This window comes from Chenopodium album, chromosome 26, assembly GCF_948465745.1.
Source record: "Chenopodium album chromosome 26, dcCheAlbu1.1, whole genome shotgun sequence".
Classification (NCBI taxonomy): Eukaryota; Viridiplantae; Streptophyta; class Magnoliopsida; order Caryophyllales; family Amaranthaceae; genus Chenopodium; species Chenopodium album.
In genome coordinates, this window is record NC_137859.1 from 6,172,457 (window position 1) to 6,451,219 (window position 278,763).

The 278,763-nt window shown below is 34.4% G+C and overlaps 22 protein-coding genes, 1 non-coding gene and 3 pseudogenes across 31 annotated transcripts; 14 read left to right on the forward strand and 12 right to left on the reverse strand.

Annotated features, from left to right (window-relative positions):
* The first annotated feature begins 9,299 nt into the window (after nt 1-9,299).
* Nucleotides 9,300-12,622, forward strand: LOC145617607 (triacylglycerol lipase OBL1-like). The gene is made up of 5 exons (XM_081672325.1): nt 9,300-9,843; nt 9,992-10,218; nt 10,660-10,693; nt 11,308-11,954; nt 12,056-12,622. The coding sequence occupies exons 1-5, from the start codon at nt 9,477-9,479 to the stop codon at nt 12,314-12,316; spliced, it is 1,536 nt and encodes a 511-aa protein (XP_081528451.1). The 5' UTR covers nt 9,300-9,476; the 3' UTR covers nt 12,317-12,622.
* Nucleotides 12,623-14,692: 2,070 nt separating this feature from the next.
* Nucleotides 14,693-17,959, forward strand: LOC145617864 (uncharacterized). Its single transcript, XM_081672618.1, has 6 exons — nt 14,693-14,787; nt 15,021-15,143; nt 15,368-15,602; nt 16,488-16,663; nt 17,101-17,392; nt 17,510-17,959. Exons 2-6 carry the CDS (start codon nt 15,065-15,067, stop codon nt 17,577-17,579), a joined length of 852 nt encoding a protein of 283 aa, XP_081528744.1. The 5' UTR covers nt 14,693-14,787; nt 15,021-15,064; the 3' UTR covers nt 17,580-17,959.
* Nucleotides 17,960-18,698: 739 nt separating this feature from the next.
* On the reverse strand, nt 18,699-25,910 carry LOC145616497 (ATPase 10, plasma membrane-type-like). Its single transcript, XM_081671229.1, has 21 exons — nt 25,845-25,910; nt 25,640-25,759; nt 25,333-25,431; nt 25,075-25,212; nt 24,305-24,439; nt 24,004-24,183; nt 23,584-23,790; nt 23,333-23,452; nt 22,831-22,950; nt 22,620-22,742; nt 22,200-22,304; nt 21,394-21,538; nt 21,154-21,315; nt 20,529-20,767; nt 20,413-20,445; nt 20,192-20,273; nt 19,800-19,960; nt 19,525-19,698; nt 19,271-19,453; nt 19,030-19,160; nt 18,699-18,952 (listed from the first exon to the last, which is right to left on the reverse strand). Exons 1-21 carry the CDS (start codon nt 25,908-25,910, stop codon nt 18,856-18,858), a joined length of 2,820 nt encoding a protein of 939 aa, XP_081527355.1. The 3' UTR covers nt 18,699-18,855.
* A 1,539-nt stretch (nt 25,911-27,449) lies between these two features.
* On the reverse strand, nt 27,450-30,777 carry LOC145618428 (uncharacterized). Its single transcript, XM_081673196.1, has 4 exons — nt 30,658-30,777; nt 29,668-29,850; nt 27,864-27,990; nt 27,450-27,770 (listed from the first exon to the last, which is right to left on the reverse strand). Exons 1-4 carry the CDS (start codon nt 30,738-30,740, stop codon nt 27,690-27,692), a joined length of 474 nt encoding a protein of 157 aa, XP_081529322.1. The 5' UTR covers nt 30,741-30,777; the 3' UTR covers nt 27,450-27,689.
* An 888-nt stretch (nt 30,778-31,665) lies between these two features.
* LOC145616498 (15-cis-phytoene desaturase, chloroplastic/chromoplastic-like) lies at nt 31,666-37,277 on the forward strand. Its single transcript, XM_081671230.1, has 14 exons — nt 31,666-31,871; nt 31,980-32,112; nt 33,045-33,133; nt 33,390-33,447; nt 33,678-33,833; nt 34,336-34,484; nt 34,619-34,738; nt 34,886-35,099; nt 35,265-35,367; nt 35,450-35,497; nt 35,979-36,024; nt 36,364-36,551; nt 36,641-36,803; nt 36,922-37,277. Exons 1-14 carry the CDS (start codon nt 31,689-31,691, stop codon nt 36,979-36,981), a joined length of 1,710 nt encoding a protein of 569 aa, XP_081527356.1. The 5' UTR covers nt 31,666-31,688; the 3' UTR covers nt 36,982-37,277.
* A 5,992-nt stretch (nt 37,278-43,269) lies between these two features.
* LOC145618568 (PRA1 family protein F3 pseudogene) lies at nt 43,270-43,986 on the reverse strand (annotated as a pseudogene).
* Nucleotides 43,987-44,861: 875 nt separating this feature from the next.
* LOC145617463 (sterol 14-demethylase-like) lies at nt 44,862-49,398 on the reverse strand. Of its 3 annotated transcripts, none has more exons than XM_081672167.1 (4): nt 49,274-49,398; nt 47,814-48,314; nt 46,403-47,406; nt 44,862-45,931 (listed from the first exon to the last, which is right to left on the reverse strand). In XM_081672167.1, the coding sequence occupies exons 2-3, from the start codon at nt 48,285-48,287 to the stop codon at nt 46,408-46,410; spliced, it is 1,473 nt and encodes a 490-aa protein (XP_081528293.1). In that variant the 5' UTR covers nt 48,288-48,314; nt 49,274-49,398; the 3' UTR covers nt 44,862-45,931; nt 46,403-46,407. The 3 variants fall into 3 exon arrangements, with proteins under 3 accessions (XP_081528293.1, XP_081528292.1, XP_081528291.1); XM_081672166.1 differs by having other exon boundaries at nt 44,862-45,935; XM_081672165.1 differs by lacking the exon at nt 44,862-45,931 and having other exon boundaries at nt 46,145-47,406.
* A 14,326-nt stretch (nt 49,399-63,724) lies between these two features.
* Nucleotides 63,725-66,677, reverse strand: LOC145616488 (xyloglucan O-acetyltransferase 4-like). The gene is made up of 3 exons (XM_081671218.1): nt 66,416-66,677; nt 65,596-66,238; nt 63,725-64,467 (listed from the first exon to the last, which is right to left on the reverse strand). The coding sequence occupies exons 1-3, from the start codon at nt 66,579-66,581 to the stop codon at nt 64,062-64,064; spliced, it is 1,215 nt and encodes a 404-aa protein (XP_081527344.1). The 5' UTR covers nt 66,582-66,677; the 3' UTR covers nt 63,725-64,061.
* Nucleotides 66,678-68,349: 1,672 nt separating this feature from the next.
* LOC145616487 (uncharacterized protein C630.12-like) lies at nt 68,350-77,134 on the reverse strand. Its single transcript, XM_081671217.1, has 13 exons — nt 76,794-77,134; nt 75,845-75,898; nt 75,584-75,762; nt 73,217-73,352; nt 72,803-72,899; nt 71,996-72,055; nt 70,639-70,739; nt 70,465-70,499; nt 70,271-70,328; nt 70,111-70,185; nt 69,869-70,026; nt 69,454-69,714; nt 68,350-69,050 (listed from the first exon to the last, which is right to left on the reverse strand). The coding sequence occupies exons 1-13, from the start codon at nt 76,938-76,940 to the stop codon at nt 68,810-68,812; spliced, it is 1,602 nt and encodes a 533-aa protein (XP_081527343.1). The 5' UTR covers nt 76,941-77,134; the 3' UTR covers nt 68,350-68,809.
* An 8,987-nt stretch (nt 77,135-86,121) lies between these two features.
* On the forward strand, nt 86,122-89,926 carry LOC145616369 (tyrosine-sulfated glycopeptide receptor 1 pseudogene; annotated as a pseudogene).
* A 4,377-nt stretch (nt 89,927-94,303) lies between these two features.
* Nucleotides 94,304-100,862, forward strand: LOC145616370 (mitochondrial import receptor subunit TOM40-1-like). The gene is made up of 11 exons (XM_081671080.1): nt 94,304-94,554; nt 95,082-95,163; nt 95,286-95,385; nt 95,502-95,597; nt 95,706-95,756; nt 96,478-96,543; nt 96,781-96,882; nt 98,098-98,166; nt 98,261-98,344; nt 99,571-99,666; nt 100,464-100,862. Exons 1-11 carry the CDS (start codon nt 94,422-94,424, stop codon nt 100,518-100,520), a joined length of 936 nt encoding a protein of 311 aa, XP_081527206.1. The 5' UTR covers nt 94,304-94,421; the 3' UTR covers nt 100,521-100,862.
* Nucleotides 100,863-101,969: 1,107 nt separating this feature from the next.
* Nucleotides 101,970-110,168, reverse strand: LOC145618008 (exocyst complex component EXO84B-like). The gene is made up of 7 exons (XM_081672783.1): nt 109,766-110,168; nt 108,116-108,213; nt 106,312-107,362; nt 104,222-104,710; nt 103,070-103,258; nt 102,618-102,754; nt 101,970-102,390 (listed from the first exon to the last, which is right to left on the reverse strand). The coding sequence occupies exons 1-7, from the start codon at nt 109,916-109,918 to the stop codon at nt 102,228-102,230; spliced, it is 2,280 nt and encodes a 759-aa protein (XP_081528909.1). The 5' UTR covers nt 109,919-110,168; the 3' UTR covers nt 101,970-102,227.
* A 679-nt stretch (nt 110,169-110,847) lies between these two features.
* On the reverse strand, nt 110,848-114,324 carry LOC145617287 (pentatricopeptide repeat-containing protein At3g24000, mitochondrial pseudogene; annotated as a pseudogene).
* Nucleotides 114,325-115,040: 716 nt separating this feature from the next.
* Nucleotides 115,041-115,112, reverse strand: TRNAG-UCC (transfer RNA glycine (anticodon UCC)). The gene has a single exon. It is a non-coding gene; the product is annotated as a tRNA-Gly (tRNA).
* Nucleotides 115,113-117,317: 2,205 nt separating this feature from the next.
* Nucleotides 117,318-120,260, forward strand: LOC145616708 (amino acid transporter AVT1A-like). The gene is made up of 12 exons (XM_081671455.1): nt 117,318-117,493; nt 117,923-118,212; nt 118,294-118,508; nt 118,612-118,635; nt 118,708-118,888; nt 118,986-119,205; nt 119,304-119,439; nt 119,531-119,550; nt 119,647-119,792; nt 119,876-119,919; nt 119,999-120,058; nt 120,168-120,260. Exons 1-12 carry the CDS (start codon nt 117,318-117,320, stop codon nt 120,258-120,260), a joined length of 1,605 nt encoding a protein of 534 aa, XP_081527581.1.
* A 945-nt stretch (nt 120,261-121,205) lies between these two features.
* Nucleotides 121,206-127,010, reverse strand: LOC145617288 (calcium uniporter protein 1, mitochondrial-like). Of its 2 annotated transcripts, none has more exons than XM_081671981.1 (3): nt 126,400-127,010; nt 121,632-122,083; nt 121,206-121,554 (listed from the first exon to the last, which is right to left on the reverse strand). In XM_081671981.1, exons 1-2 carry the CDS (start codon nt 126,802-126,804, stop codon nt 121,634-121,636), a joined length of 855 nt encoding a protein of 284 aa, XP_081528107.1. In that variant the 5' UTR covers nt 126,805-127,010; the 3' UTR covers nt 121,206-121,554; nt 121,632-121,633. The 2 variants fall into 2 exon arrangements, with proteins under 2 accessions (XP_081528107.1, XP_081528106.1); XM_081671980.1 differs by having other exon boundaries at nt 121,206-121,535; nt 126,400-127,009.
* Nucleotides 127,011-140,502: 13,492 nt separating this feature from the next.
* Nucleotides 140,503-144,277, forward strand: LOC145617895 (putative xyloglucan glycosyltransferase 5). Its single transcript, XM_081672653.1, has 5 exons — nt 140,503-141,888; nt 142,037-142,345; nt 142,446-142,736; nt 142,901-143,014; nt 143,122-144,277. The coding sequence occupies exons 1-5, from the start codon at nt 141,154-141,156 to the stop codon at nt 143,767-143,769; spliced, it is 2,097 nt and encodes a 698-aa protein (XP_081528779.1). The 5' UTR covers nt 140,503-141,153; the 3' UTR covers nt 143,770-144,277.
* A 5,387-nt stretch (nt 144,278-149,664) lies between these two features.
* Nucleotides 149,665-153,256, forward strand: LOC145616709 (protein FAR1-RELATED SEQUENCE 6-like). The gene is made up of 3 exons (XM_081671456.1): nt 149,665-150,971; nt 151,532-152,765; nt 152,861-153,256. Exons 1-3 carry the CDS (start codon nt 149,665-149,667, stop codon nt 152,996-152,998), a joined length of 2,679 nt encoding a protein of 892 aa, XP_081527582.1. The 3' UTR covers nt 152,999-153,256.
* A 28,264-nt stretch (nt 153,257-181,520) lies between these two features.
* LOC145617304 (methylthioribose kinase-like) lies at nt 181,521-186,287 on the reverse strand. The gene is made up of 6 exons (XM_081671997.1): nt 185,907-186,287; nt 184,653-184,962; nt 183,906-184,080; nt 183,604-183,805; nt 182,004-182,218; nt 181,521-181,871 (listed from the first exon to the last, which is right to left on the reverse strand). The coding sequence occupies exons 1-6, from the start codon at nt 186,090-186,092 to the stop codon at nt 181,700-181,702; spliced, it is 1,260 nt and encodes a 419-aa protein (XP_081528123.1). The 5' UTR covers nt 186,093-186,287; the 3' UTR covers nt 181,521-181,699.
* Nucleotides 186,288-188,042: 1,755 nt separating this feature from the next.
* On the forward strand, nt 188,043-190,864 carry LOC145618148 (FBD-associated F-box protein At5g60610-like). 2 transcript variants are annotated; one of them, XM_081672940.1, is made up of 6 exons: nt 188,043-188,100; nt 188,693-188,756; nt 188,867-189,098; nt 189,195-189,871; nt 189,955-190,098; nt 190,229-190,863. In XM_081672940.1, exons 2-6 carry the CDS (start codon nt 188,712-188,714, stop codon nt 190,532-190,534), a joined length of 1,404 nt encoding a protein of 467 aa, XP_081529066.1. In that variant the 5' UTR covers nt 188,043-188,100; nt 188,693-188,711; the 3' UTR covers nt 190,535-190,863. The 2 variants fall into 2 exon arrangements, with proteins under 2 accessions (XP_081529066.1, XP_081529065.1); XM_081672939.1 differs by lacking the exon at nt 188,043-188,100 and having other exon boundaries at nt 188,121-188,756; nt 190,229-190,864.
* A 3,609-nt stretch (nt 190,865-194,473) lies between these two features.
* Nucleotides 194,474-201,660, forward strand: LOC145618121 (uncharacterized). Of its 2 annotated transcripts, XM_081672910.1 has the most exons (10): nt 194,474-194,620; nt 194,693-194,918; nt 195,234-195,296; nt 195,508-195,555; nt 198,961-199,049; nt 199,153-199,190; nt 199,297-199,339; nt 200,348-200,512; nt 201,154-201,359; nt 201,467-201,660. In XM_081672910.1, the coding sequence occupies exons 1-9, from the start codon at nt 194,494-194,496 to the stop codon at nt 201,330-201,332; spliced, it is 978 nt and encodes a 325-aa protein (XP_081529036.1). In that variant the 5' UTR covers nt 194,474-194,493; the 3' UTR covers nt 201,333-201,359; nt 201,467-201,660. The 2 variants fall into 2 exon arrangements, with proteins under 2 accessions (XP_081529036.1, XP_081529035.1); XM_081672909.1 differs by having other exon boundaries at nt 201,154-201,660.
* A 1,398-nt stretch (nt 201,661-203,058) lies between these two features.
* LOC145617928 (uncharacterized) lies at nt 203,059-204,295 on the forward strand. The gene has a single exon (XM_081672700.1). It carries the CDS (start codon nt 203,259-203,261, stop codon nt 203,913-203,915), a length of 657 nt encoding a protein of 218 aa, XP_081528826.1. The 5' UTR covers nt 203,059-203,258; the 3' UTR covers nt 203,916-204,295.
* Nucleotides 204,296-206,807: 2,512 nt separating this feature from the next.
* LOC145617533 (glutamyl-tRNA reductase-binding protein, chloroplastic-like) lies at nt 206,808-211,402 on the forward strand. Its single transcript, XM_081672244.1, has 5 exons — nt 206,808-207,347; nt 207,869-207,949; nt 208,035-208,139; nt 208,295-208,444; nt 210,862-211,402. Exons 1-5 carry the CDS (start codon nt 206,955-206,957, stop codon nt 211,099-211,101), a joined length of 969 nt encoding a protein of 322 aa, XP_081528370.1. The 5' UTR covers nt 206,808-206,954; the 3' UTR covers nt 211,102-211,402.
* A 1,528-nt stretch (nt 211,403-212,930) lies between these two features.
* LOC145616444 (glycine--tRNA ligase, chloroplastic/mitochondrial 2-like) lies at nt 212,931-238,326 on the forward strand. The gene is made up of 36 exons (XM_081671160.1): nt 212,931-213,408; nt 214,136-214,186; nt 216,148-216,215; nt 217,878-217,959; nt 218,076-218,139; nt 218,530-218,585; nt 218,764-218,841; nt 219,983-220,057; nt 220,135-220,205; nt 220,956-221,072; nt 221,165-221,266; nt 221,981-222,107; nt 224,209-224,292; nt 224,666-224,752; nt 225,523-225,624; nt 226,204-226,267; nt 226,685-226,740; nt 226,856-226,927; nt 228,231-228,313; nt 229,502-229,550; nt 229,808-229,870; nt 229,971-230,060; nt 230,166-230,252; nt 230,794-230,865; nt 230,962-231,020; nt 231,592-231,685; nt 232,233-232,451; nt 232,676-232,770; nt 232,863-232,953; nt 233,046-233,150; nt 233,454-233,492; nt 235,425-235,514; nt 236,554-236,655; nt 237,383-237,464; nt 237,756-237,841; nt 237,930-238,326. Exons 1-36 carry the CDS (start codon nt 213,160-213,162, stop codon nt 238,026-238,028), a joined length of 3,210 nt encoding a protein of 1,069 aa, XP_081527286.1. The 5' UTR covers nt 212,931-213,159; the 3' UTR covers nt 238,029-238,326.
* Nucleotides 238,327-247,709: 9,383 nt separating this feature from the next.
* LOC145616340 (disease resistance protein At4g27190-like) lies at nt 247,710-254,510 on the reverse strand. 3 transcript variants are annotated; one of them, XM_081671046.1, is made up of 5 exons: nt 254,407-254,510; nt 249,602-252,244; nt 248,438-248,926; nt 248,239-248,333; nt 247,710-248,082 (listed from the first exon to the last, which is right to left on the reverse strand). In XM_081671046.1, the coding sequence occupies exon 2, from the start codon at nt 252,225-252,227 to the stop codon at nt 249,756-249,758; it is 2,472 nt and encodes an 823-aa protein (XP_081527172.1). In that variant the 5' UTR covers nt 252,228-252,244; nt 254,407-254,510; the 3' UTR covers nt 247,710-248,082; nt 248,239-248,333; nt 248,438-248,926; nt 249,602-249,755. The 3 variants fall into 3 exon arrangements, with proteins under 3 accessions (XP_081527172.1, XP_081527171.1, XP_081527170.1); XM_081671045.1 differs by having other exon boundaries at nt 248,239-248,312; nt 248,438-248,973; XM_081671044.1 differs by having other exon boundaries at nt 248,438-248,973.
* Nucleotides 254,511-266,850: 12,340 nt separating this feature from the next.
* On the forward strand, nt 266,851-272,684 carry LOC145617619 (disease resistance protein SUMM2-like). 2 transcript variants are annotated; one of them, XM_081672338.1, is made up of 3 exons: nt 266,851-267,017; nt 267,118-267,189; nt 270,875-272,684. In XM_081672338.1, the coding sequence occupies exon 3, from the start codon at nt 270,975-270,977 to the stop codon at nt 272,481-272,483; it is 1,509 nt and encodes a 502-aa protein (XP_081528464.1). In that variant the 5' UTR covers nt 266,851-267,017; nt 267,118-267,189; nt 270,875-270,974; the 3' UTR covers nt 272,484-272,684. The 2 variants fall into 2 exon arrangements, with proteins under 2 accessions (XP_081528464.1, XP_081528465.1); XM_081672339.1 differs by having other exon boundaries at nt 266,853-267,000.
* The last annotated feature ends 6,079 nt before the right edge of the window (nt 272,685-278,763 follow it).

Sequence of the window (278,763 nt, forward strand, 5' to 3'; positions counted from 1 at the left end):
TTTTCTTGGAATTCTGACTTTGAAAGTGGTAAATTGGTAATGCCTTTTGCTCTCGAAAAGACTTTGACACTTCCTAAATTTATTCTAGGACAATTTATTGGGTTTTTGTGAATAAAGTAATGAAAATTGTTGTTTTAAAAATATAATTTATGAAATTGTTATTTGACTAATATGTTCTGTGTAGGACACAATTTACCCATTATTTGTTTTCGTAAATTATTTCATTTGTTCCCTCAAAAAAAAAAAAAAAAAATACGGTGTACACTTTATTATATTTTGTACGTAAATATTTGAACGAGTCTATGTCTATTGTCTAATTGTTAGCATACATAAGTAATATCTTGAAAAAAAAAATGAGATGTACAAAATTACAAATGACTATTTATTACGAGTAAGATAGAGTAAGATTTTTTTTTCCCTTACATATATTCATATTGTAGGTTACATTGATCAAAATGATATTTGTAAGTATTGTGTCAAAATGACAATTCAAAGTGTAATAATACAATATTTGTGAAACAAATGGGTGTGTCACCAAGTTTATTCTAGTGTTCTAGCAATTGTAATTTATTTGTTTCATATCAAGAACTTTTTTTTTGTTTGCTCTCAGCCAATCAAATTCTACAATTATGAACAAATAATTTATGGTATAAGTAGTACAAAGTACAAGGTACATTACTTCAGCATTAAATACACCCTCCGTAAATGAACTCCAATACACTATTACCATCAAATTAAATTGTTGTTTTACACTCAAGTATATCATGTCTTGTACATCTGGCTCTTTAAATTAATAATAGTCATTCCACCATCATTTTTAAGAAAATTGGTAAAAGTAAAATAGTGCATATAAGAATAAAATAATCGAGTTTATAGTTTATAGTTTTATACCATTTATAGTATGAGACAAAATCAAAAAAAATGTTCAAAAGTGGAATATCTAGCAATTTTAAATAGACAGAGGAGTAATTGAAAGGCCAAACTACAAAAGGGTAAGTTGAACATGACTACAAGAGGAGAGGATGCAAGTAGATGACATCTTCACGAGAAACACTCCAAAGTAGTGGAGTAGAAGTAAAAAAAAAGAAATCTTTTAATAAAATACAGCTTCAACCATAATGATTTGCTGACTTTCTCAGATCTAAATACCCTAATCTTTTATTTTGGCACTAATTAATGAGATTACACTGTCATTTCAGAGCATAATTACTACTAGTAAGAACTTTCATGAATTTAATTAGTATTAATATTGAGCAATATTTTTTTAAAAAAATGTAGGGAAATCTAAGGAATTGTTTGTTGGGTGACAAGTGGGATACTTTCCTAAGTTAATAATCACCTTCTTTTACTTCACTTATGCTCTATTTTATTTGGCTAAATTCTTTTGGTATGTTGCCTTTTAAGATTTTATCTGTGGTAGGTAGCTAGAGATCAGATCATAGATCTCAATTTTCTGGGTTTCTTATTTTAGTACTCAGTAGTATTATATTGGTTTATTTACTTTTGCAAGAATACATAATTGCACAGATCGAATAGAAGTTGCCAAATACATGTATAGACTGTGAAACAATCTTTTGATTCCTAGGATAAATTGTGGATTTTTTTTTTGTTTTCACCCTAAAATAAATTATACGTAAGTTATTTAGTAGGTCAATTACCTAAAATATACAAAGGACTACGTAAGTAGGTATCATGTCGGACCAACATCTCGCACAATCCAGTCTAGGTTAATAGGCCTAGGACCCTTAAAAGTAAAGAAGGGTAAATAAATCTAAACTTCTAGAGGTCGAGTCTTTATTATGGATTGATCATTAATCCCCCAACCTTGAGATGAGATAACCTCAAAAACATCGTACATATAAGTAAAAGTACATTTGACAAGCTAAAGTATATGGTTCGAATTCAGTGTAAGGGTATAGTATACCCCCTCCGTCCCTAAATTACATTCCTCTTTGGAAATTTACACGGGAATTAAGGAGGGAAGAATAAGACAAACAACAATAATTAGACAATGCAATGGGAAGTACAAAGATAGATTAGTTATTACTCATGACAAGTAATCAATCCTTTGCAAAAAAAAGGACCAATCACATGCTCCTAATTAAAAAAATTTAACCAATCATATTCATTGTAATTTGACACAAAGATTATGAGTGAGATTAGGTAAGGATGAGTGAGAAAACATTAAATATAAAACAGAAAAAGAGAGTTGATTTACTTGAAAAAAACTTACCAAAAATAGAAATGAGGAATGTAATTTTGGAATACCAAAAATAGAAAGGAGGAATGTAATTTAGGGACGGAGAAAATACCTTATTTGTCTTATTCAGTCGAAATTATGGACAAGGGGCGTTTTTTAAACTCATAGGCCCTTTCTTTTCTTTTTTTTTTTTTTTTTTTTTTTTGACAATAGCAAATTAGTAAACTCATAGAGTCATAGAAATATACTGTCAATTTTTCTATGATCATTTTAACTTTTTATTTAGTTCACCATTATCATTTCCTACATTCATAATGGAATAATCTCCCAACCTATATTAAATATATTCCTTCATAAGGTACTCAATTACTCATCACTACATATTCTATTATCAACAAAGTCAAAGACGTTCGGTAAAGTGTAAGCATAATAATCTTAATTTTTTGAAGAATAATTAGTATAAAGCATCTATATCAGTAGTTGAGGTTATTACTAAGGTACAGCTAGCTAATTACATATAATGATTATGATTATCCAAGCCAATTAAAGAATGAGTATATGTTCTTACAATAAGGTTTTATATAAGTGTTTTAAGTTTGGTAGGTACATAATTAATTCACTAATTGACTACGAGTACATTATAAATGGTCATCCATTTCACAATCAATTATATATTAACAAGACAAGATTACACAAAATCCATCATTTCAATAGGTAAATCATGTTTTATAAAGACTACGCGGAAACAAATATTCAACTCTCACGTAGTTTTCTTTAAATATGATTGGAACAACATATATATATGCTTCATATGGTAGGTGAGTGTCCCTTTTCTTTCATTTTTGGTTTTAGTATATGAAAGGCCAATAATAGTTGGTGTATAGCTTACAACACCATCTAATTAAGAATTAATAAAACATTCGCAACAAATTTGGGAGTTGCATCTAGTCTAAAATCATAAGAAGGGACTAGGGAGGTATATAAAACTAAACTACGGAGTAATATTTTTTTTCTTGTGTATTGTATTTGTGTTAGGAGCTATTAATTTGCAGAGTCGTAATAGTTGCTAGCACTTGAAAAATGAGTAGGGTAAAAGTTTGATTTTCGACTTGAATTTGAATCAAATCCAATCCCATCAAAAATAAAATCTGGTTTATGCATTTTGAGTCCAATCCAAATTGAATTTCGGTTTGCTCCCCTTTTTTGATTAAAACACTCACAATCTGATCTAATTTTCTTATAAAAAGTATTTGAGTTCAATCCAATCCATTAATAAAAAGAATCCAACATGTATTACTAAATTGGTTTAGATTAGATTAAAATTACAATAACTTTTACCCATTAACTTGAGTCATTTTTTTATATGGTCAGAGTTAATGGCTACATCCATTGTTTGACTCCACATTCCACACTAATCACATGATTTATGAGATTTATCCATAACTCGTACTATCCACAACCAATTTTACTAAATGATGAAATGGATGAATATTGATTTAAATTAACGATACACTATTATTAACTTATACTCGCATATTGAAAAAGAAAGGTTTGAAAAAAAGGTTAATAACTCATTTTGCTCGTCTAAGATTATATATAAACATTAAATACACTTTTTTCTAAATAATACTGGTATATATTTGAAAATACATTATTAAAGTAGGCATCTACAATTAGCAATTGATTATTTAGAAGATTAGACTTTAGAGCTACTATGTAACAATTTAGAAAGCCATATAGTTCGCCACTGATTTTTGCATGGTCCCACTCAAAGTTTGAAATCCCATGTTAAGTGTCAAATGTATGTCCATAATTGTTTTAACGGTCATGCCGGTAGTGATGGTCTATTTCTCTGCTCGTCAAGGAACAGAATATTCATCTTCCTTGATTAGATAGTGGAAGTGCTTTTTCATTGCTAGTCATTAGGACAAATTAAAACATAAACATGATTACACAACGCAATTAATACCTATTTGAAAAAAGTTTCTTAATTATGAGGATAACCGACTAGTATTATGATAAACAGATTAGTATAAACTCGGTCTATCTATCTGTTGAAACTACAACTTTAAGAAGCTTGGTTCCCACTAGTTTGTAAATTGTAGCTCAACACTACATTATTTGGAGGTTCGATATCTTCTAGGTTCTACCCTTATTTTCATTTTAAATAGACTAGTCTATAATCCGAGTTAGGTTGACCTATGCGAGATTTTCCTTTATACGGAGTATTGTGTACACACTGTACCAAAAAAAAAAAAAAAAAAAAAAAAAAAAAAAAAAAAAAAATCATTGCTAAAAACTATTGAAGTGATGCCCACGTCTTTTCTTGTCCATGCATCTCCAGTAGTACTACTATGTAAAGTGGTACGGCCACTTAGTGGTGGCCATGCAGTTTGGCAAGAAAAGGATTTGGGAAACAATATGACATGCTTAATTACATTACTTCACATCATCATTAATTTAATTTGGTCAATGTAGACGTACCTTGTGTTACCTATCATCTCAAATATAATTTATCATTTATGAAATTATACTTGTGTTATTGATTTGAAGTTCATTAAAGTTTTTTAACATATGCTCTTGATTAAGAACTCGTGCTTTTTCAAAAAAAAAAAAAAAGAACTCGTGCATGTATAATTTTAGGAATGGTATTGTATAGTTTATTTTGACTAAAGGAAAATTATAAACAATAAGAAATCATGTCAACTACACAATTATTATGATTTGAAAATTTCATGGTTGTTTTATGAGGGGCCAATAATGAAAACCTTCCTTTTTAAGTCGTATCATTCTATTCATGAATGTTTGTATCATTTTTTTCATCTCTAATATTCGGCTTTGCAGTATTTGTGTTTGCTTGTGGTTTTAGAAGGGCTCGTGGTTCGTGGATAGTACATGACATGAACAAATTAACATGCGAGTAGAGTTAATGAGGGTGATTTTAAATTTTTAATATTTTATGAAATAGAAACAAAATAAAAAATATAAAAAAAAATAGTGCAAATAGGGTTGACAAGAGGAAAGCAATATCAGATCTTGTACGAAGAAAAAGGTGTTTTAAAAAATGGATTTTAAAAGCAATTGTGTTGAGCAATTAGGTTTTAATGATTATAAACTAATGATGATTATCTATCTAACGTGTATGTTAAGTTGTGCATAGAAAGAGCAAGTTATGTTTGGAACAGGATACAAGGAACCTGAGCAATGACAAGTATATATACAAGGAACTTGAGCAATATAGGATAAGCAATAGAGGAACAAGAACAATGATAAGTGTTACGGTTGATAAGCATGATGATGGCTAAGGAACCATGAAGGTAACTATGTAAATAGGTGTTTACATATGTTAGCTTCACGAGGTAAGTATCCTATACATATATATGTCATGTATGTGTAGAAGTCTTTTAATTTAGTTTAGTTTTCTTTACTGTTTTTATAAATGAAAAAAACTAACCTTCTGAGTTACTTTGTTATCCTCAGAAGTTTGCTCAGTTTGTCATCATTAAAAAGGGGCAACTTGTTGACCCTTATGAGGTTTTGATGATGATGTTAAGAATTGAGCAAACTTCCATTTAATAAGGATTTTCTAGTGTTGTGATGTTTGCAGGTTCAGTAAGCGTTGAGGGCTAAAGTAGGAACTGAAACAGAGGAACTTTAGAAGATCCATGAGGATACAAGTAAAGTTAGAAGAAGAGTTCCAGAAATGGAACTTCCAGAAGTTTCTTAACAGGAACTTCGAAACGGGTTGTAACGACCTGGTTCCGGTGTAATGCTGGGGCAAACCCTAAGATCCAGAATATATCAAGACTACAGGATTCCAGAACAAGAGTTTCAGAGAAGCAACATGAAGACAGAGAAATAGAAGTATATTGCTCTAGGATTCATGTAAGTATGTTGGACATAAAAGTCGGTCTGGAACAAGTCTTTATAGAACCAAGGTGAACTCCAAACAGTCAATGAAACTAGAGTAACTGACTTGTCAGGAACTCGGAGACTGTCGGAGTTCAGGAACCTAATAGGAACTTAAGTGTGCACGTTGTTAAAAGTCGGTTTTACTGATATATATATTTACCTTATACGTGCATATCTTTTAGGGATTTGGTTTTACTGAATAAAGATATTTATCTTCTAATAAATCCCTTTTGGAAAAAGATAAATTTTGTTTAAAAAGTATTTTTAAACAAAAAGATAAGATTGGAATAAAAGATGATTTTATGCTAAGTTTATCTTATTATTATTGACAGATTTTATTCTTAACAAAAAGATATATTTACGGAAAACTTGTTTTTAGAAAATATCTTTTAAACTTATCTTTTCAGAAAATCTATCTTTTTCAAGATGAAATGAATAATTCGAGTGTACTATAAATATGCTCATATGTATTCATTCAAAGTTGAGGCTGACGAAGTGTAGTGGTCGTGCTTAATGGTTTTATCCTTCACCACGAAGCTAAGTCAGTTCTCTTGGTCAAAGTTCCTATCAGGTTTTGGTTACAGTACGTCCAGTGAGTTCCAGACTGGTCTCGAGTGTCCAACATATTAGTTTTATCTCTTTATTCATAGATATGTATTTAGGGATATTCAATGAGATCTTGTAATGGGAAAAAGGGTTTTGAGTGTTTTGTATTTTAGGGTGAGATTGTGAATTCTCTTAAATTCACGCAAGTGATGAGTTTGAAATCTCGTAAAATTCGAGTGGTAGCTGTGAGTGCACAGTGAGTGAAAGGTACCTGAGAAGTGTCTTGGGTCACCTAGGAAGTGTCCTGGGTAAGGGGAGAAAAAGGGTCCTGAGAAGTGTCTTAGGTCTGGTAGGAAGTGTCCTATCATAGAGTCAAGTGTCCGTGGTGGAACTTGCAAAGCAAAGGTCTGTGTAATAGGTTGTACTAGGAGAGTTGCCTATTATAGTGGAATTTTTTTATAAGTCCCAATAGGGTCGAGGTTTTACTTCCAGTTGGGCACTGGATGGTTTCCTCGTAAAACTTGCCGTGTGCTTTAAGTTCCTTTACGCTTTAATTGTTTATTTCCGCTTAAGTTCCCCGATTGGAACCTACTACCATTCACCCCCCCTCTTGTAGTAGTTCATCTAAACTAACAAATTGTTACTAATATTAATTCGTAGACTCGTAGTAAACTACGGAGTAGTAATGATTACTAATGAAGGGAGTACCGGAGTAGGCCACTAGTAGGGGATAAATGGATAATGCAAAAATTGTACTCGTTGCAAGACTAGCAACTAGCAAACCTCTGATCTTCAACAAATTATCAAGTAAAAAAATAAAAATGTAACCAAACAATCATGTGAGAAAGCTACGTTAAAGGCCCAAGTGAATGGTCACTCATGTGAGAGTACTAAAATAAAAAGCCCATACTTAGCCAAACAAACTCATTCAATATGTGGGCTTTTTGCATTATGTCATGAATCATGACAAGGTGATAATTATGCAAGGATGAAGAATCCTTCTTCAACAAAATATTCAAAGTAATATCTCCATTTCATTTTAATTAACACAATTCTTTAGACGTATTTGCCGATGTATGATTCAAACATCAGTATATTCAACTGTTAATAAAAAAAAATTATAATAAAAATTATTTTTGAAAAATGTATATGGTGGGACGATTCTAATAATAACCTACATAACTATGTTAAATGTAAATATACATCGTAAAATATAGTTGAAGTTAATTATATAAAAAGTGTCCAAAATCAATCCGTGTCAACTTAGAAACCAAAGAGATAAAGGTGAGTCTTGAGTCAACTTTGTTCGGCCCTATTAGATCTTGTAAAGAGATCAAGGTGAGTCTTAGAAGTACGTAATAGATAAACACAATTTGTGGGAGACAGCTAAAGAGGTTCTTTGGTTCTGACTTTTGACAATCTTCTATTAATGTAACAATCGATCATAGAACAACTTTATGTTTCTCAAGCAACCTAATCAGGATTACTACATAAGAAAACAGAGAAATTTTCATGCATGATGGCACGATGCAATGCTTTGAAGTTACAAATAAGGGTGTGTCCAATAATGTGCAATTCCACATGTCCAACTTAGTAACTTACCTTATATAGCAATCAGCAACTTCGCAGAATGTTAGTAGCACAAAGGAAACACGTAATGACATAAATGAAAGTGTAACTATTAAGCGAACATCTAACACTAATACATTACTCTAATACCACAAAATTAAAGAAAATTGTTATAACTTCGTTACAAATTACTGCGAGTATATGTCTTCTCCAAACTCCAAAGCAATTTCATTAATAGATTATGATTTTCACATAAATAGAAAAATTATAATTACAAGCTAAACAGTCATACAACATTTATAATTCTTGTGTCAAAAAAAAAACATTTACGGAGTATAATTCTATGATAAATTAATAACGGCTACTTTCAAAAAATGAAGTATTACCCATAACTAGTTAAAAGACATTTACACTACATTCCCTTGTTTTTAAATAGATACATGCTTCAATAATCTAATTGCTACTCCATTTGTTCCATTTTTTTTTTTTTGAAACCACTCCATCTGCTCAATGACAATGAAACAGTTAAATTAAACCCACATGCCAATACACGAGTATGATGAGTTTGACAATTTATACATAATTAAACATTAATGAAAAAAATTATTAAAAATTTAATTATTACTCGTATTAAACTTCATATTAATACAGAGTATCTAGTCAAAAACTAGCGTCAAAGTTACTATGTGAATAGTAAAAAAAGTAAAAATATACTTGTATCAATAGTCAATTATTATGAAACAAAGTGTACAATTACCATTATTGTACAAAATTGAATATTACTTCCTCTGTTTTTTTTACTAGTTATTTCATCACTTTGACATATGTTTACCGACACATACATGACATTGAGTCATTGACCCTTAATAGTTAATATTGAAAAAATATTGAGTCACGAAAGCTACAGATAATTTAAGGTTTTTTTACTCGTATTTGTTTTGTTATTAAGTTTTGATTCTCTTTGGAGAAAAAAGGAGTGAGAAATTTCTTAGTAATTACGAGTAACAGATAAGAACAGAAAAAGAAAGACAGGTTAAGTGGTTCACATTACAAATGTACAATTCTCATGGACCCTTTTTACTATCTTCACCTCACTCCCTTGCCAATCCAATGCGTGCACGTTAAGGACCCTCCTCATCTAATATACGAGCACATATATATAATTGCATGCATAAATGCATAATATGCTACTAACTAATTATATACTACTCAAAAAAAAAAAAAAAAAAAAAAAAAGGAAGAAGAAGATATGAACGGCGAAGATGAATGGAGGTATATGATCGTACGGCCAGAGAAGGCTGGAATAAGAGATTTATGGAAGTTTTGGAGAAAGGGAGACATTAAAAGTGGGTCCAAATTTATTTTGAGTAATAGTTGTTGTGATGATGATGATAATGTTCAAGAAGATGATTATGAAGCATTAGATTTAGAAGAGTGGAGGTTATTGTTTGATGGGAAGGATAATAGATGGGTGATAATAGTATCGATTTTAGTAAGAAGGTTGATTAAATTATTTGGTAAACCCTTGGAATTAATTGGTAATTTTGTGGATTTATCCCTTAATCTCCTTTCTCTTAATGGCAATCTCTTTAGGCTTGCCTCCAATTTTCTCCAAGGTATATTATGTTTCTCGGTTTGACTTTATTTGACAATCAGCTGTTGCTTGTTGGTTATTAATTTGCGGATCTTATGATTGTGTTACATACTATAAATGAATGCATGATAGCTACTTATATACAATTATTTGTTTATATGCAAATGTAGGTAAGGTGGTGATTCCAGAAAGAGGCACAACGACATTCATAAGCTCAATTGGACATTTGGATGGGCGAATCGACTTGAACAAGACGGATAATTTTGGAGAAGGTTCATCAAGTAATTCGAGAATAGAGATAGAGAACAATTCACTTATGGACCTTTGTGTTATGGCATCAAAGTTAGCTTATGAAAATGCTAGTGTGGTCAAAGAGGTTGTGGTTAATCATTGGAAGGCAAGTGTTCTTTTCTCTAACTAAGATTATTCTTGCATTGGCTTTCTTGCTATAGTGAAATGATTTAGATGAGTTATATATGATCCTAGATTTCGTTTACCACTTAAGGCATGTTCTCTTCAGCTTATTTCCAACTCAGTTCCGTTCAGCTCCAATAAGTTCAGTTCATTTTTTTTTCTTAATTTCCTTCTCTCATAATATATTCAGCTCAACTCAGCTCCAATAAGTTCAGCTCAGTTCAGTCAATCAGAACAGGCCCTTAGTCAGTGACCATTATCCCATAGATGTGTATCAACTAAGGTAGTCGACATTTATATTAGGTGAAACAATATCATACATACCTTTACACGATAAAATTAAGTGTACATTTCTTTATTCTTTGTTCCTTACTCCATAGTAATGTAAGTTCCTCACTAATTTTCGTTTTAAATTTTTAAGCAGATGCATTTTGTGGAGTTTTATGATGGTTGGAATGGTAAATGAACCCATCTTCACTTCATTCTTTGTTATTTAGTAATATAATGCATGATTTATAAGCTTCGGGTAACTATATATTGCTTTGCTATTTAGTTTTACAAAATTGTGTTATGGGATAGGTATACAGTACCATTTTTAAACCGGGCTAATAAGTTTAAATTAAATGTCACATGTTTAATTGCAATAATTAAAGCCAACAAATTCATCATATATAATTCGTAGGTACTTCCTCCGTTTTTTTAATAAAAGGGAAGTGATGCTTCTAAATTGAAACCTCCATTTTTAGAAAATGATGTATCTAATTAAAAACAGTACTCCGTATAAGATTTGATTCGCAGTGATTAGTTTCATGATACTTCAATCTCATAAAATTCAACTATTTTAATTAAGCTAATAATTTCATGTTCCTTCAGTCTCATGATACTCAATTAATTTTTGGACAAATTTATCTATGTAAAAATTTGACCATTAGTACAATTAATCAGTCATTAGTCAACAAAAATCTAATTAAAAAGTCGATATGTGAAATTTATAATCCATAATCCATGTATCCATTTCTTGCAAGAAATAATAATAATTGGTCTATCGTCCTATCTTTCTTTATTTTGACAGATTACCAGCAGGAAAAGTCCACCCAAGTGTTCATCCTATGTGACAAACCAGAAGATGCTAATTTCGTACTAATCAGCTTCAGAGGCACTGAACCTTACGACGCTGATGATTGGAGCACAGATTTCGACTACTCGTGGTACGAAATCCCAGAGCTAGGAAAGCTTCACATGGGTTTCTTAGAAGCCTTAGGTTTAGGCAACCGAGCTGATACCCCTACATTCCGAAATAACCTCCTACAGAACAACAGCAACGTTGCTTCTACCCCGGATATGGCAGAGTTAACAGCCTACATTGCTGTCAAAACCAAGCTCAAGGAATTATTACAACAGCATAAGAACGCGAAATTTGTTGTCACAGGACATAGCCTAGGCGGGGCTCTTGCAATCTTGTTTGTCACGGTGTTGATCTTACATGAGGAGATTGAAATGATGGAGAGGTTGTTGGGTGTGTACACTTTTGGACAGCCAAGAATCGGAGATGGTAAGCTAGGGATATTCGTGGAAGAACGACTTAATAAGCCTAAGATTAGGTACTTTCGAGTTGTTTACTGCAATGATGTTGTTCCTCGGCTGCCTTATGATGATAAAACATTCTTGTATAAGCATTTTGGTGTTTGCCTGTACTATAACAGCTTTTACACTAAACAGGTACATAGAACGCACCCTGCTGTATGCATATGTCCTGTTAACCTTTATAATCTCGATCTTTTTATGAAAAAATTATTCTGATGCTTTATTTTGGTTTGAAGCAAGTGAAAGAGGAGCCGAACAAAAACTTTTACGGGATGAGGTACCTGATTCCGGCACACTTGAACGCGGCATGGGAGTTGATCAGGGCCTTGACAATGCGATATGTTTATGGAACAGATTATAAAGAGGACTGGTATTCGGTTTTCGTAAGGGTGGTAGGACTAGTTCTACCAGGTATTTCTGCTCATAGTCCAAGGGATTATGTCAATTCAGTGAGGCTAGGTAGAGAACACAAGATTCAAATGTCCTCTCTTGATTAACTTATTAATTGGAGTGTGTTTAATATTCTAATGTCATTAATTAGAGTGTGCTTAATTTAATATTCAAATGTCGATCGGGTATTATACAACGAGCATACAAAATTTGGTCCAAGGTGGAGATTGTTGGGTAATTGTGGCCCAAATTATTTGCCCCAACTCTCTACAATGTCTTATAGCTTTTGGTTTGAAGTCTTGATCTTGATTTTTCTAGACCAAGCATAATCTTCTAGAATAATACACATTACTAAGTAATGTTAGTCAACTCAATGAAAAGAAACTAGATAATTCTAGTATTAAAGGATCAAGAATAATAAGGTTCTTGCCGACTTTATCTATTACTCGTGCATCAATATAAATATAAGGGAGTTTGACATTTACCAAAACAAGAAGCCAAATTCACAAAGAGCCATTAATATAGAAAGACTCATATTGTAGTATAAACCCTTAAAGGGATACTTGTACTCCCCTATTTTTAAACAGTGGAATAAAAGTCTTTGTCGTTACATAAAATCGTGTGTTTATTTATATTAATTATCTTGTCAATTATCAATTCAATTTTCACAAATTCTTAAATGAACTTGGTTCACACTAATTTATTGTGGACCACTAATGTTAGAGAAACTATGGTTGTTTTATTAATAAAAAAAGAGTTTTTTTAATGAAATATTTTATATACTGATCAATATGAATAATAAAGTTCACTATATTAAAATTAGGGTCATAACGTTGTATTCAAGTTCACAATAATATTAAACATTATACAAGTTTTAAAAAAGGTTACTATGTTAAAAATAAGGGTCACTGGACCATGTCCACACAATTGTTTCGTTCAATTTATACTTCTCAATCAAACACGTTTTCACTTCCGTTGCGCACTCACCAACTAGGCCAAACATTTTCCTTCATTATCTTTCACTAGAATCCAAAATGGCTCTTCATTTCCATTAATCTTCTCATCCCATTGGACAACAGGTATAATGGTAAACTCTAATTTTATATGTGAGCGGGTAAGGGGTTTGACTTTAACTCTCATTTTGAGCATTGGAAGGTGGTTTTTTATGCACGGTTGGAGAGGTGTTTGGACCCCTCCCAACCCTTTTACAAAGGATTAATGTCTTCTCCGCCAAGCTAGCCCAACCTTTGTCCAAGATAACCTCAAAAATGGCTCTAACAATGTATGCCTTTAAACATTACTTACTATTTAGGCTCTGAATAATGGGAGGTAGGGAATGTATTGCCGAACGCGAATTGTATATTCTAAATGATTGTATTAACTTGATTTGTTGAGGAATAGAGACCCTCTTAATGGATGATTTTGATTTATGTGACTTGTATAATTGACATTTTAAGTTAGGTTTTGCTACATGCTGTACAAAACCATTGAAACATTGTATTTTCGGGGTTATTTTATTGGGTTACCTAATAATAATAACACTAACGTAGTAACCAAAAAAAAATGCATACATCATGTTTTCTACCCGACCTAATATTTTTTTTATTTTTTTTAATTTTTTTCAAGGAATTCCAATAAATATTAACATTTCATTTTGTATTGTTTACCTTCGCATATAATATAATTCGTGCATTAGCACGGGTATGTACATTGGCGGATACTTATTTATTTATTTTTTTTTTTAAAAATCATTAACTATCTTATTAGTAATTCAATAATCATCAACCAAAAAAATAATACAACATGTTTTCTGTGGAACAAGCCACCAGTGTAGCTGCTTGCAAAAGAAGAAAGTAACATCAATTGCGCTAACAAAGTAACCCTTATAACACCAATGGGGTTACCTCTATAACAATGAATGAATAACCCTTATAATAAAACTGATAAAATAACTCTCATAATAGCTGGCCACACGTGTGATTACCATATAAAATTTAATTTTCCGTATATGAAATATAATTTTGGGTTTTTCTAAGCTATGCACCCCAAGTTACTGAATTTCTAAGCTGTACCCATGCTTTCTCAAAATTATAAGCTGTGCCCTCCACCTCATGATATTTTATCAACAATACCCTTTGACAGCCATACCATTAACGAAAGTTAAGTTATTTCATCAACAATGTGTCGTGACAATTTGACACGTGTCCCATTCTGATTGGTTTAACACTTTAAAATAAATTTTAAAATCATAAAATAAACTAATAAAAAAAAGATTATTGTTAATGTCAAAACCCTCAAAGGTTTAATAAAAATTAGTGAGGTTGAGGCACAATTTAAACATTTGGAAAACCATAAGCAAGCTTAGAATCCAAAGAAATTTGGGGGGCATAATTTAGAACAAAAAAATTTTGTTATTATATTTTTTAAATACATTCCGTGCATTGCACGGGTACGCTGTAGTTCTGATAATTTAAAAGAAAAAAAAAAAAACCCTCCCTATCCCATCACTGCCCGCCACCCCCTCCCTTGCCCGCTGCCAACCCATTATCTTGGCGACCTATCTGTCTCAATATCTCAGGTAATACACTTATACCCGCTTTCTGAATTCAATTATTTTGCTTAACTATACATAAATTAGACTGTACAAGTAGATATACTTTAAGAAATCACCAATTCCTAGATTAGTTGAAATCAGGGTATAGCTTTAATTTTTGAATTCTGTACATGTTGTGTTGTGAATTTAACTTGAAAATTTAAAGGAGAGGGAGCTAATATATGAAATTGTAAAATTTTCGTAAAATTTTGTTGTAGTTGGTAGAAATTGAATATTCAAAGCAGCATAAAGAATCGTAGATATGAATTTGTCAACAAGAATCACAGAGAAGTTGCCCTTTCTTGAAGTTCTAGGCACCCCCGTGTTCTCTTCTAGTAGAGGTACGCATTCATTTTATTTATTACTCCTTCCGTCCCTAAAAGATTGCTCGATTGCATTACGAATATATAGTCGTTTGTAGTCGAGTTTTGGAAATGGTGAAACTCGGGCAATATTTTAGGGACGGATTTTACCACACAACATTAAATTGGTACAAGTGTTTTTTGTATTATTATACAGTTTAAAAAGGTATAATTGAACCTGAATCAGGTTTCTTCGATTCCAGGAGTGTCCAGACTAGGGTGTGTGCATTTGAAGCAGCCCAGTCTTCGGACCTTTTCTGGGATTCGGGCGAAAACGGTTGCTAGTTTTGATAGTTGTGATGGTGCTTTAAAGGATGGAACAGGGGTTGTTCTTCCTGCAACTAAAGAGTTTGCAGAGCAAGCAATTCAATCAATTAAATCAGGAAAAGTTATTGCTGTGCCAACTGATACATTGTATGGCTTTGCTTGTGATGCTTGGTATGCTCTTGAACTACTGATTTACTGCAATGTGCATTTCTTTTAAATTTTACAACTTTGTTGAGTTTCATGTTATTGTATTTGTATATGTAATATGTTCAATTGGATGAGTTTTGGAGATAATGTGATGAAGAAACCTATTGATAAGGGTATTTGAGATCAAAAGACCGTGATATTTTAAAGCAAGTTGGATAAAATAGATGTGAGAATTTATGGTGTTTGTATTACTCAGGGTAGTAGTATATGGTATAAAAATAGGAACTTAGTTTTAAATAAGAGGCGGTTAAGGTCAGGCGTAGATTTAATTGAATTTCTAAATATGCTAAGTTTTGCTTAAGAGGGTAATAAACTATGTTGTTACCTTGGGAAATTTTTTACTAGTATGATGTTTGTGATTTAAGAATTACACCAAGAAGTTTGTGTTGGAAATCTAAAGAGTTGCAAGCTAGGACAACTTCAAAGACAAGTTGGAATCTTTTGAACTTTCCAAATAGCATAAGTACATGGTATTCAATATGGAGTATTGGTAGATCATGTCATACAATTCTTACTTAATTACTTCATTCTATAATTGAGCTGGGCAAATCTGGTCTTACCATGAGGTGGGTATCATGTGGGTTAATAATGTGTGACCTTATATAACGATCTACTAATACCTGTTATTTATAATGCAAGAGTCTCTCTACTACAGTAACCAACTAACTACATCCCTGCTCCCTTTCTGTATCTCTATAGCATTTAGGTCAAGAAAGTAAGGATATTTTAAGATCTTTTTCGTAAAATGCACAATGCAGTCTCATGTAACAAGTTGCTAGCCTGAAATGTCAATATGCATTTGTTTCTGACTTTCTGAGCCTATCATATTTGACTTTCATGTTTCTGCAGCTCTAAAGAAGCTGTCAACAAGATTTATGAGATCAAAGGCCGCAAGCTTACCAGCCCTCTTGCAATATGTGTTGGGGATGTGTCAGAAATTAATCGTTTTGCATTTACAAATCATTTGCCTGATACTTTGCTTGACGCGCTCCTTCCTGGTCCTGTGACTTTAGTTTTGAGAAGAGGTTTGTAACCATTTCTTTGATTCTTAAAAGTTTGTTTAATAAACAAAAATGTATAACTTAGATGCTTGCTGCTTCTGTAAGTACACTTTAGCTCATAAACTAAATAGAGAATGTTGTTGTGAAGAGGTAGATGTACCATGCTGTCTACTCCCTCCATACAAAGTTAATTTGCACATATTCTTGACCCTTTAAAATTGATGATCACCGTGATTTCTCTGTATTATCCTCTATATAAGCTGTCTTCTCATATTCTCTCCGCCACACCATTCAGGTGGGGGTAATATTTGGAATCAATCATAATCTATTTATAAGGTGACCAATATATCCAACTATCCCAAGTTATCATATCAATCCCAGATGGAGGGAGTTCTATCAATAACTGGTCAACTTTAACACTTTATGGTTGATCTGTCAACTGATGACACAACTTATCTCAGGAGAGGCAAGTATTCTAGAGAAGTCATTGAATCCAGGGATAGATAGTATTGGTGTCCGAGTGCCTGATAGCGATTTTATAAGGATCATTGCTCGGGGTTCTGGAAGTGCATTGGCTCTTACTAGTGCAAATTTGACTGGACATCGTAGCAGTGTCTGCATCAAAGATTTCGAGAGTTTGTGGGGACACTGTGCCTATGTGTATGATGGTGGTGAGCTTCCCATGGGCCGTGCAGGATCTACAATAGTGGATTTGACAAGTCCTGGAAAATATAAGATAATAAGGCCTGGCAGGTTAGAAATCTAATTGACACTTCTGGTCTGTATGTTTCTGTGCTGATTAGTAATTGTTTTAGTATGATGAATTGATGATGTGTTAAATTCTTATGTCTTATATTGGAATATTTGCAGTGCAAGAGAAGAAACTATTGAAATCCTGAAAAAGCATTTTCTTGTAGAAGAGAAGACTGATAATTCATGATGAATCAACTGAATAAGCAGCTATTTTATTACAAATAGGGAGATTGCACGGAGGCATGGAGCAGCATGAGCTAATTGTTGGCTTTGGTAGGCCTTCTAACGCTCTGGATTGTGTGCAACCTTTGAAGGCGTCTAACTTTGTATGTTAAAATTTTGTTTATATTCGCAGGTTGTAATGCTTCGGTAGTTTGGTGTAATTTAATCATATAGCGTTCAGACTAGGACTAGCTAGAAATGGATAGCAGTTAAGTGAACAATATGAGTTCCTCTAAGATTAGACTAAATCAATTTCTATATTTCTACTGCCAAAAAGTGTTATGCATGAGGTCTTAAGGGTTGTATGAGATTAGTTATATATAAATACGATAGCTACTTGTTCCATACATTATTGCTAATTTCTGTGCGAAATCATAGAGGTCTCATTCTCATGTAGAGGTTGAGGACCTGCGATAGAGCTGGAGAGTGGTACATTTGGTATAAATGTTGTTCAAACACCATCTTCAAGGATAACATGCTAGTGTGAGAATGTCCTCCATCAGATGAACAAGCATGTGTATGTTAGTGCAGCGGATGACAGATCTTATAATGTTATGCATCACCGCCATGTAGGTTTCACCCTTGGCAAGACCATCTCAGGTGTTACAAAATTGGGTCCAAGTGATATAATTATACTACCTCCAGTCCAATTTACTCGCAACAAAAGGTATTATTTGTAAGACATAAAATATTCCTTTGTTGCGAGTAAATTGGACCGGAGGTAGTATATAAATCATATGGTATATACCAAACTGGATTTTTTTTGGTTATTTTAGATTTTAACACCTCACAAAAACCCGAAAATGGTTTATGCCAAACTGATGTCTTAACTCTTAACCTCTTGGGATAATTTGTTTGTGTGTGGGTAATTATCGTCAAGCTCTTGGGTTTTTATATATGGTGTGTCATACCTTTTTCAAACCATGACAGTTTCATAACAGATACTGCATACTATAACTGATAAATACCATAATAACTTGTAAGGCAATTACATAACGACTTTCTCGGGTCTATAAGCCATAAGAACGAGTCATTTAAACAACGACGACAAGAGATTATGTTCTATGAAATGGAATCTATGTTATTCAGAGAAGCTTTCTGGAGCATAACCCATTAATATCTGAATTCAAAATGTGGGTACTTTCAAACACTACTCTACAAAGCATTCCTGATCTTCATGTAAGTGAATGCAAGCAGAATTGTTCACCCAAAATTCGTATGTTTGCATTTTGCATGGCTTGTCAGATTGTATGTGCAGATGAGAATGAACTAAGATCCAAGTTCTTTAAACGCATAAGCGATTTCACATGTCCTTTTGATGTGTGAAACTCCTGTAACCTGCAAGTTTCAGGGTCTCATTAATAAAGCTAAAAAAATTACAGGGTCTCTAAGAATATAAGAAATTGACAACAGACCTGGCTATCTCAGCACGCCTTTTGGCCTGTTCAGCAATCAGACCACAACTTCGTCTTCGAGTTACAGGTTGCTCCTCACCCTCGAATTCCCACTCTTCTTTTCCATAATCTTTCTTAGAACTAAATGCAGTCTGATGAAAATGCAAAAATGCATGATAAAAGCAGATAAATAGAGGGAAAGCATTGTCGTTTTCAAAAATAAATAAGAAAGTCCACCAGCTATGAGTCATGAGATCCTGACCTTCTTGTCAAATAAAAGATTCCAAGCTTCTCCACTTAGAGCGTAACGGACTATGAACTTGATGATATCGAGAGGGAAGTAGAAAACCAGACTGTATAACCATATAACACCAACCCAACCCCATCCAATCCCGTTGATTGAAGCAAAACCAATGTTTGCATAAGCTGTTATCAATGAGGCAACCTGAAAATGCAAGGAGCAAAAATATGAATTATGTGCAAGGAAAAGGATAAAAGGTTTAATGTATCACTTACCAGCTGGGCTACGACGAATGCAGACATAAGGAGAACTCCTGGTCTCTCCAGGAATGACCAGCTCTGGCTGCGAGTAACAAAGATGAGGGCCTGACTGATAATGCTAACTTGCAGATATATAGCAGACGAAATTTTCTCAGAGTTTCCAGATAGAGAGCTCACACCAAAATGCTTCTGTTACAATTGATGAATGTAAAGAAGCATGAGGAATATAAGTAGCCAAAACTTCTAATGTCTGAAACTCTGAATTACTCTATACAGTAACCATTTATTACCTCAAAGAAATCTGTGCAATTTATAACCCAGTAAAATAACACAGTGACTAAGGCAAGATATGTCCCTATGACAGTGCCAATTGCAAAAATCTCAAAAAGTTTCCAGCTGTCAGGACTAGGAGATGGTCTCACACGATCTTTGGAAATGGTCATGATGGTTCCTGCATTGAAGTTAGATGTACAAGAATTAAGGCTAAGGGAGGAACTCTCCCGCAGAAAAGAATGAAAAAGTCCTGTGTTTTCTTGATGGTACTGACAATAAGGATTAGTAGAAGTAATAAAACATACTCCATAATATTTTCAAGTCTTACTTTAAGACGGAGTGATTGGAAACAAATAACTAAGCATTATACAGAAATGATGTGAAAAAAAATGGTTTCAGAAGGAATTACCATCATTTAATATTGCTATGATCAGAACCATGAACGGAGGGAAGTCATACTCCCAGATTAAGGCCAAAAGCATAAAGCCTAGCTGAAACAGGACAACATATTTTTTTAGCTGTCTTATAATTGAATAGAAAGTTAAGCTTTTATCAAGTGTTTTGTTAGAGTGTTTTGGGGGATGTTGGTGGTTTTGGGTGGGGGACGGTGGGTCAGAGAATCCAACATACCACAATGCGGATGGTTATGGAGACTGCGTATATCTGAAAATGTTAAATTAAAATTACTAGTGAGACATAGTCCATCAATACTAGGCATAACATAATTCTTCAGGACAGAAATTAACTGTGTAGTTTTTCATCCTCTGGAATATGGCCCGGCTAGTCAGGACAGCACTGATAATCACACTTAAGCCGGGTTCTGTAAGTACAATATCAGCTGCACTCCTTGCAGCATCTGTAGCATCTGCCACTGCTATTCCAATATCTGCCTTCTTTAAGGCTGGTGCATCATTTACACCATCCCCAGTCATTCCCACAACATGTCGCTTTTCCTTCAGAATTTTCACTATTTCGTACTTGTGTTCTGCAAGCCAGTTGCAATCACAGCATTAATCAAAAGGCCAGTGGTGATAGATAATGTGTAAATGAACCTATACTTTGTATAACAGGACTCAGACAGTCAGACATAGAGAGACAGTTAAACTGGAGGTGAGGAGGAAGGGGGGGGGGGGGGGGTGGGGGGGGGGGTGGGGGGGTGGGGTGGGAGGATAGGGAGATGCATTTCCCTCCAATTGGTGTTTTCTTACAGATTTAGCTTCAAAATTATTTGGCATTATAAGTTGGATTTGCGAATTTTTCAATTAGATAAAAATGCAAAATATGCTGGAGAAAAAGTTTCTTTCCTGTACCACCTTTACTTCCTTACATCAACATAATGCATGCAACTGCTGATTCATCTACAAGACTAACCTGGGAAAACACCGGCAAAGCCATCAGCCATTTCAACAAGCTCGTCTATTGGAAGGACTACAGTTTCTTCCTTGTCATGTCCCAACAGTGATGATGATGGATACATATTAGTTCCCATACCAAGTCGTCGACCAGTCTCCTTTGCAATTGCCAGTTGATCACCTATTGCAGGAAATTGGATAAAAAGTAAAACATTCAAGGAAGGGAAAGGATAGAGGATGGAAGAAATGCAAAAGGTACCTGTAATCATCTTGACACAAACTCCAAGGTTAAGAGCTCTTCGAATGGTCTCAGCGCTATCATGCCTTGGGGGATCAAAAAGAGGTAGCAGTCCACAAAACATCCAAGGGCCTCCTGGACTTGACTTTGTTTTCTCTGGAATTTCCTGTAAATTGCAACAGGTTATTCATAAGTGTCCATGTTTAAGAGGCTACAATTAAGAAGTACAAATCATTACATCTTCACAAAAATGATTACAGAAATCACAATCCAGTATGGATTCCACCATGTACAGGGACTACCAGACCAGGGAGGTCAAGATGTTAGCAGCAATACCCCTACCTAGTCTGAGAGGACTAGTATAATCACATCTTACCAACGTTGTTATACGATATCAATATTCTTAAAATGCAACTGTACTAATACACCAAACATTACCCTAATGCCTCTAATGGTGAAAATGTAGACTGTATTCAGTCTTTATCTGGCACTAACAAAGAGGTTGTTTCTAATTGAATCAGAATTTTTATTTCATCAAAATATTCATAACTGAGACACAGACTGGTGTAAATTTTGGCTCTACTAGAGATGGTAAGTATTTTGAATCTCAATCCTTCACTTTAAAATTCTATGAACCAATCTGCATTCAAGTACCAGATTTATGACAGCACTGATTGAACAAATAACAAACTGATACTAACTCATCAACAAAACACTCAGCATCACAAATAGTTCTGAGAACTTAAAAAAAAAAAAATAATTCAGAAATTTTCTTGACTCAGATGTGAGAATCTGACAGAAAAGAGGGATATCAGGGATATCTGTACCTGCAAGGCAACTGCAAGAGACCTCAGTCCCTTTTCTGCAAATCTGTCAATCATTTCTAGCACTTTTCCAGCAATCTCATTTTTCTCTTGGCAGAGAGCTAGAATCTGGAAAGGAAAAAGACAGCAGGTGGCTTACATAGTGACAGATTATCATCGTTGCACAATTGATCACAAATTATTATTTATCTAGCAATGTGAGGCAATGACGGTATCATCAGAGATACTCTCAAACAATTTAGTACTTGAATAAATAGCCATACATTTATCAACTTTGTTATAACCTGATGAGGTCTTAACATCACAAGTTCTAACAGACACCGCTATGTTTATTGCAAATTTGGGGACTATGATCCTTGATTTCAGCTATAAAAAACAATGCACACGAATTTCAGGAATCTTAATTTAATTTTTGTTGCATGCCTGTTCAGGAGCTCCTTTGCTGGTCCTGTACCATTTACCATCACTATCTATGTATGTTATAGCTGTACGTTTGTCAACAGGATTAAAAGGCAGGAAATGAATTTCTTGGATGTTTGCGCGTGCCTGCAAGAAATGTTAAGCATGGTAATGGTGAAATTAGTACATAGAGATTGAGGCACAAATAAAGGTTATAAGGTAAGTCATCTCTTACCTCCCTTGGATCGCTAAGCATGCTAACAATGGCAGCATCAATGGCATCTTGATTTTCTAGTCTTGATGCTCTCGCTGCAAATAAGATAACTGTGTCTTTCTCCATGTCTTTGTTAAAAACCTGACAGAAAGAACAATTCAATTCTTGAACTTAAGAAGCAGGTTACTTTCATTGGTCCATTTAACATATATGCATGGAGAATCCCATACTAGACTTCTAAGGAAGTCTCGGTGTACAAAGACTCCATCTGACCTAGAACATCCAGTTTATAGCACAATTGTTTTGCAATTAGCAGAGGAACTGCTAAATAAAGGAGTTTTGGTATGATTCTGATCACATAATAATTTCTGGCCTGACATAAGCTAATGAAACTTATTCCTTCCTGAGATTTTTCACCAGGCAGTGTAATAGCACCATGATGTCAACCAATAATAGAAAGTAACTCTGTTAAACGAGATGTAAACTACAAACATGTGATTCTTGATGAAAATAGCTCTAGTACCTCAATGAGGCTCCTATCAACTGTGAGACGGTTCAGAGTTAGAGTCCCTGTTTTATCACTGCATAGAACATCCATTCCAGCCATTTCTTCGATTGCTGTCATCCTTTTAGTAATGGCACCCTGAAAAATTTGTCTGCTACATAAGACCTTCACAGTATAATACAGCAATTGGAAAAAGGTTGACAATCCACAGGATAGGTCTAAAATACACCCCCCTCCCTTTAATTTGTACACTCTATCTGCGAGCACACCTGTTGAGATAGACGATGGGAACCGATAGCAAGTGTAACGGACAGAACTGTTGGCATAGCTATGGGTATTCCACCAATCAATAGAACAAGAAGGTTGTTTATCCCACTCCTGTAAGCACGGTGTTGAATAGGGAACATAACAATGATCTCAATAATCATTCCTACTGCTATGGAGCAAATGCAAAAATTCCCAATGGCAGTAAGGACCTGCAAGCAACACATAATTTAGAAAACCAAGATTTGGATAAGTAACAATATCTTCGTTCATAGTTCAATTAGTTAGAAGTTCAAAGAGTTTCGCGGCATAATTAGCCTACTGTGAAGGTTTATTAACTATGCAACATCAGGGCCTTATACAAAGCAGAGATTTTCATGAGTTAGCAGAGAAGTGGCTTAAATAATATTTCAGTGCTCATCTACCTGCTGGAAATGTCCAACAACTTCAGTGCTATCCACCAAGTATGCCGCCTTTCCAAGGAAAGAATGCACCCCAGTTGCTATTACTACAGATTCTATTTCTCCATGCTTGCATGTAGATCCTGAAAACACTTCATCACCACTTCTCTTCGTGACAGGCAAAGATTCCCCAGTAAGAGCAGACTGTGAAGAAAATGCCATCCAGTTCACTTTAAATAGAGTATGAATTATCAAATAAGGACTGGAAAGAACTTTCAGACACGCACATAATAAAAGTACAGAGAGGATCAGTAAAGGCACTTGCCTGGTCGATTTTAAGAGGGTCTCCTGCTAGTAAACGAGCATCTGCAGGAATGATGTCACCAAGCTTTATGCTAATAATATCTCCAGGAACTAGAATAGTTGCATCTTGCTCTTGCCATTGCCCATCTCTAAGGACCTGTATAACAAGCTAGTGAATACACATTCTTTATCCTACATAAGCTACTGAATGTACAGACTGTCAGATGATTCACCCACAGTAAGCTGCAAGAGCTCCAACCGTCAAATGATAGACAATGAAGAAAGATGAATGTAACCTGATTAAAAGGAAAGCACTATATAAATCCTAGATTGAACAAAATATCCAGAAAGTTTGACTTCTCAATAACAAGCTTTTACAGCAGAAAGATAGCAAAGTAACATATATAATGCATTTACTGACTTGTGTTTGAGGAAACACTGGCAGACAGAATGTAATCGCATTAAAGACTATAAGCATTGAAGATAAACACCATACAAAGAGAAAGAGACACATCTAAACAATCTTGAAAAAGCCCTAGGAAAACTATGTTTGATCTTGCACTCTTCTATCAAAATCTTGCTTAAATTTCCCAAAACTTGCTTGATGAAGCGGACATAATTTCCTCTATTATATAGTTTCCCTAAGGCATAACAATACTAGCTAACATGGCGGTGATCTATACAGAACCAGTACTTTAATCAAGTGCTTGGTTTTGTTTCCTAAGAATGTAATGCACCTATGTAATACAAGGGAAGATCTGTGTAGTTCAAAAAATTGGGTTGATGAGACACCTTTGTCTTCAGAGCTAAGTGTGCCATAAGAGCTGCAGCAGCATTTCCTGCATTGTTTTCCTCTAAAAAGCTAATTGTTGAGTTTAAGAGCAGTAGGCACATGATGCCTACAAAGTCCTGCCAGTCTGGTCCCTGATCCTGAAGCACATACGCGTCAGACTGATGATTAGGTGGATGGAATGACCATAATTACACAAAATTTCAGATAATCAGATACACACAGAAATATGAGAAATATTAGTAATTGGATTAACTTACTCCTCCATTAGCAAGGACAAGTGCCATCACAGCAGCAGCTTCCATAACCCATGACAAAGGATTCCACATGAAGCTAAGAAATTTCAATACTTTGTTCTCCTGAATCACGGAGAAAACTATAGTCCTATTAGACAACTTCTGTTTATTTGATGCATTTCAAATCTCAAGTATCTATCAGTTCATTTTATTTTACATTAACTACCTTATGTATTATATGCTTAATTTCATTTTAATGTAGAACAGCATGACTAAATATTAGACGTGCCAGTGTAATGGCCTGTGACCTATATCAGCCCCTTACACATACCGGCTTTTCTTCAAGTCTATTGGGTCCAAAAATCTTCAAGCGGACTTCAGCATCCTGAGTTGAAAGGCCGTTTTGTGAGGTTTTCAATAGCTCAAAAACTTCTTCCATAGGTAAACGTTCCTGTTAAACCACATATTTTAAGTAGTCATAGGATCAGAATGTTATCAAAATCTGGTAACTACACATGATTTCAATCAAAACTTACCAAATCAATTCCATCTCTCATAAATTCCTGAGGATCTAGAAGGGGCTCCTTCAGGCCTTCTGCCATGACTCAAAATACAGCCTGCACACCTGATAATACATACTCGGCAAATTATAAGTGCAGGCTCCACTGTAACTAAGCAAATACAAGTGTCCCTAGGCAAGCTTTTGAATATGCATTTAGAATCATCTTCTATCTACCTCTCCCTTTATCGGATACAAGAAATGCATGCCATCATGCAGAGGTTGCATATACTAATGATGGATAAAGCAAATCAATATTGCAACCAGAAAATTGTATATGCTGACTAATATGATCTATAATAATTCAAACTCAACTTAGTTTTTAGTTACAATCACCAAAATGATGATGTACTAAAATTGAAAAAAAATTCACCACTTTGCCAACCATAATAATGGTCAAAGACACTGATGGTGCTATCAGATGGTTGAAGTTATCGATCCATATAAACTACCTCCATGTTCTGAAATTCACTCATCAAAATGTCATCTCTTTAGGAACATCAGCACATAACCAACTCGAATACAAGCATGCATTGATTCCAAATGGTTGAATTCACAATCATAACCACAATTAAAAGTTAGAAGCAACCAGTATGTTAAGCCAAGAAACACAAAAGGCGGGAAGGAGAAGGGAAATTTCAAAGGGCTACATAAGTTAATTCATAAGAAACACATACACAATTAAAATATGATTAAGACCCATAACCTGAAATTTTATTGATAATTTGAGATAATCAAAATGAATATTCTAACTTACTTGTGTAAGCACTTAAAAAACCAGTATAATTTGAACTTGGAGCAAGAGCACAACTTGAAGTGGAGTGTGGTTATTGTATAGAAAAAGTGGGATTTTGAGGGGAAAGTTGGATGACATTTTTTGTAAAGGGCTTTGAAGTTGAGTAATGTTTGACTGGTGGTTGGAAGATCATCAGAGACAACAACTACCCTTCAAACTATCAAATTAAAGCCCCTACATTCAAAACCAAACAGTCTACTATGTTTTAACCTTGCAGGATAACCCTCTTATAAGATGAAGAGTTACTCGGGATCAGGACCATGTTGCAGTACCTAATAATTATGTCTGAACTACATAATAATGTTGCTACCTTAATCAGCTACACCGTAAATTTTCACTCAAGCAAAACGTGCTGAGAATTACGATGGGATGAAAAGTGACCAAAATCTTTATGTTTCCCTGTGCGTAGATTGTATAGTTCCAGCCTTCAGGACTTCAGTTTGAAGCTTCACACTGCCTAAAGAGGACTAGGTAATCAATTTCTTCTATTTATGGGATCTTCCTTATTATTAACCATATAACTTCAACATTAACAATTGCAAGAAATTTTACATTCTGTTTCGAAAGCAGACATCTGGTAGAATATGCCACATATGTAGCAACCTCATCATTTTCTGTTTAGCTCCCTGTACTCTTACTAAAATACGTGGATTCCAGCCCCAAGAGGCAAGCCCTTCTCTCAGGAATATGCAAAATGAGATAAACAACTAAGATAATAGAATCTTCATGACAGCCTAGAAACCGGAAATTTCCCTCACAGAACCACCATCAATTAAGAATTTGAGATCATTCAACAGCTGTGAATAACACACATCCTCTTCCATTCATGTTGATCGCAGATTGTATCATGAATCAAGTGCAGATATCTTTTTTATTTGCCAAAAAAAAAAAAAAAAGCAAATAAGCATTACATTTTCACTACATATACAGTACCTAAGAACTACGGGTTTAGCCAAAAAAGTGAACAAAAACGCGATGGCATGAAAAGCATGCTTCTGCTGCTGCCTACACCTGGATACCAAAGCTTTATCTAGCCGACTTGCCTTCACTGGGCAGAGGGATTTTCTTGTATTCGTAGCTGTTTATATCTACTTTCTCTTGAAACGCCTGGCAAGTTCAAAGCCAATAGTACTGTAAGTCACCCTAGACTTCAATGGATACATTGTATGATACATAAAATATATGAAATGAGACTCATACCTTTAGCTCCTCTTCCAATGAAATCTTTTTCGGATTATATGCATTAACAGGTCCAGTTCTGGAAAGAGCTTTTCGTTCCTCAATGATCTCCCACTCTTTATCATCTTTTACTTTGGAAATATCCTTACTGAAAAATATATATGAACAACAGCATTAATGCAAAATACTATGCCTCCTCCCTCCCCCCACCAAAAAATATTGATAATTTTTTTCTCAAAATTAAAATTCCCAAATCCAAAATGAAGTATAGAATTGGATTTCAGGAGGCTTCAACAAACTTGTAAATGAAATGTTGCTAAATAGGGAAGTCAAGCATACTTCTTCACTTCTTAAGCAAAACTATTGTGTAGACAGGTTCAACTCTATAGTCCACAACCCTACCAAGGGAGAATTTATAAACACAATCCCCACAAGTTCAAGTCCATAAAAGTTCTATCATTTTAAAGTGTAGAATTAGAGAAAAAGCCCTAGTTAGTTAAAGGTCAACTAGTCAAGTACCAATAAGATGGATAGATTGGTAACTGGGAAGCAGCTACCTCCAAAACCACAAAACACCACCAAAATTAGTAAATATGGAACAAAGAAAAGTGGGTTCGGAAGACGGAAGGAGAGAGGAAGAGATGTGTGTATATTCCTTGAGCACAATTACTTCGAAATCTCTATTTCAAATCAAGTACACTGTAAAACTCTTGAAACAACACATGAAGAAGTTACTCAATCTGCCTCAAAGAAACACTTCTAATTCTGTCCATTAGCCATTAAGTTATCTCTAGTTGGAATTACAATGGTTAACACCCATCTTGCATGATGTAAAATGGATTATTACCCTTCACAACTCTTCTTTGAAATTTCTAAGTCAAGCAAGTTGGGATGCATATGCATGAATGCCCTTGACTTTAAAGTGCAACAGCATAGACATTGATGTCAAACCTCTAATAGATTACTCTGGATGTATCACACTAGAGAGGGCTATTGTACTCTAGCTTTAAAATCACGTTTACATGAATAATTACTGCTTAGCTCTAGTTCTACCATTTACCAAGAAAATAAGAAGTTTAAGGCTAAAAATCAGAGAGAAGATCCCACAAATTAATCTGGATTTTTATCAAATCCATTTTGGTCCAGCAAATACCAGGTTACATCCAGAATTTAGGTATGTTATAAAACAATTTCTTGAAATATAATGAGATTTTCAAATAAAATTGAATGATTATACAGAGAAAGAAAAAAAGAAGGCTAATATTGATGTAAAAAAGAAAACATGTATTTAAATGGTTGAAAGGTACTAGAGCACTGAGGTAATGTTGAAAGAATGTATTGGGATTTATCACAGAGCATAACACTCACCACCTTCCCCTGGCATAAGATGTAAATACTTCTCACTATACACTAAACAAAAAAAATCAAAAAATCAGCCATGACCAGCACTCAAGAACCGAGCCTACACTCCTTTCAATCTTGTCACTAACTATAACACCCAAACCCCCTACCTCCCAAGTCACATATAAAGTATGTTTGATAGCCTAATTACCCACCACCATATAAGCATTTCACCAAAGACAACAATCCCAGATAAATATAATTTTACCAGACAAAACGAAGTTTGTCGGATACTTTCAGACATTGAAACACACAAGTCCAATTTCCTAATTACATGTTGACAAGCTAAATCAACATTGAACAATCAATATATCTTTTACCAAACTCGTAGAGTAGCAGGGAATTCACATTTAAGCGAATAATTTAAATCTAATCAAAGGATTCACATTTAGAAACAAAAAAGGAGAGCAGTAAAAAAATTTACCTCCCTTGCAACATATGACCAAGGCCAACAGTCCCGAACACAGTGAGGGAAATGAGAGGAAGCCCGTATCTTAAAAAAGGGTTCCTCCTCCCCAATCTTTTCAATCCTGAGTACTGGAAACTCGAAAAGGATGCTCCTTTCTTCGAAGAATCAACTGCTGCCATACTCCTCCCTTCAATGAACCTGAAATTCAGAAATAATTCATTTTCCTGATTCCTGAACACTGAAATAAACTCAAGGAAACTAGACCTTACATATATATTGCAAAAACATATGGAAAACACATACTCGAGATTCGTTCAAATAAAAGTTTTAGTATAAGCTACACCTGGTTGTAGATAGAACTACATGCAACCGGATAAAATAACAACCTATTGTATGATTAAATTTGCAATCAATTGGTATATTAGAAAACAAGCAATAACAAACGCATCAAAAAATAGTTAAGCCAATAAGGCAGGTAAAATTCAATTCAGCATTTTGTTATAGCTTGTTTTCATATTATACTAATTTGAACTCCAATATTGCATCAAAATATGATTATCCTACTAGTCTACTGCAAATTTGAATTCCAACAAATGAACTAACTTTATTAAAACTGAGAGAGATAAAGAATCAATCTTTATAAAATTAAGCCCTAATTAGCAGTATTCATCATAATCACAATATAAATAGATGATCCAAATAAAAAATTAATAGATAAATAAGCAACCACAGCTCTACATGGCTCCATTTGAATCAAACTGAAGTACAAAAATTCTTCCACAACCATAATCAGCAACTTAGCAAATTTACAATATGTGGCAAAATAATGTATAAAGTTGAATGCAATCGGAATTATTTGTAGCAGAATTTTAGAAATTGGGGGAAACTAAAGCTGAAAGTGCAATTTTTTTGTACAAAATCAGGATGATTGAAGAACATATTAGAAATTAATAGGAAATTAAACAAAGATTGGAGAAAGAAATCAAATTTAAGATATGGTAGTACCTTAATAGTATAACGCCAGGAAAATGAGGTGATTGATGAAGGGGTCGCGATTTTGATTCGAATAGGCGAGAAGTTAAGTGCATAAATTGAGTCACTTTTTTTTTTTTTTTTTTTTTTTGGGGTCACTCTTCTTGTTTGGGGCAATTTGTTGGTTTAACGCACTTTTATTTAATTATTTTAACCCATGATCGATTAGTGTTTGATTTGTCGTAGTTGAACTTGGGTTTTTTTTTAATTGAATAGAACAAAAGGTGGCATAAAGGTAATTGTTTGAAGTAAGTGTAAAATTGTTGAAACAATGGTTCATAAAAATTGAATGATCCTGATTTTCTCATTAACCTCTTAAAACGAGTTATCAACTCTAACTTAAATAATCTCCCGATCACTTCTAGATTGAGAAATATGTGCATTTTAAAGTTGACCCTTCGCCATTTCATAAGATTTCAAGTCAAGAACAACACGATTTAATAAATAGCTTTATTTGTACCATAAGGTAAAAACGTCAAAAATGCTAATTGCAAAAATAAAGTATTCAATTTTTTTTTTTTTGGTGTTATATAGGGTTCATCCTTTAGGCTAATCTTAGTTGTTACGAGAGATCGAACACGGATTCTCTCTATCAAGTGCAGTCCCAATCACCACTGCACCAATAATCAATTGGTGTCATTATTCAATTTTAAAAGAAGACTATCTGTGTTTTAGGCTTACGGTTTTAGTTTAACTATGGGGCCTGTCGTAATTTCGCAAATGCACGACTCAGTAAGACTGACGTATCACGTAGTAACCGCAAATTGTGTGGACACCGAAACGGACACCAACACCAATTCGGCCTTTCCCACTTTCTCTTTCCTACCTCACCTGCCACCTCGCAGCTCACACCCCACAAAAATGGCCAACATCATAAACAACTAAACCCACTAATACCTTCCTAAATCTTGGTTGCCTTTCTTTGCTTCTCAATTTTCATATACCCTTTACTCCAAAATCCATAAATAAAACTAATTTGATTGAAAAAAAAAGTGAGGTAGAAAATGAGTCATCTTGGATATAGTTTTGCTACACAATCCACATCAAAATATGTTCTTTTGGGAAATTTGAGCAACCCCACTTTAGTTTCATCTGGGTGTAGTGAATTTCTGGGTAATTCTGTAAGAAATTACAGTTTTAGCAAAGAATTTGGCAAAAAGCAAAGAATTGGGTACTCCCCATTAAAGGTTTACATGCATTCTTCTTTGTTTTTCTTTGTTGAAGGTTGATTTTTGTGGGATTTGACAGAATAGTTTAGTTTTTTGAGTAATTGATGTTAATTTTGGTTGATGCAGGTTGTTTGTGTAGATTATCCAAGGCCAGAACTTGATAATACAGTCAATTTCTTGGAAGCTGCTTACTTGTCTTCAACTTTTCGGAATTCACCCCGTCCTAAGAAGCCATTAGAAGTTGTAATTGCTGGTGCCGGTGAGCCAAATGATCCCTCTACTTGTTTTGTTCATTATAATAATCTTGTACAATTGCATGTTGCTTTGCAAATTGGTTATTGTTTTCCTTTGTTTGTTAGAAGGAAATCAGGTTTTTGATTTGATGGACTGTGGAACTTGTTTATCAAATGTTGAGTGTATAAGATAGAGGTTTTGAGGTAGAGTTTTGATTATGAGCAATGTATGGGTTATGGTTAAATGAGACCTTTTAGGTGGAATTTTGATAAATGGGCTTAATTGTATACTGGTCTTTCCAGATTCTATATGCTAAGTTACTTAATCAGGAACGGTTGATCTGTCATGGATTATCCGTTTGATCATATATAATGATGCTCCCTTTACACCTTTTATCTCCGTCAACTGATCTAACCATCTGTGTACACAATGAAGTTAATAATCCTACCCAAATATAGCTACATGAACTTTAGTCCTAAGGTTTTGCAGTAAGCTTCATACACATCTCTTAAAAGAAATTACGTTGTCAATTTCTACCACGAGGCAAATGAGTAAAATAGTTCATCTCACAAGCTTGTAGAAGTGGTTCAATCATGCAAAGTTTTCTAGGAGAAATTTTCCTTGCATTGCTTGCTTCAGTGTGTAATGTAAAGGGGGATGTCTTGGTGATACTAATTCGTCTTTTTTCATAGTATGACACAAATACTTCAAATCTGGGAAGAGGAGTTTTTTTTTTCATTGGTGGAAACTATAGATGATTTCTGTACATTATTCTTCTGAGTTTTGGGGCACTTTGTTGCAAGAACTCTATTTTTATTGAGAGAAATAGCAGCTTGGGAGGGATTGGCAGAGAGGAGAGGGACAAAGTAAATATATTTATGGATTATTGATTTAATCATCTGTTGTCATTGAGATACTGATTTGCAGATTGAATTCTCATACTTCGTTGGAATACAGGTTTGGCTGGTCTATCCACAGCAAAGTATTTAGCAGATGCAGGTCACAAACCCATATTGCTGGAAGCACGAGATGTTTTGGGTGGGAAAGTGAGTTATATTCTGTGCTTGTACTTTTACAGCTTCAAAAATATATTAATGGTGCTTCCCGATTCATGTCCATTAAGCAGATGGAACATCTTTTCTGATTTGGCTGTATAGTTTTATATAGCTGACATTGATTTGAAATGTTGAGAATACAGGATGGACTTGAGAACATGTACTGAATTGAACTTCTGTTATGCGCAGTTTTTGGTAGTAAATCTTGTGGACTTGTGGTGCTTATAAATCGTATGTTGCATGACAGATAGCAGCTTGGAAAGACAAGGATGGGGACTGGTATGAGACAGGGCTACATATATTCTGTAAGTGTATTCTACTTTTACAATCAGGGTTACCTTATACGCCCCTACCACCCGCATAATGGAAAAATGTAATGAAAAATATTTTATGACCTTTTTCTTTCTGTCTGATAACACAGTTGTGTGTCTAAACTTTGGAATATATTGACTGTGTTAATCTGGTCTTATTGGCACAAATTTCTACTATTAAACTGTCAAATCGATATGCTGAAGATTTTCATATTTTCTTGAAGTTGGGGCATATCCAAATGTACAGAATCTGTTTGGAGAGCTTGGTATTAATGACCGATTACAATGGAAGGAGCACTCAATGATTTTTGCAATGCCTAGCAAGCCTGGTGAATTTAGCCGCTTTGATTTTGAAGAAGTCCTGCCTGCGCCATTGAATGGTAAGTATGCTGATCATAATTCCCAAGCCAATTCTCAATCTACATGACCCAAATCAAGACAAAACTAATGCCTTTCACTGGGCACCTACCAAGAATTTTCATGTGGTTAGAGTTGTGTTCAATAGGCTCTATAGTATCTAGACCAACCAAACCTTAAGATCGATAGTATTAGTGTTGTAATCTTTAAGGCTAATAATATTTTCCCATCAAAAAAAAAAAAGGCTAGTAATGTTTGTAAAAGTGAAACAAAAACTCCTTATGCTTATACATATAAAACGGGTAACTGTATCAAAAACCATCATTCATGTATATTCTGGAAGATTCATGAAAATTTTATTCTTAACAACGCTATCTCTATTCAGGGGTATGAAAGCCCCTGTTAGTCTGTTACCAATTGTCTTGGTTTGCTGTAGCCATTTCTTCAAAAATCTAAGTCGTTTTAGTGAACCACTCTTCATGAGTGAGGTTAATTTGTTTTGATACTATCTAATGTGTTTCGCAGGCATATGGGCAATCTTAAGGAATAATGAAATGCTTACCTGGCCTGAGAAAATCAAGTTTGCTATTGGTCTCTTGCCTGCAATGGTTGGTGGACAATCGTATGTTGAGGCACAAGATGGTTTGAGTGTCCAAGAGTGGATGAGGAAGCAAGTAGGAAAATTCAATCATTTAAAACTGCCCCATTGATAATTACATTTTGTTCTGTTGATTATTGTATGTCTAGTTCTAAATTTTGAATTTGCTGAGGGCTTCAAGTGTTGAAAATCTTTTGAAAATTTTTGTAGGGTGTACCTGATCGTGTAACTGATGAAGTTTTTATTGCCATGTCAAAGGCATTGAACTTCATAAATCCTGATGAACTTTCGATGCAGTGCATCTTGATTGCTCTGAACCGATTTTTGCAGGTATGTGTACAATTCATTGTCCACTTTAGATTTTCAGATCTCTTGTTTGCATAAACTGCTTTATACAAATTTTAAGGAATTTTAGGAAGAAAATGTGACATAAAAGAATCCTGTACACTGATATGGAAAATAATTTGACATCAATAGGAGAAGCATGGTTCCAAAATGGCTTTCTTGGATGGCAATCCTCCAGAAAGGCTGTGCATGCCTATTGTTGAGCATATAGAGTCACTTGGTGGTGAAGTGCGACTCAATTCTCGTCTTCAGAAGATAAAGTTAGCTCAGGATGGAACTGTAGATAGTTTTCTGCTAACTAATGGAAAAGAGGTTAGAGGAGATGCTTATGTCTCTGCTGCTCCAGGTGTGTTTCTCATCTTCATCAAATACTAGCATTAATTTTAATCAGGTTCTGAGCAAGCTTCAGGGCAACAGAATTGCAAGTTCCTTATCTAAGACAAACTTTTGATGAAACTAACTATCGCAGTTATGATGATCTCTGATATACCTTTTTTAATTTCTTTGTCAGTCGATATCCTGAAGCTGCTGCTACCTGATGAGTGGAAAGAAATTGCATACTTCAAAAAGTTGGATAAACTAGTAGGAGTTCCAGTCATTAATGTGCACATATGGTTAGTTAAAACTTCTTCTATATGGTAGGGTATATGAACTCTTCTACTATGGAGACTGACATTAATTTATTGTTGCTTGCAGGTTTGACAGAAAATTGAAGAATACATACGACCATCTACTATTTAGCAGGTTTTACCTGATTCACTGTCAAAACCATATTCTTGTCAGAGCATGAAAATATTCTCATTTATTCCTTCCCCTTCACTTGTAATGCTTGCCTTGTTTCCAGTCTTTTTTATTACCCTTTAATCCACCAACATGAAATCGGGGAAAGGAGTCACTAGACCATCTATGGACTGATTTTTCTCTATTTGTTCGGAAATAAGGCTGTTTGGAAATAAGGCCTGTTGATCCCTGTCTGCAGTGTATTTGATTCAGGTTTTGGGAAAGACCTTTTTTTATTATTATTCTTTTTTTTTTTTGGTGTGGATGACTGGTGTTTCTTTTGTTAGCAATTGTTTGTGTTTAAATAATTTTATTGTTGCATAAGTTATACGAAGTAGCTTATTACTGGAAGTGTAGAGAATTAAAGATCCTTACTGTTTACTTGATTTTTGTTCTGCACTCGTGTGTAGAGTTTTCTCCTAACTTTTGATCTTTGCCATTGCAGGAGTAATATTTTGAGTGTCTATGCTGATATGTCATTGACATGCAAGGTGAGCATTACACTGCCTATGTTTTTTTTCCTGTTTTGTCTCCATTTTTTTTTTTAAAAAAAAAAAAAAAAAAAAAAATCTTGCCTCTTATTATCGTGAATTGTAACGTCTTCATCAATTCTGCTTTGATCATTATATATGGATATCCTTTTGTTTGTTTTATTTATAATTTTTGACCCGGGAGTGTTTTTACTGTTATTATGGAACATCTGCTTTCAATGGTAAATACTCCATAAACTTCTCTGATTGTATGAGCTGAAAAGTTATCCCTTATTTTTATTATCTGTCCTTTTCTTTTCATGCCCCACAATGTTCATCTATGCTTTCTGGTGTATACAGGAATATTATGATCCAAATAAATCTATGTTGGAATTGGTATTTGCACCAGCAGAGGAATGGATTTCTCGCAGTGACACTGATATTATTGAGGCAACAATGATAGAACTTGCCAAACTTTTCCCTGACGAAATTGCAGCTGATGGGAGCAAGGCTAAGATCCTCAAATATCATGTCGTCAAGACTCCAAGGTGAGTGATTACTAACTTTAAGATTTGATGATTGTTCCTTAATCCTGAGATTCCTGACTGGATTATCATAACTGCTGTCATGTTTACAGGTCTGTTTATAAGACAGTTCCAAATTGTGAACCTTGTCGGCCGCTGCAAAGATCACCTATAGAGGGTTTCTATTTATCTGGTGATTTCACGAAACAAAAATATTTGGCTTCAATGGAAGGAGCTGTTTTATCTGGGAAGTTTTGTGCACAGGCTATTGTGCAGGTAATAAGGCTTTCCTAGAACACCGTAGTCACAGTGATTATGTACTGGATTAAGTTTTCAGAAATGCATATTCTTTTCATTTTGGTGATAAATATTCCTTATTTGTCATCGTATGCAGGATTATGAGTTGCTTGTTGCTCGAGCACAAAGAGAATTGGCAGGGGCGGGCAATGTATAATTCTGAAATACTTTTGACATTCGCCATTTATAACATCATTGAAGATTTGGATTGGTGACCTGATTATTCATATCGATATTCAACAACTCAAACAAATTTCTACACTTTGTGTTGGTGCCACTTCAAGTTCTTGTTTGAGATATCACATGAGAAAAGTTCTTAAGTATTCTGCTAGATATTTGTATAGCTCAATTCTAGAGAAAACATGTACATGCTTCATATGTGACTTGATAAATTGTAAGTAGATACTCAACATCATGGAAATTTTTTGTGGAATGGGAAGAAATTCTGAAAAATGTCACTTTCCTGATGTTTGTAATTTGATTAGCAATATGCCCACTTTACCCCTACACGTGTCAAACATAGATTGTGGTCCATGACCTTCCATCATACTAAAGGAAAACCCTAAATTATATACTTCATACTTCCTTAGTTTAAATCGCTTCATATTATTTGACGTGCTCTGACTTTGGGCATTATTCACATAGGTTCTTTCATACGGTTTAAAGTGTTATAACTTCGGGCACTATTTACATAACCTTTTTTTTTTTTTTTTTTTTTTTTATTGTGACTTGTGAAAAACATAGCTATGCGGCTATGTGGGGATTTGTAAGATAAGTCGTCATATTAAATTATGAAACTACTATAACAAAACTAGACTTAAACTACGAAATAACAAATTTATAAAGAGATTGATAAACAAAACTCCTTCAGAAAAGAAACATGACTTATCACTGGAATATGAACTGCTCTAAAATAACACAAATCGAACATAACCTAAGTCACATGTTTGCATACTCGCCCAACAAATACCAGTTTACCACATAGTACATCTTTAACACTTTGATTGTCACTAACAATAACAAGCTGTTAACTTTAATTTGACTCTTTAACCGTACAACAAAACATTGACTTACATTGCATAGAGACCAATCACAAAATCCAAGAAAGTTGGAAACTTAACTCATTTCACAATTATAAGAATGTTGATCTAGAGATTTTCGGTCCCAATCTTGCAATCTCAACAAAATCTATCAATTTTAGCTACATTATGGTTTTTATATTACATAAGATTGGCATTTCTTGGTGCTGTAACTTGGAAAACGATATTACTTTTATGAAAAGGAAAAGGGTAGACTTATGTTAGCAATCTCAACGTACCGCCATTGTTGAGGCAAAACATCTCCCTTATACTATAGCATTGTATCATCCTCAATCTCAAACATGTATAATTCATTGAATCTTGGGATTTTGGTATCAAGAGCATAAAACGAAGAAGATTGTGTTTTTCCTTAATGCTAAAGCCATGCATGCGCGCTAGCTATACCATAAATTAAAACATGATCGTGCAGATTGAATCATGTGCATGGTATACCCGGGTGTATAATGGACAACCTAATATATGTACGCAATTTTTATTACATGATTTATCTAAATTAATTTATCTTTTAGACAAAATCTAAATCGGCTTTTTGAAATCGTGGTTTCTTCAACTAAAGTCACAACCCTCGCCTAAACTCATGAACTCTTTTCTAATGAACCATTTAAATAAAGCTGTATACCTTAACTAACAAACATCCAAACTTTGGCTTAAATTCTTTCATATTCTATCTAACAGAACTAGGCATGACTCGAGTTTTACCAAATCGTTTGTAAACAAAATCATCCATGAATCGCGATAAGGGTGGATGCCAAACGAGATCATTACAAGATCAGTGTGCAACCACACCAGTAGACAGTTACCAGAAATCATGAAGCATATTATCTTCATTGGAAAAGCACATTTATACACCAACAAACAAAATATAAATTTGTTCGTGTTATATACTTGTATATACAACTTTGCATAGTTCATTAGACTTTGTTAACTGATTTGAAGGCAGTAACGTGATCAAATCATTAACGAATCAGCAACTGATATTAGTTTTAGCATTAGTAACCAAATTAGATTGCATCTTTAATTTGGGACAGTAAATCAGTCAAATGGACTAGTAATTAATTTTACTTATTAGATATGCAAATCAATCTCACTTTCACACCCAATGTAAGTTGTAAATATTAATTTTAAATAACCTCTTAACCTTTATGCCATGTTATGTAGATCATATCAATATTTGACCAAGATCAAACTTATGGTCTATTTCGTTCTCTACGTATTTTAACTTATTTCAAACAAATTAACTTATTTCAAACATAATATAGTACGAGTTCAGATAAACCCGGACAAATAAAAGTTCAGTAGTCGAGCTTAACAAAAACACACATTGATTATAATATACTAAACTTTTGTTTATAATGAAAATTGGTCTTTCCCAAGTAAAAATATGTTTTTAATGGAGTAATAAACTAGAATAGTCCTAAGCCATAAGTTAGAGATCAATAACTTTCAAGAGTTGAATTCTTTTCTATTTACTAATTTCCATATTAAAAGTATATAATAATATATGAACAACATTTGCTGTAGTTCAACTTGAATTAATAAACTATGTCAACATTAGTTACCAATACTAAAGAATATCATGAAGATATAAACAACGTTGTCTTATAATTAGAAAATCGAGCAACAAACCTAAGAAGACTTTAGGTTGCTCCAATTAGAGACCAACCAACAACATATCATGTGGAAAATCCTAAAATTGCAATTTGCAAGTGATTAGGAATACTTGTACACCAAATCTTTCAACCAGATAATGGCAATTGGCAAGTATCATCAATAATTTAATAAACAGCTTTTTGTATTTAGCATTAACAATAATTAGTTAGTTATCTCCAAAATCTATTGCAATAATTGTGATTTAATTTGTTTTTGTTTTTAGTTGGTTTTTAATCATGTGCTGCTTACTCAAGCTAAACTATTAATGATCAATATGAGGTAGGCCATTTTCCAACCACATATTTGAAACTAAATTAAGTCATCGTTTTGAACATATAAAGATTTGGTGGTACATGAGATATGCTACAAATCTTGTTTGTTTTAAGCATAAGGATGTATTAATTAACTATTTACATATTAAGATCAATATATATGAGAATTATAATACAAAAAGAGATTGAATCGGAATCCAAATTCTTGCTAATTTTGATTGCATACATAAAATAACTCTTTTAAGTTGCTTGGTTTCGGATTAGGGAAGATATTTATGAAGAAGTATATATAAAAGCCCGCTGTTAAGAAAGCATCTCAACTATTTTATTTGGTTAAAATATCCTTCAACTATCAATGTTGGCTACAAAATTGCAAATACAACTCTCTCGTCACATCAAATTTGAATGTGTGAAATGTATTTATCATTATAATATTGATATTTAATCTGGTGGCTTGGTGTTTGGTGCATAATTTTTTTTTATTTTTAAAAAAAAATAAAAAAAAATAAAAACTCCCTTGATGAAACAAGTTCCATATAAATTGGAAAAATTATAGCCTCTCCTAGATGCTTAATTTGTTAACATGCATATGCAATGTGGCAAGACTTCCATCACACCTCTATGAATTCCACATCAAATAAAAGCTTAATTTGGTTATCAATTGAAAAATAGAAAACATGTAGGCTCCATATAATTGTGAAGCTTCATTAGAGTTTAGTACCTTTCTAATTCTATGATTGATCATCCTAATCGAAGCATCTATTTAATTCCATGCATATCCATTTCTATGCATCATAAATTCTTGTCACAAAATTTTTAGACTAGTCTTTGTCACTCTTGTCGCACGGAACCAATAATATCAAACACATAAAATAGACCAATTATAAGATGGGAAAAAAAGAAGGTGATTATTACTTGAATTGGCAAAAAGATTGATTTAAAGTGTTAGGTTTTGTATTTGATACTATTGTCTAATTCTTATTTGTCATCTTCCTTCCTATAAAAATCATCTGGTGACTTAACCAATTTAAACTTCACTCTAAGAATTAGAATTCAATACGCTCTAAGACTAATTCGCTCACTAAAAACATAAAACCTTGAATTGATTCCATTACGAGATGAGGTAGGTTCCATATAAACCGGATATGATTCTTCAAATCCTATCAACTAAAAGTACGTAGCTTAACATATAATATACCCTTAATTGCCTATCTTCCATCTAATTAATGTCTAAACCATAAATAATTAACACAGCCCATTGTTTGTTTGGGCGTGTAATTCAATTATTTTTGTATAATTTAGCTATAACCATGGTGTCTATGACGTGTGTTGGGAGGTGGGACCTTATAAAATTTTGTGCAAATCCAACCAAACAAGGCCTAAGCCCTCTAAATTATCATCTCATTGCCGGGTAATTGTTCCCTTACAACTCTACCTTTGCTTTGTTTTGTATAAACATCCTTCCTTTTTCTAATGCCTCCTTTGCCAACTTTCTAATCTTTCTATTACAATTTTCCCTTTAAAATTATAATTATTAACCTCTTCTAGGAAACTACGTCGTTTTACTCACAAATTTCTTAGTAGTAAATTGTATTTTAAGTTCATGTCCACGTTCACCTCCCCATCTTAAAAACTACGTCGTTTTATTTTTTCACACATATCCCACTATTTTCTATACTAGTCATGTTCACCTCCTCTTAGATTATCCCCTAATATATTTATTGTCAACTCATTGGCATGTAATATATATACACCACATTGTCTATCATTTTTTCGTAGTCAGTGAAGTATTCATTCTTCCTCTTTACACAGTGAAGTTTCTTCTTTTTCATTTTTTCCCTTCACATTCTTTTCCTAATCACTTGAAAAAAAAAAAAAAAAAAAAAATCATCAAGTCATGGCTGAAATCCAACAATTCAAGAGTGTTTCATATGTTTCTTCAAAGAGAAAGGGAAGTGGAATATCAAGGAAGTGTGCTTCTTTGGTTAAAGAACAGCGTGCTCGAATCTATATCCTAAGAAGATGTGCTACAATGCTTCTATGCTGGTATATTCAGGGTGATGAATAGAGATCCTTAATCCGAGGTTTTGTGTTTTGATGTAATCCGGTGCATATCAGTACTAGCTAAATATTCGAATACGTAACTACACCTTTTTCTAGGATACGGCTGGGGTGGCTGGCTGGCTAGTGGTTTCTTTTCTCTCCCTTTTTTCAGCGATCTCCTCCGATTTTCTCCTGGCGGGTCGAGCTTGATTGGTCAAGCAGTAGTGCAGCTTCTTTTTATCACCATCTCTTACAACATCCAAAATTTTTGACCCAATTGGCAAATATATTATTGGGTTTTTTACTTTTTTGTTTTGGATGTTGTTGTTTCAGAGAATTTATGGGTGCACTACTGCTTTTTTTGGCGAACCAGCATACAGAATGCTGATGAGGCTTCCAAACATAACCTCGACGTTGCTGGGGGAATCGGATTTGAGGTGGCTGAAAAGGGGATATCTATACTCACACTTGGTTGAATGTAACTTGAAAGAGTTTTGTCCTGGGGACTAATTATAAATATAATATGTATTTTGATCAAAGTTTGGTTCCATGTTTCTGATACCTTATGATATACGAAGTATGAAGAAATTAAAATAAGCGAGAATGTTGTATGTACTTGTAGTACTTCAACATTCCATCGCAAAGAATAATAGAATTATAGAATTTATAATAAAGTTATATTTCATGTCAAGAATATTTGTTCCTTTAACGATATTGTTTGTTGCTCTCACGTTAATTTCTGGAAATGTTACAGGTTTTCCTAATACACACTACACACAATACAAGTTGCATAAACAGACCAATATTGTCATTAAAGCTAAAACCTTAATTTGTTCAATAAGGTGAGAGCAGATGCATGCACATTGCATATAAGACTAAATGGCAACAATTGCATATAAGACTAAATGGCAACCAAGAGTAAGCACACACCAATCGCGAATAATTTCATGTACCTGAGTGCACCATTTGATTCTTGCCTGTAATGATGATTGTCGCCTGTTGCCACTAGGCGATACAAACAGATTCAAGGCCATAACCTAATTAGTTGTATCATTATTTGCAAAGCTTGGTTGCTACACCAACATTTTCGAGTAATATAGAATCGAGTAGTATTGTGGTAATTAGTTTCAAGTGTTGATCAGCAAATGTGCCCCAATTAAGACAGGTTTTAGTTCAGACAAATTGCAATTTGAGCCAAATTTAAACTCAAATGCATTTCCATTGACCAAAAACATTGTATATTTTCTTTGCTGAATCAATTTGATTATTGTCGTAAAGATCAATTCAAAGAAAAGCAATTTCAATTACAATTACAATTTCTAACAATCAAACCAATTCGACAGCAAAATTACAAAAAAATATATCCAAATTAGCAATAAATTAGCAACAACGCGATCAATTTCATTGCAATCAACTACAATTTCTGATCAATTACAAACAAAATTCATGTGATTCAATTTCCAGTTTCAATCAAACTCACAAATCAACAACAATCACAAACTAAAATTAAACCACAAAATTAGAAAACCCTAAACGAATTAAAACTCACTATAACCACCAGATTGGGCATCAAGAAGACCACCATAAGGATCAAAATCACCAACAGGAGCCCTAAGAACACCGTGCAAACAAACAAGAACCCCGGAAATGACAATCGAAACAACCAAATTCATCCAAGCATTCGCAACAACAAAAGCGATGATCGTAATCACAGAAAGCACACCAACAATGACACGATCGTCAACGACGAACCCTAGAATTTCGAGCGGCGAAGTGCGGGAGGAGGAGAAGAAGAAGTAGTACCAGGCGACGGCGGAGAGGAAGACGAGGAGGAGAGAGAGAGGGCGAAGAGCGAGAGTGAGGAAGAGGACGATGAGGAAGATGTTGAGGTAGTTGAGTTTGAAGTGGGAGATGTTTGAGTTGAGGCGAGTTGTGGCGTCGGAGAGGGAGACTGGGAGGGAGAGAGAGTGGATGTCGAAGAAGGATGGCCAGGGTTGGGTGGTTGCTGCGGCGGCGTAGTCGCCGGAAGGTTGGGAGGACATTGTTTGGGGAGGATGTGGGGGATTAGACAGGGTTCAGAAGAAATTGGATCGTGGACCGGTTGAGTTATATTTTGTTTACAAAAAAAAAAAAAAAAAAAAAAAAAAAAAAAGGAACAAAAGAAAGAAAAAGTCTGATGTCAACCACAATAAGGACTAACTTTTAATACAGTCCGTCTTACATTACGAAATAACCCCTATTACACTAACGAAGTAACCCGTGCCACATATAAGACTTTGTGAATTTTATTTTGATAAAATTTGGTACTAATATGAGATTTAATTCTTGGTATTTTTAATAAAAGATTATAAATACCAACGAGTATTGATTAGTGTCATTAATGACGAGTAATTATTGGTTTACACTGTCTCGATAATAGAAGATGTCTTTTTTATGGTCGGGTAAAAACTTAAAAAGTATCGTTTGTTATGTTTTCATTTGCCTGATCGAGAATTAAAGGAGCTGCGATCTTGATCATATTAAGTGAGAGGGTGGATGGTTGGAGTTAGGAGAAGAGGAGGGTAAACAGCGCTTGTGGGGGCGGAAGCTATGGTGACCTTGGTGGGGGTGCTTAAGGGTCTAGTTGTATATACAATTGCATAAAATAAAGATCTAGTTGTATAACCTGAGTTGAGATACCATGTAAGGTTGAGGTGATGAAATAGTGATATCGCTCCCTACCTTGTATCTCTGAGGTCTATGGATCAAAATTCTTGGGACTCGTATATTAGAGGTTGAACTTAGCATACTAATACTAACAAGAGCAACAACTACTGGATTAGTATACTAAATTAGCATTATTCAAGTTTTAAATTAAATCCGACCCAAACACCCGAATTTACACCTCTAATTTTGAACGATAGTGGTTGAAGACTTGAAGTCATGAATTAAAAAGCTCAAAAATAGAAACGTTGCAACACATTTTTTAACTAATGAAAGTGTAAGTAACAACAACAAGCGTCAAATTGGAAACATCACAAGTTCACAACTCACAAGTCACAAACTTGCAAGAGTTGCAACTATTTCTGAAGGAATAAAATAATAATTAAACAAAGCCCAATATCCTGAAAGATTTCATTTGCTTAATCTTTTGCAAATTACACCTTAAAAATTACTCAATACAATCCTTTTTTTTAAATATATCGTTCACACCCTTCTTATTAAAGAAGAAACCCAAAATTTCAGACATCACTGAAATCTGGCCCAAGTTGAGGTAGAGCATCAAGCAAGCCATCATAAGTAGGAGCTCTAAGAAAGGCGTGCAAGCAAACAATGACAATGGAGATTACAACAGAAAGCAGTAGATTAATCCAGGCATGCCCAATGCCGAAGGCTAGAACAGTAATACCAACCAGCACTCCAATGATGATCCAAAGGTTGAAGACGAAGACAATGCACCCAAAGACATGCAGTTTGAGAGGGTAACGTGGGGTCACGTATAGGTACACACATGCGTAAGTAATCATTAGATAGAGGAAGAAGATATTGAAAGGGAGTCGGCGAGGGGAGAAGCTTAGAAAGAGATAGAAGATTGGGAAGACCAAGTTTATGTAGTTGACATCGAAGTGAGTTATGTTTTGGATTAGTCGAGTTGTGGCTTCATGGAAAGAAACGGGAAGGGAGAATGCGTGGATGTCAAAGAATTCCAGCCATGGTGCTATTTTAGCTGGTGAGACAACAGAGTTATCGTTGGCTGCTTGCGACAAAGGTGTCACTAAGATATTGGATTCTGGTGGCAGGATCAATGAAGGGTGTTGGGCTGGTTTTGGAGAGGATGAAAAGTAGTACTCCATTTGGTGTACTTATATACTGAACTCTTTTGACTATGTCAGTGCTGCTTTCATTTCAATAATCAAGATATGACACATTCAAAGAGTTGATTACCTGTGGCCCAAATAAATAAATTTATTAGGTGTATGCTGTGGGGATCTGCAGTTGTTTGCTTCTTCACTATTATTGGGTTGTGCTGTTGCTGGCTTGCTGATGTGCTTCGAATTTCAACCTGTCTAGAGCTTCAGAAATCAAAATGAGGATGAAATGCCAAGATCCTTGTTTCAGATACTAATTTATCGAAAACCGGATGCTGGAACGAAAGAAATTCATTAAAAGAGTATTCAGAAACATGCAGATACTTTCTGGACTTTGAATTCATACTACCAGAAATTAAGCTCAAATGGAGAAGCAGATGAAAAGGTGGTATTTTGTACACAGTAGCTTAAAAATCACCCAAAAGAGAGATCAAGTAATGACAAGTCAATTTCGAAATTCAAGAGATAGCTAAACCACAAGAGTTTGCATCTAAAAGACAACTCGGTATTCATGAGATTTAGAAAAAAAAAAAAAAAAAAATGGATGCAGCTGTACAACCAAAATGCTAACTCTACCAAGAACATGAACATCAAGCAAGGCCTTGGTGGCATATAACATATCATTTAAATTAAAAGGATGTTGCACCAAATAGGCAATTACATACCACAATCAGTCAACCACAAGTTTTCTTCGCTTGTATCTAACCATCACCTTCCCCTTTACACCCACCACCATGGCATTCCAGTCAATCTCAGGGAATGGTGATATAAGCTCAAATTCAAAATTTCTCAATAGATGGCTCCAAATTGCCTTTATTTGCAAATAAGCAAAAGGCTCTCCAAGGCAGCCATGCCTGCCCCCTCCGAAGGAAATGTATGAGAATTGCCCTGCTAACTTATCTTCATCCCTTCCAGGGGCAAAACGCTCAGGATTATAACTGTCTGGATCTTTGTATATATGTGAGAGACGGTTGGCGAATGCTGGTGAGGTGGCAACAATATGACCCTTTGGGACGTCATATTCCTTACCATCTCGTGTAGTCACAGTGAAATCACTATGTGATTGGCGCAACAACATAATCAGCGGAGGATGAAGTCGAAGTGCTTCCTTGATGCAGCGATGCAAGACATCCATCTCAGATAAAACATCATGGTCTACATTTTCTCCATGCTTCTTCATCACAGTTCTCTGTTCTTCAACCACAGCTGAAAAGAATTCTTTATAACGAAGAAGATATGCTCCAGTCCACGTAGATGTAATGGAGCTGGTATGCTGGCCAGCAAATAGTGCAGCAATCAACAGGCCTGTGACTTCTTCCTCTGTAGTAGGCCGACCATCTTTGTACTTTGATTCAATAAAGCACTGCAACATGTCATTCTCACACTTTCCAGAGGATTTACGGGAGCATATAATGCGTGAAAAAATTTCCGCGAGCTTCTTACGGGCTCTATCACGGCGGCGATGAGCTGGGATGGGCAGGTATGGAAAGATAACACTAATGGGTAGCATCCCATTATCAAGATCGTGAAATAGGGCAGACACATCGTCAAAGAGCTGATCACGGACCTCCTGACCCAAGAGACATCTACTGGCTGTCAAGATAATAAGATGCTCTAGCTCGTATTTCAAATCAACCTCTCCAGAATCTCCCCACTTGGAAAAGTATTCCTGCATATTTATTCAAACAAAAATTAATAATCTGCATACAAGCAGTATACTAGGGTTAGGGACTTAGGGTCAGAAAAAAGACTAGCAAATTAGATGAATGCTCATTTTCAGCTTCATAATACACCAATTACATTGGATAACAGGTAAGATTTTAGTATTTTATACGGATGATCATACCACAAGTCCACAATAGCAAACACATTAGGAGAGGATTATGAAATTTCTTGCTAAAGGATGGCAGCAAATACCACACACACACACACACAAAAACAAAAAGAAGCTGAATTGTGCAAGGCTGCATTATATCCGACACAATGCAACTTCCCAAGGACAAGTAAAAATCTCATCTTCCACCAAAAAATATTCATTCAGCTAATAAGATAAAGACAGCACAGAGAGAGCAAGACCTCAGCTTCCAAAACCATATGGTCAACATAACTCTTGAGCTTATTGGCTCGAAGAGCCTCAGTGAAGAAGCGGAACTGCTCCTGGCGGATGGAATAGTCTACATCAAAGACAACACCAGGTCCAAAAGTAGGGACATTAAAGCGATAGACCTCCTGCTGACTGAGATCAGTCTCAGGTGCCTTGAAGAAATGAGCAGACACCTCAGGACCAATCAAGAAGGTAATATTCTTATTGACTAGATTCAAGGTAAATACACTTCCAAGCTTTGGGTACTCCTCCCTCAGCATGATAATGGGGCCCTTAAGGAAGCGAAGAAGGCCACCAATAACCGGAGGGAAGGCCTTAATCACAGGAGGAAGGCGTTTTCCAGACTTTGGCATAATGAGTGCTGATATCAATTTAGCAGCAACAAGGGTTGCCACAATGAGTATCCCCACATTATAAAACTTATTGTCCAGGACCTCCATCTCCATGCTTGTGCTAGCTCAACCCACTACAACCTGAAGAATCAAGTGAAATAATATTTAAACAAATATCAAGTATTCGTTTCAGGTATAAAAGCAACACTTGAACATAATTTTCCAGTTAAAAAGGACTAGGAAAAATCACAAGTCCGCAACGTTCTAAATCTCCTCTACTAAATATCTCAAAATCCCATACACTGTTCTCCACCCCTGCTACTTCTCCTACATACAAACATGGCACTATGGCAGTTTCCATAGGTCTTGAATAAGACAAGTGTATCATATACAACACGCTTAGTTACAAAAATCATGTAAAGGCTAATCCTTTGCAGAGGTGAGTGGTGTCAGTGTGTCACTAAACCAATTTGTATAAACATAAAGTCAAAACAACCCCCCCCCCCAAAAAAAAACGCCAACCATGTATATATAGTTCTTAGCCATTTGCTTACATAGTATAAATGTGGATGTCCGCTAGCTTAGTAAAATAGTCGAGGGTGTTAATCATAATCGAACCTCAGCTTACATCAATGCCATTTGTGGCTCTATCTACATCAAAGATACTTAGATGAAACCAAAGCAACGCATCCTTCTCCCAAACAATAATTATTCATATACTTGGATGGATTGGACTCAAAAATTGCAATACATCAGCAAAATTTGGCTTAAATTTTAAATTAGAGTCCCAAAATCACATAAAATTCCTGTCAATTAATAGTAATAACAGCATAAATGTAGCAACAAAATCGATTATTGCATGCTTTTATAACTTCAGAATCATAACCTATAGTTTGATAATCCGACTTGATTGTAAACATTTGGATGATTAATAAAATGGGAAATTCATAAAACTAACTTCAGAAATAATAACCAACAAGAAATCTAAATACTTCGTAGAATATACTAGTACTAGCAATTGAATTAACGAAAGGGTAAAATTAAACCCTAAATTGTGAAATAAATATTGGATGATTAATTAGATGGAAAATTCATCTTACCTGAGAAGCTCCTTGAATGCAGGAGAGAAAGCTCAGAAGCCACTTCAAGTAGGAAAGACCGAAAGAGAGTGGTGCAGCTGTCAGATCCAATCAATAATCAATTATTCAATAAATATCAGAGTAAACTTCGATTAATAGGAAAAAAGAAAAACATTGGATCCACATATTGAAAACGGATTGGGATTATTAGGATCTGGTTCAGATCAGACCCGTAAGCAGTTATAATCTCCAGGTATAAAAAAAACTTTATTAAATCGGTTATTTCACCAAGTGTCTATGAATAAATTGTGTTGAGTTGTATTGGATTGATGGGTCAACTTTCGTCGTCTCTAACCAAACCAACCTTTTTGGATAAAAGGTCGAGAACCGTAGTCATAAAATCATAATACAAACCCATTTTATTGTTGATGGGTTTGGCCATGTTTGGTAATTAGAGTTTTGACCAAAAGTGAGCTTATTTAACCAAGTTAGAGGTTTGACTACATAGATCATCTAATTTGGTTGTTTGGTAAAAGAGCTTTTTAAAAGAGCTTATAGAGGCAAACAAGCTAATTTGTAAAAAAAAAAAAAAAAAAAAAAAAAAAAAAAAAAAACACTAAAAAATAGAGCTTTTTAGATTAGCTTATTAAGTAATGGATGTCAAAAGACAATTTTATCCTAAAAGTTACTAAGAGCAGCTCCTAATTTCCTTCACTTATAAAATATTCATAACATTTCATTTCAGTTCATCTCAATCAATGAGAACAGACCCTAATTCACATACTTGCCCTTCCAATTTCTTACCATAGTCAAATAATAAAAAATTATCAATGTCTTAAATTGTCATTTTATATGTTCAATTAACAAACAACTACAAATAATAAACTAATTTTACCAAACATCTCTACATAAAAAGCTCTTATACATCAGCTAGTTAGACTATAAAAACTAAGTAATGCTTAAAATTTAGCTCAACCAAAGCCCAAATATCTAACTTGTTTTATTTTCCTTCTAAAGTCATGTCTTTCAAAATTTTGATGTGTTATGTTTGTTATTCATAAACAGAGTACGGAGTATCAAAGTATGTCTGTTGCAAAGTGCAAATCAATAGATTGCACAAAGGGCAAGTGAGTAGAATTATTTTTTTTTTGAAGGATTGAGAATTTAAGAGAATATGAAATTATAAAACATTGATAACAAAAGAGTTGAAGGTTGATAAACCATTATTTTTTTGACAAAAAAATATTTTATTAATAAAATATAGTCAAACGACACTTACATATACATGGTAAATTAATCAACAATCGCCCTAATAAAAACTTCATCATGATGCATAATCGTTTGAGTAAAAATACTCATGTGGTCCTACGGATTCTTGTAGAAATTATGAAACCCTATGTCTTCAATTTTTGTCATACAAAGATAAAAAGAAAATAAACTACTCAAGAGAAAAATCATTACCTAAAAGAAAACTTTCAAAAAAAAATTAAAAAACCATAGCAATGGTTGTTACATCTAGATTCTCTATACTCAATAAAAACAATAGAAATAACGAGCCATAATTGTTAGGAAAATATGCAATACAATTAAACATCAACTTGAGGAGGATGAGATTGAAGTTGTGCATCAAGTAAACCTTGATATTGATCATAAATGGGAGCTCTAAGCATACCGTGCAAGCAAACAACCGCGGCGAAAGTCACAACCAAGCACAGCGGATAAATCCATGAAATCCCACCATCACATAATGATAAAGTAATGTTAAATACGACATATGCAGTAAGTAAAATACAATAGCATTTAGGTCGCAAATTTTCGAGGTAAGGGCGCTCAAGATCAGAACGGTCCGAGGCAATGCACAACTTGTAGAAAAAGAAGCACGCTATCATAATAGTGGCTGCTATGGTAACCGTGAGCGGGACATCGAAGAAGAATACGTACAAGATTGTGATGTACAAAATTAGGTTTAAGTAGTTGGCTTGGAAGTGAGTTAAGTTTTGTTGCAGCCGACTTGTTGCGTCCAAGGGAGATATGGAAGAGAGAATGAATGGATGTCCCAAAATTCCCGCCATGATGGATAAATTGGTGCTACCGAGACATTGGAGTTGTCACGCGATGCCTTTGGTGTTGATGACGGCGACATTTTCTTGAGAGAAAATAAAACCTTTTTTTTTTCTTTTTCCTTTCTTTTTTTTATAGGGAGCGTAAATTAACCCTAATCATATTATGAAACCTAGAATGATAAGGGGACGGAGGGAGTATAAAATAGACATGATCAGAAATTGATATCCTTGAGCATTTTAGCTTATTTTGGCACATGTATGATGTATATATAGCAATGAGATAATATCAAGATACTCTCTTGTTATTATCAGATAATATCAAGTTTCAACAATGAGCTTTTTGAGCCTTGAGCACACCAGGTTAGACAATGTTATATACTAAAGTAATCCCCATAATTATCCTTGAAGTACACTTGGTGTTACCTCATAAAAAAAATTTCCGCTTAAAAGTTTGTTACTTTTAATTTTTTTTGGTTAATAAAAGAAGTTTGTTAAGTTTTACCTTATACTTAGGGAAGTGATGTTGCACAACCATAATAATTTTAATAAAAAAAAAAAAAAACTGTACAAGTGTAATACTCCCTCCGTGTTTTAATAAGTGATACTTTACCAAATCCAACCGTGTTTTATTAATGAATGTTACACTTCCTTTTTTGGCAAAAAGCTACATTAAAATATTATATCTCTCTCCTCTTATGGTCCCCGCTCAAACCCACTATTAATTTTTTTTATTATATATTTCACTCTCACATTCATTACTTTTCAATAAATTATTAACCCCACTATATTTTTATTACAATTTTATCAAACGTGTACATAATTAACGTGGTTTGGCTGTATTAGCCTGCTGTCAACCGCAGTCCATGACCGTTTCTAAGTTCCATATTTTGTTTTGAAGAATACATTCTAATTGAATTGAATACTACAGAGCAATTAATTAAAATGGCTTAGCTTTGTACTTGGTATATATGAAATAATGAAAAGCACGGCAAGACATCCAAATGATCTATACTATACCCAATAAAAAGTAGAAATAATAATCTTAATCAAACACAATTACACAAACTACCAATTTGGAATTGTTACAAAAATATTTAATACAATCATTACTATACACTAAACATCCACTTGAGGTTGAGATTGAAGTTGTGCATCAAGATAACCTTGATAATACGAGTATTGATCATGCACGGGAACTCTAAGTGTACCATGCAAGCAAACAAACAAACTAAACATGGCGAAAATTACAAGAAAGTAGACTAGATAAATCCATGGGTGCCCAAAACCATATAATATCAATTGCCAAACAATGATCAGTACAAGGTATTGAGGGCTGAGACAGTAGAGCAACTTAATATCGTAGAAGAAGTGGCACAACAACATGATCGCGACAAATATGATAAGATAAAGTGGGAAGTTGATGATCAAAATGCAAGCCAAGGCAGTAGCGAGGAGGAGAAGGTATAAGTAGTTGGCATGGAAGTGAGTTAAGTTTAGTTTTAGTCGAGTTGTGGCGTCGATGGGGGAGGCTGGAAGAGAGAGTGAATGGATGTCCCAGAATTCCCGCCATGGTGATGATACGTCGGAGTTGTCACCGGGCTCCGGTGGTGTTGCCGACATTATAGTTGAGATAATATAAGGAGGGACCTTCTTAGGCTTCTTTCCTTCCTTCTTATAAAGGTAGGGTTCATTATTGTTGAGACATTAGAAATTTCCCAAAATTTATTAGGAAGTGCTCTTGAGTCTTGACTAATGCTCTGTCAACAATGAGCTAGTTGAGCCGCTATATTAGACTTTGATTATTCTTACTCGATAAAGCCACGGTTTGTTAGAATGTATTAAATTTTATTTATTTATGTGCTAAAATTTGTTACAAATTTAGATAAAATTCATAATATCAAAAGATAATATTGAGGGAAAAAAACTAATGAAAAACACTAATAATCTCATTCGCCATTTTTACTTACATGACATTTGAATTATTTAATTTTAAGAGAAAATATTAATCTCTTATTTGATTGGCTACAACTAATAATCTCATTCGCCTTCGATTTTGTAATTTTTTGACCTTTTTTCGCCCGGAAATAAAAATCGTCGAAATGTTTACCATGGTTCTTAATATCTTTCGGGAGTCAAATTGGGTCGGTGGAACCATCCAACATGCCCTTAAACGGTCATTTTACCCGTTCATAACTTGCATTGATTTCGTAAACTCAAGCCTACCCCAGATGTTTATGACAATATATATTGATCATATATGGTTTCAAACGGCATTATATAACCCTGAGATGTATTCCTTTTGATTTCATGGCTTTTCACCACCGAGTCCCGAAACCTTGAATTTTCCTCAAAAAGCATGGATTATAACCTTCAATTTTGTAATTTTTTGACCTTTTTCGCACGGAAATAAAAATTGCCGAAATGTTTACTATGGTCCCTTATGTCCTCCGGGAGTTAAATTGGGTCAGTGCGTGGAACCGTTCATTATGCCCTTAAACGATCATTTTACCCGTTCATAACTTGTTGTGATTTCGTAAACTCAAGCCTATCACGTACGTTTATGATAACATATGATCATATATGGTTTCAAACGGCATTATATGACACCAAGCTATATCCCTTAGGGTGTCAACACTTTTCGCTACCGGGCTCCGAAACCTCAAAATTTCCTCAAAAAACGTGGATTATAGCCTTCGATTTTGTGATTTTTTGACCATTTTTTCGCCCGAAAATAAAAATTGTCGAGATGTTTACCATGGTCCCTAATACCCTCCGGGAGTCCAATTTGGTCGGTGGAACCATCCAATATGTCCGAAACGATCATTTTACCTGTTCGCAACTTGCACCGATTTCGTAAACGCAAGCCTATCACGGACGTTTATGACAACATATAATGATTATATTTGGTTTCAAACGGCATTATATGGACCCGAGTTGTATCCCTTAAGGTCTCAAGGCTTTTCGCTACTGGGCCCCAAAATCTCAAAGTTTCCTAAAAAAGCTTGGATTATAGCCTTCAATTTTGTAATTTTTGGACTTTTTTTTACCCGGAAATAAAAATTGCCGAGATGTATACCATGGTCTCTAATACCCTGGGGGGTGTCCAATTGAGTCGGTTGAACCATCCAATATGCCCTTAAACGGTCATTTTACCCGTTCACAACTAGGGGTGTCCATTATTCGGATAAAAACCGAAATCCAATCCAAACCGAATTATTAATTCGGATCGGATCCAAACTTTAAATCGGATCGGATTGGATTGGAATCTTTTGAAAATTCGGGTTTTCGGATCGGATCGGATTAGATTGACCTTGTTTGGATCCAAAAAACCGAATTAACCAAAATATAAAACCATGCTTTTTAAAAATAAGGATATTATTCATGTAAAATTATGTTAATAATTATCTCAATATTAATTATGTATATCTATGTTTCCAATACTAGTATTTTATATTTTATATTTTTTTTTTTGAAACCTTATTATTTTTTTTTTTTTTTGAAACCAATGTTTCCAATACTTGTATTAGTCTTATAATTACTTTTTATTTTTATATATTAGTCAATAAAATTATGTTATCTATGTCGTTGTCTCGTGACCTGGCTAAAAGTTTATCTTTATATATTAGTTATATGATATGATATATTAGATTAGTTAGTAGCTCGTTAAGCTAGACTCTTACTAGTAGTACATTTGAAATTTTGAACCAAATGCAACACGCAATGGCCATCTCAATCTTTTAGGGTTTTGATATATAATGCTTGAAATTCAACCCAACCAAAGCCCAAAAAAAAAAAATCAAAATACAATGATAACAAATGAAAAAAAAAAAACACACACACACACACACCTATTGTACCACACAGAAAATATCAGGCCTAGTGAAAGTAAGATATCAAGGAAAATCTGCAAAATTGCAATATGAAGTAGTATTCCAAAAAGATGGTCCTGCAATTGCACTAAGTTTGGACTTAGTGTCAAAAGGAAAAAAAAAAAAAAATACAAACAAATATTAAATACAGGATCCACAATCCCACATCCACATATTGAAAAGATGTTCTTTATTTGTTGTAGATACAATATCCAATATAATTGTTGTATAATGTATAAGTAGCAACATGTATTTCTTTATCCAAAAACATTAAACATCCACTACATTAGGCGTAGGCTGAGTATCAAGTAAACCTTGATATTGATCATAAATGGGAACTCTAAGTATACCATGCAAGCAAACAAACAGAACAAACGTCGCAAAAATTACAAGAAAGTAGACCAAATAAATCCATGGGCTCCCAAGACCGAGTAATAAAAACTGTAAAACAATGAGCAGTACAAGGCGTTTAAGCCTGGCATTGAAGCGCCAATCAACATCGAAGATGAACTTGTACAATAATATGATCACGACAAATATAATAAAATGGACTGGGAAGTCGATGATCATAAACATATAGTAAGTGCAGGTAATGGCGAGAAGGAGGTATAAGTAGTTGGCTAGGAAGTGACTTAAGTTTTGTTTCAGCCGAGTTGTGGCGTCGACGGGGGAGGCTGGAAGAGAGAGTGAATGGATGTCCCAAAATTCCCGCCATGTTGGTGATACATCGGAGTTGTTATCACCGGACTCCTGTGGTGTTGCCGACATTATATTATTATTGTTGAGATTATTATAAGGACTGATGAGTGATGACCTTTTATTCCTTCCTTCTTATATAAGGGTCATATAATCTTATATAAGGGTCATATAACTCCCGTGGTTTCCCAAGGGAACGTACGTAAAATCAAAGAAATACATTAGAAATTTCCCAATGTTTATCCGCTTGACTAATGCTATCATTGTCATCTATGAGCTGCTTAATTGAGCCTACCTTGAGAACACCATGTTAGAGTATTATTGTACAATAAATTAGAAGACTTGTTGACTTATTGTACATTTGAAATTTTGATTTCTTAAATTTGGTCAAACTTTATGTAAGTGGTTTGGCTATATTTGCATGACCGTTTCTATGTTCCACACTTCCACGTTTTTTGAAGAAAACATTATCCTTATTAAATTCATTTCATTTTGCTTATTTGATATCGTGTTTAATGTATTTACAATTTTTTTTAAAAAAAAAAATGGAATGAGTATTGATTAATTAGATTCGTAAGAGGTAGAGAAATGAACTAATTAAAGACTGAATTAATCGAGGACAATATACTGATATTGTTTCTATGGAACATCTTAACAAATTTTTTTTAAAAAAAATGTAATGGAATAGATATACAAATTTATCTAATACCCAATTGCCCACAATTGATTTATTTGGTCATATATCATATGACCAATCAAAATAATCATGAAAACAACATTAAATGATGTATTTTATTTTTGTCAAAGACACGTACTGTGATTTTGTGAACATATATGTATCGAGTAGTACATACATGGGACGAATTAACAAAATCTCAAGGCCTGGGATTAGGCGGAGGCACATACACTCAAGTGGGGTCCATGAAAAAATGATTTTTTTTTTTTTTTCTTGTAGAATAAAATATTTTTACCATGTACTTAAATGACCCCATTAAAATTTATCAATTATATTTTTACCCCTCGTTAAATATTTTCTAGATCCACCATTCTGGGAAAGGTTAAGATTGACTTTGCTAAGCAGGTCATACATACAAGGCATTTTATTTGTAGCATATAAACTGGGACATTTTAAAAAAAGACGACATACATAGAGCAACGAGAAAAATATTAAACAGGCGGTCTTTGTTGAGCACCAAGTAAGGCATATTCATCATAAATAGGAGCCCTAAGCAGCGCGTGCAAGCAAACAACGATGGTGACGAATGCAGACCAGCCTAGCAGCACAGCCATAGCACGCGCTATAACGAAGGGTAAAGCAGTGACGACAACAAGCAGCCCAAAGAAAATACGATGGTATAGAGGAGAACATGAGTTTACGTAGAGGACATAACACGCCATAATGTTAAAGACGAGATAGAGGATGTAAATGATTAAAGGGTAGGGACGAAAAACAGTATTGCCTAGGAGAGGGTATGAACTGGAGAGGAATAACACAACGTAGTTGAGTTCAAAGTGAGATATGTCGCTCTTCAGGCGAGTTTTGGCGTCGAAAAGTGAGGCGGGAAGAGAGAACAAGTGGATGACGCCTAGACATTCAAAATACGTTGTCATGTATGGTACTTCGGGGGAGGTGGTGTCAAGTGTTGCCACCGCCTGCGACGCTGATATTGTCGATAGGGCCACTAGGAAGAGTGGTAGCGTGCCGGCTAAGTTGTATTCTACGCCCGGCCTCTTGACAATGTCAGCGGCACCTTATATGTTACTCCGTGTAAATGTGTAATGTTCATTTTAGTGGACTTTTTATAACATGATAGAATTGACATTGAATTGATCTATTTAGCTAGTCACATCGATCATCAAAATAAAAATTAAGTTTGGAATCACTCAACTTTAGTATTGTACTCATTCTAATCGCATCTTAGAATTGATATCATGGTGAAATGATGGGATTCAATTTTCTAAGAATTGTCCAATTAATCGAAGCTTAAACAAGTTGGTGTCTAGGTTAACGTCAAGAACTTGATGGTCATGTAATTAAGGGTCTGTTCTCTTACGTTGAAATTTAGTTCAGTTCAGTTCAGCTCAGTTCAGCTCAGTTCAATTCAGCTCAATTCAGTATAGTTCAGCTTCTAATTTCCTTCTCTTATAAAATATTCAGTTCTGTTCAGTTCAGCTCAGCTTTGTTCAGTTCAATTCAGTTCAGTCAATGAGAACAGGCCCTAAGTCATAAAAGAAGAAGTATCCAGTATTATCAATGGTTTTTAAGTCACCTTGCCGATCTACATACCATTATTATGAAGGTGCTACTCCTCATCAATATTATTGTATGTAGGTTAAAGTAAGAGGACCAAGAGGCACACGTGACATGTAGACATTTTAAAGAACGTTTTAAATAGATAAAACTATAAATAGTGACCGGGTATCTATTGCTTATCACCTTTTTGCTGCTTAAAAAATAAACTAATAAATTAAATTATTTATTAAGTCGTCTAAAAAGAATTATCAAAAGAGAAAAATGAATAAAAATAAAAGATTATTAGCTAATGGCGTTCTTAAAAAATGATGAATTGATGAATGTTCATGTTTTTTTGAATTGAATGAGGATGTCATTAATGAAAATAATAATTGAACAGTAAGTCAGGATGGCCGAGTGGTCTAAGGCGCCAGACTCAAGTTCTGGTCCTCTAACGAGGGCGTGGGTTCCCACTTCTGACATTTTCAACATTTTTTTTAACATTGCATTAAACTTTTATAATAAATACTCCCTCCATTTCGTTTATTAAACTTTTAAGAGAGACTGATCGTGAGCGGATCCCAAATAATTCAATGTATGTTGTAACTTGTAAGGTGTCACTGGCTACTTGCGACGATGCTGACATCGCCGAGAGTGCAACTACGCAGAGTGGTAGCACACCGGCTTATATGGTACACTCCTGTACTCCGAGTAATGTTCATTTTAGTGGACTTGTTATAACATGATAAAATTATTGACATTGAATTGATCAAATTAGCTGGTCACATCAAATAAATACGAATTGCTATATGAATCAAATTATCAAATATTATAATAAGTTTGGAATTAATCAGCTTATTGTACTTATTCTACTCGCAGCTTAGAAATGATCTCATGAAGAAATCAAGAAATAATGTTACTTTGCTAAGAATTGATGAATTGAAGTTTGAACAACTTTTTATAGTATAGCTGTCAACTACTACTTGATGATCATGTAATCAAAACATATACAGACTATGAAGCATTGACTAGATTTTTAGATAATTCATGATAAACAATTACAAATATATTACGCTATACGTTAGATTCAAAGAAATTAAAATTTTCATAGAACAAAATGATGATAAAGATGAATATAGTTCATAATTTGAATTAAATTAGATTTGCATATTTTCTTGGTTTCATTGTTTCAAAAAAAAATTACAACAGTTTGACTAAAATGTGAATTCAATGTTCAAATTGCTGTAATTTTTATGAAACAAAAAATAACACCAATTTGGTAAAATAAAATTAAAATTTTCAAGTATACCCTGAAAATATCTCATACATACAATCATTGTATAGCTCATATAGAGCGACTTTTAAAAGAGTCACCCAAAGTCGAGGTTGAGGTTAAGGTTGAAGATGAGCATCAAGTAGTCCTTCATATTGATCATAAATAGGAGCTCTAAACACACCGTGCAAACAAACAACGGCGGCACAAATCACATTAAAAACCAACAAGTCAACCCAAGCGTGCGCGATCACAAATGATGTAACTGTAATTACGAGGAGGAGCCCAAGAACGATACCATAGTCGACGTACAGCAGAACCAGAGAATTTCATGTAGAGTGTGTAGCATGTATAGGTAACGACGTTGAAGATGATAAACAGAATAAAATGGAATGGACGGAGGCTAAATCCTAGGTAAATAAAGGCAATGATGTGGACGAGATTGAAGTAGTTACCTAGGTAGTGAGGTAAGTTTTGTCTTACCCGAGTTGTGGCATCGAGGATGGAGACGGGGAGAGAAAATGTATGGATGTCGAAGAATTCTCGCCATGGTGGTTTCATTGGTGATCCGGTGGCCGGGTTGTTGCCTGACGATTGTGATGTTGACATCGTCGAGAGATTTATTAGGAAGTCAGGACTTTACCTTGGTACCTAGTTCCTTTTGCATTGTATCTATGTCATGAGTTCATGACTGTGGCCCCGTTCTTTAGAGCTGCTCTGCTCTGTTGAAATCTGCTCTGCTCTACTCTGCCCAGAAGCTCAAAAGAAAAAGGCCTGCATACGACATATTAATTAGACGACTTTTAGTATAGAGGGGATAATAATCTATTACGAGTACTTGCTTTATCATCATTAATAGTACAAGTATATAATTGATATTAATTATATTTGATATGAAAGTATCTCCTTTTGAGATGATTTTAAAGCATTTCCATCCTTATCAAAGAAAAATCAAAGAAACAAAATTATGTAGTACTTCATATATATTCCAACTATAATGACAATTTCAAATACTATAAAGCCTAACAAAGCTTGAAGTCACTCAAGTTGTCACCACAGCATAACATTTACTAATATGTTGAATTAATGTAATGAGTAAATTACATAATTATTCATTATTTAAAGTACATCCTTTTCCTTATTAGTTGCCCTGGACTATACATATTGTATGTAATGTCGTTCTAAAAAATTATCCCATCTTATTGCTTTTAATTATGGGAATAAAACACGCCTTTACATACTGTTACATAAAATACGTTTGGCCCCATCACTTTTGTCTTTTATCAACTACTTCAGTCAAACAAACTAAAAAACGCCTTGGGGCCAATCGATTGGGAACGTAGAGAGTAAAAAATAACATCCTCATCACCAAATTGATGTTGAAGATGAGGTTGAGCATCATTAGGTAAACCGTCACATTCAAAGGTATCAACTCTAAGCACGGCGTGCAAACAAACAACGGAGGAGGAAAAGACGACGAAAAGTACTAGAGGAAACCAAGCTTGTGTATGAACAAACGTTGAAAAAGTTAGCAATACGAGTAGTACAAGAAGAAGAGGGGAGCGAGACTTTATGTATAAGGCGGCGAAAAGCAAGGTAGCTATAGTGGCGAAGTAGAGGGTGGAGGTGACGGTAGAGTCTTTAAAGGTGTAACATAGGTAGTTAATGTGTAACATAAAGATTATAAGGACAACGTTAAGGTAGTTGAGTTCAAAGTGAGCTAGGTTTTGTTTAAGCCGAGTAGTGGCCTCGAGTTGAGAGACGGGGATAGAGAGTGTGTGGATGTCAAAGAATTCCCACCATGGCGGTAGAGTTGGTGTCGCGGTGGTGGTGTCACACGATGGCGCCTCCGCCTTAGGTGGTGACATTGTTGAGACAAATAGTAAAGGAGGGTTTTTTTAAAGGAGTTGGAAATATATGTTAGGAGTTTATTTTGTGAGATTAAAATTGTTGGTTTAAGGGATATATATAAATGTATACTACTATAGTCCTACTTGTAGTACGCACCCTTATATACTGACTAATCAAGGGGTTGGCGCACCCTATTTTGGATTATTAGACTGCAGTCTTTTCGGAATTACTCGGTAGGATACTTCCTTATAAATTAAATAAACAACAAACATTTGTAAAACGTTATAAATAATTAATTTATTAGTGAAAAGAAAGGTTATACGACAAATTCTATATATGGTACTACTATGGTAGTGGTCAATCACATGGGGTTGCTAACCTTTAAATCAATTTTTTTTTTTTGAAGCCAACCTTTAAATCAATTAATCTAATGAGTACTATTTTTGTACAAGTAATTAATAATATAGACATATAGTAGAGGTTGATAATGTCTTCTGAGTGCAAAGTAGGGTGTCAATATAGATGAGGGTTTGTTCATATTTACTTAATTTCAGTTCAGTTCAGTTTAGATCTAATGAGTTTAGTTCAGTTCAGTTCAGTTCAGTTCAGTTCAGTTCAGTTCAGTTCAGCTCAGCTCCAATCAGTTCAGTTCAATTCAGCTCCTAATTTTCCTCTCTCATTAAATATTCATTTCAGCTCAGTTCAGTTCAGTTCAGCTCCAATCAGTTCAGTTCAGTTCAGTTCAGCTCAGCTCCAATCAGTTCAGTTCAATTCAGCTCCTAATTTTCCTCTCTCATAAAATATTCATTTCAGCTCAGTTCAGTTCAGTTCAGCTCCAATCAGTTCAGTTCAATTCAGTTCAGCTCCAATCACTGCAGTTCAGCTTGATTCAGTAAATGTGAACAGACCCTGATTGGATCGAATCTGATAAGGTCATGTCGGGTCAACTTTTAAAGTTGAGTCATGCAAAAAATTATTTTGTCCATGCTAGTCTAAATCTGAATTGAATATTTTCCAGATCAAGTTAGACTGGGTGTGATTTTGACATCTCTAGTGCGGAGTGTGCAGCAAGGCCAAGTGTATTGGTCAAGTCAATTACAACTAATTTTGTAACTTTCTAGTTCCTTAATTTAGAAGACTAATCAAATTTTATGTGCTATAGGACTATTTTTAAACGATTGCAACACCTCTTTCGCGATAGTCTCTACATACTCCTTCCGCCCACAATTATGTGCATGCAACAAAGGAATAATTTATATCTCAAAAATAATACCCCTTTGCTGCACATAACTGTAAACAGAACAAGTACTTGCATCACCTTTTTTTTTTTTTTTTTTTCTGCAACACTTTTTAATTTTACACAAGATCTTCTTTTTTTTTTCGGACAAGAAGACCAATATTAATCATTTTATCGTTTCTTTCTTTTAACTCCACTTTTACTAATTTCTAAAATTATTTTTCTTTTCTACAAACTATTAAAATACCCAATCAACCTCACATATATACTAAAATGCACTTTTCATGTACTACATACTTGTTCTTACTAAGCATACAAGTATTCAAGGATATACATACACATGATGAAAAAAAATGTGACTTTTTTAAGAAGAAGCTCTTAGCTTACATATTTCAAATAATATATATATATATATATATATATATATATATATATATATATATATATATATAATATCATACTAATGTGGAGTGAAGGCAATTACGAGTATATGATCCAAAAAGTTGGACCACATAGGTCCAACATAAACACAGAGAGAGTAATGTGAAAAGGGAAGGATGGGGGAGGTAGCTTGAAGTCTCTTTTTTTCTCATCTTTTTTGGATAAGATCAGAAAAGTTTGTAGTCTTGAGTTGCTCATCACGTTGGCATATAAAAAATTAATCATGTGAAAAACTGAAGTAATAAAATACTCCGTATTTAAGAAATGTACTCCTTAATTCCTACTCGTAATTAGCTTATTGCATGCATGTGCAATGATTGTTCAAATCATTTACTGACAAAATTGATTCATCATTCATGAGTATGGACAACAAATTTATTATTTAAGCTGTTACCGTCCATTTATATTTATTCTACAGATAAATGCGTAATAGGAATTAGAAATTGTCCTCTTAAAAAACGTGAAAAAATTGCTTCTATTCGGTTATGACACATTAATACGGAATATTTTTTTTTAACCATTTATATAATGTATATGTGTGAAAGATCGCTTTATTATTATCATATGATTATTTTTGTGAGTCATTGCGAGTATGTGATCTTATCACAATGTATAAACTATATGGTGCTTGCTGTAATTAAATTTAAGGCTTTAGCCTAATAATATAAGTTCCTCCAGTTTATGTTAAAAAAAGATCTTATCACAATGTCACCTTTTTTTTTTGACTCAATTCACCTACAAAATTACAATGTAATCTTATGATGATAAGATGGTCTTATTTAAAAATTTGTAAAATATGTACAAGTGTATTTAAACTTTTTCCTAAACACCATAATTTTGGTAGTACTCAACTTGAAATAATAAACACCTTTCCGCAGAGGTATCAAAAGCACACCCGACCCGACCCGAAAAATATCCAATTTAGATTTAGACTCGCGTGGACATAACAATTTGGTATGACTTAACTTAAAAAATTTACCCGACCCGACCATATCAGACCCGATCTGATCATCCGGATTGACACCTTTACCCTTCCCCCGTCCCCAGGCCCCCACCCTCTCATACTTGTATCCAATATAGTAATTGTACTTTGATCATGTGTTATAATCCAACCTAAATTAACCATTACTTGTACAATGGATGAACTCAACTAAGTAGTGCTAAGAAGAGGTCATTCCACACATCAATAGGGCCAGGCATGCACCAATGCACACAATCATTGAACCCTTTCTTCTTCTTGTCACGCCAGTGTGAACCCGGGTGCCCGTCTGGTCTCAACAACATAACCTTAGTGATATCCAAAGCTTGAATTTTTCGTTGTCGTCCCTTCCAATACCCTTCTTTCTTTGCTCTCTCGATTTCTTCGATTTGAATGTCTCTTACCTCCCATTCATCATTGTTTTTGCTAGATATCAACATATTTTCTTCGTCGTAAGGCTTTGATCTTTCACAATGGCCTCCGGTGTTCCACGTCCCATTTTCGAAATGTGTTGGTGAAATTGTCCTCACTAAGGTCACCATGCCCTTGCATTCCTTGCAACCATTAATGTGTCTACATGTGTAATACATGTACGTTTAATATATTTGCAATTAGAATCTAACTTAATTATCAAGATAGTGTAATTTGAAATAGCAATAACAACTAATAAATCCGGATAATAAAGGGAGTAAAAAATTGACTACACAAGCCATAACACGGCCTAATATAAAACCCGCCAAAAAAACAAGGGAAGGAATACTTCCAATTAGTGGCCAAATATGTATTTATGTTATTATTGGAAAAATCATAGAATAGAAAATAGAAAATTAGCTGTTGTATTCTAATAAAACCACTGTTTCTTAATATGAGTACAAAGGGATACCCCTAAACATCCTACAACATATAATAAGTCATTTTTTAGGACAGGTCGGTTTCAGTTCAAGTGTGGTGAGAAATGAGTTGAGTTAGTTGGTTTCAGTTCAAGTAACTCTGTATTTGGGCTAGTTAATTTCATGTTAAAACACATTTCCTATACATTTTACAGTTGCAAACAATATGCTTAAGAACATACATTTATGGACTATCTATTTATTCTACATTTCAAATTAGTTTTCTATCTAAGTGAACTACTCCCCAGTTTCATAATAATCGCAACACTTTGACTGACACACATGTCAATACACAACTTTGACCATAATATTTGTAATTATATACAATTAATAAGTTTAAAAGGTTAATATAATGAAAATATAAAGGCTAATCCAAAATTCCAAATATAATTTATAATATGGGAACATATATTTTTTATAAATTGATATATATATATATATATATATATATATATATATATATATATATATATATATATATATATTCATATATATTCAAAGTAAGCATATAAATAGTGAAAAAGTCATAGTATTGTAACTTTTATGAAACGGATGACATAAATTATAAAGTAATATACAACCATCCGTGCTCGCTTAGATGAATGGTTTTGGTGGTTGTGCATAAACATAAAACCCAACTAATTAATATGGAAACAATTCGGGACATTTATACATAGTCTTATCACACCTCACCTTATATCATAAACATGGCATTTATGCACGTTACTTAATCATCTAGAACACGAAATTGTATACGTATACCAAAACCAATTAATCGATAACACGAAACATAAGTCTTAATTAATCTTACCTGAGTGTAGTTTGAAAGGCCTTCCCAATAGCAAAACTCACTTTAAATTGAGTCAAATTAGTTTCATTGCAATAGAGACATCCAATTAATTTCCCACCTTCAAATAAATAATTCTTTCTAAAGTACCATTGAGCACTTGAAACAATGGCATAATCCACTAACCCTTGACTCACATTATAACCCCATTTTTCATCCACTTTATCAAGGTGTAAATCATAAACTCCAACTTCTCTTTCAACACCCTTAACCAAAAACCTAGTCCATAACACCATTAGGGTGAAATTGTTCCTAGGGAAGAACCATGTTCGAGACCGGTCTTTTGCATCCTTATATACATCAATTGGTGCTTCTTCTTGGGACAAGATGCATAAAAGGGACTCCATTTGGTTTCTAGCAACAGAATCTCCTATAAATGCTAGCCTCTTATCGCGCATAATTTTAAAAAAGGTATCAAGTTCGAACCTTGGGAGCTCACATTTGTGTGGCTTCCATCTCCAATATAAGAACTCCTTGTCATTCCTCCCATGCAAGAAGCAATCTTTTGACGTTGGAATTGTTGAGCATGTTGCATTTGTGTAAAGTTGACCTTTTGAGTAATCTTCAACCCATTTTCCCTTGAACAAATCACATTTTCTATATCCATCTGAAAAATCATTAAACAAAACCATATAAATACTATAATAAATAATTACATAAATTAAATTTCACTCATAATATAAATTACAACAACGCTCTCTCTATAAGACGACCTTATCCCAACCCCTCAATGAGAATCGAACCCTAGCCTACCGCCTTTTGGGTGAATAATGTAGATTCATACCCTTTTGAGGATGATTTATTGAATTGATTTGCTCTAATGTTTTGGTGATGTTTAAAGAGAAAGGAGAGTGGAAAGCAAAAATGCTCAAGATAGTTGTGATAAGTATTAAGTAACCCACCAATGAAGCAAGTCCATTGGTTTTGGTATTTTCTAGGAACTCTCTCATAATAATATTTGTGTGATTGTTGCAAAAATGAAGGGATAATAAGAAAAATAAAAGGTTGTCCGAGTTTTAAGAGAGACATATATAGAACTACCTCCCTTTACACCCTCATCTCCTTGTTTCTTGTAACTTTGTAACAAACTGACTTTAAAGTACTACTCCTACCTTTTAGAAGCTGTACTAGAGCTTACCGTATTGATGCACGAGATATAGCTATTAGATATTCGTATGGATTTATAAAATCTTTGGAAGTTTTGTAATAAATTTAATGAAATGTTTTCAAGCATGAAATTCCGCCCTTCTTATTGGGCAAGTGCAACATGTGTGAATATTTTAAATTGGTTGCTCATAGTTGTTCGGTGTTGCCACATGTACCATAAATTGTTTCATGCCATACAAATGTTTATCCATGGAAACTTTGCATGCATCACATGTACATAATCACATGGAATATTAGTTTGTATTAAAAATAAGAATCCGAAAATATCTAGGATAGTCATTGTAAAACATAGATTACATCGATATGTAAAGTAGTGCAATCGATGAACAAGAAACTAAATCTTAAATAAGAATGACGTGAGCATATAATAAACACGTAAACACTTTACACTCAAAGTAGGTATAATTTAATTCCGTTTGACAATGATAAATACTCATAACACGTTTCTTAATTAATCGTTCACATTTGAGATTAGGTCTTTAGGGACGTATGGAGGTACAAATTTAACGAGTCATTATCATATTTGCTGGCTGCTGCAATGCTTAGGTTTGTCTTATCAATGTTATCAAAACATGGGTATGTTTTGTTCCTTGTATACTTGTATTGTTTGGTCTGAAATTGTTGCATGCAAAAAGACTGAATAAAACAACCAAACTTCACGTGTTGAGCTCATTTGGTCTGGAATTTCACGAGATATGAGCAGTTTACACTTTATAGTCATTCCCTAGTTCAATATTCAAAATTTAAGTTATATGGTGAATACAACTTGAACTCATAACTTGTTGTTTGATTACCTAAATTAATATACAACTCATATAATGTATAGATTGTATACCCAAAACTAGATAACTCGATTTTATATCAACTTATGTGAAACAGGGGAAGTAAATAAGGACATCAATAACAAATAGATAATTCTAATTCACATGTTTTTTTTCCTAGTTTCAACACTTTAATTTTTCTGCATTTATATAATTTTGACCATTAAAAATCATTAATAATTAAATCAAACATAATTTAAAGTTGATATATACTCAAAACCGTTCATTGAAATTCTTCCAACATTTTACGTAATAGATTTCTTTTTTTGTACTTGTACATAAGAAAGATTTACCATCAATTAAATGCATTGATAAATCTGAGTGTTGCAACTAAAAAAATTATATGTACTTTATGATAAGTAGTGATATTAGTGGGAAAACAATCAACTCACAAAATTACCATCCAGAATTTCACTTTCATAAGTGGGGAGACCTTGTTTATTGATTCTAGTGACTACACTTGTGACTTTTCATAATTAGGTTTTGAATCATTAATTTCAGCACACCAATTACCCTTTGTTTTATTCAACTGTATGAACAAGTGATGTTGAATGTTAATTGCCCACTACAACAAAAACAACAAAGCTTTAGTCCAAATGATAATGGCATCGACTAACATGAATCGTTTTAAGAACCGATCCACACAAAATGGAACCAAAAAAAAAAAAATTGATAAAATGTAAATTGCCCACTAATTCAAATATTTATGTTATATAAGAAAATATAACAATGATCAAAAAAAAATGTGTTTACCATATGTATTATTCAACTTGATCAGAAACCATGTAAATGTTCAAAAGAATACACTGGGTAAAACTGTAAAAGTACTACTCCTGAGATGCTCCTTACTTCCTCCACTAGACCACTACAACAGCTAATAGACATCACTGAATTTCAAAGTTACATGACATTAAAAGTATTACAGCCTTTTTCTGATTTTACAACAATTCCTACCTTATAGTAACATGATATAACAACAAACTATTCCCCAACGCCCGAAAAAAGACAGAGATAGAGAAAGCTGATAACCAGCAGCATCATAAAAGCAGGGAACGGTGACAACTAGGATATCATTTGAACTATCAAATCTGCTAGTAAAATGGGAAAGTACCTTTAATCAAATTGTTTAGCCAGTTCTTCGTTCTCAGATGTTACAAAAGACCTACTGTGACCTGAGCCTTTCACCTGCATCATTGTTCAGCCCAATCTTTGAACAAGAGCATCATGTAAAGTGGAACGTTCACCACAGCGATCACCAAAACCATACCAAGTACCCGAATGCATCGTTGCAGCATTATCCTCATTAATGATTTGCTTGACCTTGTCAAGTTTTTCACATCAGACCCAGGATCCCCACTAATGTCCACTTTTGTTGCACCCTCTTGTTCTAGGACCATTTGTTTTCTAGCAGCACGCATCACAGCATTCCCTCTATACAAAAGCATGTCATTAGTTGAAGTATGTTGTGAGCTATTATCATCAAGTAGCAAACAATCCATTCCAAAAATAATATGCAAATTGCAAAAAGACTAGGACAAGACTGCGCCAAGGCTACACTTGATTGGATGAACACTATATTTCATTGATGTTATTCTAAACACAATATAATTCAATTGAAATATATTTTTCTTTCATACTTTGTATCAATGCACTTTATATAATAAAAAGAAAGTGTAAATTAGATGTGCGTGTGTGTGTGTGTGTGCGCGCGCACGCACGCGCGCGCGTGTGTGTGTGTGTGGTATTGTGGTGTGGGGGGGCCATTTGATTCATTTAATGATATTCTATCGACACATCATGACATGACTACATAAAGGTTAATAGATCAACAAACCTTTCTGTTGAACTCGTCTCCTTTGACACAACCAATGGGGCTTTACTATGCTTCTTGATGACATGCAAACTCCCTTCGGCATCCCACATCATCTCATATTCACAGTTTTCATCTTCATTTTTCTCTTTTCTACTACTTGAAAAAAGATCCTCTCTGACCAGTTTGTTTATTTTTGTCATCAGATTTCCAAAGTGGAGATTTATGTCATGTGAAGGCAAAATGGACAGGGCAAGGATAGTTATAACAAAAAGGATGATATACCTGAAATCATTAAAATTGGAAATCAATATCAAAAGACAGACTAATTTATTAATTTAACCATTACCACTTGATTTTAACTTTGGACTTTTGGAGTAGTTAATATAGAGACTTGTCAAAATGAAATGGCCAAATGGGAAAAGCTACCAGTAATTACCATATATATATGAATAGTTGCGTAGGAAGAAAGCACAGCTGAGAAAGTATGACTGGTTCTTGAGAAGATCCATTTGTATGTGTAAAGTTGCCGACAGATAAAAGCATAAACGATGGATAGAAGTTTCCTTGTTGCCAACTTACTGTCCCAAGAGTATGCTGGCAGTAGTAAAAAGTTCTTAGCTTAAAATACACCCGACGTATCAGCTATATTAGCAATGTATTCTAGATCAGACTAATTACCTCCTTGACAGTACCATATTTTGTATTGTGGTTGACTGTACACTGTTCATGATCATGACCAGAGAGGACAAGTACCTGATAACACAGAAAAATTGAAGTTAATTGCACAGACTAGTTTCATTCTGCTTCATACATATTGAGGATAAACCAGAGAACATACAGGTTGAATAGAGTCCAATATACGCTCTGAAGACTCCTTTGTGACATAATTCTGGTATCTGCATCATAATAAAAAAATAAATAAATAAATAAATAAAATAATATAATATAATATAATATAAACAATCAGCATTGACAAAATACTGGAAAAAGCAATATCACACATTGACAGAAGTTTTGAGGTTTGAAATTTACAGTATCCTCTGATCATAAGCAGAGCGAGAAATCCTCTGAACACAAAGGAAAAAAAGCCTGTGAGTTAAGTGCCAAATGGTCAGGCATACATAAGATAGGGATGCAAATGTAAGCTGCACAAGGAGGTAAAACCCCCAAGTCATAGGTTGCTTTATAAAGGGAAGACATCAATACCTGATTGATAACTTCTGAAGAACGGTATGGGCCACAAGGAGTCCAATCTGGACGATACAGAGGGATATGGGTCAACAGCACCCTTGGATTTGTTCTTCCACCTGAGGAAGAGGATAACTTAATTTTTTGTCATACACAAAACATCTTTCTCCAAATAATAGCCTTTTTTAGCCAAAACATATTACAACTTTTAATGGGATTTTATGTAGCATGAAAACCAATACAAGTTAGTAAACACAGACAAATCAAAGAATTAAATCTCCAAAAAAAACTAGGAAATGACGATATGGATATTAAAAAGATAAATATGTTGTCACGTTGTTCAGAACTTTCTGTGTGAATTGTAGAAACGAGACAGTTCTCAAATCTAAACACTAAACTAGCATCTATCAGGATAATCCTTTCTTTTTGAGCAGAAAGCAACCCCCTACACTTCCAAGTCACACCCTCCCTTTCTTAAGTGAGACTCAGAATAAATCACCCCCTGTCTATATTTCTAGCAAGTATCAAGAATGAAGTCTGGAACCTGAGCACACTCACATGTGAGATTATAACCAACTACTCCTATGGGAATTCAATCTCCCTATCTCCTCAGTAGATGGGCAGACCACACCTTCACTTGGCTTTCTTTCTCTCTACACCATCCACTTTCAATACCCTATGGTGATTAGCTAACTATAGCCCAACAAAGCTAGAGAGTTCAGTGATTAACGTGAAGTTGAAAGGTTAGGGATCTTGAAGCAGATGACAATTGAGAATTTTTAAGCAGCAGTTCTTTCTTGACATTTTAGGACAAGAAACAAGCGTGTGAATTATTTCTGCATCTCAAAATGTTCTGCAAGGCTAACTTCATGAGTTCAAATACAATGAAAAAGAATAGGGCCACCTAGGCATTTATGATGGGTTTCTTATGCAGTTTTGTTTGTGGAAGAAAACTGATGTTGGGTGTTTTTGCACTACATTAACGGGATGTGATGAAATTTATGGAACTCTTAGAGAATTGAGTTAAATGAGGAAACAAACAGGTGCTCAAGCTTACTTGAAGTAAGAAGTAAACAATCACTTTAAGACGCCTGGAAATGCATTACAATGTGTTCATTTGTAATAAGTCACAGCTGACAGGATCAAGTTCAATAGATTTGCCATTGGGCCTCGTTAATACAAGTGTGACAAGAACTTATCAAGGTTTGGTGTTACTTTGCTGAAGCTTCAGCAAGTCATACCAGATAACTGCTACATACACTTGCACACGTCAATAGTACAAATGAAAGGCCTTTTAGGAGGGCAGAGGGAGCACTCAAGTTCAGCTACCTAAAATATACATATTGCTGATATAGAGATAATGAAGTTGACTTACCCATGGAGAAACCATCCACAAATGACCAAGTCAATGAAGTGGTATTGTCTTTTATGTTACCTGTAGAAAACAAATAAATCCCTTGGTAAAATTGACTCCATGAACCACCAATAAATGACTCCCTTGGTATAACTTACTCCATGCTACCAACATAAATTGATTTCCTTAGTAAAACTAACTCTATGAACCATTAACATAACGTGTGTTCGGTAACTTGCTTGAATTAATCTGGGAAGCAAAGCATTAACCTAAAAAGGTATGGAATTTTTACAAAAAAATGTGTTTGTTTATTTAGATATTGTGCAAAAATAAGAAAAGGAAACAATTTCACATACTACACAAGTACATAGTGTTTGCATCATTTGCTCTTGTGCAAGCCAAAAAAATAGAAAAAACAAAGTATGTAAAACTCTACAAAGTACTTTGCAATAATTATATCATTGAACAACAATTTGGTCAGAATAAGTAATTTCTATGACTTTTTTTCAAAAACTTTCCACAATTTTACTTTGCACAGTTTACTCATTGATAGGATTTCCAAATATATGAGCCGTAACTAACGCGAGACATAAATTTTCTAAACAATAGTTGAGCACTGATTATAATTTAATGAATCAGACAGAACTGCAATCTAATGCCATTTCGAACATATCAAGAATAAATGTGGAATTGAAAAGTACACCTCAATATAGATAACTACGAACATTCAAAGAAAATTTTATCATCGCCTCTAAACCAAATTAAAATCCTTGATTATGAAGATCATATATGCAACAAAGATACTGCAGTAAATGAAATTAAATATACCATCAATGGTTTGGGCATCAATTGCAACAAAGTCTACTTTTCCAATAGTAAAATTATAATTTCTTTTGCCAAAAATGCCTTCATAACGCTCTATAACCTGCAGCAAAGAATTTGTAAAAACAATGAGCAGTGTATATAAAGACATTATTAAGCATGTTGACCTGTCCAGTTTGTTGCAAGATCTATAAAACATGATCAGATCTAACTCTAAGAATTAATGTATAGTAAATCATCAAATGTTGCATAAGGAACCCTTTGTCAGATAATTCATTTTGAAGGTACTTAGGATAATATATGACTTTCTGCTAGCAAGGTTGTAAGTTGTAAGGCTTGTAACTACATAAAACATTTTATGAGAAACCTTGAAGGCTTTGATCAGAACAAGTTCACCCAAGATCAATAGGTAACACATACCTCTGGCTTATGGAAAAGATGGCCTGCATAGCCAATGTCGTGGTTTCCAGGAATGTAATAAACTGGAATATCTTTAGCTCTTCCTTGTCTACCCATATCAAAGATATGCTTGAACCGGCTCAAAGATTCCTGCCATCTATTGACTAATAGAATGTAAGTGGTTCCTATATATGAATGCATAAGTAGAGCAAACTTCAACATATTTTATTTGATGATTCATCTACACTATTAGTTAAGAGTCCGACATAAAGCACTTGTCATCATATCAGTTAAAAATTTACATACAACTAATGATTTATGATTGAAATTACTGATTAGTGTGATAACTGATAAACATGAGAGATGAAAATTTATGTCAAACTTCAAACAAACATGCAAGATTTCTCTCAAAGAATGTAAGATTTAAGGTTTCACAAGAGAAGTTACAGCCACAACGATCATAAGAAAATCATTTATATGAATCCCATGGTGACTGATCAGAATATAAAATTCATAGGCTGTACAAGACTACAAGGAGTCAGTTATAAATGGAACACTAACATCATAAAGTCCAAGACTAGAAAGCATCTAGAATCCTGAACATTGTTTTCAGTCATAATAAAGACTCTAGCATAACACACCCAATTCTTTTTCTCAAATAAACAGTCAGCTCAATTATCTCTCCTTATCCATGCAAGGAATCAATATTAGGGGAGGGGTATGTTAGTCACAGCCTATTAGTAGTAGCTTGGGGAATAAGTTAGAGTTTGTTATGAGAGTTTTTCTATAGATAGGCCTCATTAGGAGGGAATACTCATCATGTTGAATATTGTTGAGAAGTTCGTTATTGGAGAGCAACTTCCTCTTGAAAGAAGGCACTGTACTGTTGAACAATCAGTTTGATGATACAAATTATCCCCCTTAGCTACCCTTTTCTATCTAATTAGCTTGCTTACTTACTGTTTTGGGTACTAATTCCTAGCAATCCACTCCTTACTATCATGACCCTTTATATCCAAACCAAAACTGCACATATCAACATCCATGTCAAATTGTTTCCCCACTAGTTCTCTTCTAATGGTATACTCCACATTCAGTTTTCTTCCAAAGACAAGTTTATTATGAAACAGAGGGAATAGTCATTTTACACAATATAGTAGCTATTAACTTTTACACAAACACAAAACTAGTACAATTATCAAACCAACTAGCTAATACCAGATAACTTCTAATTCCCCACCAAGGCAAGTTATGTTGTATAGGATTGAAAGGATAAATTGATGGTCACCAACTGAGTAGGGTGATACCTAAAGGTAGGAAGAACATAAATTGATATGTTTAGACTGAATGAAGAATACTTATGCAAGAAGCCAAGAAAGTCAATATAAGTACCTCGATTTCATAAACATTGTTAAACGAAAAAGGGCTTAAAGGAGGTTTGTCAAGTGAAAACTAAAACTGAAATGCAAATAGTATGGAGAGCAAGATTGGACAAGAAAACAAGCCCAATGGAGTGCACAATACTGAATGTTTAGTCTGTGCACTAGCACCACTAAAAAAACTGAATAATTATAATAGTGAGGAAGAGTGTCACACTAATGGCAACTGCAGCAAATATCCAAATATTTGTGTTTAATTTGGACAGTGCCTTCGGCAAATTGGCTAGACATTCTTCTAGTATATAAATGCTAGAGTATTCCATAATCAATAATTGTATAAAAAAAGACATGTTGAAAACGGGATGATGGATTCTAGCTATGTTGTTTTCATTTGAAATGTATCCAGACAATAATGTACTTCCTCTATTAGTAGCACTAGGTTAAGATCTATACATATATATGTATGCATTGCCACTGTGAGTTTGATATACACCAATGAGGTTGGACTGTATTGTTAAAATTCTTCTGTGTGCTCTGCTATTTCGAAAATCTCTTTAATTACCCAATCTATAATCAGATAGTTAAAAGGAATAAAGGTGCCTTTTATGGAACATGTATTACACCAATACCAACATGAATCTTCCTAGTCATGTTAGCATGTTGCTGTACCTATATACAAAGGACATATAACAGGAAAATTTGTTTCATATTCTTCTATGATTCAGTCTATTACCAAGTTCGGCTGTAGCTTTGGGACATTTCTAACTTATAAAAAGATGCTAGATATACCTTCATGCAATAAGGCAATAGCTGCAACAACCATAAACATTTAATATCCAGGGTCCAAAATCAACCAACAATATTATTGATTAATGTGAAAGCCAATCTTTATTTTAAACAAGAAATGAAGCACATGTCAGCTAATTTAATACTTATAGCGCAACATCCTCCACCCAACGCGGACAGTCAAAACATCAGTAACAAATGAGTACATGTAATTAGGTCTTACTCTTTATTTGACAGCCGTGGACCTCCATCAAAATAGTCACCCAAGAATAAGATTGCATCAGGTTTGAAAGGCAAAATTGAAGAAAGAAATGCCCTGCGCATGTACAGATCTGAGTAAAATGTAGCAATCTCCAAAGCAACTGATTTGGGACCAAAATCATGGGAGGTCCTGTCCATCAGCTGTTAACACATTAAGAATAAATTAGGATCAAGGGTACGTACAGGAATTCAGGAAGAAACACAAGCAGTAGACAAAACTCACCTGTGGGTCAGTGATGACAGCTACTTTCACGAATTCGCTTGGAGCAACACGTCCCTAAAAATAGATTCAAATAAGTATGAGAAGCCTTTTATCAAGTAAGTGTTTGCACAATTTACTGCTAATGAATATTTTCCACTTCAGGTTTCTTTCGTGATTTCATCATTCACCAATTTTGTTCTTAGTTTGTGTTGTAATCTATTGTATCAAATACTTATAGCAATTAGTATCATCAATTTATTAGTGTTATTAGTACCACATTAAGATAGGCAGGAAAGTGACAGAATTTGGCTCAAGGATGGAAATTTTGGACTTAGGTAATACTAACTCGATAAATCAAATTGTTGAATAAACTAAACCTATAATGTTTCCAACGCCTTCCCCACCCCACCCCCCTCCCCCCCTCCTCCTCTTCTCAAGCAGTCAAACAACAAAATACCATCACTTATGCTCGTAAGTCCATTGAGATATGTAGCCATTATAAAAGTGACTTGTGCTGAATCAGTTTATCTTTGAGAAACCCTCATAAAATTTCTTTCAGCTTAATTCTTCCTGAAATGATGTATTGGTTGTGATTTGTGAATAACATTGCATTTTAGTTGCAATTTCACTAAACCATACAAATTATCTAGTTAAATTAGCTCCAATCAGCACATTAAACAAAATTATAAAAATTTTGAAATAACAAAAAACAAAATCAAAACACAAAGACCCACAAGCAGAATCCTTTTTCCCCTCTTTTTTCTTCAAACCCCAAAAAAAAATTGAATTAAACAAGAAAAACCCACAAATTTGCATCAAAATCTAATCAAAAAACACCCATCTACTAATAAAACTTAATTAAAGAACAATCATGAATTCCAAATCCCAATCAATAAGCAACCAACATTAGCAATAAACAAGCACAAAAATAACCAATAATAAAGAAGAAAAGAGGAAGAAGAGAAATTACCAAATTAGAAGAGGATTGATGAGGCCAAGAATAAGACCAAAGAAAAGGAACCCAGTAAGCAAACATCTCCCCATAAAGGATAGTGATTGCCCAGATCATGCAAAAGAATAAGCTCAACTTCCATATTTTTTCTCTCATCATCGCCATTTTTGAAGCTCTACAAATTCGTGAATACTACAAATATTACTGATTTTTACACTTTACAGACACCATTACTTGACCTTCAAAATTGCTAGTGTAGTAGTGCTTCTTCCGTTGAAGCTGGCTTTGATTTGCTTCCTCTTTAGTCTTTAGTCTAACCTTTTTCTTTTCCTATATTTATTTTTTGTTTTTTATATTTTTCATTTTTTTGGTAGTGTTTGACTGTTTGGGAAATTGGGGTATGATCGTAAATGTAATAATTTCACCAAAAAAAAATTGATTTAATCTCAACATATATGTTTTATTCATAATTTTCAATAAAACATTATAAAAAAAAATTTTAAAAAATACTTCGTATATTAGTGATCTTAAACGTGTATATTCAATCGGAATAGAGTAGTAGTAAAATCCAAAATTGTTTTCAAAAAAAAAAAAAAATCCAAAATTTAACTAGGTTCTTTTTTAGTTTTTTCTTTAAAAAATGGAGTATAGGAAAATAATAATATAATCTGTTAACATGATAAAATTTCAAGTACACAAAATTTAACTTATATACGAAATAAAACACAAACAATATTTGAGTAATTAACATATAAATAAGTGCACAACACACTCGGAAAAAAAAAAAAAAAAAAAAAAAAAAAGTTGACATTATACACTTATTTTACTACATATGTAAATATGTTCTTGTAATCCAATTCCATCATATGTATCATCTTGTGTTTCACCCTTTCTTACGTAAAATAATATCAATTTGAGATCATTATATTAATTTACTCACAAAATAAATGTGTAATACACTAATAAAGATAATGGGACATAAGATGAAATACGGAATGGAATAAAATGAAGAATATCCAACAAACATTAAGCTCAAACTCTTTCATGTCTTATAAGGTGAATAATTCTTTTTTTTTTTTTTTTTTTTTTTTTTTTTTTTGAAACATATAAGGTGAATTCACTTAGACTTCCGTAGTCAACAAAAGTTTACTTTACAAGAGGATTGACTCGCAAGTCCAAATGGAAGACTCAAATTATACCTTGTTAACATGAAGAAGAAAAAAAAAACAAGAACTGATAGCTAGATTAAGAAGGCCAGCCTACAACACACCAATACTATAATCTCCTTGGCTTCCTTTCTTCTTTTCAGATGATGGTATAGTTTGAGTTGTCTGTTTTCACAATCACCCTTCTTAGACCAACGGCCTCATTGGCAACTTTTAAACCATGCCAAGCCATTGAAACTTCCACCACCTCAGGATCACACATTTCCAGTATGGAGAGCATACAAGTGGAGACCGAGATCTGGATTGAACGATTGGAAACTACGGTCTTATAGAAAGATAGAAAATATGATCAGGCAACTACAAATAACTAAACCAGACATTAACTAAAACTGTAATCGATCTCCATTTTTAATTCAAATAATCTGTATGATTTCTTATGCATTCTGCAGCCTGATTTACTGATACTTACATCCTCGGACAATGATACATTCAAAATGGTTTCACCTATAATAAGGTCTCAATCTAATACAACTTGGCAGCAATTTGCTGCAGTACAGAACAACCAAACTAACAAGCCAACAAATCAAATTATGCAACTATAGTCCTACTCTCTATTAACATACTAGCCCACTGGTATCCTGTACCAACATTTTTGATGAATTACACAAATCTCGTGGAACTTTTTTAATGGCTCAGTTTCCGTCTACATTTGACAGGCACCAAAACCAGCTCAGAAGCATACAGTAGTGCAGATTAGTGATAGCAATTCCAAAAGCCTTACATAGTCTTGTAACGAAAAAAATTCTAGCAAAATCGTTTGCTATTATTTCCTTACTATCTATCACCAACAATTCTTTTTTTAGCATCATAGTGGTTATTAGTGCTTTGGCAGGAAGCAAAACCTGTGTGTGCCATACCTACCCTTGTCTGAGAAACTTCAACAAAAAATTTGCAGAATTATAGATAAAAACTTTGAATCTTTAAGCATTAATCTAGCTATATATCTCACTGACATGGACTTCTTGAAACGCTGCAATCATAGTGAAGTATCTGATGGACAACCCTCCATTATCACTCTCGAGCCTCACTATACTGTCAAAAACAAAATCTCCCAGATTAATCCGAAGCACCACAAACTATGGTAATTCAGTTTGACATTTCTATAGGCAGACTCTCAGTCTCAAGATTGGCAACAACTGTCTTAACTTCTATAGGTAGATACACATTTTCTTTTTGATCAAGCTGTTTTATGTGCAACATGATCAGCCTATTACAAATGTCAACCCGTGTAATCTAAAGAGAATGATTCCACCAATAGATTAAATATAAAAAGACTTTCGGAATGTAAGAATAACTGTTAAAATATACTCCGTATGTCATATACTCCTGCAAAGCAATTGTTCACATCCAGTTCAACCAAGTTAATAGATTCTACGTACAACCCTTTAACGTTAATGAATCAAATGCGCCAATGAAAGATCCTTACTTCTTATCTGAAGTGAGATGTAGGTTTAGTCAGTCCCCTATTGAATTGACAGTCTATAGTTTGCAACAATTTCACAATCATAGGGATACAGATCATATAGTCTCTTTGCAACTTTTACAGATTATCTGCATATACCTAACCTCAAACCCTCCCCTCCAAACGGATACACACACCTCAGCTAGGTGGGATCTCCATCAGAAGAACCAAGGCAATAATAGGCCATAATTACATGCCACATTTACTTTAGCAGAACTTAATGTATGGCATGCACTACATCCGTAACTTTGAGATAATATATGTGAGGCTCATGTTTGATGCTTTAAATATGTCAAGAGAAAGCACCTCAGCTCCCAAAGTGACGAGCTGTGAAGGGACTGAAGGATCACAATCAGAGATTTGAATAGAGTAAAAGCCTACGAGGAAGGTGATGAGCTACGATTTAGCAGAATTATTTCTTTCCATAGGCTGGTACTGTCAACCAGAAAGCATATCTGACCCTTGAAAATTCTGGTAACAATTCTAGCTAGAGTGTGTGCTGTTGTTGTTTTGGTCTAGCTTTTCTGTGTTCTTCACTTGTCTCTCTCATGTATTCCACTCTCAACTAATGTTTTTTACTATTAACGCGACAATGACTGCAACTAGTGCTAGAACTGCTACTGTGCTTTTGCTACTACTTAATTACCTTCAGTCTCACATTCAAAGTAACTTCACTGTAGTTTCCTTCCTAAATTACCTCTGAAGATTCCGTACACCTTAATCTTCTTAATTTCAGCCTAAAGAAGTATAAAATCTAGGTAGTTGTTACTGTTGTTGCCATGCCGAGCACTCTATGAATCTATGATGGCATAATCAAGCAAACAATCAAACATTAACAAAAATAGAAACTACAGGAACAGAGAAAGGGATTGGGGTTGGAATAGACTCATAGAGCAAGGCAGCAGAAGGCACGCCTCATTGACCAATGCAATTAAGTTAGCTGATAGTGTTTTCTCGTTTCTTTATCTGTTCTATCTTTGTCTAGCATCAAACCATGTTTGGAAACAATTAACATTGATACTGATACAGTCTGAAGGGAAGTGCACAGTGAGCGAATGAGTAAGACATGCATGATATATTTTCTCATCAGCTGTTTCTTTCACACTCTACTTTAACTGTCACGAAACTTGCTTCCACCTACTCAGGCAGAAAGAAACACTAGTCCCTTCTGCCCTCCTCCAAAATCAAAAGTTATTGCTCAAACCAATTCTCTTAATAAAAAACAAAGAGAAAAACCAATATACAGTACCCGAAATTTTTCCAGAATTGGAGAGGAATAAGACAGATGAGAACAAAAGTAAAGAAGGATAGACTTTGAAGAAGTGTGTTTTAGTCTTCAGCATAATCATTTTTAAGGCGAGAAACATTGTACTTGCTAGTTAAAGTGTAAATGTGTGAGCTTTGCTCTTGTATACATATAGGACCAATAGCATAAAATTTCGCAACAGCAGAGTGGTCAAGTGATTCATCAGAAACCTAAAGACATGGGACATGCAAGTCTCCACTAGAACTCTCTTTTTAACTCACAGATTAACATAGTGTTAGGAACATGAGATGTTTGGCATGCCACTATATTCTGATACAAGAGCTTCTCAAACCCATTCATTTTCGACAAAGCTAGCAGTTCAGGAAAGTATTGTCTCAACTTCTAATTTATTGTACAGCAGTAAAAATTGTCACACTTCAGATCAAGGATCTATTAAAAAGTCTTTATTATTGCATAAATCATACTTCAAACAATCCAAACCCCCCCACCCACCTCGGCTACCCTATTCGTCTTAAACAAGAACCCCTTTTTCACTAGAGCCTAGGATTATAAGCTTGTGCTGATACTGTGCCAATGAATCTCAAACATAGACGGCTCTATCTATTCTAAGGTATCATTTTCTTTCGTTTAATCGTTTGTTCACTCTCTTTCTGAAAAAGACACTAAACCTAAGTTTCTTCTCGAATAGCTTTCGAAAACCTAACGTACCAAGTCAAATACCAATATAAAACCCAGAAGAGCAAGACAAACAGCAAAATACACAGAAACTTAGTGACAATTATTTAGCAAAGTCAGCTTTAGTAGTGGCATGAAATCATACTTTCTTTCAACTATAAACAATATAACCCACTGATCTTTAAACAAACATGAGTGACCAACAAATGTTCATATTCCCATCTTAACTTATAAACAATGCAACTATCAACCATAAGCGTGGAGCCTAATGATTAATTATTATTCACGATTAACTCGAATTAGTATCATTTTAATCCCACTTGTAGTTTTTTCTAGTACAAGTATTACTATCATCAGTAGCTTCCTTCAGTGGAGTATCATAACAAAGACCACCCAACAACTAATTAACAGCAAAATCATCATATTAATTAAATATTCAACCAATGAATAACTTTCTTTTCCTTAATCGTTACAAAATTACAAAATCAATCAATCAATAACCCACATCCCCTTGACCTAATTCTTATCCCTAAATTAAGCTCATAATTTACGGAATATGCTATTACTAATCTCATTAACTTTACACAGCACCAAATCACAAACATTAATACTTGGACAACATTAAACAGAAAAAAATCATACCAAGTAAATTATATTATATTAATTAAAAATTAAAATTCCCACCAAATTGACACCTTTTTCTTCCCTTTTTCTCTGCCTTTTTTCACCATCACTCCAAAAACAATCTTCTAATTCACTACTTCTGCTAAACAAGTTTTTAAGTGTGTTCTAAAAAAATGATGCAGACGGGATTTGATCAAAGGTATCGGTTATTACCCTACAACTTAAACAAACCTAAGCTAATTGGCATCGACATTCGACACTAAACAAATATATAATCATTAGATCTCTCCATATAAGCCTCTAATTTCCCAACTAACTAAATATCTAACAAATTTGACAATTTATTTTTTTTTTTTTTTTTTTTTGAATAGCAAAAATATTTCATTAATTAAAAGTCATACGACATCTACAATAGAGATTCGACGTTAACAAATACATAAGATATTGAATCAAATAGAATTTTCCTTCATAAAAACTACGATCGTCGAGTAGATCTTGCACTGCGGAGCATCTCCCGCTTATATCGCTGAAAATTACAGCCTTGTTGGAGAGACAATCTAACGATCCTTTGTAGCCGTGAGAATGTTTTCCTTCTGATTCATCTGTCCGTATTCGAAAACTTGATAACTTTTTCACCAACGAAATAATTTCACGACAATCCATTAGATCTGCTACCATGGATTCAAACCTAAGAAATTTCTCCCTCGAAAAGAGGAGATAAACCTTGTCTTTCGAAGGAGGTCGAAAAACCCTTGTCTTTCGAAGGAGATCGGAAACCCTTTCTTTCGAGGGAGAAAAGTTCCTCCCAAAAGGAGGAAGCATTATTATAAACCTAAAAAAACAATAAAGAAACAAGGATTGGGGCTTTCCACCGATTAAAATCGATGGAAGCCCCTTCAAAATTCAACAATGGAGGCTAGGGTTTTGGAGAGAGAAAGGAGGAGAATTTATTAAATTGCCCACCAAACGGAATTAATCTGATTTGTGCATAATCAATATTTTTGCTGACCCACCTCCACAAAATCCCATCATTAAATCCAAAAAAAGGGTCAAACTTCACTAGTTTAGGAAAATAAATATTACGCCCCAAAAATCAGAAAATTCTTGGGGACAAAAAAAAAAAAAGAATGAGGTCATTTACATAATAGTCTAGCATTTTATTTATTAGCCGTTGAATATTGTAAAGAAGTAAAGAACTTGATCAGTGTAGAATTTTAGTCAAATTCTAAATCCTTCTATGAGAGAAATCAACAAGGAAATTTCTCAAATTCTCCACAACTTTATGTTTTTTTATAAAAAAAAATATAGTGGGCATTTAATTTATATTTTATTGTTTTTATATATAAGGGGGGCATTTGATCTTAAATTTCTTGACTAAATCAGGAAGAAATAACAAAGGGTTTTTTTTTCAAAAAACAAAGGGTTGATTTGTCAATCCGAATTAAACAAGTCAGAAATTCAGAATTGCCGCGTCAAAGGCATTACAAATTTAAAATCATAGCTATCGAGTCGAGTATATACTACAAAGTACTACTCCGAATTTGTCAATCGGAGTATGTAAGTATGTATGTTGTTCGGATTCAATTGAGTTCAAACGTTAGTTAATATCCCTTTCATCCCTTTTAATTAGATTCTTACTTCTCTCTATTATGTAAGTAATAAATGAAGAAAATAGGAATCTAATTAAGAGACGGAGGGAGTACATAATTTATTTTCAAATTGTTGTATTTGAGCTCAGCTAGTCAAGAGATCCAACTCAAACAGAATTTGTTTATATGTTACTTGAAATCTAACTAAAATGAAACCTTATGGATTCAATTATTAGTTGAGCAAGTTAAAATCGGTATTGTTGATAAACCAATACTCTCATCTCAAATTAGGGCTTGTTCATATTTACTGAACTGAGCTGAACTGAACTGAACTGATTGGAGCTGAACTGAACTGAACTGAACTGATTGGAACTGAACTGAATTGAGCTGAAATGAATATTTTATGTGAGAGGGAAATTAAGAGCTGAACTGAACTGAACTGATTGGAACTGAACTGAACTGATTGGAGCTTAACTGAACTGAACTGAACTGAAATTAAGTAAATGTGAACAGGCCCTTAGTTGTCCCATTTGCTTCTAAGAATATAGAACTCAAAGATGGGCTATTGATTAACACGTTTTGACTTTTGACATTACTAACAAACTTTACTTTACTACTTTTACGATTTACAATTGTAATAAACAAAGTCATTTAAAATCTTTGTTGAAACCACATAAACATAATAGTAACTTTTTATATATTAAAAAATAAAACGTTAAAGGGGAAAAATTATTAGACTTATTCGGTTATTCCTATACGTGCTCAATTATTCCGTGGCCAAAATTTTCAACAGGCATATCAAATAAATGTCTAACAAAGTGGTGCCAAAAGAAAGACCAACTATCTAAACTAACCAATATATGCCAGGAAAAAGTTTTGTAATTAAATAAGAAAAGGTAAAACACCACTAGAGGACTAAAATAAACTAAACACATTCTAATTTATGATAAGGATTTCAATAGTGAACCACAACCAAAGGTAGGGTTGGCCATAAAAGGCATAATTATTTATTTTATATTTTAGATAATTCAAGTAAACAATGACCAACTTTTTTGGTAATATTTCTTTTCAAACTGGTTTTCTATGTAAAAATTTAATGGAATTGAAACAAATAATTTAACTTATTTGGGGAATTATACAAAGTACAAATGTTAAACCAAACTAACAGAAAAGAAATAAAAAATATCCATAATGAGGTTTTTTTTAACTAAATTTTAGTATTTGTGTGTACAATTCACGGGATCTATGCTATGAACAATATAAGACAAACCGTATTGTATAATCAACTTAAATAATCTAATACAAACTATACAGTACTCGTATATTTCAACAAAAAGAACTTATTATCACTAATTATGAACATAATCAAGTATAATTGTTGTATAGCTTACTTGAACCAACCAATATAATTACCTTTTACCAATCACCAAAATTTAAAATTTATTTTATGCTAATTAAAATATCAAACTCCAAATTTTTTTCAACATAGGTGAAAGGATTGCTCAACATAATATTAAGCATGTGATAAAATATGATGCATTATGATGATTAATTTGCATAATTATAAAGAAAGGGGTTTGCTAGAAGCAATTATATTTAACATTGACTTTCTAGTCTTTAAAGATTCTTCTAGTAAGAGTAAAAAAAAATGAAAAATCTACATAATTAATTAAGAATAAAATATTTATATACCAAATAACTTCTGATTCTGTCGTAAATTCTCAATTTCATGAAATCAACACCCTTGTCATTTTATCGTTGATATGATGATACCAAATAAAAATCCGGATAAAATTAGGTCACTAGGGAAGGGGGAGAGAATACATATATATAGGAATATAGGATCCTCTTAGAATGAGGCTTTCACAAAACTATATGAGAGTCAAAATTGGCTATGATTTTGCCCACAAGCTACCAAAAACGTGTGTATGATGCTATTGAAGGTGGGGGTGAAAAAAAAAAAGGAAGTGGGGGGTCCAAAATGGGAAACAAACAAAGATGGTAGACTTCAAAAAGAATATTATTAACAAGAGCACTCTCTCCTCAAAGTATTATGTCATTGCCAATACCCCAAATATCATTTTCATCATCAATAATAATTATACTATACATCATTATTATTATTATAATAACCATCATTATTATTATTATAATAACCATATACAAGTAATTAAATAATTCCAAATTGATGCCCACTATCCATAATCTAATCAATATTTATCACTACTAATTCTATATCATTACTCATCATATTAACTCTCTATTTCTCTCTCCTAAATCTTCCCTACTTTCATTTTATACACCCTAATCTTAACCCCAAAAAAAACATTAAAAAGAAAAATCCCATCTTTTTTAATCAAAGTCCACTCTCCTCCATATAGCCGCCCTAAAAGTAAACGCTTTCTTGTAACCTTTTTTCTTTTTTGGCAAATACAAAAAAAACTTAATCTTTTTAATTTTAAATTTAAAATATAAAAATAAAAAGAAATCCACATCAACATCAAATTATTTTATTTGATTTTATTTCCATATTATATTATAAAAATTTTATAATATGATTAAAATTCTCTGACCTTAGAGCAAAGAGTTGAAGATGGGTAAGCATACAAACATGGGAAGTGGAAGCCCACATGACTGGACCAAGCACCCATCTTCACGTCCTCTTCTTCTGGTTTTTCTGATGAATCACAGCTGAATTAAACCATACCAAAATAAACTGTCCCCTACTACCAACAATAACATTCATTAATCACACTTACAACAAACTTACATACATACATACTTACCAAAAATTTAATTTCATTCTTTAAGCCATGCTTGTTGAGTTTCTTCACCACCCTTCATTTTCACAAACCAGTACTTGTTCTTGTTACCATCTTATCTTCATCTTACTGTTATATTCCTTCACATTCTCCCATCAGCAGCAGCAGCAGCTTTGTCATCGAAACGATCAACAAACACTGCTTAGATTCTCTCATTCAGTATCCTCTTCTTTTGGTCCACTCAATTGGAGTTCTGCCTCTGATTGCTGCTCCTCCTGGGAAGGAATACGTTGCGATGATAAGGGCCGGGTTGTATGGCTGTCGTTACCTAGGAGAGGATTGACAGGCAATATATCGGTTTCGTTTGAGAGCCTTACAAGTCTTTCTTACCTTAATGTTTCTCATAATTCTCTTTCTGGGTTTCTTCCTAGAGGGATTTTTAGTTCCTTGAATAGACTTGAGACCATTGATGTTAGCTCGAATCGTTTTGATGGTAACTTGTCATCATCTTTTTTGCTGAATGGTAGTTTCCCTTCTGCCATTCGGGTTGTTGATATTTCAAGTAATCAATTTCATGGAAAGATTGAGCCTGCTTGGTTTTTTTCAGGATCGAATTTGACCAGTTTTAATGCCAGCAATAATGGCTTATCTGGTCAGATTCCTTCATCCATATGTACCACTTCTCCTATGATTATAACCCTTGATTTCTCCAACAACCATTTTGAAGGAGATATTCCTGTTGGACTAGGCAGATGTACCAGACTCCAAGTTTTCCGAGCCGGTTTTAATTCTCTGACCGGATTACTTCCTGATGACATTTACAGCTTGCAGTCGCTGATTGAATTGTCCGTGCCTGCAAATAGCATACGCGGAACCATTGGAGAAGGCATGCTTAACCTTACCAACCTCAAGGTCGTCGAGTTGTTCTCAAACCAATTTTCTGGAATGATCCCTCTGGATGTTGGGAAGCTCTCGAACTTGGAGGAATTGCACCTTCACATAAACAATTTCAGTGGTTCTATACCAGCATCCCTGATGAACTGTACAAAACTTGTAAAGCTTATTTTACGAGTTAATTCTCTGCAAGGTAACATTTCTACACTTGATTTTTCAAGCCTAGTCCAACTCCAAATACTTGACCTTGGTAACAATAGGTTCACGGGAAATTTGCCAGAGAGCTTATTCTCATGCAAATCACTAATGGCAGTCAGAGTAGCCACCAACCACTTAACAGGACCGATTTCACCTAATGTCGTGACTTTACCATCTTTAACTTTCCTTTCACTCTCTAACAATACCTTCACCAATGTGTCGAATGCAATCAAGATTTTCGGGGGTTGCAGGAGCCTCACCACCCTTATCCTGTCAAAAAACTTTTATAATGAAGTTATGCCTAGTGAAAAGAGCTTCATAGGGGCAGACGAATTCCAAAACCTGCAAGTTCTCGCTTTTGGAGGATGTGAACTGAAGGGGAAAATTCCAGAGTGGCTTGTACATATAAAGAGTCTGGAGGTTCTGGACTTCTCATTCAATAAAGTCACAGGAACAATTCCGGACTGGATTGGAACTCTGCCAAACTTTTTTTACTTGGATTTGTCAAATAATCTTCTAACAGGAGGATATCCAAAGCAACTCAACAGACTGCCAGCATTGTTATCAGAGAAGGTCGCTGAAAAATTGAATCGAAGTTACCTTGAGCTCCCAGTCTTTGTCGCCCCAAATAATGCAAGTACACAGCAATACAACCAGCTTGCAAACCTGCCTCCAGCAATATACCTCAAGAGCAACAAAATCAGTGGTAATATACCCGTTGAAATAAGTCAGCTACAGAATCTTCATGTACTGGATCTCAGTGATAACCAATTCACAGGCAGCATCCCACCAGAGTTTTCAAATCTCACAAACCTAGAACAGCTAGACCTCTCTCAGAATAATTTGACTGGAGAAATCCCAGCATCATTGCAAAGCCTGAATTTCTTATCAAAGTTCAATGTCTCCAACAACAACCTCAAGGGCTCAATACCAACAGGAGGTCAGTTTGACACTTTCACGGAATCTAGCTTTCTAGGGAATCAAGGGTTATGTGGTCGAGTCTTGCAGCATCATCCTTGTTCAGACCAATCAAGCCCAGGAACTGAACGTCAGTCTTTTCATGGCAAAGGCCTAAACAAGAAACTGTTGTTGGGGGTTGCGCTTGGTGTCTGCTTAGGATTTTCATGCATGTTCATGATTCTGGTATACTGGATAATGTCCAAAAGAAGGATCCTTCCAGGGGGTGACAATGATAAGTTTGAAACAGAAATGAATTCCGGTTACTCCAGCTCCCGAGAGGTTGGCAAAGATACCAGCCTAGTAATGGTCTTCCCAAGCTATACCACTGAGATCAAGGATCTGACAATACTGGACATACTGAAAGCCACTAACAATTTCAACCAGGAAAACATCATTGGCTGTGGAGGATTCGGTTTGGTTTATAAAGCAACCTTAAACAATGGAGCTAAGCTTGCTATCAAAAAGCTTTCAGGAGACATGTGTCTGATTGAACGAGAATTTAAAGCAGAGGTGGAAGCTCTATCAATGGCCCAACACGAAAATCTAGTTTCTCTGCTAGGATATTGTGTCCATGATGGTCTTCGGCTACTGATGTACTCCTATATGCAAAACGGAAGCCTTGACTACTGGTTGCATGAGAACCCAAATGGTCCATCCCAACTTGATTGGCCACTACGGTTGAAAATAGCTCTTGGAGCAGGTAAGGGGCTGGCTTACATGCACCAAATCTGTGAACCACACATTGTGCACCGTGATATAAAGTCTAGTAACATTCTCCTTGATGAGAATTTTGAAGCACATGTTGCTGACTTTGGATTATCCAGGCTCATTCTCCCTTATGCAACTCATGTTACAACCGAGCTCGTTGGAACCCTTGGGTACATTCCACCAGAGTACGGACAGGCTTGGGTAGCCACATTAAGAGGCGACATATACAGTTTTGGTGTTGTAATGCTTGAACTGCTCACGGGGAAGAGGCCTGTAGAGGTATCCAAATCAAAGGCATCAAGAGAAATAGTTGTATGGGTGCAACAATTGAAAAATGAAGGAAAACATGAAGAAATATATGATTCTGTACTGAGAGGCAAAGGATATGAGCAAGAGATGCTACAGGTGCTTGAAGTGGCCTGCAAGTGCGTTAACCAGAACCCTCAGGTAAGGCCAACTATCAACGAAGTTGTCGATCAGCTCAAGAATGTAAGGTCCTATCCACAGACACCCAGGTCTGAGCAAGATTGTCCAGTAGAAATGAGGTGACAGTTCTCAGTGCATTGCAGCGGACCATTTGGTTTTATATTACTTTAAAATGTTATGCAAGATTTTTGCTACGCTTGATAGGGAAGCATACTGGCTGATTGTGCCAGAAGCCAGAAATCTCTTTGTACAAACTACAAAGTCTGTTTCTTGTGAGTATAAATTGTATACACCCAGAAACTCTCAAACACATTGTTCAAATGCAGAGATGCACATTATGTAGAAAAATAAATCACAGAGTTTTGCAAGTATCCTCTAGAAAAGTTTTACATGTCATATATACATATAAATTTAATAATTCACAATATAAGCCTCTCCAAGACAATTTAAGCCACTTCACAATATATGCCACTCCAGGACAAGATATCTCTTCACAGTCAAATAAAATGCAAGTATTTCCATATCTAAGGCGAAGACAGTTTTAAGCAGATTATATGGAAGCATAACTAAATGCTTCATGTTTGAGTACAGTCGTCGTACAGATCTGCGGGACTAAAAAAGAGGATCTTAAAAAATCAATATGGCTTCCTACCTTTCACATCTTTCATATAAACAACTAATATACCTTCCCATCAAGTACTATAAAATTAGCACAAACAAAATAAAGAATCTATGAAGCTCTAATAGTTTCAACTATCGAGCTAAGAGACCATATTCATGCTTCCTAAATAGCGCATGTAAATGATGCAATAAGTTTCAGTAATTGAAAGCGGCAAAGCCAATAATCCATCTGACTTGGAAATCATCCCGAAAGAATCAAGCTGACCATGAATAGATTCAAAGTGAGGTCAGAGACAGAGACAAACAGGAAGCTATTTAGACTTTGACTCTCCAAACTTGAATTTGTAAGTTAGATATTTTAACCCAAAGTCAAAGATACTGGATACCGCTTACAAAAACTTACAACCATCAAGTGTCCTACCATCCAAGGCCCATCAAAGCGGATAACTAGAGCTTTGTTGAAAAGTCAAATTTCCAGTTGAGAAGAACTAAAAGAGTACTTGAAGTGTAAATTCAGGAAAAGGTGAGATACCATGGAACTTCAGATTAAGATTGAAAGAGATGCTACACCAAAAGTATAGAATTTCAGATATTTAGGAACAATCATTCAAGGTAACGACAAGACTGATAAAGGCATTGCTTGCAATGTCCATGTTGATTTGATTAAATGGAGCAGTGTCTTAGGAACTATGTAAGCTAAGAATATTCTATCAAAACTTAAAGGAAAATCATATTGTGTAAAAACCAGGTCAGCTATCCTCCAAATGTTAACCAACTAAGTGGCCTAAAGCCATTTGAATATGCTAGCGTAAATGAGGATGCTTAGTTGGGTGTGCAACCATACAAGAAGGCATAATATTAACAAATATAGAGATAAGGTGGGAGTAATGCACTTACAAAAAAATGTGGGAAGCAAAAACTATAATGGAAGTGAAGCATTTAAATGCCTTGGTTAGGAGACACAAGTATTAAGAGAATATTAAGCATAAAAAAACTTTGAATAAATTTTTTAAATCGTAAGGCAGAATACAGCTATTAAAAACTTGTCAAATCCTTATTAGAATTTGGTTGTTGGTTAGGATTCAAACATCACCATAAATAAATCACTTTCTAATCTCTTTTCCATCTTGTACTTAAGTCAGTCAAGTGTATGTTACTCAGTTACTCTACTAAGCATAGTTACCGTTCTCATTTGTATGATCGTATCTGATTTTTTATGTTCTTTGTCACATGATTTAAAGGTCTGGTTTCACAAAATATACCATGAGAAAAATAGTTTGCATATATTCTTTATCACATGATTTAAAGGTATGATTGCACACATTTTAACCTCTCAAACCCTTCATTTCTATTGTTCAAAAATATATATATATATATATATATATATATATATATATATATAAAATATTCTAAGGCCAATATAATCTGAAAGGCACCTAGTTCAATTGCAATTCTAAGTCACCTAGTAAGTACAAGTCCGATTACGCTTAAGCGCAGCCCTAAATTTGCAGAACAAATTGAACAAAATTAATTATACTCAAATCAAATTTACAGAATTTCAAAATCAAGCTGTAAAATTCCAAGGAAACAAAAAACACAGCAAAATATCACATCAAAAACTAGCAAATTCCATGAAATTCTATCAAATAGAATGCGCCGAAATTCAGAAGATTAAACTAACAGATGAATTGAAAATTTGAAGTAAAATTCTCGAAATTCAGCAGCAGAAAGAAAAATTAGAAATGATGAAGTGCAATCATAGATTGAATGCAGCCATAATTAAGCAGAAATAGTAGGAATTTGAATGCGTTTGAGAGAGAGAGACAACATACTGGCATTCAGAAGAAAGGGCGCGAGCATCGACTGCTTCAAGACATGAAAGAGAGTGTTGCAAACTTGCAATTATTTGGGCCTTGATCAAGAATTGGAAATGGATCACCAATTACCCAAATTGAGGGAGTCCCACACCTTGATACGATACGAGTAAACAAATTCGTTTATCAAATGGTGAAATCGTAAATAAATCAACAAAAATATCTAATTAGCAAGTCATTTACGACATTTCGTAATTATATAATTTACTATGGTTCTATTTTTAATAAAAAGTTGTTTATTATGTTCCTTCAAAAAAAAAAAGTTGTTTATTATGGGAATAAATCTGTATGTATTCTATTCTATTAAAAAAAGAAAAAAAAAACTCGTATTTCTCCTTCTATACCATTCCCTCCGTCCTTTAGTACTTTAACTATTCGTCTCACCTTTCATTTAAGGTCGTTCTTTAAAAAATGCTTTTTTATTTTTAACATTACTAAAATAAAAAAATAAAACTTTAAACCACAAAAATTGATTTTATCAGCACTTCACAACTTTCATCTAAAAATCTTTTAAACAAAGTCAATAGTGCAAGTGTCGCCATGTTATTGGTTAAAAAAAGAAAAATATTGTTAAATTTCGAAACAATATGAAATGGGCCTGGGCAACCCGAACAAGGAGGAGTAGAGTTTGGCCCACAAACAAGGCTTTGGAGCTTCCATACTAAAACCAACTAGCCTTCTGACCCGTTCGATGCACGGGTTGTTACTTAGGTTATTTTTCTTGAAAAGTGTCGGTATTGTTGTGGACGGAATTAGGTTAGGTATATATATATATAGATATTGTAGGGCATGAAATGACATACTGGTTTAAGTTATATTTAAGTTTAGGAGATGAAAAGACTATTTTATTGTTAATGTAATGTAATGAACACTAATTAGTTTAACTTTAATTAATTATGTTGAATATGAAACACTTAATTTTCTTACTTAAAATTGTAAGTTTTAGAATACATAAAGATTAAAGACTCAAACAATATTTATATATTTTGTTTTTATATTAAAATGGGAATTTAAAAAGAAAAGATTAAGAAAGGTGACATGTGGCATATGGGTGATTATGGTGACTGTGGCTAAGTATAGATTGTGGTTTGTGTTTTTAAATACTAAGTATAGAAGTATAGATAGATATAGATATAGATTGGCAATAGTAGGAGGTACTCCCCTACCTTATAAAGTGAAACCTTCTCTCCTCTTTCTTCAATGTGGGACACTCATAAGTGGGCTACAATAGGATTCAACAAATATTTTTTTAAAAAAACCCTAAAACTAACCTGCCTCCCCACCACCACCATTGACACCCCCTCCCCCACCTCACCCACATAGCCCGCTTGCCCCAACCACATCCCCTCTCCATCTCAACCACTGAAATCGGCCCCTTTCCCTTTCCCAGCCCTAAATCGACTGCTATTCATTTTTCTAAGAAACACATGACCCCCTTCCCTAAAAACAATCACGAAATCGTCCACTCAACCTTAAAAAAATAGCCAATATTGACCATTAGTGGGCAATTCAATGGTTGTTTTTGAGAAAGGGCAACCGTTTTCGGTGGGTTAGGTGGCGAGCGATTAGATGGGGAAAGGGAGGGGGGAGCGGGTTTTGTTGGCTGGGTTGGGGAGGGGGTGTGCCAAAGACGAGGTAGGCGACAGTGGTCCCCCAAGTTAGGTGGGGAATGAGTGTTGGTGGTGGTAGTGGGATGATTGGGTTAGTTTTAGTTTTTTTTCTAATTATTATTTTTTTTATAATTTTTTTATTTTGTTTAACCAATAACATAGCGACACGTTACACTATGGACCTCACATATGATGAGAATTGATTCCGAGATCTCTTGGATTTAGGAGGAAAGCTCTAAGCACTTGAGCTATCCCCTTACTCTTACATAGAAATTGTTAAGTGATGGTAAAATTAATTGTTTAATAAAATATTTTTTGCTGTTAATGTAATTTTTTATTGATTTATATATATTTCTCGTGTTAAAAAATATTTTCTTGCTTTTTTATGGTGTTAAAAATTAAAATTTCCATATAGTTATGATTAAAAAAAAAAAAAAAATTTTTATTCATGCTAAAATGGTAATTCGACCCACAGAATGAATAACCCGAATGATTGGATCAACCCGAACCCTGAAAAATGAGACCCAAAACCCTCCTAAAGCCCTCTTCGTCTCCATAACCCTTTTTCTTTCTTCCCAATCTTCTCTGTCTTTCTCTCTCTTCCCTAAACCCTCTTCTTCTACCCATGTTTTTGATCTCTGATTCATAGAGAGGAGAGAGAGAAGTTTTTCATTGATAATTTGTTGATTCAACAATAATTTTGAATAAATCAGAAATAATATAGTGAAGATTTGATTTATTATTATAGAAATGGCAGGAGTTCCTCCAACAAGTCCAGCAATGGCGGCCAATCCTACTGAACTTCCTAAGACTGAAGAAGTTGTTGATTATGGCAATCTCCCTTGTCCTTTGCCTTATGAAGAAATTCATCGTGAATCTTTGAGTTTGTATTCTCAACTCACCCCTTTCAATGCGCCCAAGTTTTGATTTTTAATTTCATTTTTAGGTTAATTTTATTGGGTAATTATGTTTTTCAATTTCTGATGATGTATTATTTCTGGGTTTTTCTGGGTGTTTTAGAATACATTTAACTAATGAAGTGTATTGTATTATGAATGTTAAAGTCGGGAACTTGAATCTTGTTTTGACATTGTTGTTCAATTTTAGTAGAAGTGTGGGTGTTTGTTTGATTTCATTGTGTGTTGTGCTCATTGGAACTTGATACTTGTTTTTCTGCTGAATTTGGTGTTTACTTGATGATAATCTTCTAATTTTGAATGCGGGTTGAATCTTATTGCTGATCTCCCGAAATAGCGAATCGAGTTAACGATGATTGATTGAGACAGTGTAGCTGTGTAGTTGCTTAATGTTCAATGTAATTAGAGATTCAGTGTTGTAATTGGAACTGATATGTGGTGAAGGAGCTGGTTGACTAACAATCATAAATTTGTGTTCTTTGGTTGTTGACAGTGTCTCTGAAGCCAGAAGTCTTTGAAGGGATGCGCTTTGACTTTACTAAAGCCCTTAGCCCAAAATTTTTCCTTAGTCACTGGTACTTCAAGCTAGTTTTCTGTTATGTTTACTTTTGTCGACGTCCCTCTCCTAGTGATGATAAGTTTCTTAGGTTGTTACAACTCTGATGGTCTAATGCCTTGTTTGTGACTTTTTTTGCAGTGTGACTATGGGGCCGATAGAAGTTCCCTCTCAAAACCCAGAGCCTATTAAAATCCCGACGGCCAACTACGAGTTTGGTGCTAACTTTCTAGACCCAAAGGTATGCTAAAATCGATCATAAAGGTTTAAGAGGATGGAATTATGGAAAATATGATTTAGCACCGATGTCTTCTTTCATTCCTTGCAATAACTTGTGTAATTGATGTTTTCTTACAGTTGATGCTTATTGGAAGGGTTTCACATGACGGTAGACTAAATGCAAGGCTTAAGTGTGATTTGACAGATAATTTAACTTTGAAGGGAAATGCTATGGTAATTTTCCATATTATGATATTCTAGTATATGGTTCCCATAAACCTTCATATGGACAGCTGATAAGTTTTTGAGATTGATGATTAAGGTTTGGTAATCTTTTTCCAGCTGTCAAGCGAGCCTCACCAGTCTCAAGGGATGGGTACTTTTGATTACAAGGTAAGGCCTATGTACTTTCCAAATTTATTTTACTACATAGTAATAAATATATCAACCTAGCCTCTATATGAGAAAGGGAAAAAGGTTTGCCCTACAAAATATCCATCTGGATCTCCTTTGGGAAAGCAATTTGATACTATGAAGTCTATTTGTGCATGCTATTTTTCAGACGGATTGTCTGTCTGGGTATTTACAACCAGTAAATAACGTTTATATTAGGAATGCTCTTATTTTGCATTGATTTCAGTGTGATTGGAAACAAAAATGTCTTGATAAATATGAAATTTTCTGTTAGCCTCAGTACCTAGTGTTCTGAGTTGCATATTGTTTTAGTCTCTCCATGACTATTCCACACATTTTATAATAAAATGCTTGTGCAAAAAACCAGCTTTTTTAGGCTAGTATCTTTTGTTAACACTGTATTTGTGCTTGATTGCATTTCCATGAATCCCTCATATTGATCCATGATTTTCTTTTTCCTCCCACGTTACAGATAATAGATCATTTGTCTTCTGTGGCAGTCACTTCCTTTATTTGAATCATATTCTGTCCTATATTCATGTGAAATTGAAGCTAAATGTGTAGGATATTGATCCTTTTTTCCTTTTGTTTTTGAAATCTTTTTGCTAACTTTGAGCTAAGCAATTTGAGGAAGTTTCTATCATTTATGTCATGAGTGATGCTCATTTCTTTAGTTTCTGGACACAATTATCAATGGCAGGGAAATGATTACAGGGCTCAGCTTCAACTAGGCAGTGGTACACTTATTGGGGCAAATTACATACAGGTAAAAAGGTCAAAGCTGTAATAAATTTTAACATATTTGCAATATTTTTTGTCCTCTGTACTGAATTGATATCATGTTTCAAAATCGGATTCATTTGTTGTATCATAGTGTTTGTTTGAGTCGTGCATTTACCTTTACTTTGCTTAACGTTTTTTCTCTTTTTAAATTATTTATATGGGCGAAGTGGTATTTTGGTAATTTCTTATATTTTCTTCTCCTTTGTCTGGTGGGATGCAGAGTGTGACCCCAAATATCTCTCTAGGTGGTGAAATTTTCTGGACTGGTCAGCATAGAAAATCTGGTGTTGGTTATGCTGCTCGATACAATAATGACAAGACGGTAATTTGACTTTGACTTTCATGAATTTTACATGTTCAGTTTTGTACCAGTCCTTGTTAAATTAGTATCTTGGCCTGTTAAACTTTTGGGTCTATGTTATGATATTATGTTTTGGTACTCCACCTTGCCTTCATACCTCTCCAGTTATGTTCAAATCCAAATAATCTCATAACTTAAGGTGGGATTTTAGGAAGTATGTTATTCTCATATTCAGGAGTCTGCGTATGACGAATTCTCAGTAAGAGTATGAATGTCCATATACTTGTATCGTCTAAGAGGTCCAAGTTTATGTAATGTGCTGTTTCGTTTGATTTTTTATTTTTAGATTGGCAAGCGTGTTTACTAATATAGAGCTAGGACTTCCAAGGTTGAAGGGCTATAAAAACTCACCGAAAAGTTTACTTCTTCACTGATATGTTCCTCCCACCCTTCCCCTCAAAATTGTTGCTTACAATCTTACAACTTAAGGAGTTTCCAAATATAATATTAACATTATTAAGCGTAGCTGCGTAGATTGTCCAAACCCAGAGATGAGCGTAAAATTTTGCATCAGATACTACACTTTTTTTTTTTTAGAAAAATGGCTTATGACAAATCATGTTACCAGAAGGTTGCATTTCCCCTTTAGTTATCATGACATATACTCCAATCCTCAATACTTGGATATCGCTGTAGCCGTGTTACACATGACACTTCATTTTGGACCAAATATCATGAATTTTCTATTTTTGATTATCGTTTTAGGTGTAAATATAGTCAAGTTTGAGCTGTTTGACACTTGCATTTTACCCATATCTGATGGGTACTCCAAGTAGTAGGTTAACATAGGTAACAAACATGTAGTTGTGGGCTCTCATTAATACCTAGTAATAATTATTGATTGGAAGAAGGTACACTAAATAGTAGGATAGCCCTCGGTTTGTGGGGGGGGGGGGGTTTGGGAAAAATTGTGGGGCAGTGTCAGGTTTTCCATCTATAAATGGACCTTTTGTTGGTGCACACACTTTAATACAACAGGCTGTAAAAAATTGGATGTAAAATTTGCCTGATCAGCCTGCAATATAAGAAGAGAGTTTGCTTGTTTATGTTCTCAGTGGGCCTTTTCTGTTCCTATCTTTATTCCTGTCAATTTGCAGACACAGTGTACCTATCACCTTCATTAAGAATTGACTGTACATGATGTATTAGAGCTAAGGTTTTTTTGGTACCATTCAGGTTGCTACTGGACAAGTGGCTAGCACAGGAATGGTTGCGCTTAGTTATGTCCAGAGGGTATCCGAAAAGGTAAGAAATTTGGTCCAACTGTTGTATCATCTTTAAAGATACTGATAACAAGTTCTTGAAGCCTGACGCCAATCACGCCATTTGTATGATACAGCTTTCTTTCGCAACTGAATTTGCATACAACCATATGTCAAAGGATGTTACAGCTACAGTAGGTTATGATGCAGTGCTACGCCAGGTAATATTTTAATCTCAGTGTCTTGATCTAGTCCTTCTCCAATAAGCATTATCTGAACAAAAATGCGTTAAATACGTTATCATCAACACATATAGTTCTCGTTACTTTCCTGTCATTTGACTTTGTCATTCTAATTACAGATTGTTTTGTTTTATTAATGAAATTAGTGGGAATCTGTATAAACATTTATAGTTAACTATCATCAAACTTCTGTCATACGGAGTAGAAGCTAGAGCCTTGTGGCTTTAATTGTTGTCACTGTTCTTTTGGTGTGTCTTGTTCTTGTGACCACTAATTGAATGGCATTTCATTATAGAAGAGCGTATTGATGAAGCAGCTGATCACAGTTACGATCAGAGTAGGAATGAATCACCATCAACATCTTCATGCATGCCATAGTTTAATTTAATACAAAATGATTCTCGTTTATAGATATCGGAAATAATACGTATTCATGATTCTTATTATCGCCCCTAATGCCCTTATTAAATGAAGTATTGAAGGATTTTTTGTTGATACATATTAGTATAAATCTATATAGAAGATTGCCATCAGGTTAAGGCTAAGGAGAAAAGGTTAGAGATGTGTGTTAGGAGATACCGGCAGACTTTAGTACAAAAGTAGAAGGTAAAAACAAATGACACACAGATAATAATAAGCATCAAGAATTCAAGCAGCAGTCGAGCAATCAAGCTGACTGTGTATGTTATAGAGGATTTTGACTCATTTTATCTTTGACTAAAAGTCTGATGTGTAAACACTTATATAGTTTTATAGATTAATGACAAAATTAATGGGAAGCTTCTTTAAACAAAAAAATTCTGAGTGAGAAAGTTCAAGACAAGTGTACAACTTTGCTATAACTAAATTTTATGGATGTAAGCTAAAATAAAATGTGTTTGCATTGCCTCTTTATTTAGTGTGTTTTAGAATGATTTTATAGAAAAGATTTCAAATTAGCTATTTAGTACCATTAGTGTATAATAGCCAAAATCACTCAACTGACTGACCTGTAAATTACAGTGGCAAAACTCTTTGATCACACTGTAAAATGCTTTTGTATGTTCGAACCCTCTCACCTCACTGTCCTAGGTTTGATCCTTGTTAAAGACATTGGAGATTATGATAATAATAATTACAAGGAAGGTAATTTATCTTGTTAATCCGTGTTAATTCTGAACTGGAAGGTATAACTTACTACATATTATGATATATTTCTGCTGCAGGCACGTGTTAGAGGGAAGATAGACTCAAACGGTTGTGTTACTGGTTTTCTTGAAGAGAGACTCAATCTGGGTCTAACCTTTTTACTTTCTGCAGAGGTGAGATCTCAAATTTAAATGCCAGATCATCACATGTTAGGTCTGCATCCTTGCTAAATCTGTTTTTGGTTGAAACCTCCCATTTGATGTCAACTTCAGAATGGTTTGGATAACTTAGTGTCATTGTTATCTGTGTGGTCTTGAATTACAAGGAAATACTGCTGCTGCTTTGAACTTTTTACCTCTCCATCGGAATTAATTATTTTCCCACCCCCTCATGATTAAGGGTTCACCAAAACTTCACTATTCATAATAATTTCCTCCCCAATTTGAATAGTATTTGCAGTATGTTTGGAAGTATAACCGTAATCTGTTATACTCCAGGAAATGTGTGATTTTTTCTGGAATTTAAAACAGTTTATAATACATCTGTTCCTAATTGTTTGGTCACTTGTACCTTATTCCTATTTTGGCATTTTTTTCTTCCTATCTTACCCACTTGCAACACTCTCTTATATTTTGACACAACTACTTTCAGCATTTTGTTTTCGACTTTTTCTTACATAAACACTACTTACAATACTCTGTTGCCTACTTATTACTTACAGTACCCACACACTCTTCTATTCTCCTAACTATGTGTATCTACACCAAAGATGAGAAAAAAGAAACGGTGTTAGCATTTGACTACATATTTGTATGAAGCACTAGATTTTTTGTGATCGGGTGCTTTCTATTGAAGTGCATTTGGATTTACAACTCCCTTTCATATACTTTAGTCGCACTAGAATTCATGAGATGCATTTTTTAGCTTGACCCTCTTGCAAGGTTTTTGACTGTGACCTACTTTCTTGCAGCTCGATCACAAGAAGAAAGATTACAAATTTGGTTTTGGTTTTACTGTTGGGGAGTAAAACATGGAGGTCCAATTCCAACTTTCAAAGTTTACTACTAGGAGCAATATCCGGTTTTGGAGGATGGATTTTTTTGTTCTGTTTTCTTGGTCGAAATCAGTTCTGTACTCTTATATTCAAAGATACTGATTCATAGGGCATTATATTCGTCTCATTTTACACCTTTTTGGGGCCGAGAATACTGTTTCATAAGTACTCTTCTAGTTTTTTCGAGTAGAGTTGTCTTAGAATTCCATATAGTAAAAGATTCTCTCTCCCATGGCCTCCATCATCATTGCAAACATCGAAGTTCCAGTGATGTTGGCTAATAAACCACTTGCGGAGTCGGGACTGGTTTTTTCATCAACCTGTACAATTTCATAATTTATTCTTTCTTTCCCTTCTAAGGAAATGCAGATGCATTTATTATGAACATTGTGTTCATCCCTTACCCCAAATTTCTTCCACCAAAACCTGGTTGGTACCAATTTTCAATAGCGTGTGTAAAATTTCAATGAATCAAATTAAGGTAATAGTTTAACAAGGGAGTATTTTTTTGATACACAAACTTGAATAGCTTTTAAATCATAAATTCATAGTCGACAACTTGGCACAGAAACTTGAATAACTTATAAATCAGAGTTGGACTAGAGGATCGGTACATTCCCCCTTTTAACAGTTTAACGCAATTTGGTACCGTGTATAAGGTATGGGTTTGGAATTGTCAATCTCATAGTTCGTTTGATTCAAGGTTTTATTTATTTATTTATTTATTTTTTAAGATGTGGATTTGACAAACGGTTATAACCCTACCTTATACCAAAGATGAATCAAATACTACCACGGCTAACAGGAATGCAAGTCATCTAATGTCATCCAAAAGCCAAGCTTGGTTGGACTGGTTTTCAAGGACAAAAGAGGGATTGGCCTGCCGGAGCGTATGAACAGTATATATCTAGCTAGAGATTGGCCTGCTGGAGCGTATGATTCACGTCAACTAATGACTGCCCCCCACTCGCTGATCTGTAGTTGTGTCTTTCGGATTTCTTGCATTTATTCCTAGAATAGGAGCTGTTATACAACATTGGTACATAAAAAGACAAGTTCTTTAACAGAAAATTAGTGGTCAAAGTTTAATTTATATGCCCAGTTATTACTCTAAACCTAAAGAGTAGACAATTTGCACTTTATGACCAAGTACAGAATGAAGATATGATACAACCTTGTGTTAACCACCCTACTGAAACAAATGGGACTACAATGTACAAAAGACGATTGGATGATTGTAACAAGATTTGCTGAAGATGAGAACTGTTGGCTGATTATTGTGGCAAATTGCCAGTGGATTGTGTTTGTTCTTGTAGTCAGCCTGACAAGGTCCAAGGTGTCGTGTAACTTGAGTAAGTACACTAAAGAAGATAAACATAATATTGGAAACAAACGAGGTGCACCTTTCATTCAAAAAATGCATTCAAAGAATAGGACTAGATTTATAATCAAATTGCATGTAATTACAAACTTGTTTCCAGAAGACAGAATTTCTAACCTGAAGGCTACTGTGGGTATTGATCTACAAAATTACGAGTCATCATGCCAAAATAATAAGAAGGTCGAAAAAATGAAAGGGGGGGACACAAGATTTTCAACCATACTATGAACAAATATTTGCTGGCAAAGTTTGGAAGCTCCCATTTCAAGTCTAATGTACAAATGAGCAACATTCTGCTGCTAAGAACTCCCATGAGATCTGAATGATGAAACAGACTGAGCAGATACAGAAGCAGTTGGGCTATTCAGATCGCGTTCTCCATTGATTTCTCGTGGCTTCCCACTCAGTAGTTCAATTGCATCTTGACAGATGTCATTAAACCAATTGTCTTCAGGTAGTACACTGAACACAATAGTCGAGACAATTAGAAATAAATCAATGATACTAAATCGGTATGTCTTAACAAATCAATAAAATTGCACTTGGGACTCAGAGGTAGATGCATAAGCTAATGGTTTAAAAAGTAAACTTCTGAAAATCTGCCTCTTTCTTTTAGCACGAGGGGCAGGAGACACAGATAGGCAAAGTACTGAAAACACCAAAACATAGTCATCAAAAACAGAACTTACCTGTATGGATCTCTACCAGTTGCTTGAAAGGCTGCTATAGCTTTGGATATTATCTCATTGATAACACGAACTAAATTACGAGACAAGTAACGACCTTGGGAAGCAAAGCAGATGACAAATTTCATATCCAAGTAGAGCTGCGATGTTCAAAGGGAAAAGATATGTCACATTTATCTTGTGAAAACAAAGGGGATGAAAGTTACAGAAGGCATCAGACAACTAAAATTAAAAACTTCACAGGGAAAATAAAGACAAGTGAGAAGCAACTCTCCTTGTCCAAGAACAAACATCATATTTAAAATCACAATTCTAGCAAGATCTTTCATAAGGCAGCAAAAGGCACCAAGCCTACTGTGGTAATGTTTCAGGATACAAAAATTCGATTCAAAACATTAGACAACGAGAGTACAAGTTCTGAAAGGGAAGAAAGCTTCCAAATTCAACTCCTGTACCTGTTGAAGAGCAAGAGGGCCTAAAGGCTTAGGACCATCCTCAATATCATCCCAGAAGCTCTGGTCTTGAGAAAACCATAGGATGACAGTCTCAGTTAGTTTCATCATCAGCAATGTAGCAAATCTTTCTTTGCCCGCAAACATTTCTGCCGCAATACTAGCCATAGTATTGAGTTTGAAGAAAAGTTCCTATAAAACATTAAATCAGAGTAAGTAAATTAATATAGTTCTTTTCTAAAATCTTCCACAGAAAAGCTAATTGAATGCAAACAACTTCGCCAAATCACTCTTTAAAATTCCTTTTGGCTAATGGCCCCAAAGCAATAAAAATAGCAAGCGATATCACAATCATTCCAAACCATTCGTACAACTCAACAGATTAAAACCTAGATTACTGTAATAGATTAGAAGCTATAGGGCGACATTAATTGACAACTTACACGAGCAAATGCAGAAAAAGATAACGAGGGGGTATATACATCATGAATGAAATGAATGAATTTGTAGAATTGTAGCACCAAAACATGCAGACAATTGAATCAAGTCACGTTCTCTACTTTCGTTATCACAATTGACCACATCAGCTTATTGGCAATCTTATTCCACAAACACACAATTATCACTATTATAATAAGAGGAAACCTAAGAGAATGCGTGGGAGAGGTTTTGTTAACAAAACTAATACTTCCTCCGTTAACTATTATTAGCAACAAAGGGGGTGTTTGCGGACTCCTAGGCAAAATTTGTTTGTGAGAGTAAAATGGAGAGAGAAAAAGTTGGGTGCATGTGATGAGGAGAGAGATAGAGAGAAATGATTACCTAAAAAGGAAAAAAAAACATTTGTTGCACATAATAGTTAGCATTCATTTATAGTATATGTTGCAAATAACCGTTAACGGAGGTAGTACAAAATATGAATAAAAGAAACTTTAAGCATTTCATGACATGTAGCAACCAAAGTGCTTATGACGTGACCACTAAGATACATGTCAAGAACCTAAGAACAGTACCCAATCATTAACAGAACGAATGGAGAAATAAGACAATAAAGTGGCACATTGAATTGGCGTTGTGTCTGTAACATCAGATATATGAAACATATACAGGAGCCACAGGACAGCTGCAATAGAAAAAAAAAAAAAAAAAAAATACCCGGAATATTGGCGACGGAAACCATTCTATATCTTCTGCACTTCCATCCATACTTAAGTACATATCAGCAGTAAGATTGCTGTCACCCTCTTCTGTAAAGATAAGATCCAGAGCATGGAACTGACAGAAACTATTTTTTAGCCTATCAACTAAACTTACAAGTCTTCTCTTCCATTCCCTGAGCTCAGGATGGCGATTTTGCTTATCATAATCAGATTGAGTATTTTGAGAAAATTTCATGGCAGCACGAGGAAGTAGCTCATCAGCTAATAGTGATGCATTTGCGAGTAATGCAATTTGCTGGGCTTCATTCTCAGCCATTCTAACAATTTTACTTCCAGATCCTTCAAAATTTGCTTCTTCTTCTAGGGAGTTTGGCAATGCTTTTATGAGCATATTTACATACGAGTTAAATACCTGATAAACACCCTCTAATGTTTTACTTCCCAACTGCATGCTCTGAAGTGGTCCCACATCCTCAAAGAAGTCCTGAAAGGTGTAGCATTCAGAGTTGTCAGAAGCTAAATTATTTGTTGTAAACAGCAGAATCATCTTAGATAGCTGACAAGAGAAGGATTCAGCAAGATTACAACAACCCGATACAGACCCAGTCCATGGTAACAGTAAAAACCAATACAAACTTTAAAGAAGATGTTCAGAAGACACATTGGTTAAACTATTAAAAGACAAGAACCAAAATACACAAAAGATGAAGACCACAATTATCCAAATGTCAGCAGTAGTGGCATCTTTTAATTTCTAGTTTTCAGGACATAGAGATTCAGGTAAATCAAATTCTTTCATAATCAATGTTAGTACAAAGCTTTAGGAAAGGATTGGGAACTAAGTATTGCCTCTATCTATAATTTTTTTTGGATTACCCCATTAGGATCAGATTCCAATTTACAAGTCATTCTAGATACAATTTTGACATATAGCCCCCGAGAGGCCGAGAGTTCACGTCAACACAAAGGTTTGACACCTCAATCTTAATTCATTGCTACTACAATCTGAATCACACGCATACATATAATCCAGTTAACAAAAGACTTTTTTTCTTTGCTAGAGAAATAATTTAGATGGCTCTCTGGATGGTAGATAACACAAACTATGTAGTCAAATTCCAAGCATCCATTCTTAATAGCTAATTCAGTTCAATTCAATTCATTATATCTTGTCCATTCAAACAACCACCAAACAACATGGAAAACAGGATAGAAGACCCCATAGTCATCCAAAAAAAAGTTAGTACTGTAATGGAAACACAGATGGAGAGTGGTATGGTAAGCATATACCAAAGACAAAGCCCCAAAACGTGGAAAGGGTAAATACTAGAAGTCTGGCACAGTAGTTCTTTGTGTAATAATTCCTCCATTTCTTATTAGTGGACACTTCATTTAGACACACAATTTAAAGAGCTGTGTCAAAAGATGCTAAAATACAGTAATACCCCTTACACACCAAACTATACACCAATCTAAAGTTATTTAAGGGAAAAATAGAAATAATACATTAAGAAACTTACCAAAAAGAGAAACATGTCACCTAAAAGAAACTTCCTAAAAAGGAATGCGTATCAACAAAAAAAAAAACGAAGCAAGTAAAAATCATGTTTTTCCTGATCGAATCATCAACATTATCCTTTTTCTTTCTATTTTTAATAATATAAGTTAAATCTAGACAACAATTACTGCCTCCAATCTTCCTCAAAGGAAAACTGACAAATTGTTGTAATTTAAAATAATATTTCCCCTATTCCTACTAACTGGAATATTTACTAATCTACATACATTTCCGTGTTTCCACATTTCCTTATTCTTACAGAGAGTTACACCAAACGACTCCCTAATAAAATGTTGTCACTCTCAAACATGAACACTGAAGTTAAGATATGATCCTAATGTGATTTGCAAGATCACTCCCTAAAGTTCCTTCAATCATATATTGATGTATGAAAAACCAAGGGGTTATAAATTCCACATGAGAGGCTCCAACAACACAGCCGGCCATTGCTGAGGTAGTGAAATAGAAGAACTATAATATTGATTAGACTAATTTCATTTATAATTCAAGAACCAGAAATCACTCACCTGGACCATCGAGATAAACCGATGAGCACTACTTGTAAGCTTGTAATGGTACCCTGCCATGTTAGCTGTGCTCAAAGGCCTTCCAGACTGACGTGCAGCGGTTGGTGGATATGTCAAAATCCAATCGTCAGCAGCAGCTAAGGCAGCAGTACTCTCCTCTATCCTTTTAAAATTAGCATCCACTGCTTGTTCAACACTAGGCCTGAAGAGTTTCACTAGTGTTGGACAAAGTGAAAGACCACGGCCTTCCAATAGTGAACAATGGCCTAAAGCTATCTGAACACACTCAGCAGCTGCTCTTAGACCTCCTGCAGCAGCTGATGAAGCTAATGCATGCCTTTTCACAAGGTGAGCAAATGCTTCTATTTGCTGGGTAGCCCATGTTACCAACTCAGAAGTGTAGGCAGGTTCGCTACCAAAGATGGTCAAAGAATCATTGGCTGCCTGAGCAATGGCAGAAAAGACCAGCTGGGAAAGAGCAGCTGTGTAGGCTCCTCCATACGAGCTACTTGATGGACGTATACTTTGCATGTTATACTGGTATCGTTGTAAATGTGCACTGAGAAGTAATGTGTGAGCACGAGGGCCATCACCAAGTTTTTTAAGAGCTGATACAGAAACACGTAGCTCAGTACCACGAGTTGTAGGTTGGCAAGCAGCTTCAACTAGCTGATCAGCAAATTTCTGCCTACGTTCTTTAATAGCATATTCAAGGGAAGTGATCACGTCTGGGCTGAGTGTTTTTGTTTCCTTGGCTTCAGAGGCAACACGCTCTCCTTCATTGAGGGCCGTCAAAGCTTCATTGACTCTTCTTTCAGCTAATAACACATCAAGGTGATCAGGGAATTCAACCAGCCATTTTTCCAGGTCCGAAGGTTCCCTTTCTTCACTGTTACTGATACCATTCATTACATGTCCTTCAGAACTAGTTACTGCTGATGATTCCATGTGGACACCTTCAGCTAGCCCATGTATAAGAGTTGCTTGAGTGGTTAGAAGGTTTCTGATGGAAAGAAGCTCCCCTTCTAGATCTGAAATTTCTTTTGATGTGCTGCATTATAAACCCTGACCGTTAAATTTACCAGGACAAACTGGAGAATTAAATTTTCAGAACTTCTCTCATCAGATATTTATACAAGCCACAGGGGTTAAAGCTGTGTAAGTATGCATGTCATGCTAAAAAATAATGCCAGAAGATTTTTCAGGAAGCTCTCCATCCAAAAAAAAAAGCAATATATAGAAAGAAAACATTGAAAAGAGATTAAAAAAAAAAAAAAAACTTCTGGCATAATGACATTCCTTGAACTAAATAAAATCTTATTTAAAAAAACCTCAGGACAATCACAATTTGTCCAACAGGCAACAGCCAACAACCAACAATTTTTTGTCATGATAGGAATTAGAACATACGGAAACCAGTTTCCTGTACCAAATAACTATCTAATGAAGAAAGAGGGTGATACAGAAAACTTAAGACCACCAAAATGAAAACACATCAGCACTCATGCATGATGTGTGTGGGTGTGTGTTGGGGGGGGGGGGGGGGGGAGGAAGGTTATACAAGCACAGAACCATACACGCACTATTAAATTCGGGTTACTAAAATTCAACTGTAAAATTGAAAATATTCTAGCAGTTGTACTAATGGAAAGTCAACTGTAAATTGGTAATTAGACAACTGATTATTAAAATCACATCGGTCAAATAAGTGAAATGAGACAAGCTAACAAACAATGCCAGAGAGTGGTGTAAAATAAAAGTTAAAGCAGACAGCAGTTCAATATTCAGTAGATGGAATCTTCACCGAATAAAAGCTGTATAGTTTGCATAGACGCTTCTTCGCATTTCCTCTGCAGATGCCTTTTTTAGATCCATCAGATATGAGCATAAGTGCTTTATTTCCTGAATTAAAAGCACAGAATAAGGTCGTCAAACCATGATGATATTAGATTGTAGTGACTAGAAAAGCAACATGCTAACACAAACTTCAAATCTAACGACTACCAACAGTGTAGTCTAAGTGTCTAAACAATCTACCTTTCATATAACTTCTCCAATGACCTATGATTATGGAACTTATATGATACTTGGTAAGTGCTACCAATCAAAAGCCAATTTTAGAAAATATTTCTTCATGATGGGAATTACTTCTAGCTAAAGGAAACCCAGCAAAGAGATTCTTAAAAACATAGTCTAGCTCCATCTCGAGAAGTCCATAAAAGGGATAGTTTGACTCGTTCTTAATGGGGTTCAAAAACAATTTTTCTTTCATATTTCTCACTTAACAGGACACACTTTCCTTTGAATAAGCCCCAATAATATTTTGCAACCTTACCTTATTTAAATCTCTCTCCCCTCTCTCTCTCTCTTGCTGTCAGTACCTTCTCCAGCTTCCCATCGAAGACAGCACATGTTCCTCACACATTAACTTGTTACTCCTGCCATCCCCAGCTTATCAATGACCAAACCCAGCTGTTGAAGTTGTCTAACTTTAGTGATCAAAGGCCCAATAATTAACTCATTCTTTATGGGGGTTCAAGAACATTTTTTTTTTTTTTTTTTTTTATCATATTTCTCACTTAACTTGATGAGGAATTGCATCCTACAAGAATGAAACTAATGATAAATTTGGGTGAAATAACATGCCACCTAGTAAGGTTTTACCAAGAAACTACAGTACACCCACAAATTTTGGGTGAAAAAACATACAAAATCCTTAGTAAACAGCCTACTGTTTCATGGAATCGAAATGATTGTTTGTATCAATTCCCAAAGTAGACAATTAGCACCTTCATATATATCCTATAATGAACTACACATCCCATCAGTTTACTTCCATCCCCAAATGTCTTTCTGCATACAGCAAAAAGACCATAACCATACATGCCGAAATAAGAAAGGAATCAACATCTTGCTGTCTGTTAAAATTCCAAAAATAGAACTACCTTGGGTTCTTGTACAATCCTTTAAATTCATCATGATTGTCCCTCAAAATTAGATACCTCCCTTTCCCTTAAGAGGAATCGTCACCCTTGCTGTGTATTAAATTTCCAATAATAGAACTACCTTAGTTTCTTGTACAACCCTTTAGAATCATCTCATCATGATTGTCCCTCAAATTTAGACACACACTCCCCTTCCCTTCAAATAATCTCAGCATTTCAGCAATAACCTTACTAAAATCGACAATTCGGCAGTCCTCCTATATTAAGCCTATCCATCAATCATCATTCTATCATTTATTCATCCTTCATCATCAACTAGAATTATTTGAAAAATAAATAAAATTCCCCTCTTTCTTCTAAATTCATATAATCAACAATAAATAAAAACAAGAAAAGCACAATTTCATACAAACTCCAAAATTCAATTTTAATTTCAACAGCAATGAACACAAATTAAGAATAAAAAAACAAAGAACTGAAACACAAATTAAGCTCAGAAATCAAATTACCTTCTCATTAAGAGAGCATTTGGACTGAACATACGACTGAGGATCAAACCTATCATTCCGAAACGCGTTTAAACTCTCTTCAAGTTTAGGCAAATTCTCTTTCGCCGGAGCACCAGAGTGACCCCGAGACCTCGGAACCTTAACCGCCGCCATTGAAATTGAAGCTTCCTTCAGATCGGATCCCCCAAATGAAGCAGAATTCGTCGGAAATTAGGGTTTTGAGTAGATGATGATGATGATCGGATTGAACAAGAGAGAGAAAGTAGTAGAAATGGAGGAAAGAGGAGAGAGAAAGTAGCAGAGAAATGGAGGAGAGAAGAGAAGAGAGAGAATCGGCGGCGAATTTCTCTCTCTAAAAAGGAGGTGGTGGAGTTGGTTGGTTTGGTGGAGAAAGACAGGTCAGTCAGGCAGGATGAGTATGATTTCATTCATTTATTCATCAATTATTTCAGACATTCTTTTCTTTTTTATCTGATTTTTTTTATTAAATCTATTTATTGTTTTTGTTTTGAATTAAGAAATACTGAGTATAAAATGTGTAACTAGTTATGGACGTTTTTTTTGAAATTATTTTTGTGTCGAATTGTTTTGTACTTATGGTTTATTAATTACTAGTTTAGTCCCGTACATTGCACGATTTAATTAGATATATGAACTTTATTGAGACGCTCGTAATAGTTAAGTTAAGGTATGGGAATCTGAAGAATAAGAAAAGTCCTCCCAAAATGTGTTTGATGAGGATCGAACTCGAGGCTCCTACATGGAATTTAAAGGAATAAAGAAAACTACTCCCCTCTTCTTCTTCAATCTCCGACATACAAGAATTCTTGTAGGAGGTAAATTGACGACCATTAATGCATGTAAGGGGATAATGGGAGGGAGAAGGGTTTGAGTTTTTTTTTATTTCTTTCTTTATGATTTTCAATTCTTGTGTCATTTAGGAAATAAGAAGGATAAGAACATGAATTTGCAACAACCTAGTCCAGTATATGTTTGAATAACATGTCAACGCAACAATTATAAACCCAACATCATTCACCTTTATTAAATTGGTGAATCTATGCACAGTTGCACACCAAGTATCATCTAAACAAGGCATTATATAAATCGCCATCATGATTCATGATAGATTTTTTGGTCCAAAAATTACAAATTACAAATAAGGGAGAAAGGATTTAAACATGTGACCTATCGTACACAAGTGACAACTGACAAGTCTATAGACACAATATATATATGAACACGCCACAAATATAATTAGTACTCCATACATCATAATAGGTTGTCTATGTGACATTATTATAAGTGCAAAACCTATAGACAATAGATTTACTGATTAAGCATCTACATAGGATATTATTCTATCATGCCTCTCACGTCAGGCAATGGGATCAACATTCTTCTATATCATAAACCAGTAACTTCGTAACTCAATCTCTCAAAGTACTCCGTAGAGCATGATCTGGCCTTGCTGTACAGGTGCTGGGAAACAAACTTTTCATCAGCTCATAAAAAAGATCAGCAGCTTTGGAACAGCATAAGTTGAGAGACAGCTTATTCATTGGGAAACAAAGCTGTGGGCAGGAAGACCGAAAAACATCAGAAAATTTAAAGAAGATTCAAGCATAATGCAACAAGGCAATACCAACATAGTTTCTTTATTCTTTTTTCACTCTTCCCCCATCAAAAATGGAAGGAATAATAAGGAAACAGATAGATGAATGCATGACAGCATAGAGGTTCCAAAATGAAAATTGCTGAGGAAGCTTGACCTGGTCCTCTAGTTCAGAGCAACTGTCCCTTAATCATCTTAAAGAAAGCAATTATGCAGCTATAGTTTAATAAAACAAGAGCAAGCCTTCAGGTGTTTCCTAACAGCTGCAACTATTGACAAAATTACGTGATCCCATGAATTCTTGAACAAACATACAGAACATGAGAACAATCAGGACAGACCTGAAGCACAAAAATTAACAGCATGAGTATCAAAGATGTCCAAGGATGATTGCTGGTACATAATATAAAGAAGATAGATTCCAATGTTCCTGGCACGTACAGTTTCAGCATTCTGCAAAGAACAGCTATATTTCCAGTAAAACAAAAGCGTCTTGAGAAGGTCTTCAAAAAAAATCAAGCAGCCATTTTTTAGCAGATTCTTGCACCCAATGACATGATTTCAGCTTCTTCATAAAAATCGTGAAGCTAAAATCTGTGTTACTAAAAGTTCTTTACAGAATACATTGGCTCAGTTACAACACTGCAAGTTCCACCTGACAGAGGACTTTACCGAGATTACAATTTTAACCCTATCTTCACTTTCTCCCATGTGTTAAGTGAGAATGCTCTTCCATCTGTTTAAGACTTCACATTGTAACTGTAGACAACCAAAGGGGTGTCTTTAATTGGTAGCCCTATGCACGGTATTTTACCCACAGGCCACAGCAATCCTAAAATTGGCGAGTACATGGATTCTTAAGCAATAAATATCTGAAATAGTCCCTAAGAAATTCAGTACTGTTGTGTGAGCTTCAGTACTACCAGTAATCCCCACAAGAACAAGAACCATTTCGAAAATGAGGGAAACGATTAGTATCCCTCACAATAATTTCCCTTTCAATTACAAGCAAATGCCAAGGCAAGCTTTTCGCTGTGGTGCTGCAATTTTGCTTCTCTTTCATGCTCATCCACAAACAAGAGAACCTGGCTTGTGTCTGGTACATATCCAATTCCTTTGATCTTTGCACTTATGCTCTCCCACATGTCATAAATCTCTTTGCTCTGAGGATGAGTATCATCATCAGCAACAAACACATGGACTGCATTCTCAATCTCTACCCAGCTACAAGCAGGTTCCTTCCTTACCCTACTATCCTTCATCATTTTTCTCACCTTAGCAACATCGTTTCGTCTACCAGCCAATGCGTACATATTGGCAAGTATCACATAAGGGCCTGAATCATAAGGGTCAAGCTCAAAAGTTTGTTCAGCTGCATAAACACCTAGCTCCATGTTCTTATGCATCCTACATGCACCCAGAAGACATTTCCATATCTCTGCAACAGGTTTAATAGGCATATCCCTAATAAATCTCAGCGCCTGATCAAGTTTGCCTGCCCGGCCTAGTAAATCAACAACTGTGACATAATGCTCAATTTTCGGCTCTAAACCATATGTTTTCATCATCTCAAAGTAATACTGCCCTTGTTCCACTAACCCAGCATGGCTACAAGAAGTGAGCAAGCAAAGAAATGTTATTGCATATGGTTGCATTCCAGTCTTTAGCATGACGTCAAATGCTCCAATGACTTGATCCCCAGACCATGTTGGGCATATCCGGTTAGGATTGAGTTCCATGAAACAACATCTCGCTCCACCAATCTAGTGAAGACCTTTTCTGCATCCTCAATGCTCCCACACTTTGCATACATATGAAGAAGAGTGTGCCCAACAAAATCAGTAAGCTTCACCCCACATTTTATCACATGAGCATGTATCCACTTACCTTGCTCCAAAACTCCAGCGCTGGCACATGCATTGAGTACAGTAGAATATGTGAAATCACTAGGATCAAAATCTTCCCTTTTCATTCTTTGGAACAAATTAAGAGCTTCTTCTCCTCTGTCCTTTCTAGCATGGCCAGCAATTAGAGCATTCCAAGAGACCTCATTTTTGCTCACAAGTCCATCAAATATTGATTGTGCTTCATCCATAAGACCACACCTTGCATACATATCCACCAGAGAAGTCCCGACATAGACATTTGAATCACAACCATATTTGACACAAAGGGTGTGTATATGCATACCATGCTTAGCACTAGATATTGCCCCAGAGGCCTTTAAAAGGATAGAAAATGTAAAATTGTTTGGTTTCAAGCCAAGATGAAGCATCTTGGGAATCAAAGAAAGGCCTGCCTCGGGACTACCATTTTGCGTATAAGCAACAATCATAGTAGTCCAAGTGAAAGTGTCCTTAGCTGGCATCTCATCAAAACATTTTCTAGCCTCCCCTAAACTGCCACACTTAACATACATGTTGATAATGTTATTAAGGATAAAAATATCATCCTTAAACTCAGAAGTAAGGACATGAGCATGAATAATCCTGCCTTCTCTCAGGTCACCCAACTCCACACATTTCTTCAGCAATCTGTTATAGAACAGGGGGTCGGGTTGAAGGCAACCTCGTTCAACAAGCTCAAGTGCTTGTTGGCTCGTCCAAACATCACAACTCTTAAGGAGAAGTTCACTATGATGGGTTCTTTGAAACACATCAATATGCCTTCCTTCTTCACATCCCAAAACATTGGACTCAGTTGACAGGCACACAGCCTGAGCTCCAACGGAACCCGAAAAGTGCTCATGGCACTCCCTCGCGGGAACAAGTTCTCTTAGATTGTTATACGATAATTTCCCCAAACAAAATGGTGCACATCTTCTCATGTATCACAAGGACAGTAATATTGTAGGAAAGCGAAAACAGTAAACAGCTAGATACTACACACTATATCATATAGACAGCATCCTGAAATAAACAGCAAGCTAGCTCTGACATCCTCATACACTCTGCAAGCATGAATGATGCAGGATTTTAGCTAAAAATCCAGTGTTACTCTACAAAACCCTAAACCCCAAAAAACTGCAACTCGAAACATTCAAATTGGTAAATGCAACCGGCACAATATAGGACCATTCAAACAAAATTATGTAGCAAATTTGCCGCAACATTTGCATTTTGCACAACATTTTCTTAGCTAAAACTATCACACCATGTTTGGCAGATACATTACTGGGGAATTTGAGCAATTCCAAACCATTTTTTCAGCAAGTGTAATCTATCAAATTGTGCAAAATCGAATATTTATAGTAAACAACAACCACCCCAGAAAGAATTCCAGATATATGAACAAAATCGCTATTAAAAACATCAAAAAAGCACCAAATCAACTAAATTTGAGATACCCACAATTGAAAAATGATAAATTTGAAGAAAATCAATTTCAGTGAAATCCAAAATTGGTAAATTTAAAGCTTTAAGCATTGAAAACAAGGAAATATAATGAGCCTAAATTACAGTTTTAATAAAATTAACAAAAAAAAAGAACTTACTTTTCATGATTAGCAGATGAGTGTGACCTTGCTGAGCAATTAGGCGAATCATTTGGATCTAAATCAAATAGAACAACAATGGTTTATTTGGATCATTTGCTAGCTTAGCTAAAAGCCCTTTTTATATTTTTTTTCTCTTAAAAAATAAAATAAAATAAAATAAAAAATGCGTTTGCCGGGAGTCGAACCCGGGTCTATTGCTTGGAAGGCAATTATCCTAACCGTTGGACTACAAACGCTTATTGGTAAAATGTTTCCACTGTAAGGTTATATAATTGTTAATGCATGACAAAATGCCTCCAACCACACGTCCACACTTATTGAAGCATTCATTTTATTTTCACTTATTTCAAGTTTAATAAGATCAATTTATATAAAAAATCTAAAATTTAATAAGGATTACTCAATCTCATCAAATTATAGGTAAACTAAATTTTTATTAATAAGATCTAATAAGTTTAGTTAAGTGAAAATAAAGTGGATATAATACACTAAGTTGTAACCATGGGGAACTATCAATATACAAGTACCACCAATTCTCCAATACTAAGGGAGTAATTTCACAAATTCGATAAAAACAATGATCTAAATAGATAGATCTATCTAATTATTGAGTAGGTACGTAGACCAGGCCAATGATAATAGGGGCAAGAACAAGATTAAAGGATCCTTAATGGACGAGACCGGCCGATCGGGTAGGGTCAATATAGGTGGAAATATTTGCCAAATTCAAAAGATGGTTTAACGGCTCACCAATTATTGACCCGTTATTAACTCACGACCTGCATTGGTCAAACCTGCTTTTAGACATTACAATATCTAACATACAATACACACATATTCGTTTAGATATTGAGTGATTGTTGAAATTAATATATAAATTACGCAATTCTGTTCACATTTACTTAATTTCAATTCAGTTCAGCTTCAATCAGTCTAGTTCAGTTCAGTTAAGTTCCAATAATCAGTTTAGTTCAGCTTCTAATTTCCCTATCTCATAAAATATTCATTTCAGCTCAGTTCAGTTCAATTCAGCTTAGTTTAGTAAATGTGAACAACCCTTAGTTCGTATTGAAATTTTTCATTTTATAATTCTATTTATTTACAAATAACACTCACAATAATCATTTTGATGAGTGATGACCCTCCAAATATCAAAACAATAAATGCCTTTTGTTCCTTTGGTAAGGTAAGATATAGAATCTTGTCAAAAAAAAAAATAAAAAAAAAGGTAAGATATAAAACAACAATTCAATAATAAGTCGAGGATGAACCATGACACATCTATGATTAGTATACCACAATTTTTTTTAAAAAAAAAAAAAAAAAAAAAAGTAAGAGAAAATTTGTTCATGATAGATGACGCAATATTGTTGAATAAAAACATAGGGTTTTGATATGAGTCAGATAATATTTGGAAATCAATGTTATATTAAGGATTAATTATGTATACATTTTCTTCGTATTTTGGTTCATTTTCTTGTGTTTGACTTACGTAGTAGAATAATAGACCTTATAATTAATTATACGAAGTATTAAACAAGTTTAATTAGTGTACCTTTTACCAAGCTACTACAACAGTGGCTACCCACTAATATATAAAAGGTGGGGTTAAGCTGGGAATTAGCTGTTTCTCCGAATTCATTTTGAGCTAACCATCAAGAATATTTAGCCAATCAAAATAACGGCTTAAGCTAAAAAAACCCACATATTTTGCTCATAGAAAGATAAAAATGGTCACAAAAAAAAAATATCGTAAAATTCGGGTATGATAATGAAAATGAGTATTCTTCTTATATGCTCTAGTCACTAATGACATTTTGTGTCTAATAATTTATACTATGTAAATAGGTACGAAGTAGGTTTAATTTTATGAAAAGGGTATAATTAGAATAGTATTTTAATGCATGAGAGATTATTAGAAATTATATGGAGTTTCGCTTATATGTTGTGTAAAAAACTAAACATATTAACATACACTTGGGTGCACCGGGTATTTTGTATTCACTTCAAAAAAAAAAAAAAATCGAATTATAAATAAAAATTTATTAGATGAAAAATGATATAGTTTGTTAAAAATAATACTCCGTATATAAAAACAGGTTTATATTTATCCAACACGGCAACACATATATTTTCTGTAAAAAAAATTAAAAAAAAAATTGCATACATCTGAACCTCGTTAAACCCTACCATCATACGTCAGCAAAATTGAAGGCAAAGCCACAACAAACGTAAGTGGTCAAATAGAATATTTTACAATGCACAATTTTAATTTTATTGATGTTGAATGTTTCTTTTAGTTGAAACAATCCTACATTCTTGTACCCCATTAACAACATTAGTTGACAATATATATATACATTCTTCCGTTTTTGCAGATTGTGTGCTAGACTTCTAGTCCAATTGAGTAATCAAAATAAATTCACATTATTTTGGAAATAATGAGTGAATTTATTTTCAAAGTAGATGATAACGAAGAATTTGATAATAATGATGAAATGAGTGATGCTGCAAATGATGATCAAGATTATTCCTCGAGCATCAATGATGGAGATAATACACATCATTATACAGGAGGTGATCATTCTTATTTGGATCAATGGCCTCGAAGTTATAGGTACATTATTATTATGCATTATTTTCTCCACCTTTTATGTATGTTTTCATGTGTTTTGGGATTTTATAGATATATAAATGTTGTTCATTATTGATTATTGAATCATGCATTGTGAGTTTATGCTATATTGTTGCAAGTTCATGTAACATTGTAGGGTTATTGTGGTTTTGGAACAATATAATTGTACAAAGTGTTATTCTGTTGAGTTATAAGATAATTAAGTTTTCTCGTCTTGAACAAAATTATCCAATCATGTGTCTAATTGTATGTGTTTATTGTTTCTTGGGTTGCATTAGCTAAATGGTAAACATGATATTGATACTTGAACAAATACTATGTATCAAAAGGATGATAAATTTGTAAGGCTTGAATATGATAATCTATTCTCTTGAATTTGGAAAATCTTTTTGTTTTGTTGATGTAATGCAGAGAAACCACAGACTCGCTCTCCATTGCTGCATCACCTAATGGCCTTGGCATTCTTAGACAAGCACAAGACATAACTCAAAGTATAACACAAAGCATAACCAATATAAGTCAAAGCAATCAAGATCTTGGAGTTAAGACGCCTTTTCTTGCCCCTAATGATGCGTCTAAAGAGCAGTTTGACAGATACTCGAGTACTTTAACATGGTCATCTATAGGCAAATCATCCTTTTTTCATCCTTCTGGGGAGCAGATTACTTATGGTTGCAATGTCACACAAACTGTCTTCAATGGTAAATAACCAAAAAATTTGTTCCTTTTATCTGTTTGATTGAACTTGGTCAAATGAAGACATTGGTTCGTATATCTATCAGGGTTCAGTGTATTTGTTGGCATTGGACTTTTGTCAGTGCCATCAACGATACAGGAAGGAGGTTGGGCGAGTGTAGGATTATTACTTCTGTATGCAGGACTTAGCTATATCACAGGTTATCTCTTGAGGAGATGCATGGAGATCAACAAAGACATTATCACTTATCCTGACCTAGGAGCAGCAGCATTTGGAAACTTTGGCCGCATATTTGTATCAGTGAGTTTCGCAATCATCTATCTAGATGTTTCTGTTTTAAATCTATGTTTCTTATGCTATTCATTCTGATCTGACTAACTTTTTTTATGATTGCAATTTGCAGATCATCTTCTATATCGAGTTATATGTAAGTATGAATTTTGCATTCTTGCAAGGTTTTCTGAAATGTTCTGCTTTACTGATTATTTTGTGTATGCAGTTCAGTTGTGTGGAATTCATAATGTTGGAAGCAGCTAATCTTGCTAAGTTATTCCCAGATGTTTCTTTGCATTGGGGTGATCTTTACCTTGGCCCGGTTCACTCTCTTGGAATAATATCTGCTCTTATTGTTCTACCAATTTGCTATCTCAGGGATTTTCGAAAAATTTCCTTTGTTTCTGGTACACTGACATAAAAAACTTCAGCAAAAATCTATTTTTCTCTGCAAAAATCAATGTATATTCTACCCATAAGAAATGTATTATCAACATTTTGCAGTTGGTGGCGTATTTGGAGTAGTATGCATAGCACTTTCATTGCTTTTAGTTGGTACTACAGAAGACATTGGATTTCAACAAACTGGGCCTTTAGTGAAGTGGAATGGCATTCCTTATGCTTTTGGTGTGTTCGGTTTTTGCTACTCTGGGCATTCGGTTCTTCCAAACCTGTATCATTCAATGATAGACAAGAGGAAATTTCAAAAGGCACTGACTATAATGTATGGTTGGTTTGTATACATGTTCTGAATGCTGCTACGTATCTTCTGTACTTCACTTCTTAATAAGTCTAAATTACTTCTATGATTTTGCATTGCAGTTTTGCATTGTCTATCTCAATATATCTTCTTGTGGCTGTATCGGGGTTTCTCATGTTTGGCGAGGACACTGACTCTCAAGTCACCCTTAACCTACCAGCAAACTCTGCTGCCACCACAATTGCCCTGTGGACTACTGTATGGTTCAACTTCTGATCACATTAATCTGTAGAATTGCCTGATAATATTTGTTTTTCTTGCAACTTATTACTTGTTTTCCTTTTTTCAGGTTCTTAGTCCTGTCTTCAAATATCCTTTCGAGTTTTAACCAAGCTCATAAATATTTGATTTGTGATGTTCCTCCCTTAAGTAATGTAGAATTGTTTTCCCTTAACAACTACATACATATCCTTTGTTGCTAAATCCATTGGCCAGGAGTCTAGAAGAGTTGCTGCCACCAAATTTATCCAACAGTTGCTGGTGCATAATTCCTTTGAGAACTACCCTTGTTGTTTCGAGTGTTTGTGTAGCGTTCCTGGTTCCTTTTTTCGGTATGTTATTGAAAAGTCATTACCATTTCAGGTTTTGACCAACACAGAGATAAATATACCTTTACTAACAACATGAATTTCAGGTTATGTGATGGCCTTTACTGGATCACTATTGTGCTTACTAACGGTAGGGTGATGATTTTACCTTAAAATTTCTCTATATTTTAAAAAATTCAAGATCTTATACTATTTGATTGTAAATGCAGTCTATTGTAGTTCCAGCTCTCGGTTATATCAAAGTTGCCAGGAACCTTTCATCTATACAGGTATATGTGACTAACTGTTATTTTCTGATGTACAAAATGTTTTCTGATACGAGTACAATTACGTCAGAAAAAAGAGTGAAAAGCTTGACTATAATTTGCGTTTTTCCAGATTATTATGTGCTATGCAGTCGTGGTGATGGGACTCGCCGTGGCACTACTTGGAACATATTCATCGATCTACAACATTATCCACAGCTATTGACAGACTGATAAATTTTTCACCTGAGATTTCCATAAATTAACCAGAACAAATGTAATTATCAAGTGTGTATATTTTCCCAATTAATTCTGTCAACAAATGAATGACTTAGGACTAGAATTGTAAGGAGAGTTTCTTCGCCGATGACCACGACAAGGCTGTAATATGCAAGGGCTCAATCACCTCGTTGCAAAGGAAACCATTATTCACGTAAAGTTCGCAGCTCCCAGCTTTCGTTCTAAACTTGGATTGGGATATCAAGTGTTTGCATAGTTCAGTGACTTCAGTCTTTGGCGAAAGATTAGTATCTCGGGGATTTTTTTTTTTTTTTTTTTTTTATATTGTGGTTGAATTACATTGTTCCCTCTGTTAAACATCTTTGAATCTCATGAGTACGAATTTTGGAAGTAGTATCTGTATCTAGCCTACGCCTACAGGCTACTGCAAGTCTGTGATGAACGAGAAAGTTGAATAACTTCTTCAAATGCTTTTTGAAGTGAAAAGCAGAAAATGTGTATCCATTCATTCTCAAGATTTTTGAGCAATTCATGTCTCTAATCTCTATACTTTCTGTTGCACTTTGATACCTTCTAATTTCATCATTACGACGGAGCTATAGGCTTTACCGTAAAGCAGAGATATTACAATTTACATCAATAGTTGATCGTTCATTTATTTTTTTATGTTTTTTACGAGCAAATTGAATGGGGAATCATTAGTTCATCACATCTTTGAAATTCCAGATTAGATAGAATATACAATACTGTCAATAACCTGAAATTCGGGACAAAACTGAAACGGAAAAGGTAAAATTTCATGGTCTTTCAGAATTTAGCTGTTTTAGATAACAAATGTTACTCATGAATATTTGTGATAAACTCATAAACCAGATTATACCACACAGATCGTTGGTGCAATCGATAAAATGAAAAACAGTCAGAAATCACATCAAAATGGTAGCTTTCATTGAAAGATAAATCTGTTAATGTTAGCAAGTGTACACCACTACAGGAAAGATACTAGACTCCTCTATCAATAGGAACAACGGGGTAAGCCATTTCAAATTTTTTGAGGCTCAGTCCTTTGCCTAAGGGAAAAAAAGGACAGAAGAGCATAAGCTTTCTTGCTGATGGCGCAATATGATTAGCTGCTATCAAGGATGATAGACAGGTCAAATAAGAATTGCAATATTAGTTACGAGCTTCTTTACTTGGCGAAAAAGTATCTTGGCATCAATATGTCCACAATCCTCTTCTGCCGTAGAAGATATTGATCAATCTGAGAATTCAGCAAAAGTCTATATTAAGGAGACAGATAAAATCAGGTCTTGAAAATACTTCTGACTACATAGACAGGTTGAGAGAAACTAGATACCTTTACAGTACTAACTTCTCATTGATCTGCTTTTTGTCAAGAGGATTTTTGCATTTATCTCTCAGCTCTATAAATCTGTCAACATCAAATTGGTACTTCTTGAACAGCTTCCGCTGCCTTGAAAGGAAGAGTGTCTTCATCAGGTCTTGGTACGTGGGATCTTTTGAGGTGATCATAAAGTAGCCATAGCCAATCACTAAGCCAGTTGCTGTTGTAAAGAATGCAATTGGCTCCATCACATCCCACGAGAATTCCCAGAAAGTAAGACGAAAGAAAAGCGCGACCTGCAATACAGCAACACCAAGGCCTGACCACAGCATTAAACGAACCTGCCTGTGAGCCTTCCTGTCAATCTCTTCCTTCCTTTCTTGCAACCTCTGCAGCTCCTCCCTCCTAGGATCATCTTCCGGAGTTAAGGCAAGTGGGACTGATCTCCTAACTAGTTCAACCACCTGGGTTCAAGAAAAAAGGGAGGGGGGGATGCAGTAAAAGCAATGGCAGATGAGAATCAAATTTGCTGCTTGACAAATTAGTCTTTATCTTGTAGATCACATACCATATATCTATAAAACTATAATAGTGCCACCTTTGGCTTTAGTACTTCAAAAGCTCCAAAACAGTGTTTATGGAAGTAAAAAGGAAATAATTGAAATAAGCAGCACTCACAAACCTAAGAACTATAGTATGGCAACTATCAATACCGTTACATTGGAAGGGTGAGACAAAGTTGGAAAAAAAAAAATGCATCTTGTTAAATCTCAAGACTCCATCTCATCTCCCAATTAAGTTCTACACAGGAAGTCTCAGAGGGAATATAATAATAAAAGCAGTAAGGGACCGGATTTTTAGGTCCATCAAATGCAAAGGAGAGTCCGTGATTAAGGAAAAGTGAGAGTCGTTTGTTTAAGAAAACTGTATGTAATAACAAGAATATTAGTATCATAGCTTCTGCTGATCAGCCTAGAAAAATCTGTTGATATACGAATATTTGATTTCCCATCACCACTCTGAAATACGCAGGAGTTTGCAGCTCAGAAGTTAGAACCTTAGGCCCTTAGGTACAGATAATTTGAAGAGAACTACTTCAGTTATATTAACCTTCACATCCTGTAACATAACAGGAGTGCATTTTGGACCTAATGTACTCACTGATAGACTCAATGGACATAGAAAATAAAATCCCCAAAAACACGAACTTTAGGTACAGGAATTGCCATCAGTGATTATATGGTGCTTCAAGGATGTTGCAAGTTTACAGGATAGTAAGAGCCTAATTGTCCATCACCCTTTAAGCACAGCAAGAAATATGTATAAGCAAAGAACCAATATAAGGGGGAAGAGCCATTTTGGGTAGTAGAATTATTATTTAGCTAAGATAGTTGGTTTGTTAAGGAAATGGCTAGAGAGAGGGCATAATAGTTTTACATTTTCTGGGAGAGGTAGAGAACAAGCGTCTAAAATGTTTGTATAATCTTGCTATATTCTGCAATTCTCAATTGATACACAAAAACAACCTTCTTCCTTTTAATTCAGTCCTAGCCATGTCAGTTTTTAGCTGTACAAGCCATCTAGGCATACATTCCTTTTAGTGACAATGCCTTGTAATAGTATATTCATAAACTGATAGCTCTTTGAATAAAGTGAAAGTGTGTTAACATGGATAATTCTAAATTTTTCAAGAAACTACATCAAAATTACATACTTCACAGAACTATAGCGCCAAAAACTGGCCTCTGTAACATTATATGCCCCTTCAGCAACTTTTCTTCAGATGTGATTCTAAAAGAGAACTGTGTTCTATATATAAAAAAAAAGTAAAATAAATAATAATAATAATAATAATAAAAATAATAATAATAATAATAATAACAATAATAATAATAACAACAATAACAATAATAATAATAATAATAACAATAATAACAATAATAATAATAATAATAATAATAATAATAATAATAATAATAATAGGGGGGGGGGAATATAAGAAAGAGGAAAACAAAAGGATTTGTGTGTATTTAGTCTCAGCCTTTTCCACACCATTGATGTTTTTACGCAGTCATAAACGGATGAAATAAATCATATAAACACGTAGATGAAATGAAAGTTCTAGGAGTAAAAGAAAATTTTCTAGAAGGGAAGATTACGGAATCTTCAACTGCTTGGCATCCTGATCATGTTTCACTTTCAGCTTCTGGTGTCAACCAAAGGGAAGGCAGTGATAAAGAAGGCTGTTTACATCTTGGTATACAATACCAGGCAATAGGAGGATCAAATCCACCAAGAAAGAAACGACAAATAGAAAAATCTGTCAAATCTTGGTATAAAAACTTTCCCTACCGATAAATAATAAATACTTTATAAAATAAATTCTGCTCACAAACAATTTAGAAAAAAAAAAAAAGGATTTGAAGAAGCAAAAGAGATCAACCAAATGCTTCATTTAATTCACTATCTAAGAATATATACCTCTTTAGCTCCAAATTCTACCCTTTATTATATGCCCCTAGTGGCTCAGTATTGTATGCACTCAAAAAAAAAAAAAAAGACAAGAAGAATTTGTATGCACTCAGTATTGTCATATATACACCCAAATAAGTAAACAACTCCTACACCCGAAGTGCTGCATTTCCCTATCACTATACCAAACATTTCAAATAGAAAACCCTGCATACATTACGAAGCAATGATAATTTAATACTAACCACGAAATAGGAATTTAAATCTTAATTAGATAGCTGAATCTGATTCCTCTTCATAAGGATCCTAACCGAAAGTTTCACATGTGTTGCTGCTCAAAAGGGATAAATAAAGTCACCTTTATAAGTTTATAAATCCTGCCTACTCCCAAACCACACCCCCCCCCCCCCCCCCCAAAAAAAAAAAAAAAAAAAAAAAAAGCCCACCTACCTTATTTAACAACACTAAGATATAACAACTAAGAATGAAATAGGAAATTCCTAGATTCTTAAATAGAAAAGGGAATCTGATACCTTTTCAAAAAGATTTTAAGAAAGAGTATACCCATCTGATAAAGTGCTGAAGTAAAGTCATCTTTAGAGCACCCTTTTTCATTCCCCCTTCAATTAGCAGTAGCATATAAAACCTTAACAAGATCATGTAACTCACCACCTATCAGTCATTATCACTATTTCAAGCAAAAAAGTTAGTTCAGAAATAATCCAGTTTTCAACTTTCAACAACACCTTCAAACTCTCAAGTGACAACCCCCCCCCCCCCCCCCCCTTCCGGAAAAAGCAGCATTCCTTTATACTGCTCTAACTTATCTCCATAACAAAATTCGAAAGGATGAAGACCCATAATACAGCATAATAGAAAACCGCCTTGAATTACTTAAATGCTACTCAAGAGTCGGGACTAATCATAAAAAAAAATTACGACACAACTTACATAAGATTCTACTGAAACAGTATCTGGATATTCACCTAGATTTTATGTCTTACTTTGAAACCCTCCCACAGGCTTGCTACTCAGCACATAGATAGAGAAGCTCTAAATTCATTTTCTCACCCCTAACAAATATTCATATATACACCTTGCTATGGCCACTTTCAAGTTGACAAAGTTTTAAGCATCGAGTAAATATTAGGCTCAAATTTGCTTTTTGGTCAAAGAATATTTGTAATACAGGTATAGCATCAATTGTGGCCTAGTGGCTCCTATGTCTTAGATTCAGTATGTCAAGTTGGAATATTTTCAATCAAGATGAGGTATACTCAAAACTCAAATTAAGTTCGAAAGGTTCTGAGAAAGAGGTTCAAAACAGTATTGCTCCTGAAAACCTCTTCATCCTGTGGTAAGCAATACAGACTAATAACTGGGTCTTTGAAATGGTGACTTCAGATTCATCAAAGATGAATACTGCATTCTACAACACACTCTAACCTCCTTTCCTTGGGTGCAATTGTGTTCCTGCAGGCTGTGTGTGAAAGAAGATGCCAACACAGATAGGCTACAAAAGAACCCCAAATACAAGGCATAGGAATGGGCTAAAGTAGCATTATCAAGCAGGGCTTACTTTTATTCAAGCTTGGGAGTTGCAATTTTTTTAGATAGAATTGGACAATGTCAATTCGATAGGGAAAATTATTGAAATTTCTACAATGAAAGCACCCTCACGGCCTCACACTATATTAACTGTGCAACCGATCATACATTTGGCATGCCTTACATCCTCAGTTGAGTTGTATTGGTTCCTATATTTCATTACCATCATTTGCAATGAATGGCCATTCTTTTCTCTTCTTTTCCCCAACTTAGCTTGCAATCATGTACTCAAATGACTTTAGTATCAATCAAATTCTCAATTGCCAACATCTTCACCATTTTTGTACCTATGCAATGGTAATTTCAACACTCGAAAACAAAGACAACACTCTTATTGTGTCAACCCTTTGATCCACACCCATAACCAACCCTCAGACCTCTAAACCAAATCTTCCGAAATCGACAACAATCTTCCATATGCCTAAAATCATCACAAACCAATCATACCTATCCAATTTCTCCATATCCATTCAAAATTAATATTTACACATAATTCCAAAATACAAGATTCCTCTCCACACACAAAACAAATAAACCATACAACATCAAAAACTAACCCACCAATACTCACATTTCTTCAATATATAATCATCAACCACAAACAATCACTCAAAATTTCCAGAAAAATCCCATATAAACACAAATTAAACAACAAATCAAAATTTCAAACAATCATCAAAATCGATTTCAAAATTTATACCTTATCAGGATGAAGATAAACTTTATCACGAAAAAGCAGAACAACACCAGCTTCATCAAGAACCTTCGCGAAAGCAGCAGCTTCATCAACAGATCTCGTAACTCCCATACTTTCACAAGTTTTCAAAAGCTCTGAATATCCAATCACCTCTTTTCCATCTTCTCCAAGCTTCATCTTCAACGCTTCAACATTCACTAATCTCATCAATTTCTTCACTTCTCCCAACGAAACCGCCGCTTCTCTCTCTGCTCCGCTATTCGCCGTCGCCATAAACCGTTTTTCCTCTCGATTATCTTCACTCGACGCCGGAAAAACCGCCGGAAAACGCGCCGGAGTGTACAGCGTTTGACGACTCCGATGAGTCGCCGCCATTGTTAAACTTCTTCGAAAATACGACCTCCACATTGTAACCACTTTCTCTCTCTCTATCAGTTTCTCTCTCCTACTATGTTTAGGTTATGGTTGATGGTTCAATCTGCCATTGAAGAAAGCTTGGTATTGGTAATGGTGGTTGGATGATTATTATTGAAGTTGATGAGGAAGATGTGAAGAAGTTGGGAGAATGTTTTAATGAGTGGGGTTGTATTTTTCTGATTTTCTTTATAAAGAAAGTAAATCTTTCTATTTTTTAATATTATTTTAATTTTATGAGTAATTGATTTGTTTATTAATTTAATTTAGTTAAATTTTTTGGAAATTTATTTTTGTTTGGAAAGTTAAGAGTGAAAAAAGGCAAGGTCTTCGGGTCGAAAAGACTTTAAGGAAATAAATTAGAATAAAATAATTATTCATTTATGATTTTAATAAAGAATGCTTCTATGGAGTATAATGAATGTATGCCAAATCTTGGGATATCTAAAATTCACAAAGAAAACAATGTTAAAAGTTATGGGTTTTTTTTTTTTTGTATTTTTTTTTATTTGAACATAAGAGTGTGTTCTCTTCGCTTAAATTTGTTTGAACTCCAATTATATATTATATGTACATCTGATTGGACCTGAAAAATCATAAAACATTTTTAAAAGTGAATAGAACACAGTGTAAGGGTAAAGAGGTTGTTATATACACTCATAAGTATTTGTTTTCATTTTGATGATTGTTTTTCATTTTATCATTAAATGAAGAGCAAAAACCTAACCTTAGTTAATTAGGTGTACGCACCCCGGGTGTATATAAAAAAGTCTATAAGGATATGGTCTATTTACTTTATTTCTAGTAAGTTTAAATAAATTCAAATAAGTCCGATCAAGAAATTTAATTAAGTCTGATCAGATAAGTTTAAATAAAAAAAAAAAATTTAAAACCTGAAAATCATATGAATAGAACACATTTTAAATAAAGATATTTTTGGAGTTTTGGTTAAAAGTTGGATTAATGGCATTCTTATTTATATATTGATTAATTTTATGTACTCTATCATGCACTTAAATTTGGACAAACAATCATCTTTTAGAGTCTGTTCACATTTACTGAATTGGGTTAAACTGAACTGAACTGAATATTTTATGAGAGAAGGAAATTAAGAGCTGAACTGAACTGATTGGAGCTGAACTGAACTGAAATTAAGCTGAAATGAAAAGACCCTTAGTCTTTTAGTATGATCAATAATATGAGTCTCAATCATGCATTGTCAAATATATCATTTATACATTTTTAGTAACAAGTTAACAACGTTACACTATCAATAACTAATTGTATAACTGTAAAATACATTGTACATTCATATTCCGCAATAGTTTATGTTGAAGATTTGAGATATTTTTTCTACCTCGCCATTACTCTAAGGCAGAAAGAAATTTATTACCTTTATAATTAATCAACATGAACCATTAATAACAAGATTAACAAACACAAGGACCACGACAACCAACTTTGAAAAAAAAAAAAGAAAAGAAATGGAAGTTTCTATAGTCAAAGAACTCAGCCCAACTACTGTACAAAATAACAAAAGTCAACGGAAGGATACCACATGAAGAAGAAGTGGGTTAGTGGGTGAGAGGGCGCTTGGTCTGATACTCTGGTTACTCTTAATCATTATTGTAAAAGGAGTGGTGGGCCAATTATTTAGTTAATTAAGTTGTTAAATGATCAAATGCTTGATTTTCAATCTTTTCATATAGATTGCCTTTTGGATCGATTCGACAGATTGTAAACGAGTTTGTCAATCTTCTATTATTAATTAAATATTGTAAATAAACATACAATTATACGAGTAGTAAATTTGTGAAGTTATAATTGAAAATGAGTTGAATTTAGACACCTTTTTAGTGAGCTTGTACGTATTTTAAATAACTCGATCATGTAATTTATGATTTTATTTTGTTAGGATTATTTAATAAATGAAATCTTATCATTAATATGTTAAACTAAGATTTTAATGTTTTACTTTATTACCAAAAAAAAAGAAAAAAAAAAACAAAAAAAAACTAAAAAAAATTAATGTTTTACTTCCGAAAATAAATCCTTAAACATGGCCACGAGTCTAGTTGTGCTAGTGTGCCTTTGTGCGCAAATGGGTCACACATGAAACGAGCCTAGAAAAGTCGTGTCAATTATTTAAAATACATCCATGCAGGACCCAAATATGTATCATGTTATGTTGTGTTAACTAGCCATAATCCTTATAAATTTAGAAATTGGTTTTTAAAAAGTGGATCGACATACAGACCAGTGTATCATGCTCTTGCCAACTTTTAAAAATTATGTCCATACATGACCCATAACCCATTAACGTGTCTCTCCTCATGCTATGCTAGACTTGAAGCAGAGTCAAATTGAGTTGAATTCATCAGATGTTTCGGTTTAGTTTATTTGAGGTTTGGATTTGAGTTTCTCTCAATTACTTTATATAAGATTATCGGGTAAGTTCAAGGATTGTCGACTACCAATATATTAATGCCATATTGAATGTTATGCAATCTCCATAGTTTTTTTTACTGTAAAGAAAAAAAAAAAGAGTTAACGTTTTACTACTCGGACATCGTACTGGACATGTTTAGACATTTAAGTAACCCCGCCTTCACAGGCCCAATTCATGTCCTCCCCAATCCACCAAGTGAACTGACCCAAATGAGATCAATCTTTTGCACAACAATATCAATAGGCATGACTTTAAAGCCCAATAATAATTTTCCTAAACAGAGCCCAACTTCTACAAATATTGGACTTATCAAATTTGTTTTTACTACTTTCCCCATAAATCATGAATTCATGATCCTCCAAAATTTCAAATTTTACGTAATTCATCTAGAGAATTTTCCTCACTAATTTTCACAACCTAGAGCGTATCCAGGCTGATGCACGGAATTTGTTATTCGCAAAAGAAAACAACACAAAGTGAAATATTGGTATCAATTATTGAATTAGGATTTAAAGAAAAAAAAGGTCAAAATGTAGAAGATTTGAGTAATGGGGTTTTGGTGAATTGTGGTGAAGTATTGCAAAAATAATTGTTAGATTATACTGATATAGATAACCATCAAAGAGTGTTTCTTCTTCATGGAGTATATATTTTACCATTTACTGGGAAAATTAAAATCGCGACAAGAAAAGTTCCGGTGATAATTGATAGAAAATAGACAAGGACACCATACCCATTGGCCAGTATGGCCCTTCCTAGTACCAAAATAATTGTATGTACTAATTAATGTACACGTTAGAAGTTAGAACTAAGTAGTCTTTGCACACATGTGACGTTAGGACTTGAAAGCAGTGCCAATACTATCCAATTTTTTGCTCAAATTCATTTCCAACCAATATTCATATATACTTGCTTCTAAAGTTCTAAACATCCTCCATAATTCCTACCCTACATTCCTACAATCCTACAAAAAAACTTATCCAATTATCGTGTGGAAGTTACACCTATCTGTCCTCCCATGCTCGGATGCTTCCTTAAACCCACCGGAAAATGCTTGATCAATTGGGCTGAGCCGGCCGAGCCAATCCGATCCCCTTCAAGTTAGATGGACTATTTGAGGTCCAAATTCAATAAAAAAAATAAGGCCCAACATTATGGGAAAAGGGATAATGGAAAAGGGGTGGTTATAAGAGCGAGAATATGTCCATTTCAGTCTAATGCTCCCTTCATCCGTCCTTTTAAGTTTGTCCTGATATATATATATAAGTGAATTTCATTTATACAAATTTTGGTTGGATTCGTTGCATGTGAGGCTGTTCGTTTGTCATGTGCTTACTTTTATTATGACGAGGCATATACAACAGGATTATCTAAATAGAAAAGTGGGACAAACATAACGGGACAGAGGAAATATGAATAATCAACCCGAACTCAATGGAGATAGCTCGATAGCGAAGGTTCACCCGAAATGGTGATGGATGGGGCTATCTATATGACTATATGCTACAACAATTGCCACTTGCCAGGGCAAATGCAACTGTATATGCACAGCAACATGCTACATGTTGCAATATATTGCCGCATATGTTTTTTTCTTTGATTTTGACACATCTAATTTTTCATTGACACCATTGTACGTACAATCTTTTAGTGCTATTAGTCCACTGATTTGTAAAATCAACCCCTATTTTTTTTCTTGTTACACTAACTGCTAAATACAATCATGCCAAATATAGGAAACTATCTTATATATTTCTATTACAATGTAATAATGTATATATGTAAATATGTAATGTATAGTCCAAAATAAAATAATGAGCTGCAACTACATAATTTGATTTTGTGCATGCTTGCTGATTTTGTCTTCCTCACAAATAGGGACCTCCTAGTTCCCATTTTTAGGTTGAAATGACAAAATTAAGTTCCATCACCCTCACTCTATTATTTTTTTTCTCCATATAATCAAATAAGAGTAAAAAATGTACATAATACAAATTTTCTTATATACCATGTTTTTAATACGACAAATTATAAGTGAGTCGAATTTACAAGTCTTACCTAAAAAGTGAAAGTTTGTAACTGAAAAGGTCACTCATTCTCGATCAGACGATCACTCGATAAAATGTAATGCACTCCTCAACATCCTCGTCTCCTCCCCATACAATATTTGAGCTCGAATCTAGTACACGTATTAAATTGATTAGGAATATTAAACTCACTAATTAAGGAAATCTAAAGATCTAAATTAAGTAATGACCACTAGCATGGCCTTGTTATTGGGATACACTATTTCAATTCCCAGCAAGGTATGTAATTAATGTCAGGGAATCAGGTGTTAAAAAGAATGATGCACAAACATCAAACATGTACTGATGTGCTGAGAAAAGTCAACGCCTTTGTTGAGTGGCTAGCTAATAAGCAAATTTTTAACCGTGATCGAAGATCCAATCCACGTACATACCTATACAATTTTAAAAAATTTAATAACCATTTTTCTTAGTTAATTAATTTGGAAGTTTAGTACTTGTACTACTTTCTATGACAGTAAAAGTTATGTTTTGGCTCGACTGAAAGAAGCATCTCTCTCCCCAATCCCCATATGTCCATTGCCCCATTGGGGATTTTAAAAACCTAAACATGTTAGACATACATGTCACGAGTTACGAGTTATTTATGAGATGGGGATATAGAAAGTGCGTGTATCTGAATTATGCAGTGATGAAAGAAGTGTGATTGAAATTTTTGAGAGTTACGTGTTCTTTCGAATTGTTTAATTTGATAATTTCTATCAAATTGTAGTATATAAGATTGTTGGTAATAAACAAATTAAAGATCAATTATAAACTTTGATCAATGATGTTTCAAGGTTAAATAAGCAATCTGTACAACTTTTGCCTTGTTCGCGTACTACTTTATTGACTTGTCAAGTTGTCATAACTATATGATCAATTCAATCCCTTGATATTTGGTAGGAAGCAAAAACCAACGAAATTTGTTTTGGTTTAAGAAAAGGCCGCTTGAACTAACACATTATCATTTGTTTTGATATGTGGTTATAATATAAAGCAACTAGATCTTTATTTAGACTAAGGAAAATTTGTTTTGATTTAAGAAAGGAGTGTTCAAACTAATGCACACACTATTAATTGTCATGTACGGAGTATAACATAAAATAAACTAGATTTTTAGGTAAAATCTAAGCTCGAACATTTCATAAGAATCAAAACTTATTCTTCGTGATACATAATAAAAATAGAAAATTATAAAACAGTGGGAGTGCCCTTAGATGGACTATATGGAGAGGGTAATGCCTAAGTGCAATTAACTCTAAAACATGCAGAAGACAAACTCTTACACAATTTCATAGTTCATGTATTTAAGAAAGTCCAGACCAGCAAATCATTTGACAAGATTTTTCAAATAATGATGCTAAGAGAATCAATTTTTTCTATAATTCTTTTTTTTTTTGAAAGATTCTATAATTCTTTTTGAATTTACATTATATAATTATTTTTTGAAGGAAGAGAATTACAGTATTTAAGAAGGGCATGTGTGTATATATTTAGCAAAAAGCTCTTAATTAATTAAGTCTGACTTAACCATAAATCAACTCTTTGTAGTATGTTGTACTTTGTAGAAGCTAAAATAAAGCAAACAAAATGTGGATCCAACTGTAAAACCAAAAAGAGAGCAAAGAGTTCACTATAATCATGGGTGTCACTCTTTATTCTTTTCACTTTTTCTACAAAACTCTTTTATTTGTTGGCATTTTTAAAAAAAAATATTCCATTAATTCACTTGACTAGCTTAACAAGCCCACCTTTACTAATTAATGTTTGTAATTATAATTAGTGTGCTCAATCATTGATTAGCTTATGTAATTAACTTTGTCGCCTTGCATTAGTTACATGCATGAATTGCATATATTATAGGACTACAATTGAATGTTGTTAGGGGAGGGGAAGAAGATGCAGACACACTAACAATGTACTTCAATTCGATCATTGACTTGGGTTTAAGGAAGATGATTGCATAAATGGAAGAAGATGTTCTAACTAAAAATTTCATATTTTCTAGTAGTAGATGGAGGATCAGGTAAGTAACTTCGTTTATTGCGTGGGATGTCACTAGCGCTTTTAAAAAATGAAGTAGCGTGTAGGTTTTCGTCATCCTAATAACAACGCTCTAATCTTTTACTTTTAATGAATTTCTTATGCATTTATGCCAATCTAAACAAGCATTAAATAGCTTTGGAAAAGAAGAGACACGAAACATAGAACTTGCTTTCTACATGTAAAATAAGATATTTCAATATGATTAGGCCTAAGTATTTTTAGTTCGATTTGATATACTCATCATTACAACTAAATAAAACATCACTTTACAAAGTATTCATTACAATATATAATTGTGCTATATATATTGCTTTATACATGTAAAACGTGACTACTTTGTAGGATATACTTGCATGGTGTATAATGAGTATATATTATACAAGTATATGTGGCAATATGGCAAACACAACATGAATAAATGAGGCAAAAGAAGAATGGCCAAGTAAATGGATGATCAAGTTCAACCTCGATGTTTAACTCTAGGTTGTCACACATAATATTCTAACATCATGCAAACTAAAAACATCCTATTAAGGTCATTTTCGCAGTTATCTCTATACGAGTTAAATGCTATGTGACCACGTACTCCGCCCATTTAATTCTTTCTAAACCAACTTCCTTTTCTTTACATTCACTAGAGGAGTATATAATAATTACTCCATATATATAAAGGTGGGCTAATAAGCTAGAAAAAGAAACCTACTTCGTAGATGTTATTTTACCGTCGATAGATATAAGACCTGTTTACATTTACTTAATTTCAGTTCAGTTCAGTTCAGCTCCAATCAGTTCTATTCAGTTCAGCTTTTAATTTTCCTCTCTCATAAATTATTCATTTCAGCGAAGTTCAGTTCAGTTTAGTAAATGTAAACAGACCCATAGTCTTATACAAATCAGAGTAATAATGTAGTCAGTCATTTATCCCCGTCTGAAAATAAAAGTCACACATACAAATTGAAGTAGTATTCCATTTCTTTTTTATAAAAAAAAAAATGGTTTATGATTAGTTTTACTACTCCGTAGTCCGTATATATAACAATATACTTTCATCAAGGTTGTTAAGTAATACTCCATAAAAAAAAAATAGAAAAATAAAAAAATAATAAAAATTGAGTATGAAAATTAGAAATTGGTTTGACTACCATAAAAGGGTTAGGTCTTAAAAAAAAAATGAATGTGACATAATCCAAGTTAATATATATGTAAGTAACATACAGAGCCATAATTTAAACGTAATTCAATCCTCTACACGATTTTACCAGCTAAAATTGTTGAGTCATGCTCATACTGATAACGTAAGATGTAACTACTACATACGGAGTACTTCTAAACAATTAATTACGGATTTATGGGGTAAATAAATACATCATACAAGTATAAAAGATAAAGATAATAAGAATTAAAGAAAGAGAAAACTCAAGGATCCACCCACATGGAATTGAATGAATAGGGAGAAATGATATGAAAGGTTTTAGGTTAGCAAAGCCCCCACCACACTCACTACTCACATTCACATAAGATAGATAGAGCAACTAACTACCGTTTGCTGGGGTTGCCGCCTTCTTATCAATTTTTAGAACGTGATATTGTGGTGTCGGTGGGAAACTCCTTCATTTAATTTTTCCACCCCCTATACTTTATATTATAATTTTACAATATAGTTTTTATATATACAAGTATATAATGTTACTCCTAAAATATGACCATATCAACGTGTCTAATATCATAAAATAAAGGGAGTATTATTGGTTATAGTATGGTCTGTTTTTGTGATTTGATTTTGTGGTCTATACTCCTAACAATTTGCTTCGTTGGCTAACCCAAATCTCTATCATATGGGTTGTTGGTGGGTCCACTTTGTTACCAGATCCTCATTGCTCGGGGAGACGGCGAGTGTTTGTTATACAACATAACTATACTATTATATGATTTTTTTTTGACAAAAACTATACTATTATATGATACTTCTACACCATAATACCAAGTACTATTTACATTTATTAGTATATACGGAGTAGTATGTAGTAGTAGGTTTTCAATTTGTACTTGGCAATTTCTTAATTTTCTACTCTTCTATCTATAAATAAATGTAGCTAACATGTCATTTGATTCGGACATAGCATCATTAGCATGTTATTCAATTCCGTATTGTGGTTTGAGTTGGGTCGATATTATTTATTTCTCGTATGTTTGTTGAGTAAAAGTTTTAGTTTGGCTTGGGTTTTTGTTTGGTGATTATGAATAGCCGGTTGCATTATAAGCTAAAATTTAAATACCTAGTTGCATTGACGGGTTTAAGTAGACTATTGTGCGTATTAGATGTTTTGACTTGGTAGGTGATTATACAAAAGTATTTGGTAAGCTTAAGGGTCTGTTCACATTTACTGAACAGAGCTGAACTGAACTGAACTGATTGGAGCATAACTAAACTGAACTGATTGGAGCTGAACTGAAATTAAGTAAATGTGAACAGACCCTAACTTATACTCCGATCCTACTTACATAAACATGTGAAATGACAATTATTTAAGTAATAAAACAAGGTAATAAATTAGACTAATAAGAACATTACGAGTAGTTTGATAAATTTATGACAAATTTGAAAGGTTATGCTCAACTAACTCGATTGATTAACTTTTTTTTTTTTTTACTAAACAACCAAAATAGCCGTAGTGGATTTATGAAGTCAACTCTATAATTTAGTCAAATAAATTCATTTTTGGTCAAGATTCTCTTAACAAACGGGCCTTAGTTTATGCCATTGTTATAGATCCTTAATGTTGGTGCATTTTTTTTCACAAATTGAAGTATAATTTGTTTGTATTATTATTCTTTTGGTATTTTACGCGGTTCATTCTTAAAAAATCAGTTTTGGGTGGTTAAATTTTCGTCCCCTCCCAATTGTTGGTGCGGGGATCGAACATGGGTCCTCCCTACCAAGTGTAGTCCCAATCACCACTACACCAACAGTCAATTAGTTGTTTGTAATAGGTTAGTTCCCGTGCCATGCACGGTACTTTTCAATAATTGATTTTAAAAACATGAAAAAATCAAAAAATGATAAAAAAATTTATTTGTTGATTTAATATTCACATTTTATTATTTAAGCCCGTAGCTTCTATTACATGGTTAAAAAATTAAGAAATTAATATATAATTTTTTTTGTAATAAACGTATATAATTTATAATATGTCTTTCATTCGTTAAATAAATTGTCCACATTCACATGTCACAAATTACTTGTATGTTAAGAATATTATTTTTAATTTATTTGCTTAACTTATTAGTTGTCAATATTTTTTTTGGAAAGCTAAATCAAATCTTCTACTGTTATATATTTCATATGTAATTATTACTTATATGTAGAAAGATTTTTTCCTTATATAACTGTTTTTTCAAAAAATAAAAATAAAAATAAAAATAAAAAGATAAGGGACACACCAGGAAATGACACGTGTCATTGCTGGTGTGTCTTTTAGTATATAGTATTGATGATTGATTATTATAAACAACACACAAGAAAGAGGCTAATTTGTCGCACTAACCTCTACCCAGTAACTCGAGGTAAATTGACATGGGAGATATTTTGATCTTATATAACACCTTTTTCTTGACCTAAAACGAAAAGATATATTATCTATCTTATATACCTGTGTCCTGTGGCAAAATTACTTCCAAGTGTAGAACAGTGCTCAAACTTTATATCAGACTTATAATTTTTTTTTTTTTAAAAAAAAAAAAAAAACTACACAATCCGTGTTCTACACATTGGCAAATTCACCTAATGTTGAAGTCAAAAAGTTGACACTAGACATATATATTCCCACGAGGTAATGACCCAAATCGCAAGAGATTGTGCTATGAATCATGATGACGTTTGTGAACAAGCAATCAGTTAAAGAGGTTGGGAAGTCACCAAGCTTGTTCACAAGTTTATCCAAGTGTTTAAACAATCTTAAACAATTTATTTAGATAAATTAAAGTTGGCTACACTTTGATGTGGTTTTCTAAAGTAGTGTTTAATTAAAGAAAAAGTACTCCTTCACAAACAAAAATAAAAAGTTAATTAAACATTCAATTAAAAAGAAAGTTTTAAAAACTAAAGTAGTTAGCTTGCTAATATGGCATTATAAAATTCTTCTTTAATTCCTATTTTCTCTTTTTTGATGTCGTGTCTAGATTATAGTGGTAGACTTTCACATTTTTTTGGGTCTTTATATAATAAAAAATTAATCATACGAAATTCTATTATATTGATTTTAATTAATATGCATGCATTTTGAAAGTAGAAACTTTTCTAAATAAGAATATATATAAATGATATAATTATTTAAAAATATATATTTGGTTAAATGTGTATCAGATATTATATACAAATAGGTTTGAAGTTTCATTTCTAACTATATATAAATACTTTGACACGGGGATTGAATGCCTAACTTTGCTCCACTTTCAAATTAAATGATTTATCGTGCTAAATGCCTAGGGCCTGTTCTCATTGACTAAACTCAGCTGAACTGAACTGAAATGAAATGAATATTTTATAAGAGAAGGAAATTAGGAGCTGAACTGAACTGATTGGAGCTGAACTGAACTGCACTGAACTGAAATTAAGTAAATGTGAACAGGTCCCAAAGCTAACGAAAATAACTTAAATTCAATAAATGATTTTTCAATTTAACTTCAAATAATAAAATAACAACATAAGTAAAAGCAAATGTTTCCTATCAATACAAATAATCAAAGCTAATGAAAATAACTTAATTTCAATAAAATAATTTCAATTCAACAAAAAAAATTTCACGGAGTAGTTCAAAAACGATAAAGAGAACATGACCTAGTCACTCTATAATAATTTTCCTTTCCAAAAGTATACTTCGTACAACTTATATTATCCTTAATTTGTCCAATATATATCCAATCTTTCAATATTAGCTAGGGTGAGCACGGATCAAATAACCGTAGTTTTGATATCGAAATCTGAATCCGATTCGAAAAGTTTTCGATTACCGTTTGACCGATTTTCTTTAATTTAATAGTTTTTAATTTTGATTTCTTTTTAAGAAATTGCAATATAACAACCAAATTTTTGGATTGAATTGGATATCCGTTATTCGATATCTGAAATCTGGATATTAATTAAGATTGGATGTCTGTCATCAAATATATGATATACTTTGGATATTGGAAATATGAAAAATCAACAATTGTTTCCGAATATATATGTCTGATATCTAATATTTTCAAATTAGATATTCGAATTGAAATTAGTATTCGATTTCGGGAATCAGTTTTGGTGGTAATTAGGTTTTAGTCCCCTTCTAATTGTTGTTACGGGAGATCAAACACGTGGTCCATCCTATCAAGTGCAATCTCAATAACCACTACATCAACATTCAATTGGTACGAAAATAATTAAATTTCAGTAAAAATTAATTATAATTTAACAAAAAAATTTCACAGAATAGGTTACTCTGTAATAATTTCCCTTTCCAATATATACCCCGTATATCCATTATTATCCTAATTTGTCAAATATCATATCCTATTTCCCCAATATAAGCGTATATAATGTAGAGTGGTACGTATGAAAGTGTATACAGTCTGTGTACACATGCATGCATGTGAAAAAGACACCCCAAAATTTGGACAATTTCAAGGCCCAGTTGTATCAGTATTGTCTCTGCTGTCTTCCAAATCCTCTATAATCTACCTTCTTTTTGTCCTTTCACTATCTTCTACCTTAATCATATTCCATAATTAATTTTTTACTGCAATTTTTTTGTATTACTCTCAAATATGACTGTACAAAGTACTACTCGTAGGTTTTAGACACTGAAGTATGTAGGAATATTAAATAATATACTGTATCTCCCTATTCTTCTTATAAAAAGTAGAAAACTACTCTTATGAATAGTGTAATGCCAATTATACCCTTCAAAATGTGTATTTACATACATACTCTCATTAATATATACAAGTTATTTTTAATGAATAATGTTTAGACAACTATACCCTCTAAAGTACTTATTTACTTTTATGTTTTCATTAATGTTAGTTATCATGAACATTTATACCTCCTAAATATAGTTGTTTATATATTTTCTATTATTGTTAATTTAACCAAATTTGTGATTTAAAAGCCAAACAAAAAAACCTTCTAGGTATGACTAGCTTTGACGCGCGCATCGCGCACGTTAGCTGCCCTAGTACAAATAAATAAAGGTTATGTACAAGTTTCTAAGATATATTACGAGTAAATGATACGAGTAATAGTTTAAATGAGATAATAGTATCATAAGTTATGACACTATTATCAGTATTTTAAATGACAAAGCATTATAAATGAGAAATGTATGATTGGCCAATTAGTACAAAATGGATGTCAAGATGTAATTGCTTTTATTAGCTAACATCACCCATTTGACTAATAACTTACAAATTACACATCCCTACCAAGAAAAAAAAGTGCTAAGAGTAACGGATAATTAAAACGAATTAAGCAATTAGCAATAGTGTATCGGTACTCTAAAAAAAAGATCACTTTTTATTTAATAAAAAATGTACGAATGATCAGATAATACAAAATGTATGAGAGATGAATTAATTTTTTTTCCCCTTCTTTCACCAACTACTTTAGCTAACATCACCCATTCGACCATTAACTTATGAAACACTCATCCGGTCATGGGTCATCACTATCGGCTATCAAGTAAAATATGCTACGAGTAATTAAAACTTTAGATCAAATATACCCATGTATTAACATTGTAAATAAGAAATTTCCGAGTGATCAGATAATACAAAATAGGTAACGAGAAAGGTTAAGATTATCCTCATTCACCAACTACTTTTGCTAGCATCACCCATTTGACCAAATGTATTTTCAATAAATCACTCATCAGTCATCACTGTGAAAAACCCAGGTAAAGTAAAAACTTCATTAATTTATGAAACTACAAATCCAGAAACTCACAAATTCCCTTCTTACATTACCTAGCTTATTTTGTACTTTACCATCTCATCCATTCAAATACAAAGAATATAAAATGTTTGTTACCTCTACTATAAATACTACTGCAATATTTATTGTTATCTCTTCTTTTCTCTCTCCTCTTTCTTCACCATTTACAGAAATCCAAAATCTTCCTTCCTTCCTTCCTTCTTTCTCTTCTTCAATGGTTAAATAAAAAATCTTTTGTTTTTTTTGGGATTATTTTTTCTGGTAAGAATAAGTTTGTAAAGTTTATTAAATATTTTACTTTTTAAGGATAATAATCCATAATTAATTTCTTAATTACCCCACTAATACGCTAGAAGAGAATCAGTGCTTCAAAGAACTTTCCTCCTATTTTAGTAATTTCCATGTTAGGGGCCCTTCTTCTTCTCTCTTATACCCCCTTCTTCAAGCTTTTTTTCCAGTAGCTCTGTTTTTCTCTCTCTACTCTGTTTTCTCTCTCCTATTTTCTCTCTCTAAAAACTTCTGGTTTTTTTGTTTTGCTTCATTTTCTCTCTCTAAATTCAATTGGCTGTTCTGCCTCTTTTTGTGTCTGCAACATTATATTGCTTCTGTTTGTTGTGGATCTACTAGTGTAATCTTCTGGGTATTTGTGCAAATTTAAAGATATACTTACTTGCTTGCACATAATACATACATTAATGGCTGAAATTGGTGTTAATTTGTGAGAATTTCCTGATTTTAAGATCTGGGTTTTTCTGGGTTTTTTCTAAATTGTAGGAAAAATCTAAACTTCTAGCCAAAATTCCAAAAAAAAAATTATGGTTCCTGGTATTGATATGAGTAAATGGTGGGGCAAAGATGGAGGAGAGAGAAAGGGAACTCCAGTAATAGTAAAAATGGAGAATCCAAATTACTCATTACTTGAAATAGAAAGCCCAGATACAGCATTTAGGGCAGTTGAGAAAGATAGAGGTAAAAATGCAAAACAAATGACATGGGTTTTACTTCTTAGGGCTCATAAAGCTGCTGGTTGTGTTGCTTGGGTTGGAAATGGTGTTTTATCATTATTAAGTACAATTAAAAAGAGGTTGATTTTAGGTGAAGGTGTAAAAATGGAGAATGATAAATCTAGTAAAGGGAAATTATTGTACAGGATAATTCTGGGTTTTCTGATTACTGCACTTGCATTCTTGGCATTTGAGATGTTTGCACATTTCAATGGGTGGCAGTATTACCTTCAAACAAGTAATTTGAGTATGATCATACCTCGAACCGTCGAGATTCAAGGTTTGTTTCATCAGGTTTATGTGGGTTGGGTCGGTTTTCGAGTCGAGTATATTGCTCCTTTGATCCAGTTTTTGTCCAACTTCTGTGTGCTTTTGTTCATGATTCAGTCTGTTGATAGACTGGTGTTGTGTTTTGGGTGTTTTTGGATTAAGATAAAAGGGATTAAGCCTAAGGTTGAAGGTGAACCTAAGCCAATTGATGCTGAGAATCCTGACTCTTTTTATCCTATGGTTCTTGTTCAGATTCCAATGTGCAATGAAAAAGAGGTATATATCATTATCATACTATCATATATTATAAATTTATAATCCCAATTTATATAAGTATTTATAGAATTGTAGTATGATCATATAATTGGTAATGTTATGAATGATTGGTTATAATTGTTATTTTTATTCTGTTTTGTTTTGATAGGTATATGAGCAATCAATTTCAGCAGTTTGTCAACTAGATTGGCCAAAAGACAAAATTCTTATTCAAGTTTTAGATGATTCTGATGATGAAAGTATACAATGGTTGATCAAGAGTGAATGTTCTAAATGGAGCCAAAAGGGTGTTAACATTATCTACCGACATCGGTTGGTTCGAACAGGCTACAAAGCTGGTAATCTGAAGTCTGCTATGAACTGTGATTATGTTAGAGATTATGAATTTGTTGCCATCTTTGATGCTGATTTTCAGCCTAAACCCGATTTCCTTCAACAAACCGTCCCCCATTTCGAGGTAGTTTGTATGAAAATTGCTTGATTAACATGTGGTTGTTAGTAAATTAGTAATACAAAAACTTAAATTTCGTTCGTGTTGGTGTTTTTATGTATTGCAGGGTAAACCTGAAGTTGGTTTGGTTCAAGCGAGGTGGACGTTTGTTAACAAAGATGAGAACCTACTAACACGCCTTCAGTATATTAACCTTTGCTTTCACTTTGAAGTGGAGCAACAGGTAAATGGGGTGTACCTTAGTTTCTTTGGATTTAATGGAACTGCCGGAGTTTGGAGGATCAAAGCATTGGAGGATTCCGGTGGGTGGCTCGAAAGAACGACTGTTGAGGACATGGACATTGCTGTCCGTGCTCATCTCAATGGGTGGAAGTTCGTCTACCTTAACGACGTTAGGGTATGTGTTGCTCAATGTTTTGTTTGATCGGATCATATTGGTGTAATGTAAAATGTACTGAATTAGATCAATTTGATAGTGAAACTTCATTGCCAAAATATCAGGTAGAATTTGGAATTATGCAGATTTTGATGAACTTTTCCTATAATTTGTGTCATTTTCAGGTCCTATGTGAACTTCCTGAGTCTTATGAAGCCTACAGAAAACAACAACACCGTTGGCATTCGGGTCCAATGCAGCTCTTTCGATTATGTTTTCCAGCTATCATAAGCTCAAAGGTAGCTATTTTTGTTACAATTGCATAATTTACACCTTAATTATGTTCTGTTCTTGCTCAAAATGATCATAATTGTTCTGATTTGTTGTAATTCAATTATATTTGCAGCTATCATCATTGAAGAAAGCGAACCTCATCCTACTGTTTTTCCTTCTAAGAAAGCTAATCCTGCCATTCTATTCCTTCACATTGTTCTGTATCATTCTTCCCTTAACCATGTTTGTCCCTGAAGCCGAGCTACCACTTTGGGTTATCTGTTATATACCTGTTTTCATGTCACTGCTTAATATACTTCCTTCACCGAGTTCATTCCCCTTCATCGTTCCATACCTTTTGTTCGAGAACACAATGTCAGTAACCAAATTCAATGCTATGATCTCCGGGTTATTCCAATTGGGTAGTTCATATGAATGGATCGTCACCAAGAAAGCAGGACGATCCTCAGAGCCAGACTTAGTAGCCATGGAAGAGCGGGAAACAAAGGCAATGAACCAACCCCAACTGTTCCGAGGGGCTTCAGACAGCGGCCTGTCTGAACTGACCAAACTGAAAGAACATCAGGATGCTACCCCTAATCCGGCTAAGAAAAAAACGAACAAAATCTACAAGAAAGAGCTTACATTGGCCTTCTTACTACTTACTGCTGCTCTAAGGAGTCTGTTATCTGCACAAGGGGTGCATTTCTACTTCCTCTTATTCCAAGGCGTTACTTTCCTACTCGTGGGCTTGGATTTGATCGGCGAGCAAATGAGCTGAAACACATAACATACGCGTTCATCTAATTTTCGCGATCAAATGCATCTGCATAGATGTAAAAGCTACTGCTAACGAGTACAGCCATGATTCAGACGAATAAAATTCCTCTGAGAATCATATCTCCTATAGAAATTTTTTTCGTTTTTTCGACATAGAATTTTACTCTTTTGTTAATTTAATTTATCACTTATAGTGCTGTGAATTTGTTTTCTTGGAGGGGTTAAAAATTGGTGAGATAGATTTATGGGGGGATCAAAAACCCATATAAATTACCAAAATCATTATTCTTTTGCTTTTGGATCATAAAAAAGATACTCAAGTTTGTAATTTTATTTGTTCTTGGTTAGTTTGGTACCAAAATATTCTACATTAAAAAAAAAATTGTATTTAAGAAATACTGTAGAATTTGATTATTTTTAAGTGATGCATAAATTATTCATATCATATCTTATTATAAAAATAAACTTGTATATTTTGCATTAAATCAAAGTGCCTAAATTTATGGATCCTTGGTTTCCTCTCTCTTCTAATCATGTGTTATGTGTTGTTACTAATAATTAGTGTTCTAATAATTGACTAATTAAACCAGAGTTTATTACTATATGATGTGAAATGATTAGTCTACTGTGTCGGCAGGCTAGTGAGAATATGTTAGTGTTGTTACTTTTATGTCCGCATATTATATAATGATCTTGTTGCCTTAGGACCGCTTTGTGAAAATGTCTTTTGAGTTGTGACATTAAACTCCTTTCAAAGCTTTAGTAAAGTACATGAGAATTAAGTATCATGTATCAATGTATCATTTAAGGAAAAAAATTGACAAAAATAATTCCGACTAATCAACTATTTCCGTCGTTGTATACTTATATGTCATAATTTTGTGCTTGACTTTGTTAGACTTCGATTGAGGTTTTAACTATGTAAGACGGTTTATAACTAACAATGTTCATATTGTTTCCTCTTTTTTCTTTCTTTTTTATTCTTCTTCTTCTTCTTTTTTTTTTTTTTTTTTTTTTTTTTTTTTTTTTTTTAATTTTATTTTTAATGTGAAATTTCCCATTGTATCCCCGGTAATAAATAAAGGGGCAAGGTAGTGGGGACTGGGGAGTCTATTTTGATTTACCTAAAATTATCATGATTCATAAAATATGCAGTATAAATGTATAATATACTTTTGATAGAATTAACTTTGTTACATTTGAATGCTAAGAAAAAAAAAAGTTTCTCTCTTATTTGAGATTATATATACCCTCTAGTTGGCGCATGAATGCATGATTGAGAATATTGTACTCGTAAAAAGGTTGACCAAAAAATTGAATCAATTTTCCAGCTAATTTTGGAGAACGACAATTAAACTTCTTTTACAATTACTAAATTAAGTTCTTTTTTTCTTTAACTTTTAAGTTTTAATGTTCAGATTTTTCAACATTTCGAAAAGTTGTAAACAATGAAGAATACCACAATCTTTAATCATGACTCTAAAGTGAATACCACAATCTTTAATCATGACTCTAAAGTTGTCTTATATTAAGAAAAAAACAAGGAAAAACTAACATATAAGTATGTATTTAGTACTTTGATTTGATTATAAAAGCCGTCTTTTTCTTCTTTGATCAATTGGTACATAATGAAGTTGAAATTTAATAAAAAAAAAAAAAAATCTAGCAACAATGTGCTATATTGAAATATACGTACATATCAATTTATCATATAGATACAAGGTGACATAATTGACTATGGAACAAATATTTTGTTTTGGTGCTAATTATAAGAAATCAAATAATTTTGGTATTTGCTTTTGAATAGTCTTTGAGATCATATCTAACTAACTAATTTTATTTATTTTTTGATTAATGAATCAAATTACTCCATAAATCAAGCTGATTGACAACTACTACAACACTGCTTCTACAAGACTACAACTAAGCAATACGAGTATTGATTTTTCTTCATTTTATTTTATTTGTATATATTCAATGTGTGTGTATTTTTGTAAAGTGATAGTAGTGAAGTCCTTTTTTTTATTTGTATTTTTATTTTTTTTAAAGTTGAAAATTAAATTGGAATATTAAATATAAGGCATGGGGTGGGACATTGATGGCAATACCCCAACTAGCGGCAATTCTTATGGTAATTGTTGTCCATTGGATCTTTGGTTCATTTACATAGCATATTCTTCTTCATACTCTACCAAATTTGTACAAAAGTGATGCCTACATATTGAGCAAGGTATCTTAAAATTATAATTTTGTTTCTTGTGAAATGCTTTTCCTCTCTTTGAAGTCTTTTAGAACACTAAAACATCGGAAACTAAGAGATCCTCTATATGAATTACCAGTGAAATTGTGGGCGAGATAGAAAAAAAGCGATAGATAGAGCTAATCATGGATCAATTCGCAATTAAGTAGCCAATTTTGATTGGGGTGATCGAGTTGTGCAACATTTTTTTGTCTACAAGCTTTTTACTTTTGACTTAAGCCAGTTTGAATTAAATTAACCTTAAATCAAGAAGCTTTTTACTTTTAAAGGCTAAATCATACTCGTATCATATACCAATGTGAAAGAGATTATTTATTATATGATTCCTAGTTAATGAATTAACTTTAATTTTACAAGAAGTTAAATGCTAATGGAGGCTTCAATTACATGCATTGCCAAGTCATTTATGCATAATGCGGCAGTATCAGCAAAGTTGACTTATATTATGCTAGAGTCACTTTTAGCTTTGTGATGACTTGTAAAGTATCAGCATTAATATACTATATACCTAGTAATATCAAATATGTACTCGTACTTAGGAGATAATTGTAACATACGTAACTATTTTATGAAATTCCTATTTGGGAATCAGGATACTGGCTGTAATTGTGTAAACGAGCCAATATTCTTGATTCTCGATGAAGCATTATTGGCTTACAAGTTTATTTATGATTTTTGAAATAAATCATGCAAGTTCAAGGAGAGTGGAGTTCAACAACATTAATATTGACAATAAAAGTTGTACTCGTATAACACTATTTCGTATTTCATAATGATCTCGTTTGACAATTATAAGATATATCAATAGACGATAAGGTATATGTACACTTGAGCCTATATATACACTTGAAAATCACTCATTAAGATGCTCGGCCAATCAAAACTCATTCTTGAAGTGAACAAATTGGCTTTGAAAAAATTGTATATCAAGCTCATTCGGTTAAGAAGCCTAGCTTTTGATTTGGCAAGTCATAATTATAGTGAAATCATCAACATATAACATCAATGACTAAACTTTAATTATAGCGTATCATAATTACTTCTATTTTAGCCCAAAAAAAAAAACAATGAAAATATATTATCTATTAATCTTAAGTCATGGGCCTCATGGCTTTAAGATATTTTATGAACATTTTTTTTTAATCTAAACATTGTTTTCAAATTTTTTTTTTTTTTTTTTTTTAAAAAAGGACATACTTGTATTTAGTAAGTACTATACTTTTCATGTGAAAATAAATAGTTCTCAACATGTTTTGTCAAACTCTAATTTCCAAATAAAGGAAAAGAGTATGCATTTTTAGCTACAATTAATCATAAATTAGTTCATTCACATATAGTTATTCCAATATTCCACCAACATAACAACTAGCAGCAATCAACTTGTTAAAAATTGATACTGTATGAATAATTTGCATTATATTGCATGTACTTTGACGTGACTATCACATGTGGTTGTAGTTTCAAGATCTTATAGAGGTACATTATCTTGTCACATTCATATAAACTGATTTTAACTATTTATATTATATGACAATATATATCATATCCCAAAATATATGAATCACAAGAATAAATCTTGCTTCTATGCATTTACAAGAATTAATGGGGGAAGTTATGAATCATGTGAATTTAGATATACATAAATCAACTTACATATTCATTTGTACAACAAATTGCAAATCCACAACATCTTACCTATTCATTCTACAGTTTTAATTTGTCCATTGGAGAACAGAAAGGTTACACATAAACTGGTAATACGATGAAGAATAAATTGATTAATCTTTTAATTTGTTCTGTCTCGTTACATTAATATTATTCTCACTAGATGAAGCCCGTGCGATGCACGCTTTGTTTGATTTTTTTTTTATGAGCTAAAAATTGTTATATATTTAGATAAAATTCCTAATATTAAAGGATAATACTTAATATTTAATTAATTTAAACTTAAAAATCTCATTCGCCAATTTTGCTTGCATGACATTTGAATTACTTAATTCTAAAAGAAATTAATAATCTCTTATTTAATTGGTTACTACTAAGATTTATAATCCTACATGGCACGCTGAGAAAATTAGATCCTATGTGGCTCTCTAAAAACTCTAGAAAAAACTCCCCTTTATATATATATATATATTAGATTAGATTACTTGTTATATTACATTTTTTTTTGTTAAAGAAGAACATATCAGAAATATTTAGTCCAAATTATAGAGTATTAGATTTTTGAGCTTATTGCCATATACTCCATATCTTTAATTTGATTATATTTTTGTTTATTTTTTTTAAGTATGAAGAAGGTGCCCTACTGGACCGCCATAATCTCTAACAAGCCAGGTCACCTCGATCCGGGAAAAGTAAGGAAACTCTCTCTCTCTCTAAAAGATACCTCTATAATACGCGGAGAGCCGAAGACTGATCCCCAATCTTATAATTGTGAGATGATAACCTAACCATACTAAACCAAATACTACTTGGTATTTTAATTAAGTGTAGTATGTATATAGTTTTAACCTTTAAAAACAAATGGAGTAGTATACGTATACATGAGGTTTCATCAACTCATCAAGAACTCACTAAAGCCTTGTAAAGTCTTTAATGCCAAAGAGTTTGTATTTACTTGTTGTTGACTTTTACGTTTTAATTTCTATTATTACTTCCGAAAATAAGAGCAGAAAGAGTGTTTACCTTTGGGTATATATTCTCGAGGGCGCCCAGGTCGATCAGGCTGATCGACCAAATTGTGTAAATCAGCCATTTTTATGGGCCCCACATTGTCAGCAAAAATAATATAATAAAGATGAGTACGGATACGTGACGGAACAATGTAACGGATAAAATGTTGAAGTTAGTAACGTCGTCTATCCCAAAAACGCCCAAATGTAAATCCCAGTTAAATCGAAAAAATCGAAAACCTTAGAACATCAGGTACCACTCCATTATTCAGATCTGAATCATTCCCAGGATGGTAGAGTCGAAGATGAACCTGTAAGAAAACCTCCAAGCCACTGTTGCGTTCTGTCGGTGCCCATTACAGGTAATGCTATTCACTTTGTTCCCATTTTGTTAGAGAATTCGTAGCGATTAGTATGGTTAATTTCGTTTGGATAATGTTGTTCACATCTTCGTATTAGTTGGTAGGTGTGAAGATATGTTAATTGTCTTTTGCCTAATTTCAAGTGTGAGCATCTTGAAATGTTCGTAGTGAAATTATGTTTTTTGTTTTTTCTGGAAATTGAAATTACAATTTATAGTTGCAGTCGAAATTGTGTTTGTATTAATAATTCTGTAGTTTGTACATATTGTTGGATCTGGGGGTTTATGCGTGATTATCAATGTGCCTGAAATTGCACGTTTGTGGAAGTAACATGCTTATGGAATTTAAAATGCCAGGAATATGACAATGATTTATAGCATTTGATATTTGTGTTATGCATCCAATTAGGTGTTAAAAACAGCTAAAATATGCTAATGGTTATAATGAGATTGAACATGTATTTTTAGTTTTTTAGTATATGGAGTTAAAAGATGCCAATGTCCTTTGCTTATGATTATTAGATTTCTCAATTAACTTGCTTTAAATCCATATATGAGTTCATATTATTGTCTGCCATATATTGTCAATAGGAATTACAAATGGAGGGTAATATTGATTTTAGTGACATTATGGAGGAGGAAGGTCATGAAACATTGACTGGTCCCATATCAGACAACCTTGTACCTGATGTAGGTTGTGAGGAAGGTCCACATGAAGAAGGAGGGCCATCTGAAGATGGAGTTCATAGCTTAATGTTATCTCCAATCAAGACCATACAAACTGTTGAAACAATTGTGTCAACTAATAAGGTTTTTGTCTACTCTTCTGTTGAAAGTCCTAAAGTTGGAATGGTATTTAAGTCAATGCTAGAAGTGGAGTCTTATTATAAACAATATGCTGAGCAAAAAGGATTTGGGGTCACGAGGGCTCAAGGATATACCTCAAAGAAGGATAAGGTGAGGCGTGGGACCACTTGGAGGTGTGAATGTTGGGGTCACCCAGATACTAGGGCTAGAAGGGATGCAAGGAAGAGGGCTAAGTGTATGGAAGTGGGTGGGACTGGTGGCTCGGTAGATGGAGTAATTGGGGAGGATGAACTTTCTCGTTGTAAAAGGACATCAAAGAAATGTGATTGCGGTGCGAAGATCTATGCCAGTGTGAATGAGGAGGGCCTTTGGGTATTGAGAAAAGTTATTCTTGAACATGTCCACACGGTATCTCCTAGTAAAGCCAAGTTGGTGAAAAAATATCGTATGAAGCAATGCACAACCAATGTGAGAAGGAAGCTGTTACACTTTTTTGAAAGGGGGGTCCCAATTTCCCAGATTCATGGATGCTTAGGCTTGGATAAGGGTGATGGGCAAATCAATATGCCTACGGTGAAGGATTTACAACACGAGGTCTACAAAGAAAGGAAGGCGAGGTTGAATATGGCAGGGGGTGATTTTGCAGCTATGATGGAGTATTTTGCTAAGATGCAAGCCGATAACTCTAATTTCTACCATACCCACCGGTTAGATATGGATGGCCGTATGAAAGATGTGATGTGGGTAGATGCTCGCAGTAGGGCAGCGTATGAGTACTTTGGTGATGTTGTGTGCATGGATGCCACTTATCTCACAAATGAGTATAAGTTGCCTTTTGTAAATGTGGTTGGTGTTAATCATCATGGGCAATCTATTTTGTTGGGTTGTGCGTTAATGTCACATGAAGATACGGACACTTATTGTTGGTTCATTAGGCAGTGGTTAGCTTGCCTTAGTAATAAGCCACCTAATGCGATTTTAACTGATCAAGCTGCTGCAATTCGCAAGGCACTGACCATTGAGATGCCATCAGCTCGGCACAGGTGGTGCATATGGCATATAATGAGGAAAATTCCAGAGAAGCTCGGGAAGTGTGATGGGTAAGTATCAATCTGCTTGGTCTATGTTTAACTCCTACTATGTGTTTAATTAATCTTCTGGATTGATGCTGTTATTGCTCTTGTTACCAATCTTGTTTGAATCAATAGAATTAATGCATTCTTTGCTGTGCTTATGTGTAATAATTCTTCTACTCTTTCTTGCTGCTGTTGGTACCATCACTTGTGCTTTAATGCATACATTTCCTAGTATAGGTTAGTAATTCTTTTGGGTATTGTTTGAGTTTTGGTGCCATATCCTGTGTGATTTATTTTATTTGTTTATGTGAGTAGTTATCATTATTCACTCCTTCTTTGACTTCATAGTTGACCATCTTTATAACCAAAACACTATGGATCAATCATGTCTTATTTTCTGGATTTGGTAGTAAGTTAGTATAACTGACAGTTGCTTAGGATTGCCTATGTTATGTGAATAATCTCTCTGCACCTACACATATTCTATTTATATTTATGAGGTTTTACCAATTTGTATCGTATACATAACATCTAACTGCGCCTGAGTGACACGATATTATATGTGTTTGTGTGTCCTGTTATAGCTACGAAGACTTCAAAAGCCCCTTGAAGGCTGTTATATATGAGAGCCTAACAACTGATGAGTTTGAGACAAGGTGGAACTCCCTCATTATTGAACATAAGTTGGAGGATAACGATTGGTTATCTGATCTTTATAAGGAGAGGCATATGTGGGTTCCGGCCTTCATGAAAGAGTTTTTTTGGGCCGGAATGAAAACAACGCAACGCGTTAAAAGCATTAATAGCTTTTTTGACGGTTATGTCAACAGAAGCACCAAGTTGCATGAGTTCCCAGTGAGGTACAATCGGGCCATGACAAAGCGTGTAACGGATGAAACTGATGCAGATGCTAGGTGTTCTAAGTATGTTCGCCGTCTCGTTACGGGGTTCAAGGTGGAGAAGTTGTTTCAGAAAATATACACGGACACCAAATTTCAGGAAGTTCAGAAGGAATGTTCACGTATGATGTATGTCTACCCCAAGGAAGAGCGGGTGCTGGAAGACAATGTTGTTCAGTACATTTTGGAGGATCGGGTTTGGATTATTCCTGAAGGTTCGACTGAGGAAAAACTAACCAGCAGGCGGAGATTCTACAGTGTACTCTACAACGCCAAAACAAAGGAAGTAGAGTGTGATTGCAGGAAGTTCGAAACTTTTGGAATTCTTTGCAAGCATAGCATCCGTGTACTAGACCTGAACCTAGTCTCTGAGATTCCACAGAAGTACATATTGGACAGGTGGAGGAAGGACATTGTCAGGAAGCATAATCGAGTCAAAGTAACGTACCATGACCCTTCAGAGACACTGCAAGTTCAACGTTTTAATCGATTGATGACCCACTTCGAATCTATTTGTGAAGATGCCTCCACCATTGATGACCCTACAGTTGATCTAGTTGTGGAGAGGCTAATCCAGCTCTCCAATGAAATCAAACAACTAAGGGTATCATATCAAGCAAAGCAAAACCCACCTCCTCCTATGCCCAGCAAAATCATGCCTCCATCGGAGATTGGTTCAAACACTGTGGTAACTCCTACCACTGCGGATGTTACTCCACCATCAGTGACTAATCACGGAGACACTCCAATTGACAATGTGAACAATAACACCTCTGGAGCTGTCAAGGATCCTATCATTAAGAAAAAACCCAGGGGCAGGCCAAAGGGTACAAGGTACAAGCCTTTCTCTGAGACAGGCTACAACAAACAAAAACAGAAACAGAAGCCGAGTGCTGAGGATGTTCCTCAAAAATTCCCGGTTAGTGTCAACATCTATACGAAAGTGCATATCTGTTTGTTTGTGTACTGGTTTGTTTAGTTAAATTATGGTTTTACGATTGCTTTATTATGCAGGTCAAACGCAAGGTCTCAATTTGTGATTACTATGCTAGAGAAGACATCCCAGCTACAGATGAAGAACAATGTATTGATACCCCTGCAGTAGAAGACGATTTGCTGCTACAAAGGAATTGCGTTGGATGGTCTACATAATCAAAATTCTGATGATGCACATGGAAGATGGAAGATAATGGCATACTGCTACCCTTAACCGAGTGTAGTAATTTTCTTTTCCGCTGGTGTTTAAGTAGTACATTGCTTTTGGACAATCTTTTCATGCCATTTTGGTAAAACATGAATGAGGTGCACTGACTTGTTTGTAATGCATGGATCCATCTTTAAATCTGCTACAATATGCTTGTGTTTAGGACCGTTTTATGAGACAATCTTTAGCCTATTTTGACCCTTTCACTTTGTGCTAGTTAAGTAGTCAACAATTTTACATACTATGATTTGTGTTTGCGCCGTAAAATTAACAACGTAAATTGATTAAATATTATATGGACAAACGCCTTTATTCAAAAATTGTCCTTAAATTGATTAGAATGATATTAGGATTTTATGTATTTTAAAAACATATTCGACAATTTAAGTAACACATTCATCAGGTGATCAATTATTAATACTACTTACACCAAAAGTACCAAATTTAAAAAGGTGTAATCCCTTTTTTCCCTTCAGATTTTAGTGGAAGCACAAGATTATTGAGCATTAATTCACTGTCATTATATGAAGTTGAATATTTTGAATTAGCTCTAACTTGTATTGTTACATTTTGGACCTTTAAACATCAGCATCCTAATTCACTGTCCTTAAATGAACTAGAATACTTTGATCCAATAATAGTATTTGTTATTGGCCCTTATGTTTTATTGGGTTTTTGATCCATGAACAGTATCTATAATTGGGCCTCATATTTAAATGTGTAGTATAAAACATTTTGATCCATCTATATAATTTGTAATTTGGGCCTTTATATTTAATTGGGTTATTCAGCAATAATTGTGTAGTATACAAAAGTTCCATCAATAGAATTTGATTTTGGGCCTCGATTTCTAATTGTGGGTTACTTAAATGTGGGTTATTTAGTTGAAGTATTTGATGGACTAAAAACAACAATTTTATAAATTAAAATGTAAAAATTTTGGGCCAGCCCAAATTCTTACAACAAAATGGATTACTCAATCCATTAGCTTACATAGCCTTTCCAACAAAACATCCTCCCCCCCAAATTTACATAAACATTCTCGTCTAATTCGCCGAATACAATGGCCTAATTAGCCTTAATTCAATACATACGTACTACAAGAGCAACAAAAAGAAGTTTCCAAACCACTTCCACAGTAACATGCTTCTTAAGAGGGGGGGGGGGGGGAGGAACAGAACAAGTAAAGTATCCTAAGTGGGGTTGATAAACGCCACAATCTCATCGCCATTTTCGATTTTTGCACCTCCAACCGTTTCCACGGTTGCCAAGTACTTCCTCTCATGCATGAAAACAACTTTTCCCGGATCCGCCTTTGCTGCCTCCGCCCACTTATGAAACATCATCACCAAACGATTATCCAAAGAACCCGAAACCTTAACTTTAATTGGATCTCTTGCCACTTCGGTAATATAGAAAACCTTGGTTCTTGCTGAAAGGTTGAGCACATGAGGCTGCATAAAACACATTATTATTAGTGTATTAACTATGAAAAAACAAATTAATATTACAATAACTATGACACAAAACATATTAGTAAAACAATGTAGAATTTCATTCATTGAATTTTTAATTACCTTGCCCAAAACATAAATCACATCGCTATTCTTAAGGCCAACATCTTCAGGCTTGTCGGATCGTTCAATAGAACGGTCCGATGACCACATCATAAGCTTGATGTCATTTGGTAAAACATCAATTTTGTTAGCGTAGTCACGATAGATGTTTTCAAAAGTCTCGTTGGTGTGGATGTTGTATACAACACCTACATCACCGGGACGGAGGCTCCTCACCACCACAGAGAAATTGGTGTTGCCCTCCATAGTTACAGGTGGATCAGCTACATCAAGATCGATGTCAGCTGGGACAAGGGAGAAATTCTCCTCAACAAAGGGTTGTTTAGTGGATGGTTTCTCTTCACGCATGAAAGGGCTTAAAAATGGGTTTTGTTTACCACAAGGAGGTGCAGTAAAGTTTGGAGCACCCGGAACTAGCATATCTCTAGCCACCGAAATGTTCGAAGGTGGAGTACTAGGGCCTGCATGTTGTGGAGCAGCTGGTGGAGCTGGTTGAAGTTGTGGAGCAGCTGGTGAAGCTTGTTGGAGTTGCGGAGGAGCTGGTGGATCGGCTCGTGTAGTAGGTTGTGCAGCTGGTGGGGGGGGAGTAGGGCTACGGGATGTAGAGAAGAGTTCTACTAGTGGCTTGACACACGGCACCTCATTCGTGTGGTCGGGGAATTGAATCGAGGCCTCCGCAGTCTTGCACAGACTCTTTATGAGCAAAGATCTGTTTCGCTGAAACTTATTAAGAACCTTCCTGGCTTTCTCACTCGTTGGTTTGGAGGAATTGTTGGAGGATCAGGAACCCTTTCTGCAGTTTCTCATATTGGCTAAAGCTTATGTGTTTATGGCTTAAGGTTTTGTAATTAATTTTTCTTTTTTGGCTGTGAGACTTGTCATGCTGCACACCCTTATATAGCCGTGGGAAAAGGCCACACTCCCGCCATGTGTACCAGTAAATGAATAATTTGCTTGGCGCCAAATTATTTCACAAAATGTCATCAAGTCCTTAATGAAATAAAAAACGACACAAAAGTAGAACTTGTTGTATTAGTGTAGTAATTTTTGGCCAATAAAGTCATTAATTATAAATATTTCTGAATTCAATAATTATATTCATCAATTATGTAACGTGCTAAATTCATTAAAAAATAATTTGTGAATTCACTAAATGTATCGTGTGCTTAATTGGTTAATTATGTATTGTGCTAAATTTCTCTTTCGGAAGTCGATATAAGTAACAACATGCTTGTTTATCCAAGCTCATATGTATTTTTCAAATTGGTCACGAAAATTTATAACATTTTTTAAAATTCAGTTTTATGATACAAAATATGACTTTCAAGATTTGTAACAGTATTTAAAATTCAATTTGTAACATTTCTTTATTATATTTTTTTTGGTAAATGTTAACAAGATTTTAATTAACTTTTGGCGTAAAATTTATAGTTTATGAAATTTATAAGGTTTGATAAATCCAATTAAAACATATAAGAAAGATAACATAAAATTACATTAAGCAACATGTTTTTTTACATTTTAAAATTAAAAAAAAAAACAATTAAATAAACCAATAACAAGTGAAAAGAGTTGCCCACTGGTTAATCTACGAAACCTACTTCTGAAAAGGGTTCTCTAACTACACATAGCAGTGTATAACTCAACACATCTAACATGAAATAAGCAGATTGAATTTCGCCTTTCACAAACCCTACACATATGGATAATTGTAGCTATATATTTTTAATTCTTAAATATTTTATAACGTGAAGGTATTAGGCCATTGTATTTGGAGAAGTTGATTGTCATTTATTTAAGCGCAAACTTCTTTCGAAATTAGTAAACATTTGTAGCTTAATTTGGCGAAATTAGTCAATTTATTTGGTCAGTAGCTTAATTTGGCGAAATTAGTCAAATTATTTGGTCAATGTTGGCTCTACATCGATTAAGGAAATGTTTTAGTAAGGTTCAACACAACTTCATTTAATATTTCATCACATGATTTGTTAATAATTTCTTCATTAAAAGAGTAAAGTTCAAAGGATCTAACATTTGAATACATATCGTACCAAATTAGCTCACTACAATTAAGTATACAATTTTATGTAACCCAATTCTCTATACCCACCGTACTACACACATACTTATTATTAAGCTCATTCCTTTCAAACGTTTGATTGAAATTGAGAGAAATTGAATTGACAACTCACACTTCATATCCCATAAATCGAGCCTTAGTTATCCACCCACATATGCATATCCAGTCCAATTATCATAACATACCTCCTTTTTTATGGATTGATAACCTAAACATCAACTTTCTCATACAATGAAATGACCATACCTTTCTGTAGGCTCCTATACCATAGGCCTGAGGAAACCCTAATTTAGTAGGTTATCCTTTCCCAACAAGTAGTATGTAATATGGTACACATACATGCTTGTATATGCTCCTCCTCTTTTGTTTTTTAGTGCAAACAATAGTCCCCTATATCTAGGGTTTTTTTCATTAGTGTCCATACTATTTATTTGTAAATTGAATTTACTATAACATATAGAATATTTGTAAATATATATAAAATTATGATTGAAAAAGTACATAAAACACGAACATGCTTTGTTAAAACGGGAAAAAAATATACGATGTTAAACGCATTGTAATTTATATATTAGAAACGTCGATTAACTGTGCTTAAACTAGGGCTTTACATTTTATTAATAGTAATTAACATTAAAAGGGGTTACACAATAGTCAAGTTATATTGTCATATGCCTTTTGCAATCACAAGAGAAATGCATGACAATTGCTCATACATAGTAAAACATGTGGTCAATACTCAATACATAAACATAAGTACACTAAAATTGGTGCACCTATTCACTTAATTGGTTCAGTTAATAGGTAACCATACTCACGTTCTTGGTTAAGTAATTCAAAATAGGTAACAACTCAAATTACTTTGACTACATTATTCATTAAACATTGAATCAAAACTTGGGGAGGTTGTCTGACCTACATACTTAGTGTTTAATGTGGAATGAGAGAAACATTGTGTCAAATTTCTTTTCCATTTGTTTTTTTGGATTGCTATATATTTTTAGTTGAAAATTATGTATCACAATTCCAATTTTGTTTTGACTAACTTGTAAGGGATAAGTTCTTCAACCGATTAAATAGATATACATCTCATTTTCTCATTATGTAATTGTAATTAAATTAAGTAAAACCATACGCCAAACAAACACATAATTTAGGTTCGGAATCTCACCCAAGAAGACGAACATCAACATAATACATAATCGTAGGATCGCATCAAATGCATAACAAGATATTACATATTCGAAGAGCTAAAATTAAAACCATACAAAAGACAAATTAAAAACATACAAAAGACCATAACAATATCCACTACAATACGACAAGTGGTGGAACACATAACCATATCTAATATAACTAGACAAATACTTCCAAAGGGTACAGTCGCACTTCGCTGGAATCGAACTGATCAGTGGTCAACTAGCACTCAATGCCTTTTTCTCCAATTCTCAGGATACCCCTAGCAAAATTACCAAAACAATTTTTAGAATTTAAATAAATATCATTTTACAAACTAATAGGGATGAATAAATAAACCTATCAACTATTAATTGAATTGAAACAATCATCTAGTGCTTCTATGTTTTAACATAATGGCATAACCTTTAAGGATTAATTACCTGTATCATAATGTCCATGATCTTGACTTCACCAGGCGCCATGTATCGGGAGTGACAATACACCTTTTCCCACCTCCACAAGACAGCGACACCACCAGAATGACATTCCATCACAGAGTGAACGAATGAGTAGTTACTGGGAAGTTTGCTGACAATCTCACTTAAATTTGGAACAGTGTTTCGGGTCTCAAGCAGCACGACAATTGAAGGCATGTGGAGTTCATAGATTGCCTTAAAATTCTTAATGAATGATTGCCTTGCCACACCTCTTACGTTCCAGCACACAAGAATTGTGCCCTGTGGTATTGATGATATGTGAGCTATTTGAGGGATGTAATTTGGACTGAATGGGTCGATTACAAGGGTATGATGGTCGGAGCTATCACCGGCAAGTTGGCTAAAAATTTCCAAATGGAGAACATTGTGAAAGCTAGGTAGCCTAACAACCTGAAGTGCATCTGCATAAGAAGCCATTGACAATTTCAAGGTCTCAGTTTCTGTAGCGATGTTAAACGGTTCCTGTTCGAGGTCTAAGATGGGCTCAGGATCAATAAGGTGCATGAGGTAGGAAGGAAGTAAGATATGCTGGGTGAGAGGGAGCTCATTTGAGAAATGCCACCTTAATAAATCAGGAAATCGAGTATGTAAGTGTTTGCAATCTGAAATGCTTGGGATATGTGCAGGGACCATTGGACCCTCGCCATTGACAGGCTGCATTTTGATGGAAACACCTGGTACGAAATTGGATTTAGGAAGAAGGATGAGGTTCCAAAACTCTTCCCTTTTGAGCTTTTCTGTCCTAAGATTGGTTTGTTTGTAAAACTGAAAGGCATTGAAATCCATTTCAGGCACCGGAGTTACTTGAGGAGGGTTGTTGAAGGTAATAGTTGAATTTCCAATAGCATCTCTTTAGATTGTTGACATGGTGGTGAGCATACGGTCAAGGATGGCTATTTTTTTGGAAACACAAATAGGATGCATGGTTTATGGCAGTTATTGATCACTTTATTGTACTACAACACACATAAGCTTGAAAAGAGCTTCCCTCTCAAAGACTATTCTAGAATGTTTCAAAAATAAGCAATTTTCGAATTTAAAAAAAATATGATGCACATTTGGAATTTAATATAACGTATTTATCAACTATTTACATATTAGTTAATTTTTACTTAAATATCCAACGTAAATTTAACATCGATAAATAAATAAATTTACAAAAAAATAAATGATCTACACCATTAATCAATTGTTAAAAGATAATTAAAGGATAATTGTTACAATTGTTACATTAAAGGATAATTAATCAATTTCATGTTCCACACCATGACACTAAATAACACTTAAAAGATGCACCTTTAGTCACCTAATAATTTTAGAAGTTAGTGTCTTAGAAGTTAGGTTCCGATGAACACACTTAACTTAGACTCAGTTTGTCACTACTTTAAAATTGAGACTTTAACACACTGGTTTTAATTTATTTCTACCTATAATTGATTTCAGGTTATTATAATTCAATTCAATCTCACTCAATTCACTATAGTGAAGCTGAACTCAGGGCCTAAATATATTCTAATAAACGCGTTACGAATACACCTAATACGCTCCCTAATGGACATTAAGGGCTTTTTCACATATTTCGAGTTAATAACGTATCCAAATCTCCCTTTGTTATAAAACACTGAATTCATTCAATCAAAGTATGCAAAACATTTAAGTGCAGTTCGTATCAGGTCAGATGAATTCAAATCATTTCAGCTTGATTAAGTTCATGATGTACACGTTATATACCATATTTTACCCTAATTTTATAACTATTTTCGTATAGTTTTTGAGCTCTACGGAGCTACTTCTCACTAATATCCTCTTCTCTAGTGTGGTTTGGTCTATTTATTTGATTTTGTAGGTAAATGAAGATTTCCGGATGATTTGGACTTGTTTTGGATAGCCATGACAGCTTATGAAGATGTTAGAGAATTGATCCGTGTCCACCCTAGAGGGCAACATTGCCCTGGCAGCCAGGGCGAAGAAGAAAAATAAGAGAAGTCACAAATTAGTAATGTTAATGATCCATTGTTTTAATCACAACGGGAGTTGGGTTTAGACGGATTTGAATAAATCAATTAAGGTTTTGAAGTTCATCACGGAAGTAGGTGATTAGGAAGTTAGAGTAATGTCCTCAAAGTCTTTAATTTACATGATTCCACGAAAGTAGGCTTGATAATGATTAAAGGAGCCATTGATAATCCAGGAGAGACCATTGGTATTATATAGGGATTACTTTTCCTCATTAATCAATTGAGTTATATGTTAGGGGTAGAACAACTATTCCATTAATTGTATTCGTGGTGATGCTTGATCTTGGATGTTTTTAGCATTGATTTATCACACATTATTCAGTTTAATCGCTTAGTAATTTCTTGAATATATGTAATTAGTTGAACCATAGTCTCTTGGGATCCGACCCTTGCTTGCCCGTCTACATAGTATTGGTCTAATTACGTTTATTTTTGTTAGGTATGCAACACGCCTATCAGTTCAATCAATCAAGTGTGATATATGTTTAATTAAAATAGACAAGTTCCTCAGTTATTCATCGAGCTAAATGTTGATCACTCGAATTCAAAAACAATATGCATTACATAAGTGAGTTGCCAAACAACCATTTTCAGATTATTCATAAACATCGTAAATATGTTTAACAAAAAGTAATTTGTGAAATTGACAATTTCTTGTTAGAGGGTAAGAACAAGTTTAATGTATCTGTTATACACTAGGCACGTGGTGAATTACAAGAATATATCATCGGAAAAAACTTCTCTTTATAACCAAAACTAAGTGAAGTTTAAGATTATGTACATAGCATTGTCAATCTTAAGGGTCCATTAACAAATTTTAAACGAGTCCATGAATTTGTCAGTACTCATTAAGACGCGCCAAAGTAACATTGAAGACTTTGTCATCTCGTCAAATGATATGTCATACGGATATTAGTTCAGTTCAGATGAGTTCATTTCAGCTCAGTCCAGCCATACGGATCCACCCCTAATTGTCGTTTAATCATTCCTCCTCCCCCACTTGACACTCAGATGCATAAACGTTGACACACAAAGTTATTAAGATTATGATGATATTTTAATTTTTCAGTTAAATTACATGACGTTTTGAAACGGTGGTTTAATTTATTTTATATTGTAAAATATTACATTAAATTAAAATTAACATGACAAATGTATATCTTAATTATACTGTATTTCAAATTTTGATCCATTATCCTGCCCCAATATATCCCAAATTAATTTAATACTTATTATTTGATTTTATAGTTAAACTACGGTGAACAGTATAAAATATTAGCACATGGCCAAATAAGTAAAATAAAACAATATTACCCCTATCTTTGCATTTCAAAGTTTATACAAGTAGAAAATTACCAACTTAGTATTAATGTGACAGTTTTTTAGGGTACCCCTATACTACATTATAGTGCCCCTATAATTAAGGAAATATGCCAAGTAAAACTATGTACTAATGTAAAGCAAAATTAATGTAAAGTAGTAGATCTTTCCGCCCTTATGTTAAATACAATTAGGGGCAAATGACAGGTGTCCGTGTTCTACAGTGAAAATGTACAGCTGTGCGTCCACTTATTTCATCTTAAAATATCTTCGCCTTGTACATTAGCAGCCTACTTACCTTCATTTTCATCCTCCTCAATCTTCATTTTCCCACTCACACATCACAAGGATTTTAATTTCACAACCACATGGCTAACCCACCTTTCGACCCTGAACATCCTGTGTACCCATCGGGTTGCTATGCTGTTGAAACGCCCCAAACCAAGATTTTCCGTGAGCCAAATCGACATTCAAATGCTGAAATTGACTTCAACACATACATCTATTTTACCCCAACTGGTCCCAGGGGAGCGCTCCAAATTGTTAGCGACTCCAGAATTAGAGATATAATTCACAGCCCTGAAAGCCCTTGGGAGGATAAGCTAGAAGGCTTAGTCATGAAAGGCCCTACAGGTGATATTATTCCTGCTCATCTCCCTAACATAGTTGATAGTCTTGGTAAGATGAATTTAGTCGAAGTGTTAGAAATGCTTAAAAGTACCACTGCATCTTATGATAAAAAAAAGATTAGCAAAATTGTCCCTAATTGCTTAGTTAACATCCTAGATCCTTGTCCTGTTGTTGTTGTCGAAGGTCCTGTGTATCCACTTGTTGCTAGGGAGGTCAAAACTGAAATGGGTTGTCATTCTGACGGTATTCAGATTTTTTATTTGCATGCTAACATCTCTGAAATTGCTGTGCAAGTCGTGAATGGAAGGTATGAGATTGAACCTTTCATTCGTCACACCGATGTCACTCTAGATGCGAAATATGTTGTTGGTCAGAACACGTTTGTGTTAGGGTCTTCTGTGGTATTGTGGAACTCACGTGGTGTAACCCGCCCCTCTTTTAAGAGTAATGCCCTTAAAATTGTGTCCGTCCACAAGCCTATGATATTTATCATTACTGAGGTTAGGGTGGGTAGGAAGAACTTCGGGGAAGTTGTCAAAGCATTTGACTATGGGGTGTCTTGGATCCTTGATGAGAGTGTTGGTTTAATTGGGGGTGTTGCAATAATTTGGGAGAAGAAAAAAATTACGTCTGACGTCTTTCTTGTGACACTCGAAAAAGCATGCCCACTAAGGATTGTTGGCGGTATGAAGGTAATCTCTTCCTTCTTTCAATGGTCGGATCGTTAAAATAAGTTTATTGGCTAATTAATCAGTGTTTAATTATTATAAATTTGTTTATTAGGCGGCTGCTATCGACACAAACAATGGAGCCGACGCCAATTGAAGGTAGACGCTGACTGGTGAATATCCGGAGTCGGGGAGCAGCAGTGGTGTGCTTCTGAATTTGTCAACTGTTAATTATCTTTTCAATTAAAATTATCCGTTCAATGCCTCTGTAATCGTTTCATGAAACTTTATGTAGCTAACTTGTATTAATTAAGGTCACATGTGTGGCACATGTACCATTGGTGTGAGACTCTAATCTAGTTATGTAAGACTCAACTACATGTTTTATGTTTAAATGTTATTGTGTTGTGATGTGTTAATTACTTGATTTTAACTTCACTGATGTTGATTATGGTGATGTAGCAGTAGTGTAGTGGGTAAGTGACAATATATTATTTTCTCTATTTTTTCAAACGTTGGGAAAAAAATACAAAAATACTAAACCATAATATACAATTCGTATTATTAAAAAAACAAGGTAAATCCATACCACCCTTAGGATTAAGAGATAGATAATATATGTCATAGGCAAAAACTTCTCTAGTTTTTTTTTAAAAAGTAATATATTCAAATTTATTTTATTTTTCTATTTAATTTATTTCTTAATCTCTGTATTATCGTTATTATATTTATATTTAGTGTATAAGAAAAAAGACAACTTCGTAAATAAAATGCAATTCCAATTTTAATTTTGTCACAAATCTTTAAATGTTTAAAACTAGTTGTTACTTGTTAGCTACAATTTCTCAAAACCTTACAAAGAAGAAAGTTGCTTTCATAATTTGCAAAATGATGTTTTTTAAAAATGACAAAATGACAAAAACCACAACTGACAAAGATGCTGCTATGCTAGAACATACCATATCTCAAAGTAAAGATAGGCTTCAGGGGTGATGTATTAGGGTCTTTAGAAAGTGGATACAACATCTTGTACCAAAGTCCTAACAATACTTAACGAGTATTAGAATAGGTTAAAAAATGCCATAGGTAATCATTACATATAGACCTGTAGGTTAATAACAAAAAAGAATGTTAAACAAGCTGAATTAAACATAAGATTTTGCAAAGGAACTAATACATACAACTAGACTAAGAATGTAAATCCTTTGAGAAGAAACCCAAAAAGCACACTCATGACTTCATGGTAGCATAATAACTCCTTAATCAAGCGTGAAATAGAAACTTTGGCATTATAAAGCATCACACCACAAAAGGCCCTTAAGAAAATATAAGTACATAATGATTTTCTCTAATAATTAAGTACAAGCATAGATCATGTGTTAAACTGATCTTACAAAAGCTTCCAACACACCACATTATCTATATGTCACATTTGATCAAAGATTAAATTGTGCACTAACAGAAGCAATGATCTGGTCATACATAAAATTTAAACAATATTAGTAACAAGAATTGTTAATGAATCAAACCTTCGTCTTCACTTAGAATCGTCAAGTAAATGTGATGCTAAATATTGGGGGTTCTGGCTGTTCCAACTCGATCAATGCAGGAATGAATGATTTTTTGCAATTAAAAATTCAATGCAGGACATCAAACAATAAATCAACAAAATAATTTAACATAATTCATCAACTAATCGACACTCATGTACCAATGGAGACCTTGCATAGATATGAAATTGAATGCGTTTTAAAAATTAAACCAAATGTATGAAGTAATATTCAAATTGTTAGACTAAATTCTTTTTACACTTCAATAATACTAGAGTATTTGTAAATAAATAAAATAAATTGGATAGTGTACGGACCTGATCGGAGGTGGTTGTACTTTGATCGGCGTTCTCTCCGCCGTGATCTATGGGCTTGTTGTTTTGTTTGGCTGAAATTGGGGAAAATTTCCGAGATTTAGGGTTTAAAGCAACTATGTTCACAAAAAATGAAAAAATTAAACATATATTAAACAATTGTTACAATAAAATCCTCCCTTCACACGTGGAATTAAATTACATAACATGATCTTCCCTTTGTATCATAGCAATAGGTGGATTAGTATATTTTTCTTTTCAATTTAGGATGAACAATTAATTAATTTTAATAAAACACAATTAAAGATGTCAATTCATTTTAATTCCTTTTATCTAGCCAACATTATAATAACCTCATATCACAATTAAAGAAAGTTTTTACCTCGTTTCACAATAGACGACAATATTAATAGAACCTTTTGATAGTCATATCATATAATTCACTTACAAAGGGGTTCTACAATTGATTATGACAAAACCACTTACAAAATTCAACATCATTATCATAATCATATTCTTTAATATCAGCAAAGATTAATTTCATAAATAATATTTCATACCAAAAAAAAGTCAAATCATTCAAAGATCGAGAAAAACTGTTTTCCCGCCAACCTCGACCACCTCAGCAGCCTCGACTCGGCTCCCTTCCACCTCTTCTTCCTCCACCACGACCGGGACCTTATTAAATGATACGATGAAAGACTACCCGTAACAAAAAATAAATGGTACGATGTCACTTTTTCAAATATATAATTACCCACATTTTCTATAAGTGTAATATTCCGTACAAGTATTTCGTACACATTAAAAATCCGGAATGGAAACACTAGAAAGAAGAAACGAGTTAATTCACCTAAACACGTTTCAAAGTACAAGAAAGCACATCCCATATCTTCTACTGAAGATACAGTTCAGTGTTGAAGTAAGACCACATCTCATCCTACATAGACCTTCTACGACTAGATACATTTTCCAAAATACTAGGGGCATATGTAATCATGAAATATATAAAAGTAGGTTCATTTGTTTGAATAAATGTTAATATACATTGTGTAAAGTGTAAGTCTTGGGGTCTTGTCTAAATCCATTAGTTTAAATAAATGTTGAATTTCTGTTGGATAGGTTTACAAGGTTAAATAGGATATATATGAAACATGGTTTATTATATAATTAGTTACTTAAGAGATAATGGTTTGTTGATTTTCTATAATAAAGGGTTGGAAATACTAATCGACGAAGGGTTCGGGTAATTATATAATACGATTCTTGTGATTGAACATTAGGTCGATTGAATTTGTCCCAGTAATTGAGAAATTATCTCGCTAGGGATTAAGGTCGGCGGTTATTCATTCTTCGGTGTTAGGAAGCCATTGCTCTTAGAAACACTAACCATTGAGAATCCGTCCGTGGTATTAATTAGTAAGGTAAAAATACGTAGAATCATAATAAAAGGATAAAAATGGGGTTGGAAATACTAATCGACGAAGGGTTCGGGTAATTATATAATACGATTCTTGTGATTGACCATTAGGTCGATTGAATTTGTCCCGGTAATTGAGAAATTATCTCGCTAGGGATTAAGGTCGGCGGTTATTCAGTCTTCGGTGTTAGGAAGCCATTGCTCTTAGAAACACTAACCATTGAGAATCCGTCCGTGGTATTAATTAGTAAGGTAAAAATATGTTGAATCATAATAAAAGGATAATAATGGGATTGAAAATACTAATCGACGAAGGGTTCGGGTAATTATATAATACGATTCTTGTGATTGACCATTAGGTCGATTGAATTTGTCCCGGTAATTGAGAAATTATCTCGCTAGGGATTAAGGTCGGCGGTTATTCAGTCTTCGGTGTTAGGAAGCCATTGCTCTTAGAAACACTAACCATTGAGAATCCGTCCGTGGTATTAATTAGTAAGGTAAAAATACGTAGAATCATAATAAAAGGATAATAATGGGATTGAAAATACTAATCGACGAAGGGTTCGGGTAATTATATAATACGATTCTTGTGATTGACCATTAGGTCGATTGAATTTGTCCCGGTAATTGATAAATGGAGTGTGTTTCAATTAGCACATGACATAATTTGCTTAATTTAAAAAAATCTAGTTAAAGTCTAATGTAGTAGCTTGGATCAATAGCCTCTTGAAATACTTGAGTGGTTTTGATATCACAATCACCATGCATTTGCTTTTTGCAAAGCTGGTTCGGTTTTTGGTGGTACTTGCATAGTTGTCATGTCAAAATCTAAAGCTCTTGGATAAAAAACACGATCTTCCAAAATCTTCCAACAAATCCCAAACCTGTAAGCTATCATACAGTAAAAAAGATAAATATTACACCTAGGCGTTTCATTGAAAATAGGAGATTGTTAAATCAACACTCGTTTGTAGAAATGCTTTACTAAATAAATGGTCTTAGTCACATTGTAACCAGATACCCAATTTCATGTAACTATTACCACTAATATACCAAAAATATTTCACCAAAATAAAAATAAAAAAAATACCACACAAATATTTCACCAAAATAAAAAATAAAAAATTATTCCACAAATATTTCATATTAAAATATATAAATGTTACTTATATCCAACTAAAAAAGACGTACTCACGTCTTGTATAAGCAATTTTGTAGAGATTAAATATGTATGAATGAATAACTTTGTATATACGTTCGTCTTATACACTTATTGTATATGAGCTTAAATAGACGACGTCTAAGCTAGCATCATAGATGCGTATAACAAATGTTGTACTTAATTAAATTAAATTCACTATCTTAGTCAAAATTAATAAATTAAATTGTACTCATGTTCCTTTAAATGTAAAAAATTAAAGTCGTCTCACAAAGACACTTAAGCTCCCCTTTTTATTAAATTTAATTTCAATCGATCTAAACCTTTTATTATTAATTGTAGAATTTGTCAATATACTTATCTAATATTTGACCCTGTAACATATTATAATTTTTTTTAGACAAACTCCCAATTGCATTAGCATTAAAAAAATTGAAAAAAAACCAGTACTAAAAAATTTATTTTCGGAAAAATTTACTTTATGGAATCTCTATCCACGAATAGGGGGATTACACGTTGGATATTAGGGTTTTTCAATAGTGGAATGCAACTCCACTATTTAAGTATTGAATCTGTACTCCATTCCACCACAAACTCCCTAATCATTCCTTTCTGGTTTTAAGCCTAATCAATAGCCATTTCCATCTTCATTTGATCATCATGCCTTTGCCAAGGGTAGCCTACACAAAAACATGCAACCGTATTTTCCTTTACTTCCACCCACCTCAAAGCCTAGAAGCCGAGCATGATATCAATTCCATGTTCTACCTAAGCCTCGATGAAGGAAATGCCCCTGCATTTGTTACCAGAAAAACAATTGCGCAGTTAATCCTACACCCCAGAATTCCCACACCTGAGATTGCCACTCTGAACATGAGACCAATGGACTTGCATGAAGAGACCAAACCTGGTCACGTACCTAACATCGAAGACTGCTTTGCAATTCGAGGTGAGGGAAAAGCCGTGATCAAGTGGTGTTTAGAAAAGCTTAACACAATCCCGCGCAACTTGCAACACCTTATTGATCCAAAACCGGTGTTGGATTTTTCAATACCACCCGTTCGGTTGTGCTTAGATACGGTGTACCTTTGCATGGGTACGTACACCGACGCTTTTCAAGTGGTTGATCTCCCACTTTATGAGTGTTTGGTAATTATCCAAATCTACAAAGCAAAGGACTCTAAGAAGAGGGGTCCTTTCCATGTTGTGGCGTTCGACCCTGTCTCATGCCCACATTGGACTCCACTTTTGAACAATCTTCCTTTGGACACCCGTATGGTGTGCTGGAATGTGCGAGGAATTGCTAGGGAGTCTTTCTTGGCGAACTTCACTATGATGTATGAGGCTTTCAAGCCTTCGGTAGTCATCCTTTTAGAGACAAGGCACCTTGATGACAATGTGCATGCGGTGCTCTCTAAATTGCCAAGGTATAGAGTGCTCACCTCCTTCATCCACTCGTGTTCAGGCGGAACGGCAATTTTATACAAGGAGGAGCTCATCAAGGCCGTGGATAATCCCCTTTTTTCAAACTACGCGTTGCAGGATGTTGTTATTCAGGTTGTTTTTAAATAAATTCCATTTGTAAATCAATTATTATAATGTATCCAATTTATTAGCATAAATTAACATTATTTGCTATTGTTTTTGTAGGGTAGAAAAGAGACTCTTGTTAGCAAGGTGATGAAGTCCAACAACAAGATGAAGGGAATAGCAAGGGATTAGCTTCGCGCATGTCGAAGAGTTTGGTGATTTTCCTTTCATTCGTGGCTGCAGAATGTTATCAGCATTAGTTTTCGGCTAGTATTATTTTGTTTACCGTATTAAGGGGTCAAATCTTTTGTTATGTATTAATTTGACCCACTAGGATTGTAATCCATGTGTTGAAGTATGTTTTCTTGTTGTCTTTGCATATGTATGAAGTTTAAGTTGAGTTATTTTAAGTGTAGGGGGGACCACTAATGATGAAATCCTATGTTTAATAATATAATTATGTTATATACTTCCGTTTTCCTCTGCATATTTTTTATCCTGTTAAAAATTAATTTAGTCTAATGTAGTATCATTATCGTTGGAAAAAAGTATTACTATATCCTCTTTTTTAATTTTGTTTTTTTAAGATTAAAAAGTTAAATATGCAAGTAAGTTAAGGTTTTTAAAATAAACAAACACAAAGTACGTCTTAAAATGAAAAATATAAAATAGAATGGATGGAGTTGTTGAATACAACAAATAAAATACAACATGTTTGTTTTTAATGATCATGAAGTAACAAAAACCGTAACAATAACCACTTTAGTGTTTAATTTTAATCAAATAAATTATTAGTAGGTACATATTGGATTTAGTTTTTTTTTTAAAAATAACATATATTTGGTGTGGATTTATGTGATTCCAGTTAATGTAGAAAAAAATATTTCAAACAGCTTTTTGTAAATGTTTATTTCCAAATTATTAGCTTAGTTCTAATCTTGTTTCGTACTAAATCATCTCTAGCTTTAGCATCATTAACAACATTAGCTAATTTAATTTGATTCCTATAACACCACCATGTGTTTGATAGATATCATTAAAATATACTAGTATTATCCACCATGTGTTTGGTATCTAAGATTTTATATATAAGATTAAGAATTAGTATTACCTCTTATTTAAATACCTAATTATTTGAATAGTCAATAACAATTTATTAGAATTTTCTATCTAGAATTTGTACTACATTTTTGAAAAAAGATGCTTATGTCAATTTCCTGCATCGATTAATATTTTAAAGTTGTTATGAATTAAATATTGAATACATAAAAAACTCTACAAATATCAAACCCTAAAAGCAAGCTATTGACCAGAGGATATAATATGTTTTGGTTTGCCTCTAAAAATTTCGCGCAAGAATTTCCCGCTATACGTTTCACATTCGCGCGCTTCGTGTTTGTATGTGTCTCTCTCTATATATAAAATTGTAGAGCACCTTGAACTTTGATGTGTTTGAATGAAACTCTTATCTCTTTCATAAAAACATAGCCACACGTGATCAGTCCAACAATTAAATCTAGTTTTAAAAATAAAAAAAAAAAAACAACACCTAAAAAGGATGATAAAGCTAGAGAGTTTTTGATTCCTGCATCGATGATTTCCCCGGACGGTGGTAGTCACAGAAACAAAAAGGGTGTGCTAGCCGTTGTTAAAAGCTGTGTTTTGAACAGCAAAGGTGAAGTACCAGTCGCCGTTGTACATGCAAAAGCAGCGGCGAAATCAATAGCCAGGGGAAAAAATATCGGTGGTGATGTTGTGGTCATTCAGAAGAACAATAAGGTAACACCTAGGTATCTCCCAGATTTGTCTGATCTTGCTCTTTGGCCAAAACCTTTGAAGTTGGTGGTAAAATGGATATTGACTAATCAAGGTGGTGCCGGAGGAGTTGGAGCTGAGCATGTAATCCCAGAGTCCATATCCTCTGTACTTAGCGGGTCAGTTACTCCAGCTCTCCAAATCACTACTCTCTCGAGTGAAGAGCACAAGGTATCCTTAAATAGTTACCATGATTATCTTCACTTATTTGTTACAAATAGCCCTTTAGTAATTAGTGATATAGCCCTAGATTGCAATCTTCATAGTAGCAACATACTAGATGGTAGAGCAATCACTGTTACATTCAAAGTACAAAGCTTTAGTGGTTTACCTCAAGTGTGTAGGGAAGGAGGTAATAAGAAATACTTGTTGTGGAATTGTAAAAGCATGGGGCGAAACACGTTCTTAGAAGAGTTAAGATATATTGTGGAATTAAACATGCCAGATGTGGTCATTTTAACCGAGACACGTGTGTCTATACACATGGCGCGTTTGACATGTCACAACATTCACCCGTATGCTGTGTACGGAACTTCACAAACATCCCTTGATGGTGGTAGCGCTGTAATTATTTTCAACAAGCTAGACAGTTACGGGTTAGTTGATAGCTTCAGCACGACAAAGAAGTGGCGTCTATTGAAGCAAAGTGGGTAGTAACGTTGACTGATTTGTTTAATCTATTCACATTGTAACTGTTTTTTCTTTATATTTGGGTCAGTTTGTAATTGGGCCACTTGGGTGAGTATCTAAGTGGGCCGTTTGGGTCAGTACCTGTTTCAGCATTTTGGGTTAGTATCTAAACACATGGTCCATGGATTTAATTAAACTTGTTTAGATGAAATAAATTTATGTATTGATCCTGTTGGGTATGTAATAATATATATTGGGTTGCTTGGTTCAAGCAAACATATTCGGGCCCATTGGATCCAAATATGTAGTGAAGTTTTTAAAGATCCAATTTCACTTTAACATACTACGTTTCAGTTTAAAACATACATATTCAACATTTTCGGGCCCACTGGATACAAATTTGTAATGAATCATGAGCCTATGTAATATGTTACACAGGTATGGGCTTTGTGATAACTAATCCAACATTTAAACATTTATGTAAGTAATCCTATAAAAAAAATAACACATAACGTCATTGAAAACAAAGGGACTCAATACAATGTGGCTAATCCTGCATAAAAATGTGGCTATCTTCATGAATTATGGGACTAGACAATGCAACCAATAACACTCATGAAGTAGGCCTTATTTTCTCTAAGGAACCTGATTATTCACGACTCGTATGCAAGATCAAAACGTTCCGCGACAACTTGCAATCAGATAGGCACATCATGCAACGTTGAAAAATGGCATCGTATAGTTGTGGCGGGTTCTGCAACTGCAAATAAAAAACATCATTCCAAATAATTATTGATTACAAAAAAAAATTAAGTTACCAGAAAACCTTTAATCAAATATATAATTGGTTGTAACCAACACTTTGCAATAACTTACACATCTCTTATCAAAGGTCACAAAAGATGATACAGAATCAGCATGAACGAATGACAGTTGTGATTGGATCGTAGTTTTTTACACAATGCAGACTCGGATCAAAGCCGGGTCACCGGCACTAACGAAGCCCTCACATTCTGGAACAAAAACCTAATAACATGGCAAATATATGCGTTTAGTGTACAAACATAGTTCATTAAATCACCATCCAAACAAGAACACATACCTCAGACACAACTACTAAAAATTGACAGCGGGGATTCTTAACAAAACTTTCCATGTAGGGCATTAGCATTTGGCGGCTCTTGCAACCTCCCCTAAACATTAAAACCTCACCCTGTACCACGCGCAAAATGGTAAAGAACAAGATACTGGGTGACACATCAACTGTATGGAACGCAGAATACACTTACCGAATCAAAAGATGGCATCAATGGACATGTACCACTACTCATTATCTGGAATAGTAATAATATCATGGGCAAACTAAGTTATTTTTTGCAATTGTAAATAGAAAAGAAAAGAACTAATTTGACCAATAATCAAAATGCTATGGGAGATTGTACCAACGAAATCATTCTTCTAAAAAGGGAGAATGCAGAGTTTGAAATCCATCTGTAAACAAAGATAATATATGAAAAATAACATGAGTAAACATAAACGAAGCATTCTATATTAGACTGAGATAATTACCTTTACCTGGTCAAAACATCTAGCTCAATCCGACAATGTAAATCACCTTTTCCATATGGTATTTTTACTTGGCTAACAACAGGTTTCATGTGTTGAACCACATCTACTGTAACATCATTATGTGCAGCACCGGAGGGGTTATTATCATTTTTGCGCCTTCTAAAATTGGACGATGATGAGGTACCTCGCCTACGCCTTGCTGGCAAACAATCCATGTGGTCGTCAAGTTCGACCTTCACATACAAAAGACATCAATTACTACATATGATGAACTACCAAAAACCAAAATAAAACACGTCTTCCAGTGCTCATTTAGGGGAGTACCTTTGTAGGTCCATCCGTGTCTCTTGCTTGTCTTGGATGAATCTCCCCGTATGCAACATCCAAAGTCTAGGTAAAACAACAGTACAACATATCATTTAACCACGAATAGATTCAGATTAATGAATTGCATGAAATTAATTACAAAACGATAATAATTTACCCCTAAATTTCCATAATCTCCTCCAATTAAGGATCTATCTTCCTCATTTGCTTCGGCAATCCGTTTCATGTTCCACACTTTCAGCCTAGGAAATACACCCCAGTCTACAGCTTCCCTATCAAGTCGGTCTAGGTAGAAAATCTGTTCAAATAAAAAAAATGATTGGTCACATAATTCAAGATCCCCACCATACTCAACATGAAGATAATAATTTACCAGAGCAAATAAAGTGCATCCTCCACAACCACCAGCATGGCCTTTTGAATAAAACCTTCTACCAAAGGAACGCACACTTCCAAGAAGCTTTGAAAGCACCAACGTACACCAATCGTACTCCGAAGCATCCATAGCACATGACAATGCAGGCACTAGATCAGACGCTAATCTAGGGGACAATGTTGGACACAAAAACATTTCCAATGCAAGTAGTAAAAATAGTGTCTCGAAATCTTCCTCCTCATGATCCTCCCAATGGCACTCCAACCTCTCCATTAACTCAGGATAGACAGGTATTCCTACTGATTCATATACCCTTAAATCTGCTTTCATAGGCTGGCTCTTCCTGGTATGACCAAACTTTGATATTAATTTTTTAACCTTTTGCCGCTGTACGTTGTTAAGTGTTTTATAAGTTGGGACTACCTTAGATCCATTCGGAATGCCAAGAACCCAATGCACTTGATTTCTGGATAACCTTAAACAACTACCCTCCCGAGTAATAACCATCTTATTAAACGGATCAATTCGGGTCATTAGCCAGTAGCCCAGCTGCCTTGGGAGGTGCATGTCACCTGACAAATATAACAACCCCCCAAATCCCATTTCAGATACCCAACGTCTACGACGGAAGTCAAATGTTTGGCATATCCTACCAAAGCTCTCAACCCGACAATTTAAATTTGGAGGCTGTGCATGTTAATAAAGAAAAAACTCAGAGAATGAAGTCAAGATTTACTCATTTACCATACAAATAACTAACATTTTGGTTATTACCTTAGAATGAGACTTAAAAAATTCCTTCAACACTTCACCTTTTGCTTTAACTTGCCCTCCAACACTTAATTTGTCATCCTACCAATTGTGGTAATTATAAAAATACAACAATATTAAGTTGGGCAAACCATTGAAACATTATTAAGAATACAATTGTGAACATCAGTTTACCTTGAACAATGCTGAAAAATCAGACTTCAATTCAGACTTGATTTCTTGCATCATCAACAATAATTCCTCAAATACAATGCACTACAAAAATCATAGACTTAACAATAACTACCACAATTCTAAATAGCCATATGTACACCAACTAGTAAATAAATGACATTAATAGTCCATAATAAACGTTAATTTCAGCTAATAACAACTAACATTGCCTTTGCTAGACTATATACTCGTGTCATGAATCAGAATCAACAATAAAAGACCAGGGGACTTGCAATAAATTGAACGAATGGAGAAGCTAATAAGAATTGAAAAATGACTAACCAGAAAACCCTTAATGGTGCTGAGTTCTGACGATCCCTTACAACTGTGTTGGGTAGATGAATATTGAGCAATTTATCGACATACAAGTTTGCTCGACGTGACTCGCGGTCCCGAACTTCGTGTACTCAGCCCAATTTGAAAGGATGAAGAATAGGGTTTATTCGCGAAAATGTGGAACTAATGCCAGGAATTTTAGAGCACAATTTATCAAAATAAACTACGCGCTCGACTTTATTCGATCCCGAATTTCGTGTTTTCAGCTCATTAACATTGCAGGAAACCTTGATCATCGGCGAAGATGAACATCGAACCTGAACCTAGGGTTTATTCGAGAAAATGGTAAAGTAAGGGATGAAACTTGCATCTCTCCAGTTAACAGAAGGGTAACGATAGGCCAACGCTTTGACTAACGACTAAATTAGTCAACATTGTCCATGTCATTTTGCCGTGAAAGCAACACCCTTCAGCACTGACGACTATACCCCTAACATTACGCAAGAAAGGTCGATAATACCCCCTGATATGTTTTTTTCGCACATCAGGCTGATGAACATGAATTAGCTCTATATTCTCCACCTTGGGCAAAATCCTGTTAAAAAAAAGATTGAAATCATACAAAGCTACTTTAGTAAGTTATTTTTTTTGATGAGATCAAGCATGTAAGTATTACAACAGTGAAAGAACTATTTTACTACACTACTTTTTGTTAGTTATACTTATATATCAATTAATTTGCATAAGATCAAATTAATCATAATAAATTAATCATAATAAAAATTACTTGTACATCAGAAGAACCGACACATAGCAATTTGACTTTACCAAAAACCATTATAAACATATAATAATATCAAATTGTTCTAACAACAAAACAAATCACTTACAAAGATCGACAACTACCTACGAACAATCGATTAAGACTTTTGTTAATGATTATATAATATCACACCGTCACGCGGCTCACACCATCAATAAAACTCGAAACGAATTTTATTATTGAAATAAGACGAGGTAAATAATTGAACAATCTTCAAAAGATAAAAAAAAAAAAAAAAAAAAAAAAAAAAAAAATAGTGGAAAAAGGTAGGAACAAGCACGTACACATGTGTAATGTGTTATATAAGATTCTTTTTACCGACACTACTTATATATTGAATTGAAATCGAAATTGAAATTATATGTCAATGCACAAAGTTGGAGGCTTAGGTTTTGTGAATTCTTTTCGCGTCTAACACTCATTGTGTTTGTGTATTCCTCCAAAATTCTCTTTCCCACATGGAAAGACAACTGCATTATATGTCATACTAACCACTACGTAGTATTTTATAATTTTACATAATTATATTGCGAGGTGTGTTTGGCATGCATGGTTATACAGTTTTAGAATTTATTTATTACGAGTAATATATACTTTGATCGCTTTTACATACACCTTCCTTAATTATATGTTTTTCTTTTTGTAGTAAGAAAACTTGTCCTATATATCAATATAAAACATTAAATCAACTCGAGTTATCGGGTAAGACACCGTAAAGAGTAGGGAGAATTGAAGTAGGTCAACTCGAGTTATTGGGTAAGACACTTTAAAGAGTGGGGAGAAGGGTAAAGAGTTCCTCACTCTTAAAGTGCCCTTTAATATAATTAGCCTTCCTTAATTATATGTGCTAATTCGTTAAGGAAAAGAAGGTTTGAAGAGGACTATGGATATAATTAAGTTGCATGATATTTTCTTGTTTTTTTTGGTATTATGTCGTATTAATCTTGGTCCATATATCATTTATGTACACTTAACATCAATCTCATATTTACGTATTATCTTTGTTTGGAGTACATTAGATAGAGTTACACTGTATATTTATGTGACAATAATTAATATAAGAGGGACAATATATATATGAACCGTGTATGTAACTAGTACTAGTAGTTGTAAAAAATCAATAAGTTGCTCTTTAACTTGATCAAGCATGTACAATTGTACATGTATATATGCACTAAGTATGTTACAAGTACAGATTAAAAAAAATTCTTAAAATAAAATTGTCTAATTAATATATATAGCAACAATTTCAGGAGAGATTTAAAAAAGTCTTAATAGACCAACTTTTTCCGTAGTCTCACACCATGATCACGTAGTTGCATGACTTGCAACATGCATGTACATATGTAGGAAATCTTTCATTCAGATCTCACCCACCAACAATAATCAATCTCTCTTATATATGTATGTTCTATACACTTAATTAAACCTTCATTATTCAAAATATAACTAACATGCAATGATGCAATGGTATTTCGTAAATTCTTCCAGTATTATGTCTTAACATATAAATTATAAATATCTATTCCTTGCAAAATCGCAATATATACAGCATACAAAGTATCATTTATTAATTATAAGCTTGTTTAGTTCACATATAAATTGAATTTTAATCTTTTTTAATGTGCGTTGATGTGCTAACTTCGATTCTTCCTTTGATTTTTCCAATCACAATATAATATTTGATGAATTGACTGTCATTCTATCATCTTTAATTTTATTATTCTATTGATGAATTCTAACGATTCTAATTAATTACAACCTTGGATTAAAATAAAATTGGGTTAATTGAATGTCCAAGTCAAAGGGTATAAATCACCGGCATAGACGAGCACATGCATGATCATGGTCTTAAAAATGTCTTCTTGCTGTCATTACAACTTATATTATAATTAATTAATTGGCATTATATTGTCAAACATCAACTTAACAAACTTTATGCATGGCCCTAGCTACTAGCTTGTCTTTCAATTCTAGCCCGACCCATAATATATAATTATAATAAGGTGATAAGGAAATTTGTTAATTATTAATCTTCCTTATCCATACAAATTAGAGATGTTACTAATTTACTATACATGCATGAAAAGGTTAAAAAAAAGATGTTAGAGATATTTACACTTTTGGTGCATTATATACAACTTTCGTCATATATAAAAGATTTAAGTTTTTTGTTTTCTATTAGATCCTTTCTTTGAATCAATACTGTGGATTAAAGATTTGATAAGATACTCGTACTAGTGATGGACTCGTGTAATACATGCATGTATGATGACTTTTTTGTAATTTGTGTTAGTAAATACGATTAAAATACGGTGATTAAGGGGTACATTATATTTCTTATAAGAGTTTTTGGTATTTTTATTATATAAGTTAAGGTTAAATCCGCGATGTGTGTAAGAAAATATAACGGCCTACATACACTGATGCACAAATCAACATAGTCAATATGAGCAACCAACAATAATGCTACAACCGGTAAAAAATCACCAAAGAAAATGATGTATGAGTAATTAATTTATTGTTATCTCCAATCTCATGAAAACCCAACATGTCTAAAAATGTACTTTTATATAGCGACATAATCGTACAATTATGTGTTCCTATAGAAAGCCCATGCAATTTGTGTAAACATCCAATTGATTAAACACTCCATCTACTTTTCTTCTCACATGTCGTTTTGTGACTACTTATACTGTTACAATTGACTTCCCTTCTGTTTTCTTTCACCTCTCCCTTTGAACAATGCGTGAATACCGTTATTTTTTTTTGGTCCGTTTTATAACTTGTAACCTATTGTAAACAGACCCTAGATGGGGAACTTTGTTGATTAATTATGGTTGTACTGTATATTATTAGTTTTATACTCATTTACTACTCCGTATATAGTAGAAGTATTCAATATACCGTTTTCAAGGTTGCTAGCTACAAGATGATTAATTAGTCACAGGTGAAATAAGTTAACATAGTTGGAGTACTTGAAATTGTTATCAACTAGACAAATTTTGCTTACTCCAAAAGATGGCATTGGGCTGGACTAACTCAAGCCTCAAGGAATGGTATGACATGGGTATGATGTAGCATGCTAAACTAATAAAACTTGACTTAGATACGCTAGCACAACATGACTTGAAAGACATGATGGCACATGATCATTTGAAAATTTTGAAAATTTCAACATGGCACGACACGTAGATCATGGGATGGGCCTAGCTAATCCCAAAACACGTGGAATTGGGCCCTTCGGCACGAGACCAAGCACATCCTACATCTTTAATTACTCATACTGTAGGTAATATTCAATAGAATTATTCAAAAAAAACAAAGTACTATTTCAATAGAAACATATGAACGAAAGGGCAATTAAAACCTATACATGATTTGTTTACATGTATGCCATGATAACCATATTCATCTTTGTTTTGGCTTCTTGTAAACTAAGCATATCGCATCACAATCATTTTCAACAATGTCAAAATCAAAAAATTAAATTGTGATATAGCATAATAATGAACTTGTAAGAAGTGGCAAAATCAACAGTTCAGATGATTACATTTTGAATGAATTAAACAATAATGAATCATGTTAAAAAGAGTACGATAGTATAATTTAATTAAACTATTTTCACCTTATACCATATCATGCACGTATTGTGATATCCCCAAGACTTTTACCTTCTTAATAGATAAACTAACTCATTAGTTGCTTTCAGCTTTGACTGGAATATGTACGTAGGTTCTACAATCATGACTGTTGATAGAGTATATATAAACATATTTCAAGGCTTCAACCATTATTAGCTTAAGTTTTTGGGCGTGGTAAAGTAGTAAACATATTCCTAAACAGCCTCAACCATTAGCTTAGCTTAAACGAACTTTTCATTGATGGTTTTTTATACAACTGCATGTTTTATTAGCTACATACACCGTAACGAACAAGCTAAGAACGTCCTTTCAAGGACATCTCTTTCAAAATCAAGTTCAGAAGTTACGTAGTAATGGCCTGGTAGTATCTATGTCTTTTCTTCGTGATATCAATCTGTTTTATAGTATATGAAATCCAAACCCTATCTATAATTTTGTTCACATGTTCTTTTAAGAATAATAAATTTAAGTCCATTTATCAAAATATGTTTCCACTACCAAATTCTTTCACTTTAATTTCTCCATCTTTCTTCTTATACATTTCTATAACTTATTCAAATACAAAGGTTTTTCTCAATGATTATGTTTGTCATCCACGTTCTTTCCTCTCCAACATAAAGTGCCTTTCTATTCAACACAATTGCTAATGCCCTACCAAAATGTATTGCAATTAAATAGTATTTTATCACTTTAATCTAACATATATACTCCCTCTGTTTTTTTTATATGCATCAGTTTGACCGGTACATTTGTCGAGACGCTACTTTGACCATAAATATCTTTAATTGTGTATTAGTAAAAATTGTAACAAAATTATATTATGAAACTAAACATTATGACGAATCTAATGATATATAATATAATAACATTTATTCATTTTTTAGGGGAAAAAATTAAGTCAACCATTGTATGTGAATAGTGCAATTGTCAAAGTGATGCATATAAAAAAAACGGAGGGAGTACTAATATTAGAATATGTCTCTAATTTATCTTAGTGATGACTTTTAAATATAAAACAGATCTTTTATAAGGGTTACCTTTTAAATTTGAAAATGCATACGGAGTATTAAGAGTTGATAATAGGAAATGTAACTTTATTCTTTGGATTTATGTATAATCAATGTAGAAATTTCATATGATAAACAATTATAAAGATAAACTTGTATTTTGTCTATAGATTTAGGCAGAAAAGAATAAAAAAAAGTCTCATGCCAATACGTCATATAACACCTAAAGAAGGAAAAAACGATTGTGATAACTAATACTGGTCAAGATTGTTTGAAGCAAATGATTTCTCTATTTCATGTTTAAGTGGCGTAACAATTATTTCTACTACATAAATTAAATGGAATAATACTCATTTCAAGTTACAAGTACAAGACAATTGACCGAAAAGTTACAAGTACAAGACAATTGACCGAAAGAGTATTTTTTAACTTGTCGCATAACATAAGGATATCAATCATGCGAACTTTGTAATAGTAAAATAAATACTATCTCCGTTACATATTAGTTACAACTTTGGGCAATATTTGTGAGAGATAAAATATTTCAAAGTTGCAATTAATATGTAACGAAAACTTTAAAATTAAAAAAAATGTCTTTTTTTTAAAAAAAAATAAAATAAGATGGTTCATGGAATTCCGTGCTAGAAGCCATGAGAAGGGGACATGCTGTTATCTTCTGAAGTACTCGTAATGTTTGAAAGAGCTCAATTTGGCAAATCTTGATAGGCTGATGCGGGCCTATCTTTGCTACTTTTTGGAGATTCATATCTCACATAAGATTACAACAACAATATTATAGGTAACGACATTTTTTTCTCAATCAATTGATTAATTTAATCGTCAGAGAAGACAGTCCTAACCTCTTTATGATTAAGTCGATGAGAAAAGTTGATAAGAACACTCAAAACAACTATAGAACGAAGTTTGCACAAATTGGCAAAATTCTATACGAGGTGTATCTACAAAATCTTATTATGTGAAGATTAGCGAGATATATTTGTCTAAATTATTTAGCGTTCAACTGTACAGACATATTTATCTAAATATGCAAAATCAAAAGGGAAACCATGAAACTAGAAGAGAATACATAAAACTTATTCACTCAAGAGTAGTAATGTTTCCTTCACTCAATGTAATAATACGATCAACAGAGTTGTAGACTTATAGTCCTGTAGACCATCGTCCTGAGAGAAGCTAAATGATTATTCCTAGAATTACATCTATGAACTTTTGCGTGATGCAACATCTGCATATTATAAATCAACCTCCTTTATAGCTGTGATTACTTCATCGATAGAAGCAAAATTCCTGCGTTTCTTCATGAGCATTTTTCCAAAGTTGAGTGCCTTCCTCTCACAGTCAGCTCGTTTGGGAGCATCAGTTATTGATTCAAAGTCCTCAACATGCGCCACACCAACGATTCTCCTGTATAATGCACAAATTGAAAGATGATCATTGTATGTTCATCCATCCAGATAACAAATGAGATTAATTTGAAGGTAATCCTGTCGTAAAGAAGCACTAACAGGCTAACAAATCATTGTATGTTAAACTCACCTTATCATTTTAGCAGAGCCAAATCCTAGAGAATCATGGAACAAATCTTGTATATACTTTGCTTGCACGAGTTTCTGAACATCAGGATTGTTGTAAATATGTGGAAGATATGCCTCACCAGGTCCATCCTTGTTATCATCCCAAAGAGCTATAAATATTTGGTGAAATAGATTCCAAGTGTCACCGAGAGTTTTGAGGATCCATTTCTTGTAAGCCTATAAGACACATTGGAGATATAAAGGGGAAAAAAAAAAAAAAAAAAAGAATGAGCATATTGAAGGCCTGAAAAACAATTATCCTGTACAAAAAATGTACTGTACAAAAAATGTAGTTGGATTTTCTGATTCCACAATGAAGCAAGGATCAGAAGCATACCAAGGAATACATGAAAAAGTGCTATTTATTCTCAGTGCAATTTAAGCACAAACGCAAAGGCATTGTACTTTTGAAATGGATCAAAGCTGTAAATTCTATCTGATATAAGCCAGAATATACGCTACCTATATAAGATTAAAGTTAATTTGCCCATGCAGACAATCTTCCCACAAAAGCCCATCAGTACAGTGAGCCAATCAATCCAAAGGTCTTGTCTTCCATCAAATAACAAACTTCACTCCCTGCTCCCAGTCAGACCAGGCGAAGCGAAAAATACAAAGAGTGCAAAGGGTACCAAGCAATCTTGCAAGCTTCATGATGAAAGCAAGCAAAAAAGGAATTAAGGATTGGCAAAGTAAAATAAAAAGTAGTCATAAAGTAGTGTTTGGAAGGTTTAATTTACATACTAATGTGCTTAGACATTAGACAAAAAGGATTTAAAGAGAGAGGAATGGGAAGGAGTGTGATGGATTCATTTTCCTCTATTAAGATATGGACTGGTCAAAGAGAAGGGAAATAGAAGAGCTATAATATTATGATGCTACATTATTCCTTTCCATTTCTTCCGTTTCTCTCCATTGCTCTCTAGATACTACCGTAAGGCTAATGATTAAGTTCAGTATTAACAGTCTAGAAGAGCTATAATATTATGATGCTACATTTTACCAAACATGATTTTCTGCACTTGTGTAAATCCAACACAACTCAGTGAATCACAATTAGAAACAATATATCCAATATCCATATATTGAAAGGATGACGATGTATGAATTAAACTGTGAAACATTTTACTTGCAGATGTGTTAGAAGTTTTCAGATAATTGAGAGTTCTAAACTCGGCATCTACCAAACTATGTTTTAAGCCTATGTATGTTAAAGATCCACTATTTCTCAGCTCAATACCTATTCCTCTCCAACACACTAGGAAAGATAAAAGTATGCATGATCTCAACTAAGAGATGCTCCAGAGGACAACTCTGCAAGGCTTATCTTATCATACTTCAGTGTAGGCTACATTTCTCCATCTCTTCACTATCCAGTCCCTACCACTGCAACCAGACTTTGCGTCTTTGCCAAAGGTGTAATCCTTATAATTGCCTGACAAGCTAATGTAAAATCATCCCCAGAGTTTCAGTAAGTTGATCCTCCAAGGATCTTAGATAATAATACATCCCAGAGCAACAAGCAGACAGGATAAAACAATGAGTAGATTGATTGAGCTAACCTTTCGGTCATTCTCTTCATTTGCATGTCCATCTTGAGCAAAGAAGGCCAAAATAAGGTTTCCCAGATAAGCTCCTATGTCAAATCCCATCGGCCCATAGAAGGCAAATTCCGGATCAATCACCTGAGTTGAATCCTGAGTGACCATGACAGAACCAGTGTGGAGATCTCCGTGAATAAGGGCCTGTGCTCTTTCACAGAACCTGTAACAAGGAGCAACAATTAACTCACACTTTTAAAATGCATATAACCATGAAAGAACCTTTTTTGAAAAGCAACATCATGTTCAGACAGAATATTTACTTGGATTTCAATTGAGCAACTTCAAGCTTTAAATCATTATCCTGACGAACAGCTTCGGCATCACGATCAAGGTGAGGAGAAGTCCAACGGTTATACTCAGATACTTTGTACGGGTCAGAAAATACAACCTGCTCAGTAAGCCGGCACAACTCCACATTTCCACAGAACTCAGCAACTGCAAAAACAATTAATAATACTGAGGAAGGATGCATTTCAAAAGACATAAGACCAACAGAAGATAAATGTAAAAATAAACACAATGATGGATGAGATTTGATTTATCCATGGAAACACGTAACTAATTCAGAACTCAAATAGCATACAAAACTACAGAAGAATCTTCAATATCAACCTGGGTAGCTTAAAAATCTTCAATTATTATCAAACACCGATATTAGCACACACGCTTAACAATTCAATTTGGATAAAATACATGAATACTTTTCATGAAAATAATGTAGTGACATTTGACACATACAATTAACCGAATTTGAGTAGCATAGATTTTGACAATATTAATATTGTATAGCAATTAATTGAAGTAAGCATAAGAGGCAGCCATAAAGAAACAAAATTGACTTATAATACTAGGTTTATAAGGAAACAGGAGTGGTACAAATTTTGTTCCAAATAAAATGAACATTACACTAGCTGGAGTACCTTTTACTTCATATATCAGCAAATGGAATTGTCGAATAAAAACCACAAGGAACAATAAATCAGAGCAGCAAAAAGAAAATTATGTACCTCTTTTTTTATGCTCCGTAGTGGTAGTATAAAGAAGAGAGGTATAGAACAAAGTCCTTGACATATATTCTGCCATGTGTTCTGAAAGTAAAGGATATTCAACTCCAGCAATTAAACCCTTTCTAAGGATGATGTGTGGAGGCTTCAAATAATGCATGCCAATCAAAGACATTGGACGATCAAAGTGATAAACCTCTGGAACATGAGCAGGACATAAGCGACCATGTTCTTTTAATGTCACCGCCTCAAAATAAGCACGTTCTTTTGTCATTGGCCATGATTCACCAATGCAGCGTATGTAAGGAAGTGCCTACAACCCCACATATTAGTATTGGATTCCCCAGTATAACACGAGAAATAAGATAATCACACAGCCAACATCAATACCCCTATCTAAAATAGCAATGAACACAATCAATAAAAATAGTTGAGTTCATCGCGAGGGTACACAATAAGTCCATTCTCGAGATAAAATTAGTAATTCCCTAGTTTATCACGAGAGATAAGATAATCACACAGCCAACAACAATACCCCTAATCTAAAATAGCAATGTACAGAATCAACAAAAATAGTTGAGTTCATCGCGAGGGACACAAATTAGTCCATTCTAGGGATAAAATTATCTTTCTACATATTCATAGTGCTAAAATCTTATTCATTGCCCGCTTATTTTGTTCACAAATTCTTAATTTACAAGTAATTTTTCAAGCATTAGGTTGAACCCTTTAGCATACAACAAAACCAGGAATGGAACACTAACAAATTCCCACGTTTCTACTAAAAATAAACACTACCCCCTTACTCTGAAAATTATACTTCGTCTCACATTCTCCTTAACCCTCAATAGAAAGATTTACCACAATTACACCACAATCCAGTGTATGATCCTATCACCTTTTCCGAACATTTCAAAATAATATACATAAACAACTATTTCCGAATTCCGAACATAGAGTAATTATTTGATAAACCTTACTCAATTGTTCCAACAATGTATTCAGATAAATCACACCTTGCAATTACTTACTATTGCAATTGACTAATTTCACATTTCAACAACACATGACTTCACAACTTCTACCTATGTAATTAAATTCATGTAATCATCCACTGTCATAAAATTACAGAACAATACTAAATAATCCTAACAAAAAACAATCACCCATTACAACAAACAATTATTCCAACAATAAAGTTCGAAACTTTATAATCTACAGTAAACAAAAAATGATTTAATCAACTTATTTTTTTACCTGTTTGATGACAACAGAACCAGAAGGGGAGACAACGATGTAGACAAAATTAAGGTTACCATCTCCAACTTCTTTGATCTGAAAGTTGTCGGAATCACCAAGTATAGAAGACAAAGAAGGGGTTGCTTTTATATACTCAACCAATGATGTTTCATTAAGTGGTCGGAACCCATCAACCGCCGACATATTTTCCGGCGCCGGAGAAGTATTTGAGGAGAGAAAGAATAGTTGACTGAAAAGACTGTTTTTTTGTGTGTGTTTGTTTGACAAGAGTTTAAAAGAGGGGAAAATGAGGCATTAATGGTGTTGGAAGAGTTTATAGAAAGTGAGAATATAGTGAGGTTATTTGGGGAAATCTAGGATAGGAATACTTTTCAATAGTTGTAGAATGATTGAATCTAGCCTTGGTTATGGGATATGTGGAAGGTTAGTTAATAATCGAGTTGTTAAGATCGGGTTAATAATCTTCGACTCAAATTGATTTATCTTATTTATCTTAGGGTCTATTATCATACGTTGAAATTCAGTTGAGTTCATTTCGACTCCTAATTTCCTTCTTATTTGGCTGATTTCTAGAAAAACTTGAACTTATCTTACTTTGTCAAATTTTTAACTTCTATTTTATCTAAGCATAATTTATAAATTACAACCCAAAAATATAACCATTTTCGATTTAGCTACCCAAAAAAAATTTATTTTAAATTACCACCCTTTAAAAAATAAATAATTGGTCAGATCACCACCACTTTTAAAATTCTGGTGGGTTTCTGACCTGTGGGCCCCACTTTAGTTATTTTTCTTCTTATTTCTCCTCTCTCCTCTTCATCATTTTCTCCTCCTACTCCACCTCTTCCGCTGTTAAAGCTCCCTTTTTCCCACCTTCTTTCTCTCTCCTCCAATCCTAATTTCTTCCTTTTTTTTCTCTCTTCTTCACATTTCTCATCTTTCGCAAATCGATAAAAAAAACCCTAATTTTTAATACCACCAAATCAAACACCCATACAAGTTAAAATTTCTCACTAGATCAAAATCGATTGGAAAGTTAGAATTCCCATAAATTTTGAATAACTAATGGGGGCTAGGTAATTTATTTCTTGCATTTTGTGGAAAGTGAAAATTCTTATGAATTCCATTTCTCCCATTTTTGTTTTTTTTGTGTCAACCAATTGAACCAAACAACTACCCAAATTATAAAATTTCATGAATTCTCACTTTCTCCATTTTGTTTTGTCAACCAAACAACCCCTAAATGTTGGTTTGCAAAAAAATGTAGGAAGTGATTCCTAAGGAATATGAAATTCCTTCAAAACATGAGAATTAATTTACATTATTGTCCTCAAAATTTTGGAATAGTAATTCAATTCATAATAATAGAACGATGTTATATAAATTAACCAAACAAAACATAGGGAACTAATTCATTGAAAATACAATTTCTTGTATGTCAACCAAATACAATTTTAGTATTTTCTTGGCAATAAAACTTTCCATGTATTGTAACTTTCAATAGGTATTTAATTTAATGAAAATTGTTTAAATTTAGAAAATCTTGACAAAAACACACTAATTACACTTATGTACGCGTGTTTTTGTCATGAATTTCTAATTTTATACACTTTTCAAGAGTGTTTTTAATGCTTATATATAACCCTAGGGGTTATGTATAGCATTACCCTTAATTTAATTTAATTCTCATATGCAACTAAATGGGGGCAAAAATGGCAATTACTTATTACAGAGATAGGCCTTGTTTGGCAAATGGTTGTTGGCGGTTGGCTGTTGGCTGGTTCACTTGGCTTGTTTGACCAGCTGGAATATTTGGCTGTTTATAATGGCTTTTGAAATTAGCTGTTTAAGCTGGCTGTTTATAAAAGTGTTTGGTAAATTAATTGTTGGTTGTTGGCTGTTTATTAGATAATTTGTGGGCCAACAAGCCAAAAGCCAACAAAAAAGCTACTCAAAGCAGCTTTTTCATTTTGGCTTAAAAGCCAGCTTTTTCGCTGACTAAAAAGCCAATTACCAAACACATTTTTTGGCTGTTTGACCACCTAAAAAAGCCAAAAGCCAAAAGCCAACCAAAAAGCCGTTAAAAAGCCAATTACCAAACATGGCCATAATCAACACCTCTCTCTTCCAATTGAAGCGCAATTTACGTCATCTGGTATTTCTATCCTCCATAGAAACCGCTTTTGAGGTATGATGTTGTTATTTATGTAATAATTCAATATCAATTTGACAATCTAGGGTTTTACGATGATTTAATTTTATTCTAATTGGGGTTCGTATTATTGAATATTAATCTAGGGTTGTAAGGTTATGGAAGTCGCGATTCTAGAGAAGAAAATTATGAGCCTAGTTTGATTATTGAATCAATAATGGAACTAAGATATTGGACTTTTTCCCCTAAAATTATGTGATTTTTCGAGCCTAATTTGATAATTGAATCTAATTTGCCTTTAATGTTAGGATGGAACTTCGATATTGCACTCCCCTCCTAAAATTCTGTGATTTTCCGAGCTTAATTTGATAATTGAATTAAAATTTGCTTGTTTAAGGTGCTATCTTTGTTGTTTAGCGCCCTCTTTTTCTCTGTAAATCCTTGCCCCAGATATAATTGAGTGATTTTTGGATTTAACAAGGGCGGGCCTGTTCTCATACGTTGAAATTAGTTCAGTTCAGTTCAGCTTCTAATTTCCTTCTCTTATAAAATAGTCAGTTCAGCTCAGCTGAGTTCAGTCAATGAGAACAGATCCTAAGTATTTGATTGGTATTGTTGAACCTTGTAGTTTGTATTTTGTGATCAATATGGAGAAAACAACATGGCCTATCTTAAAATCTCGCAAGCATCAGGTAGGTGTATTATTTATTTTTGTCCATTATTAAGATACTCTATTGCTTGAATTTGCTACAAAATTTGTCACGCTAATTTACGTTATATCTATGATCTTTTGTTACTTTAGTGTTCTGAAGCAAGAGGCTGTGAGTTCATTAATACAAATGATCGATTGAGTCAGTTGCCACATGATGTTTTGATGGCAATCATGTCCCTTTTAACCATGAAGGAAGCCGGAAAAACTAGTGTTGTATCGCGCACATGGTATAACTTGTGGCGATGTTTACCTGTCTTGTTCTTCAAAGTTGATCCTTCTACAATTGAAAATGATGAACTCCTACTTCCCCAACAAAGATCAGGTTTGATAAATTCTTGTATTGGATGTATGATATATAAGCTCGCTTATAAATTACTATGTTATTCTTACCTGGTATTGATCTGAACTTGTCTATCAGGTTTTACAGGTTGGGTTAACAGTGTCGTGGGAGCTCATGTTGGTCCTGTTATTGATGAGCTAAGGGTGATTTTTGACTTAGATGTCAAATTAGAATCTGATATCGATAAATGGGTGGTTTTTGCATTATCAAAACATGTCAAACACCTTGAATTGGACTTCACACCATTCTACAACAGAAGTATTTCCTTGATTGATTGCTATACTTGGCCTCTTGAATGTCGTATGTCATCTCTTGCCCTGCATGCTAATATGGCTTTCTTAAGATCTTTGTGTCTTAAATATGTTAATATATCTGGAAAAGACATTGAGTGTCTTCTGTGTGTGTGTAATGCCCTGGAGGATCTTTGCATTGTAAATGGGTCAATCTATTTAACACATATAAATCTTCCTGATTTATCCCTACAATTGAAGCATTTAGAGGTATCAAATTGTCCCCGGTTGATGTGCATTGACATTAGGGCCCCAAAACTTGTGTCATTTACTCATCATGGGCGGCCTATAGACCTCCATATTAGAGATTCGTCGTTGCTTTCTAAGGTATCAATCGGTAATGGTGAGTTTCAAGGAGAGATTGTGGACCATGCTCTTAGCTCCCTTTCAACGTGCTTCTCGAATGTTAAGTTCATAAGTTGGGACTTGCTGTTGGATCCCCAATTTGGTGGCAACCTTGTCAAGGTATTTCAATAGATGCCATGTGAATTAAATACTACTCCGGTTGCTTTATTATTTTATTTTGTAATTATCATTTGCTTATGCAGGTGAATATGGGGATCAATAACCCACCTTGCATGACAAACCTCAAACATATGGAATTCCATGTTACAGCAAGGGGTAATGAAAGCCTACTTGGATGGGCTGATTTTATTGAGGCATCTCCATTCTTGGAGAAACTCACTATGCAGGCAAGATACCCTCAGTTCTTCACATATTTTTTTTTAATATATATATATATATATATATATATATATATATAACAACTTCTGGAGTGTTTTGCTTAATGATGATTGTGGTTTTTCTCATCTTGCATTGCAGTTCTCGTTATCATATTACATGAGTACTGACTATAGGAGAGATATAGTTAAACGCAAAGGGCGTCCTCTAAAAAGCTTGAAGACATTGGAGCACATTGGCTCTCTAGGACTACCAATTGACATTGAGTTTGCTACCTATGTAGTCGAGAATTCCATCATGCTGAAAGATGTATTTTTTTCGAAATTATGGGTGCCTGAAAGAGTTAGAAAATCTACAAAAAGGCGTATTAAGGAGTTTAAAAATACTTTGCCCCAAGGAATCACCTACAATGGCTTCCGTACAAAGTTAATTACCCAGTCCCCATAGATAAGTTAAAATTTCTATGATTTGCATGTTCTTTCATGCCAACCAAACAAGGTTTTGCAATTTCTAGGAATTTGATGTAGATTCCTATGGGAAGTAAAATTACCATTGCAACCAAACAACACCTAAATTTTCACTAGATTTAGAGAATTAAGTGTGCCTTTATTTATTTATTTATTTTTTATTTTAGCTTGATGGCTATTTTCTATTCATAGTAGAAGCAATAGTAAGCATAGACATAGTTTTTTTTTTCTTTAATTTAATGTATTGAACTAGTTTTTGGACCTAGGCAATGCTCCGTGTTATTACGTATTTACATAGAATTAATAAATGTTTTTATGATTTTGTTTAAAAAAAAAAAGTTTTTATGATTTAATCTACTTGTAATTAAGTTTGTTGTTTATATTGTCATTTGCTACATATTAATATTTTGGTGGTAAGGCACTTGTTTGTAGAGCTAAAGGTTCTATGTTCACAACTCCTATTCTGCACACCCGGGTGTACCTTCCTCTAGGTACCCCAGGGGCATTTTGGTAAATTCGCAAAAAAGCATGTCTCTTACACATGATACCCGGAGCTTCCTTTCTTCTTCCTAATTTCGACACTCAATTTCATAATTTTGTTCTTCATAAATTTGCAGACAATTTACTCGAAAATTCACAGCAATAATGGCATAATTGATTGCAACTCCAATATCAACTCCAATACAAAGAACGAAGATCAATTTCAACAATTCTTTTCTGTGAATTTATCAATATTAGTTGTTTATTTGAGCGAATTGATGCAGTAATCTATGTTTATATGAGCATCAATTGATCATGATTAAGGCCTTGTTCACATTTACTGAACTGAACTAAACTGATTGGAGCTGAGCTGAATTGAACTGATTGGAGCTGAGCTGAACTGAGTTGAGTTGAAATGAACATTTTATGAGAAAGGGAAATTAAGAGCTGAACTGAACTGATTGGAGCTGAACCGAAATGAACTGAACTTGAGCTGAATTGAACTTAACTGAAGTGAAATTAAGTAAATGTGAACAGGCCCTAAGTTGATCTTTTTCATTCATCAAAATTTATATACATCAAAATTGATCATGATTAGCAAAAAGCAAACTGAGGTAATTAATGAACATAATCTCATTTTTGGTTATCAAACAGATTTTAATTGTACTGAAATTGAGCAAATGGAGGTAATTAATGAACATAATTTGATCATTGAGCATATTTAATTTAGCATATAATAACATTTTAATTTAAAATATACTTCCTCTGTTTTCTTTTACTTGCAACACTTCCTTAAAAAGGAAATATCACAATACTTGCAACACACTATAAAAGGGAAAAACTATATTATATTCCTTATTTAAAGCATATGGCCCACCAAATTACACACCTAACAATCATTCATCCTATTTTAAAATTTATTATATCATGTAAACCCCACCATTCTTAATTACCATGCTAAAGGGTGTGTTGCATCTAAAAGAAAATGGAGGAAGTAATAACATTTTAATTTGATCATTGACACATGGACGTTATTAGGATTGCCTTTTAATATAGGGTAATGATATATGTAGCCCTTACCTTAGGGCTATATACAAACTTTTAATATACTTCCTAAAATAAAATTAAGTTGGGAATTCATGAAAAAATCACGCGCAGATCGGTGTATTTAATATTACTTTATCCCCAATATTTCCTTTTTTTAGCATCTTATTCATAGTCCTTAGGGCTATGTTTATCATTTTCCTTTAATATATTAGTATAGATTTCTACAAAGCATATGATCTTGTTAATAAAAAACAATCAATAACTTAATTGACACGTGTCCTATTCTAATCGGTCTAATACTTTTAAATTTTTTTTAAAATTCAGAAAATAAAGTAATTAAAACTTAATTGAGAATTAAGAATTTTGTTTTTTAAATTTTTTTTATGTTTTTATTTTTTAAAAAATGTTTTTTATATGTAAATAGCAACGACGTTTAACGAATCCTAATGTCCGTTAATTAATGTTGATGTCAAAGGTTATTGCTAATCAAAATAAGTGAGGTTGAGGGCACAACTTTGATGTTTGTAAAAGCATGGGCATAGCTTAGAAATCGAAAAAGTTAAGGGGCATAACTTAGAAAAACCTAAGAAAATTTTATGACATTGGAAAATTGTAACAAAAACAAATCTTTCTTATGCATAAAATTAAATATGTATATTAGATTGTTATATGTTATTTCTATGAAAAGAAAAAATGATAACTTAAAATGTAAGATAAATGCATAATTTGACCACTTTATCAAAACGGGTCTTGTCGTGTCAACTTCAAGTGTTCTCTCAATAACTTTGTGTGTTCTCTCAATAACTTCATGTTCGTGTCGTGCCGGTTTCGGTCGTGTTGTGTCAGAGATTGCCATCTCTAATGACGAATATAAAGATTATGCAAATTATAGGTACGTAAAGTGTAAAAGTTTGGCAATTCAAGCTCTAGTATTGTTCAAGAATTTACACCCAAGCCATAGGAAGAACGAGATTGAAACATTAATCACAAAGGCAGCCAAATTCATTGAGAACTCTCAATGCCCTAATGGATCTTGGTATCACGTACAAATTTTATTTTTTGAGGAATAATATTGTATTATTGTATAGCTATACCAAAAAATTAATCATGAAGATGTTTGGTATAGCTGATTGGGGCTGTTTTTTGTGAAACAAAAAATATTATATCTTATTGGGACAAGTCTGATTATTTGACTAATATATTAGCTAATTAATCTTTACAACTTAATGAATTATAGTAAGTTAGTTGGGGTGTTTAATTGTTTGGTGGTGAGCTAGCTCAAAATTCAAATAGCTTATTCCAACAAATAAACTCGTTTTCAATAATTTGTTTTGAGGAGCTTATTTTGAAATGATAATTAACTAATTTGACCTTGACTTGTCAAATGCCATTTTTGTAACTGATGTGAGCTTCTTAGCTACTCCATAATGTATAATCATCTTACTGCTATAGTTTTAATTTTTTTTTTTTTTTTTTTTTTTTTTTTTTTTGAAGGCACCTTAGTGATGTAGTTTAGCAGAGATAACTTTTTGGGGGTTCTAGATATTACCTCCGGTTCATATTATATGCAATTTTGGAAATTTTTTATATCTCACAAATAATACACCAAATTTGCATACAATACGAACCAGAGGTAGTAGAAGAATTGAGAGGAAGATAGAGAAATACTTTGGGGAAAAAAATTGTAATATAAAAGTATAAAAAAAAGGTCTTCTATTATGTAGTTTTTTCATAATTTAAAAAAATATATCACGTCTTGATTTACGAGTTTGGTAAAGAGTTGAAGAGTCTCGCAAAGTTTCCTTAAGCCTTGACAATTAACTAATTAGGAGGGGAGTGAAACCTAACCACCCACAACTGATCCCCAAATTCAAATTAGCCCAAAGTATGAATCGGGTGGACCAAAAAAAAATAAAATATATACATATATATATAAAAAAAAACCTTGTAACCCAAATATACATATCCTAATAGAGTATGTAACATATTCCTGAGCCTTAACCATCAGGTTAAGCTTTTGGTTGAGATGGTCCACTAATATGGTATCGGAGCCAACGTGACACAGAGGTCACGAGTTCGAATATCATCCACCCCTCCTTTAAAATGGAATTAATTCGCGCCGAGCCTCAACTAGGGTTGAGCAAAACTACCCGAATAACCATAAACCCAGTCCAAAAATGGTACCCGATCCGATAACCTAATTAACCTTAACGGTTCGGGTACCCGTTCTAATAATTTGGGTACACGAACTTATCGGTTCGATTTATGGGTATCACTTTTAGTGAAATTGGTTATTGATTACCCGAACCGTTAGCACTAACGGTACGTACCCGTCCCACGCTCACCCCTCAACTATAGCTTAAACTATCCTGTTCCTAATGTTAAACCCCACCAAAAATTAAACCCCCCAAAATGGCAGCAACTCTTTCACCTTCTGCTTCAACCTGCAACTGCCACCTCCTCAACCCAGCACTTTTCAATGGCTCCTCTTCCATTTCCCGCCAATTCATCAACTACCCACTTCAGTTCTTCCCTAAAGGTACCATCTTATACTCTCTATTCCTTCAATTGAATCTCTGGGTAATTTGCAAATTTTGCTGTGATTAATTAGGTCGGAAGTTTCCATTGTTCACAAAACACAAATTTGAAGCAAAAATTAAGGCAGTAAATGGGGCTAAGCCATTCAATACGACGTCGTGGGATGAAAAACCCTCTGAAATACTGCCTGATGGTAAAAGGGTGTACTTGGATGAGCAAGATGTTGTCACATTTCTTGACCCTCCTAAAGAACTCATTCCTTTAGACCCTTCTTCTTACAATCCTGCTTCATATCTCTGGTAATTTTCTAAATTGCATCCTATATTATGTAATTTTATTTGCTAATTTACTTAATTCAATCCCTTTTTTGTTTGTTGTAATTGTGAATTTGTGAGGTATCATTTGCATTATTTGTTGTTTTTGTTTTTGATTGATCAGTTTAAGTATATAGTTTGACAAGATTAATACTGTTAATTGGATGTATGTTATGATTGAAGTGTATTAGTGTAGTGCAGTAGGAAATGACTGATTTTGTTTGAAAACTATGGTCTGATGATGTTTTTTAATAGGCATGTAGTAAGTCTTTTATGATATTAATGTCTCCTTATTACTAGGAAGAAAATTTCGGAAATCCCGGAAGAAAGACGGCATCGTTTACTATACCTCCTGAATCCTAGGTATAACTCGATTGCCTTTTTTCGGTCTCTAATTTTGTTGCCACTTTTTGTTTTGTTGGATATCTTTTGATGAGTTGAATTTGATTTGTGTTTGTGGAAGCATTTTGAGGAGCTATACTTGAACACCTCTTGCATTGTGATTAAATCTTGCTTCATATGTCGTTACCCTTGTGTCTACTGCTCTTGTTGACAATAATATGGAATAATGCAGGCTTATATTGCTTGCTTGGGAGGTTGCTGGAGGGCGCTACAATGATGCAAAGTTAGCTAAGATGATCAATCAATCAATCAATCAATCAAAGCCTTAATCCCAAAAGTGGGGTCGGCTAACATGAACCAAATTTGATTATTCCGTGTAGTCATCAACATAAATCTTTCTCCTCCATCCCTTACGATCCAAAACTTCATCCTCACGTAAATCCATGCACTTCATATCCTTCCTCACTCCTTCCAACCAAGTCATCTTTGGTCTCCCTCTTCCTCGTTTAATCCCTCCATGGTCCCACTCTTCCACTCTTCGCACCGGTGCACCCTCGGGTCTCCGTCTTACATGTCCAAACCAACGCAGACGATTTTCCCTTAATTTATCTACAATGCCCGCCACACCTACTTTCTTGCGAATAACCTCATTTCTGATTCTATCTCTTAAAGTGTTTCCACACATCCACCTTAACATGCGCATTTCCGTAACCTCCATCTTTTTAATATGCTCTTTCTTAGAAGCCCAACATTCTGTACCATAGAGCAACACTGGTCTTATGGCAGTCCTGTAGAATTTTCCCTTCAACTTTAAGGGAATGCTGCGGTCGCATAGCACTCCCGTGGCCGCTCTCCATTTAAGCCACCCTGACTTAATCCTGTGGGTCACGTCTTGATCAATGTCACCATTCTTCTGGATGATCGACCCTAGGTACTTAAAACATTCACTCATGGTCAAATCCTTTCCATCCAAACTCACCACTTCATTGCTTGTCCCCCTCTGAGTGCCAAAACGACATACCAAATATTCAGTCTTACTCCGACTTAGCTTAAACCCTCTAGATTCCAACCTTTGCCTCCATTGCTCCAACTTGACATTAACCCCATCCTTAGTCTCATCCACCAAAACGATATCATCTGCGAACAGCATACACCATGGAACCTCATCTTGAATTGGTCTAGTTAATTCGTCTAGAACCGTTGCAAAAAGAAAAGGGCTTAATGCAGACCCTTGATGCAATCCGATTGTAATAGGGAAATCTTTTGTCAACCCTCCGCATGTCCTCACATTTGTTGACACATCCCGATACATATCCTTAACTAGGTCTACATACCTTCGTGGGATACCTTTCTTCAACATTGCCCACCAAAGTATCTCTCTTGGCACCTTGTCATATGCCTTCTCTAAATCAATAAAGACCATATGAAGATCTTTCTTCTTTACCCTATAAAACTCCATCATTTGTCTTATCAAATGGATTGCCTCCATAGTAGATCTCCCAGGCATAAAACCAAATTGGTTATCTGAAATGCTTGTGCATGCCCTCAACCTTTGTTCAATCACCCTTTCCCACAACTTCATAGTATGGCTCATAAGCTTAATTCCTCGATAGTTAGAACAATCTTGAGCGTCTCCTTTGTTTTTATAAACCGGGACCAAGGTGCTCTTCCTCCAATCTTGTGGGATCCTTGTAGCCGTCCATATCTTGTTGAAAAGGTTTGTTAACCAATCAATACCAATCTTACCCAAACACCTCCACACCTCTATCGGTACCCCATCAGGGCCAACCGCCTTCTTAGGTTTCATCTTCCTCAGTGCAATCTCCACCTCTACTCTCCTAATCCTTCGCACATACTCCATGTTGATTTCTTCATCACTCATAGAGGTATCTCCTATCACAACTCCATTACTTCCATTAAATAATTCATCGAAGTACCCCTTCCACCTGTCCTTGATGCCCTCCTCTTGCACTAGGACCATTTGGTTCTTATCTTTGACACACTTCACCATGCCAATATCCTTCCTTGCCTCTTGTCTTCTCTTTGCCATCTTATAAATGATCCTTTCTCCCTCCTTGGAATCAAGCTTTTCATAAACCTCCTGATATGCCTTTTCTTTTGCTTGGCGAACAGCTGCCTTTGCCTTACTCTTAGCCTCCTTATACGCTGCAAAGGTTTCATCACTCCTACATTTTCCTAAGGCTTGATAGCATTCCCTTTTTTGCTTAATTACTGCTTTCACCTCTTCATTCCACCACGAAGTATCTCTCTGTACCGAAGTTCTTCCCCTTACTTCCCCTAAGACCTCTTTGGCCACTCTTAGGAAACAGTTCTTCATTCGTAACCAGGTCATGTCCGGATCCACCTCTCCATCCCAATCCGCTTCTTCAATTACCTTTTCTGTAAAAACCTTAGCTTTTGCATCCCTTAGGGTCCACCATCTTATCCTTGGTTCTTCTTGTCTAACTTTTTTCTTCGCCTTCTCTTTCAGACGAATAGTCATTACCAATAGCCGGTGTTGGGTGACCACACTCTCCCCTGGGATAACCTTACAGTTTATGCAACTTTGTCTATCTATGCTCCTTGTGAGCAGGAAGTCTATTTGAGTTGCATTTGCTCCATTCCGAAAAGTTATCAAGTGTGAATCCCTCTTCTTAAACCAAGTATTAGCCAAAATTAAATCATATGATTGGGCAAAATCCATAATAGCTTCACCACCGGCGTCCCTCTGCCCATACCCAAAGCCTCCATGGACACTCTCATAGCCATCTCGGCTCGCCCCAACGTGCCCATTTAGATCCCCTCCAATATATAACTTCTCTGAGTGGTGGACACCCTGCACCACCTCGTCTAGGTCCTCCCAAAATTGTCGTTTCTCTTCTGCATCTAAACCCACTTGGGGAGCATAAGCACTGATAACATTCACAATCTCCTTGCCACATAGCAACTTCAGCCTTATCAACCTATCGTTCTTCCGATAGACCTCGATCACCTCTTTTGCCAACCTCTCATCGAGAACCACACCAACTCCGTTCCTAGCTCCACCATTCCTTGTTCTGTGGCTCGTTTCTTGCCCAACATACCATACCTTATACCCCAAAACCAAGCCTCGAGCTCCTTCTCCTGTCCATCTTGTCTCTTGGAGGCACATGATGTTCACGCGTCGTCTTTTCATTACTTCTACCAATTCTGCTGATTTTCCCGTAAGAGACCCCACATTCCAAGAACCAATCCGCAAACTAAATTCTTTTCTCCCACGCTCCCTCCTGATCCCAACTCCAAGTCCTTGATTATTTGACACCACAATTGGGCAATATGGCGCGTCGCTTCTGGGCGACGACCTAGCAACCCTTACATACTTATCACTGCACCCGGGTCTGGGAAGTGCAGCGCGTCGCTCAGTAGGGAACGCCCCAATGGCACGCCCTTGCTCATTTGACACCACACTCGGGCAATGTGGCGCGTCGCTTCTGGGCGACGACCTAGCAACCCTTGCATACTTATCACTACACCCGGGTCTAGGAAGTGCAGCGCGTCGCTGAGTAGGGAACGCCCCCACGAAAATATCTGTTTGGCTCATGTCATGGGATGTGACGAAGTTTTATACTGGCTGTCACTGGCCTACCGTAACCCTCCTCCTTTATCCAGGCTTGGGACTGGCAGCGGGAAACCCACTGGCGGAGTTAAAGTTAGCTAAGATGAGTTCTTCTAATTTGTTGTCTGGTGAAAATGATGCCTTGTCACTTGAATTCTGGAATTGCCGTAAAAGTGGAGGTTTCTATCTGGCTTTAGCTTTTTATAATGTGCTGAGTGGTGTCTTGATTCTTATTGTGACTTGGAAGAAATTTTTGACTGCTTTTCGAACAATAAATAACAGGTCCAATTCCTCTTGGATTAATCAAATATTTGCAGATGGTGAGTTCTCTAACCGGTCTTTGCATTTTCTATCTCCCTTTCTTGTTTGGAGCTTTCAACATTGTTGAATTCTGATTCCAGAATTATGCATCGTTCGTTATGCTAGGCATTATTTCGTAAAGATGGAAACATATATGGAAGACTTATTGGTAAGAATTTCTTACCTTGATTATGGAAGATCATTCTCCTTCTACTTGCAAAATCTTCAGTATTACAAAGGAATAATTTGCTTTCTAAATCTAAGTGAAAGCAGTCCAACATATTGGCTTGAGCTGCACTTTAATTGAGAATGTTTAGAATCCTTAACTAGAGAAAAAAATACACCAAAGTAATAATTTCTAGCTGGCTTATTTATGTCAGTCCATTCCTTGTATTCTTTTTTATTTGAGGACTAGGGACATATTATGGGAAAATGGAATTAGCCAGTTCCCCTGTTTTAGATTTCAAGTACAGTTTTCTGATCAAGGACTAATATCTACTGTTTTGACTATATATCACTAATTCCAACTCAATTAACATAAACCTTCCTATAATACTTGAAGTAGGAAAGTCATAAAGCTATGACAATGATAAAAAATAAAATTATGATACCTTTTTTCATCAAGTCATGAAATGTGCTAAACCTTGTTATATTGTCGTGGTATCTGCATTATCTACCTAAATTTAGGAAGGGGCTTAAGATTTCTGTATTGACCATTCTAAGAGGCTAAGGCAAGTTCTATTGCTATTAAACAGCAACTATTTCACACAAATTTAGCTTCATCTAGGGATAAATGTTTACATAGATAAAGCCAGTACTTTTGCCACTAGCATTTATGCTGGACAAATTTTTTTTTGTATGTTACAACGGCCTACAGATAGGTAAGGATTCAATGATTGTAAAACTAGAGTAAGACTTGAGATGTGCTTCTTCACTCTCATATCATCACCTTCACACCTGGGCCTATATTTGCATCTACCACAACCGATTCATAATCTGATTGATTTATTGCGCTCCTGTTCCCAGCAAATTCCATAGCTTTCAGTGAATCCCTAAGGCCCTGTACTCAGTAATCATATGATTCTTAGCCATTGCCAATGTACACGTGAGTTGTCCATTGCAGTCTGGCGAATGCGCTGTTTTTAGAATAATTTAAGTGCTATAACTGCAAATGCAGGTGTGTCGCTACTGGCTCGAATGGCAACATCTTCCAGTCCACTGTATTTTACTGTAAAAGAAGTTAATGAAGTAATGCCTACTGAACAGCCATGTGATTTAGCTTATGAGTTTGGGGATGGATTATTGAATCTCCATTATTATCCAGAAGGTTTCCCAATGCCAGGTGAGATTACAAATTCTCATGTAAATATGCATTGATGAACCACTAGTTATGTAACTTCAATTTGGATGTTAGTGCTGGATTATTTGTGTGTCAATATCAACATACTTTTTATAGCTGGATATCTATTTGTTTGTATTGCATTTTCTATTTTACCGTTTCTCCATTTTTTCATTGCTAAGCTTTGCAAGTTACCTGCATGACAAGCATGATTTAATTCTTTTCACTTTAAGCAAACTTTTATTAACCTGTTTTCTCTATTCTTCTTATATCTGGGTCCAAGGTCCAACTTTGTTTCCTAATGGTGGTGTTTCAAGATATTTTTACAGTGCCCCTGTGCCAGTAAGGCAATAACCACAGAAGCTTTGACTGTTAAATTTCAGTTTCTAAGGGACTAAACAGTTTATTATTCCAAACGGATTAAATTGTTTACTACTCTTCTGTTGTGTATTATAGTGGTCTATTTTGAACCGCTCATTTTCTGTTATATTGTGTAGTTCTGTAGCAAAGCAATTGGTGATCATCAGATCATGTATTCATGTGTTTAACAGATATAATCACTTTTACTGCTCAATGCATGGTTTCTCTTCTGAGTATTGCATGTTGAAAATCAATGCTAAGTTTGAGGCTCTTTCTATTTGCAGCCAAACATCCATGGCCCTTCAATGATCAGGTTGTCATATATGTCCGTTATCTTGGACCTGGGGTTATGGTTGGACAGGTATGGCAGGAGGGCCTAGCATTGGAACAGATACCCAAGAAACTTTGTGGTGAAATCTTAATGGTGAAAGATTATTCTGTGTCTAATGGAGATTGTAGCTAGATGTCAGCAATTCTAAATACTCTGATGGTAAAATATTGTTGCTGCTTCCGGATAAAATCCATCTGTAGAAACTGCAGCTTTGTATCTGTTTTTCGTACCCTTGAGCATGCTGACCATCTCAGAGTTGTATGCAGGTTGTTGTGATGAATGTGGGTTGAATGAAGAGTGTCAATATCAAGTTTATATTGTATGATACAAAGGAAACCTACTTACACAGTTTCACGCTTGCAAAGGCATCAATTATGTTGCTTTATGTACCTTGTAAGTGTTGTAATCCAACCTTCATGTATGGCCTCTATCCAGTGATTCATGCTTGATTCATATGCAATACTGTCAGGTTTATATCGACAAACGTTCATGCTTACTACTTTTAGTTGCTTGGATTTCTCATTTTGTCTTGGAATCTTTATTGAACCAGGTTGCATTTGAAGCATCAATCTTGTAAACTTTATTGGAAAAAAACACTTTGGGATAGACAAAATTTAAGGGCTCTTCTTTCTTAAAACATCACAGCCCAAATTATGGGCATTCCACTACCTCTCAATGATATGATGGACACCCTTATTTGGGGGTTCATTATGTATGAAGACTTCTCAGTTAAGTTAGGCAATCGGCTCGCTCATAGTCTCAAACTTGAAGACAACAATTGGCTTTATAGATGGATTTGGAAAATAGACATCCCTAATAAACTCTAGATTTTTCCTTTAAACAAATGTTTTATAACAGTTTAGGTGTTCGAGAAACTCTTCACAAAAGAACATAACCCTGTTCAACATTAGCCTTTTATGCAATCAGTATAGTAAAACACTTGATCATCTTTCTCAGTTGCACTAGAACCAAAGAAGTATGGAGTATTTAGAAAGAGCGAAATATTGTAACTTTCGTAATGAAACCTTTGACATCTTTAGGATTTATTACCGAGCGCAATTTGCGTTCAATCAATGACACCAAAGAAGTCTCATAAATACTTATTCCTCCATGGGATCTTCCATTCCGAGATCTCATAATCATTCTTCTCATACTCAATAATCCCTATCATCCATTCTTATATCATAGAAGACGCCTCCTAACAATTTCTTCAAACTCATCACTAGAAGTAGCAAAGCACTCATCAAGACATCTACTTTCAACCTCGGCCACGCCAAAATAATTATAGCAGAAGCTATTGCTCTATATAAAAGTGTCCAACTAGTTCTTCAATGTGTCACTTAGAAGGTGATAACCTATTAGTCATCAACTCAATAAAAGACATTTGGACATTACCTTGGCAGATTGAACATATTACCAAGAGTCAAGACACTCGTTCTCCCCTTTCTCGGTTTCGCAATTAAAGTATCCAGCACGTCTATCATGATATAAATCACGCAGCGTATTGGATAACTGATGTGGGTCATTCAGTGTCTCTAGTATGGAATTATGGATACTGATTTTTGTAATACCTCTAGTTTGTTTTCTATTCTTTCTTATTATACATTATAAATTCCCCTCGTGAGGAGGACTTCCTAATGTTTTGTTCCTTACTTTTTATTAAAAAAATTTCTACATTATTAACTTGCATTATGATATAAATAAAAAAAAAACATGCATTAAACAATTTTATAGTATTTTTTTTTTTTTTTGAAAACAGCAATTTTATAATTTTTTTTAAAAAATGTTGTAAAGAGAGAAAAAAAAAAAGGACATATCCAAGCTTCATGAAAATCCAGCAAAAAATTTGGGGGAGGGTTTAGGGCATTGTCTTCTTCAAACCCCCATTTTATGTTATGAACTTTCACTAGCTTGTCACTCTGCTAGAAATCACCAATACCCATCTCTTTATATCAATGTTACAACACCTCAAATTTCCATACTTCCGTTGATTTTCTCTCTCCTCAATCGCAAATTAGGGATTAGGGTTTTTTAGATCTTACAATTTGATATCATAAAATGAGTTTATTTTTGAGATTAAGGCAACAAATCCCAACTGGGTTAATTCCAAAACCCTACATTTCATCTCTAATTTCTTCAAAAACCCTAAATTCCACCTGGGTTTATCGCACTTATGCTCAACCTGCATTACAAGAAGAGGAATTTGAAGAAGTTGAAATTGATCCCAGAAAACTCCCAGCAGATTATGACCCATCAAAATTTGATCCAACATCTCACCGTAGTCCACCGAGTGATCGTGTTTTTAGGCTAGTTGATGAGGTTTCATCTCTAACATTGGTAGAAGCAGCTGAATTAGGGACACTTTTGATGAAGAAAATGGGGATGAAAGAAGATGAAGTTCCTGTTATTGGGGTGTTGAATCCTGGGGCAGCTGCCGGGTTAGCTCAAATGGCGGCGAATTCGCCTGCTGGGGATGCTCAAGAGGAGAAGAAGGAAGAGAAGTCTGTGTTTGAATTGAAATTGGAATCATTCGAAGCGGCTTCGAAGATTAAGGTTATTAAGGAGATTAGGGCATTTACTGAATTTGGATTGAAGGAAGCTAAGGACTTAGTGGAGAAGACGCCGTCAATTTTTAAGAAGGGTGTGCCTAAGGAGGAAGCTGAACAGATTATTGAGAAGATGAAAGCTGTTGGAGCTAAAGTGATCATGGAATGATGATGAATTAGTTGGTTGCAATGACAGAAGGTAGTCTTTTTGAATTAGATAATTTTTTCGACTTTGATCGAGTTAATGGAGGTACTGCTGTACTGCTATTTTTGTTTACTGCATCTTGGTTGTTTGAATGAAAGCTATAAATTTGGCCAGGAAAGTGAAATTTGCCTAATGTACAATGTAGTTGTTTAATATTGAAGCCTGTGTTTTTGCCTTGTTTGGTATGTTATAAACAGAGGTTCTGGAAAGTTTATGTTTCTTTGACAACCTATCAGTAATGATCAGGCTTATAGTTTCTACAGCTTTCAGAATATGCTAAAGTTGCAAATATTCTGATTATGTAAATCATTCAAGTGATGATTGATGTTCATCGTGTTTTCGAATGCTCTTTGTCAGTGAGTTTTTCATTGTATACTTATTGTCATGTTTGTAGCCTGTGTGTGATGTTGAAAATATTGTGAAAATGTTGCTTAATACTGAGCAAAAACTGATGTTACATACCATGGAAGATAAGAAAAGGATATAAGCTCACCTATGTTTGGCATCCATTTGTGCCATTGAAGAGAGCTTTGCATGCTGTTCTAGTAGGGTGAAATATGAATGTTACAATTCAGTGATTCTTTCGATTTGTCAAATATGTTGGACTTTTGACAGCCCCTTATGCACCAACATTTGGTTTCTTGTCATTAGCATGTAGGTATTCTATCTGGACTTCTGGAGGGCATATCAAACTGTCTTAGATAAAATAGTTGTGGCATTTTGAAGTGTCTGCTTCTTGGAATTCTCCCCTTTTCTCCCTCTATGATATTATATGATTCCGTTTCTTATTGCAGGTTCTTGTGCAAGTGACTCGAGTAATAGCCACCTCAGATTATCTGTTTTGGCAAAATTGACTCTAGATTACTGTATAATATAACTGTCCTGTACTTTTGCTCCAAACGAATGATCACCCTTGTTCTTGGCCACCTTGATTGCCGCAGAATGCCTGCATTCTGCGGCAGGTTTCCCATCTTCTCCATTGACTCTATGTTGCCGTGAATACTCATGATTACTACAAAGCATATACTACTACAAAGTATATCATACCAGATTTTGCTTCAAAGCAAATGAATAGCAATCTTCTCTGCCACCCCTGGCTGGAGGAGTCCTGATACCAAAGTATTAACATATCAACAAATTAATTTCCTTTGCTAAATGTATTTCAGTTCAATATGGTTAAGAAATATGGAGGTCCACACTTCATATGAAGCGATCATTTGGCTAGGCATTTCTTTTTTTTTTTTAGGATGCCCATCTGGTTCACCGGAGTTTAGTTCCGGCTACATCCGGATTCGACTCGGGTTGTACACCTGGCTTATAGTGGGTGAGTCTCCCAACAAGCAAACCTGTCTTGTGGTGGGTGAGCTTGGCTAGGCGTTTCAGCAACCGCATACCCTAAGAAAATTGATTCTTGAGGCTCAATTTGTCGTCTCCTACGATGATGCTCTTCTACCAAAAGCAGAACAATATAATCATAAAAATATACTTCGTATTGTAGAAGTCAATATATATAGAGTACTTTCTACCTTTTTACTTGTAAATTTGCAATACACCCTCATGACACATTTTAAAGAAGTACATTTTTTTTTGAAGAAATTTAAAAGTTTTTTTTTTTTTTTTTTTTTTTTTTTGAAGAAAAATTAATGAAGTAATTAGTGAAGGTTGATGAACAACTTTTAAAAGTTATAGAATAGTTAAAATCTTAACTCAGTCCATCCTCTTATCCATGTAAAAGTCATTTTGATAAATTTGTTCATTTATCTTCTCTAATACGGAGTACAAGTACCAAAAGGTTTTAATGCAAATATTTTGAAATTAATGGAGTACTATATATGACTTAGGTTAACAACAATACACACCATTTTCTAATTTATAAGAATGCTTTAAGAAAATAACAACGCACATTACATACGATTTTGGTTGAACTCAACTATTGTTATATTGTCAAGCAACTACTTTTTACTACTCGTACTAGTAAATTATGTATCAAAGTTGGGAGCCAGACCTAGTCAATCAGCCTGATTTACAAAATTTTGTCAATCAGGCGTTTTTGTGGTCCCCACACTGTACCAGATAATATTTTTATAATCGTTTGTATGGTATTTGGTAACAAACGGAATTCTGCCGTTATTGTGGACCATACAACGTGGCAAGTAATGTCGTGAACATCAAATGCAAACCATTAGCTGAATATTACCCTTTATCCTGGGGTTTATCCTGGAATGCCATTGTCATCCCAATTTACAGCTCAGTACGCCCCAAAGCTAGTAAGAATTAAATTTGGCAGGTATGAATTGTTTTTGATTTCTTCGCAATTGACAGCTAAGTTCGACTCAGTGACCACAAATTGGAGATGATTCGTGACTAATTATGGTCGGAGAAGATCCAATTGCATGAAAGGTTATCATAATGTATCGTGGTCGGGGATGATGATCTTCATAAAATAATGAATTAGCTTTCAAATTGGGAAAGTGAAGTTAACTTCGTTACTGCTTTGACTAACTAAGCCGTTAGTCAACAAATTTCAGTAAATGTTAATTTTTGAACACCATCGATGCAAAGTTACATATTTACACCAACCATTTTAATTCTCTTGACGAAAATACCCCCTGATTTACATCTTATGTCAATCAGACTGATTAACTAGTATTTCCTCCAAAGTTGGTATCCAAGATTAGAAATCAATTCTTTACTACTAGTACATTGTTACCCTATTACGAAAACGATTTACTCTCTCCAAATACGAGTGTCAATGAATCTCATAATCTCGTGTACATTATTTCCGTTAGAGGCTATCTCTTGTCCCTACAAGACTACAACAAAGTAACGATAATAAGCTAAGATGCGCACATTTTGGAGTGATTCCTAAAAATACAGGGGATGTGTCAAGGACTCGAAAAATTCATCATCATCATCATTCATCAATTCAGCACATCCAAAATCTAGTTTTAAACAAAACCACTGTTCAACCTTCTTAACCAGTAATCCCCAATTTCTGCAAAAATGATACTGCAAACTCAATCTCTTTCTTCCCACATTATCCCTTCAAATTATCTTCCAACCCAGAAACTCAAATCATCTTCAAAACCCCTCAATTTTTTCTCTCCTAAATCTCGCAAATCCCCTTTAAAATGCTCCTCCATTTCAGTAGCTTCAGACCCATCATCATCATCAACAACAACAACAACAACCCAAATCAAACCTTACCCAGCTGAAGTTTCAAGGACTATAATGGAGTTATCTTCATCTGGGACTCTTTCTACTTTGACCCATGATGGTTGGCCTCTTGGTATTGGTGTTCGTTTTACTGTTGATTCTGATGGTACCCCTATTTTGTGCACTAATCTCTCTAATCGACATTTTTCTATTGATAAAAGGTCCACTCTTCATGTTCAGGTTTGTGTTTGATTCTTCAGATTCTGGTGTTTTTTTTTTGGTTCTTGTTCAATTTTGAATTGTGGGTTTGCACTATGAGATGATTATTAGCTGAATTTAGATTGGTTGGTTCATGATTTTGTTTCTATTTATCCAAATGTTTATCTGATTAGCTAAAGTGATGATTATGCAAAGTAATTGGTTTTTATGGAGTTTTATTATAGTTCTAGAATTGCATGATCAACAACCTGAATCGAGGCTGGTTTTCGTTGTTTTTGTTAGAGATTTCATTGTTAAATTGTAGGTAGCTAGAGGTGAAAAGTTTTTATTAGGATAAGTAGAAGAATGGAAGCACTGAAAGGTTTGCTATGTTGGAATGTTGGGTGTGATATGTACTGCTGAATGTGCTGATTGACTTGCAAATGATGGAATCCAAAAGTTAATTTTGGTGCCGGGACTTATGCAGTGTGTTTATTTGTTACTGTATTAGTTGACTTGGTAATACGAGGATGAGTGAATGACGAGTTTTCGTATGTATGCAGCTACCGCAATGTGGATTGAGGACACCACAGTGTACTATACAAGGTAGCTTGGATAAACCTGATGACAAATTGGCTGTGAAGGTAAATTGTAATTTTTGCCAAACCTCTTCCGTTTCAATGTTAAATTAAAGGAGACACCTATAACGTGCTATGTTTGATCCTGCAGAAGCTTCATTCAGCGTGGAAAAAGAGATTTGGGGAAGAGATCAATGAAGACCTATTGTATGTTGTCTCTGTGGACCGCATACTGCAGCTAGAAGATTTTCAGGAGGTGTGGTGGGTCATATTATTGTTGGTTATACCTTTGCATCTTAATTTCCTTGGGACTGTAAACTTTGTATTTAGTAAGCGGAGTTTGATGTGGAGGATCTTATGCCATAATATGTACCATTTAAGATGCATAACCTTTTCTCATTATGTTTGCAGGATGGTGTTTGGGTGACATCTTCAGATTATAAAAATGCATACCCAGATCCTCTAAGAGATATTGCAGAAAAGGTTGTGACTGAGATCAATGCAAACAACATGGAAGATGTGCTTCGCTTTTGCAGCATTTATGCAGATTTGCACTTCCAGGTATCTTCCTATTCCGTATGCTGGATCCTTGAGAACATTACATAATTTCCATTGCAACATATGTTTTCATGTGAAGTGAACCCTCTCTTCCTAAAAAGTGAAAGAAGTGGACTTGTGGTCCTAGGAAAGTACAAAACTTGTCTTTAATGTGCAATTATTCAGTTCTGAAGAACTTTTATACTGTGTTACTCACCCAAACAAGTAGCTTGTTCGCTGACTAACCATAATGATTAAAAAAATCCCTTGTCTATGTCAAATTTTAACATATCAAGAAGCTTATTTTTTGTCAAAGGGGAGAGATGACAATCATGACATACAAGAGTTACCTGTTCACATGTCAAGATGCTTACTTCTCAGTGGAGAGTGTTTTTCCTCTAACCATTTCATTTACTAGCACATAGTTCCCAAGCCATTTCATGCTATGGCCTCTGGTGACTTCTCAATGTGATTTACTTGGTATGTCAAAAAATTCCTAGCTAGTCTTTATTAGGCCATCCTAGTATCTCTTAAGTTAGTACCACAAAAATAACTCATTTCCATTTAAATATCGTCTCTCCCATTCTATAGTTATGTTTTAACGTGGCCCTGACATTTTTTAAGAGGTGAGAAGCTTACAAGTGCAATGAAGTACACCATTTGAACTCATCATTGGCTTACATAGTTAATTGGGCATGTGGATGCTAGATTTTTTTTATTATATCTGTGTAATTGCAGGGAGATTGGTTCTTTTGCCTTTGCATGAAAATTTAAAATGTTTGTTTAATAGTCTTTTGAATCATGCCTTAAAAGTACTTCAGTTCTGCTGCATATAACAAAAGTATCCCAACAACAAAAGCTTGTGTATAAATTGTAACTTTGTATACCGTGCTTGAATACTACTAAGTCCCAAGTATCTTGTATGAGGTCTTGAAATGTGGCTGCTGTCCTCAATCCTCAATCTTTAATTGTATGCCTCCAATGAGGCTTCTACATTGAATGCATAAGTGGAGGTATCAAATGTAGTTGTATCCAATACATACATAGATAGTAGGCGGAGCAAAACTACCCGAAAAACCGAAAACCCGTTCCGTAACCGTTTTGAAAATTAGGGTACCCGATCCGATAACCTTAATGGTTCGAGTACCCGTTCCGATTATTTTTATCGGGTATGGTTATTGGGTATCATTTTAAAATGAATGATTACCCGATCCGGTCCGATCCGATAAACATATTTTTTGTTTTTTTTTTTTCCTACTAAAATCTATTTTTCCAAAATCTAAACTCTTACTTTACTTCATAATCACTTTATGATATCAATGATTTGTAATATTATTAATTATTTGGTAAAAATCATGTGATATTATTATTAATTAGTGTTAAATAATATCATAATAACTATATTATTAAGTTTAATTATCACTATTGGATATCTTATTGGGTATCCGATAACCGATCTAAAAATCCGGGTACCCGAAGTCCAGATACCCGAACTTATCAGTTCGGTTTACGGATATCACTTTTATTATTGATATTGGTTATCGGTTACCCGAACCGTTAGTACTAGCGGTACGGGTACCCGTCCCATGTTCTCCCCTTATTAGATAGGTTGTTGTCATTAGACTATTGATAAAAAGTCCTCAATAAGCTATTTCCTTTTCAAGAGTTTATTGATCTCATGGTCTGTGTGCAACTGTTGTCTCCTTAGGTTTTGATTTGTCTTAAGAGGAGTGAGGTCTGAGATTCGCTTTTGTTGGTTTGAAATGAACGAGGTAACAGGAATCTTATCAGTTTTGACCTTTGGTACTGTGTACACTGTACATTGTGAATAGTGACGGAGCACTGAGGTAAAAGGTATGGGATACAATTGCCCTATCAGAATAGTATATCTGCAATTCTGTGTAGTGCCTTGTGATTGGTCTTGAATCTTCATATATCCCACCTCTGATAGGGAAATGAGAGGACATGAATCTGTGTGTGATTGGGAGATGCCTATCCTATAATCTTTTTCATGCATAAATCTTAATTACCTTGGCCAACTAAAGAAGTTTTCTCCACCCAATTTTAACTGTGTCTAGTGGTGTTTTATACTTTCTTATATGCTTCGATGTCAGCTACTCAGCTTTTATGCTTGTGCTCATGTAAATCACAACTCAACCTGGTTGCTATCGCTCGGTCTCTCTGGCTGTCTGTTATCTCAAGGTGTGTGTAAAGTGTTTGTGCAAATTGATGGAGGGATAGGATATATCAGTATCAGCTGAATGTAGATGATTTTGGTTTATGAGAATTTGTGTTTTATCGTTGTAGCTCTTAATAACTTCTCTTGGAATGATGGAGTGAACGTGATTTGAGGGGTAGGAGTACCTTTATTGTCTCTCAGTAATGGATTTAAGTTTTGTGTCGTGTACTCGTGTTGTTTAATTATAATTGCTTTTCTGCAGGTTTCAGAGGCAAAAATGGTGTGGGTTGATAGGTTGGGTTTCGACATGCGTTTGTATTCACCTCCAAGTGGAATGTATGAGATTCGGATTCCATTCCCTAGGGAAGTGACCGATGAGAAGGGTGTGAAATCAACATTCAATGGGATGTCTCAAATCGCTTGGGAAGTAGAAAAAAATTACTATCCCCTAGATTTTAAGAGAGTTAAACAAGTAAAGAAGATTGTGGTGGCAGGATCATAGAAGATGATGGATTTCATTGCTTATACTTGTCTCTTCTTCCCAGAGGCATATGTCTCTTTGACAGGCCATTTTTTGAGGTGGAAATGTGGAATGTTAACCACTTCTGCAATTTGTTCCGGGTGCATTGTTGTCTTTGTTGGCCAATAAGATTACAAGCAAAACTAAAAGTGATAGACATTATTAATAGCAGAGAGTATATTTCATATTCGGATTGGTAGTTCTAGATTGTAATTGTATCATTTATTATTGAATCATATTAATCCTGAATCTAAATTGGCAGCCAGATTTTGCATTTTGTGTATAGGTAAGAAGTTTTTATTGGCATTGCGCGTTTTCTAAATTGTATATATTCATGGAAAAAATTACGTCTGCGGTAGAATACATAAATAAAATTTAGCAAAATCTTTTTAAAAAAAAAAAAATATTAAGTAGTTTTTTCCGATACAAAAAAAAAAAAAAAAAAAAAAAAAAGAAAGCTAAATTAAGTAAAAAATAATTTTTGTTATAAGTTTATAATTTAGTGGTGGATGGCATTTGAAATATATCAATCTAATATTCTTGTTATATAAATTATTAGTCTAATTTCACGTCTAATATTTATGACGATAGAGTAGGAAGCTACTATTTAGGGGTGAGTTCTTCGTTTTGTCGTCGACAGACTATTTCTCTAGTATATGCCACGAAAAATATTTCTCTAGTAAGGAAGGAAGCAATTAGTGACAAGGCAAATGTTGATGTGTCAGTTTGTTATGCCAATTGTAATACTAGAAAATAATTTGTAACTAAGCTGTAATTTGCTTATAAAATTTAACATTTGATTATGTAAATTAATACAATATGTTTATTTTGTCTAAAACCCTCTCAATCTTAAGTAGCAATATTATTTTCGTAGAATTTGTGGCTAATATTGAATTTGTTTTACTGGTCAAAGAATAGTTCATATTGAAAATTGAAAATTTTATCACTCAAAACCTAATAATTAAATTGATTATTTTAGAATTAGAATGAAATCGAATTGATAATTTGATATTTTTGTATTTTTATTTTTATTTTTATTTTTTTAATTATATGATTTTTAAAATTTTTTTTCCTCAAAATCTAATTTTTAAAACATATTTATACAAAGAAAATAAATCATTTTTGCGAACTTAGGAGTAACTTTAAGCTAAAAATTTTCCCCGGACAAAATCATTGTCGGCTAACAATTTGCTTTCTTAGCCTTCAAATAATAAGTTATTGCTTAAGAGAGAGTGTGTTTACAAGTTTGTTTGGACGATTTACAAATGAGGGAGGCACTCTCTATTTATAGGGCTCCCAAGTACAACCCTACATTGTTCTATTCTACAGATTTCCTACTCCGCAAATCTAGCCTAAAGATATTTATGGAACCTTAATATTTATTGATAATTTTAAAGTCTTCAGGACGTTTTTTGAACCTTATTGTACATTCTAAACATTTTCAGGTCTTATAATGGAAATATGACTTCTTTCTACCGTTGCTTGACCCGAAAATTAATGGACCCTTGAATTTTCATTTAACGACAGATAAACCTATTTCGTTTCTAGATTCTTAGTTTAACAACTTGTATTCTCCCCATTAAAAATGGATTTTTTAAGGATTTTGAATCAAGTTGAAAATTAAGAAAATATATCTTTTTTCTATCGAAACACCAAACTAATTTTCTTTGCTTTAGACCCGAAGTCATTCCTGTTCAAACTATTCGAACCCACAAACTCGAGGTAATCCGGCCAGTGGGACAACCGGACAAGCGAACATTAACATATCATCCGGATGGATATGGGCACTGTGCAACCCGAGCCATTCCAAAACGTGGTGCACCCTTTTTACACCTCTCCCTCGTTATCTCTCTTTCTCTCCTTCCCTAAAACCCAAAACCAGCCAAAACCCACAATTTATCCACTATTAATAACCTTCATCAAAGAACTCAAACCCATTTCAATGGCGGAAAATCATACCCATTAACACAAAAATCAAATCTTTTAATCAACTAAACTCTTTCAGTTATTGTAAATCCTCAAATAAATTAAAAGTAACAAATGGGGATTCTCACACTTCCATTGGTAATTTCAGTCCTTAAACCCCATAACTATAAACCCCAGAATTTCTCTTTTATTCTTCACCCAACTCGCCATTTTTGCTTTAAACCCCATAATCGTCGCTTTTTTGCGTCGTCAAGTTCCGGCGCTTCCACTTTGCGGCATAATTTTTCCGACAATGGTGACCCCAGTTCAGCTCCTTGCACTGCCTCTGTGCCCACTTTCCAACAAGCTATTCAGCGTCTTCAGGTTCATATCAATTTCTCTTTCCTTAGACTTTTGGATCAAAATTTTATATCTTTGACCTTTAGTTCTTGCCATTATGTTTTTTTCATAATTTTATGACTTAGTTCTTGCTAGATTCATTGCAATGTGTGATATTCAATTTATGGATTTAATGATATTATGTTTATAAGAGTATGAAAGTGAAACAAGAAGCTCATTTGAAAAATTGATGTTTTCAATCTAGTTAGAATATACAAGTATTGGTTTTTGGTACCCAAGAGATGACATCAAATTCGATATGGGTTACATATGCATGTTACTTAATCAAACAATTGAAAGTGAGTATTGAGAAATAACTATTCAGTTGTTCTCTTATTCAAATTATAGCTGAAGAATGACAACTGCTTCAATTCTAGCTGTTATTTAGAGACAATATTGTGTCCCATTCTATTGAGCATTTTGTCTTCCTTGAATAACTACAGTAGTTTACCATTTAAGTCGTCTTCTAAGATTCATCGTACCAAAAGTCTTAATACTCCTCAACCCAGTAAGACATTCTCGGTGATGGTTTTGACATCAAAATTAGCATTTGTGCCTTTTATCTTTTGGGGTTAAGTAGTTATCTAAATCAAATAATGATCTGATCATAGGGTGTATAACTGTATGTTGCTCCCTCCTGATTGGACATTGAATTCCATTCATAAATGACCGGTAATTGTCTCATATCTTATTGTATTTTGGGTACCTGCAGGAGTATTGGGCCTCGGTAGGGTGTGCAGTTATGCAATGCAGCAACACTGAGGTGATCTTCTTAATATGTTGTACAAAAGCAGACTGCGGTTTGCACATTCTTTGTTTAATACGTATTGTTTGGGTGTCCTACTTGATATGGATTCAATACTTGTTCTCCCTGTGATGACTTCTATAAAGTTTGATAGACATGCTACTTTCAAATTATATATAGAAATAAACAATTGAATCTTAGTACATTCTATGGTACTTTTATTTTTAAAGGTTTGTAGCTTATGAAAGCTATATTTTATTTGGGCAAGTCAGTGCAGCATTTGTTGATTTAGTTCACCACCATCAACATGCAGTTTACATTCCGGATTATGTTGCTAGTAGCTTTACCTTTGATGATCAAGTGCTGCATGAGGAGTGATATAGTCAAAGTAGCTCTGTTACTTGGTATTTACTGTGTTTAAAATACTAAGTAAGTGTTATTGATTGAGCGAGCTATGCTAAATTTGCTTGTTTGAGGCGGCAGTTCATACTGGGTCTAGGGGTGCTTGTTGGCTCTTCTCTAGCACGTGACTTTTTTGCACCAACTTTTATGTCCATGTCTTACTTTCACATTACTATACCAAGGAAACTCTTAACATTTATACTATTCATGTGGTTGACCTGTCCCCATTCCCCAAGGTGGGTGATCTTTCAACCCTTGCAATTTCTCCTGATGTGCCTCTTTGTTTCTTTTCCTCTTCCTCTTCCCTCCTCCTTTTTGTGTGTGTTAAAAGTGGATACCCTTAGCCTTTGGTATAATTTTCATTAACATCATTTACTTCGCTTTCTAAATGATCTCTACACACGTTTGGATGAGTTAAAGGTGTTTGCAATACATTTGGATCGACACTACCACATTGGGTTGGTTGTTGCTGTAAAAGCATTAGATAAGGAAAATGAGAAGTGGTGGGCCATAAATAGCCTGAAATCAGAAAGACTCTTAATATTTTTTTTTGGGATCTCTCTTAATTTACTATGGGTTTGCTAAGCAACGAGATGTTACTTCTGGGTATTTTTTATGGGTTATGAGATGTTGGCTATAGTATTTTAGTAGGCTTCATGTCACTCTTTGGTGTGTATAATTACAATGAGATGGACTTGTTTGGTGAACATATGCATAGAGTGTTTGAATAGGGGACTTGAGATGGACTTGTTCAGTGGACATGCAAATATCAATGGGCTTCTTTTATTGCAAGATTTCCCAATGGCTTTTGTAGTGGAAGTTCCTTTGATTTAATTTTTAAATTTTTTCCCCCCTTGTTGAGAGCATTTGCTTCTCTTCGCACTTATAACTGGGTTCCTCTAGCAAATGAAGTGGGTCTTTTACTGCTTTTCTTGATGCTTATGTAATGGAGATTTATGTTTACCAATAGTATTCTGGTGGTGAAGTCTTTTAACAATATGGTGCAACAAGTATGGACTCCATAGATGGCTTTCGAGCTGGCTGTGTCCGCTCACTTCATATAGTTGTTTATGATCTATTTTTAGTGGATAATACATTGATCCTCAACATATCCCGTGAGTGAATTTGGGAATCTTGTGATGCCGTCTCTTACTAGATTGAATAATGGCTAGTTTGTAATTAAATGTGAGAATATTATATTGATTCGAGCTAGCAATGCCCTAAATTTGAAGGATTTGGCCAAGTTCTTTGGGTTTGGATTGCTTTCTCCTACTTGCATTTTATTCTTCATCTAGTGGGCAAGCTTTTATGAATTATGTGTGTCATTTGTTTGTGTGGTTTTGCACTTGTGCATGTTATGGATTCTGAATTTCAATACTATTCTAGTTCATCTATATGCAGCCACTGTAGTTTATAGCAAGTCCTATTTAAAACTTACCTGCACTGTTATTTGTGAACCTTGATTGCTGTTTGCTCAAATGAGAGCAAGATTAATTGTAAATTGCTGGCGTTCTTTTCCTTTCCTTAATGATGTTGCACTGTTTCAATAATGCCTTTGAGATTCTTGTATTTCTCAGGTCGGAGCTGGGACGATGAATCCCCTGACATATCTGCGGGTTCTTGGTCCAGAGCCATGGAATGTTGCGTAAGTCAACTCCAAGAATTTTAAGAACTATTTTTCTATTTTTTCTGCTTTATTTTTGGGCTTAGGTGGTACAAAGTGTGCTATCATTTTCTATTTCTACTTATGTTTTTAGTTCCTTTTCCTTCCATTATTCCGGGATATACAATGCATCTTAAACAAGCTTTATGCTAAAAGGTGAATATGTTCTTCTCTTTGCTGAATGATTACGTAACTCATACTACTACACTAGAAGTCGTATGTGTTTTGCATGCCTTACAGCTGAAGTAGTTTTGGTTGTCTTAATGAATTAATGCATCTACTATGTTTGCTAGAATCTTTAAATTAAATTCTGAAACCCCAAAGATAAAGGCTCTTGGTTTATGGTTGGAATTTGAATATATTATTCACAAGAGACAAAGTCCACCGAGGAGCATATACTTAAAATCATTTAATTTATGGTAGGATTATAGTTATATTTCTTTTGCTTAGTTTATGTGCTTAGGAGTTAGGGATACCTGTCCATCTTCTCAATTTTCCTATTCCTTCAATCTGGGGGGTAGGGGAGGGGACAGGTGGCTAAGCATTGAGGACATAAATGAGGGTTTGTGGGTCATTGGGCTGTAGGTGTGGAGGCTAAGAGTTTGTTTAAAGTATTTTGCCTAGTGGCAGTAAAAGAATTACAAATGTGAACATGTAGCATTGTCAATAACTCAAATTGATTGGCAACACTAATGTGACCTATGTTACATTATTACCTGATCCGAACTCAAAATGGGCTATCTAAAACAAAATTAACTCGACCTGAACCAAAATATAATATGGCTGAATTTAATATGTATCCCATTTTAGCTAAATGGTGATAGACACTATAGTCACCCAACCTAAATTGACCACACCAAAACTTGGTGTAAAGCGAGAATAGATCAGGAGTCAACTCTTAAACTAAGTCTTGGTGCAGTTTGCTTAAATTCACATTTGTTGGAGCTTATAGCATAATTGGGGTTTGAAAGCGTGGGTAAAGGGTGTTGGAGTTGAACCTTGCTCTTGTTGGAAGTTGACTATGGACTAAATACACTCATACACTTGTTATAGGGTACCTTGCTGATTATAGTCCTGGAAGAAATCCTTAAGAATCTGAGTGCTTGCCCTACTTTGGTATTGTGGTAGAAAGGAACAGCATATCGTCTGATCATGACTTTCTTGGAAAAGGGTTGAATTCTTTGCTTCATTTTGGTGCAATTCTATCCATAATAAAACATATGATAGTCAGTTCTAATTAATATATTTCATTCAGAACTGCTCACCTATTGTTGTAACGTCTTTCAAGCGATTTCAAAAAAAAAAAAAAAAAAAAAACTATTCTTATGGAGTGGAAATTATGAAATAAATGGTTGCCATAGTTGATTGGATAAATGTTTGCTATGGTGACCTTCTGTACCGAATGTTGTCAAAAAATTGAAGAGGTTGAATTTCTTCAGACTTGTCAGTTGCTGATTACGTAACTTTTTTCAAAATTTACATCTTGTAAGGATTGTATTAAGATAAGTTCATGCTCTAAAGAGGCTTATCTTGCATTTATCACGGCATCCAGCCACTCTGGGGTTGTAGTTGTTTCTGTTTTTCTATTGAATATCATCTGTTATGTAGGTTGCTCTAACATTGACACGAATTTCCTTTGGAAAGTTATGTAGAACCTAGCATCCGGCCTGATGATAGTCGCTATGGGGAGAATCCAAACCGTCTTCAACGCCACACCCAATTTCAGGTAGAGCTGTTATTTTTAATGTATCCAAAACCAGAAAAAAACCGAAGTTTGAAAATAATCTGTTGCTTCCTATGGCTATTAAGTCAAGTATACTCTTATTTGGAGTCTGATCTCAGGTTATATTGAAACCTGATCCTGGAAATTCTCAAGATCTCTTCATTCGGAGCCTTTCTGCTTTAGGTAGCAATTTTCTTTTGTATCTCTTTCTGTACTTGGTTGTTATCTTACTGAACTAACAACATTATGCACGCGTGAGGTAAGCTAAAATTGTTCTACTTCATTCTTATTAAAAACTATTTCATCCATATATCCCTTGCCACATATACTAATGAGATTGAACACTTGAACCTAAATCAACCTAGATAATCACAAGATGATTATCAAAGGCACAAATGAAGTGTGACACTAACCTTCTGATTTTGATAAAAAGTGAACATGAACACAGGACATATGATGTTAAGGTTTTTTTTTTTGTTGTTTTGGTGCTCATTTAGATTTCCGTTGTTCCATCTCATTTTTAGTAATTCTTGTATCATTTCAGGTGTTAATGTTTTTTTGGTGCATATTCAGGTGTTAATGTCAATGAACATGATATACGTTTTGTGGAGGACAACTGGGAAAGTCCGGTAATTTTTTTTCTTTCACTGGTGGACCAAGCCCTACCCTTACTTTGGAGATAATCTTGTCATATAATAATGGCTTTCCTCTTATACTTGCTAGCTGAATTCATGAAATTTTCAAGTCTGCATTGATGTCTCTTATGCATACTAACTGTTGTTTTTGTTTAATACTGCTTGTTTTTAGGTCCTTGGTGCATGGGGATTGGGTTGGGAAGTTTGGATGGATGGGATGGAGATCACTCAATTCACATACTTCCAGCAGGTTATAATTCTTCCTTATTTCCTTATGAGAAGGATTTTATAAGCATATTTTTTGAAATGAATATGCATAATTTATGAACATAATGTGATGTTTTCATTTATTGAATTCAATCTGCAACTATTTATTTCGTCAAATTTTATATACACACAGAATGTTCATTTGTGTTTCATATTAGAAATCAAAAGATTTTCAGTTCAAAATAATATACACACATTCAGTTCTATATAATGCTCATTCAATTGAAAAAACATCCATCCTTCTCTTTAAGGAACATCTCGTTAAGTCATTATCTCATTAATATACATACACTCCCTCCGTTCCTTAATGCTCTACTCACGTTCCGTTTTGAGGTGGTTCATAATGTTGTACTCACTTCTACTTTGTTCTATCCAATGATGCACGGGTACGCCTCCTTTATGTCCTTTCCATACCGGGGACGTATCGGGGACGGAAACGGGTACGGGTACACCTAGGATATGTCCTCATGGCGTATCCATGCCGTACCCGTTTTTCGGAATTTTAATTTTGCTGTATCCCGCCCCCGTATCCGTAACCGTTTTTGTACCCGTATCTGATTCTGTGCAACCTAGGTTCTATCTTTAGCAAACACCTTATACCATATTATCCTCTTTTCCCACAATTTCAGACCTTTCCCACTACTTTATCCATTTTTTTTTCTTTCACCCGCGACCTTTTTATTACATCTCTTGTACTAAATCCTCCTTTCCTTCACCTTTTTCAATTTTTCCTAGAAAAAAGAGTCTACAGTAAGTGATATGACCATTAAGAAATGAAGAGAGTATGTATAGTGGATAATGAACTCTTGATTTGGATCTGATTATTCATAGCTTGTTTTTACAGAGTGATCATTATGTCTTGTCCTCAATATCTAGTTTATTCTAGCAACAGTTAACAGAAATACAAATTAGTTGTTTGAAACCAGATGTCATTTCAATATCAATGGTCTTAAAGAAAGGCTTTCTTCAATCATGTTGTTTTAGTTTATACTTTCTATATATCTGGAGTACTTGTCCTCTACCATATGATAGGTTTTGCTCTCAATTGTTTTTTAATAAAAAAATGGCTACCTCCATATTTTGATATTAGTTTGTCGTATGTTGTTTGTCTCAATTTTGTTCAGGCTGGAGGTCTTCCATTGTTGCCAGTGTCTGTTGAAATCACTTATGGTCTAGAGCGAATTCTCATGCTGCTACAGGTCTGTGTTTGTAGGCGTATCCTTCCACATTCCCAGTCTATATGTTTCTGCTGAAAATTTTCCATCACTGTTTGCAGGAAGTTGATCATTTCAAGAAAATACAGTATGCAGACGGGATCACATACGGAGAATTGTTTTCAGAGAATGAGTAAATAAATCACCCCAGTTATCTTTTATTTTTAAAAATTGCTAACAGATTCCGTGCCTCATGTCCAGTCTTATCTGTCTTCAAAGTCACGTGTTGTTCCTTAGTATAGTTCACTTACTAATCTTTCCTATTCCATTCTATTTATCACATAAGTCAGTGTTTCTATTCTAAAGTACCAATGTGATATCAATTGTTAGTTTTAATTACCAATGCATGTAATAGAAATTCATTATATGTATGCATATGCTTGAAAGGAAATCATTAAGGAATGGGGGGAGCGGTAAACGTAGGTTTTTGAGCTGTGAAACTCATGCTTTATTATCATCAAGGTTTTTCGTAACAAACTGTATTCTTATTGTTATCAAGTATTATTTAACTCCTTTAATAAATGATTGCTATTATGATTACTGCTGCGTTAATAGGTGTTGATATAACATCAGCACCGTCACCATTCATTGCCTCATTGGGAACACTTTTGTTGGTAGGGACTATAGAGGCTATGATGTATTTAGCTTTGTCAATAATAAAGCCTTGCCTTCTTCTATAGTTACTCTACCAATTTTGTTGTTTATGTGATAATTCATCACATATGTGCACCATCGCTTTCATAAATTTTGTTGATAGATTCTAACCTTCAGTACCATTGTAGTCTTCTAAGTTATGTAATCAATTGATCTCTCTCTCTCTCTCCTTTTTTTTTTTTTTGACCAATTCTGTTTATTTGTGCTTGAATGGGATGTTTACTTTTAGGAAGGAGATGAGTGCTTATTATCTTGAACATGCCACTGTCGATCATATTCAGAAACATTTTGATTTTTTTGAGAAGGAAGCTCGCCATCTACTTGAATTGGGCCTTCCTATCCCTGCGTATGTTCCATAACCTGTACTATGTACAAATATTTCGTAGTTCTGGACAAAGAATATGGTCAGCAAAATTAACATGCCTATAAATGTGCTAGGTATGATCAGCTTCTGAAGACATCTCATGCTTTCAATATCTTAGATTCTAGGGGCTTTGTAGGTGTAACTGAACGTGCTCGCTACTTTGGTCGAATGCGTAGGTGAGTAAACTTCTGTTATTATTTCCTAGCCGTGCTTTACTTGTACCAGATCATGTTCAGTGGTCAAGTATCTTTCATGTCTAATACAGAGTATATTTTATTCAAACATTGTGCTCCTTTTTCAGAGGTGTTAGTATAATAATTTTATCTTATATGAAAATAATAATGAAGTAAAAACAGGGGGAACATGTAACTTAGGTCTCCTATCTTTATTCGTCCCAAAATCTAGTGTTTCTGCAAGTTTTTTGTTTTAGTTTTTATCTCCCCTTCTTTTCTTTAAAGAGTAATGAGTGAAAGCCTTTGAAATTGCCTGCTAACTGGTATTGATGTTTACCATCACATGATTATAGTAGTCAGTAATGAAGTGTTTTCCACTTTCCATGTGAAAGTCAAGTTAGAGACCTGCCTTCCAATTACTCTAAGGCTATGATCATCTTAAGCTGAAGATCCTCTGTTTCCATGCAGTTGTCTTTAGTCATTAATTTTAATACTAGTGCTTTTAGTGTGAAGGCTGCATGCTACTGTCCTCACCCCTCCCTTATCTTTGATTCTTGTTTACTGCGTTATTGTTTTAGTGGTGAACTGAAGAATAATATCTAACTGCCATTAAGGGTTGTCTGTATTTTTATCTTTCTAATAGCTATTATATAATATTGTTATTGTTTCGGTGGTGTACACACACTAATTTCATTTTTATTATTGGCAACGCATCAGCTTAGCTCGTGAATGTGCTCAGCTGTGGCTGAAGACACGAGAGTCTCTTGGTCATCCTCTAGGCATTTCTGCTGAGCTTGGCCCTATAACTTGTCCGAGTGAGGTCATCCAGTCTGCAGTAGAAAAGGTAGGTAGCCAAATATGTATTACTGATCATGTCAATGCACAAGGGGAAAGTGGAAAATTCTGGTTCTTGTTCACTGCAATTCTTCTTTTTCTTGGCCTTTTGTGGTAGCAAATATGTATTAATGGTCATGTCAAAGCACAAGGGGAAAGTGATCATCTGCTTGTAGCTGGCATAAATTGCATGCAGTGATGCACCATTTAAATTATTGTGTCAAGTTCTTATGTATTGCAAGTATGTCACGTTTATATATGTTTGGTTATATTTAACTTGTGCAACATTACTATTTTTTTTTGCAGAATGTAAATCACTCTATTGTGCATAGCAAATTGTCGGAACTATAAATCCGGATTACTATTTATAAATGTGATTTTCTCTAGTCTTTGTAGAAGCGTGAAATGTTTGTTTGTTATCTGTCTGCATTTGAGTAGGCTGGCTCCTTTTCTCTCTTTTAGTATATAGTGTGGGTTTGTTGAGAGGACTGGGAATTCTTATGTGACGAGTCCTCTCATTCATTTAATTTTGTACTGGGTTTGTTGACTTGATATCTCTTGCTGTACAGCAATTAGCCTGGTTAGGTAAGCTTTATTTATGGACTGTGGAATATGATTAGCCTGGTTGTGATTCTGTCTGCTGGGATGCTTTTTGACTATCTTTCTTGTAGCTTTAAATCTTTTATGGACATATTGCCTTTGGTGGCCTTTTCTTGTAACTACATTATTTATTCTTCAGTACATAAGAAATATTAATACTTTCCCTGTTCTCATTTCTGATACATGCTAACTTTGTCACTCAATTTTAGATCTCTGAGTGGTCCTTATCTTCTGTTTTTATAACTAATGAATAGTTTTTTAAGGTTTAAAATGAGGAAATTTTTGTGATGGAAAAGAGTAATTGGACTGTTGTGGTGCATGTAAAATTTTTGGGGCATTATGAAGAGATCATGTAAAAGGTTGTTCAACATTGATTGTTTCAAGTGAAAAGGAACATGTGATTTTCTTTTTAGTTCCCTTTGTAAAGAAGATTACGGGAAATACTAATTAGTAATATGCATAATTAATTATTATTTCCCGTAATCTTCTTTACAAAGGGAACTAAAATATAATATGCATTTCTTCAAAAAAAAAAAAAAAAAAAAAAAAAAAAAAATTAGTAATATGCATATATTGAAAGTAAGGATATTATTAGATCATTTTATTCCCCTTGTTTAGTGCTTGTCATCAAACCTGCTCTTGTCACATTTACTCTTGTCACATAGATAAATTTTGGGAGTTGGAGTTTAGATATCATATGGAACTGTGGAAGAAAAACATGGCTTACTTTTAAAATTAGTAGAATGGGGTACATCTATTGTTTGTGCCTCTAAGAACCACATATAATGGAAAAAGACTTCAAATTGTCAAGAACTGTTTTCCTTCTTCATCTAGGGCTTAGATTTTTATTTAAGCCTTGTTCACTTCACATTATTTTTGTTGAACCAGTATATTTTTACTGAACTAAATTTATTTTTGCTGAACTGAAATTAGTTAACTGAAATTAATTGTAATGAACTGAAATTATTTTTACGGATTCTCTATTACATTTCTTCTTTAAAGTTACTAAGTTTGACTGAACTGAAATTATTTTCATAACTATAGAAACAGCCAATTTGTTTCAAAAAAAAAAAAAAAAAAAAAAAGAAATATCCAGTTACTTAAATTTTACAATACTCCTTTGTTCTAATGAACCTTTTTGTAGAACATATTTCCATCAGAGGCAATTATTTGGATTAAGCTGGTAATATATGTTGAAGTTGCTATCATCTTAGAAGTGTCTCGTCTCTTGTCTTCCACCAAATGAATCAAATATTTCTGTAATGATTCCATCATACTATTTTAGATTCAATGTAGCAAGCTTTTGCGTTGCCTCCAGCAATGTGGGTGATAGTTGCTGTTCTGACTATTCATGCTCTGTGCTATTTACTGATCTAGATTCTTGTAAATTTTTTAATTTGATCTCGATGTTATGACATAGACATCAATGCAAACTAAGGTGAATTGCTTCAAATTTTATTTTCTTATTTTCTAAATCAAATTCAAAATTCAAATTTCTAATTTTTAAATAGGTGTCTGTAGAGCCAAGGATGTTTGCCCTTGAAATTGGAACAGAGGAGTTGCCGTCACATGATGTAACATATGCAACTCAGCAGGTTAGTTCATGCTCATTCTTTGATGAACTCTCTGAACATCTATTATTACAGAAGAACTGCCTGGCAACAAGGCACAAGATTGACAAGAATATTTAAATATGAAATCTGCCTGAATGTTAATTTCGTTAATCCTACCCTTCCATTACCAAAAATTGAGAAAATAAGACACTAATGTTGCAACCTAACATGCGAATTTGCCAGCATGTGATATCTTTCCTGGTCTTCATGCATGTGGGTGTATACATAGCGCTCTTATATTTTAAACTGATTTTTTTGTTGGGACTGTTAACACATTTGTAGTGGTCCTACCCTATGGCTCAGTGCCTCTATATTGTAGGGCTTTGTAATTTTAATGATGTGTTGTTGTCTCCAGTTGAAAGATCTTATTGTGCAATTGCTGGAAAAGCAAAGACTGGGCCATCATGAAGTGCAAGCATTTGGTACACCTCGAAGATTGGTGGTATGGCTCTAAAAACTACTTTATTTATTTATTTATTTTTTAAATCTTACCTTCAACTTATAAACTATACATCTCTGCCTGTTTTGAGCTAACTATACATCTCTGCCTGTTTTGAGCTATGCAAATTCCTGAGGTCAATAAGGTTAATATTGATGCGTGGAATCTTATTATTGGAACTCCTCTATAAATGCATATTTAGATTATAGAGACAATTTTAAAGAAACATTTAAAGCCCTATATAATAGTTTTATTAATTTTTCCAAGCTACTTTCTAGCTGAGTGATAAATGGAGGATGGTGTCGGCAAATCTATCTTGAAGTTACCTCGAAGAAATTAATTCCTTAATGATGAGGTGATGGGACAACCTGACTCTTATATGAGATCAAGGGAATTCTGCACAAAAGATACTTTGATTTCTTGAGTTGATTAAGATTTGTATGGTTTGGAATCCTAAATGACTTTAGGAAAAGTGAATGGAAAGATCCCTAAATGATCACAACACTAAGAATTATGCAATCTTAACTGAAATAAAAATCTTTGAAACGATGCAGATTTGTTGATTTGGTTCTAAGATCCTCTGTCCAATCTCTAGCATACTACATATGTGCAGTTTTCTTGTTTAGCTTCTCCTATTCGTATCTACCAAAAATTGATGTCAGAACTCAGAAGTGTAGTAGCTAAAGCTAACCCCCTCTCTCGCCTCCCCCCAAAAAATAAATAATAAAGATTGAGAACAAAAGGTATTGAATCACCATGACTTGTTTCTGCAGGTTTGCATTGATGGCTTGTGTGCCACGCAAGCTGAAAATGAGGTTGAGGTTCGAGGACCCCCAGCTTCTAAGGCATTTGACAGCCAAGGGAATCCAACAAAGGTATCCATGTTGGCCATATCTAACAGTCCTTTAGTTGTAGTCTTTGAGTTTGGTTGATTATATTTTATCAACTGAAGCTGTGAGCTGGTAGTCTAGTTTATATACTTAACTTCTTGCTAGGGGAACCTACATTTACTGGCTGAACAAAATCTCAATTGACAAGTTGAATATCAATTTGGTTTAGGTATTTATAACCTTAAAGTCTTAAACTAACATTCCCTATTCTAATTTGTTAATTGTTATAGCTAAACATACTTTACGTCCACACACACACACACAGAGTCAAGCATATAGATTAAGCTCTCAAATTCAGTGTCTGTTCAACTTCATTGTTTAATTACTTGATGAACTCTATTTAGAGCATGCTTCTTCATCGGCTCAATGAATAACAGTTACATGTGATGCACTAATTTATTCCTTTAGTATGATTCTCTGTTAACAGCTTTTCATACTCGACTTTGAACTTTCTATATAACGTGGAGCCGATACTGTTGTGACATATGATTCATTTTTTCATTTTTCTTTTATGTATTGATTAAATTCTTCAACTCATTTAATGCTTGGGTTACTTGTTTGCAGGCTGTTGAGGGTTTCTGTCGTAGATATAATACTTCTCTGGACTCCATATACAAAAAAGTAGATGGTAATTTTGGTCTTTAGATTGTTGATATGTATGGATCTATTTTTTTTTTTTAATTTTTTTATTATTTATTTATTTATATATTTATTTCTAATAGATCTTTGCATGTTTAGCTTGTTTAATGAATAAATGATATAATGAAGATAGTTCCATTTCATTCCCAAACTGTTTTCTGGAAGAGTTGTTCTATATCTGTACATTGCTAAATGAGACGAGGGCATGTTGTTATGATCTATGACAACCTTTCTCCCTTCTCAAAGAAATGAAATGAAAGTATTGCAGTCCTTACTCGTCCCATATAGAGCTGTAACCTTTCAACACCTTTCATGCACAGTGATAATATATTCTGATGCAACTTCTATAAATGGCTCTTTTTGAAGCTTCTTGCATAATCCTGATCATATGTTCTTCTAATTTCAGGTAAGACTCAGTATATATACGCTCGTGTCACAGAGCCCTCCAGATTTGCTTTGGAGGTTTGACTTTAGCTTCCTGACTGATCTTTTTCTTTCATTTTCTTTGTATGAAGTGTATTATTTCTTGAGTACAGCGGTCTGATCGAAAAACTAATCTGACTATTCTGGTCACTAGGTTTTAGCTGAAGGTCTCCCTGGAACCATTGCCAAATTATCATTCCCCAAATCAATGCGTTGGAATTCTCAGGTTTTTGTTATTCTTAAACCATTTTGTAGTGTCAATTTTTAGTACCTGGCAATGTTTTTGTGTAACTCTTGGCTGTCACAGTAAGCAAAATTATTAAGAGATATGTTGTGCTGACAGCTATAAGTTATTTGGACTTCAACTGACTCCTGGGTGCAGAAGCATTAAGAGTTGTAATTAAATGTTATTTAGAAACAAAAAAGTCAATTGAGATCTAAAGAGAAAGGTTGATGTTATGAGAGAGAATAACAGAAGGTGTAAAAATATTAGGGGATGTAGGGAGTATGCATATATGAACTTTCAGGAAAATAATTACCCCATGGTTGCTTATTCAATATTTCTGTTTCCAAAAGCACAGTGGTTGTGGTGTGCTGACTAAGTGCTGTGAATATTTCTGAAACATAATTATGGTCTCCTTTATCTGTTTATGTATTTGTAAGTATGTTTCAGTTTACTATGAAGTGTATGGACCCTAGAACTTTGGGAATATATGATTTTTCATGATTTGAGAATCTAAAATTTCACTTTTTGCATCTAAAGATTACCAGTCTGATGTATAAGTGTTGAGCTAAGTACTATTGGTCTGTATTTATTTTCAAAAAGTAGCCTTGAATGTAGTTTATGGTTTTGAACCTGCTTAGGAATCCACTTCAGCTCTTTATAGTGTCTTATTAGTTACTACTGTAACATTGTATGTATTGATGAGGCATCAAGCGATTAAGTCGGTGCTGTAGCACTCTGGTCTGATGTGGATGGGGTAAAAACAGTTTCCCTATGGATCCAACCATATTGGACCTCTTCTCATCCACTGCTTTTACCTATGAAAATCTATTGTTACTTATGAAAACTTAGATGTCCTGATTGGAAATTATTTTTGTTGATAAAAATAAAAACTGATTATTATGGAACTGAACTAAAATTCTCTGATCTACACTCAGTTATTAGTATACAATAGATTTTTACATCTAATACTTTTTTTTTCTTTTATTAGTATACATTATATATTCACATCCAAAAAACCCTTACCTCCCAATCAAAGGTTAAGAGTCTCTGGTGGTGCAAAGAATTGGCTTTTCTTTACCTGTGCTGACTGCTGAGAAACATTACGTTTGCTCCTTGCTATGGACTGGCAATGCTATTAATGCTGTGACCAAACATATGTTTGATTATGATGCCTTTTCCATTGATATATCATTTATTCTTAACTATGTTGATACATGCTGACATTATCATATTTTAATAATTACAAAAATATATATACATATATGGTTGTGAGCTGAGCAGATTTTTCTTTATATGCTTTTAGGTTTTGTTCAGTAGGCCTATTCGTTGGATTATGGCTCTTCATGGTGATGTTATCATTCCATTTACTTTTGCTGGAGTTTCCAGGTATTAAAGTAATTTTTGCTACAAAGTTGCCTTTGCCTATTTTCTGCAGATGTTGCAACATTGCTCATCTAGATGTTTACTTCTGTCCCTTTTTGGCCCTCCATACTCAAATGATCCTTAAAGTAACCTTTAGACTTGTAATTCTGCCCTTTAAAGGACCTATATTTATAATTCATGATTTATTTTTAGAGTAAAGTTAGTCTATTGAACAAGGGTTTTGCAGTGAATAGGGCTATATAAAGCTTTCTCTTATTTCCTTTTCTGATGGGTATTGGGGGGTTTTTTTAATTATTTCTAATGTTTTGTCTTCTCCTCATTTTCAGTTCATTAATTCATTATAAAATATAAATTCAACTTGATTTCTAACTTTCTAAGTAAGCATGAGACGGTGGCAATGGGAGGGAGAATTAGTTTGTTGGCACATTTTTCCCTAACTTGACCATTTGTTTGTTCCAAATTCTCATAAGTGCTACATAATTTATTAGTGAGATTCAGAACAGGTTTGCAATTTGCTACCTAATTTGCTTAATTGAGCCAAGAATTACTGAAGTCACTAGTATAGTTTGCCTTTTTTCTTTTGCAGTTTGCATGCGGTGGGATGGTGATTGGGGCGGGGGGGGGGGGGGGGGGTGGAGGGAGTGTTGGGGAAGTAGGTTACACTGGCTCTGACGTCTGTTATTAGAATTTTTCCCTTGAGCAGTTATTTGTCATAGGTTACCTAAAGAATTGTGTATGATCAAATATATTTGTTACCATTGATGCTGCAATGTCCTGTGGTAACTGGTATTGGCAATCTCATCATTTGTAGGAACAAGAGGCAAGAGCTTCACATTTCTGTTATTTCTCATGCTAAACATCATATTATCATCTGCAATTTTGTTATAAATGTCATCTTTACATAAGGTCATACACATGCTTAGCAGGGCTTAAGCCCCTAGTTTGTTCAGACATTAGTTGAAATGTTGTTTCTTTAAATGCATACTCCTGCTCCTCTATGGTATGTCCTGAAAATTTTACTGTACAATTCTGGCTCTTGTTTATTGGCAATCCGCCTCATGCTTACACATTAGCGGTGACATGCAAACTCTCTGGAAATTACTATAATTTGCTTCAAAATTCTTGCTGTTATTATTTGATCATTGTTAAATGCTGTGATAATTAATTATGTTTTGAAAATTTACTTTGCAGTGGAAATTTATCATACGGTCTTCGTAATACACCTTTTGCAACTATCAAGGTATGCACATGAATGTGGACATGTATGAGTTTGCAATTTTGAAAAAGTTACTATTCTTCTTCTCTTACAGTTACAATAACCAAACACCTCCGTGGTTAATATGGTGTGAAAAGAAATGGGTGTGTTTAGAATCTGACTCTGTTCTGTTTAGGTCATGGACAATTTACTCTGCAAGTCTTTTTTATTATCTTGTTTGTTGTCCTTCGTTAAACTTTGGTTTCCCACAGGCAATGTATTTTGACTTGATATGTTTTCAGGTGGAAAGTGCAGAATCCTACACTGCTGTTATGAAGAATGCTGGCATATCTGTTGATATCGAGGTATTATGTATAGATATAACGTGTTGTTCCTCAAGAGTAAAGGTTTTCGAAAAGGGATGCTGGCTATTTTTATTCAAGGATTAATTACTTTTGTTTACAGGAGCGTAAAAATGTGATATTGGAGCATTCAACTGCTTTGGTTGATACTGTAAATGGACAAGTAATTATGCCTAATGGTTTATTGGACGAGGTACTTGATCCCTTATGCATTGTTATAAGCTTTGTCAATGCTTAGTCACATTATCTGTTTGATCAATTATTAGATAGATGATGCTTCTTGGTTTGTCACATGTAGGTTGTAAATTTGATTGAAGCACCTACTCCATTACTGGGAAAGTTTGATGATTCATTCCTAATGCTTCCAAAAGATCTACTAACAATGGTATGCATGCTAGTTAGTCGTGAGGATGTCAATTTTTTTTTGAATATTTTGCATTAACATATCGTCATATCCTCGCATCCAATGTTAATTTACCTACATCCCAAATGTTTGACACTTAAATTTTTTTTAAAAAAATTTGAAGGATAAATGGCTCTCAGGTCTCAAGTCATGGGCCTTATGGATGAGTGAAACTTTGAATTGATTTTGCCAGGTTGGACGTGAGTTTGGATAAGGATACCCACACCTGTGAATGTAAAGCTACTTTTACACCCTTAAACTAAAGGCGCATTACCACGATGAATCAGCTCCAAAAAGATAACCATTTATTTATTTCAAAACAATAGCTCTACTAGGGCAGCCTGAAGCTGGCTGTCAAGATTTGATATAGTTATAAACTAGCATCTGTTTTTATTATCACAATAATGGAGTAAAAATTTCCTGTTTATAGCTTTGATCTTGCTCTTGAAACCAAACTATTTTGAAATCTTTTAGAAATGTAGGTGAAACATGCCTTATCAGCTTTTGCCTTCCAATGATGCAGGTTATGCAGAAGCATCAGAAATACTTTGGAATTGCTGACAAGAGTGGTAGGTTGTTGCCATATTTTATTGCGGTGAGACTCATATTTGTGTTTCTGCACTTTCTTTTGTTATGTGTTGCTGCATGTGATGGAATCCTGTGATTACTAGTTTTGTTGGGTTGGTTTCAGGTGGCAAATGGGGATATTAATGTAGATGTTGTGAGGAAAGGGAATGAGGCAGTTATCAGGTTAATAAGCTCCCTTGGATTTGTGCATATTAGATTTATCTGCTTTTCTGTCAGTGTTCTCTCTATGGACCTTGTTGTTTGCTACTGTTTTTAGAGCATTTCAGATGGTTTTCATCTTCTTAGTCATCCTCCTATAATTTCCTATTTGGTAGTTTTCTTTTTGTCTTGCAGTCCTGCATTGCTACCTCTCTAGATGTTTTTGCTCTTTGCTTGGAGTAGAAAAAATTGTTTTATTTTTGGTGCTGCAATGTAATAGAATTAGTGCAAGTTGGAAATATGAGCTTTAGAAAGAAAATAATATGATGTAGAGCATTTGTTTTTGTTAAGGTTTATTAGCAATTACTTGGTTTTTTTTATATTTTATTATTTATTTATTTATAAAATGAAGAATATCTTTGAAATAAGGTGACCAATTCCCTTAGGTGCTGATGGGTGTGAATAGCAAAAGCTTTTGGGCAACTTTTTGTTGTAGTGATTAAAGAATATGGACCTTTTCTAATCGAATTATTGTTTCTCTACTGTATTACTTGAGTAATGTTTTCTTTTACCTGAAAATGTATATTTCCCACAGAGCACGTTATGAAGATGCAAAATTCTTCTACGAGACAGATTCCAGAAAGAAGTTATCGGAGTTTAGAGGTCAACTTAATGGCATTCTTTTCCAAGTAAGTTCATGTATTTTCCTTTATTTATTTATTTTTAATCATCTTTTATCTGGGTTCTTGAGCTCTAACCCCTGAAATGCTTTAGATTTGTATACAACCAGATCTATATAGATTGAGTAAACATCTTTTCACCTTGCCACTGGCATTAGAAAATCCCATTTTGGACTAAGCTTTGCTTTTGATGGCCCACAAAACTAAGCTCATTTGCAGATTTTCTCAAAAGGGTGGTCTTGCAAATTAATTCCGCCTTTAATTTTCTGAGGAAGAATTTGCAGGACCACCTTATACTTTAGGAGCTTTGCAAAGAACCAAAATATAATGTTTTGGTCAGTAACTATCTTACCAAAGCTTGCTATTTCTTAAAAATTAACTTGACCAAAGCCACCCTTGTTAAAGCGCACTTCAAATGTGAACATATTTTTGAGTTGCCAAAAACACTGGTGCTCCACTGTCCTGAGAAACAGTGGTTTGATGACTATTAATTTTCCCTTGTCTTTGAGTTTTTAATTTTGTTGCACTGGTTCTCACTTTGATTTTGCCTATCCAGGAAAAGCTTGGAACCATGCTGGATAAAATGATGCGTGTAGAGATTATTGTTACCAAATTAGCCTCATCCATGGGTTTTCAATCGGAGCAACTACAGACTATACAGGAAGCTGCATCCCTTGCTATGTCAGATCTTTCTACTGCTGTTGTGACTGAGTTTACTTCTTTGGCAGGGATAATGGCTCGCCATTATGCTTACAGAGATGGATACTCTGAACAGGTCTAACCTTTGACCTGTATCACTAAAATTTTCTAGTAGAATATGTAACTGGTTTGGGCAACTAATTTGTGATCTCCTTGAATTGGGGTATTTGTTTGTTGTTGTGCCATCTGTCTGCTGCGAGTGCTGCCTGTCTACACATTTATCAGTTTTGTTATTCAACATCCTCCCCTCCCCTAAATCCTTTTTTTACCTAATTTTTAATGATCTAAATTATGTGACAGATTGCTGAGGCTTTATATGAGATTACACTCCCTAAGCATTCAGGAGATGTATTGCCGAAAACGGATGCTGGAAATGTTCTAGCAATAGCCGACAGGTTTTTAGCAAGTTAATTTGAATTGAAAATGTTAAGACTTTTATGACACTTTAATTTGGCGGCATCTGTATTCTGTTGCTTTCATATTGCAGACTGGACAGCCTTGTCGGTTTATTTGGGGCGGGTTGTCAGCCTAGTTCCACAAATGATCCATTTGGTCTACGGAGAATTTCATATGGCCTGGTAAGAGATCTGTAAGTTATTTGTTTTTTTTGGAGAGTGAAACAGTCACACCAAATTCAAGGTATCTCTTTCCCCAACTTCTGTTGTGGCAGGTGCAACTATTGGTGGAAAATAATAAAGATTTAAACTTTCGACATTCTCTGGAGCTTGCTGCTGAGGTCCAACCTGTTAAAGTTGATGGCAGCACAATAGATGATGTAAGAGCTAATCATTTATGATTGATTTCTCTCTATTGTCTAGGTGTTGACTATTAGGAGCTCTGTTTGTACACCTCATGCATACGTAGAGGCTTTTTCTGTTCAAATGATGTTTAAAATTGACAGGGTAGGCTACTAATATGTTTTCTATCTCATAGGTGATTCTTCTGAAAAGATCTTGTTTTATCTTCTCAGTTTGATTGTAGTTTCATTCGTTAACTGCCAGTTGCATCCTGTTCTCTCTATTAGTTTGAAAAATGGTTAGAGAAAGAATGTGCATTAAGCTATCATTCATTTCTGCAGGTACAACAATTTGTAACACGGAGACTGGAGCAATATCTGGTGAGTATGCTGTGCCTATTTTAATTAAAGCACAACTTTCCTAGTCTCTCTTTATGATTTTTCAGCATAAATTGGCTTTATAATTATACTGCCTTCTTTCTAAAGCAATATAACATCTTATTTGCAACCTCCACGGGAATGTTCAAAAGCTATAAGCATGATGACTGCAACATGGTTCTTCCTCCCAAAAGAAAAACATGCCTTTTCCAACCATCAAGTCTACATAACATCTGGAAGATAATAGGTTCCTAGAAAGTCTCTCTGACTCTGGATTACTTTCAAGGTAAGCTCAAATAAATGAATGACCTATTCGAAATTTCACACCACACCAAGCCACATTATCCCCAAGCTTATTTAGATCAAGGCTAAAACCAACTAGGTCATATTTAGCGCTTGTTTGGTTTGACATTGGATACGTGCATACTTCCTTGGAAATTTTAGTCACATTATCCCCAAGCTTATTCCGATCAAGATTAATACCAGTTATAGGCCACATTTAGCGCTTGTTTGGTTTGATAATGGATACTTCCTAGGAATTTTTAGTGCATGAGACATGATTTTCCTAGAAATTGTTAAAAGTAGTTTGATTGGATGTTGGAGTTTCTACTTCCCATGGGAAACTCTACTATAGAACTTCCTTAGAAGATACACACTCCCACTTCCATATTAATGTCAACCAAGCAATAGCTCGTATATCTTTCTCTAGGAAATTTAAATTAATGTGTTGTGGCTTCATGTAATCCTGAGTAGGTACGATTTACTCGAAAACAAGTGGGATACATAGTGTGGTATGTCTGCTTGCCAATTCATTTCTGTCTTTCTGATAGTCAGTTTCAAGGTAGGGAATGGCAATTGCATTAGATTTTAGTAGGAAGTTTGGAGAGAGGATTATCTATTTTCGGTGTTACACTTGATAATATTATCAGTCCACTGTACATGAAGCTCCTATTTGCATTCCACAGTCTAGCAATTATTAGGATCTCCATTTATGGAAGAATCCTTATGATAGAGACATAGATGTACTCATTGTAATTTTCAAGGATAGGATTCTGGAAGTGGTTGGGGGATAGATCAGGCATCTATTGTATCAAGTCTTATTATTTGTTATGCCTTTTTTCACCACAGAAGTACCCCCTTTTCCCTGTTCATAGATTGATTTGGAAGGCCAACGCTCCTCTTAAGGTGAGAGCACTTGTGTGGACCTTGGCTTTGTGGAGAATCAATTCTAATGATATTCTCCAAAGAAGACCAAGAATGACTATTTGCCAGATATGTGCATGTTGTGTTGTGTCAATAGTCAGTCTGCTCATACGTCTCGTTCTTTGTGACATGCAAGTGGTATTTGGAGGAGGCTTTTTGCTTTGCATGGTGAATACCTAGTTATTACACACACTGTTTTGGATATGCTGCAAGTCTTGTTTGTGGGTTTTGGAATGGCAAAAGAATAGAATTTGTGGTAAAATGCTTTTAAGGTGCTTATGACATCATGTGGTGTTAATTGTCAAAATAGAATGCGCAAATTTTAAGAGGAACCACTTTAAGTGCTAATATTTTGTGGGATAACATAAGCTATATAGCTTCATTGTGGACTAGGGCTGTGAAAATGTTTGATGATGCTCAGTAGAGGAAATACATTATACAAATTTCAGAAGTTGCTCAGCAGGGGAATCTGTAATTTAATTTTCTGCTGTTACAAAGACAAGTCCTACGTCCTTGTACTTTCTGCTTGTTGCTGATCTGTATTTTTCTTTATTAAAAATAAATAAATAACAACAAAATAAATAATTAACTGATGTTAAAAAATTGAGATGTCTCTTGAGGGAATCAGTATGTCCAACTTAGTTTATGTAATTGGAATCTTGAATGGTCATTCATAATTCTATAACTGAAATGCAATTGCTCTTGTCCATGTTGGGTGGATTATGATGGCAGGTTGACAGGGGAATAAATTCAGAAGTTGTCCGGTCAGTTCTTATAGAGCGTGCAAATTGGCCATGTCTGGCAGCAAAATCAGCAGTAAAGGTGTGTTAGTTCTTTCTGAGATATAATCATTTTGATGTCTGAATAGTATGTTGCAAAATGCTATCCTTGTGCTCAGTGGTATGAGGGACCAAACTAGTCTATTGAATCAGCAATTGTTTGATTATTCTCTGTCCTTCATTTTACTTCTATATTTCAAGTATGACCTTCATATCCGACTAATTTTGAAATGAAGTGGATTTTTCCATGCATGAGTAAGTCTGAATAAATTGTGACAACGGGGTCTTAGAGCCTGTAGGATTCTTAGGCCCGCATATTACCCCTTAAAACACCTTGCCCAATTGCATATATTTTTCTTGATTTCATATTCTGTAAGGATTTCTTTTTGCCTTGTGCTGCATATAACCTTAAGATTAAAAAATCATGCATTTTGGATTTTTCTAATGATGGCCTGATGGGTGATCAAATTTGCTTCTGATTGCATTATAAATTGAATGTCTAAAGAAATTCATAAGTTCGTTAGGATTTAATACAGTTGATCTAAATGAAAGGTTACAAGTCTCAAGATATTATCTGTGTTAATCAGTCTAATATAGTCCAATAGTACATAATGAACCAGCAACCAGCCTAAGGCGGGAGGGGTAGTTCTTAATATTATCTTGAAGAAGTTAAAGACTTATAAATACTTTATCTATAGAGATCAGTGAGAGTGTTCAGCCACTCAAAAGTCTGGGATTGTAACAAACTCATTGATGATCATATTGCATCTACAATTCTATATACAATCAACAATCATCTTCCAGTTATAAGTTACAGTATTTCATTTTCTACCTTTAAACTTCATGTTCCTTCTTTAATTTCTGTTAGACTATACAACCTGTTTGTAGTTTTTTTTTTTTTTTTTTTTTTTTTTTTTTTTTTTTTTTTTTTTTTTTTTTTTTTTTTTTTTGCTAAATGTTGTCATGCTCTTTACCTTCCCGATTGCATGTATCTTGATCTTCTATCCCAGTGGGATAGATTATGGGTGGCTGTGGGTGATTTGGTATAATCTCTTCAATTATAAATTGCTGCCTTGTTTCAGATGGAAGCCTTGTTCAAAGAAGATCTCCTTCCCAAGGTTGTTGAAGCATATTCCCGGCCAACAAGAATTGTCCGAGGAAAGGACTTAAATGACAACACAGAGGTGTGCTTCTTAAACTAGCAGTCATGCCATGCAACAGAGATAATTTTATGTGATAATTAACTTTTTTTTTTTTCCCTGAGGCATGATACTTTACTTTTAATTGTATGTAACTATATGTATTAAAATAAAAAAAAAAATAAAAAAAAAAAAACAAAAAAACAAAACTATATGTATTCTCTTTAAATGTGGGGAAAGTGGGGGATGAAAAATTGCTGTTTGTTGAAGTTGAATGACCATGTTTTGTGCATTACCATCTGACATAATATACAACTAAAATCATTAGGAGAATCGTCTGAAAGGACCATATTGATGACTTACCAGGTGTAATCAGAATCACATACATCAAATGAATGTAGTGCTATGGTCTGGTAAAAGTGATTGGCTGATGGTTATATCAAGTCTATTCTTGTTATTGAGCTCATCATATCTATATATTGTTGATTCCATGTGATCGGTCTTTTTTAAAAGTTGTGTTAGATGGACCACCTCAACCTTGAGTTGGTTCATTGAGCCTGTGTGAAAAAGAACTGCTGTTTATAAGCATGAATACTTGACAAGTTAAAACTGCACTTTATAAAATAAATATAAAATTATATCAGTGTATCTCTTAGTCTCACTTAAAAAAATGTGACAAGATTTTGTAGCTTGGTGTTTATGTAATCTGTATTTGAGTAATAATAATAGTTTCCTTCTTGCTAAGAAATTGTTTATTGTGCTGAAATTCAAGGTGAATGAAGCTGTTTTTGAGACGAAGGAAGAGAGAGCTTTGTGGACTGCTTTCTTGTCAGTGAACAAACAAGTTTATCATGGTACTCCACTTTATATTTTCCCTTAGCATTTTTTTCATTCAGTTACTTGATCATGATCATAAAATTTTTGATAATGCGATATACGTTGTATATATTTTATACACAAGTGTCATAGTCCAGACCCTTGTGATGTCAACACACACATACCCTCTTTCAGTTTTTCAGATGCACATGATCCTTCTAGATTTAATCCGGCAACATAAAATAACCCTAATAATCTCAAAGACCCTAAAGTATCTTGTTCGGTAAAATGCTTACAAATTTATGTTTGATTCCTTTTGCCTTGAATAGGTATTGAAATCGACGAATTTGTAAATGCATCCTCGGAATTAGTACAGCCACTTGCTGATTTCTTCGATAATGTATTCGTAATGGTGGTATGTACCTATTTTCATGTGATGAACGACGAATATCTATGCATGTAAACTTGAAAGATTTACATCAGTGTATAAATATCATTTGCAGGAAGATGAACAGGTCAGGAATAATAGGCTCGCTCTTCTTAAAAAGATTGCAGACCTTCCAAGGGGAATTGCAGACCTCTCATCTTTACCAGGATTTTGAGTAATTCAAACATTTTTGAAATATTTTTAGCACAGAACTATAGAACAAGGTAATAGGCCTTGATAATGTACATTATCTTTCTTTTTCTAGATTTTTCTATTCATGAAACAACACTTATTTTAGAGTTAAGTCATCTTAAATTAGTGTATCTTAAATTATTGTAATAGCATAACATTTTCTTATTACTTAACTGGTTGATTGAAGTACAGGGTGGAGTAGAAGGATGTATGTGATGGTCCACTTGCTATCCCAAAATGTTGGATAAAATCTCTAACTCCTCATTTCTCCATTATTAATAAACGAGAAAAATATTTCAAATTAAATGAAATTTTAATTGTTTTATTCTTTTATAAAACTTTATTTTCATGTAATTGCCTAATTGCCTGCTTCAATGTAGTTTGTCAAAACTTTTTATCTAAACTCTCAAAGAATCATTTAATCCACTTGGCTATTTTGCGATTGTAGTGTCCTTGTTTCTTTCAATTTCAATGTTTGATCACTTTATAAATTTACTTTTGGTTTATTGATATTCCGATCGATAAAAGTAAAAGGAAAAAAAAACAGTAGAATCGTTGATTTGTGTAATTTGAATTTTTACATTTATTGAAGACATGAAATAATTTATGTATATATACCAATAAATATAATTTTTATTGAATTAAGAAAAAGGCTCAATTTTATGAAATTAAAATAATAATAATAATAAAATACTTTTTATTGATCTTATTAATCACGAGTTCACAACTGTAGACAGTTATCATACATTCAAATATTTGTCATATTCAATCACAACATGGAAAAATGTTGTTTAAAAATCCCAATTCCTCTAGTGAAAATTGCGGCATATCTTGATTTTGTTGTTGACGTTGAAAACTATAATCAAATAAATCATTTAGGGTAGTAGGTTGTTCAACCCCTTGATGATATTACTGAAGATGTTGATCAACAGCCGAGTTTGGAGCTTCAACCGTGACATCTCTTTGTAAATGTTGCCAAATATCCTCTTGATTGTGTTGTAGATGTTCAAAACTATCCTCGATCTCGATCTCGATCTCTGGAATAATTAAGTCATCATTAGCTCCATTATTTAGGGCAACATGTTGTTCAACCCCTTGATGAGGATAATCATTAGCTCCATTAGTTAGGGCCCCAAAACCTCAAAATTTGCTTAAAAAGCGTGGATTATAACCTTTAATTTTGTAATTTTTTGACCTTTTTTCGCCCGGAAATAAAAATTGTCGAGATGTTTACCCTGATCCCTAATACCCTCCAAGAGTCCAATTGAGTCGGTGAAACCATCTAATATGCCCATAAACGGTCATTTTACCCGTTCACAACTTGAAGTGATTTCGTAAACTCAAGCCTACCACGGACGTTTATGACAACATGTAATGATCAAATATGGCTTCAAACGTCATTATATGACCCCGAGATGTATCCCTTAGGGTTTCCAGGCTTTTCGCCACCGTGCCCCGAAACCTCAAAATTTCCTCAAAAAACATGGATTGTAGCCCACAATTTTATAATTTTTAAACCTTTTTTCGCCCGTAAATAAAAATTGTCGAGATGTTAACCATGGTCCCTAATACCCTCCAAGAGTCCAATTGGGTCGGTGGAACCATCCAATATGCCCATAAACTGTCATTTTACCCGTTCTCAACTTAAAGTGATTTCGTAAACTCAAGCCTACCACGGACATTTATAACAACATATAAAGATCATATATGGTTTCAAACGGAATTATATGACCTTGAGATATATCTCTTAGGGTCTCAAGGCTTTTTGCCACAGGACCCCAACACCTCAAAATTTCCTAAAAAAGCATGGATTATAATCTTCAATATTGTAATATTTTGACCTTTTTTCGCCCGAAAATAAAAATTGTTAAGATGTTTACCATGGTCCCTAATACCCTCAAAGAGTTCAATTGGGTCGGTGGAACCGTCCAATATGCCCTTAAACGGTCATTTTACCCGTTCACAATTTGAAGTGATTTCGTAAACTCAAGCGTATCACGTACGTTTATGACAACATATAATGATCATATATGGTTTCAAACAGCATTATATGACACTGAGATAAATTCCCTAGGGTCTCAACACTTTTCGTTACCGGACCCCATAACCTCAAAATTTTCTAAAAAACCGTGGATTATAGCCTTCAATATTGTAATTTTTTTTAACTTTTTTCGATTGGAAATAAAAATTGCTGAAATGTTTACCATGGTCCCTAATACCCCCCAAGAATCCAATTGGGTCGGTGGAACCAACTAATATGCCCTTAAACGGTCATATTACACGTTCGCAACTTGCACTAATTTTATAAACGAACTCAAGCCTACCACCGACATTTATAACAAAATATAATGATCATTTATGGTTTCAAACGGCATTATATAACCCCGAGATAAATTCCCTAGGGTCTCAATACTTTTCGCAACCGGACCCCAAAACCTCAAAATTTCCTAAAAAACCGTGTATTATAGCCTTAAATATTGTAATTTTTTAAACTTTTTTCGACTGGAAATAAAAATTGCTGAAATGTTTACCATGGTCCCTAATACCCCCCAAGAATCCAATTGGGTTGGTGGAACCAACCAATATGCCCTTAAATGGTCATACTACGCGTTCGCAACTTGCACTAATTTTATAAACGAACTCAAGCCTACTACGGACGTTTATGACAATATATAATGAGCATATATAGTTTCAAACGATTTTATATGACCCCGAGATGTATCCCTTAGGGTTTCAAGGCTTTTCGCCACAGGCCCTAAATCTCAAAATTTTCTAAAAAAACGTGGATTATAGCCTTCAATTTTGTAATTGCCGAGATGTTTACCATGTTCCCTAATACCCTCCGGAAGTCCAATTTGGTCGGAGGAACCATCCAATATGTCCTGAAACGGTCATTTTACCCGTTCACAACTTGTAGTGATTTCGTAAATTCAAGCCTGCCACGAACGTTTATGACAAAATATAATGATCAAATATGGTTTCAAACGGCATTATATAACACTAAGATATATCCCCTAGGGTCTCAACACTTTTCGCCACCGATCCCTGAAACCTCAAAATTTCCTCAAAAAGCGTGGATTATAGCCTTCGATTTTATAATTTTTTGACCTTTTTTTGCCCGGAAATAGAAATTTCCTAAACGTTTGCCATTTTCCCTTATACCCTCCTCCAGTCCAATTGGGTCGGTGGAACCATCCAATATGTCCTGAAACGATCATTTTACTCGTTCGCAACTTGCTTCGATTTCGTAAACTCAAGCCTACCACGGACGTTTATGACAACATATAATGATCAAATATGGTTTCAAACGGCATTATATGACACTAAGATATATCCCCTTGCTAGGATCTCAACACTTTTCACCACCGGGCCCTGAAACTCAAAATTTCCTCAAAAAGCGTGGATTATAGCATTCGATTTTGTAATTTTTTGACACTTTTTTGCCCGGAAATAAAAATTGCCGAAATATTTACAATGGTCCCGAATACCCTCCGCGAGTCCAATTAGGTCAGTGGAACCATCCAATATGTCCCGAAACGGTCATTTTACCCGTTCGCAACTTGCTTCGATTTCGTAAACTCAAGCCTACCACGGACATTTATGACAACATATAATGATCATGTGGTTTCAAACGGCATTATATGACTCCGAGATGTATCCCTTAGGGTTTCAAGGCCACCGGGCCCCGAAACCTCAAAATTCCTCGAAAAGCGTGGATTATAGCCTTCAATTTTGTATTTTTTTGACTTTTTTCGCCCAAAAACAAAAATTGCCGAGATGTTTGCCATGATCCCTAATATCCCCAGTGAGTCAAATTGGATCGGTGAAACCGTCCAATATGCCCTTTAACGGTCATTTTACCCGTTCACAGTGATTTCGTAAACTCAAGCCTATCACGTACGTTTATGACAACATATAATAATCATATATGGTTTCAAACGACATTATATGACCCCGAGGTTTATCCCTTAGGGTCTCAAGGTTTTTCGCCACAGACCTCTAAACCTCAAAATTTCCTTAAAAAACGTGGATTATGACCTTCAATTTTGTAATTTTTTGACCTTTTTTCGCCCGGTAATAAAAATTACCAAGATGTTTACCATGATCCCTTATATCCTACGGGAGTCAAATTGGGTCGGTGGAACCGTCCAATATGCCCTTAAACAGTCATTTTATCCGTTCACAACTTGTAGTGATTTCGCAAACTCAAGCCTACCACAGACGTTTATGAAAACATATAATGATCATATATGATTTCAAACGACATTATATGACTCCGAGATGTATCCCTTAGGGTTTCAAGGCTTTTTGCCACAGGGCCCCTGAAACCTCTAAATTCCTCAAAAAAACGTGGATTATTGCCTTCAATTTTGTATTTTTTACCTTTTTTCGCCCGGTAATAAAAATTACCAATATGTTTACCATGGTCCCTAATATCCTCCGGGAGTCAAATTGAGTTGGTGCAACCATCCAATATGCCCTTAAACAGTCATTTTACTCGTTCACAACTTGTAGTGATTTCGTAAACTCAAGCCTACCACGGACGTTTATGACAACATATAATGATCATATATGGTTTCAAACGGCATTTTATGACCCCGATATGTATCCCTTTTTGTTTCAAGGCTTTTCGTTACAGGCCCGTAAACCTCAAATTTTCATAAAAAGGCGTTGATAGCCTTCAATTTTGTAATTTTTTGACTTTTTTTTGCCCGGAAAAAAAAATTGCCGAGATGTTAACCATGTTCCCTAATACCCTCCGGGAGTCCAATTGGGTCGGTGGAATTAGGGCTGGCAAACAGGTCGGGTCGGGTCGGGTTCAGGTCGACCTGTTTAGATAAACGGGTCAGGACCCCCCAACCCGAACCCAACCTGTTTACTTAAACAGGTCAAAGAAGACAACCTGAACCCGACCTGGTTTTAAACGGGTTGACCTGAACCCGACCCGTCTAAACCTGCTTTTTTTTTTTAATAACCTTGTAATTTGTTTACCCTGTATTTTTTTAAATTAAATATACCTGTATCATTCAACTAACATAAAATACAAATTCAAAGCAAATATAATTCCATTGACATTTCAAAATTAAAATAAATGTTGCTGTATAGTTCAATCATACAACAATAAATTTAAATATAATTAATTAGCTGTTTATTATCAAATAAATAAAAAAGCAATAAAATCAAAACTAGTGTTGTTGCATTCTGCATAGTTTAGTATCTTCATCATCTAATTCGGATTCGCAAGTTCAATGGGTTCAGGAGGAATAGGGCTGTCAGCTATCTGTTGATTAAGAATAAATTAAATAAATAATTAAGCCAAATGCAGAGAGAAATCACAAAAAATGCAAAAATTAGCCAACAACATGTTTTTAATGGAAAATCACATAAAAAAAAACGTATAAAAACACAACAAAATTAAGTAAAGAGAATGAAATTAACAAGTAAATTACCTTGATAATGTTAAGATGAAGATTCAACGAGCTTCAATCAACAATTTTAATGGAAAAGAGTTGAAAACAAGAGAGAGAACTAGAGAAGAGAGAGGAGAGAGAAAGAAAATGAGTAAAGAGAATGAAAGTGAAAGTGAAAAACGGCGTGAGGTTGTAAAATGTTTTAGGGTTTTTCATTAGATAGTGTGGGCTTGGCCCATATTTAAACATTAGGTTGGTAAAAATAAGGTGGTAAACGGGTTAAGGCGGGTTGGGTTCGGGTTGACCCAACCTGAAACCGACCCAATTAGTTAAATGGGTTTAGGCGGGTTGGTTTCAGGTTGGGATTTCCAACCTAAACCCGACCTGTTTAACTTCAGGTCGGGTTCGGGTTGACCCAATTAAATAAACGGGTTGAAAATTTCTCTCAAAACCCATTTATTTCGGGTTGGGTTCGGGTCGGGTTATCGGGTCGGGTCAGCTTTTGCCAGCCCTAGGTGGAACCATCCAATATGTCCTGAAACGGTCATTTTACCCGTTCATAACTTGTAGTGATTTCGTAAATTCAAGCCTACCACGAACTTTTATGACAACATTTAATGATTATATATGATTTCAAATGGCATTATATGACCCCGAGATATATTCCCTAGAGTCTCAACAAATTTTTCCACCGAGCCCCAAAACCTTCAAATTTTCTCAAATAGTGTGGATTATAGCTAGAGCTGTCAAAAACTAACGGACAAAGATCTGAACCCAGCTTGTACTCGAACAATGGGGTGAAACTAGTGACTTGTAACCCTACTTGATCTTAACCGAAAACTCATTTAATTTGATCCAATACATTATGACCTGAACTCGAACCTGCCCCCGACCTGATAGTTTTCGTCAACCGATTTAATTTGACCCGAAAACAATCCCAACTTGAACTAGTACCCGACCTAATTAAAACATGATCTCGAGTCATGGAAGGTTTAATAAAATTTTATATATCTTTTATTTAACTTATATACTGGTACAATTCTGTTAACTCTCAATCGGATTTAATAAAATCTTTTTTCAGATTATATAACTTTTGTCCTCTATTACTCGTATATATAGGTTTTATAAAATCTCGATGATGCTTGATCAAATTATGGAAGGCGTAATTATATAGTTCAACTTGGCCATAACGATATTTATTAGAATTGAACTTGAACCAGAACCCGACTCAACAGTAACCCGAACGCGAATGTACCATCTTGTTAACCCATCCAAACTCGATTCGACACAACCCGAACCTGAAAAAACTCGAATTAAACCCGACCTATATCCGAAAAGGTGAACGATCCATTATAACTTGAACTGAAATTGACCTAACCTGAACTTGAACTTGATCTGAAGCTAGATTGACCCAACATAACCTGATCCTGATTTAACCGAGACGGCGAGACCTAATTTGACCCGACCCAAACCCGACTTGATTACCCGAATTGTCAGCTCTAAGTTTGACTAATTGGTTTTGTCCTTTGACGGTGATAGAGTATGTTAATATTTGTTTCAGTTGTAACTTGTAATTTCTGTATTGACTTCGTACTTCAATTCCTCTATAATCTCTTATTTAGTAAAATATTTCAATCTGATTTCAAGATCACACACAATATAATTGTAAGGTATAATAGTGAATTTTTATAGTTAAAGTTTTACAAAGTTGAGCATAAAAGTCAAATTCTTTAAAAAAAAAAACAAAAAAACAAAGTATGCACCATGTAGAGAGTGAGTAGTATTTATATTTTTAGTGGAGAATAAATACTACATTATTTATTTATTTATTTTTGAACTAAAATATAGAATTTTTTTTTATCAAGAAAACGCAAAATCTCATATTTTAGTGGTAATTAAATATTTCTTCCTGTTTCCCTCAAAAAAAAAAAAAAAAACTCCTATATATTTCTTACTGATTATATCTTGTATTAGGGCATTTATTTTATTTACACAAAATTTAGATCTTTTCATCAAGGAAACGCAAAATCTCATATTTTAGTGGTAATAGATATTTCTTACTGATTCCCTCAAAAAAAAAAAAAAAAAAAAAAAAAAAAAAAAAAAAAAAAAAAAAAAAAAAAAAAACAACTTACTGATTATATCTTGTACTAGGGCATATAATTCTACCTAAATCTATACCCTAATCCATATTTTATTTATGGAAATTAAAGTACATACCCTTATCCAAATGCAAATTTGCCCTAGCTTGCATAATAATAAGTATATATATTTATACTGTACGTCCATATAGTTCTTTCCTTACAACAAAATCAGATTAAATTCTCTTCACTTTTCTTTCAACAAATAATATAAACCTTGTTCAAGTTTCATTCATAAAGCTCAAATCAATTAATAATCATGGCTAGTTCGAGCTATGAAATGGTAGATTACTGGAATATGATTCCTCCGGGTTTTCGCTTTATCCCAAAAGATGAAGAATTGATTACTCATTACCTCGTTAAGAAGATTAATGATGAAGCTTTGCCACCAAACAAGATGCACGAGGCTGAATTGTACGGTGCGCACGCTCCTCAAGAACTTACACGTAAGTTTTACGATGATTTTTTTCAGTCTTGATCTTATTTGCTTTAATTTGCTGTTAATTTATTCGTCTGAATTTTTATTTAATTGTTGATAGTATGCATGGTGAATGTTATTTTTCTTTGAACTTAACTAGTTAAATCGATTATACAAAGAAATATTTATTATATGTTGATAATATTCGTCTTCATATATATGATTGTATTGTTCAATTATTGCATATCAAGAAATCTTGAATTCAAAGATAATTTAATTTTTTTTTTTTTATTATGAACACACCTTTATAAGAACATCATATAAACATGTAATAAAAGATTAGGGCAAAAAACTATTATGATATATTGCCGTTCTTGTACTGTTTAATTGTTCAGTCTTGCACATATATCTTATTTTAGGACAATTTTTTTTGATAATATTGAATTCTTGATACATAAATTTGTCACAAATAATCTTACTTTATTTTTTGTTGAATAATTTTGACATACGTTGATAATCTTGAATTCTTGATACATAAACTTGTCACAAATAATCTAATACGAAGTATATATAAAGGCATACTCATCATGCATATTTGACGATTTAATTAAGTTTTGTATAAACTAGCTAGTGTATGTTTTAATTATATAATAATTAATATCTTGTTTTTTTTTTTATGCAGCGTATTATGAACCTGAAAGTGAGAACACTTGGTATTTCTTCACAAGGTTAAAAAGATTATACAAAAACGGAAGTCGACCAAGAAGATCCGCGGGCAATGGTTATTGGAAGGGTACCGGGGTGGATGCAGAAATAAGGAACGAACAAGGAATATTAATTGGTTATAAGAGGGCTTTAGCCTTCTTTATTAAAATTGAACCCCCTCCAATTAATAAAAAAGAACCCAAAGGTATTAAAACACCATGGCTTATGCAAGAATTTAGGCTTGCTAATGATGATGATGATCCTTCAACCCCGGAGCCTAAACCGAAAAGACGTAAAACAACTGATCATGATGCTGCTCATTCAAACACAACATCACATCAATCCCAAGGGTCCAACCCAAAAAATATGGTAAGCATGCAATGCTCACACTATAAATTTGAAGCATACAATTCCTAAATTTAGATTTTTAGGTTATATGATTATGATATATTTGTGTTACATGTTTCTGCTTTAGATGGATTTTATTCAAATTTTTTTGTTTTTTGTTTACAGTTGGATGGCTTGGTGCTATGCAAAGTTTACAAACTTGGAAGAGATGTCGCGGTTGAAGCTCCAATCCCGGTTGCTCAAGATCAAGTGGTACATGCTCAAGCGGAGCATTATAATCATGTTGTACATGCTCAAGAGGAGCATTATAATTATCAAGTGGTACATGCTCAAGAAGAGGAGCACAATCAAGTGAAACCTATGAATACAATAGAGGATATTATTCGACATCTAGAACTTGATGAAGACGTCTTACATCACCCTCAGCCTACTGATGATCCGTTGTTAAATTGGACTAACATGGATGAGTTTTCAACCAGAGCTTTAGCTACTACACAATGAAGAACACGATACTGCAAGTTAGTGAATATTCAGCCGCTTTGATATTATTCCAAGATAGTGCAAGAGATGAGATTTATACTATTCGTTTTATTACAACCAATGTCATATGCTTTTGTAAAACGAACAAGTAAAGAAAGACAGAAACTCAAAATTTTAGCCCTTACTCTAGTTGCAAATTTAAATTCTCTTGGGAAACTGTTCTTCCTAGTTACAGTCACAATTCTTATTCTTAACTTGATATTGTACAAGAATAAATAGCATTATAAGCTCAACTCGTGCAACAATTTATTATGTTACTGATACATTTCAGCTTGGAGAAAGGTATGAAATCATCAGCAACTCAAACAAATAACTTCAAATAAACAAATGATGCTTCCACTGGAAATGGCAGTCACGATTAATTGCTTACTGGTGTGCTCCGTCTCTCAGCACTGAAATTAACATCTACCAGACCTGTTATACCAGCAGTAATTTTCTGGCCTGGTTTCACTGGCCCAATACCTTCCGGGGTGCCTGCACAACATAATTGAGAGAAGCTTCAGTTGACAGTTCATAGGTTTAATAGTTCAGGACTAAGAGTTTTGTCACAAAAATCAATGGTTAAAAAGTTCAGGACTCGGAGTTTTGTCACAAAATTGAAGAAAGCCAGAGATGCTCAAAAGAGTAAACCTTGTTGAGACCAACAGGGGCAAGTGAGGATTTAACAATGTTGGTGATTGCTTGACATGCAAGTGATGCAACCACTGCACCCCATAAAAACGCAACTTGCAACATAGAGAAACCATCAGAATTTAAAAAAAAAAAAAAAAAAAAAAAAAGACAGAAATGCATATACTAAGAGCAGAAAGAGTAAGAATGAGAATCAAACCATTTTGAGTGCAGACGTCTTGGCCAGATAGGCGGTCAGTTCACGGTTTCAAAAACTTATAGTCATTCTTTGAAATGGACAGAAATTTTGTTAAAGCGCATAACCTTATATGAAGACAGGGTAATGGTTAAAGGGGGAGGCTTGAGTGATGTGTTGGAGATGAGAGAAACCAAGATGAACAGGTGCAGAAGAAGTGTGGAGGGGATGAAAACCAGGAAGAAAAGTGTGCAGTAATTCAATAATAATACAGAGCAAGATATATGCATTTAGGAAGGGCTAGAGATGAGAAAGTCTTCATATGGTCCTGGAAAAAATCAAATAAAAGCCTGGATGCAGCAGGAATTGGCTGGGTCATCATCAACCAAGAAAGGAAAATTGACCAAGGTCTTGAATGAGTTCATGGAGGGACTGCTCTCCAATGCGAGCTTCTTGCCATCCGAAGGGGCCTCCAGGAAACAGGTCTCCACTCATCAAAGATTGAGCTGCAAACTGATTCCAAACTTGCAGTCAAATGCCTAATATTTCCGAACATGAGCCTGATCCACGTGAAGAATATAGTGAAGAGTAAATTGACACAGTTTGATGAAAGATAGTGTTATGCAGATAATATTGCAAGTTCTGGTTCTATATTTCCAGGAACCTGTTAACAGGTTCTGGTTCTGGTTCCGGTTCCAGAAATTTTAACATAGTACCCTTTTATACCCACCCCTAATATTATGTGCAGAGAGATCTTTTCCATTATTCTTGTAGATTGTAAATTTTGTTAAAAAAAGGGGACAGATAATATTGAACATTGAAAAGGTGTTCGGTTAGGAGAGAAAATAATTGTCCGTTAAAAATAGTTTTCAGACCAAAGTGCAAAATATACTTCCCTAATGTCATGTTCTTAAGTCATAAAAGAGATAGATTCACGTTTCCCACCAGCCATAACTTGACCTCTCCTAGTTCCCATTCCTTGAACTAATTTTTGAAAGTTGAATATTAATTTTATCTTTCTGGAACATTATATTGTCATAGAAAAAAAAAAAAAAAATCAATAAATAAAATAACGAAGATGGTTAGGAATATTTTTTTTTTAATCAAATCACCGAAAAGTTTAAGTTAAATAAAACCAGGAAGCTATGGGACAGAAGAAGAGCTTAGAGAGACAGAAGAGGGACAAACCAGTTAAGGATCCTGTAATCAGGCAGTGAGCAATGCTTGGTAGCTTGTATATCCTCCATATAAGAAAGATTGTTGAAACCTTGCTGCACTCAGTCCTGGGGCAAGTTTGAGATGACAGATTTCAAGCATCAATCAAATATGTTCATTCCGTTGATCATACATCCATAGAAGATCGGCATCTAAAGGATGGTTTAAGCAAAGCTTTAGATTTTATATCATCCAATTCTAACAGATCCCACCATGTCTGTTGTCCTTCAATCCATTCAAGTGAAGGAACTACTTCTTTTAAATCATCCGTACAGGAGAATGGAAGGCGCTTCAGATTTGGACAGTTCATAACTGTAAATGACTGAAGTGAAGCACAAACTAATTGACCCTTATAGATGTTTTTCAATTCAGGCAATGAGGTAAGAACTAACTGCTTTAGCTGAGGGAGTTTAACGACAGCACGTTTTCCTTCATAATAGCAGCAATCCTCAACATCATCTACAATAAGCTCGCTCAGCTGAGCACATTCTTCAACTTCTAAATATTCAAGGCATTCAAGATTTGGCATCCAACCCGGAAATAGAAGCTTCTCAACATCATGGCACCTACTGATGGTACATATTTCTAAGCTTGAAAAAACTTCAGCTCGTTTTTTATAACCGCAAGCATGGTTGGGATTCACAATATCAGATAGGCTATGAAAACCACTGCAATTCTCAAGGTATAATTCCTGAATGTCATATGGAAAAACAATTTGTTCTTGCCCTCGACCACTCAGGGTACAGCCATGCAGGGATACAGCTCTGTTGTATGATCTCTTTGGTCTTATGCTTCTCTGACGACCAACTTGTAAATGGAAGCATTCTAATGTGCTCCAATGCTGGGACCTTACATACATACTCAAGTCAAAAAGATTGCCAATTGTGGCATCAAGAATTTCCAATGATGTCAAATTTTGTAGCTCTTGAATGATGCTGCCTTTAACATGGCATGATAGTCTCTTCAATCTGGACAGGGCAGGCAAGATTCCCTTGGGGAAATAATTTGGTTCAGGAATAGAGGATAGGTTGAGCTCTTTAAGCCTTTTTAACATTTCAAGAGAGCTAGGAAACTGTTCAATTGCAGTCCGAGAGAGGTCCAAAAACTCTAATTTATAAAGCTTTGCCGGTAGAGGCACTTGCTGCAATTTCTGACAATTACTAAGGTCTAGAACTTGAAGCTCTTCCAAGGCACTGAAGGAACTGGGCAATCTAATTATGCAAGTATCAGATAGACTCAGAACACGAAGGCCACGCATGTTCGAGAAAAATGATTCTGGGATAACCTCAAAGGGGTTGTGTTGCAAAAGTAAGGTTGAGAGATTGGTGCAGTTGAGGGAAGTACTCAATGGGATCAATGAAATTGACGAATTTATCAAGGAAACTGCATGGAGATTTCCACAGAACTCCAACCCTGATGGTACGCCAGCTTTCACCATGAAGCGATCTCTAGAAACAGAAAGAGCCATACGCCGAACAAGATCATGCATCTTAATGCTCCCTTTATGTTGACAAGGTTCGAGCAAACATGAGTTGAGAAGCTTGTTTATTATGGAATGGCCCAAGTCGTACTGTGCCTGCAATGACAGCACATCATCTATGAGCCTCTCTCCAATCCAAAGACGTATCAATTCTTCTTTATTGATGGCATAACCTTTGGGGTATAATGCAGTATACAAGAAACAATGTTGCAGCTTGATGTTGCACAATCTATCATAAGACAACTTCAATTGACTGAGCACATTTTCCATCTGAGCTGGTCCCATAGTAAAGGGATCTATATTCTCAAGGACTTCACTCCACTGAGAAGCATGAACCACTCTCTCCATGCTGTTGGCCAATCCAGTGACAGCAAGAGGGAGACCTGCACACTCATTATGCACAAGCTTCCGAACATAGGACAACTGTTTGGAATCCAAAACACTATATCCCCCTATGCTATGGTGTAACAGCTGCCAGGTCTCTTCCTCTGAGAGTGACTCAACTTTAATGACTTTCTGGCAATGAAGCATACGACAAACATCAACTAGCCGAGAAGTGACAATCAGCTTGCATTTCCTGGGAATGCCAACATCCTCTCTACGGAATTCTCCCCACAAATCATCAAGGAAAAGTGTGCACTTGTCACAGCAAGACAGGAAGGCATATAACATGGCTGCTCTTCTATTCTCATCCTTATCACCTTCAAGATCAAGTCCAAAAGCACCAGCAATTTTCTGCTGCAATTGATACACAGTGAAATCCAATTCGACAGAGACCCAAGCAATAGCATGTCTATAAGCAGAAGAGGATGTAAGTTGAGTGTGGATCTCCTTTGCGAGAGTAGTTTTCCCAATTCCACCCATCCCATAAATTCCAATGGCAGTAATCTCGTTATCCTTCAACCAACCCCTTATCTTATCGACACACCCAGAGTTGATGCGCAAGGATACCTGCACTTTCCTGCGCTTGTTTTGAGGTTGAAAATGCACACAGTTCATTTCAGATTGCTTATCAACAGTCTCATGCCCTCTATTGTTTCCTCCATCATCCCACAATAGACCATGGAAGTTCCTCACTACGGCCAATATTGAATCAAGTATAGATACTATCAAAGGCATCTTGTCAGCACTTGGATCTACAGAAACAAGAATATACTCTATCATTGCTTTTCTTGACTAAGCAAGTAAGCAACAAATTAAGCTAAATGCTTAGTTATTCATACACACAATATTCAGATTATTGCTGACCTTTTGCTAATATCTCTATAATTTTATTATTTGACCCACTTGTTCACGAGTCATAAACCTCAATGCTTAGTTATTCATACACACAATATTTATATAATACACAAGTATTGCCTTGATCAAGCCAAGGTTCTGTAGTTGATGTGCAAACACAATAATTTTGTACACACAAGTCTTGCCTTGATCAAGCAAGGTTGTGTCGCTGATGTGTAGGCTCAACTCATTGATCACTATCATCCCAATAGCAAATTATATTGAACTAACCCTAATGCAACACTTCCATAAATAGTAACTTCCTTCTATATTTTAGTATTCTTCTCCCCACCCATTTAGGGCTTGTTCTCATACGTTGAAATTCAATTCAGTTCAGTTCAGCTCCTAATTTCCTTCTCTTATAAAATATTCATTTCATTTCAGTTCAGTTCAGTCCAGTCAATGAGAACAGGCCCTTAGTCCACTTCTCTTTCTTCCCATAGTTCTCATACATACTCACACTCCATTTATGTATGGTTATTATACTCTCTCAATCACTCTTTATTAACATAACTTCTTTTTTTTTTTTTTTTTTTTTTTTTTTTTTTTTTTTTTTTTTGAAAACCTTTATTAACATTTTTTTTTTTTTTTGACAAGAAAACCTTTATTAACATAACTTACTTACATGTACATTAAAATACTCACCTTAATTTAATTGCCTAATACTGTGTTGTGTTGCACTTATTCGAGTACAGGGGGAGCATGTTAATTGGTAGACACGTACAAAAGTGAATCACTTTAACTTTTTTTTTTTTTTAATTATTTTAAAGAAAATCACTTAAACTTTGTGCGCTATTTATATACTAAAAGTTGAATTTTTTTATATTTTTTTTAAATCTTTATAAATAAGTATTCCTTCCTCAATATATTTATCTTTTTTTACTTGCAACATTTTTGTTTTTCATGTTTACGAATACGGAGTACATAACTTTAATTGTTAATATCATTAATATAATAAAGCTTACATTAAGACATGTTTAACAAAAATTCATATGATTATGATTTTCTGTAAGTATAAATCACAAAATATAATTAAAATGTGTGTGTGGATAGTGTAAACAGTTGAACTATTGCAAGTAAAAATAATGGATGAAGTATTATGCAATATGACTTATGGTGTTGGATTAGTAACAAAACTTCCTAAGCATTTTAAGCTAGTCAAAATAATATTTAACTCACTAATATCTTTGATTACCAATATACAAAATAAATAAATAAATAAAGTTTAATATTTAATCGTTAATCAAGATAAATCTAACAAAATTTCGCATCATTATTTTTTAAAAAGAAAGTATAAATACGATGGATCTAACAAGATCCCACACGTCATTATATTCAAATTTAAATATAATCATTAGATTTAATCAAAATAAATACTACTCGTATAAAAGTATAAATAGTGTAATATTCAAAGTATTGCAAGTAGAACAAAGAAAGTATGAGTACATCATTATATCAAAGGCTTTATGCTTTTTCATAACCCTGTATCTTTGTTTTTTTTTTTTTTTTTTTTTGAAACATCCCTGTATCTTTTATCTTCCTATTCTTTTTATTTTTCACATTACATAATCCATTTTCGACACTAATGATATCACTGTTTTCACACAAATTTTTCTTTTCCTACCCAAAAAGTGGAAAGAGGTACTCAGTTTTATTATTATTATTTTTTTTATCAATTTTTTTAAAATTGTTTTGTTCTACAGTAAATAGTAGATTAAAAAGAACGAAAGGAGTATTAACAATCAACAAACATTATTAATCAGACCGCTAAACTTGTACAAAATCAGACTCGTAATAGAGCAAGTAATTTAAGAAAAAAGAGTGATTAGTGGAGATTTCAGGCTAAAACAGAGGATCAATCGCTTTCCCTAAACCAAAAATTTAATGAACACAACAATAATTTTTAAAATCAAAGAAAAGAATCCATTAACGGTTAATATAACTAAGAATTTACGAAGTATGAAAATAACTAGAGTATTTACAAAATGAAAACAAGTAAAAATGGGATAGAATTAAAAACCTGTTTCGTCTCTGCTTAATGTATCACTTAAAACGAAGACGCGGTTGAATGAGTCAACTTTCACAAATCTTCACTGGAAATCTCGTGGTTCTGGATCTGTTTACACCTCTATCTTTATAGTCTGTAGGTAGCCGACAATCTTAATTAATGACGTGAAAGACGGGAAAGTAGAAACTTTATTACTCCGTCCTTATTTTATTTATTACGGAGTACTCTCTTTGTGTTTTAATACGTGTTGATAATAAAAATTGATCATAAATAAATAGAGATGATCATTGAGTGAGCTGGGCTAATATTGAAATATAAAACATAGTTTATTTATCGGATTGGGCCAAGCACTGAGTTGAAATTTACGTGTACAAACCCGCCCAAATTAGTTGGGCTTTTCAGGCCATACTACAAAAAATCAATTAAATATTTAAATTTGCATAAACTTGATTTCCAAGACTACCCCTTTTAAAAAAAAAATTCAGGTCAAGCGCGAGCCGGAAAAAGCCCAAAAGCAGGCAGATTCACTTTGGGTATTTGATGACATTGTTATTAAACTCTAGGGTATATGGTGTATTTTGAAAGTTTCATGGGTATATTGTGAATAAGCGGATTACTCAAGTGTATTTGGTGAAAAAAACCCTTATGGCGCACCTTGCACTTAGGTGTATATAGATTCTATGCATTAACCCTAATTAGGGCATCTTTAGTTCATTTTATTTTTACTTAAATTAGAAAAATAAGTTCAAATCAGATAAAAAAAATAAATACATAAGTACTGACACACTATTATCGTTCTATGTGTGGTCATCTAATTAAGTAATGAAAAAAGTATGAAAATTAAATTACATATTAATAAAAATACACATTATTATGAATCTAACAAGGCCCAGTTAATGTAAAATTTTTCTTTATAGATTATCGTACACATAAGATAAAAAATTACCCAAATTAGACCAGTTTTTAATCATTTGTGTTTATTTGACCCTTTTTAATGCATCATTTCTATTTTTGTGTTTGGTAATTTAGACAAATTTAATGTTTTTTTTTTCTCTATTCTAAACTCAGTCGAAATATTTTATCATTTCTCTAATTTAAAGTACCTACTTATATGATTAAAAATTTGTTCTCTTACGAGCGACATACTAGTACTACTTATATGATTAAAAAAAACCGAGTCTCATTCTTTTTTTTTCTTTTTTTTGAATAAAATGGGCAAGCCCCAAAGAAAAGCAAAACAAAACAAACAAACAAGCAGAAACAAAACTACAAAAACAAACTAAAACACATATAAATTTAAATATCGAACAAATATTCAGCTTATCAACATGGACACCCACAGCTAGGCTTTCTCCAAAGGAACAAGAAGTCTAACTTTGACCACTCCATTTAAGTTCTCCAATAAAACGGCTTGAAGATCTTGTGGAACTGCTTTAAGAAAATATATACATCATCCACTTGCACAATACTGGAGTTTATTATTTAAACAAGTAAACTTTCTAACACTCATAGTGTAATGTAAGTGATGGATTCCAAAAAACCAAAGGAGTATTAAATTAACAATTACTCTCCTTTTTTGTTACATTTTGACTTTTACGATTTTCAATGCACATATTTGATTGATTGTACTCCCTCCGTCTCTTTATTAATGTCCATTTTCTCTCTATTATGTGAATAATAAATAATAGAAAGTGAACATTAATAAAGAGACGGAGGAAGTATTTGATTTAATGTGTGTAATATTATAAATTGGATTTTTGAGAAATCTTTTCAATAAGAATATAAGAAAAGTATTCTCCCTTTTTTTTTCTTTTAATTTCTTACCTTTTGACTTTTGGGGAGGGCAAAGAAAAGTTGGTGTCCATATTATGAAATACCAACAATGCTCTCCTTAGTGGGACACTTAAGTTAATTTATACTTAGTTCCCTCTAGAGCCGACTTTAGGGTTTTCTCTTGGGAGGGTGTTCGATCTAGCGTCGTGCTAGTTTTTGCTTCTCTTTCGAAGGTTCTTGATTAGTGTTCACGAGCTCCTTTCTCGATTACAATGGCCTCAACTGATGGAGAGGACGTTCATCATGATAACAATTCAATTGCAACAATCCAATCAGAGAACGAAGAAATTGATTGGGTTGAAGACGGGGATGGAGAAGAGGAAGACCAAATTGAACTTGCGGTTGTCGGGAAAGTCTGGACTTCTCGAAATGTCAATTCTAATGCTCTCATTAATACAATGAAGAGAGTTTGGAACCCTAAACATGGTTGCGAAGCAAATATAATTGGGGAAAAAACTTTCTTTTTCCAATTTCATCACTGGAGGGATAAGCAATTCGTTATGGAGTTGCAACCTTGGCATTTTGATCATCATGTTTTGATTCTTGACAATGTTGACGGTAATACTAAACCTCTGAAATCTCTTTGAATAAGGTTCCCTTTTGGATTCGAATTTATGACCTGCCTTTTAAGGGTAGAAATAAGGAAGAAAATGCAAAACGTTTAGGAGACAAAATTGGGACTTTCTTGACCATGGACAAATCTGATGCAATTGGCATAAACAAATCGTTGAGAATGAGAGTTCTTATTGATGTACAGAAGCCGTTGATGAGCAGGGTGGAATTAAAAACAGGGAGAGGTAGTATCGAAGTTCCGGTGAAGTATGAAAAATTACCTGTTTTTTGCTATGTTTGTGGGATGCTTGGACACGGAGAGAAGGATTGTGATGATATTTCTGTTGCCAGGAAGTACAGTGAGAGACTGCGTGTGTCCACACCATGGAAAGCCTCAAAATTTGATGACAAAGATGAGGACAATCAGGTGGGAAGTGCTGCAAAAAAATTATTTGTTACTAAAAAACATTCTGCTCCTAAGAAGAGTGAGGAAGATATTGGTGAAGTTGTTGAGAAGTTGCAAGTAGTGTCCCTCGAGAATGAGAAAGCTTTAGACCATGAAAACAAAGAGGTGCCACGCAAAGACCTTCCCCAATTGCTTACTAATTCGTCCCTTGATGGACAAAGGAGTATTGAACCAGGTGAGAAGGAGTTAGAGGCTGCCTCAGAAAAGCCGTTGGAGAGAAGAGCAGAGGGTCAGGGAGCCTTAAACAATGCAGGGGAAAGTGACAAGGGACCTGATGCTATGAAGGGTGGGATGAGAAAGTGGAAGAAGTTTGCTAGAAGTGGGGTGGGAAATGTCTCTAATCCGGATTCTGCTGCTGCTGGTGGAAAGAGGGGTAGAGAAGGGGTATTGCAGGACGATGAGAATGATCATATCCCGAAAAAAATCATTTACACAAAGTTTGCGAGTGGTGTGGGACCATTGGCGGAGGTTGGTGATGACCAACCCCGCCAAACCTAATGAATATTTTAGCTTGGAACTGTCGGGGAATGGGCAATCCCTGATCAGTTCGTCGGCTTCGAAAATGGAGCCATAAACATAGCCCGGGGTTACTTTTCTTGTGTGAAACTATGGTGGATAAAAGTGTGGTGGAGAATCTCAGGGGTACGCTTGGTTTTCAAGGTGCTTTTGGTGTGTCGAGTCAAGGTAAGTCTGGTGGGATGTGTTTATATTGGAGGGAGGGAGTGGATTTTCATATCAGTTCCTTCTCTCATCATCATATATGTGGGGAAGTGTGGAGTGAGGGGTCCATTTCGTGGCGTTTTGCTGGAGTATATGGGTGGCCGAATTCAAAAGAAAAATTTCCAGACTTGGAATCTTATTCGAAGCCTTTGTGTAGATGATGTTCCTTTGCTCATGGGTGGAGATTTCAACGAAATTTTGACTTATGCTAAGAGAGAAGGGGGTGCGCAGGGGGATAGGAGGGAGATGGAGCACTTCAGAGGTGTTCTTGAAGAGTGTAATTTGAGAGACATGGGGTTTAGTGGTGCTTGGTACACTTGGGAAAGGGGGAGGAATCCAACCACGAGAGTGAGGGAGAGGTTGGATAGATTCTTGGGATCGATAGGTTGGTGCAGTTTGTTCCCGAACGCCAGGGTGGAGCACTTGTTACGCTACAAATCTGATCATACCCCAATCATTCTTTGTTGTGCACCAAATAAAAAGAAGAAAAAGAAGAAAAAAAGAGAGTTTAAGTTTGAAACTTGCTGGTTGTTAGATGAGAGGTGTGAAGAGATTGTGAAGGAAGCTTGGTGTGGTATGAGTATGGGGAATGCAGCCCATAAAATTGCAGCAGTAAGCCTTAAACTGAGGTAATGGAGTGAAGTGGCTTTTGACAAACTTGATAAACAAATTGCAGAAGTTGAAGCGTCTCTACTAATTGCTCAAGGCCGTCCCATTAGTGTTGATAGCTGCAAGGAATGCTCTGAACTTGAAAGTCGACTTGATGACTTAAATGACAAATACGAGGCCTATTGGCACTTGAGATCGAGGGTGGCTGAGGTACGAGATGGAGATAAGAACACCAAATATTTTCATCACAAAGCTTCGCAAAGACAACGGAGAAATCACATTAGGGGTTTGTGGGATGAAAATGCAGTGTGGAAGGAGGGAGAGGAGGAAGTCGAGGAGGTCATAGGGGCTTATTTCAGGGGCATATTTACTTCGGCAAACCCATCCACTCGAGACATCAGTTTGGTGCTTGACAAAGTGCAAAAATTTGTCACATGTGATATGAACCGCGAGCTCACGAGGCCCTATACCAAAGATGATGTGTTCACCGCTCTTAAGCAAATGCATCCTAGCAAAGCTCCCGGTCCGAATGGTATGCATGCTATTTTTTATCAACGTTTTTGGCATATTATTGGTGATGATGTGGCTACTTTTGTTACTAATGTCTTGAATGGTGGTTCTATTCCGGAAAATTTAAATAACACTAATATTGCTCTTATTCCGAAAGTTAAAGAACCAAAATTGGCTGCTGAGTTCCGCCCTATTAGTCTCTGTAATGTGCTATACAAGCTTATCTCTAAGTGTCTGGTCATTCGCTTGAAAAGTATTTTGTGTGACATTATTTCCGAAAACCAGAGTGCTTTTGTGCCAGGGAGACTAATTACTGATAATGCTCTGATTGCTCTAGAATTATTCCACACGGTGAAAAAGAAGAGTCGAGGCCGAAAGGGCCACATTGCCATGAAGTTGGATATGAGCAAGGCCTACGATAGAGTAGAGTGGGGTTTCCTGAGATAATTGTTACTGAAGATGGGGTTCGATGGCAGATGGGTGAATATGGTGATGGAACTAGTTTCGTCTGTTAAATACTCTTTCATTATTAATGGAGGGGTATGTGGCTCTGTAATCCCTTCTAGAGGATTACGTCAAGGAGATCCTCTTTCTCCTTATTTATTTATCATTGTGGCTGACGCTTTTTCGCAGATGATTCAGAATAAAGCAAATGCTGGGGAAATTCATGGGGCTAAGGCAAGTCGTAGTGGCCCAAAAATTTCTCATCTTCTTTTTGCAGACGACAGTCTCCTCTTTACCAGGGCAAACCGGAAGGAATGCGAAATCATTGTTGACATTCTCAACCAGTACGAAGTAGCATCCGGGCAAAAAATCAATTTTGATAAATCAGAAGTGTCCTTTAGTAGAGGGGTTCGAGTAGAGCAAAAAGAGGAAATTCTGAGTATTCTGAGTATGAAGCAAGTTGATCAGCATGATAAATATCTTGGCATTCCGAATATTTTGGGGAGATCGAAGAGAAGTGTTTTTGAGGCTATTACTGATCGTATATGGAAGAAATTGCAGGGTTGGAAAGAAAAACTTTTATCACAAGTCGGGAAGGAAATTCTGTTAAATTAAAATCAGTTATCCAAGCCATTCCAACCTATCTTATGGGTGTTTACAAATTTCCTTGTGAAGTGATTAGAAAGATGCATTCGGCAATGGCAAACTTTTGGTGGGGTCAAAGTGAGCATAGAAGGCGTATCCACTGGAAGAGTTGGGACTCTCTTTGCACTTTAAAATGTCTCGGGGGGATGGGGTTTAGAGACTTGTCAGTCTTTAATGATGCACTCCTAGGAAGACAAGCTTGGAGACTTGCAACAATGCCGGACTCTCTTCTTAGCCGAGTAATGAAGGCTAAGTATTACCCAAACTCCGATTTCTTGGAGTCTTATCTAGGCTATGGTGGGAGCTTCTCGTGGAGAAGTATCTGGGGCTCAAAATCGCTGCTAAAGGAGGGGGTTTACTGGAGAGTAGGCAATGGTGGTAACATAAATATTTGGTCAGACCCTTGGCTTTTGGATGATAGTGGCCGATTTTCTACAAGCACTCCCACAAGTGAGCTGTCTAAGGTGAGTGATCTGATTTGCTTTGATAGAATGGAGTGGAATTATAATTTGATCAGTGATGTGTTTAATGAGAGGGACAGTCGATGTATATTGGCCATTCCCCTAAGTTCAACGAGATTGCCTCGAGACGAGCTTGCTTGGGCGTTCTCCAAAAATGGATTATACTCTGTTAAGACAGCTTATATGATTGGTAAAGGATGCAATTTGGATGATTTTCATTATGCTTGGGTCGAAATCTGGAAAATGAATGTCTTCCCAAAAACTCGCAATTTCTTATGGCGCTTTTGCACTGAGACTCTACCAGTGCGAGCACTTCTCAAGTATCGGCATCTCACTGAATGTGACTTATGTCTACTAGTAGAAAAACGTACATTTGCGTCGCCTTATTTGCATCACTCATACAAAAGAACGAAGCAAATGCTTTTTTTTAGCATCCTTAAAAGTGATTTGCGTCGCACATTAACCAATAAGCGATGCAAAAGTTAGATATATTTTAGCTTTCTGTTATTTGCGTCGCTCTTAATTATTGAAGCGACGCATATGATAATGTTATTTGCGTCACTCATTTAATGACAAGTGACGCAAATGAGTGATAGAATTAAAATGCGTCACTCCTTTAATCAATAAGCGACGCAAATAAATAATGTCCAGCATTATAGTTTCAATTATTTGCGTCACATATTATTAGTTGAGTGACGCAAATAACTCTTTTGCATTTAGGTTATTTCTAATTCTACTTGCTAGCTGCCTCCCTTTTACTAAAACAAAAAAACAGTTGCTACTCCTATCTTCCAAGACAGCAATTTTCTACAGCTAAATATCCAGAAATTCGAGCAAAAAACCTCAGAAATTCGACCTAGACACCCCAAGAAATTCGAGCAAAAATCACCCAGAAATTCAAGGAAATTCGACCCAAAAACCCCCAGAAAATCGACCCAAAAACCCCCAGAAAATCAACCAAAAAAACCCCCACAAATTCAACAACCAAACCTCATTCAAATCAACACCCAAAATCGGAAAAAATTCAGAGCTACAATCCCCCAATTTCGAGCAAAACACCAAAAAAAACCCCAGAAAAATTGAGCAAATTCTGGGCATTAATTCGAGCACATTCGAGCAAAAAAATCGAATCAAAACCCCAGGAATTCGAACCATAGAAACCCCAAATAATTCGAGCAAAATTACTGTCCTCATATTCGAGCAATGTTGGGAATTTTTGAGTTTGTGAAGTCGATTTCACCTTAAGGTAAGATTGCTTCTATTTATGTTCAATATTTTCAAAATTACTATACAGTGCTGTGGGTTAAATTTTCTGTTTCAAGATTATTTCTGTTTTAAGTTAAATTTTCTGTTTCAAGTTAAATTTTCTGCGCTTTTTACAATGCCCAACAGCCAAGATGGGCATTCTGATAATCTGATCCTTTTTCATAAAATAAATTTTCTCTTGCTGTGAGTGGGTACCAAATTGTTCAACTGTTTGCTTTGATGGGTTGATTATGAGTACAACATGTCAACAGATACCAACCCATAGCAGTTCGACCCGTGTTCGCCCCTCCAAATCAACTGCATTTAGGCTCGACATTGTTAAATTTGTGAAGTCGATTTCACCTAAGGTAAGATTGCTTCTATTTATGTTCAATATTTTCATTTTCTCCAAAAAAAAAAAAAAAAAAAAAAAAAAAAAAAAAAAAAAAACATTGTTCAATATTTTCATGGTAGATAGAATGTAGCATCTGACTTGAACAAGGACGTAGTTTAATTTCAGGTTTACTGTTATTCTGATAACTCATTAATTAGAAAATATTTTATAGTATGATTGAATTTTGTTGGTTTAATATATGTAATTTTATATGGCAGATTCTTAATTATGCGGAATCCACAAGTTGCTCGAGGTTCTGGTTGTGGACAAACGATTAAGGCGGTAGTACACATACGAGATTGTCTTCACTTGTGGTATATATATCTGAACCATTCTTTGCAATATTAACTTATTTTTTGTGGTTGGTATAATGATTGTGAATTGTATGAGATTTTTAATTGTGATATAATTGATTAGAATTGCAATAATATAATACTTGCATCATTGGCTTAGATAACCGTTCAGGGCTTACTCATTAGGAGTAAGTCTTGAATAGTCCCCGGTTTGGGACTGTTCTTGAATGTTCTATCTTACTTTGTTTGGAATAGTAAGCTTAAAGCTTTTTACGTTGTTTAAATTGATGGGGCTGCTTTAATTTTTGTTAAGTAATGTGTATTCGTCAATCTCACTACTTTTGTTTTTCAGGCAAGTAAAATTACCCATACATGCCAAGAAAATTCATCTAACTTCTAAATATTTCAATTATGAATCCGTGACAGAAATCATTCCCATCTGTGCTCAATTTATCTTGTTTGTTTTCTTGTATCAAAGGTGATTCTTGGGATCAGTTTGTTTTTTTAAGGGGTTTTTTTTTATCTTGTTAATATAAGAGATATTTTATAGTATTGAAATGAAAGAATCACATCTTTGGCACACTTTCTAGTTTCCACAGAGAATAACATGAAGGTGTCTATTTGGCATGGTGTCTAAGTAAGTGGGTACAGGCCTGAAAGCCTGACCTTGTTTAGAAATTGGCACTTGAAAAGGCCTAGAATTCTTTAACTATGTGTTTTCCTGTTTAGTAACTTTTTCACCCCTTGATGTTATCATTTGCTCGGCACAATAGGTGTTTGTTCCATTCCTTTCATGATTATAAGCAATGCGTTGCATTGAATGAGACTTTAGCTTAGGCTCTCTTGCTCTGCTTAACCCTCCATAATTACCAGAAAAAAAAAAGAATAAAAAATTGTGGCATTTTTGTAGATTAAGTTAGACTCGAGTTTTGATCTGTTTTCTTTCTCCAAAGCATGTTTGACATTGTAATTTTAATGAGCCAATGTTATTTCTTGACGTGTTGATTTTAGATCTGCAATAGAATTACTTGCTGAATAAACAAACCATTCATATATGTTATTAAGTGGCATTGTAGTATTGTACTTCTGGTGTTCTTGTTGTATGATAGTGAAGATAAAAAGTTAAGGTGTGGATATTCAAGTTTCCGGGGAAAGAGAGCTAGCATGGAAGATTTATTTTTATGTCAAAATGTCTAAAAGAAGGGGAAGACAGCCTACCTCTTCAAAATTTTTGATGGTTAGACATTCTATACTTGACTTGCAGCTCGCTTATTAGCATTCTGTTTTTTTAGAATTTGAACTATGTTATTGTCCATGTTTGTATGCATCTTGCAAATCATTTTTGTTTGATAAATACAATTTGATGTTAGCTACAATCTTGAATTAAAACTTTACTCTTGTATATTTGTTGTGTTGATAGGATTTTTCAAGAACTACACCGTATACCGAGGAGGAGATAAATGAGGTTCGAGATATTTGGGCAGAGTATTTTATATGTAATGTTGAACTTTAGATTTACACTTAGCAAATGTTGGACTCTTGTTTTGTTTATAAGCTTGACATGAATGAATTTTGTTGATAATTGGTATTGGGATGATGAGTATAATGTCAATGATATTGAGATGTAAACTTATTGGACAGGTTGTTAATATAATGCCGTCATTCCCAATTTTATGGGTAGGCCAAAATACAAAGAAAACTCTGCTGAAATTTACATTTGCATTCATTAATATTGCATTTTAATTTCAATTATTGGCGTTAGCATATTACGTTATACAACTACTAAGGGAAACAGGTACTACAAACATATACAAGCAATTATTATAATTTAAAAAAAAAACACATCATTTGCGTCACTCATTAAACAAACAAGTGACACAAATAACTCGCTTTTGTATTGTCTAGTAAGCTATTTGCGTCACTCCTTTATAAATAAGTGACGCAAATAACAAACAAGAAGTTGCTTAGAATAGCTATTTGCGTCACTTGTTTATAAAGGAGTGACGCAAATAACTCTTATTTGCGTCACTTGTTTATAAAGGAGTGACGCAAATAACTCTTATTTGCGTCGCGCTTAGGAACGACGCAAATGATTTAAATGTCATTTGCGTCGCGAGCAGTTGCGTCGCTCATAGAAGCGACACAAATACACTATAAATGAGCGACGCAAATGAGCCTTTTTCTACTAGTGGTCCCTGGTGTAATAAAGAGTCAGAAAGTTGGAAGCATGCCTTTTTCGAGTGTGAACGAGTTAGAGAACTGTGGTTTGAATTGGACTGTGGAGAAATGGTTAAACATGAGTTCTCTGAGGGGGCCTGTGATTTAATTGAACATTGGAAGGGAATGCAAGCTGATATGGTGGTGCGTGGTGTGTATCTCATGTGGGGAATTTGGCAGGACCGTAATCTTAAGGTTTTCCAAAACTCCAGCACTCCTAATAATATTCTCATTACTCGTGTTTTGAGATGGGTTGAGGAAACGAATAAATTTGCCAATGCTATCTACAAGTCCCCTGCTAGCTCTCATCAGCCTAGCCCTGCTGTTTGGTCTCCCCCCCCTGCTGGATTCATCAAAATCAACACAGATGCGTCCCTGGCAGAAAAGGGTTGGGTGGGTTTAGGCATTGTAGCTCGTAATTCGAAAGCTGAAGTAGTATTTGCTGCAACACGACGAGTAAGGGCATGGTGGCAGGTCGAAATTGCTGAAGCGAAGGCTATCACTATGGCTCTCAGGTTGGGACGTAAGTATGGCTGTGATAAAGTGGTTATTGAATCGGATTGCCAGCTAATTATCAACAAACTGTCGAAGGGGGCTGCGTTTTAATACTGATCTTGATTCTGTTCTTTGCGATGCTATGTACCAGAGCTCTCTGTTCTCTAGTCTTCAATGGCAGCACGTCAAGCGGGATGGAAATATGGTTGCTCACAATTTGGCCAAAATACTTCCATTTGGTGTAGAGCAGATTTGGGAAAATTGTATTCCCCCCACTGTAGCTTCATTTGTACTCATGGATACTTTGATTAATGAGTAATTTGTTTGCTCCCCCTCAAAAAAAAAAAAAAAAAAAAAAAAAAAAAAACAATGCTCTCCTTGACATTTTTTAAAATTAAAAAAATTCAGAGTACTTAAAATGGTATATGCATGCATTAAATAAGGCAATATTTTTCCTAAATAAACAAAAAAAGGTAATATTTGATAAACCTTGACCTTATTAGAGAAATTAACCTTTTTTTTTTATTGAAAACAGAGAAATTAACTATTGGGTCTATTGCTAATTAATTAATTGACTTAGGAAAAAATATTAGGCAATTAAAAAAAATACAGTAAATCTATAATAATCTCTTTTTTTTTTTTTTTTTTTTTGAAAGACAACAATCTCCCTAATAAGTAAAAATTATAGTAATTGAATTTACTTCATCCGTCCCTAAATTACATTCTTGGTTTCCATTTTGGGTATACCAAAATTACATTCCTCCTTTCCATTTTTAGTAAGTTTTTTTTCTTCCAAATATCTCAAATCAACTCTCTTTTTCTGTTGTATATTTAATGCTTTCTCACTCTTACTATCCTAATCTCACTCTTATTTTCTCTCTCCATCGTTTTTCTCAAGTTTGTACTTCCCGTAACTAACCTAATGAATATGATTGGTTCTTAATTTTCAATTAGAAACATGTTATTGGTCCTTTTTTTTTTTACAAAGGATTGATGACATGGCCATCATTAATCATTAATCTATCTTTGTTTTACTCAAAGACATCATTTAATGTTTTGTATTTCCCATTGAAATATTTTATTATTGTTATTTGTCTTATTCTTTTCTCCTTAATTCCCGTGTAACTTTACAAACAAGAATGTAATTTAGGGACGGGGGGAGTAGTAAATTATCTATTGAAATGATTCCAACAAGTATTCATATTCTTATAATTTGTCATACTTTTAAAACATTAACAATAATCAAAGTAAATTAAGTAAGTTGTGTAAAAGTTAAAAATGTTTTAGTTAGAAAAATCAACTCAAAAATGGGAGTAACAGATTTTAAAGCTATGGTCTTTATTAAAAGGGGGTGCGGGAAAAGTATCTCTTCCTCTTGTCCATATGTGCGAACTCGTTCCTGCTTACTTCTTTCCCTTGTCTTCAATTTCAATTACAGTCATTAAATATATAGTGTAAAAGTTAAAAGATATTGCCAAACAAATTCTACTCTAATTAGGAATTTAGGATTACTTTAGTAGTAATTAAGAGTTGACGAAGAAGACTCGACTAATTATATAAAAAAAAATCATGGTTTAATGAAGACACTTACAAACCTTTTTGGGGTCATTTCATTTCTGGGTTTCCCTTTATGAAGCTGCTTATTACATTCCTCTTCATTTCCCAGAACGAACCAACCAGAAAATAATTTTTCAGTATTCACTTCTAATCAAGCAGTAAAAAGTGATGATTTCATTTAAGTAAATATTAACCTATATAAGTACCTAATTATTACAACTAATTTAACCTTTATATACTTATTAACTCTTCTCTTTGTTTGGCAATCATATGAACTGTCAGGTTAGAGGGAACACCACTTATCTTTTGGGATCCGGGCTACTGGTGATGAAGTTGGCTGTAACAACCTCGTTGGTGAGTTTCTTATCTGATCTAATTTGATTTTATCTGCATATTTTTCTGGTATTACATTGATTTCTACATTGCATCATTAGATTTTGGCTTAACTAATTTTGGATGTGAGTATTACATTACGTTTTTGCTTTTTCGGATCCTTTGACTAGATCTGTCTTATTTGTCGGGGGGTCTTCTTAGTCTTAGGTGTTTGTAGTCCTCAATCAGGCGGCTGATGCACGCACCAGGGCTAGCTTGGTCAGCCCATGTCTTCGATGGGCTGGCTCAAGCTAAGTGCTCATTTGATTCGTTGAACTCGCAACCATCTTGGATGAGCCAACTCTAGTCGAAGTTTTGTGTTATACCCTGTATTCTTCTTATTACGTAGTATATAGTTACTGAGTATAATTTTTTAATAATAAAAAACTAGATTGGGTGTTTTGATGACAGAACTTGATTAATTGGTTGGATTAGTGGGTGATATTTTACTTGATTCTGTCAGAATTTTATTTATATTCTTTTTGAGAAAGTTGTGATTGTCCTAGCTTGATCAGTAGGTTAGTGGGTGTGTATTCAGTACTTGTGACAGTCTCAATCAAATTAAACTTGATTAGCAGGTTAGTCTAGTTAATGACTTAGCGTAGTAGATTAGGTTAAGAGGTGGATGTGTTATCAATAATCATCTAAAATTCTGTTGGAGTTCAAGTCCTGCTTCATTGATTCTAACTAGAATTGCTTTTCAGTTTTCATCCATTTCCAGTTTGAGGGAGAGTACTGATGTTTATGATTTAGTCAAACATATTTTGACTTGTTAGTTGCTAACCTAATTCAAGTTTAGTTAGTTAATACGTGTGATTAGTTTGGAGAGTATAAATAGGTTGTATATTTTTTTACTTAATTAGTTTCTTTTTACTTACAACACTTTGATTCATGCACAATTCATATTTTTTACTTGACTAGTTTAAAATTTGTTAGCTAAGAAAAATATAGTGATCTTAAATTGTCTTATTAGATTCGCCTCACTTTATTCTGTCAAATATCAATTTTTTATAATTTAAATTTTTGATGATTAAATATGTGAGTTATAAGTAATTGATGTAATGTATTGACAAACGTAAAAGTTACAATTAAAAATATATATAAATACTATTTAAAAACAAAAACAAAAACAAAAAAAAGGGAAAATTTGACATTTGCTACCACCTAAAACGCCACGCTTCAGATTTGCTACCTATTTACAAAGTTTTTTTACTTTGCTACCACCTAAATCAGAGTTTGTTAAAAATCACTACCACTTAACGGAATCCGTTAGGATTTCCGTTAAGCTTATTTTAAAAAAAAATAAAAAAAATAAAAGAAAAAAACCCAGCCACCCCACTGCCACCCCCTCCCCTAAACCGCCACCCCTCCCCCTCCCCCCCGCCGGTGGCCAACGCCAAAAGAATCGGCCGGCACCGGCGACCTCACCCCCTCCCTTTTCCCCACCCAAAACCGACAACCCTAATCCTAAGCCACCAACCCGAAACCACCCTAAACGGGTTTTAGGGTTTCGCTTATGGTGGTTTAAGTGGCTAGGGAACTCCGACAACTCCTTCGCGCGACATGGGATTGGTCGGAATGGGACTGAGATCTGATTTGCGAAATTGGGTTCAAATTTGTGAATTGATAATTGCAATTTTCGAATTTGGGGGTTGCGTATTAGTTGTTGGGGGTTGCGAATTGGGACAATATTGCTGCTATGTGCGGCAGCTGGCGGTGGCTGTGATTGTGTGTTGGTGCCGCTTGGTGGTGATGCGAGGGAACAGGGGAAAGGGGCAGCGAAAGGGTTGGTAATTGATGGTGGTTTGTTGTGGTTCTGCTGCTGATTGGCGGTTGTTGTGGTGGTTTGGGTGGCTGGAGTCGCAGGCAAGGGATTGGGCAGCTGGTGGGTGGGGAAGGAGTGGTGGCTGGACGGTGGTTGGGTGGTGGTTGCGTTGGGTTTGATGTTGAATAGTTGCGGTGGATTAGGCAGTGGGTGGGAAGGAGTGGCGGGTGGGAAGGAGTGGTGGCTGAACGGTGGTTGGGTGGTGGTAACAGAAATACTAACGGTGTAAGGCAAGTGGTAGTGATTTTTAACAAAATCTGATTTAGGTGGTAGCAAAATAAAAAAAAAAATTTAATAGGTTGCAAATCTGAAGCGAAGCCTTTTAGGTGGTAGCAAATGTCAAAATTTCCAAAAAAAAAAAAAAAAAAAAAAAAACAAAACAAAAACCTAATTTTAAAGAAACGAGCAAAAATGGAAAGGAAAATTATGCAAACTTCTTAGGCTGTATGCCTGTATCCTAAAACCAGAACATATATAGAACCAATTTATGCCTTTAAATCATAATAATTAAACGATCTAGGAGCTTCATCAATTACATTTTCATAATTTTTCAACTTTCGAAGCCATTCTTCAGTTTTCTAACTTTATAATCAGCTTCATTTAATTCAAAATTTTCTATATATTCTTTTAGCATTCAGATAGAATCAAAAGTGTGCTACTGTTCATTGATCATCATAATGATCAATGTTACAATTTGATCAATGATTATTAATGTGTTTTATTCCCTAAAAGAAATCCAATACATTAATAAAGAGTTGCAAATATGTACTCCCTACCCTGTTTGGTTTGATGTAAAACATTTCAAATGAAAAATTAGTTTTCATGCAAAATATATTTTCAAGGAAAACCACAGTTATAAATTAACTTTGTTTGGTTCCTTTTACAAGAAAAGTTATGGAAAAATTAAAAATAAGAGTGGAAATGTGAAAATAGAATGAAAGGAAAGTAAAAAGGAGGTAAAGAGGAGGGAGTAAAGCATAGCTTCCCTTGTTTTGTAAAGGAAAATATTTTCTATCATTTAAGATGTAATTTTCCACCATTGGAAAAATTGAAAAAAAAAATAATCATCCTCTAGTGGATGTGTGGAACCAACAAAAGGGGTGAAGGGAGTAGTAATATAATCTCTTAGTACTTTTTTACTCACTTGCACTTTGTACATTCATTAATTTAAAACACATCTTGACGAACTATATATATCTTTAGATACATATGTATTAACTAATAATCTAAATTATGAATGTTTGACATCTTGATACATACTCTATATACATTATACTAAAATGAATCTAAAAAGATCACTCATGATAATTATATACTTCGTATATATTTAGCTTTATCTAATGATGAATAATAAATGAGTAAAACAAAATAGAATGGAAGAGTTAAGATAATCTACTATTATGTTTATGTCTTACTTTTGAAAGATGAAATCAGTTCTTGGTTTTCATTTTAGACTTGATTAAATACATGTGTATTTCGAAGATAAAGAGTGTATCAAGGCTACAGGAAAATCATAGTGGAGAATCACAAAATTGTTCTTAGGATATTAGGAACTTAGTGATATGGTAAAGATGAGGCTAGCATCACTCTCAGTCTCTCACACTACACGATCATGCATTAAAGGGGAAAAATTAGAGTCACATAAGCTCTTGTTGCAGAAAGGAGTGAATGTGTTCTATAATCTATACTTGTATTCATGGGATAATGTTGATTAATTTTGGCTTATAGTATTTCTTTTCTCATTCTCTTATTTGCTTAAATAGCTAAAAAAAGCTAGCTAAGCTGAAATCCATAGTACCCTTAATGCAATGTGATTTGAGTTTTTTTTTTTTTTTTTTCCAGAGTCAATTGGGGAAGCTCGATCAAGTGCTTATATAATTTGGACATCATAGTACATTGACAGATTATTTGACGGTTCATTACTGCTTGTGGTGTAAAAAAAATGGATTTAATAATGGGGATATTGCCAACGGTTATTGAGTTCGCGAAACCATATGTGTTTGTGGACTCGAGTCATGACAAGCTGGAAGGTTTGCTGCAACAATTGGGGTACACAGTTGACGACATGGACGAGCAAGCAAAAAAAGAAGAGGCAAATCCTGGGAAGAAGCGCAAGAGGGTGGTGGAGGCCTACTTAAAGCATACCACAGAGTACATAGGGTTAGCACAGTCGTTGTTGGAAAGAAGCCATGGGAGGCAGTGGAGAATTAAGCGAATGAGATATGTCCCGAGTATCGAGCGATACCACAGGGAAGGGCAGGATCTTCTGATCAAGGGCAGAAAATTGGTGGATCAAGGCCTGACTTGCAATGAGGTTGTAAGGCGTGGGGTGAAACTAATTGTTGAAGAAGACCATTACATGGGCGAGACATTTCGTGGGCACGCAGCATCTGCTCTAACAGCCATGAGAGATGGGAGGTCTCAGTGCATTGGTATTTACGGCTATGCAGGGGCAGGTAAGACTAATCTAATGAAGCACCTTTACAACAAAATCTACGACGATCAGCATTTCAAGGCGGTGTTTTGGGCTACAGCTCCAGATCCTGATTCTAGTATTAATGGTAACTATAACAAGGCCGTGCAGAACTGTGTGGCACATGGAATGTGGGTTGATTTAGGAAATGGTGCTGCTCGCGATGAGGCTAGAGATGCAGGTAAGATAATGGCAACATTGGAAAGACTTGGGGAGATAGAAGGCCCGGGTCCTATAGTTTACTTCTTAGACAATGTGAAAAGGGATTTCGTAGCTTATGAACTTCTAGGAATACCATCTAAAGGAAACTGCATTCTGGTATTTAGTACACTGTCTAAAGATGTATGCAACAGGATGAAGTGTGACCTTGACCTCAAGATGGAACTCCTGGGCGAGAAAGAAGCCCAGGAGCTGTTCTTGCATGAAGTTGGGTGCAGTGATACGGGTAATGGTCAAGTGCTGTCATATCGCGACAAGGAAATCCATCGAATTGCCGTCAAAGTGGCAAATCAGTGTGCAAGAATGCCGATGGCTATTATAATCATAGCGCGGTCTATGACCAAGATTGATAACCTTCCTGAATGGAGAAACCGCCTCAATGAGCTCATGGGTACTATTGCTACCATCCACGACGATGAGAATAAGATAGTTGAGCAGCTCAAATTTGGGTACGATTGCTTGAAAGAAGAGACCGTACAGCAATGCTTTCTGGCTGCCGCTACTTTGTTGAGAGATGATCGTCAGGCTTCTAAGGCGGAAATCATAGACCAGTGGAAAATGGAAAAGCTAATTGGCGTGGACCGACCAGCTGAGTACGTTGATGATCAGGGTCATGTTATATTGAACCAGCTTGAAAGGTTGTGCTTACTTCAAGTAGTGCCTGATGACCGTCAAACAGTCACCATGAACAAGTGGATTTGTAAAATGGCGACTAATGTTTCTCGTGATAAGCAATTCGATCAGTACATACTAAGCTGATGGTTGAAACTCAAGATCGGTTTATATAATCAATCAGAGTTGTTTGTTGATTTGTTGTACCGTTTTTACTTATCACCCATTGTTGCAAGTATTGACTACCTAATTTGATTAATAACCAGAACCTTATTATCCTTGATTATGTACTGTATAATATTACCAATGCAACTGATCTGAAGAGATTAATGTAAAACCTTGATTTTATCACCATTGCTTATAACTGGTTGTCAATCAAACTCAGGACAAGAGTCGTTTCCTTAATTAAATAAATTGGAAGGAATGAAGGAAACCAAAAATAAAGAATGTACTTATTTGGAAGTCATTTAGGTCGAAAGTTTCCTAAGAATATGACCAAGGCAATTCAACGTTAATAACGACTATTTAGTCGTCAAAGATGCTAAAGTAGTCGTTAGAGGGCTTTAATTGCGTCCAAAAAGGCCACATTCTTACTTCGCTTTTTTTTGAATAAGTACAATAGGCTGTCATCAATAAGAGATATGGGAAGACAAATGCATGTAGGAGACAATAGTTAATCAGTTAAAGGAGCTAGGCCAAATAATGGCTGAATATATATATATATATATACGAAGTATATAGTACGAGTATATAAACAACAAAACTGACACTCCTAAGTTTTATTTTTGCAATTCATAGTAGATTGAAAATAATTTTGAGGATTGGAAATATATACTTATATTCAATGTACTAAGAGTGCATACATTAATTATTCGATGCTAAATATGTAACGTTATATTTAAGCGCACAATATCTGCACCGGGTACCCTTGAGATCGCCTGCTTGCATGTTGCAACTACTCTAATGTTTGGATCGTAGGCTCGTAGCAACATGCCCTCCATTGTGGAGGAATGTAGTTGTAGGCTTGTAGCTCTACAAAAACTATACTGCTATGATCTCTGTACCTAACTAGCAATGTAGTTTTACAAAGATTTTAAATCTATTTGATTCAATTGTCATGTACTCCTATTTGTCACACATAAATCTATTTATAGAATTCTTACAATTTTTATATATGAATCTTTGTACTACCTCCGTTAACCATTATCTGCAACTTTTACTAAAAATGGACGCTAAAAATTATGTGCAACATTTCCAAACCTTTCCATATTTAGTAAAAAAAAATTAACAAAATTACAAAAATACCCTTACTTAAAACTTTATAACATCAATTACATTCTTAAAAACATAATTAATCAATTACTAATCTAACCTAATTAATCTAACTACATCTATCAAATTTAATTCATCTCCCCCAATAACTCATTAAAATCAACCATACTAGTTCAAAATTATCCAATTTCTCCACATTCATACTCTAATTTTTCACCCAATTCATCTTCCCCATTATCTTTCTCCCTCCTTCAAACTCAATCAAGATCTGGTATCACGAAGAAGAAGGCGACGAAGAAGAAGACGACGAAGAAGATCTGGTATTCGGTGGGTGTGGCGGTTTCTTTGGTGATTTTGGGTTCGAATTGGGGTGGGTCGTAATTCTGGGTTCGAGTTGTGGGTTTAGTTTCTAGTGGGGTGGTCGTTTTTGGTGGGTGGATTTCGATGGGTGTTCGTTCTTCGTGGGTGGTTTTCGATGGTGGGTGGTTTTCGTAGGTGGGTTTTCGCAGGTTGTTCTCGGTGGGTGGTTTTGGTGGGTGGGTTTTGGTGGTCTGTCGGTGGGTTTTGGAGGGTGGTCGTCGATCTGGGAAAAGGTGTGTGTTCGTGGAGGTGGTGGTTCTGTCGCTGGGTTTCGGTGGCTGAAGCGCAGGATTGTTCTTTCACATATCTTTTTAAATTTTTTTTTTTTTTGATTAACTATTAATGACATACCCTTACTTTGTGTTAAACACCATTAAGAAGTTTTGCATTGGAGGCCGTTCCTCTCCTCAAAGTTGCAGATAATGGTTAACGGAGGTAGTATAAAATATACTCATATATATACTTCCTCCGTTTCTATTTAGTTGACGCGTTTGATTCAGGCACATATATTAAGGAGAGGAGAGAGAGTGATAGCGAATGAAAAAGCAAGTGGGGTAGTGATAGGCGTGTCGTGTACCTAACAAAAATAACCTAACAAGACCACTACTATGTAGACAGGCAAGTAAGGGTCGGATCCCAAGAGACTATAGTTCAACTAATTAATTAGACTCAAGTAAATACCAAGCAAGTAACCAAACAATATTCAGGAATCTATACTAGAACAATATTAACTAATAAGCAATGAGTAATAATACTATGGAATTAATCAAGAACTAAAAACATCTAAGATTAAGTATCCCCACTAATATGAATCAATGTAATAGAACAATCCTTTTTCCTCAATTAAATCAATAAACATTCCACAGGACAGATGCTCCCTAAAACGATACTAAGAGTTTCTTTCGATCAACTAATAGCTTCCCTAACATGCAATCATACCTATTTTCATGGAATCATACATATTAGAGACATTGAGAACGACATCCTATAAGTCCTAGCAAGAACAATTAGCTATTTTCATGCATAAAAGCTCCAACTTTTAATTAGGGTTCTAAAATCAATTAAGAATCAACTTTCGTTGTAAACCTAATCACATTCAACAATACTATTTCTAGTTAATCATTGATAATAAAACCAACCCTAACAAAGAGGAATTATAAATTAATTAAATTGGGAATTGGGAATCAAATAACACATCAATCCATATTAGGGTTCAACCTAACCCTAGATTATGAAACTACTCACACATGATAATAGAAATAGCAAGACAAATAATTAAAGAAAACATAATAACAATAGGAAATTAAAGAGATTAAAGTTGAAAGAGAAATACTTGAAATTGAATTAAGATGAATGCTTCAATGGAGTTCTATGTGTTCTCTCCAAAACAACGTAGAATGGAAAAAGCTATAATAAAAATTAGATGTTTTAAAATAGGGTTAAAACCCCTATTTATACTTTCCTAAAAATAAACATAAAATAATAAAGAAAATAAATCTCATGCGCACACGTACACGGCCGTGTGCTGATGGGTACACGACCGTGTAGCTGACCATACTTGATCTTCAGATTTCATCATATACGTACATGATCGTGTAGCTGAGAGGTACATGAGCGTGTAGGCGGACTTCATACGAAGATGGAATCACACGACCGTGTAGCTCGTGGTACACGACCGTGTAGCAAACACTCGAATTTGGAACTATCGCAATGACCGTGTAGTTAATGGTACACGGCCATGTAGCATGTAAGCGTGGATGGAAGAATCACACGACCATGTAGCATATGGTACACGGCCATGTAGTATTATCATCAATCATCATCTAGCACTCCAGCAAAGCTCTCCAATCCACCTCAAAATGTCGTGGCATGCTCATCATCACTCTAAATGCTCCATTTCATCCTGAAATCACAATATAACAACCAAACAACCAGAATAGAAGAAATCGAGTCCAACTTGGATAAAACATACAAAAACACGAACTATAAGTTGAAATTCTATAGTAAACGCATTCCAAATAACCCAAAAATAACGATATAATATCGACTTATCAGGTAGCTTCTAAATGCAAGGTAAAAAAATTACCCAAAAAGGAAATGTGTCAACTAAAAAGAAACTTCCTAAAAAGAAATACGTCTCAACTAAAAAGAAACGGAGGAAGTATATATAAAGCATTACAATTTTGGCAAAAATATGAGGAGATAATTTCGACAAATAGCAAAAAAAGTATTAACTGCAATCTATTCTTGATTCAGTTCGGGACTCAAGCCAAAATTATCAGATAATACATTTCAGATGCTAAAATAAATGTGTGGCTAGTTTCGTCAAAAATCTAATACAGTATGTTACTGGCCCCACATGACACACACACTGACACACACACACACAAAAACCCAAAAAAAAGGGAGAGGGGGGAGTGAAAATGTGGGCCCCGATCCTTTCCTTTGGATATTCATGTACGTAGTAAAGCAAGATCTACGACTATTGGTACAATAAATATTATTGCGGGCATAGGGTGGGTCCTACAGTCCTACTTGTTGAGGTAGTTGGTGATGACCTTTTTTTAAACGCGTTTTGTGAATTTTAAATCAATGGATTGTCAGCTTGTTATCTCTCGACCTTTTTAGTCTTGGCTAAATTTTATTCATATCTAAACTAAATACTACATCCGGTCCAAATTACTTGTAACTTTGGGGTATTATTTGTGAGATATAAAATATTTCAAAGTTGCGAGTAATTTAAACTAGAGGTAGTAAAACAGATTAATATCTCTTGTTTTATGTTTTGTTTTGTTGACAGAAATGAATATCTTCAACCTACTTCATATATAGACTACTTTTTTGTGAATGTGTAATCATTTATGTTTATTGTAGTTGAATGTAGCATATTATTGTGTCAAAAAAAATATGTAGCATATTTTTGTTTAATCTAAACTAATCTTCTTTGAAAAAGTGAAGATAACTTGAATGAAATGAAATAAAATCTTAATACAAGCTAGTACAGATTTTAAGCATCTGGTGATCTGGACTAGTTATCGATCAACTTATCATGTTATATACAAAATATTGCATAAATTAAAGGTTCATATTCTAATCAAATTTGATATTCACTTAAGAAATAGTGACTCTTATATCTGTTAAATACGAGTCTGAGCCACACCCGCAAATCAAAAAAGGATTCCACTTTACAAGTCCAAAGAGGTTTCATCCCAAAATCATATGGCAATAGAAGAAGTAGCCCCTCAGCCTTATAAAGTGATTAGCTCTCTCTTCTTCAACCAATGTGGGACACTTACATGTGGTGATACACTTCAGCAATATCTTCACCTCCTACTCATCCCCTACATCTTTATATTACTTAACTTTAATTGGTATCAGCCTTATAAAATGATTAACTCTCTCTTCTTCAATCAACGTGGGACACTTATATGTGGTGATACACTTTAACAATATCTTCACCTCCTACTCATCCCCTACATCTACATTTACTTAAGTATGAAGGGGAGAAAATTCATATTTATCTCTAGGGGATAAACTTGGTATGCTTATCCCGAGGTGAAAATGTAATTTCGGCAGTGAAATATGTGGGCAAAGTTGGAAACGTGAATTTAGTTCATCTGTTTGACTAACAACCGTTTGCTAACTCTAACTAGGGCCTATTCTCATTTACTGAACTCAGCTGAACTGAACTGAACTGAACTCAGCTAAACTGAACTGAGCTAAACTGAACTGAACTGAATTTCAACGTAAGAGAACAGACCCTAACCCGTGTATATTTTCAATCTCAACCCCAACTCAACCTTTCTTCAACCTCTGATATCGTGACGGCGTAGATGGTAAGTATTTGGAAGCAAAAATACCCACTGGAAGCAAATCAAATTATTTACCTTGCTCGTATGACTACCATCTACCAGCTTGAGTGAAAAAACATCTTTCACCAGGAAACACCAATCTCAAAATACGATTCAACCAAAAAAATCGACTTAACAATGCCATACTATTTCGCAATTAATTACTACTCCGTATTTGTTTTTCTCTGATTTTGTTGTGCAATTTAAATCCAAAAAAAAAAAGGAAAGGAAAGGATCCCTTAAACGACATGAAAAGAACAGAAATTAAGTTCAGAAATGGAGCCAATCAGCCAACAGAGAAAGACAAGCTTCCAAGAGTTCTAACCATGGTTAATTTTAGCAAAAGAAAGCTAACAGACGTTATTTCACTCATGGGGCCCACAATTAGTGTTTTTCACTTAAATTTTTCAGAGAAAATATTTTTTTAATTTGCTTCCAACATTTTATATTGTTACTTTATTCTCTTTCCTTGGGATATCTTATTTTTGTTAATGTAGGAGATAAATGGGGACTTGCTCATCAGTTGCACTATTAATATTATCATTGACAATTAGTAACACTACTAATATTATCAATTTCATATTCACTTTAGGAGTATTCATAATCACATTAATGAGTGCCAATTTTTTTTTATCATCAATTAGAGTACCCATTGTATATACTCAATTGCTTTGCTAAATGAAATGATTAACCTCCTCCCAGAAAAAGAAATGAAAAGATAAACCTTTACAATTGCTGTCCAACAAAAATAAAAAAATTAAAAAAAATAAAGTAAAAAAAAACCTTTACAATGTCATAAAGAATTCAATGATCTTGCTTGAATCAATAACTAATAATGAATTCAATAATTTTGCTCGAACCAATAACTTGTTTTTGTAAATTCTAATTGCGTTTTGGTCTGCAGGTGCTGGATATCTAGTTACTAGTTTAATCATTTAATTAAT

Bases quoted from the DNA above. Each gene is read 5' to 3' on its own strand.
- LOC145617304 (XM_081671997.1), bottom strand. From the start codon at position 186,092: ATGTCGGCGGTTGATGGGTTCCGACCACTTAATGAAACATCATTGGTT. The intron at 182,219-183,603 runs GTTAGCTCAATC...TGTGTCTTATAG, and splicing joins ATGAAGAGAATGACCGAAAG to GCTTACAAGAAATGGATCCT. The intron at 181,872-182,003 runs GTGAGTTTAACA...TGCATTATACAG, and splicing joins GGCTCTGCTAAAATGATAAG to GAGAATCGTTGGTGTGGCGC.
- LOC145618008 (XM_081672783.1), bottom strand. From the start codon at position 109,918: ATGGCGGCGGTTAAGGTTCCGAGGTCTCGGGGTCACTCTGGTGCTCCG. The intron at 104,711-106,311 runs GTGAGTGATTTC...TACACCTTTCAG, and splicing joins GGTTTATCTCGATGGTCCAG to GACTTCTTTGAGGATGTGGG. The intron at 102,755-103,069 runs GTACAGGAGTTG...TGAACATCGCAG, and splicing joins GCCCTCTTGCTCTTCAACAG to CTCTACTTGGATATGAAATT.
- LOC145617895 (XM_081672653.1), top strand. From the start codon at position 141,154: ATGGTTCCTGGTATTGATATGAGTAAATGGTGGGGCAAAGATGGAGGA. The intron at 141,889-142,036 runs GTATATATCATT...TTGTTTTGATAG, and splicing joins CAATGTGCAATGAAAAAGAG to GTATATGAGCAATCAATTTC. The intron at 143,015-143,121 runs GTAGCTATTTTT...TTATATTTGCAG, and splicing joins CAGCTATCATAAGCTCAAAG to CTATCATCATTGAAGAAAGC.
- LOC145617533 (XM_081672244.1), top strand. From the start codon at position 206,955: ATGATACTGCAAACTCAATCTCTTTCTTCCCACATTATCCCTTCAAAT. The intron at 207,950-208,034 runs GTAAATTGTAAT...TTGATCCTGCAG, and splicing joins ATGACAAATTGGCTGTGAAG to AAGCTTCATTCAGCGTGGAA. The intron at 208,445-210,861 runs GTATCTTCCTAT...GCTTTTCTGCAG, and splicing joins ATGCAGATTTGCACTTCCAG to GTTTCAGAGGCAAAAATGGT.
- LOC145618148 (XM_081672939.1), top strand. From the start codon at position 188,646: ATGAGAACAGATCCTAAGTATTTGATTGGTATTGTTGAACCTTGTAGT. The intron at 188,757-188,866 runs GTAGGTGTATTA...TTGTTACTTTAG, and splicing joins TAAAATCTCGCAAGCATCAG to TGTTCTGAAGCAAGAGGCTG. The intron at 189,099-189,194 runs GTTTGATAAATT...CTTGTCTATCAG, and splicing joins ACTTCCCCAACAAAGATCAG to GTTTTACAGGTTGGGTTAAC.
- LOC145616497 (XM_081671229.1), bottom strand. From the start codon at position 25,910: ATGGCAGAAGGCCTGAAGGAGCCCCTTCTAGATCCTCAGGAATTTATG. The intron at 22,951-23,332 runs GTACTAGAGCTA...TCTTTCTGTCAG, and splicing joins TTGATAGGAGCCTCATTGAG to GTTTTTAACAAAGACATGGA. The intron at 21,316-21,393 runs GTACCTTTTGCA...TTCCTGCAATAG, and splicing joins TTGTGTCAAGATGATTACAG to GTGATCAACTGGCAATTGCA.
- LOC145616708 (XM_081671455.1), top strand. From the start codon at position 117,318: ATGAGTGAATTTATTTTCAAAGTAGATGATAACGAAGAATTTGATAAT. The intron at 118,213-118,293 runs GTAAATAACCAA...TATATCTATCAG, and splicing joins CACACAAACTGTCTTCAATG to GGTTCAGTGTATTTGTTGGC. The intron at 118,636-118,707 runs GTAAGTATGAAT...TTGTGTATGCAG, and splicing joins TCTTCTATATCGAGTTATAT to TTCAGTTGTGTGGAATTCAT.
- LOC145616340 (XM_081671046.1), bottom strand. From the start codon at position 252,227: ATGCCTTTGATAGTATCTATACTTGATTCAATATTGGCCGTAGTGAGG.
- LOC145618428 (XM_081673196.1), bottom strand. From the start codon at position 30,740: ATGCACTTAACTTCTCGCCTATTCGAATCAAAATCGCGACCCCTTCAT. The intron at 29,851-30,657 runs GTACTACCATAT...TCTGAATTTCAG, and splicing joins CCTGGCGTTATACTATTAAG to GTTCATTGAAGGGAGGAGTA. The intron at 27,991-29,667 runs GTAAATTTTTTT...TATATTTTTCAG, and splicing joins GGTCATATGTTGCAAGGGAG to TAAGGATATTTCCAAAGTAA.
- LOC145617607 (XM_081672325.1), top strand. From the start codon at position 9,477: ATGAACGGCGAAGATGAATGGAGGTATATGATCGTACGGCCAGAGAAG. The intron at 9,844-9,991 runs GTATATTATGTT...ATGCAAATGTAG, and splicing joins TGCCTCCAATTTTCTCCAAG to GTAAGGTGGTGATTCCAGAA. The intron at 10,694-11,307 runs GTAAATGAACCC...TTATTTTGACAG, and splicing joins GTTTTATGATGGTTGGAATG to ATTACCAGCAGGAAAAGTCC.
- LOC145617864 (XM_081672618.1), top strand. From the start codon at position 15,065: ATGAATTTGTCAACAAGAATCACAGAGAAGTTGCCCTTTCTTGAAGTT. The intron at 15,144-15,367 runs GTACGCATTCAT...CTTCGATTCCAG, and splicing joins CGTGTTCTCTTCTAGTAGAG to GAGTGTCCAGACTAGGGTGT. The intron at 16,664-17,100 runs GTTTGTAACCAT...AACTTATCTCAG, and splicing joins GACTTTAGTTTTGAGAAGAG to GAGAGGCAAGTATTCTAGAG.
- LOC145617288 (XM_081671981.1), bottom strand. From the start codon at position 126,804: ATGTGGAGGTCGTATTTTCGAAGAAGTTTAACAATGGCGGCGACTCAT. The intron at 122,084-126,399 runs GTATAAATTTTG...TCTTGAACCCAG, and splicing joins TTTATCTTCATCCTGATAAG to GTGGTTGAACTAGTTAGGAG.
- LOC145616370 (XM_081671080.1), top strand. From the start codon at position 94,422: ATGGCAGGAGTTCCTCCAACAAGTCCAGCAATGGCGGCCAATCCTACT. The intron at 95,164-95,285 runs GTACTTCAAGCT...CTTTTTTTGCAG, and splicing joins AAATTTTTCCTTAGTCACTG to TGTGACTATGGGGCCGATAG. The intron at 95,757-96,477 runs GTAAGGCCTATG...TATCAATGGCAG, and splicing joins TGGGTACTTTTGATTACAAG to GGAAATGATTACAGGGCTCA.
- LOC145618121 (XM_081672909.1), top strand. From the start codon at position 194,494: ATGGCAGCAACTCTTTCACCTTCTGCTTCAACCTGCAACTGCCACCTC. The intron at 194,919-195,233 runs GTAATTTTCTAA...CCTTATTACTAG, and splicing joins AATCCTGCTTCATATCTCTG to GAAGAAAATTTCGGAAATCC. The intron at 195,297-195,507 runs GTATAACTCGAT...GGAATAATGCAG, and splicing joins CTATACCTCCTGAATCCTAG to GCTTATATTGCTTGCTTGGG.
- LOC145616498 (XM_081671230.1), top strand. From the start codon at position 31,689: ATGAGTCATCTTGGATATAGTTTTGCTACACAATCCACATCAAAATAT. The intron at 36,552-36,640 runs GTGAGTGATTAC...TCATGTTTACAG, and splicing joins CATGTCGTCAAGACTCCAAG to GTCTGTTTATAAGACAGTTC. The intron at 36,804-36,921 runs GTAATAAGGCTT...CATCGTATGCAG, and splicing joins GTGCACAGGCTATTGTGCAG to GATTATGAGTTGCTTGTTGC.
- LOC145616444 (XM_081671160.1), top strand. From the start codon at position 213,160: ATGGGGATTCTCACACTTCCATTGGTAATTTCAGTCCTTAAACCCCAT. The intron at 229,871-229,970 runs GTATTATGTATA...TTTTGTTTACAG, and splicing joins GCATATCTGTTGATATCGAG to GAGCGTAAAAATGTGATATT. The intron at 236,656-237,382 runs GTGTGCTTCTTA...CTGAAATTCAAG, and splicing joins ACTTAAATGACAACACAGAG to GTGAATGAAGCTGTTTTTGA.
- LOC145616709 (XM_081671456.1), top strand. From the start codon at position 149,665: ATGGAGGGTAATATTGATTTTAGTGACATTATGGAGGAGGAAGGTCAT. The intron at 150,972-151,531 runs GTAAGTATCAAT...GTCCTGTTATAG, and splicing joins AAGCTCGGGAAGTGTGATGG to CTACGAAGACTTCAAAAGCC. The intron at 152,766-152,860 runs GTTAGTGTCAAC...TTTATTATGCAG, and splicing joins ATGTTCCTCAAAAATTCCCG to GTCAAACGCAAGGTCTCAAT.
- LOC145616488 (XM_081671218.1), bottom strand. From the start codon at position 66,581: ATGAGAGAGTTCCTAGAAAATACCAAAACCAATGGACTTGCTTCATTG. The intron at 66,239-66,415 runs GTATGAATCTAC...ATGATTTTTCAG, and splicing joins AATAAATCATCCTCAAAAGG to ATGGATATAGAAAATGTGAT. The intron at 64,468-65,595 runs GTAAGATTAATT...TTACACATGTAG, and splicing joins GCCTTTCAAACTACACTCAG to ACACATTAATGGTTGCAAGG.
- LOC145617928 (XM_081672700.1), top strand. From the start codon at position 203,259: ATGAGTTTATTTTTGAGATTAAGGCAACAAATCCCAACTGGGTTAATT.
- LOC145617463 (XM_081672167.1), bottom strand. From the start codon at position 48,287: ATGGAGATGGAGGTCCTGGACAATAAGTTTTATAATGTGGGGATACTC. The intron at 47,407-47,813 runs GTCTTGCTCTCT...ATAAATATGCAG, and splicing joins ATATGGTTTTGGAAGCTGAG to GAATACTTTTCCAAGTGGGG.
- LOC145617619 (XM_081672338.1), top strand. From the start codon at position 270,975: ATGGATTTAATAATGGGGATATTGCCAACGGTTATTGAGTTCGCGAAA.
- LOC145616487 (XM_081671217.1), bottom strand. From the start codon at position 76,940: ATGGCGATGATGAGAGAAAAAATATGGAAGTTGAGCTTATTCTTTTGC. The intron at 75,763-75,844 runs GTGAGTTTTGTC...ATGTGTTAACAG, and splicing joins CTGTCATCACTGACCCACAG to CTGATGGACAGGACCTCCCA. The intron at 70,186-70,270 runs GTATGTTCTCTG...CTGTGTTATCAG, and splicing joins TATTGGACTCTATTCAACCT to GTACTTGTCCTCTCTGGTCA.